Raw genomic sequence first — 288,358 nt, 5'->3', positions numbered from 1 at the left:
ATGGCCTACAGAATGAATCCACCTCTTGGAATTTTCAGCAACTCTCCACAAATATACAGAGTTGAAGTTTTAATCAAAGAGATCTCTAGGAACTTTTGTCAAAGTCTTAAACAAATAGGGAATTTCAACAATTTGTTGAGGGCCTAACTAACGAAAGAAAATTGCTTAAGGATAATGATACCAGAAGGATCTCTTTGGATGGACTAGCTCATTGAGTTTTTTCTAAATATCCATCATTTCTTGGTACAATAAAATCAACTCGTGATGATTAGGGTGGTAAAAAAAAAATGGTGATCTTCTTGAAAGCTTAAGTAATGTAGAGAAACTCTTAACATTAGCATCCATTCTCCCCATGCTAGAGGAAATGAAAAATATAGTGAAGAAGATCCAACATGGATATATGTATATTGAAGAATATAATACACTATGTAAAATGACACGTGCGGCCCTCGATAATCTCTATAGAAATTTAGATACATTCTTTATGGATGAAAAACTTTCAAGGTGGATAAGAATCACAAATTTGGATAATCCTAATAAATTTTTAAAGATTGATGCAAATGGGGAATTATGTTCCAATATATGGGGTGTTAAGATACCCATGCACTACTACGGAAGGCCCGTGTCCATGAGAAAAGGAAAGAAACCCACACAACAAAACATAATTGTTACAAAGGAAGTATTTGAATAGATTGTTGAGTCTATAATGAGTTCGGTGAAGGATATTTCTTATAATCTTTCCTCAAAAATTAGAGAAAAATTGCCTCAACATGAATTTCTTGATTCAATGTGTATTGTGTTTCCCCATTACTATAGTTTAAGAAGTTGTAAAGATTTTTGAGATAAGTTAATGGTTTTCACAGATCAATTTTGTGAAAGCAAAGAAATCAATGAGGTGATTGTAAATGGAGTTTTAGATGAATCTCGTTTGAGAGAGTAGTCACATCATTTTTCTTGTACAATGATGGAACAATATGATCTTATGTGGAACTCTAGAGAACAAGGATCAATAACCAAACTTTGGACAAATCTATCTCAAAGTAAAGTATTGCGAGATTCAATATCAAAATTTTTCAAGCTTGCTAAATTATGTTTGACCATGATATTGGGGTCTGTGGAGAATGAGAGAGTTTTTAGTGCTTTGGGGTTCCTAAAATCAAAGGTAAGAAATAAACTAGACAAGAATTTCTAAAATTGTCTAAGGTTGTATACATCTAGGTATGAAATCAATACTTTTCCTTATGAAAGGGCACTAAAATTTTGGATCAAGAAATGCTAAAGAAGAGGTTTGGGAAACATTTAAAACAATGAGATCAGTAACTTAGGTAGTGGTGTTGGTAGTGGTAGTATTGATGTTGAAGTTGAGGATTACTATTAGGATAACAAAGGTATGCCTATTGGAGAAAACATGGAGCATGATGGACTATTTGAGAAGTTGATGTTGAGGAATCAAAAGATTTAGATAATGAGATGATGTGGAAAGTTTAATAGTAACAGTATGATGTGTTAATTCTAAATTATTATCTGAATCTAATCATGATTCATCTATCATGCATAATACATTATTTTTTAAATGTCTAATGTCAAACAAACAAGTACATTTTTGAGTTAGATGATGCCATGATTCATAAATCAAGATTCATTCAAATTTTATCGTTACTATTATTTTTATTTGCATTATTATGCTCATATAATATGTTGTTATGGTATAATGACAATACTTGATGATTTTTGTGAAAATATAGCAAATCAAATGATAAAATTCAATGAATTCAATTTGCAAAAGTTAAATTTGAATGCCCAATTTCATAATCATGAATTAAAAGTACTAAATTTACAAATATAGTATTTAGAAAATTACTTGAATTCACTTCTATACAAATATAGAAATAAGGGAGCAACAACAACTTTAGGTCATTTTGCCTCATGGGAAGAGTCTTATACTCTTAGACTAGCATAAAATTTAGTATTAGAAACATTTTTTTCCTTTGCATTTGATAGGCCTAGTAAGAAAAATAACATTTTGATTATGCTACATTTATCCTATTCTAGAAATAAAGTTCGAACTTTAAAATCATATCAAACAATTACATACTGTGATGCCTAATGCATGTCTTATGATATGACTAAAGATTCAATCAACTTTTTTAAGATGTTGAAGTCTTCTTGGTTTGGTCTTTTAACATTTGTTATGTTAGAGTGGATGACCTTTAACTTCGTCAAACTTCCATATTTGGAAGATTTACTTGAAAGCAATGCTACATCGAATAGTGCATTCAAATTGGCCAATGGTTTGATGCAATTTAAAATGCCTTCAGGAGTTGAATCCTGAGGAAACTTGACTACTTCGAACATCATTTTGGACTCCAACTCATTTTGGTAAGCTTCCCTGCCAATGAATGTCATTGATGAATTACTAGAGCAAGGAGTAGGAAAACCAAGACTTATCATTAAATTTTCTTTGTCATTGATTTTGGTGAGTTTTCTCCTAATTGAGTTCAAATATTTCTCTCCTTCCCTTATACTCTAGCATTTTGAATGATAAATAATGTCTTTACTGATGCACGAACACAGTCATGAACTCCTTGGCTAGCTAAATACCTGTCATTATGTGTGTTGATTATGTGTACAATCTGTCTTCTCATGCTTAAAAAAGTCACTATTCTTGGGTAAGTGCACCAAGTTGTGGTGCCAAAAGGGGGGTATAAGTGGACACCTTTTTTTTGAAATTAGTAATTTCTAAACTTCAACAAGAATTTGAAGATAGTTACACTCAAAATTTTAATATATGACAAAAAAAAAGTACTAGTCCTTTGAATCTAGTTTCTAAACTACTAATTTTTTTTCAAAATGGTTTAGTTTTAGGTCCTCAAAAAAGTGGGCCATAGAAAGTGGTACTATTTATTCCAAAAAAAAAATAACATAGTACAAAGTATGGCCCCCCTAAAATTTTAACCTTTTTTTGAAATTCTTTAATCACTTTGGTCAAAAGTTACTTAACACTATGTAGTTTATCCTAGATTTTATGGGTAATTTTATAATGTGTATTTTATTTTTTATGAATTTTTAAACTAGACACATCCCAAAAATGTGAAATATCTATGTGCTTCCCCTATAAATGATTGAAAACTAATCTAAAACCAAAACTTATTTTTTTCAAAGTGTGTAGAATGGAGTCTAGTTTCTAAAAAACTAAGTTGTTGGAAAGTTCGAGGAACAAGCTAAAATCTATAGCCCAATTAGTACATGTTAGTTTTTGACAAAAAATGGACATACATTCAAAATAAATTATAGATGGAAGAATTAAAATAGCTCAAATAAAAAATAAATTATATGGTTATATAGCTAGCATAGAGACCTATAATGTCATGTAACCTGATCTTATCAATCCTCAACCATGAGGAATCTTGAAGGAGAGCACATAAGAAAAATCAATCATTTTTGTATGTTCACAGAAAAACACGTCTCATACCAGTTTATAGACTCCAAACCTTTGGGTTGGATCCCCAAGGAAAAACCAAGTCTTAGGCTTGGTAGAATGCAAAGGTTTGAATAATGCATATGCACTATATCACATGCATACTATAGTGTGCACACACTATTTAAAGCTTTTTAAAATTGGGTTTAAATAGCATGTGCACACTTTAGTGCACACACACTATTGAGACCTAAATAGTGCATAGAGAGGGAAGAAGAGAGGCCGATCAAGAGTGACTGAGAGAGAGGGGTTATGGGTGTGTGTGTATGTGAGAGAGAGAGAGAGGGAGAGATAGGAGAGAGAGTAGGGCATGGGAGAGAGAGGAAGTGAGAGAGAGTAGGGGTGGTAGAGAGTACAAGATGGGAGAGAGAGGAAGTGTGAGAGAGAGTAGGGGTGGCAAAGAGAGAGTACAAGATGGGAGAGAGATTGAGAATAGGGGATGGGAGAGAGAGGAAGTATGAGAGAGAGAGATTAGGGTTGGCAAAGAGATTAGGTAGTGGGAGAGGGAGAGCAAGAGAGAGAGGAGGATGGGAGTGCATGTGTGTGAAAGAGAGAGAGTAGGTATTGGGAGAGGGAGAGAGAGGGGGGATGGAAATGTGTGTAAGATAGAGAGAGTAGGGGATGGGAGAGAGTGTGAAAATGTGAGAGAGAGTAGGGGATCAAAGAGAGAGAGAGAGTAGAGAGGGAGAGAGTGATAGTAGAGTGAGAGAGTGAGAGTGAGAGTGAGAGAGAGAGAGAGAGTAGGTGGTGGGAGAGGGAGTGAGAGAGGGAGAGCAAGTGAGAGATAGAGCAAGGGATGGGAGAGGAGAGAGAGAAGGGGGATGGGTGTGTGTGTGTCAAAGAGAGTGAGTAGGGGATGGGAGAGGGGAGAGAGAGATAGAGAGAGTAGGAGATGGGAGAGAGAGAGTAGGTGGTGGGAGAGGGAGTGGGAGAGGGAGAGAGAGGGAGATGGGAGTGTGTGTAAGAGAGAGAGTAGGGGATGGAAGAGAGTGTGAGAGTGTGAGAGAGATTAGGGGTGGTAGAGAGAGAGTAGGGGATGGGAGAGAGAGAGTAGAGAGGGTCAGAGTGAGAGAGAGAGTGGATGGTGGGAGAGGGAGCGAGAGGGGGGATGGGAGTGTGTGAGAGATCTAGAGAGTAGGGGATGGGAGAGAGAGAGAGAGAGAGAGAGAGAGAGAGAGAGAGAGAGAGAGAGAGAGTAGGGGATGGGAGGGAGAGAGTAGGCAATGGGAGAGGGAGTGAGAGAGGGAGAGAGAGGGGGGAATGGGAATGTGTGTAAGAGAGAGAGTAGGATATGTGAGAGAGAGGAAGTGTGAGAGAGTAGGGGTGGCACACACAGAGTACAAGATAGGACAAAGAGATTGAGAGTATGGGATGGGGGAGAGAGAGATTAGGTGGTGGGAGAAAAAGTGGGAGAGGGAGAGAGAGAGAGGATGATGCACATGCATCTATGAGAGAGAGAGAGAGAGTAGGGGATGGGAGAGGGGGAGAGAGAGTAGGGGATGGGAGAGAGAGAGTAGGTAGTGGAAGAGGGAGTGGGAGAGGGAGAAAGAGGGGGGATGGAAATGTGTATAAGAGAGAGAGAGTAGGGGATGCGAGAGTGTGAAAATATGAGAGAGTTGGGGGGTGGCAGAGAGAATAGAGAGGGAGAGAGTGAGAATGAGAGAGAGAGAGAGAGAGAGAGAGAGAGAGAGAGAGAGAGAGAGAATAGGTGGTGGGAGAGGGAGTGGGAGAGGGAGAGCGAGTGAGAGACAAAGTAGGGGATGGGAGAGGAGAGAGGGGGGATGGGTGTGTTGTGAAAGAGAGAGAGTAGGGGATGGGAGAGAGAGACTAGAGAGGGAGAGAGTGGGAGAGAGATAGTAAGCGGTGGGAGAATGAGAGAGAGGGGGGATGGGAGTGTGTGTGAGAGATCTAGAGAGTAGGGGAAGGGAGAGGAGAGAGAGGTGGGGATGGGAGTGTGTGGGTGTGTGAAAGAGAGAGTAGGAGATGGAGAGAGAGAGAGAGAGAGAGAGAGAGAGAGAGAGAGAGAGAGAGAGAGAGAGAGTAGGGGATGGGGAGAGAGAGTAGGTGATGGGAGAGGGAGTGGGAGACGGGGAATGGGAATGTGTGTAAGAGAGAGGGAGTAGGGGATGGGAAAGAGTGTGAGAGCGTAGGGGGTGGCAGAGAGAGAGTATAGGATGGGAGAGAGAGAGAGAGAGAGAGAGAGAGAGAGAGAGAGAGAGAGAGAGAGAGAGAGAGAGTAGGGGATGGGAGAGAGTAGAGAGGGAGAGAGAGTTAGAGATAGTAGGCAATGGGAGAGGGAGTGGGAGACGGAGAGAGAGGGGGGATGGGAGTGTATGTGAGAGATCTAAAGAATAGGGGATGGGAGTGTGTGTCTATAAAAGAGAGAGTATCCTGAGAGAGAGAGAGTAGCAGATGGGAGAGAGAGAGAGAGAGAGAGAGAGAGAGAGAGAGAGAGAGAGAGAGTAGGTGGTGGGAGAGGGAGAGAGGGGGGATGGGAGTGTGTGTAAGAGAGAGAGAGTAGATGATGAGAGAGAGTGTGAGAGAGTGAGAGAGAGAGTAGGGGGTGGCAAAGAGAGAGTAGAGAGGGAGAGTAGGCAGTGGGAGAGGGAGTGGGAGAGGGAGAGAGAGAGAGGGGGGATGGGAGTGCATGTGAGAGATCTAGAGAGTAGGGGATGAGAGAGGAGAGAGAGAGGGTGATGGGGGTGTGTGTATGTGAAAGAGAGAGTAGGGGATGGGAGAGGGGAGAGAGAGAGAGAGTAGGTAGTCGGAGAGGGAGAGAAAGAGGGGGAATGAGAATGTGTGTAAGATAGAGAGATTAGGGGATGGGAGAGAATGTGAGAGTGAGAGAGAGAGAGTAGGGGATGGCAGAGAGAGTACAAGATGGGAGAGAGAGAGAGAGAGAGAGAGAGTAGGGGATGGGAGAGAGAGATGGTAGTGGGAGAGAGAGAGGTGGGATGGGAGTGTGTGTGAGAGATCTAAAGAGTAGGGTATAGGAGAGGAGAGAGAAGGGTATGAGAGACTTGAGAGAGAGTGAGAGAGAGTAGGGGATGTGTGAGAGAGAGTGAGAGAGAGAGTAGGTAGTGGGAGAGGGAGTAGGAGAGGGAGAGAAAGAGAGAGTAGGGGATGTGTGAGAGAGAGAGTAGAGGATGGGAGAGAGAGAGTAGAGGATGGGAGAGGGAGAGAGAGAGAGGGGGGATGGGAGTGAGAGAGAGAGTAGGGGATGGGAGAGAGAGTAGGTGGTGGGAGAGGGAGAGTGAGAGAGAGAGTATGGGATGGGAGAGGGGAGAGAGAGTAGGGAGAGAGAGTAGGGGATGAGAGAGGGGAGAGAGAGTAGGGAGAGAGAGAGTAGTGGATGGGAGAGGGGAGAGAGTAGGGGATGGGAGAGGGGAGAGAGAGAGAGTGGGGATGGGAGTGTGTGAGACAAAGAGAGTAGGGGATGAGAGAGAAAAGAGGGTGAGAGAGAGTAGGTGGTGAGAGAGGGAGAGTGAGAGAGAGTACGGGATGGAAGAGGAGAGAGAGTGATAGAAGAGTAGGGGATGGGAGAGGAGAGAGGCTGAGAGAGAGTAGGGGGTGAGAGAGGAAGAGCAAGAGAGAGTGGGGGATGGAAGAGGAGAGAGAGCGAGAGAGAGAAAGTAGGGGATGGAAGAGGAGAGATAGTGAGAGAGAGTAGGGGATGGGAGAGGAGAGAGAGAGAGAGTGAGAGAGAGTAGGGGATGGGAGAGGATAGAGAGTGAGAGAGTAGGGGATGGGAGAGAAAGAGTGAGAGAGTAGGCAATGAGAGAGGGAGTAGGAGAGGGAGAGAGAGAGTAGGGGATGGGAGAGGAGAGAAAGAGTAGGGAGAGATAGAGAGAGTAGAGGATGGGGGATGGTGGGATAGGGAGAGATATATTTTCACATAGTGCGTACGCACTATGTGAAATCACCAAAAAAGGGTCACAAAGCAAGTTTGGGTCCCTTTTGATCCATATTCTACTTTTTGTCTATTGTGCATTCTATTGTTCTGATAGAAAACACTCAAGTTGTTGGAAGTTAGCAAACACTATTTGAAGACTTTTAAAAGCTAGCAAACACCAAATTTAATCATTGGATATGCTATTTGAAGGCTTTTTGAATATTCTTTCTACAGAAAAGGTTAGTGCAATCCTTTTTAAATATTGTTTGTTGATATATAGAGACAAATTTGATTATAATTTGACATGTTGTTTAATATATAGTGAATTCATTGAAATTTCTATGTTTGAATGAATTGTTATTTGGAAATGGTTAGAAATTTTGCAAGTTGTTTGACATATATTGTGTATTCATTGAAATAGTTGTAATTTATATATATATTTGAATGATTTGTAATTTACAAATTGTAAGTAATTTAGATGTTTCAATAATTTGACATGTAGAAATCATCATCATGCCAAAGAAGAAACCAAAAACTCAAACAAATGAAGAGAGGGAGAGAAATTTGAAAATTAAAAGAGATAAAATAAAACTACTATGTGAACAAAGAAAATTGCAAAGCAATAATGAAGAATTGACTTTTGAAGAGGAACAAGAACCACCGATACAAAGAAACAAAGAGGAAGAATTGGAAAGACAAAGAGAACAAATGAGAGTGTTACACTCAAGAAGACAACTTAATTTTAAAGCTACACCATCATCCAATGTTGGAGTCATAACATCTTCTCATGTTGAAGAGACACTAATTTTTAGAGCTGACGATGTACACACTCCATCATGTCATGTTGAAAGGACAAAATCAACATATCAAGTAGGTGATATTCCATCTTTTGCATCTTATTGCCAAGGCACATCATCTTTGTTTCAAGGTATGCAAAATACTCAATCTTATGTTGATGTTCAAAATGTTGAGGGAATGGAAGAGATTATAACACCTTCTAGAATTCATTTTAGAAGATCAAAATATTTGATTGATATTGATACTAACATTTTAAATCAATGCCTGACAAGATTAGCAAGCGTATTTGTCAAAGAAAAGTTAATCATATGTGGAGATTATTCTTTGAAGAATTAAATATTACAAATCAATGCCAATTATTTGTTGAAATGATGAGGAATTTGAAATTTAGGCCTATCATGAAGATTCTTGGGCTAAGAATGATGGACGATTCAAATTAAAAAAAACATTGTAAAGAATCTAATGAGTGCTTATGACAAAGTGGGTTCTAAATCACCCATGAAAGATAGTAATATCACAAGACGAGTACTTGCATCAACAATAGTAAGTACCCAAATAAAGAAATCTTGAATAATGAGAAAGACAAGCAAAACATTGAAAATTGGTAGAGTTACTCTAAGGAGAGCCATGCTAAGGTGTGAGAGATGGGAAGATCCAATAAAAAATGAGTTATGGACATTTAATGGTAGACTACCATGAAATGATAAGAAAATTAGTGAAGCTTTGAAATCATTGATCGAAGATTTTTGGAAAAATAACACACGTGTTTCCCATAATCAAAGAGATGTTGTAAGAAGGAGGATTGGTAGCCAAAATCATGACCCACACATGAAATTTTTTTTGGACTCAGCTTAGACACAATTTTTTGCAAAATTTATTGGTATGTATCCTCAAATTCGAAGAAGTTAGAGATTTTTTAAGATTGGTAAACCTTTTTATGTGAAGATAAATCACACACACACACAACTTGTTTTTGTAGGATACATATTGAACTTTCTAACTATTTTGATGTTTTTAGGCATATATGTGTGTTTTTGCAGTCTAAGTTTGTTTTGTAGGATGGTGACATGAATGAGCCACCAAAATCTTCAAGGGAATTCATATCCAACATTTTATGTGGAATAGGGGATGGCCAAATATTTTACAAGACATCATGCTTGGATCGTACATGCTTATTTTGTGGTTCTTTACAACTTTTATCAACTTGTGAACATATAGATAGTACACATACAATTGGAAATTAAATAGTAGATTACGGAAAATTTAAGACAGTGACATATGCTCTAAAATATGGGAAACAGGGTAAAAGATGTGATTTAGTCATTGAAAAGTTTTCAGTGTATGAGTTCATGAAATTTTTTTGTGAAAAGATTATTTACGAGTATGCAAGGCATACACATAGAGCTCGATGGTTGGATTTGTAATTCAAATTGTGCAAGGATATGTTTCCACTAGATACCATTGTTTCGGTTGTAAACTTTGTAGAGAACTACACACTATAACCACAAAATGAGGTGCAAGTGAAGTATTATACTTCTCAACAGGATTCCATGTTTGTTCACATAACATACATGCATTCACCTACAAGTATAGAGGATGATAGGAAGATTTTGAGGGAGTACCATTTTTACATCAGCGATGATCGATCACATTCTGCGAAGTTTGTACATAGTTTTTTTCAACTATTTTATGGAGATTTTGCTAACAAGGGCATAACATATAGTCATCACATTATTTGGTTAGACAATTGCAGATCTCAATTCAAGAATGCACGGATGTTCTATTGGTTGAGCAGGATGCAGAGGTTGTGTAGAATTCAATATATGTGGAATTTCATAGAGGCAGGTCATGGAAAGGGAGAGCATGATGGTGTAGGTGAATCTATCAAAAGAGCCTTAGCTCATGAAGAACTTAAGTACAAAGATGAAGCAATATTGATAGATGCAAAATCCATCATCTAGTGGTGTAACACTACAATGGGTCTAGGTAAGGAAGGTGAGTCTATGGTTCATAGATTGTTTTGGTTGATAGATAATACTAACATTGCACCATATGATGATTGTTACACACTAATAGGATCTAGTGAGTTGCACTCTTTTAGAAGCTCTAATGTAGGTTAATGGAGTATCTACACACAAAAAATGGCATGCTATTGTCCATCATGTGCAAAAGAAAATTGGGATGACTGAGAGTCAACTGAATGGGTGGACAAATGGGATATATGAGTTTTGGACCCAATTGACACCTATTGTCCCCCACAAGCACTGGATATGGTAGAGATGGATTCATCTATTAACTTTGACCACTCATTTGATCTAGTGCAACCTGATAGTATATATATTTATATATCTTTGTAATTTCAATATGTAAGTTTATAACTTTTACCTAAGTATTTTTTGAATTAATGATTGCATTTTGTACACTTGTCACTGTAGGCCATGTTTTTGTTGTTATTGCACCTGAAGACAATGAAGAAGGGATAGACTATTATTTTTGTCATTGTGTCCAAGCAAAATCAAAATTGTATCACTTGGTTATAGATGGTGAAGGTTTAGAGTACCATATCAGTGTGGTGGTTGTAACCAACACATGGCTTAGACAATATTCTATGAAGAACCCTAACTTGTGGTTATTCAAGGACTGGCAAACAGAGAGGAAGATTATTCATTATTTAAACCTTGTTGTCACATCAAATGTCCACTTGATAAAATATGGCAGAAAACCACATAATAAGATTCTTTAGAAAGTTCTCAAGTCAGACCACGAGGGAATACTCGAGACATTAAAATGTAGAGCAGATCCAATTGGTTCATTAGATTGAACATGGAGAGAGGGAGAGAGAGAAAGAGTGATCAATTGGATCCAAATACAATGTTGCAACCTCTCCCCCAAGACTATCCACATGACAAGGTGGGTATTGTTATTATGTGTAAGTGATGAGATAAGTTTAAATCATAGATTTTATGTTTTGATTTTTTTAGAATCTAGATACATTATTTGAATTTATATTAGATTCTTTAATAGGACCCATTTTTAGATTAGTCATTTGAATAAGTGAAAGTTTAGAATTTGTTGCTTAGATCAAAATGTAATGAAAGAACATGAAAATTGTTAGAATGTGAATTCTTTGTGATGTAAAGTCATGATTGTGTGCATGTAACTAGAAACTTGAAACTGGTGAAAGAAAGGATATAATGGGAGAAGTTTCCAAGACTCATCAAGCCATTCAGTAAGCTGCTTGATCAATTCTAGAAGCTCAAAAAAATAATTCTTTGCATTTGGAACATTGTTACCAATAATGATATTATTACTAACATACTTTTATCTTTTATTTGTTTTGTCATCTGTAATTATTTAAGATAAACTCCAAAAAAAATTTATTTTTGAATCATAAACTTATAAAACCCATCTTATAAATTTTTCAGATGTTGTCTATTTGGAAGCATTAAGACCAAAGTGTATGATCTTTGGTTCGCTCATAGTCACAAGATTCAAGTTTTTAGCATATGTATGGGTTCGAGGGTCAAATCCTTTAAGGATGACCATAGGTTGTTTTTTTTGTTCATTCTTAATCTCAAGATTGTAAGGTTGTGAATATGTGGAAGAATTCACACCCTTAAGGATAATCATAGGTGGTTCATCAATGCTTGATTTGTAGCCTTCCTTTTTCCCTTTAGACCTAATCATGTTTATGTTCTCACAAGTTGGCTTAATCATATGTAGTTGATCTTTGCATCCTATTTTTCTTCCTAGAACTTTCTTCTTTTTCATGCTTGGGTAGGGGTTCATTGAAAACCTTATGATTAGTATTAGTCATGAGTCCATCCACACCAAATTTATTATCATCGATGAGATCTTGAATGAAGTATTTAAGTTTCATATAATTTTTAGTCTTATGACCCTTATTCCTATCATAGATGCAATAGTGATTGTCATTCCAAAATTTAGGCTTTACCTTGGGTTCATAAGGTTTATAGTTATATGGTAGTGTAATGATCTTATTTGATATCAAAGTATTCAACACCAATTCAAGTGAGTCTCCTAGAGGTGTATAGGTGTGCGTAGAATTGGAAACCCATGATGGCTTACCTCTACTATAGTCATTAGATTTCTTTGAGCAATATTCTTGGAGAAGCATATTGTTTTGTAGTTTGAATGTCGTTGGTCAAGTTGATCACATTAGGCTCCCTATGTTTGGGTGTGTTCACTATACCATCATTTACCATATTCTTTTTCTTGTTCCATGAGTACGATTTACCCTTTACACTATTATTGTTTTTATAATTGTTGCTAGTTTTGTCCTTTATCAATTGAGTTCACCCTTTTTAATTGAAACATCCTAAATTTGTAAGGAATTGAAAAATAGTTGTTTCCTAAGTTCATGCTGCAATTAAGGCACAAAGTTGTTGACAAATATATCAATCTTTTCAGCTTTAGGGATTTTCCTTGGATATCATGAATAAAGCTTCCTCCATCACTGAAGAAAGGAAATAGAATATTTTCCTTGGTGTTGTTTGATGTTGCATAAGTCTAGCATAGTGATTTCATGTTGAATAATGTAGGAATAATGTTAGAAATACCTTTTTCTATTTTATCAAATGAGATAAGTGGAGGAGAGAATTTTGTGAACTATTCCATACCTTGCCCACTACAACTTCTAGGAAAAAGGCTTATGCAATAAGTGAGTTCATGTAATAATTTCATACTTAGTGCACAAAAATCCCTAATGTGATCATGAGGATCTCCACTACCATCATATTTTTTGTACTTAAAAAATTTAACCTTACAAGTAAAAGGATACATTTACAACTATTTTTCAAAAGGAAATAGACATATAGACTCAAGTGAAAAAGATGGCTTAGGTTTCTCTTGCTCATTTTTCATGTGTAACATATCCTTCCTCATTTCTTCCATTTGTTTCATAAAAAACTTCTAAAGGTGAATGTTCCTCCTTTTGAATCAAGTTTTCAACATTGAGGTTGTGTAGAAATTTTTCTCCTTGAGAGAATAAGTGCATGAAGCATTTATCTTTCTCTTGATCCAAGTTCAAATTCATGAGCTTTTGTTAATATTTATCTTGTTGAAATTGTAAGATCTCTTCCTTAGCGATTTCTAGATCTTGATCATTATCTTGTAAACCATGTCTAGTATGGTTAACCTTTGGGGTGAAAGTGAACAATTTCTAGAAATTTAATTGGTAAATCCTTGAGAAAATTGTCATGCTTCTTCCATATAGGCTTTTTTTCCTCATTCTGTATGCTGTAACCATTTGTTTACCATCCTAGATAGGATTTTTTTGATCCTCTTTTCATGCTCCTCACTAGATAATGTCAATGAGAAACTATTTTCAAATCTAGGTAAAGAGGGTGTATACTCACTAAAGGTAGTAAAAAATGGATTAAAACCCAAAAATTCTAACTCTCTTCTAGGTGATATGTTAAAGATAGCCTTAGGTCACTTTCCTTGGTGAATCTTATAGCTAGTTGTAACTGGCATGAAAGAAGATACAATAATTCAATAGGATAACTAGAATAGACTTGATTTTTAAACTCAGTTAGTAATATTTCCACTTTTCCAAAGTGATGATGTAAAAAGAGAAAAGATAACTTGTCGAAAAGTGTTTAAGTCATGGGTAAATGCCCTATGTAAAAAACTTGTGAAGCAAGCAAAAATAAGATAAAAAGAGCAATAAAAGTTATGCTAAGAAATATGGACAAGTGAACACCCCACTAACTTACTAGTATAGACCAGAAATTAGAAACACCAAGTATAGGTTGCCCTAACCAACCAAAAACAAATTTGAAGTTTTAGAGGCTTGGAACAATTGTCATTCGATGATTACCTGTGAACCAGGTGACAAAATGACAACAACATAATAAATCACCAGAATATAGGCAGTATACTTCTTAGAAAGCATATTAATGGTGAACTATGGCAATAAATCAATAGAAGACAAGTGATAGTCTAGAAGATTGGCAGGTTATATAATGATGAATTATGCAATCAAACTCATAATTGCATTTGACAAAAGAAATTAAAAGTGCAAGATGCCCTAGCGTTTGACTTAAAAGACATAGATCGACTCACTATTTTGATTACTTAAGTAATGTTTGAAAATATGACAATGTTTGAGTTCAATAACAAAAAGAACTTTTTCAAAAAACACTTATTCAAGAACAATTGTGATGTGAGAAGTAGTCTTCAAACAATCTCACAAGGGACAAAGAAACCTTGAAAGATACAAATATATGTGAAGTCTAAAAGGTGTAATCTCTATAGTACCATCATGTGTATATTTAATATATTTTCATAGGTCTAGCACAATTTGAAGACACATCAAGAAATATCTACCTAAAGGTACCTGTATCTGAATGCAACCTTAAGTTTCCCAAATTAGGTCAATGACTTATCCAAAGACTTCTTAGTAATATAATTTTTTTGAATACCCTAATACACCCCAAATAACTAGTTTACCAAATACCAAGAGCCTATCTGTAAGGTAAACCAATCATCCCTGCTTACTAGGCCCACAAGTCCCAATTAGCCCTCAAATGCTATCCTTTTGCATTTTTATCCAAATTTTTTCATAACATTAAGAATATAAATTAAATATTAGGATACCCATTTGGCTTCTCTATAACATATAAAAAATATGAGGTATGGTTTTTTTGGACCAAGTCTCTGCTATTACACTATGGGCCACTTTTTAGGCATAAAAACCCCTCCATTTACAAAGGAACTACATGGAATAATCATCTCCCAACCATAAAAATTGGTAAAGTATCTTAATATGATCCTAAATTCAAAATTATTCAATTTTATTGAACCCATCAACTCTCTATATGTGCTTTTTATGAAACCCTCACCAAACAAGGCAAAAAACTAGGGCCTCTTCAAATCTGACTAAGAAATCATTTCCAAGATCTGTTAGTTGATCCTAAAACATGTTCATGATTATTAATTTTACTATTTTAAATAAAACCATGGCCTCCTTTAGGAAGATCTCCCACTGCTATACCTATGACATCAAATTTAATGCATTTTCATGCATCGAAGCACTCCAAACTTGTCTAGTTGGATGATAATTGGTGCAAGGCACCAAGGGAAATAGATAGGTGTCATCCTAGTTGTGAACTAGGAACAAGGTTTCAAAATTATGTAATAAGACCCAAGATGTAAGGTCGATTGGACTCTAGGTGCCATTATAAGCCAGAGTGCCAAATTGAACCAAGGGGTAAAAAATGAGCAATATAGGTGATTTTTTAAGGTAGAAAGGATTTTTATGTTTCTTAGAAGGTTATAAAGGTCCTTAGGGTCATTGGGTTGAGTTTTAGGTGTCTAGGAGTTAAGATATAAAAAATTGCAAACAATCGCAAAAGTCGTCAAAGCAAAATTGCAAAAATGCTGACAACTTTGCAATTTTGTTGAAAAACCAAGTGTACATTACAACCAACATTTGGAATATGGTTATAACCATTGGAACAGAAGCATATATGTATGAGATGACCATATAAGACTCAGTGGGTGATGGTTGTACAGATTTGATGTCTTTTGAAGCAATACAAACTTGATTTTCTACCATTTTTCCTGTGTTTTTCTATTGCATGGATGTGTATAGATTGTGTTGGCGCTCAAAATTGTGTTCTTATTTTGAGTGTCTATTTGAAGCTTTGAGTCAAACCAAGCCCCATAAATGCCCATATATCAGGTTGTACTTTTGAGCCTCATGAGGTGTTTAATTTTTCTAACACCTTCCATTTAGCTCATCCACATGTTCCATAATGATAAATTGTCATTCTGAATCATTTGGAAAAGTCCTGTTTTGAGCATTTACCAAACATGCATTTTTCACCTAAGTGTCAAACAATGACACGAGGTCTTGTTTGCATCTGAATATCTTGCACCAAAAAATGTTTTGTGATTTGCCACTTTGGGAATATCTAGTATCTGTACTTGAGAATCTATGTTTTAGATTTCAATTTGTTTCAAATCCATTTGACTAAGTTTTGAATCCCTCAAAGTTGGTTAGTTACTATTTTGTGCATTTGTGTAATTGTACAGATTTTTGGGAAGCCTTGTTTGACGTGTTATAAATTTTGACTAGTTGACCAAAATGTTGAAATTCCTATTGCATTGCATTATAAATGTCAAAGACTTGTTATGTTTCAAGTTTCAATTTATGCCAAATCTATTTGATCAGTTTTCAAGTGTGATTCCAAACACAATTTCTAAAGTATAATTGGTGTCGACATTTGTAGATTGTTTGGTACCCCTGTTTGTGAGGTCATAACTCAACACCATACTCCTATGTTGTCCACTAAAAATACTCCAAGTGTGTCAATTTTTAAGTCATAATGAATCCATTTGCACACTTTTCCAAGTCAATTCTGTTTGCCAAAATCACCTTTCTACCATTGTTTCAATCTGCAAAATCCAAGTAGCCCACTTTGAATGTTCACCATTTGCGCCTTGTGATTCGTCATGAGCCCCAATCACAGATTCACAATGTCCTCATGACAAAGAATCAACATCTCAGTTTTCATTTTTGCATGTGCTCATTTGCCCAGTTTTCAAGGATAATTTTGAACCCAGTTTATTGTTTTCTAATGTGTTTACTTGCAAGTAATTCTAAGAAGACAACTTTGACAGTGACTATCTTTTGACTAGGAATTCATAATGAGATGAGATTTGACAAAATGGGAGTATGTGGAACACAGAGTTAGTGTGCCAATTTTCAATGCTCGACCAGATGTTGGGGTCAATTTTTAAAGCTAGCTGATAGGCCCTTTTAGCAAAAAATCATAGTTTGCAAAAGGATGTAAAATGAGTTTCAAATTTATTTTCAGTGCTCAAATTTTTTTCAATTTAGTGATGGATAGTGAATGGATCAGTTTTATAGTTCAGTCAATTGGAAACAAATTTTTTTTAGCCAGACTTGTCTAGGGCCCGACTAATTTCAATCAAATTAGTAAGACATCGAGGTTGGTTTTCAAGATGTGTACACATGATTAGTGGAATCAAATAAGATATATGTGAGCTCTCATGCAATGTGTGCAAAGAAATCAACTAATGAGCAAAGCTTAAACATGGATAATCATGCATCTTAGCATCTGCTGTCATTGTTACAAAAAGGAACAAGCATTAAAGACTAGAAGTCACCAATGATGCAATATCATTAGGAAAGACACATCATCCCCTCGAAAGAAATAAGTCATTAGAATTCTAGTTATGATGAGAAGAATGGAACTCCAGAGAGAACAGGAGCCCAAAACCTAGAATTTTTATTAAAGAAAGCCTCACGGCTTGAGCATAAGGAGCCCAGTTATGGAGCACACCCAGTCAACACTAGAGCCAATAGTTTTCAAGCTAAACCTATGCATAGCAATGTATAGGCAAGAGTTGATGGTATAAAGAAGAAGATGCCATAGCAGATCATGCATGGTTAATAAAGATTTCCAAGAATGTTAAAGTCAAGAAACTCACGCCTTCAAAGAAAAGGAGTTTTACATGGGTCAACAAGAGAGAAAGCCACATTTTTAAAAGGAAGCTCACACCTAAAAAGAGCAGCTCACACAAATCATGAATAGAGACCAACGACTAAAATCTAAAGAATAGAGGAGAACCATGTAAGAAAGTGGAAGCCAGTGGTTTTCAAGAGATTGCACACGTATAAAAAAAAAATAGAGGCAACGTCAAAGTAAAGGTGCCCATCAGTATTTATATGTAGTCAAAGACAATCAAGAAATCCGCAGTAATAAAAAAAAGAGAAAATCGTGTTTGAAAATGAAACTGTGTGAGCAATAAGAAGATGCCATGGCTAGAGAAAGCCAATCATCACAAGCCCATGCCTTGTAGGTAAGGAAAAATGCAGAAAAGAGGGAAGAACTATAATGTTTTATCCCACATTTGCCAACGAAGGGATTACAGAGTTTTTAAAAATACACTTGCACACACCGTCCATTGTGTCTTAAGAAGAAGAGCCTTTTCAAAGGTCATAAGCCACAATGTGGGCCCCATCTGCCAATGGATACGAGCTGGAGGGTGAAGTAGACAAACTTTTGAACAAAGAAGTAAATGCTCTAATGTGGCAGAGACAATGAATGAGATTGCGCCAAGTGTCCAAATCGAGTGGTGGACGGAAGCTCACTTGATCGAGATGGACACTGGATAAAGAATGCATGAATGTACAATCATGACACATGGCATAGGTCCCAGTTGGTGATGACATGGCATAATAGGAGTAGGATCAGACGGGTTGACTAGATGTTGCCATATGTCCAAATCGATAGTGGGCGCAAGCCCGCTTGAAAGAGATGCCCAGAAGATAAAAAGTGTGGGAGTGTGGGAAGGTGACACATGGCACCAAGCACAGAGCAAATGGTGATGATGCAGCTCAAGTAGCCAATCAGACAAAGCCACTCAGTGTTCAGTCAAACCAAGTTTGACCCAAATTCAAAGGATTAGGGAGGAATTTGAAAATTAATAAAAAAATATTATTTTTATTATTAATTCTCAAAATACATGTTCAGATTGTTTTTAATTTCAAAAGGACATTTTTCTAAAGTTTTAACTTTAGAACATTTTAATTTTCCAAATTTAAAATTTGAAAAGAGTTGCAGACTTGAGTGTTCTACCAGAGAGGGACATTTTCAAACTGACTTTCTGGGTGCCTTCGATAAGAAAAATATGTGATATTATATATTGTCAAAATCGAGGGAATCTGAATTTTTTGATTATGTAGTTACTTTTTGCACAGGAAGCAGTCTGTTCAAGTTATTCAAGGTTTTGTCTTAGGTTTCCTTTTTGCTACTATATTTAGGTAACAAAGTTCAAAACTGATTTATAACATGGTAATCACCTGAATATGGTTAAAAGATAGTGAAAATGCAGTTAAGGTCAAATTTGGTCACCAATACTCACTAAAAACTCAATTTTACCAGCATTTCATGAGGCAGATCGGATTTTGGTAAGCAAAAGGGTTTTCATCATTGAACAAAAGATATTTTCAAATCAGTTACAGAATAATGATGAAACTAAATCAAACCAAAATGGAAGAAGGAAGAGAGAGGTTATTTAGTTGCAAGGGATTGAATTCCAAGCGAACACATTTTAGGCATAGATCAGATTCGAGAATTCATCTTCTTCTATATCTTTCCTTCTTTCTTTCATTGTAGTGGTTGGTAGTTTTCTTTGGATAATACCAGCAGGGTTCTAGTGTTTTACTATGAAACCATTTTATTCAACATATTCTCTCCTGTATGAACAACAATAGGAAGGATAATACAGATAGTTCATATTTGTTAGGTGTTTTTTGTGTTTTCATTTCATGCATATGAATGTATAATTTCAAGAAAATTAATACAAAGAACAATAGATGGTGGAGTTTCATCTTGAATCTTGTCTCCTTCATCAGTGATCTTCAATGTTTTATAATCTTTCACATAGAGCTTAGGTTGTAGTTGTAGTCCCTTAAGGCTGTATATTATTTCATTATTTCTTGTGACTCAAAGGGTTACGTAAATGCTTTAGAAAAATCAACAGGGTTGTAAGGTTACTGATGGGGATATCATGTAAGAATGAGGTTTAAATTGAACATTGATGTCTATTTACAAGTTGAATAGATAGATCAGATATATAAAGATATAGATATGTCTCAAGTACTCATATGTATGTATTTGATTCATGGAATTGGCCAATGGTTAAGGAACTGATAAGTTATAGAATCATTAAGTCTTATTGCTGCATATCTGAGGGTTTGCTGAATTGAACATTATTAATCAAACATTTTTCCCCTTTCATGTTGAAGAACTTAAATGTCTAACCCTCACTCAGCTTGTGCATTTCATAGAGTTGTAATTAGCTACTGCACTTCTTTGTTACTACATAAGTGATTAGGATATTTAGGGGTTTTCATCTACATTAAATAGATTCAAGGATATGTTTTGCACTGGTATGATATCGATTGAATCTAAGGTCTACCCACCTAGATCTTGCAAAGCCTGAAGTAGAAGAAGGGTCAAGCCTTATAGTTGGCTCGATTTTTGAAATGGCATGTTGAAGATGGGAGTTAGCTGCCCCTAGATGCGTCATATTCTCATCAAGGTAATTGGAAACCCTCCAACATTTTCAAACACCAACAAAATGGTGACTCTACTGGGGAGTGTATTGAATCTATGTGATAGACAAATCTTGAGAATTTAAAGAAGATTCAATACATCAGAAAAGTGTTGCTACATTAGTTGGGTTGTGAGGTGTTTCTTATTTCTTTGCTAAAGTTTCATGCACCCAGTAAGTTTTTATCCATTTGCAACAGTAATTTCAAGGTTGAATACAGATAGTGTTAGTAAGTTTTATTTCCACTCAATTCAACTAGTTGTGGTTTTCATAGTACTACTAAAAATTTAGAGTCAGAATTATTTTAAAGTGGTTTCTCTCTTCCAAGTATTCAGAGATTTGCAAATTTTACAAGTTGACAATCCAATTCAGACCTGTCATGTATGAACCATGTTTTAAATATTTCTCACAAATGTGAGTGGTTACTCTCTCTAAAGGATCTCTGTACTAGTGTAGATTAGTTATGTATAAATGCTTTCAAAGATTTTTCAGTTGAATCAGGTAGATCTGAAAGTTATGTGAAGTTTCAAGCAAGAAGAGAGATCTATATAAGTTCTTGACTAATGAGTTTTAAAGTGTTGTTTGATCTGTTGTCATAAGATTTTTGAATGTAAAAAATGAATCATATCAGTGATTTGATTTAGTTCTCCTCAAGGAGATGGCGACTCTATAAGGATATGATCAGTGGTGTGAGAAATTGAGCTCAGCACCAGGCCAATCAATAGATCAATGTTTTCATTTAGCAACACTAAAGGTATTCTCATTTTCATGTATTTTTCTTTTCATGAAAATTGATTGTGAAAAGTGTTCTCCATCAAGTGAATTTTAGCACTAAGAGGAGGAGAATAATGTAATAGGTTTCATAAACTTCACTGGATCGAGTTTCAGTTGTGTTTTTAAAGTTGTGAAGTCTATTTCAAAAGTGATTCATGGGTAGAAGGGTATAAATCTACTACAAATTGAAAAACATATTTATTGGTGAATGAGTTTCATATTTGTTTGGAGGATGTCAAGTTCCATTTCACCTAATATAAACTAGTTAGTGAAGTTCCTAGATCCATTTCTACCAAGCGGTATATGCCATTAAGTTTCAATGGTATTCATGGTTTCCCAAATGTCATTCCTAATGATGTTAGAAAATTTTTGCCTAAGTTTAATAGCAACCATCTTGTTTCAGCCAGTCATCATGTTGAGTTGTTCATTAATTTGATGGGTGACTATGAGATTGCTCATGAGGATGTGGACTTGAAGCTATTTGTTCAAACCTTGGAAGGAGATGCTAGAGACCGGTTTTCTTTTTTACCAGCGCGATCTATTTCATCTTGGAGTGAGTTACATTCCGCCTTCATGGAGCAATTTGGAGAACGGGTAAGTATGTCTGATTCTTATGATAAGTTTTTCAAGATTCACATCAAGGATGGTGAACTTGTGCCCCAATTCAATATCAGATTTGCAAGATTTTTGAATGATATCCTTGAGAGTTATAGACCCGATGATCAAATGTGTTCAGTTGTTTACTTTGGTGCATTTTACAAGAAAATGAACTATCTACTAAGGGATAAAGAACCACAGACATTGTACTAGGCTTTTATGACTGCTAGAGATATTTAAAATAATTTGAAGTATGGATTGATGAGAGGTCATTTGTCTACAAATGATTGCCAGTATAATGTGTTTGAAAAAAAGGATGAGTGTGGTGTAGATGTTTTAGTCTCAAATCAGAATGTCAACACCCCTGCTGTAGGTTTTAATCAGATTGAGAATTTAAATCAGAATATGTGTATAAGGAAAGTTAGTTTGATTAAAAATGAAGCTACACATGTTTTTGATGCTACAACAATAAGAAATATCTTAGACTTTGATAGTGTTCAACATCGTATGGTTTTTATAAATCAAGGTTTAGTTACACTAGTAAGTTCTTCTCATGATAATTATATGTATGATGATGTAACTAATGTTTCAAAATTTGAAGTTTCTACACCTGGATCTTAGTCTTATGCAAGTGAGGAGACTAAAAGTTATCTCTTTGATCATGAACTTGATGTTGCTGATCCATCATGCCATGGAGAGATGATACAAGATGAAGAATACAAGTCACGGTCCTCTCAGTCACAGTCAGAAGAATAGAGTTCATATATTTCTAATGTTTCAGTAGTAGAGGGTAAGATGCATTTTCTTGATCAATCAGATATGCAAGAAATGAGTTATCTTATTGAGAGGTTGCATTATGTTGAGAATGAATTAAAAGTTGAATTGGAAAGATATGCATCTTAATATGGGTATGAAGTAGCTGAAAGTTGTCTTCCAAGTAATAAAGGTGAAGTTGCTGATCCAACATACAATGAAGAAGCCCCATGTGAAGATAATGATGAGAGTTGTCTCTCAAATCAAGAAGAAAGAAATGATGGCAGTCAACATTCATACAAAGGTGAAGGTATGAATTCCTCTTTTGATTATGAAAAAGAAAGTTTATCTCAATTTGCATTATACAAATCACTTAGCCATTGAAGAATTTAAGAGTGATTTTTCCTCAAGATATGAAGATAAAGAAATGTTGAGTCTAGTTAGTGTTAATGATTTTGGAAGACTTCAATAAAGGGTTGTCAAGTGCTTTTACATTATACAATAAAGATCCAACATGTAGTGAGGGGTTTAGGAATGATTCAAGGTATGTTCGTAATGGTTATCGTAAACAAGATGATGAAAAGAGTGTAATTATGGACATTATATGTTTGGTAGAAGAAATAGAAAGGGAGTCTTTGTATAGTTCTAACTTTTCTTCATACACTAAAAGTTTCCATGAGGATAAAATGGGTAGTGAATTTAAAGTATATGATAATGCTTTATATGATGAGGCTTGTGATGATGAGCAAATCGTGTTTTGTCCAAATGTGCAAAGAGGATCCCTGCATGGAGTCATTAACCCATTTTTTGAAGAAGACATGGAGGTTTCAGATTTAGCTGGGTTAGATACAAATGGTGATAGATTGTCATACTGCTGTAATAATCAGAATACTGTTCTTTCATTTTTGATATTAAATCTTCTAGTGATGTTGCATCTTGTGAGCTTGAAGATGAGGTACTTGATGAAGTTGTCTTTGAAAATCAACATGTCCTTCATACTAAGTTTTATGATGATTCAAATGAGGTAAAAAATAATCAGCATTTCAATTCTAAAGATACAGTAGGAGGTTATGAAGTTATAGATTATGACATTGATTTTATGTGTCAATATAAATCTGATTGCTCATTTGGAATTCAGTCGGCAACATTTAAGGAAATGCAAAGTCAATGTATGAACAACATATATAATTCATTTGATGAAGTTGAGTATAAGGCTTTTGTATTTCCGTTTGATGATGTTTATGAATAAGTTAGTAGAGATGAGTTTCAGTTTGATGTCAATATTCATGAGCATGCTGATGTTCTTTTTCATAGTGAGCCAAAGATTGAAATTATGCCAATTTTTTACATGCACTATGGAAGTAAGGGTGATGATTTTGTTTTGCCAAGTGTTTCGTTTCATGATACATATCTAATTAGTGAAACTTATAGAAGTAATTCTAGTTTACCTCATGAGGAAAGGAATGAAAATCAGGTATATGACAGAGGTAAACAATTTTGTTGAATTTCGGTGGCCCAGGGTCATCGTTTGTACATAGTAGTAGTTGTTGTTTTTTCTTTCAATAAAGTTGTTCAAGAGAATTTATTGAAGTTTTGGGAATGGTCTGCTTCTTCCAGAGATCTGAAATCTTGCCATGCCCACAAGGGCCATGCATCCCCAGATAGAGCCACTATTGGTGCTCAAAATTGTGTTCTCATTTTGAGCGTCTATTTGAAGCTTTGAGTCAAATCAAGCCCCATAAATGCCCATATATCTGGTTGTAATTTTGAGGCTCATGAGGTGTTTAATTTTTATAACACCTTCCATTTAGCCTATCCACATGTTCCATAATGATAAACTATCATTCTGAATCATTTGGCAAAGTCTCGTTTTGAGCATTTACCAAATCTGCATTTTTTACCAAAGTGTCAAACAATGACAGGAGGCCTTGTTTGCATCTGAATATCTTGCACCTAGAAATGTTTTATGATTTTCCACTTTGGGAATATCTAGTGTCTATACTTGAGAATCTATGTTTCATATTTCGAGTCATTTCAAATCCATTTGACTAAGTTTCGAATCCCTCAAAGTTGGTTAGTTACTATTTTGTGCATGTGTAATTGTACATATTTCTGGGAAGCCCTGTTTGACGTGTTATAACTTTTGACCAATTGACCAAAATGTTGAAATTCCTATTGTATAGCATTATAAATGTCAAAGACTTGTTATGTTTTGAGTTTTATCTTATGGTGAATTTGTTTTATTAGTTTTCAAGCGCGATTCCAAACGCAATTTCTAAAGTATTACTAGTGTCAGCATTTGCAAATTGTTTGGTACCCCTGTTCGTGATGTCATAACTCAACACCCATGATTGGATAGATTGAATGGATTGTACCCCTGTGTTGTCAATTGAAAATACTCCAAGTGTGTCAATTTTTAAGTCATGATGAATCCATTCACACACTTTTGTAGGTCAATTTCGTTTGCCAAAATCACTTTTCTGCCATTGTTTCAATCTGCAAAATCCAAGTAGCCCACTTTGAATTTTTTCCATTTGAACCCTGTGATTCATCATGAGCCCCAATCATAGATTCACAATGTCCTCATGATAGAGAACCAACATCCCAATTTTTATTTTCCCATGTGCTCATTTGCCCAGTTTTCAAGGCCAATTCTGAACCCAATTTATTGCTTTCTAACATGTTTACTTGCAAGTAATTCTAAGAAGGAAAATTTGATAGTGACTGTCTTTTGACTAGGAATTTGTCATGAGACAAGATTCGATAGGGTAGGAGTATGTGGAACAAAGAGTTAGTGTGCTAGTTTTCAGTGCCTGATCATATGTTGGGGTCAGTTTTTAAAGCTAGCTAATAGGCCCTTTTAGCAGAAAATCACAGTTTGGAAAAGGGTGTAAAATGAGTTTCAAACTTGTTTTTAGTGCTTGAATTTGTTTCAATTCAGTGATGGATGGTGAATGGATCAATTTTATAGTTCAGTCAATTGGAAATGATTTTTTTTTAGCTAGACCTGACTGGGGCTCAACTAATTTCAATCAAATTAGTAAGACATTGAGGTTGGTTTTCAAGATGTGTACACATGATTAGTGGAATCAAATAAGATATATGTGAGCTCTCATGCAACGTGTGTAAAGGAAATCAACCAATGAGAAAAATTTAAACATGGATAATCATGCATCTCAACATCTGCTATCATTGTTACAAAAAGGAACAAGTATTAAAGACCAGAAGTCACCAAGGATGCAATATCATGAGGAAAGAAACATCATCCCCTCAAAAGAAATAAGTCATAAGAATTTTGATTATGATGAGAAGAATGGAACTCCAAAGAGAACAGGAGCCCAGATGCTAAAATTTCTCTTAAAGAAAGCCTTACGACTTGAGCATAAGGAGCCAAGCTATGGAGCACATGCAATCAACACTAGAGCCAGCGATTTTCAAGCTAAACCTACACATAGCAATGTATAGGCAAGAGTCCATGGTATAAAGAAGAAGATGCCATAGCAGATCACACATGGTTAATAAAGATTACCAAGCACGTTAAAGTCAAGAAACTCACGCCTTCAAAGAATAGGAGTTTTACGCGGGTCAATAAGAGAGAAAACCACATTTTTAAAAGGAAGCTCATGCCTAAAAAGAGCAGCTCACGCAAATCATGAACAGAGACCCACGACTAAAATCCAAAGAATAGAGGAGATCCACGTAAGAAAGTGGAAGCCAATGGTTTTCAAGAGACTACACACGTATAAAAAAAATAGAGGCAGCGTCAAAGTAAAGGCACCCATCAGTATCTATATGTAGTCAAAGACAATCAAGAAATCCGCAGTAATAAAAAAAGGAGAAACTTGTGTTTGAAAATGAACCTGTGTGAGCAATAAGAGGATGCCATGGCTAGAGAAATCCAATCATCACAAGCCGGTGCCTTTTAGGTAAGAAAAAATGCAGAACAGAGGGAAGAACTATAATGTTTTATCTCGCATTTGCCAACGAAGGGATTACAAAGTTTTTTTAAATACACCTTCACACACCGTCCATTGTGTCTTAAGAAGAGCCTTTTCAAAGGCCGTAAGCCACAATGTGGGCCCCGTGCATGAAAGGATATGAGTTGGAGGGTGAAGTAGACAAACTTTTGAACAAAGAAGTCAATGCACTGATGTGGCAGAGATAGTGAACGAGATTGCGCCAAGTGTCCAAATTATGTAGTGGGCACAAGCCCGCTTGATCGAGATTCACACTAGATAAAGAATCCATGAATGCATGATCACGTCACATGGCATAGGTCCCAGTTGGTGATGACATGGCATCACAGGAGCAGGATCAGGTGAGTTCACCAGATGCCACCATGTGTCCAAATCGACAGTGGGCGCAAGCTCGCTTGACAGAGATACCCAGAAGATAAAAAGTGCGGGAGTGTAGGAAGCCAACACATGGCACCGAGCTCGGAGAAAATGGTAATGATGTAGCTCAAGTAGCCAATTAGACAAAGCCACATGGTGTTCGGTCAAACCAAGTTTGACCCAAATTCAAAGGATTAGGGAGGAATTTGAAAAATAATAAAAAATATTATTTTTATTATTATTTCTCAAAATGCACATTAAGATTGTTTTTAATTTCAAAAGTACATTTTTCTAAAGTTTTAACTTTAGAACATTTTAATTTTTCAAATTTAAAATTTGAAAAGAGTTTCAGACTTGAGTGTTCTACCAAAGAGGGACATTTTCAAACTGACTTTCTAGGCACCTTTGATAAGAAAAATATGCGATATTATATATCATCAAAATTGAGAGAATCTGAATTTTTTGATTATGCAGTTAGTTTCTACATAGGAAGCAATTTGTTCGAGTTATTCAAGGTTTTCTCTTAGGTTTCCTTTTTGCAACTATATTCAGGTAACAAAGTTCATAACTTATTTATAACATGGTAATGACCTAAATATGGTTAAAAGATAGTGGAAATGCAGTTAAGGTCAAATTTGGTCACCCATACTCAGTAAAAACTCAATTTTACCAGCATTTCATGAGGCAGATCAGATTTTGGCAAGCAAAAGGGTTTTCATCATTGAAGAGAAGATATTTTCAAATCAGTTACAGAGTAATGATGAAACTAAATCAGGACCAAAATGGAAGAAGGAAGAGAGAGGTTATTCAGTTGCAAGGGATTGAATTCCTAGTGGGAACATGTCAGGCATAGATCAGATCTGGAAATTCATCTTCTTCTATATCTTTCTTTCTTTCTTTCATTGTAGTGGTTGGCAATTTTCACTGGGTAATACCAGCAGGGTTCTAGTGTTTTACTGTGAAACCATTTTCTTCAGCATATTCTCTCTTGTATGAACAACATTAGGAAGGATAATACTGATAGTTTAGATATGTTCGGTGTTTTGTGTGTTTTCATTTCATGCATATGAATGTATAATTTCAAGGAAATTAATAAAAAGAACAACAGATGGTTGAGTTTCATCTTGAATCTTGTCTCCTTCATTAGTGATCTTCAATGTTTTATAATCTTTGATATAGAGCTTAGGTTATAGTTGCAATCCCTTAAGGTTGTATGTTATTTCATTGTTTCTTTTGACTCAAAGGGTTACGTAAAGGCTTCAGGGATATCAACAGGGTTGTGAGGTTACTGATGGGGATATCTTGTAAGAATGAGGTTTAAATTGAACATTGATGTCTATTTAAAAGTTGACTAGATAGATCAGATATCTAAAGATACACTTATGTCTCAGATACTCATATGTATGTTTTTGATTCATGGAATTGGCCAATGGTTATGGCACTGATCAGTTACAGGATCATTAAGTCTTATTGTTGCATATCTGAGGGTTTTCTGAATTCAACATTATTAATCAAACATTTTTCCCCTTTCATGTTGAAGAACTTAAATGTCTAACCCTCACTCAGCTTGTGCATTTCATAGAGCTGTAATTAGCTACTGTACTTCTTTGTTACTAGATAAGTCTTTAGGAGATTTAGGGGTTTTCATCTGCATTAAATAGATTCAGGGATATGTTTTGCACTGGTACGATATCAATTGAATCTAAGGTCTACCTATCTAGGTCTTGTAGAGCTGAAGTAGAAGAAGGGTCAAGCCTTATAGTTGGCCCGGTGTTTGAAATGGCATGTTGAAGATGGGAGTTAGCTGCCCCTAGATGCATCATATTCTCATCGGGGTAATTGGAAACCCTCCAATGTTTTTAAATGCCAACAGATTGAAACATGTAAAAATTTGATATGGTTGGATAGGTATTTGAAGTATCTTTCATTTGCATTTGGTTTGAGGTTTTGATCTATTCATTTGTGTAAGATATTGCCATTTTACTAAGGTCTGCTTGTGTAAGCCTATAAATTGACTAGATTGCACTTATGGCCCTCTAACTTGCAATCCAAAGGTGGGATCTTGATGCCATTTGGTGGGAAGCAAGTTAGGGGTGTATTATTACATATGAAAGAGTTTTAGGGGTAGAAAATTTGGTTTAATATTTTTTCTTGCAAGCCCTACGTTGAACATCATCATGTGTTCAGCCCAGTTTTGAAGAGAAATTGGTGTAAAACTCTCAAACTTACTGTACTAACCTAGGTGAAGGGTGGAATGGGTTATTGGAATGGTGAGGAAGAGTCCTAAGTGGTTGGGCTGATTCTATGATCCCATCTCTTAACACTTTCCTTGGAAAGCCAACCTAATTAAGCCTATTAGGACTGTGAACCTAGTTGGTGTTTGGGTATGCTGGAGTAGGATGAGCCCATGAGTCTTTGGAATCTTCAAGAGTCTAGAAAAGGGTATCCAAAAAGGTGTTTTTTTTTGCCACATTTTTTTGGGAGTTTGGATGTTAGCCTTGGAAAACTAAAAATAGACCTACTAGGATTTCTAGGCCTAGATTTGGGAAATAAGTCTATTGGTGGTGTGGGAACCCTAAAAGTGGATGAATTCCACTGGGATAGGAATAAGTATGAAAAAAAAAGTCTTTTTTTGAACCCTTGAAAGCATTTTGCCTAATTTTCCCTATTTGGCCTTGTTGAGGGCTAGTGTCGCTAAAGCCTTATTTTGGCCCAAGTTTGCTAAGAACCCTAGTGAGAGGGTAAGACCTTGGAGAAGTGGAGTCCACTTGAAGAGATATAAGTTAGCTTTGGGTAAAGGCTGGAAACCTTTTTTGGCATGTTGTAGTGGTTTGGGTGCTACTAGGCACTTAAGAAGGTTTTGGTGGATTAAGGCTGTAGACTCTGCACCAATCATCTACATCCTCTGATTGTTCCCTACATTAGTATGCATAATTACATATGATACATGTTAGTAATCCATCCCCAAGTCACAATTAGAATAGAAAGGGGATGGTTACATCATTTTTCTTGAAGGAACACCATCATAATGATAAATAGGACTAGTAGACACAATGTTCCCTCCATGATCTTAGATACTGTCCAAATCTAATGGTTTTTACAAAGTTTGTAGAGACATACAAAGGTATCAAATGGCCTTTTCAAATACATCATGAGATTTCCTATAATTTAATGGAACAATATACAACCATGGTAGAGTTGTCATCATACTAATAGGAAAAATCATCAACCTCCAATTTATGTGTTATATCAACTTTGAAACTGATAAGCTGATAGGTGCTTGCAACTTGGTTTATATTTTGATTTTCATGTTTTTTTTACCTACTTAGGCTAGAATAAACAACCTTTGGATGAGAAGTCCATGGTTGTCAAAGAAAGACACCATTTTGTATGCTTAAGGCACTTTATGCAATTTATAAGAAAAAGTTTCTTATTAGGAAAATTTGGGATTTTTAATGTTTTTGGTCAAGAAATCAAAGGACTTAGTTTTTTTAAATTTGGTTTTAGGTATGTTGGAACCTTTTCCAAGTCATAGAAGTGGAATCAAGTGAAAATTGCACTTTTTCTGCAAAGTTGTATTGTTGAAAGTTGTAAAAGTTGATCAAATTTGAAACTTAGTGGGAAAAGGGTGATAACTATTAAAATATTGGTTCTAACCATTAAAATATACATAGGAGATATATATACCTCATTTGTGAGGTTTGGAGGGCATTAATATATAGATTGGAAGAAGTTGCAAAGAAAGAAAATCAGTTTTCGAGTCATTTTTACTATTTGTACGCTACACAAAATATACAAAAATTCTAGACAAAATGTGATGGATTTTTGAGATAAAGCTTTGAATCAGATTTATTTTTCTTCTAGTCTCATTTTTCTATGTAACTCAAGTTATTGCATTTTTAGTGAAACTAGGTTTTTAGCACAACATTTCGGTGCACACAGTAAAAATGGGCCTCTAATTGCAATTGCCTTGGTTGAAATTTTATGCCCACTTGGAAAATGATAGTTAATAGGGCCAATTTTAAGATTCTAGGGTTTCAAGACTAGAGGATGTGTTTTGTGATTTTTCCAATCAACCCCTGGGTTAAGTACCATGAAGGATTTGACCTCTTGTAGCATGTTGATTTGTGAATGGTAGGAGTTTGGGAATTGATGAAGGGATGAGAATTTGGAAATAAGTTATTTTAGTGTTTTTGAACATTTTCCATGTCTTAGAAGTGGAATCAAGTGAAAAATGTAAAAATTGGACTTTTTGTGTAAAGTTGCATTGTTGAAAGTTGTAAAAGTTGCTCAAATTTGCAACTTAGTGGGAAAAGAGTCATGGGATCAAATTGTCTATTCCATTAGCTCTAGGTGGCTAAGTAAACCCTAGCCCCAAGCTCATTCCATCCATTTGAGTACTTGAACATTCTTGGGCACGCCAAACTTAAATGTCCCTAAGGGTCACTAAATGCCATAGGACAATGATCTTTGACGGTGAATATCTCGGAGCTCATGCGAGGTATGGATGTGATTCTAGGTCCTATAGGACTATGTTTTGGAGACCTACAATAACCTCTCTCACCTTTGGAGATCTTAATCCATTTTGATTTTGCGATGCCATCTTGGGTGATGCTAAAACTTGTAGTGTTGGCCAGTACAAAGTTGCCAACTGCTAAATTTCCCTTATCATTTGTCATGGGATTGAATTGTCTATTTTGTTAGCTCTAGGTGGCTAGGTAAACCCTAGCCCCAAGCTCATCCTATCCCATTGAGTGATTGAACATTCTTGAGCACACTTAACTGAAACGTCCCTAAGGGTCATTAAATGCCATAGGGCAACGATCTTTGACGAGGCATCTCACAAAGCTCGTGTGAGGTATGGATGTGATTCTAGGTCCTATAGGACTGTGTTGTGGAGACCTACAATAACCTCTCTCACTTTTTGGATATTTTACTCCATTTTGATTTGTGATGCCATCTCCAGTGATGTTGAAACTCATAGTGTTGGCCAATACAAAGTTGCCAACTACCGAATCTCCCTCACCATTCATTATGGGATCAAACTATTTGTTTCATTAGCTTTAGGTGGCCAAGTAAACCCTAGCACCAAGCTTGTTGTATCTTGTTGGGAAATTGAACATTCTCGAGCATGTCGAACCAAAATATCCCTAAGGGTCATTAAATGAGATAGGGCAGCAATTTTCAACGGGGCATATCTCAAAGCTCGTGTGAGGTATGGATGTGATTCTAGGTCCTATGGAACCATGTTGCAAAGACCTACAATAAATTCTCTCACTTTTTGGAGATCTTACTCCATTTTGATTTTGCGATGCCATCTCGGGTGATGTTGAAACTTGTAGTGTTGGTCAGTACAAAGTTGCCAATAGCCAAATCTCCCTCATCATTCGTCATGGGATTGAACTATCTATTCCATTAGCTCTAGTGTGTAGGTAAACCCTATCCCCAAGCTCATCCTATCCCACTGAGCACTCAAACATTCTCAGGCACATAGAACTGAAATGTCCCTAAGGGTCACTAAATACCATAGGGAAGAATCTTTGATGGGGCATATCTTGGAGCCCTTGAAAGGTATGGATGTGATTCTAGGTCCTATAAGATCATGTTGTAGAGACCTACAATAACCTCTCTCACTTTTTGGAGATCTTACTCCATTTTGATGTTGCGATGCCATCTTAGGTGATGCTGAAACTCATAGTGTTGGCTAGTACAAAGTTTCCAACTACCAAATCCCCCCCACCATTCATCGTGGGATCAAATTGTCTATTCTATTAGCTCTAGGTGGCTAGGTAAACACTATCTCCAAGCTTATCCCATCCTATTGAGTCCTTGAATGTTCTCAGGCATGCCAAACTAAAATATCATAAGGGTCATTAAATGCCATAGGGAAATGATCTTTGACTATGGCAACTGGATATGTCATCTTATCCAATGATGGAGACTCATGATAGAAGGCAAAGGGGTGATCATACACATCATTTTGAACATGTTATTTTTTTATCATAATAAGGTAATCCTCAAATCTTTCTACTTCATCCCATGCCCTATTTTGATACTTCTTCAACCTTGGGTTTTTCACATTTCATATTCCCCTAACAAAAAGGCTCAACAATTCCTACCAACAAGACTTCGTACTCCATTGTTGTATTTGTGTTGTTTTATTCTAGTTCAAAAGAATAAGGGAATTTATCACCTTGTGGTGATATCAACACTACACCAACTCCTATACTATTGGATGAATAGATACCATTGAACTCAATATCCTATGGGGAATCCTTATTATTAATTTTAGATTCAACAACCTCTTCCCCTTCGAAAATAATGTAGTTAGAAATTTAACACCTAGTGCATAGAATTATGGCTCGGGGATCTTCTGATGAAAGAAATGTACATAGACTTTCCATTTGGTTGGAGTGTCACAATTTCCTTACCCACTAGTATAGTATCTTGGGACCAATCCAACTTAACTTTTCCTCCTAGGTCCCTACAAAAACTCTTTCTCAACATGTCATTACTAACTAGGATATTAGAAACCAAAATAGTTATCTTTAGTGTCTTGCCTGGATGAGTGGCTAATGCAAATTGAGCATTTTTTATTTGTTGTACTAGGGGGGGCCTTCTTATAATCCATAAAGGACCATTTACCAAATATTTTAGTTAAGGGGAAGGGGGGTGGATCTAAGGATTTCAGAACATACAAAGCATTGTGTTGTTAGAGGCTTTAGAGTCAATTATACAATTATTGATCTTATGGTTGTGTATGAACATAGAAATATAGAATGGTTTGAGCTTCATATTTAATGACACATATTTGTTATATGAACCAACTTTAGCCTCAAATTTAACAATGGAGGAATGAACTGCATAATTTTGATCGATTTCTAAAGATAAAACATTAGTTAATTATTTATCAACAACTTTAGGCACAAATTGATGACCTATGACATATTCAATCAACTTATCCAATTTGTTAGGGTTTGATCTAAGGTACTCATTAGGGAGATGTTTTTAACTTTTGGATGACTTAAAAAATTATGGATTTTTTTAGCAAATAAGATTTTGGAGTCATTGAACTCTGAAATTTTGAACCAAATGTTTGACGAAAATGATGTTTACCTTTGTTCAGCTACTTTGGGCATAATGTATCGCCCTGAGTCTTAAGGATCTATTGGCTTCTTGTTGGAATAGTGCATGAAGGATATTATGATGTTACTAGGATATTGCCCTATTTTTTTACATCAAATTTATATTCAAGATGACAATTTATAGAGTCGAAAGACATTTAAGGATTTCCTACATTTTCAACCATCTCTCGATAGGAATTACCATTGAACTTGGGCAAGATTTCCTTAGCTCCTTTGGTTAGGTTGTTTAGATTAGCACTTAAGAGGTAGAATCTCCCCATGGTTGAGCTATTGTAGCAATTAGAGTTGAGATAGTGAATTTAGAGGGAAGATTTTTCCCATGTAAAGTTTAAGTTTTCCAAATAGTAGGGTGGGAGTTGACTGGGTTTCCTTCAAAGGAGATGAAGGTCTACTTTTTGCTTTTCTCCTTGACCCTGAAAGGTTTGGTGATAAGTTAAGGTCTTTTAATTATTTAAATATAGAATCAGGGATACCTTCCCTTTTTTGGGATCTACTATATTGTCTAGAGAATACAAACTCCAATTTTCCCAACAATGGTTCACAGACTAAGATATTTGGGATTCTATGTTTCTAGAGGTTATTCGGTTTTGTCTTTGTCTTTGTTGTTTTAGTTGTCTAAGAACATCATCTATATCTTCTTCCTCCCTAATAACTCTACTATCTCTATGCTAATCTTCTCAAGTTCTCATAGACTACCAAGCAAGAATATTTAATTGACTAAGAATATCTTCTTTCTTGTCATGAAAACCAATATTGGGTTCCAACATAGGTATAATATATTCATGTACTTTGTAAAGAAGCTCTAAAAAATCCCTAAAACCTATCTCTAACCTAAGGAGCAACCTATTTATGCTTGGAAGAACCCTAATCAAGGGTTGGCAATGTAAGGAAACTTGGCAATAAAGAATATAACCGTTTCCACATAACCCATCATAGATCTGAAATAAACACGGAATTAAAATCCACATGCAAGAGAATAGAAAACATACCCACAAAATGTGACACAAGATATACCCTGGGAAACCCTCATTGAGGGAAAAACCCAGCCTCCAAAAGCATCCACCATCATGTATTATTCAGCAAAAAATACCATTGCCATACAACCATGGAAGCCTTCATGGCCATAGCCACAACCGAGCAAACTATGTGAACAAGCATGAATCCACACATCCCATGCCATGCTTTCAACCTTCACAAATGCTCCCTTGGCTAACCTGTCAAGCCTTGTCCTGCTCGACTCTTGCCTTTTGTCTTTTCCTTGTCACTCTCTCTCTCAACAACAACTACCCTTGTGGCTGCTTATATAGTAACAAGTCCCACAAAACCACTAAGTGGTATTACATAAACCATGTGCTAAAACCATGTGCTACCTAACCCACTGACCCCACATTTAATATTGGGCATTTAATTCTTTTCCCCAATATTAAATAATTACATGAAATATTATCACAATGTTACAATACAACTCATCAAGAATATTCCATGGGAATCTTTACATGTTGCACGTCCATCTAGGCACAACATTACATAATAAAAATAAAATAATAAAATAACAATATTATGCAATGTGTGCAACACCCATTATCTCAACAATCTCCCACTTGTTGTATACATTGCATAGGGTCAATCTATAGCCACATAAATGAACAAGGGAACAATCCCTCCCAGCACATCCACCATCATGGATCAAAATACATCAAGTGCTCCATCCTGGTACCCACAACAAAATCAAAGCATCCAGCATCTCGAACATGAATGATCTCACCTCCTATTATGCCACTCCCACTAGACATACATAGAAGCCATCCAAAGAGAAAGCCACCCAACCTGTCGCATTAGAAATTCATAAAATCCTGTACCAACTAAAATTCTAAGCACAAAAAACTTGATCCAAAGGTAATCACATGTATTCGTAGTTGTCAAAATATCCATAGCTGAAATAGCACCCACAGCAAAGTGCCAAACCCATCCAACTATCCATACCTCTAAGGTATAACAAGTGAATCTTATATCACCAACATATCCAATCTATAACCTGCAATCACAAGCCTCAAGAGCAATACCTGCCACATATATACCAAGAAGCTCCCACTGCAAAAGATAATGTCAAATCTATAACCAATCCACTCACAACATCTCAAAGAAGTGAATCCATGTAGTATCAAGGACATCCACAATACATAAATTGATATCCTGCAAGAACAATTCTCATAACAAGTCTCCAATAGTCTCTCAAATTCTCCACAACCAAAAAAGGAAAGAGATAAAGGAATAACCATGTCATCTCTCACATGACATACATGAGCACAAACCAGTGATCACAATCTCTAACCAATCTCAAATCCAATGTAGGCAAAACTGAACATCCAAGAAGATAACCAAGACCAGAGAAACCATGCAAATCATAACCTGTATCATGTCCTTCTACACACACCTCTAGATGTAAACTGTGCAAGTATGATCTCCTCCATAAAACCCCAACAAGAAGCCTCAACAACACCCAAACCATATCATATAACTAATCATGGATGTAAGCCTCTCACAAGAAGATCAAACTCAATAAACCATTCCTAAACCAAGGAAAATGCCCAATATAAAACCATCTCCCAAACTCAACCAGCATAACAACATATGCAAATGGAGATAACCAATGCTAAACCATCTCTCAAATGAACCCTCCAGAACTAACTCATGTACCATAGCTCAAGATCTATATCCATGAAAGACAAGCATAAATATAATGCAACTGAGAGAAACAATGGGCTATACCTCTCAAGTAGCAAACCGCCGAGTAGACCAAGAGTGGGGAATGAGAATGCTCATCAAGATACCCAAGTCTCCAACCAAGACTCATCTAAGAACAATCTCCTCTCAAGTCCATATCAGGTGACTGCCCCTCGGACTTCCTGCTGAAACCATCAGTCATCCCAACAAATACTTCTCTAATCTAAGAGAAATCAGCATCACCACCGTCTCTAAGTATCCATGAGCACCTGTAACCAATCAATCCATGCCAACTCCAAATGCAACATAGCACTATCATGAAGTATCCAGCTTATGATTAGAGTACTCAATACCAAGAAACTAAACCAAGATCAATGTCAAAGTTCCAACCATGGCCTCAGGAACATAAACATGACAACATGATCTTACCATCTCAACCAAAGAGATAACATGCTCCATATGAACATACCATAACATGTCACAACTCTAAACGCGTATCAAGAGTATACCATGACATAATAATGAAACCATCCTCATACCAAGGATAACATGTCAAATAAAAACTTAAACCACACCTTTGCCAATAACCCTGTGAGTCCTCAAGATGCAACCATCTCCACACACCATGAAGAAAACCATCTCCACATACTAGGAAGAACCATCTCCACACACCATGAAGATAACCAAGAATCCCATGAGTCCTTAAGATCTATCCATCTTCACACACCATGAAGATAACAAGTGCACCATGCAAATGTCAAAGATGCTTCTGTAGCAACAGGATCTAAGACAAACCTCCAACATCTGCAAACACTCAATAAATAAATCAATGCCAAAAACTCCCACTCAACCGTGGTACCAAGTCACCTATGGCATCATAAAATCCATCCTCTCCAAACCAAGAAGATATAAACCAAACCAGGAACTAATCCTGCACTGTCACCCCATCACTGTCACAAGCTCCCACTAAACCGTGTATCCAAGCTATCCATGACATATGATGAAAAACCATCCTCTAACCATGAGAATCAACCAAGGCATCAAACCATCAAAGAACTCAAAGTGCACATCATGAGCTCCTCAAAAGAAACTAAATAACCATGATCCTCAACCAAGAAGATATACCACCATAACTGAATCAGAAATCCAAGCTAAAGAACATCAAGGATGTACCTGTATATCCAATCATGTCATGCCAAAATCCATGACACCATGATCACATCCATGAACCGAGCATCTGGCTCTCAAAGTATGTCCAACCTGTCAGCATAGTCAACCACAATCCTCCACCATGACTGTACTTGGTAACAACATCTCATCCCTTCTACATGAAGATAAAATCATAAAATCATGTGACTTAGGGCATAGACAACCCAAATCCAAGCCACCAATCTGAATATGCATCAATAATGAAAGATCAATGGGCAAAGACAACCCATAACCAAGCTATAAATGCAACTTGTAAGTATAGACCGCTTACAACACTGCACAACTTGTAGACCCAACAAGTCATCATGCATATCCAAACCAAACACTGATAATTATATCATCATGAGACCAACCTTGAGTATACAATGACATCAAAACTTAAATCTCCAATGCCATAAACTCACAATGTTACCATAGTCAAAATATACCATAAACAGTTCAGATAAATATATCAACAAATAAATCATGCCAAACCTACACCAAATCTGAACCAATGTGTAGAGCTCTCCAAGAGCTTTCCGTTGACTACTCGAAGTCCAAAATCCGACTCCGTATGCCCAAGTTATGCCCTAATCCGTGCTCAAAATAAATAACATCTGACTTTAGGGCTCTTAAAACCTGACAAAATTTCAAAATCATAGAACCAAACCTACACCATCTTGTAGTACTCTGAATTAGCTTTCCAACGCCTATAAGAACTTTGAAATCCGATATTCTGAGAGAAAGTTATGGCCATTTTACTAAAACTGTCTTTTTACCATTTTCAGTACGATTTTTCATTTTTAATTTTTTTTCAGTGACGAAAATTTCGACGGGATTAAATTTGACGGCCATCATGGGCTGAAACCAAAAAACTCTTTCATTTTCTCTGAACATGGCCAAACTAGGGCATATTATATATCAAAATTTATGGAAATGTTGACCCGGATCTAATGGTGAGGTCTGTTTTTGCCCAGGAGGTCATTTCTGCAAGCTACTCCCCAAAACTCTCATTTAAATGAAGACATCCGAAAAACCTTTTTGTCCAACAATTTCTCATGCCCAAATATTTTAACATCCCATCATAACAGCAAATCCAAAGTCCTCAGATCTGCAATAATTTTTCATATATCTTGCCCTTTCTTTTATCCTCTCATGCATTCCCATGGATTCAATCTAGGGTTACAATAACAAAACCTGGCTCTGATACCACTTGTAAGGAAACTTGGCAATAAAGAATATAACCGTTTCCACATAACCCATCATAGATCTGAAATAAACACGGAATTAAAATCCACATGCAAGAGAATAGAAAACATACCCACAAAATGTGACACAAGATATACCCTGGGAAACCCTCATTGAGGGAAAAACCCAGCCTCCAAAAGCATCCACCATCATGTATTATTCAGCAAAAAATACCATTGCCATACAACCATGGAAGCCTTCATGGCCATAGCCACAACCGAGCAAACTATGTGAACAAGCATGAATCCACACATCCCATGCCATGCTTTCAACCTTCACAAATGCTCCCTTGGCTAACCTGTCAAGCCTTGTCCTGCTCGACTCTTGCCTTTTGTCTTTTCCTTGTCACTCTCTCTCTCAACAACAACTACCCTTGTGGCTGCTTATATAGTAACAAGTCCCACAAAACCACTAAGTGGTATTACATAAACCATGTGCTAAAACCATGTGCTACCTAACCCACTGACCCCACATTTAATATTGGGCATTTAATTCTTTTCCCCAATATTAAATAATTACATGAAATATTATCACAATGTTACAATACAACTCATCAAGAATATTCCATGGGAATCTTTACATGTTGCACGTCCATCTAGGCACAACATTACATAATAAAAATAAAATAATAAAATAACAATATTATGCAATGTGTGCAACACCCATTATCTCAACAGGCAACTCATTTCTTGTACAAATCTGTACTGTTGGAATGTATGCAGTAGACTATGACTATTTTAGCACATATTTTATTGGTTTTTAATCTTGTTTGGAGGAAAATCATGTGGCTATTGTCATTTTGTTGCATTTTTTAGTTTTCTTATTGTTTTTTTTCCATTTTCCATGCATTAGTTATAGTTTGTGACCAAGTTTTGAAAGGTTTTGTAAATTTCTTCAAAGATACCTATTTGCTGCCAGTTTTGGAGTTGTATATCATGAAAGGGCTGTAACTCTTGTCTCCAACATGGAAATTCCATGGTCTTTTAGATTTCAAGGCTATAGACCCTACTGTATTATATTATGCAAGCAAGGGCCTTGAAAGTGAGTGCAAATAATTCCTTGATCAAGCCCTAGGCGAGCTAGGCAATGCCCAACTGGGGACTGTCAGCAAAGAAAGAGCTCTTGAGAGCAAATCTTGAAGAATGATGAATTTCCCTTCTAAGGGATTGAAGAGGGGCATGAGGAGGTTATAAATTGTGGAGGAGGATTCTTTATGAAGTGTGGAAGGTGTCTTAAAAGTGGGGACAATAGGTAGCCAAGAAAACTCGACCAAACCCTCAATTTGCTATTTTTGTTGTAAGGCATGTATGCACCCTAAGACCTTAAAAATACTTGAGCATGGGTCCTATGTATCAATTTTTCTTAAGGCCAAAGGTGTTGAAACTCTAAAAAAAAGGAGCTATTGGCCCTAGAAATCTAGGTGGAGGCCTAATTAGGGGCTCTCCTTGTAGCCCTTTTGTGAAGACATCTTGAAATTAGGTACAAACCCATTGTTGTTATCCATTCAAGCATAGTAAAAGTGTTATAATAACACCTTAGGACATCATGGAAACCTTGGTTGGATTGGGGAGTGCTATGGTACCCTAGTAGACCTATAAAACCTTTGGAGGGATACTATTCCTAGAAGAGTAAGGGACTAATGCTGCAAGTTTGGATCAGTTAACCAAGTGAGGAGGCTGGGCAAGGTCAAGGGATGTTCTAAGTAGTAAGAGATCTTATAGACCACATAGGTGTAGATAAAACACCAAGATCGACATATAATATACAAGGTTGCATGGGGACAGGGGTACTTGGGGTACTTAGGGTACGGGTATGGGTACATGTATGGGTACACCTATTTTTTATAATAGAGGACTTAGGTTCTTGGGTATGTCAAACTTCATTTTTAATTATACTTTTATATTTATAGAAAACCTGAATTTGAGTCATTACAATGATTTTTCAAATCAAGAATAGTGATAAAGTTTGCAAATGTAATGTATTGTTTTCAGTTTTAGATTTGTTATATGTTTGTGATAATAATTTATGATAAATGTTTAGATGAATATGATAGAAGGTAGGCTTTAAACATGAACAAGAAGATCATAAATGATATGACAATGACATATTACAAATGATCAATTTTTGGCTTTAACACTGATAAAGTTTATTGTTGATCAATATTGTATCAAAGTTTCAAACTGATTAGATATTGAATTAAGCTTGATAAACAAATAAGAGAGAAGGAAAAATTTAAACATGAAAAAGATCATAAATCATATGACCATGACATATTGGAAACGATAAACTTATGCTTGAACAATGATAAAGTTTATTGTTAATCAATATTCTATCAAAGTTTCGAACTGATTAGGTATTGAATTAAGCTTGATAAATAATGAGATGATACACAAACAAAAAACTAGAAAAAATAATCTGAAATCTCAATCAAGGTCCTTAGCTATGATGCTCTCCACCGAGTACTCGGTACTTGGGATACGTGTACCTGATCCTTGGGTACATGGGTACGACTACAAGGGTGTGGGTAAAAATACCCATGCAACCTCATAATATATTATGATAACCAATAATGTCATATATGAATGAACATATAACATATTATGTTAACCAATAATGTCATAAGTCTAATAATGTCATGCATCAAATAAATGTCATCCATCAAATATAAAATGTCATATATACATCAAATGTATATCAAATATGTCCACTAACATAAAATCCAATATATATGTCCACTGATGCCTATACATGTGTGTCTATCAACTATATCTTCTCCTTTCGATGAGGGGAAGGAAACAAATCTCTAGAGGTCTTTGGTCTTCATGTGGAGGGAGATGATGGGGATGATGGGGTCTTCCTCACTCATCCTCTTGTTGAGGATCTTCTCTAACTCGAGCGGATACAAACAAAGTAGATATGAATCAATAATTATTATACATTGAAATCAAATATATGTACACACAAAATTAATTATTTTCTTACTACCATCAAATAATCGCTCTGCAAGTCCACCTCAAAGGCTTGTTGATGATCAGGTGTAACAAGACCTTACAAAAATTCAATCAATATAATCACTTATAAATAACATTAAAAATTTTGATACTAACTATTATAAACAACAACTAAAACCAATAAAATTCTTTCATACCTCAGTCAATGGCTTTGAACTAGCCATAGCTACAGCCACTCCACGATCAATAGACTACCGAAGATGAGGAGGAGTCTCAGATGTCAAGAGCTACATGTCATATAATATAAATTACATGTAACATGAAACATGAAACAAATATAATCAAATGAATTAAATTAACATGAAACAAATGTACCTCTATGAAGATTGTATCACATCTAGGCTCGAAGTCCGTAGTGAATATCGACGGTCCTGTAGAGAATTGATGCACATGCATAATTTTTTTGTCAATACTTCATATGATTACTTAATAAATATATGTATTAGTTTAAATGATTAAATCTATAGATACCCATGGACTCGTCGATGAGACAAAAAATGGAGCCAGGGATCGCTACTAGGGTTGCCAACACTCTAACCCTAAATTTTGAACAATGTCAATACATGCTAATTAATTAGTCATTCACTATACATATTAAATGTGATCAAATTAGTTTATTATAATTTTAATTTACTTGTGTGTCAATGCCAAATGTCTCATTCAGGAACTGATCAGTGATTAGCCCATCATTTGCACCATCTCCAACATGACTGCCAAATGTGCATAAGGATCCATATGATGTGCACATGTGACCATGATGCACATAAGGCTCCTCCTCAACTAATGGACTTGTGCAATTAATGAGAGTCTATGTCAAAACATTAATAGTCCCTAGAGTGTTGGCCTCTACATGTTCCTTCACAACTAAAGGAATAGTCACATGCTCACCCTGTGACTTGACCATAGGTGCCCTAACTACATTAGGGTCACGACATGCTCCCAGCCTCTCAAATGATGACCCCCCACCTCTACCCTAATATTCTAATACATCAAAATAATTGGGGATCTCCCCAAGGACAAACTCACAATACAATTTACTTAAGAAATACATTGAGACCTTGTGATTATTGCAGGGAGGGGCATCAAAAACCATCCACCACCTATGACAAATTTTTTTTCTAATACCATTTTGTATGCACCAATGGATGGTGAACTATTTAGTTGTCTCTCTAAAAATATTTTTTTCACTAGGCTTTCTAAACAATGCACAAATGCTACCTTTTGGTAAATCTTTTTTCTTTTACATCTTGATATGATAATTTGTTTGCATAATATCTTTTTTGTTAATTCCTCTTAACCTACCAAATATCTAATTGCCCACTAACAAAAGCTACATGGGTCATAATGGACTCGAGGGAGGATGCCAACTGAGCTCTCATTGGATTGGTTTGTCTACATGCTTTCTGTTAGAGTAATTATTTGTTCTAACTTATTAATTAAATCACTTTGATTTAATTAATTAAGTTGCCTATTACTCTAGTTTTCTTAAGCTATCTTGTAGGTGCATATAATTAATATTTTATTAATTATATTGTGCAACCCTAGCTTTCTTAGGCTTTAGTTTCCCTTTTCGGGTTCCGTGATTCATTTATAAGGATTCACCTCTTTGTATTTTATTAATTCACTTATTGGATTATATAAGATATTGCTCTTTGCATGTCCATAAGATGGATCTAGATTTTTGGCCTCCTTGATTTTTCCTTGCCTCTGTTATTTGCTTCATCCATGTGACAAGGTTATGCATGCAAGTGTTCTTGGGAGATTAGTTTTTCACCTAATCTAACATGGTTGTTTGCCACTTATAGGCCCTCTTTCTCTAATTCCTCATGCAGTGTAGAAGGCATGAACCATCAACCAAAGAAGCATAGAACAACAATATAACCTCCCCTTAAGGCAGGTGAGGTGACAGGCAGCTGAAAAGATAGGCCAAGAATCTCTTACAACACAGGAGCCAAACACATCGAGAGTGAGGTACAAAACACCAATAAAGGCACGTGCCATCGACACTACATGAGGAATTAGAGAAAGAGGGCCTATAAGTGGCAAACAACTATCCCCCCCCATGGCACTTTATAAAATAGTGTGAGTACAACGAATCACAATGATGAAAAAGATCCCGAAATGTAAGAGTGGCACTTTATCTCAGTGCGTTGCATAAAGATGCTTACAATGAATATAAAAAATGATAAGAAAAAACATAAGGCTGAAATAATAGAAGGTAAAGCCCAAAATGAAGCAACTGAAGCAACAAAATCGATCTCCAGACCTGAAACAAATAGAATATCCACCAGAATACTAAAATGCAAAATACTGAATAGGATGTGCCACTCTTACATTTCGGGATCCTTGTCATCATTGTGATTCGTTGTACTCGCACTATTTTATAAAGTGCCATGGGGGGGATAGTTTTTTACCACTTATAGGCCCTCTTTCTCTAATTCCTCATGCAGTGTCGATGGAACGTGCCTTTATTGGTGTTTTTCCTATGCACCTACTCACCTCAAAAGGTCCAAAATCATAAAAAATTATTGAGTGTTAAAACTAAAATTCTGGCTTCTGGGTTTTATCGCCCTTCATACCAGAGCTATGTTTGGATGTTTGCCTTGAATTTCTCAATAATCTCAATAATCTTAGCTACATCTGGTAGATCTAAAGCATCATACTTATCTTTGACCTTTTTTATTTAGTTGTCTACTTCAATACAAATATCAAAAAAATCCTTGAGTTTTGTATGCAACTCTAGCAAGGCTTCTTTTGTTCTAAAGGCCTACCAAATGTTGTCATCACTAGAAGCTTCTACAAAAATCTTTTGGAACTTCTCTACCACCACCTCAATGGGCATTAATTTTTCCCGCTCATCATCTTCAAAAATATCCATACACGCATCACTATAATATTTCTTTGCCTCCAAAATTTGCTCTCAGGCTTGGTCCTTGAGTTGATGGATCTCTATATGTAATGTTTCCATTACTTTATTACTATCTGCTATTTTCAAAAATTTCCCATTGATTGGCAATGGAACTAATTCCCCCTATATGGAACTGAGACTAAAAGTATATTTTTTGAGAATTTCTGCTATTTGGTAAGGACCAATCCACAAGCGTTGAAACTTGGTGTGGCTGCTTGGCTTTTCTTTTGCCTTATCCCAAAGTAGAAGAAGGTTAGAAATCCTAAATGGCTTTTTCATGGGCCTCTTGTCAAACCATCTCTTCATGACAACTTGATGTTTAGCCATGTGCTCCAATGCAACTATTCATTTCTTGTCCATCTCTAAAAGATTCATCAATCTAATTTGTACTTTGTCAGCATCTTCAACATATCCACTCATGAATTTCAAAATAAGAATCCTAAGGTTGAGTGGGAATACTAGTTCTTATTCATAGACAAGAAAATATGGAGAAGTCCCCAGAGCATTCTTGACCCTAACTCAGTCTGTCCATAAAGCATATTTGAGTTGTATATGCTAATCTTTACGACTATCCTTTAATAACCACCTTATTATTGAAATCAAAATCTTGTTTGTAGATTTTGACACACCATTCCCTTGTGGATAATAAGTTGAGGAGAACTTCACAATAACCTAATTTTCAAATGTATATTGTGTCAAGAATACTAATGAAAAAGTTGATCCATTATCACACACTAAAGTGAATGGCATCCCAAATCTAGTAACAATGTATTCCTCCAAGAAGTCTGTTACCACCGTAGCAGTGTAATTTTTGAAAGTTTCTACTTCTATCCATCTCGTATAATAATCTATGGTTGTGAGAATATAGGTGCGTCTAGTAGATGATGGTGGATTAATTGGACCAATGAAATGCAACCCCCACTTTGCGAAGGGGTCAACCTCATACACTGGAAGTAACAACATTGTTGGGTGCCTTTCTCTATTAGCACTAGTTTGGAAAACATGACATGAACACACGTGCTCAAAAGTTACTTTGAATATTATAGGAAAAAAATAACCTAATCTTAAAATCATCTGAGCAGTCACTTCTGCTGAACCATGTCATGTACCATACTTATCATGAAATTTTTCTAGGACTTCCTTCGCTTCCTCACGTCCTAAGCATTTTAGGTAGATCCATTCATAGTTCCTTTAGTATAAGTTGTTATCATGCAACATATATGATGCACACTTCATTTTAAGTCCCCTTCATTGTGAACTATTCATCCAACTGGGGCATCGGTCTTTTAGAAGATAGTAAACAATATCCTAGTACCAAACATCCATTACTACACATTGACCAATGTAAACTTGAGATACTATCATTTTCTTCTGATCTTTTGTATCTGTTCAAACTTAAATTTCTTTTCATTGTCAATTTGGTTATCAATTATCATTATTGATAATCCTTGACCCCTAACCAAATTCATGGGTTGGATCTTGAGATCAAATTCTTTCAATATCGCCATCCATTTACCTCATCTTTCTCCAAGTTCATTTTGCATCAATAATGTCTTTACTGCTGCATCCAGTACAATAACATGCACTTTGCTCCTTAGTATGTAATGGAAAAACTTCTTTACCATTTTAATCAAGGAAAAAAATTGTTTATCAAGGTTGGAATAGTTCAACTTGACATTTCTCAGATGGCAGCTCATAAAAGCAATAGGTCTTTCATCTTCCTTTTCCTTTTTATGGGTTAGGATTCCAGCACACAAATGTTCCGAGGTGAAGGAATATATCTTAAAGGGAAGGTTGCAATTAGGACTTATGAGTACTGGAGCCATGGAAATGGCTACCTAGATATCCTGGAATGATTTCTTGACCTCAGGAACCAATTCCATTTTAGCCTCCTTTTTGAGTAAATCATTAAGGGGACACACTATCTCTACAAATCTGCTTATGAATTTTCACACAAAATTTATCTTCTGAAAGAAAGACTTGAGTTCCTTTTGATTGTTGGGGGGTGATAACTTCAAAATGGCTTCAACTCTATCAAGATCAATGGAGATGCTAGCTTCAAAAATGACATGACTTAGGAGTTTTCCCTTAGTAACCCCAAATGAACATTTCTTGGGATTGGGAGATATGCTATATTTATGACACCTATTGAACACCTATCTTAAATCGACAATGTGAGTAGTTTCATCCTTTGAAAATATAATTAAGTCATCCATATAGATAACTATACATTTATTAATCAATCCCTTAAAACCTTCATCCATAGCTCATTGAAATGTAGCCCATGCATTAATCAATCCAAATGGCATTCTCCTATAGGTGAAGGTTCCCCATTTGGTCATAAAGGAAATCTTTAGTCTACCTTCTTCTTCTACCATTACCTGATTATAGCCTAAATATCCATCCAAAAAAGACATCATTTTCAAACCATTCACAATTTGTAAGACCTCATCCAATGAGGGTAATGGGTAATTGTCCTTTTGAGATGCCAGTTTCAAATTGCAAAAATCTACACAAAGTTGGATTTCTCTAGTCTTCTTTCATTTAGGAACTAAATTAGCCACCCATGTAGAGTGACACACAAGGAAAATAATCTTTGCATCTAGTAACTTCTTGACTTCCTTCATTATTAAAGGCTCAGGGATGGGATTGACGGGTCTTTGCCTTTGTCATAATGGTTTGGCATCAGGTTTAAGTGGTATATCATGTGTAATAATCTATAGATCATATGTCTTTAGTTCTTCACAACTCCAAGCGATAACATCCTTATATTCCATAAGAAATTTGAGCATGCCTTCCCTTTCTTGTAAATTGCATGCTTTTCCAATCCTTACCATCTTGGGATCATCTTCCATTCCTAAATTCAGTCCCTTTCTCTTCAGTGTTCCTTTTATTAAACACTAATTCATCATGATCAAAAATCCCCTCCAACTCGATCATCCCTTTGTAATTAGTATTAGTTTTCAAATTAAAGATTTCATCGTCATCTTGAGTCATACTGTCCTCAAGTGTGCTATCTAGGACATCATCTATTTCTTGTCCCTTAAAGTGGGTTCTAGACATAATAAATTTGAGAATATGTTGATCATCCTAAAAAACTTGGAAGTTTGTGATATTGTCAAGGATAGATGGAGCAACAACCAATTCGATTGAGAATCATTTTAATTTTGTTCTTTTGACTAGTTGTAATGCACTTGCTGAAATAACTAGAGCATTTGCTACCGTGTTTTGCTTTCTTAGAATAGACTTTATGTTCAAAGCTTGAAAGTCATCTAGTAGCTCCCATACCCTTTTCCTATAAGTGAGCAACCTCTTATCATTATAGGAATATAGTGATTTCACTTGTCAAATAACCAACTGAGAATCTCCTTCAACTATGATAGTTGTAACTCTTTTATCGAGTGCAAAAAGAAGTCATCAAATCAATGCTTCATATTTTATGACATTGTTAGTACATCTAAATTGCAATTGATATGGTGCATAGAAAGATATTTTTATTGACTAATCAACTCAATACCTACACTGTGTTGGAAATAGAGATGGAGTAACTGAGAGGGGAGGGGTGAATTAGTTACCACAAAAATAAATCCATAGATCCTTAGATGTCTTTAAAATATAGTTGCTACTGACACTCGGTAACCACACAAATAAATGTTGAAACTTGATAGATGTTCTGTTAACTTATTAAGCATTTAAAGTGATTAACATGCATGCATAAAGGAAATAGCATGAACACAAGAGACACTAGATTTAACGTGGAAATCCAATTTGGGAAAACCACCAAGTAACTAGTCACCAATTTTCACTCTTCTAAAGTGAGCCCTGTTAGGAGCCAACCCTATTAAAGGTTACAAAACACACTGTTAGGTGTGACCCTGTTAGAGGATTTAATCACCCTATAAGGAGTGGCCTTTAAAAAAATTCAACTGAATTGTCACCTTGTTAGAGGATTTACAAAATGGCTGTTAAACCAACTCTGTTAAGAGATTTTAAATCACTGTTACAATGATTAGAAAGCAACAATGAAGTGATCTAAAATATATGCAACTTATCTTTCCTGAATACAGATCTCTGTTCTGCTTCACTAGATCCTCACTGATCGAATACAACTTTGCAGCTCCATAAGGATATCTAATCCTTCCACAACATCTGCTCATATATTCAATATTTTCTCATTCCATTTACATCCATACATTCACACTCTTATGCATCCACACTCTTACATATTTCTGAATTCACAACTTGACCTTTCATATATACCTTATAGATTGTCAAGTCGGCTCAATACAAGTTATAACAACTGAAAAATATTAAATCAGTCGGTTGCAAACATTGCACAAAACTTAATTCTTTAGAACAATAAAATTCTTTGCTGCCCGACCCAGCTCAGTGACCATTTCTCCAGAATGGTTTCCCCAGTTTTAACCAAGTGAAGCTCACTAAACACTGCAAACCTTACAACTTTCTTCGGAGACTGAGTTAACTCGGTAAACACTGACCTTCTTTCACTTACCGAGTGAGCTCGGTAAAAGCTAACTTTCTCTTCGATGATCGAGTGAACTTGGTAGTCATTGACTTTCCCTTTGTTAACCTTGGGAGCTCAGTTAACATTAACTTTCTGCTACAAAATCCTTTGATACTCGAGTGAGCTTGGTAAGAGCTAACTTACTGTGTAATGTTCAAAAATGCTCGGTAGTCACTATAAATTGCTTTGCTAACCATCTAAGCTCGGTAGACTCTGTCTAATGGCTGATATGAAATTTGTGTAACATCAAAGACAATACACAATTAACAATTGTATCCAAAAATCTCCCTCTTTGGCATTGATGGCAACACAACATGTCATAGCAAAATGAAATTTGAAAACAAGTCTTTCTCTTATATGGCACACAACATGTCAACATAACAATTCTCCTTCTAAGATAGAAAACTCTCTCTCTTACAGTAATCTCCCTCTATGAAGGAATTACATAGCAAACTCTTTATCTTAAACAAATTTTAGAGAGATATGACAGTAAAACTCTCCCTCTTTGACAACACATGCCAAAGACAACTCAACTCAAATGAATTTTAGTATACCTTTAGTACTGATTCATATGCAATATTTTATGATTATGCTGCATCAACTGATAGATCTTCAACCTAGTATGAGTTGATGCATCACTAAAATTTCATTTTAGTGAACTTCATATAGGGGAGTGACCCCTAACTTACCTCTTAGATACAAGAATGCATCCTTAGGTAATGGTTTTGTGAATATGTCAGCAATTTGTTCCTTTGTATGAACATATTCTAATCTGATCTCCTTATCTTGTACCAATTCTCTGACAAAATGATATTTTATTGCAATGTGCTTGGTTTTGGAATGCATCACTGGATTCTTAGATATGTTGATTGCACTTTTATTATCACAGAACATAACAACTGGTTCTTTGATTTCCACCTTCATGCCTTCCAACAACTATTTAAACCAAACAATATTAGAACAGTTTACTGGTGCAGCAACATACTCTGCCTCTGCTGTAGATTGGGATGTACAATTCTTCTTTTTGCTTGTCCAAGAAACCAACCTCTTTCCAAGAAAGAATGCACCTCCACTTGTATTTTTTCTATCATCAAGGTTTCCTACCCAATCAACATCAATAAACACTTTCAAATCCAGATTACCTCCAAATTTGTACCATAAACCATAATCCTCAGTTCCTTTCAAATATCTCATTATTATTTTTATTGCCATTATGTGATTTTCTCTTGGTTTTGCTGAAAATCTTGCTACAATACCAACTACAAGGGCAATATCTGGCCTAGTATGAACTAAATACTACAACTTTCCAATCATAGATCTATACAATGTTTGATCTACTTCTTTTGATTCATCTTCCTTGGTAAGTTTTAATCCAGTACACATAGGAGTCCCAACTAGTTTACAATCTTCCATTCCAAACTTTTTCAATATCTCTTGATGTATTTTGATTGAGTGATGTAGATACCATTTTTATTCTTTTGAATTTGAAGACCAACAAAGAATTTGATCTCTCCAAACATAGACATTTCAAATTCCTTGTTCATTTTTTCTAAAAATTCTTTGCAAAGATCATCATTCCCTGTGAAAATAGTATCATCTACAAATATTTCTACCAAGACAATCTTATTATTTGGTCCCTCCTTTATTTACAAGCTACTTTTATCATTAGTTCTTTGAAAACCAATCTAAATAAGATAGTTAAACAATCTTTCATACCATGCTCTAGGGGCTTGTTTCAAACCATACAATGCCTTGTGTAATTTGTAGACCATGTTCTTCTTATCTGGATCAACAAAACTTTCAGATTGTTCAATGTAAACCTCTTCATCCAGTATACTATTGAGGAATGTTGACTTGACATCCATCTGATAAACTTTGAATCCTTTGTGAGCAGCATATGCTAGTAAGGTTTTGACTCCTTCCAATCTTGCAACAGGAGCAAAAGTTTCTCCATAGTCTATTCCTTCTTCTTGAGTATATCCTTTGCATACTAGTCTAGCTTTGTTTCTTGATACCTTACCATCTTCATCCAACTTTTTTTTGAATACCCACTTAGTTCCAATCACATTTTTGTCTTTAGGTCTAGGTACAAGAGTCCATGTCTTGTTTTTTCTATCTTTTCTATCTCTTCATTCATATCTTCAATCCAACTATCATTTCCCAATGCATTTTTGATATTTCTAGGTTCAAAATCAGCAAGTAAACAAGTACTTTTCAACTTATTTTTTGTCATGGTTCCTTCAGACTTATCTCTAATGATCTGATCTGCTGAATGATGTCTCCTAACATACTTAGCTAATACAAGTTCCTTGCCTTTTGAATAAATTTTATTATTATCCTCTTGCATTTCAACTTCAGGTTCTGTCTGTTCTGGCTCGATAGATATTTGCTCGGTAGATGTTGGCTCGAGTCCTTTAGACTTGGTAGACACTTGCTTGGTAGATGTTGGCTTGGGTCCTTCAGACTTAGTAGACACTTGCTCGATAGATGTTGGCTCGGGTCCTTCAAACTTGGTAGAAACTTGCTTGGTAGATGTTGGCTCAGGTCCTTCAGACTCAGTAGTAGAAGATTACTAATTCTCTAATATAACTGGTACTGTATTAGGTTCAATGAAGACAAACCTTTTATACTCTTTTGGTTCCCTTTTGCTTTCTTCTTTAGTCTTTTCTGCAAACTCATCAACTTCCACATGTGCACTTTCTATGACTTTGTGAGTAGACAAGTTCAAACATCTATATGCCTTACTTTTGCATGAGTATCCAAGGAATATACCTTCATCACCTTTCACATCAAATTTTCCTTTTCTAGATTCTTTCAAAATGTAACATTTATTTCGAAATACTTTAAGGTAACTTAGATTAGGTTTATAGCCATACCATAACTCATACGGGGTTTTGAATGAGTCTTTCTACAGTTGTACACGATTCAGGGTATGAACTGCAGTGCTGATAGCTTCCTTCCAGTATTTGATAGCAATGCTCTTTTCAATCATTAAAGTTATTGCACAATCAATGATAGATCTATTCCTTCTTTCAGCTATTCCATTTTGCTGGGGTGTTCCGGGGGTTGATACCTGTGTTTTGATTCCTCTTTCAATGAAAAAGTTATTAAACTCATGTGAAATGAATTCTCCACTTCTGTCTGACCTCAAGCATTTTAATCTTTTCCCTATTTCCTTTTCTACTCTGGCCAAATACCATTTGAACTTTTCAAATGCTTCTAATTTGTTTCTTAGATACATGATTGTCATCATTCTTAAGTAATCATCAATAAAAAGAATGAAGAACTTTTCTTCAGTATAGCTTTCAATTCCAATGGGTCCACATAAATCAATATGCAAAATTTCTAATATATCTTCAGACTGATAGTCTTTACTTTTAAAACTAGTCTTTCCCATTTTACCAATCTGACAATTTTTTCATAGACCGACCTCAGGTTTCTTTATGTTAGGAATGCCTTTTACTTTCTTGAATTTTCTTATCTTTACCAAATTATCAAAATTTACATGATACAATCTTTTATGCCATAACCTACTTTCTTCAACTTAAGCAATGAAACATGAACATTCACCTAGTTCAAGATAGAACGAGTTACCTTTAGTTTGAGTACCTGACCCAATCAGCTTTCCTTTGCCATCTAGAAGTCTTGCTTTACCATGCATGAATTCTACTTTGAATCCATTATTGAGTAGCTATGCCACACTTAACAAATTATGCTTTAGTCCTTCTACCCAATAGGCATTATCACATATAAGTTCTTTGGTTAGAGAGATTCTCCCTCTTCCTTTTATACAACAAGGTTCATTGTTACCAAATCTTACACTGCCACCATTGTAGTCTTCAAAGTATTCAAACTTAGTTTTTTCGCCAGTCATGTGATGAGAACAACCACTATCTATGATCCATGTATCATTTTTTCTCATATGAGAAATGAGTAACATTTCCTCATCATTATCAGACTCATCTTTCACAGCAATGTAGACAATTTCATCTTCTTCTTGATCATTAGAATCATTAGAATCTTTAGCCATAAAACATGTTTTCTTACCTTTATCCTTGAATGATCTAAAGTCTTTCTTGCCATTGAACTTGTATCCTTTCTTCTCATCTTTATTATGCTTGTTTGGACACCTAGCAGTAATATGACCAATTTCTTCACATGAAAAATAGATTAGAGGTACTTTACCTTTGTATTTTCCTCTGCCTCTAAAATATTTCCTTGCTAGAAGGGCTTCTATTACTTCAAGATCACTGTCTAAACTTTGGTCTGATTCATCTTCACTTTCTGACTGAGATTCCTTTTTCTTTTTGCCTTTCTCCTTGATTGAAAGCTTGGCTTCAAATGCTGATCCAATGTTCTTGAAAGTTGGAACATAGTTCTCAAAGTTGTCTAGTTCAAATGCAGTTAATCTTCCAACTATGGCCTCTAGGTTTATATTATGGTTTGCTTCACATCTTCTTTCTTGAATTGCAAAAACTCTGATTGCATAAATGGGAAGTAGAGTTCTGAGAACTTTACTTATAACTGTCTCTTCCTTGATATCTCCTCTAGATGCTTTGATTGCACTGACACATGTTTTGACTCTTTCAACATATTTTGCAATGTTTTCATCCTCTCTCATTCTCATTTGATCAAATTTTCCTCTCAGACTTTCTGCTTTGGCTCTTCTAACATTATCATCTCCTCCATATATCTCTTTTAGCTTTTCCCACATTTCAAAAGCAGATTTGTAGTCCTTTATATCATCAAATTCTTCATAACTCAGAGCAAATGTTATGTCTATCATCATAATGTAGTGGGTCTTCTTTTCAACAATATCATTGACAGATAGTGTACCAGCTAGTTTTGTATATTTTTCATCGAGGTATTTTAGTCCTGTGTCTCCAACAGAAGCTAGATGAAGTCTCATCAACCCTTGCCATGCTGAAAAGTTGTTTCTGTTAAGTCTTGTAATTTCCCTTTTATAAGACATCCTGATCTTTGGCTTAGATCCTTGAAATCTTATCCTGCAAGTACCAAATCTTCTAATACCAATTTTTGGAAATAGAGATGGAGTAACTGAGAGGGGAGGGGTGAATCAATTACCACAAAAATAAATCCACAGATCCTTAGATGTCTTTAAAATATAGTTGCTGCTGACACTTGGTAACCACACAAATAAATGTTGAAAATTGATAGATGTTCTATTAACTTATTAAGAATTTAAAGTGATTAACATGCATGCATAAAGGAAATAATATGAACACAAGAGACACTAGATTTAACATGGAAACCCAATTTGGAAAAAACCACCAAGTAACTAGTCACCAATTTTCACTCTTTTGAAGTGAGCCCTGTTAGGAGCCAACCCTATTAAAGGTTACAAAACACATTGTTAGGTGTGACCCTGATAGAGGATTTAATCAACCTATAAGGAGTGGCCTTGTCAGAGGTCTTTAGAACAATTCAACTGAATTGTCACCTTGTTAGAGGATTTACAAAATGGCTGTTAAACCAACTCTGTTAAGAGATTTTAAATCATTGTTACAATGATTAGAAAGCAACAATGAAGTGATCTAAAATATATGCAACTTATCTTTGCTAAATACAGATCTTTGTTCTGCTTCACTAGATCCTCACTGATCGAATACAACTTTGTAGCTCCATAAGGATATCTAATCCTTCCACAACATTCACTCATATATTCAATATTTTCTCATTCCATTTACATCCATACATTCACACTCTTATGTATCCACACTCTTACATATTTTTGAATTCACAACTTGACCTTTCATATATACCTTATAGATTGTCAAGTCGGTTCAATTACAAGTTATAACAACTGAAAAATATTAAATCAGTCAGCTGCAAACATTGCACAAAACTTAATTCTTTAGAACAATAAAATTCTTCGCTGCCCGACCCAACTCGATGACCATTGCTCCAGAATGGTTTCCCGAGTGTTAACCAAGTGAAGCTCGGTAAACACTACAAACCTTGCAACTTTCTTCAAAGATTGAGTTAACTTGGTAAACACTAACCTTTCTTCACTTACCGAGTGAGCTCGGTAAAAGCTAACTTTCTCTTCGATGACCGAGTGAACTTGGTAGTCATTGACTTTTCCTTTGTTAACCTTGGGAGCTCGGTTAACATTAACTTTCTGCTACAAAATCCTTTGATGCTCGAGTGAGCTCGATAAGAGCTAACTTACTGTGTAATGTTCAGGAACACTTGGTAGTCACTATAAATTTCTTTGCTAACCATCTGAGCTCGGTAGACTCTGTCTGATGGCTGATATGAAATTTGTGTAACATCAAAGATAATACACAATTAACAATTATATCCAACACACTGGCTCCTAATTTTCATTTGGAACCATGTAAGTGAAGTGTCCAAATTGGGCTTTCCTTGGGTTTTATAACCTTATGCTTATTTGTCCTCAATTTTTCTTTTACCTGAGCTTGGAAGTATTGTCTCTTGGGTACCCATTGTAATCTTTCACAGGGTGGGCTTACTAATTTTCCATTGTCATTCTTCAAAACTAGGAGCATATATTTTTCTTGTTTTTCTTGAATTTCTTTTATCAATTCTTTTATTTCATCCACTTTGGGTTTAGTATGGATGGCTATCGAAGTCCATCCTTGGCCTTTTACATATTGTCTTCTTCTTTGTACTTTTATCATTTTGAGTGGAGGAGAAGACAAACCCCTGCCGTCTTAAGAGGTATTGCTATATGATGCATTTAGATCCTTAGTTTCCTCTTCTATCTCTTCAACAACATCAAACATGTTTGTAAGACTTTAGTTTTCTGTAGGTTCATTTTGTGGATCATTAACATTCTTTTCTCCCACCAATTGTGTTAACACCTTAGCAACTACTTCTTGACATGATGAACATTCAAACTCTAAATGGCTAACTTTATGCAATCGACAAAATCCTAAAAGGAGGAGGATATTAGGGTCAGCTTCTTCTCTTAGACATTGTAAATTAGCTATCTATGAATTGTGTTACAACCTCATCTTTTGGGGTTCAAATTATGGAAACCGTATCTTGATCATCTAATATTTTGGCAAAAGTTGTATAAAAAACCATTACCTTGTAGGAGCCTTAATCTATTTGCAAAAAGGCTACCTCATTAGGAGCATTGTATTCTGTGATAATCTTTTTTAACTTTGGCTCTGCATCTATTTTGATTTGATTGTTTACATCTTTCCATGGTAACCAAAGCTGGGTGAAATCCATGGAAAACCATCCCCTTAGGCACTTTGTCCATTCTCTACTGAGGAGTCACCCATATGTCTTTGGGATATCAACCACATGTATATCAATGACATCTTGAATTTTTTGGTTGACTGTTAACTGTATCCGCACATCCTTTAGTATGCTTATGACTTTCACCTCTGTTTTGTTCAACTATATCACTATTCGATCGGTAGGTTGAGGGTTGACTCCTAACTTTTGAACTATGGACAATTGCATGACATTATATGAAGCTCTTGAATCAATATGGAAATTGTAAATATTCTTCCCATATATTCTAATGCTGAGCAAAAATGGGGGCACCTATACCTTGTCTTTAAACATAGTGGGCAATGCCTACATAGCATTAACTTGTTGTGATACCATATTTTGAGGGGTAGTATTCACATTGTGGGAGGTCCTTGTATGATCCAGAATCTTCATGAGGGCTTCTTGTTATTTTGGACAGTCTTACAACATGTCAAACATGGACATGTTGGCATTTTTTCAATTCAGGTCTTCTATGACACTATTCTTTTAAGTAGACCAAACAAGGTTTTTCAATATTGTTGGTACACTTCCTTGGTTTTGATTTTGTTGTCCTCCAAATGGTGGTTTGACTGGTGCTAGATTGTTACTCACTCTTGGATCAGGAGGATTTGGTTGTAGTGTTGGGGGAATTCCACTTGTCAGAGGTTCCTTCCTACTTCTCAAGTTATATGTATTTCAATTTTCATTACAAAAAGAAAATATCTCTTCATGCTGAAGGTCACATTCTTGGCTAAATGGAAATGAGAATTCTTCATTGACTAGCTGCTCTACCTATGTAATTTGTGCAGAATCATAGGATTCTAATAACATAGCATTAAACTACACAAGAGGAACATTTTTGTTTACCTACGAATTTTGAGTCATTTCTTGATTTCCATCATAGTATGTACCATCATTGCTAGATGCATTTTGACCATTGTCATATTAATTGATATCTGTGTACTAAACATTACTGTTGTTATTGTTTGCAGGAATGCTTCCATTATTCAAATGGGTATTCCACTATCAGTTCTACATCTAGAAGCCATTATTGTGATCAAGAGGATTGAAGTTGTTCCCTCCATTATTGTTTGTTGTATTGTTTTTCTTCCTATTATTGTTCCCACTAATGTTCCTATTATAATTTTGACCATAATTTTTATTGTAGGGGCCAACGTTGTTCCTCTAAAAACTATTATTCTATCCTTGTGACAACCTTAGATGAGTCAACTCATTATTCATCTATGAAAGTCTTTTTTATTTGACCAAATTTGAAAATAAGACTATTGTTTGCTTCAAAGAGTACTACTGCCTTTTGCTCAAAGAAGGAAGCTTTCGGAGATTCATACCTTGGATATGTTAGAGTGGTATTTTGTGGAGCAGGTGCTTATTATAATGGAACTAGATTCATAGGTATGAATTGAATAGGCATTGTGGCTACTTCGACAGGGTATCTTGGTATTGCCTTGATGGTTTGGGCTAGAAGCATCAATCCTCCTCCATTAGGATTGGCTTGCATAGTAAAAGTTATTGCTTCTACGAAGACCTTTTCCAATGTATCGATATTTTCTATAGGAAGCCTACTCAAAAAAATAGCAGTAAGAGTGTCCATACCATTTAGTTAAATCTGAATAGCTGCTTCAACTAGTATAGTATATGATGTTTCTAATTTGTGATATGCCATATGAAAGTGATGATTGAAGTGTGAAACTACCTCAGCTAGATCCCTTTTCATCGATATGAATTGTTGATGTATCACCGCTAGGTTGATAAAAGTTTTAAATTTCTCTAGGAATAATTTTTCAAAGGTATCCCATTCTCCAATATATTCAGGTGGAAAATTAACATACCAAATTGTAGGAAACTTCCCTGAAAGAGTAGGGGAATAAACAAAGGACCACATCCTTATTGGCAATCTATTTTTGGTTGCAAATTTCTTTGAATACTTTAATGTGGTCTTTGGTGGTTCATTTTTCTCCATAAATAAAGCTTGGGTAAAACTTCTTAGGATTTTTAGGGAGGTCATGGAGTGCACCTCTCAAATTGATTGGTGAGTCTACAATGTTTGCAAAAAATGCCATTGGAGGGTTTGGTGGACCTAAGGTTGGTGGTTGTGGAGGTTGAATTGGTTGAATATGTGGTGGTCCACTAGGTGGTTGGAGTGGAGGTGGAGTTGAAGAAGATGACAAAATATTGAATGGAATTGGTTGAATTCGAGATGTTACTTTGTCACTGCGGGGCTTGCGAAAATGGGTAAGCTCAAGGAACTTGTGTTCACTTGGTGAAGATCTTAACACTTGCTAAAATGGGAATTCTAGATCAAAACCATCTAGTTTGCATCAACTATGGAAAAAACGCACCTCTATAGAAGTACACTTTCTCACAAACTGAGGTGCACCATAGAATTTAGCACAGTAGCGCACCTCTGCACCAGCTCACTAGTGCACCTGCGCACCAACATAGCAACACACCTCAATTTCTGAAAAACTTAGAATTTTTTTTTGAACTTGAAAAAAAAATTGAATTTCAAAACTTTGGTAAATTTTTCTTCTATTCCTAAAATCAAAATATGGCCCTCCTTCTAGCACCACTTCTATTGAGTTGTCGTTATACATGATGCTAAATGGCATGAATTCTTTCAAACTCCTCTCTTGAAAAGTTGATCTTGTGAATCAACTCCAAAGTTCTAGGTGATCTTGTGACCTACTAGAATTCATTCAATTGAAGACAAATGTTTTTGTTCATAAGGAGGCCTTTTTTGGTTTGAATGATTTCGAATGAGATGTAGAATCTGTTTGTTGCTTCAAAATAAAACACGCAAAAAAGAACTATACTTTTGTATTTTTTATGTTTTCCAATGACTACAATATAATGATGCAACTAATATGAATTCCTAATTTAACAAGGGGTTAGTAAAGAAAATAACAAGAACTTTCAAAGAAACTAATGGGAAAGTAAAATCCTAATGGACATAAGCTACAGAAAACAATGCTTTTGTGAGTTAAGTCTTCAAAGAAATTTTTAGGTAACTAATGAAAATAGGAGCAATGCTTCCTAGATTCCACTAATGCAATTTTCTATAGGAAACTTAATAACCATATGATGTTTCATTCTCCATAAAATCACAAGGCCATAGAAAGTGCACTCATGTGAGACAAAGAGATATGTAGGTATAGTTTGGTGATTTCTTCTTGAGCTAGATACATTAGCAGAATTTCTAAAACCATAGAAAACACCAAAATTAAAAGATCACACAACCAAAAGTAATGAAATAAACCTTTGGCTCAATCACAATTCTATGAACATACACTCACAAAAATATGACACACTTAGGCAAGAATCACTACACTCCAAATGTGAGCACCAAAAGCACAATTTTATTGTAAAATAATAGCTGCCCCAATTACATATTATAATGGAGTATTTATAAGAAATCATCTCCTCAATTTGTGTTGAGAGTGAGATATTTTCATGCAATAATATTCTGTTAAATTAATAAACCAAACTAATTATGTACAAACTAGCAATCTAATTAGTGCTTAGTAGGCCTCCATCCATTTTTATATTCATTAATTGGATGCATGAGCCTTTACATTTCATAAAACAAAGAAATTGAGAGAAGATAAGAAGAAGATAGCTTTCAGTTGACGTAGAAGTGTCTCGAAGTGTCAAAAATAGAAGTTGATCCTTCACTGGGCGTTTGTCAGAGTTAAACTACTGTCAAAATGCATTTTTGATGCATGAAAAACTCTATTTTTGGAACTAATAGTTAACTGTTAGTGCACCTCTAGTAAAATGCACTAGCTCACCTATGCACCAATGCACATATGCACATACTCACCTCAAAAGGTCCAAAATCACAAAACTTTATTGAGTATCAAAACTGAAATTCTGGCTTCTAGGTTTTATCGCCCTTCATACCAGAGCTATGTGCAAATTTTTGCCCTTGAATTTCTCAATAATCTAAATAATCTTAGCCACATCCTGTAGATCTAAAGCATCATACTTATCTTTGACCTTCTATCTATAGTTGTTTACTTCAATACGGGTATTAGCAAAATCTTTGAGTTTTGTATCCAACTCTAGCAAGGCTTCTTCTATTCTGAAGGCTTGCCGAATGTCATCATCACTAGAAGCTTCTTCAAAAATATTTTGGAACTTCTCTACCACTACCTCTATAGGAATTAATTTCTCCCACTCATCATCCTCAAAAATATTCAGACACACATCGCTATAATGTTTCTCTACCTCCAAAATTTTCTCTCGGGCTTGGTCCTTGAGCTGATGGATCTCTACATATGATATTTCCATTGCTTTATTATTGTCTACTATTTTCTCAATTAAATTATCAATTAAATCTAACTCATTCACTATATATACATCTATCAAAATCATGTATCTCTACCCTATTATAGCCTATAATACCTGTAAATCTTTACTCCAAGCATGTACCTCATCCATAATACTGAAATCTTGCTTCAAAATAGCTACCATCTTGTCTATATTTTCTTGCATAGCATGTACTAGCTTAAGATTTCCTTGGATGATTAGGATGCCTTTTTCCTCAAAAATTTCCTGCCACTACTGACAGGCATTCAAAAATGGATCCAACCATACTCTTCCCCCATCTCTTTTGTTGAGTGTAGTGTTCATAGTCTCCTCGAGGTGTTCTAGATCCAAGGGACCAACAACTTTGTCTAAATATCCTTTTAGGATTTCATTTTGGCTATGAAGTGTCATCAATTATGTCCCTTCCTATTCCAAATTCCTAAACATCTCTTTTATCCCCATCATGACCATCAACTAGGTAGTATCCAATGTGGGATTTATGAGCATAACCTCTCTGATCTAATAGTCTTGTGGGCCAAGATCTTCTACATCTACATTAGGAGGTGGAATAGCCACTTGTGCAAATAAATCTTGATTCTAGTCATTATTGATAAAATCTAATGCTCTTGCTTCTCTTGAAGGAGACTTGGGTTTGGTCAGAACTTCTACCAACTCAATCATGTCCTCTTCATTGGTGGTGAATTGTAGCTTTTTACTTCTTATCATTTCCTTTTGCAACCACCTCAAGACTTGTTCCACTGAGGGCCCACCTCTTGAGGATGAGGGAATTTTTTCTGCCATTGCTTTCTCCTTATCACTCCTCTCCAGGGTGCTTTCTCTTTGTGAGGGTTCTCCTTTTGTGGTTTCCATTTTAGTGGAGCCCACAATTTTTACCTCAGTGTCTTGGGAAGTTTGCTGATGATATTCAACCATTTGTCCCTCTTTAGACACTTCATCAATTGATATTTTGAGTGTCTCTTCTTCCTATGGAGGCTCCCTTTGAACTTGTTCTTCTTTAGTACTTGAAGATAGAGGAGTAACAGAGCCTTTGTCTATAACTGTGATTTGTAATGGGCATGGAGGAGTAATATTGGGACCCTATGATTCTGGTGGAATTTGTGTCCAGTCCTCTTATTGAGGCTCATTCATTAGGGTATCCTAGATATTATCCCTAATCAACTCTGTTCCTATAGGCATGAAGTCAAAATATGACATCTTGAATATGTCATCACCCTCTATATCTTGCTCATCAACCTATTGTTGTACTTCATCCTCTAAGGTAGTTATCTATAGAGGTTCTTTTGGGACTGATGGTGGTGTCACAATGGAACTTCTCCTCCTTTCCCACTTTGTGTTCCTATCTAGTTGGGTCCTTCTTTGCAATGGCACATCTTCCTCCTCATCTTCCTCTTCTTCTTCTTCTTCTTCTTCTTCAAGAATGGGTTTTGGGATAGATGGAAAAGGAACCATCCTTTTGATCACCCTTTGCCTTTTCTTGATATGAGTCTTAATCTTTCTTCATTTTTTAGGGACAAAAGGGGATGCTTGTTCTACCTAAAAAGGAGGAGTGACCTCTTGTGCTTCAACTGTTGTCTCCATTTGGCTGGATGTAGTGGCTGGCAGCAATAGTGGGTCATCTTGAACCTATGGTGTCCTAGTATCCTTGCCCCTTGTACATTTTCTTCTTGTTGTTGGAGAGGTACCAAATTTCACCCTCCTTTGGTTCAACTCTTTGAGGAGAACTCCTCTTTCTTTTTCCATTTCCCTTTTTCCAAAGGGTGATAGTATCCAATTGGTTTGTCTAGTTGGTATATTATTTTGGGTCTAATGGGAAACTAAGCTGCAAAGATAGGGATGGTGACCTTCTTGCCTATACCTTCGACTAGGTGGGCTTGTGCATGAAAAATGACTATCTCAAGTATTGGATCAAGTTTAAATGGTTTCCTGATTAAATCTTACATCATCTTGATAATGTGCATCACCCACTGATTAATATCATTATTCTCCTCCATGTCAACCTTAGCGTTCATTGTAGACCTTTCTCCAATTTTATATGTGTTGAACAGAGGGTCGAGTAGCTCCCTTGAGTCTTATTGCAATATCTGCAATGGAATATGGACCTTTAGAGCTTTTTCTACAAAATACAAAGTCATCCTACAATAATCCCTGATACAAACATCATAGTCATTTGTCACATTCATCTAATGGTCTTCGATGGCTTCTTCATGTTGGAATTCGTTGCCTGCTAGATATTGGACTCTTTCGATATTATCAAACCACAGCTTCAGGGAATTGTACTCTTCTAGGGGATATTGATCCCATTCAAACTCAAAAGATGGAATATCCTACTTTTTCTTTCCTTGAAATGGTCCTAGGACCAAGGGCCATGTCCAACATGGTCTACACTATTTTGTAACTCTGTCATATGTAGACTCAACTTGTCTAGCAATCTCCAAAAGAACAAGTCTGTCACTAGGATATCTCAGGAGCTTCTTCAGGTTGACAGTGACACCATCTACCACTAGATATGTAAATGTTTTAAACTAAATGTAATAAGCACCAAGTGCTATTATCCACACCACTACATCATCAGATAATCTTTTTGCATAATCTCCCTCTACGAATCAAATGATAGAAAATATGAATGCATCATTAATGATTCTATATTCTTTACTCTGCTTCGAGAGTTTATTCCTTACTAGCTGAGGGTAGATGATATATGGCTAAGCATTAGGTTCTTGTATGCTACATATTTTGTAAAATCTAGGATAGTTTGTCACCCTTGCAGCTAACAAATACACCAAATATAAAATCATATAGAACTTCCTTTTATCCTTTACTACCTCCAATTTCTCACATAGCTTTTCACTCAAAGTAGTGGCCCAATCCAATGGGAGTTTCACCATCTTAATAGTCTCGATGAAATGTATCATGAAGACATTTAGGTGTCTGAATATAGGAAGACTCATCACCCTACTCAAAAGTATGATTGAGTACCTAATATCTTCCTTCATATATCCTCTTGTCATGTCCACTTTTCCAGCTATCTTTCCCAAAGGATTCCTCTCTATGAGGTAAGAAGATTGGATGATCTTAGTAGCTTCTTTTAGGTGTTCTCTATACCATCTCTCTGCTACCTTATAGGTTAGCCTGATGAATTGATCAACCCTCAAGAGATGGAATACCCTCTCAATGTTGTTGGGTCATAGATTGAGAATGATCTCTCCAATCACACTCTTAACCACCCTTTCCTCTAGAACAAAGTGTTGTACAAGTGTCATTATGAGCTCCGAGGATTGCACTAACATCAAGTGTGAAGTTGTACTTACTAGCCCTGATTAGATTAATGCAAAAACTATAGCTAACCTCTTAGTGAGTCTATTGCAAATCCTTAGGAACTCCCCCAAATCAATGTGTCCCAAATCAGTTTCCTTAATCTCAGAGTAATCATCTTGGAACCTCAAATTTGATGGAATGCCTTGGAATTTGAACACAATGGGTTTTTGTGCCATTTTCTCGTCTAATGAAGATGCCATTATAGCTGTACAAAGGAGGAAAAAATCCATTAGTCCCTATCGAACAAAATCTTTACAAAGCAACATTGTTCGGAACATAACACACCCATTTTTAATCTCAAAGAAAAAATAAGTGCACCAGGCACACATTGAAATTTCTAACATCTTTCTAAACAGAATAATAACATGTGTGCACTAGCGCACCTAGTTAGTTGTGCTAGTGTGCACCTATTATCTTTTGGTTTTATAATATTTTAGCTAAGTTGAGGTGCACATTGGCGCACTTGGATAGGTGTGCTAGTGTGTACCCTAGTTCAAGGTTTTCTATGCTTTATTTTTAATTTTTCTTGGTGCACACTTGTGCACCATCTTAGGTGTGAAAATGCACACCAAACTTGGTATTTTCACTCATTTTAAGTTTTAAGTCTTGAATTTGGGTGCACACTAGTGCACCTAGACAGGTGCGTGAGTGCACACCTAATTCAAGTTTTGTGCTTTGTTTCTTTCAAAGGGAAGGTACATAGGTGAGGAGATAGGAGTGGGAGGTGAGCCTCAGAGGTGTGGTGTCTGTGCAGTAGAAGCCTTGGCAGAGCTCAAGTTTGTGGGAGATGTAGCAGGAGACTTCAGTGAATGCAGAGGAGAGAAGGAAACAAAGTAAGGGGGTATGAACCCCCCCCCCCCCCCCCCCCCCCCTTTTATATAAAATGACACCATGCTATGTAGGTGTGCAAGTATGCTACTGCATAGTATGCAATATATGGAAAATTCTTTTCATCACTTGGGTATACTAGCGCACTAGGTTAGGTGCACCAGAGTGAACCTGTTTAAATTTTGCACTTCTAAACTTATCTCCTTAGATAATTTGGTTTTTGTTGATAGGGTTTCTCCAGTAGGACCTAGGATGTGAGCTTAGGGGTAGGTAAGACCTCAAAATGTCTCAGACCCTGGACTAGGGCCCAAAAAAAACCAAAAACAAAGTAGGGGGGTCCTCATTTCCACAAGGAAATGGGGCATGCATTGTGGAACCACAATAATAGCCCTAACAAAAGGAAGAAATGAAAAAGGAATTTCTTCATCAATAAGCATTCTTTCAACGTGGGTCAAACACCAACATGAATCTCAAACATAGCAAGCAAATTTTGAATGATATCATAGTTAAAACTTCAGGATCCAAAACCTTCAAGTTCAGTGTGTGCTCAATGTATTCATTTTAATTCGGAATCTCAGGATGCAATGTATCAAAAGCTTCTTCTAACAACTTGGAAACAGTCTCCCAACCCTCCTGACTCATTCATTAGGAATCCTCATGGGTGTTGTTTGTCAATCCTTTGTTTGACCAAATGAGAGAATTAGTTTGAGGGCTCTTAGTGGGCTGTCACTTTTCCTTTTAGATTTTCTAGCAAATTTTTTGAATAATGGCTCCATGTAGTTCATAATGTCACTTTTTGATGAAGCAATGTTTTTGTATATATATACATAGCTTATTTTTGAGTGCATATCTTTTTGCTATTTCAGATCTTTTAGAATCCATTAGTCTTAACACTGTCCTTTCTTTTTATTTTATTTCCTTCTTTTTTTTTTGTTTTGTATCTTGACTATGCTTAGATTTTGTATCCAGGACATCAGTGTCATTTCTTGGATTCAATCTTTTGTGAACATCCCTTGCTTTCCTCTTTTAAGAACTTTTAGAAACTCTCACACCAGACAATGATCTTAGTAATCCTCCAAGAAGATCCTTCTGTTTGAACCAATTGGGGGTTTAGACCATCCCTTGCTATCTTCAACCTTAATTCAACAATACCCGAGACAATCAATTTTTAAAATTTTTTTTAAAGTGTTGAGAACTTATTGGTCTAGAATCCTGACTTCAAGACTGAAAGTCACCCTATTACTGCAAGCAACATTTGTTCTTTATTCGGTATAAGACACAAAGCCGTGCAAATGTTTTGACAAAGAGATACCTCTTCCTAAAATCAGAACCAAAAGAGTAGTTAGTAAAATATCTCAAGATAAAATCTCAAGTGCACTTTACCCCTAGGACTGAAACAACTTTGAAAGAAAACATGCAACTGAAAGCAAACACACAACTAAAAGCAAACACACTAGCAAAACTAAAATATAACTTGTAGAAATAGAATCTAACTATTAGTTATTTATTTATTTATTAATTGATTATTTATTTATTTATTGTGTCTTTTAGGCTTGAAAATAATGTTTCAAAAATTGCCCATTGACTGGCAATGGAACTAATTCCCCCTGTAAGGAACTGCGCCTAAAAGTATTTTCTCTAAGAATTTTTGCTATTTGGTAACGACCAATCGACAAGTGTTGAAACTTGATGTGGCTACTGGGCTTTTCTTTTGCCTTATCCCAAAGTAGAACAAGGTCAAAAATCCTAAATGACTTTGTCGCGGCCCTCTTGTCGAACCATCTCTTCATGATAGCTTGATGTTTAGCCATGTGGTCCAATGCATCTATTTGTTTCTCATCCATCTCTAAAAGATTCGTCAATCTAATTTTTACTTTGTTAGTATCTTCAACATATCTACCCATGAATTTCAAAACAAGAATCCCAAGGTTGAGTGGGAATATTGGTTCTTGTCCATAGACAAGAAAATATGAAGAAGTCCCTAGAGTGTTCTTGACCCTAACTCGGTCTGTCCATAAAGAATATTTGAGTTGTGTATGTGAATCTTTAGGATTATCCTTTAATAATTGACTTATTACTGAAATCAAGTTCTTGTTTGTAGATTATGCCACACCATTCCCTTATGGATAATAATTTGAGGAGAACTTGACAATAACCTAATTTTCAAATTCCCATTGCATCAAGAATACTAATGTAAAAGTTGATCCATTATCACACACGAAAGAAAATGGCATCTCAAATCTAGTAACAATGTGTTCCTCCAAGAAGTCCATCACCACCTTAGTAGTGCAATTTCTAAAAGTTTTTGCTTCTGTCCATCTCATACAATAATCTATGGCTATGAGAATATAAGTGTGTCTAGTAGATGGTGGTGGATTAACTGGACCAATGAAATCCAACCCCCACTTTGCGAAGGGGCAGACCTCGTACACTGGTTGTAATGGCATTGCCAAGTGTCTTTCACTATTAACACTTGTCTGGAAAACATGACAAGAATGCATGTGCTCAAAAGTGTCCTTGAATATCGTGGGCCAAAAATAACCTGATCTTAAAATCATATGAGTAGTTGCTTCTGTCGAACCATGTCCTCTACCATACTTATCATGAAATTGGTATAGGACTTCCTTTGCTTCCTCACATCCTAAGCATTTTAGTTATATCATTTCATAGTTACTTTTGTATAAGTTTTTATCACGTAGTGTATAGGACTTACACTTCATTTTAAGTTCCCTCCACTATGAACTATTCATCCAATTGGGGAACTAGTCCTATAGAAGATAGTAAACAACATCCTAGTACTAGACATCCATTACTACAACTTGACCAATGTCAACTTGAGATACTATCATTTTCCTCTGATCTTCTATATCTATCCCATTTTCAAACCTAAATTTATTTTCATCATCAATTTGGTTATCAACTATCATTCTTGATAATCCTTGACCCCTGACTATTCTCATGGGTTGGATCTCTAGATCAAATTCTTGCAATATCACCATTCATTTACCTCGTCTTTCTCCAAGTTCATTTTGCATCAATAATGTATTTACTACTAGATCCAGTACAATAGCATACACTTTGCTCCTTAGTATGTAATGGCATAACTTTTTTACTTCTTTAATCAAGGCAAAATATTGTATATCAAGGTTGGAATAGTTCAACTTGGAATTTCTTAGAGGGTAGCTCATAAAAGCAATATGTCTTTCATCTTCCTTTTCCTTTTTCTAGGTTAGGATTCTAGCACATGAAATTTTCTGAGGTGAAGGAATATATCTTAAAGGGAAAGTTGTAATTAGGACTTACTAGTACTGGAGCTATGGAAATGCCTATCTTGATATCCTCGAATGATTTCTTGACCTTAGGAACCCATTCCATTTTAGCCCCCTTTTTGAGTAAATCATTAAGGGGACACACTATCTCTACAAATCTGCTTATAAATTTTTGCACAAAAGTTATCTTCCCAAAGAAAGACTTGAGTTCCTTTCGACTATTGGGGGTGATAACTTCAAAATTGCTTTAACTCTAGCAGGATCAATGGAGATGCCAGCTTCAAAAATAACATGACCTAGGAGTTTTCCCTTAGTGACCCCAAATGAACATTTCCTGGGATTGAGAGATATGCTATATTTACAACACCTATTGAACACCTATCTTAGATCGAAAATGTGAGTAGTTCAATCCTTTGAAAAGATAGTTAAGTCATCCATATAGATAACTATACATTTATTAATCAATCCCTTAAAAGCTTCATCCATAGCTCACTTAAATGTAGCCCCTACATTAATCAATCCAAATGGCATTCTCTTGTAGGAAAAGGTTCCCCATTTGGTTGTAAAGGCAGTATTTAGTCTATCTTCTTCTTCTACCATTACTTGATTATAGCCTGATTATCTATTAAAAAAAAACATCATTTTCAAACCATTCACAATTTGTAAGACCTCATCCAATCAGGGCAATGGATAATTGTCCTTTTGAGATGCCAGGTTCAAATTGTGAAAATCTACACAAAGTCAGATTTCTCAAGTTTTCTTTTGTACATGAACTAAATTAGCCACCCATGTAGAGTGACACATAGAGAAAATATTCTTCGTGTCCAGTAACTTCTTGACTTCATTATTAAAGGCTCGATAATGGGATTGACGGGTCTTTGCCTTTGCAAGAAGGGTTTGGTGTTAGGTTTGAGTGGGATATCATGCATAATAATTTGAGGATCATATGTCTTCAGTTCTTCATAACTCCAGGCGATAACATCTTTATATTCCATAAGCAATTTGAGCATGTCTTCCCTTTCTTGTAAACTACATGATTTCCCAATCCTTACCATCTTGGGATCATCTTCTGTTCCTAAATTGTATGAATCACATTCCTCGATTCCATTCTCTTCAGTGGTCCTTTTATTAAATGTTGATTCATCATGATAAAAAATGTACTCCAATTCAATCATCCCCTTGGGAATAGTATTAGTTTTCAAATTCAAGATTCCATCTTCATCTTGAGTCATACTATCCTCAGGTGCACTGTCCAGGGTGTCATCTATTTATTATCCCTTAAAGTGGCAACAACACATAATAAATTCAAGAATATGTTGATCATCCTTAAAAACTTGGAAGTTTGTGATATTGTCGAGGATAGACAGAGTAACAACCAATTCAACTGAGAATCATTTAATTTTGATCTTTCGACTGGTTGTAATGCACTTGCTAAAATAGCTAAAGCATCTACTACCATGTTTTTCTTTCTTGGAATAGACTTTATGTTCAAAGCTTCAAAATCATCTCACAGATCCCATACCCTTTTACTATAAGTGAGCAACCTCTTATAGTTACATGAATGTAGTGATTTTGCTTGTCGAATAACCAACTGAGAATCTCCTTTGACTATGAGAGATGTAATTCCTTTCTTGAGTGCAAAAAGAAATCCTTGAATCAATGCTTTGTATTCTATGACATTGTTAGTACATCTAAATTGCAATCAATATGTTGCATAGAAAGACTTTATTTTTGGATTAATCAACTCAATACATTTGGAACTGTCGAAGCAAAATATCCAAATTGGGCTTTCCTTGGGTTTTCTAACCTTATGCTTATTTGTCCTTAATTTTTCTTTTACCTGAGCTTGGAAGGATTGTCTCTTGGGTACCCATTGTAATCTTTCACGAGGTGGGCTTATTGATTTACTATTATCATTCTTCAATGCTAGGGGTGTATGATTTTCTTATTTGTCTTGAATTTGATCTATCAATTCTTTGATTTTGTCCACTTTGGGTTTAGGATGGACAACTATCATAGTCAATACCTAGCCTTTTATGTACCATCTTCTTCTTTGTAGTTCGATCATTCTGGGTGGAGGAGAAGACAAACCCCCACCACCTGAAGAGGTATCGCTATATGATGCATTTAGATCTTCAGCTTCCTCTTCAATCTCCTCAACAACATTAGATGTGTTTGTAAGACTTTGGTTTCTGTAGGTTCATTTTTTGGATCATTAACTTTCTTTACTCCCACCATTTGTGTTAACACCTTAGCAAATTCTTCTTGACATGATGAACATTCAAACTTTGAATGGCTAACTTTATGTAATCGACAAAATCCTAGAAGGAGGAGGATATTAGGGTCAGCTTCTTTCCCTAGAAATTGTAAATTAGCCATCATATGGTCTATGAATTGAGTTACCACCTCATCTTTTTGGGGTTAAAATTATGGAATGCATATCTTGATCATCTGATATTTTGGTTGAAGTTGTATCAAAAACCATTATCTTGTAGGAGCCTAAATCTAGTTGCAAGAAGGCCACTTCATTAGGAGAATTATATTCTATGATAATCTTTTTTAACTTTGGCTTTGCATCTATTTTTATTTGATTTATTAGGCCTTTCCATGGTAGCCAAAGCTAGGTGAAATCTGTGGAAAACCATCCCCTTAGGCACTTTGTCCATTCTCTACAGAGGAGTAATCCATATGTCTCTAGGATATTAACCACATGTATATCAATGACATCTTGAATTCGTGGGTCGATTGTTAACTGTATCCACACATCCTTTAGTATGCCTATGACTTTCACCTCTATTTTGTCCACTAGTATCACTATTTAGTTGGTAGGTTGAGGGTTGACTCCTAACTTTTGCGCTATGGACAATGGCATGACATTACATGAAGCTCCTAAATCAATAAGGAAATTGTGAAGATTCTTCCCATATATTCTGATACTACATAAAATGGGGGCACCTCTATCTTGTCTTTAAACATAGTGGGCATTGCCTCTACAACATTAACTTGTTGCGATATCATCTTTTGAGGGGTAGTATTTGCATTGTCGGAGATCTTTGTATGATCCAGAGTCTTCATAAGCACTTCTCATTGTTGTGGATAGTTTTGCAACATGTCAAACATGGACATGTTGGCCTTTGTTCATTTCAGGTCTTCTACAACACTATACTTTTCAGTAGACCAAGCAAGGTTTTTCAATATTGTTGGTACACTTCCTATGTTCTAATTTTGTTGTCCTCCAAATGGTGGTTTAACTAGGGCTAGATTGTTACTCACTCTTGGATCGGGAGGATTTGGTTGTAGTGCTGGGGGAATTCCATCTATCATAGGTTCCTTCCCACTTCTCAAGTTATACATATTTTGATTGTCATTGTGAAAAGAAAACATCTCTTCATGCTAAAGATCAGGTTCCTGGCTAAATGGAAATGAGAATTCTTCGTGATTGGCTGGCCTATTTGTGTACTTTGTGTAGAATCATAGGATTCTAATAACATAGTATTAAATTGCATAGGAGAAACATTTTTTTTACCTACAAATTTTGAGTCATTTCTTAATTTCCATCATAGTATGTACCATCATTGTTAGATGTGTTTTGACCATCGTCATACTGATTAATATCTATGTACTGAATGTTACTATTGTTATTGTTTGCAAGAATGCTTTCATTTTTTGGACGGGTATTCCACTATTGGTTTTGCCTCTAGAAGCCATTATTGTGATTAGGAGGATTGAAGTTGTTCCCTCCATTATTATTTTTTGTATTGTTGTTCTCACTATTATTGTTCCCACTAAAGTTCTTGTTATAATTTTGACCATAATTTTAATTGTAGGGGCTAGCATTATTCCTCTAAAATCTATTATTCTATCCTTGTGACAACCTTAGATGAGTAAGCTCATTATTCATCTATGAAAATCTTTTTCATCTGACCAAATTTAGAAATAAAGCCATTGTCTACTTCAGTGGGTATTGCTACCTTTTGCTCACAAAAGGAAACTTTTAGAGGTTCATAGCCTGGATAAGTTAGAGCAAGATTTTGTATAGTATGTGCCTATTGTAATGGAACTAGATTCATAGGTATGAATTGACTAGGCATTGTAGGTACTTTGACAAGGTCTGTTGGTGTTGTCATGATGGCTTGGGCTAGAAGCATCAATCCTCCTTCGTTAGGATTGGCTTGCTTAGTAAAAGTTATTGCTTCTTCGAAGACTTTTTCCAATGTATCGATATTTTTTGCAGGAAGCCTCCTTAGAAAGATAGTAGTAAGAGGGTCCATAGTATTTAGGTAAATTTGAATACCTACTTCAATTGGTATAGTATATGGTGTTTCCAATTTGCAATATGCCATATGAAAGCGATGATTGAAGCATGAAACTATCTTAGCTGGATCCCTTTTGATCGATATGAATAGTTGATGTATCATCGCTAGGTTATTAAAAGTTTCAAATTTCTCTAAGAATAATTTTTTGAAGGTATCCCAATCTCCAATACATCCAAGTGGAAAATTGATGTACTAATTGAAGGGAACTTCCCCCAAAGAGTAGGGGAATAAACGAAGGACCACATCCTCATTAGCAATCTGTTTTTGGTTGCAAATTTCTTTGAATACTATAATGTGGTCTTTAGAAGTTCATGTTTCTCTGTAAATAAACCTTGCGAAAAAATTCTCAAAATTTTTAGGGAGGTCATGGAGTGTACCTCTCAAATTTATTGGTGAGTTTATAATGTTTGCCAAAAAGGCCATTGGAGGGCTTGGTGGACCTAAGGGTGGTGGTTGCAGAGGTTGAATTGGTGGGATATGTGGTGGTCCACTAAGTGGTTGGAGTGGAGGTGGAGTTGAAGAAGATGAAAAAATGTTGGATGGAAGTGGTTGAATTTGAGTTGTTCCTTTGTCACTACGGGGCTTGAAAAAATGGGTAAGCTCAAGGAACTTGTGTGCACTTGGTGAAGATCTTATTGCTCACTGAAATGTGGATTCTAGATTTAAACCCTCTAGTTTGTATCAACTCTAGAAAATGTCTACCGCTATAGAAGTACACTTTCTCACAAAATGAGGCACACCATAGAAGTTAGTGCATTAGCACACCTGCATACCAGCTCATTGGCACACTTGCACACCTGCATAGCAACGCACCTCAATTTCTAAAAAGTGAAAAAAAAATTCTGAATTTGCAAAAAGTGCAATATTTTGAAACTTTGCAATTTTTTCTTCTATTCCAAAAATCAAAATATGGACCTCCTTATAGCACCACTTCTATCAAGCTATCATTATGCACAATGCTATATGATAAGAATTATTTTGAACTCCTCTCTTGAAAAGTTGATCTTCTAAATCAATTCCAAGGTTCTAGGTGATCTTGCAACCTATTGGAATCCACTTAGTTGAAGATAAATGTTTTTGTTCATTTTGAATGATTTCGAATGACATGTAGAATCTATTCCCTGCTTCAAAATAAAATACACAAAAAAGAACTATGTTTTTGTATTTTTTAAGTTTTCCAATTAATGCAATCTAATGATTTAACTAATATGAATTCCTAATTTAACAAGGGGTTAGCAAAGAAGATAACAAGAACTTTTAAAGCAAATAACGTGAAAGTAAAATGCTAATGGACATAAGCTATAGAAAACATTGTGTCTATGAGTTAAGCTTTCAAAGAAATCAATAGGTAACCAATGAAAAAAAGAGCAACACTTCCTAGATTGTACTGATGCAACCATCGATGAGAAACTTAATAACCGTATGATGATTTTCTCTCCATCAAATCGCAAGGCCAAGGAAAGTGCATTCATGTAAGACAGAGTTATGTAGGTACAATTTGGTGATTTCTTCTCAAGCTAGATACATCAGTAGAATTCATAAAACCCTAGCAAATACTAGAAGTAAAAGATCACACAACCAAAAGTAACGCAATAAACTTTTGGCTCAATCACAATTCTATGAACATACATTCACAAAAATATGACATGCTTAGGCAAGAACCACTACACTCCAAATGCAAGAACCAAAAGCATAATTTTATTGAAAAATAATGGCAACCCCAATTACATATTACAATGGATTATTTATAAGAAATCATCTCCTCAATTTGTGTTGAGAGTGAGAGATATCTTCATGCAATAATATGCTTTCAAATTAATAAAACAAACCAATTATGTACAAACTAACAATCTAACTGGTGCTTATTAGGACTCCATCCTTTTTAATATTCATTAATTAGATGCATGAGCCTTTAAATGTCATAAAACAAAGAAATTGAGAGAAGATAAGAAGAAGATAGATTTCACTTGAAGTAGAAGTGTCTTGAAGCGTTAAAAATAGAAGTTGATCCTTTAGCAAGAGTTTGTCAGAGTTAAACTACTATCATAATGTGTTTCTGATGCATGGAAAACTTTATTTTTGGAACTAGTAGTTAATTTTTAGCATACCTTTGGTAAAATGCACCAGCTCACCTACACACCAGTGCACCTGCTCACCTCAAAAGGTCCAAAATCAAATTTTTTTTTACTAAGTATCAAAATTGAAATTCCAGCTTTTGGGTTTTATCGCCTTTCATACCAGAGCTATGTTTGGATGTTTTCCTTTGAATTTCTCAATAATCTCAATAATCTTAGCCACATCTAGTAGATCTAAAGCATCATATTATCTTTGACCTTTTGTCTGTAGTTTTCTACTTCTATACAGTTATCAGCAAAATCCCCAAGTTTTGTATGCAACTCTAGCAAGGCTTCTTTTGTTCTGATGTCCTACCGGATGTCCTCATTACTAGAAGCTTCTTCAAAAATCTTCTAGAACTTCTCTACCACTACCTCTATGGGAATTACTTTCTACCAATCATCATCCTCAAAAATATCTAGACAAGCACTGCTATAATGTTTCTCTGCCTCCAAAATTTTCTCTCGAACTTGGTCCTTGAGCCGATGGATCTTCGCATGTAATGTTTCCATTAATTTATTACTATCTACTATTTTCTCAATCCAATCATCAATTAAATCTAACTCCTCCACTATACATACATCTACCAAAATCCTATATCTCTGCCCTTTTATAGCCTGTAATACCTGTAAATATTTACTCCAAGCATGTACTTCATCCATAATACTAAAATTTTGCTTCAAAATTGCTACCATCTTATCTACATTATTCTGCATAGCATGTAGTAGCTTAATATTTCCTCAGATGATTAGGTCACCTTTTTCTTCAAAACTTTTGCACCACTACTAACAGACATTCAAAAATGGATCCAACTGTACTCTTTCCTCATGTCTTTTGTCGAGTGTAGTGTTTAGAGTCTCCTCGAGGTGTTTTGGATCCAAGGGACCAACAACTTCAGCTAAATATCCTTTTAGGACTTCATTTATCCTAGGAAGCATCATTAGCTCTATCCCTTCTTGTTCTAGACTCTTAAACACCTCTTTTATCCCCATCATGACCATCAACCTGGCAGTATCCAATGTGGGCTTCTTGACCATAACCTCTTATATCTAATAGTCTTGTGGGCCAAGATCTTCTACATCTACTTCAAGAGGAGGAATAGCCACTTATGCAAATAAATCTTGATTTTGGTCATTGTTGATAAAAACCAACACTCTTGCTTCTCTTGAAGGAGACTTGGGTTGGTCAGAACTTCTACCAACTCAATCATGTCCTCTTCATTAGTGATGAATTGTGGCTTTTTACTTCTTATCATTTCCTTTCACAACCAACTTGGGATTTTTTCCATCGAGGTCCTGCCTCTTGAGGATGAGGGAGTTTTTTTTGCCACCACTTTCCCCTTATCACTCCTCTCTAGGGTCCTTTCTCTCTATGAGGGTTCTCGTTTTGTGGTTCCTTTTCAATGGAGCCCACAGTTTGTACCTCAGTATCTTCAAAGGTTTGTTGATGATATTCAAACATTTGTCCCTCTTTAGACACTTCATCAGTTGCTATTTGTTGTGGCTCTTCCACCTGTGAAGGCTCCTTTTAAACCTATTCTTCTTTAGTACTCAGAGGCAGAGGAGTAGTAGAGCCTTTGCCTACAACTATGATTTGTAATGGGTATGGAGGAGTAAGATCAGGACCCTATGATTCTGGTGGCATTTGTGTCCAGTCCTCTTGTTGAGGCTCACTTGTCAGGGTATCCCAGATCTTATCACCAATCAAGTTCATTCCTATAGGATGAAGTTAAAATTTGACATGTTGAATACGTCATCTCCCTCTACATCTTTCTCATTAACCCATTTCTATACTTCATCCCCTGAGGTAGTTATCTATAGAGGTTCTTCTAGGACTAATGGTGGTGTCACAGTGGAACTTCTCCTCCTTTCCTGCTCTATGGTCCTAACTAGTTGGGTCCTTCATTGCAATGGCACATCTTCCTCCTCATCTTCCTCTTCTTCTTCTTCATCTTTAGGAATGGGGTCTAGGATAGATGGAAAAGGAACCATCCTTCTAATCACCCTTTGCCCTTTCTTGATAGGAGTCTTAATCTTTCTTCATTTTTTAGGGGTGGAAGGGGATGCTTGTCCTACCTACAAAGGAGGAGAGACCTCTTGTGCCTTAAATTCTATCTCTATTTGGTTGGATGTAGTGGCTAGCGATGATAGTGGGTCATCTTGAACCTATGGTACCCTAGCATCCTCAATCCCTTGTACATTTTCTTCTTGTTTCTGGGGAGGTGCCAAAATTTCACCCTCCTCTAGTTCCACTCTTTGAGGAGAACACCTCTTTCTTTTGCCCTTTCATTTTTTCTCTAGAGTGTAATATTATCCAACTGGTCTATCTAGTTGATATACTATTTTGGGCCTAATGGGCGACTAAGTTGCAAAGGCAGGGATGGTGACCTTCTTCCCTCTACCTTTGGCTGGGCAGGCTTGGGCATGAAAAACCATTGTCTCAGGTATTAGATCAAGTTTAAATGGTTTCTTGATCCATTCCTATGTCATCTTGATAATGTGCCTTGCCTGATGATTAATATCATCATTCTCCTCCCTGTCAACTACAACATTCATTATGGGCCTTTCTCCAGTTTTATCTATGCTAAACAGAGGGTTAAGAAGCTCCCCTAAGTCTTGTTGTAGTATCTGCAATGGAATTTGGACCTTTAGAGCCTTTTCTACCAAACACAAAGTCATCCTATAATAATCCCTGATACAGACATCATAGTCATTTGTCACATTCATCCAATGCTCTTCAATGACTTCTTCATGTTGGAATTCCTTGCCTGCCAAGTATTGGACTCTCCCAATATTATCAAAGAACAACCTCAGGGAATTGTACTCTTCTAGTTGATATTGATCCCATTCACACTCAAAAGAGGGAATATCCTACTTTCACTTTACTTGAAATGGTCCTATGACTAGGGGCCATGTCCAATATGGTCTACACTATTTCCTAACTTTGTCACATGCAGACTCAACTTGTCAAGTAATCTCCAAAAGAACAAGTCTATCACTAGGATATCTTTGGAGCTTCTTTAGGTCGATAGTAGCACCAGCTACCCTTAGATATGTAAATTTTTTTAACTGAATGTAATAAGCCCCAAGTGTTGTTATTTGCACCACTACATCATTAGATAATCTTTTTTCATAATCTCCCTCTATGAATCAGATGATAGAAAATATGAATGCATCATTCACGACTCTATATTATTTACTCTACTTTGAGAGTTTCTTCCTTACCAGTTGAGGGTAGTTGAGATATGGCCAAGTATTAGGTTCTTGCATGCTACCTCTTTTGTACAATCTAGGATAGTTCATCACCCTTGCAGCTAATAGATACACCAAATATGAAGCCATATAGAACTTCCTTTTATCCTTTACTACTCCTAATTGCTCACATAGATTTTCACTCAAAGTAGTAGCCCAATCCAACTGCAGCTTTTCCATCTTAATAGTCTTGATAAAATGTATCATGGAGACATTTAGGTTTCCAGTTGCAAGTAGACCCATCATCCTACTCAAAATTATGATTGAGTACCCAATATCTTCCTTCATATATCCTCTTATCATGTCCACTTTTCCAGATATCTTACCTAGAGGAGTCCTCTCTATGAGATAAGAAAATTGGATGATCTCAGTAGCCTCTTTTAGGTGGTCTCTATACCATCTCTCTACTACCTCATAGGTTAGCCTAATGAATTTATTAGTCCTTGGGAGATGGAATACCCTCTCAATGTTGTTGGGTTGTAGATCAAGAATGATCTCTCCAATCACACTCTTAACCACCCTTTCCTCCTAAACAAAGTGTTGTGAAAGTGTCATTATGAGCTCCAAGGATTGCATTGACATCAGGTGTGAAGCTATTCTTATTAGCCCTGATCAAATTAATGTAGAAACTATAGCTGACCTCTTAGTGGGTTTGTTGCAAATCCTTAGGAAGTCCCTCAAATCAGTTTGTCCCAAATCTGTGTTCCTAATCTCGGAGTAGTCATCTTGGAACCTTGACTTTGATGGAATGCCTTGGAATTTGAACACAACAAGTTTTGGTGCCATTTTCTTGCCTAATGAAGATGCCATTATATTCGTACAAAAGAGGAAAAAATACATTAGTCCCTATGAAACAAAATTTTACAAAATGACATTGTTCGAAAACATAACACACCCATTTTTAAACCTCGAAGATAAAGTAAGCGCACTAGGCACACATTGAAATTTCTAACATCTTTCTAAAAATAAAAATAACATGTCCACAATAGCGCACCTAGTTAAGTGTGCTAGTGTGCACCTATTATCTTTTGGTTTTATAACATTTTAGCTAAGGTTATGTGCACACTAGCACACCCAGATAGGTGTGCTAGTGTGCACCCTGGTTCAAGGTTTTCTATGCTTTTTTTTGAATTTCACTTGATGCACACTTGTGCACCATGTTAGGTGCTCAAATACACACCAAATTTGGTGTTTCCACTCATTTTAAGTTTTAGGTTTTGAATTTGGTGACGCACTAGTGCACCTAGATAGGTGTGTAAGTACACACCTAATTTGGGTTTTATGCTTTGTGTCTTTCAAAGGGAAGGTGTGTAGGTGAGGAGATAGGAGTGGGAGGCATACCTTGGAGGTGTGGTGTCTGTGCAGTGGAAGCCTTGGAAAAGTTGAAGCTCGTGGGAGATGTGGCAGGAGATTTCGACGAATGCAGAGGAGATAAGAAAACAAAGTGAGGGGGAATGAATCCCCCCTTTTATAGAAAATGACACCACCCTACACAACTGTGCTATATGCAATATATGGAAATTTCTTTTCATCACTTGGGTGTACTAATGCACTAGGTTAGGTGTGCCAGAGGGCACCTATTTAAATTTTGCACTTCTAAACTTATCTCCTTTGATAATTTGGTTTTTGTTGATAAGGTTTCTCCACTAGGACTTGGGATGTGAGCTTAGGGGTAGGTAAAACCTCAAAATGACTTGAACCCTAGACTAAAGCCCCAAAAAAACCAAAAACAACGTAGGGGGGTCCTCATTTCCACAAGGAAATGGGGCATGCATTGTGAAACCACAAGAAGTATCATCATCTATTTTACCAATAGCACCTTTTATTGCACTAACAACTTCTTTTATTCTAGCAACATATTGAGCAATATTCTCACCTTCTTCCATTCTCATGTCATCAAACTTACCTCTAAGGATCTCTGACTTAGCTCTTTGAACATTTTTGTCTCCTCCATAGGTGGTGTCTAGGGAATCCCACATCTTCTTTGCACTTTTAAGGCCTTTGATATCATCAAATTCAACATAGCTTAGGGAAAAGGAAATCTCCAACATCGCCTAATTGTGTTATTTCTTCTTCTTCAAATATTTAGTAGTTAGGGCTCTTACTGGATCAACATGTTCTACTACAATGCAAGATTGTGCATAATCTCCAAGTCCTCCAAGGTGTAGCTTCATCAAACTTTTCCATGCAGGAAAGTTATCTCTATTGAGCTTGGGTACCTCTCTTTTTGACATCTTGATCTTTGTGATTCTAGTACCTTAAAACTAATCCTCTTAAGCAGATGGCTCTAATACCAATTGTTGGAGTTCTTTTAGAATAAATGAGAGGGGGGTGAATTCAAAGTCTAGATGTACAAATAAAACTTTTCACAATTCAGTGAACCCATAAACATTCTTAACCATGCATGCATTCATTGTGTGTAAACTAAAATTGATATGTTACTGTCAAATCAACTTGTAGAAATGTAAAGCATACAACACGACATATCCATCAACACATTTGAAACAATGATTGAATGTGGAAACCCAATTTGGTAAAAACCATCAGTAACATGCTACTTCTTTTTCACTCTTCTGAAGTGATGCCCTATTAAAGGCCAACCCTATTAAAGGTTACAATACACACTATTAAATGTGACCTAATTAAGGGATTTCAGTGACCCTGTCAAAAGTTAGCCCTGTTAGAGGACTTTAGGCCATTCACTTGAAATGCCACCCTATTAAAGGATTTTTCAATTACTGTTAAGTCAACCTTACTCCAAAGGATTTACCCCAGGCTGATACAATTGTTAGAAAGTAATAGTAGAGATTTGATCTGATACAACTTACAACCTTACTTGCAGATTACAAATCACTATTCAATCCTCAAATCTACTTGGCTTCCAATCTTTGTAGCTCTAACAGCTTGTTCACCCTTCAAGCATTCATCCTCTTTAAGTCTTCTTGCTTAGTACACCATTGCAGACTTCTTTACTTGGGTCACTTGATGAAGCAAAACCCCTTTCCTTCTCCTTATCAGATATTCACATCAAAACTCTCTAACTCTTTGCTTCATTACCAGACATTCCTACATATAGGAAATTAGAACACTTTTCCTATGCATTATGCATCATCAAAATTAGGGTTTTCGATGGATTAGGTAGGATACAATGTATCTACCCCATATCTTGTCTTCTCTAGAAACTTCTCTTAGAATCCATTTGAATTCACCTCCAAAAGGGTTTAGATAAGATTCTATGCCGCCAACTCATCAATCTTATCTTCCTCCGGATTCATAAGTTCCAAGAAAACAAACTTGTCTACTTTTATTTGGTGAATCTAAGATCTTTGTCATAATGCAACAGCTCGGCATTATCAATCTTCTGATGCTTGGCACATATTGTGCTACTCGACATCTACTATAAAATCACTTAAGATCAACTAGATTTTACTGGTGCTTAACATCAATTGAAAATTACTCAACATCTATTAACTTGCTCGACATCTATTAACTTGCTTGGCATCCACTAGAATTTTCTTTCACTCGGCTCCAACTGACTTTTTTCTTGGCTTGCACTTACTTTGCTCAGCACCTACAGTCCACTTGGTCAAGCTTGGCAAATGAACTTTCTTCAACTTTATTCTTTTGAACTTTCTAATTATAGCCAGTCATTTTGTAACCTCAAGTAGATCATCAATACATTATGTTATCACTGTCTTAATTGATTCTTGCACTTCAATACATAATCATAACTCAACCTTTCCTCTAGGTACTTTTGTTACATGTTGTTGATCAAATCCTCCTCATCAATCAACTAAGTGATAGTACTTGAAATATTTAAGAAATTGTCTTACCAGAATGTAGCAGGTTTGACATCAGTGACAAAAAAATGATTGAAACACATAGTCTTCTTCAACAATCTTTCTACTCAAATGATCTTTTCAATCAGATATCAACGGTGTCTTCTTTCTGCAACATTTGACAAAGCCAGACTACTTTAGCCAAAATTGACCTGAAATACAACTAGGACCATTCAATCTTTGTTGATCAAACAATATGTATTGTTGTAAAGGATGCAAATGTTTCAATAGGTGTTACATGACATGTCAAGTGTGCCACATGTTCTCTTCCTAGGGAATATGTGAATACAAGTCAACTATTGTCAAAATTGGTTCAAAATTCATTTGGAGCCATTGATCTAAGTTGATTGAACAGTGGTCAACTTGATTCCCTATCTCATTTGTCAGTATGATATCCATAGTTCATGTCAAAATGATTATCAAATAGTCACTGGTATTACATCTATGCCACATATCTTCTCTCTAGAATGATTTTGGAAAATGTGTTGAGTGTTGCCCAAATCGGTCTGAAATACATCTCGAGCCATTGATCCTTGCTCATCCAATGGTAGTAGCGGCATCCTCTTTATTATATTAACACTTGCATCATAATATTAAATTATAATTATAATATTAATTATTAATATATTATAATAAAAATAAGATTCTATTAACACATGCATTTGTGCAATGTGCATTGAATTTCAAACTAAACCATTTACATTAACAAAATATTTATCTTCTTTTATGCTTTTGAAGATGCTTAAAATATAATTAACTTTAAGGACCTAATATAGTATGGTTAAATTATTCTAATCCATATAACATACTTAAAGTTTTAATTAAAAAGTGATTACAGTATGAATAGTTGAGCATTCTTATATAGCATATTTATTAGTTATTAGAGACTAGAGATGACACGTGTCTTTTTTTCTGGGTGCATTTATAAAACTAGTTGATCGTGCCCCACATTTTCCTAAAAAGCATCTCTGGTTGTTGATCCAACTTGATCAAACAATGTTACTATGTGCATAGTGATTTCACACTTGATCATGTTTGCTACATGTCTTCTTTCCGAGGCTTTTGGAAAAGCTAGTCAGCTATTGCCAAATTTGGCTTGAAAATTACTTGAATTCATTGATCTTTGTTCATCCAATGGTCATCGTGGCATGACCTTTTAACTTTATAATATTACTAACATAGTTCTTAAATATATTATAATATTTCTAATTTTGAAAAAGAAATAGTTTTTCAATGATACTTTAAATTTGATTATAAAATAAGCCTATCCAATGGAGAGTTAAATCTTATTGTAAAAGTAAGTATTGATTAAATTAACTATTAAATTTGAAACCTCAATAAGCCAATTTTAATTCAATGCTAAATGTTATATTTTGTTTCCTAGCAAATTAATAGAAAAATTGGAAAATGGCAAAGTATTACATAAGTAAGCATAACAATGAAATACAATTTTATATGGAACTCCAAAAATTTCATTGATATTCATTGTCACTTGAAAATTATAATCTAAGGTAGAGTCTAGAGACTCTAGAGGCATGTACAATGATTGTAATTTGAGTAAACAAAATAGAAAGTGAAACTAGACTTTAGTAGAAAACCCTAGTACTACTATACTAGTCATTATAGAAAGCACATAACCATACTAAGGTTATGAATTCTTCTAGCCATGGGTTGTCATGTGCCACCTCATCTAGGTTATACCATTTTTGGAGAAAATTCAAGCCAATTCGTGCCCATTTCTTATAGTGCTTCAACTACCCAGCAGTCAAGCCCAACAAAAATGGTTGCAAGGCCACATTCTAGCTAGGTTCTGAAAGCTTGTGGATTTCACCTACCCAAGCGGTCCCCACCCCTAATTCGTCATGAGAAACAATATCAATGTCATCTCCCAAGTATTCTTCTTTAAAAGACTTCCTCAGGAGCAAAAAAATGTTGACCCCTACTTCTCTGAGGTCAAGAAGAGAGGTTAGAAAATGGGATGTAATGTTAATGTTGACACGATACCTATTCTCATTCTACAAAAGCTGACACCCCAAAACCATTTTCACAACATGAATAATGAAGTTCATAGTAGTAGCTGTAGTAGAAACAACCTCATTACAGACTAACAAGAGGTTTTCATCAAGGACTTCACCTAAAAAGGCCTTATGTTCCTCTTCCAATTTGCATGTCATGCAAATTGGAGTGGTCATCTTGACTATAGAGCAAGGCCTACCACTCTACCAGACTACCACCAAGTAAACCAGACCAAAATTGAATGAGCACTAAAAGTATATACATATTACCAGACTATTGACTACAAAAAATGAGATAAGCAATGATGAAAGAAGCAACTCAATTTCCTATAAATAGGCTAGGTGGTTGAGAAATGGTCCAGACTCCCTACATATTTGTTTGTCTAGCTTCCAGTTCAATTGTTTTAAATTATTAAATCTTCATAAATCTTCAACATAAATGCAAGTTCATTCCAAAAAAGTTGTTATGCATGTGAAGCCGATGGAAGAGGGAATGCCACTAACAGTGACATAGACATGTCTATACTATCCAGTGCAAGTGGTACAAGCTAGAAGGAAACATGTCACCATTTCAGAGACTTGAACAAGGTTGAGGCTTCATTATAGACATTTGGCCTAAAATAAACCTTCAACCATTGATATATTATCATCCAATGGATGATATTCTGTAAATGGATGTTACTTGTTACACATATATGTTGGAGATATGAAATGATATTAGAAACATTTCCCAAAAATCCATTCTGCATACATCAATTCTTGGTCACATGTAGCATGTGCAGTATGTATTGTGTACTACTACTAACTAGTAAGTACTTACTAGAAAGTTAAATTATGATTTGCACGCAAATTTAGAAAGTAAATTTAAGATTAGTGAAAAATAACTAGAGCCCAAAAAAAACACCATGCCCACTAAAATATCAATTGTCAACACAAAGGGTTTTGCTTTACATTATAGTCTTTGCATCAACTTTACATTTCATCTTCATATATATATATATATATATATATATATATATATATATAGAGAGAGAGAGAGAGAGAGTATACCAATAATGGTTGTGGTTTCCCTAAAAAAGGAAAGCAACAAAGCTTCAAACTGTTCTATTTCAAAATCATACACTTTCGATAATATGTTTTAAAAAAAAAACCTAACTAAACCAACGATTCTTCCTGTAACATTTCTTTTATCCTTCAAAACATCCCAAAAGCATTTTACTTCCAGTTTTGTTGTTCCACCGCATTTGCAATTTGATCTTCAAAATTAGCAGGGTCGAGACCCATTTCAACAAACATTGCTCAAAGGTCTACCTTTTCCATCTCTTTTTCAAGCTCTTTGATGGTGTCCTCAGGAGTAGTAGAGAGAACTTGTAAAGCTGAAATAAGCCCAGTAGTAAGATCACTTTGTTCCTCATCCTCCTCCACAGACAAATCTTGGTTGACAACAACGCTTGGATTTTCATTCAACAATCCCTCTTCCATAGGCAGTCCCATTTTTGGCAACCAACTACTTTTTTGATAATGGCAATCACTGAGCAGGATGTTTGCAATTTAAAGAATGTTTTTGCAAATAGATTCCACCATGCCATAAATGCAATAGGACATTCCACATATGTGTCATCCAGCCACATTTGCCAATGCATTATATATATATTTTTAATAGAAAGGAAAAATCACCTAACCAAATATATATATTTTCCAATAAACAAGAAAAATCACCTAATGCAATGTATATTTTTTCCAAGAAATGGGAAAAATCGCCTAATGCAAAATATATATTTTTCCAATGAATGGAAAAAATCACCATATATAATATATACCCTTTGTATCAAAAGGGACAATTTTTCCTTGATTTTATGAAATTTTGTAATGATCAAAGAAAATTCACATCTAACATTAAACTTTTCATGACATCAAAAATAAATTGCCAACAAAATTTAAATTTTCCCCCTGAAAGTAATGCTAGATTTGCCACATATTTATATATTTTTTGGGGAGGACGTTTCTTAAAGTTATCCCTGCTTCTACAATAACTCATGAACTTATGTGTCCAACTATTCACTTAATATTGGTGACATTATGTGCACTTCCTTGTTTGGCAAACTAGCTCCTAGAATCAAATCCATATGGTGATTGATCTTCATTAATGGGGGTAATTCATTAGGTACATTATTTTACACAATATTAGGAAACTCTCCCAACAAATATGCAACTTCTGTAGGTACCTCATCTACTTCTTCTTTGCCATCTTTTGGGATTACAACAAAACACATATGCTCATGCTTCATACCTTGAAGAAACTCCTTTCCATCAACAAAATATGTTTTGACAGCACTACATACCTTTTCTTCTTTCTTCTTCAACAACTTCAACTTATGTTTCACTCCATCCTTTATCAAAGTGTTGGTATTTGCTCGCCCATTATATACAAGAAGTCTGTCAAACTACCACAACCTACCCAAAAACATATGACATATGTCCATCGGTATGATATCAATAAACACCTCATCTTGGTAGCTTCCAATCTTGAACTTCATTGATAATTGCTCACTGACCATCACCTTGTAATCATCTTGCACCCATAAATATGGTATGGATGCGAGTGTTTCTGCCTTATCAACTTCAACTTTGTGACCATCTTTTCTGACACTAGATTGTCAATGCTTCTACCATCAACAATTACATTACAATAGTTATCTTCACATTTGCACCTAGTGCAAAACAAACTCCTCCTTTCATCAAGTTTATTCTCACCAATTAACAAGGCTCTCCTACTAACTAAGACTTCTCCTCTTTTAGCATCTTCAAAATGGGATGATTTGGCATCTTCATCAACATGCACAATTCTGGCTTGGCCTTTTATTCTCTAATTTGTTCGTCCTTGACATTGGGAACATTCAAATGCTCTATGCCTTTCTTCTTTATAATGAAAATATTTCCCATGGAAGCCTCCTCTTCTAGATACCTGCCCTCTCTACCACTTCCTCTCTGATCTCTATTGTTTTGATCATGGAAATGATTAGAGTTGTTTCCCCTCTAGTTTTGACTATTATTGCTCACCTCATCCTTGTTCTTTTGATTTTCATTTTGGCCTCCATAAGACCGTCCACTGGATCGTCCACTGTGACCTCTTCCACTATTCTTATTATCAAACTTTTTCTCAAATTCTCCTCAACTCTTAGGGAAAAATGGTATGCCTCCTCAATACTGGTCATTCAAACCATACTTATCTCCTCATGAATGTTTGGCCTTAACCCATTAAGATAACTAACAACTTTCTCCTTGATAAGTAGGAGATAATTTCCATAGCAAGTCAAATTGTGATATTGTTATCAGGATTTAATTGTGTGATTTTTGAGAGCATCACCTAGATCCAATGAGTGCTAAGTGTTCCATTTATTCTCATGAGATATGGATTCATGTTGAATCACTACTCATGAAACATGGGTCAATGAGTTTGACTCAAAAATCACACAATTAAATCCTGATAGCAATATCACAATTTGACTTGTGGAAATTATCTCCTACTTATCAATTGATGAGCTTAAGGGGCTTTCTAATGAATGTTTCATAAGGCACAAAACTTGGTGAAGTTTTTGCAAATGGGGTTGCAAGCTTTTGGTTTAACCAAGGAGGAAACTCCATAGTTAAGCACACTTATGTTGGAGTGGTACTGGGATGGGTGACCTCCCAGGAAGTCCTGATGCTTCACCCCTATGAGCATCACCTAGATCCAATGAGTATTAACTGTTCCATTTATTCTAATGAGAGATGGATTCATGTTGAAGCACTACTCATGAAACATGGGTCAATGAGTTTGACTCAAAAATCACACAGTTAAATCCTGATAGCAATATCACAATTTGAATTATTGTGGAAATTATCTCCTACTTATCAATTGATGAGCTTAAGGGGATTTATAATTAATGGTTCATAAGGCACAACACTTGGTGAAGGTTTTTCAAATGGGGTTACAAGCTTTGGATTAATCATGGAGGAAACTCTATAGTTAAGTGCACTCAAACTGATGTAGTACTAGGAAGGGTGACCTCCTAGGAAGTCTCGATGCTTCACCCCCTATGAGCATCACCTAGATCCAATGAGTGCTAAGTGTTCCATTTATTCTCATGAGAGATGGATTCATGTTGAATCACTACTCATGAAACATGGGTTAATGAGTTTGACTCAAAAATCACATAGTTAAATCCTGATAGCAATATCACAATTTGACTCGCTATGGAAATTATCTCCTACTTATCAATTGATGAGCTTAAGGGGATTTCTAATGAATGGCTCATAAGGAACAATACTTGGTGAAGGTTTTGCAAATGGGGTTGCCAGCTTTGGGTTTAAGCATGGAGGAAAAACTGTAGTTAACCGTGCTTAGGCTGGAGTAGTACTAGGATGGGTGACCTCTTGGGAAGTCTTGACGCTTCACCCGTGTGAGCATCACCTAGATCTAATGACTGCTAAGTGTTCCATTTATTCTCATGAGAGATGGATTCATGTTGAATCACTACTCATGAAACATGGGTCAATGAGTTTGACTCAAAAATCACATAGTTAAATCCTGATAGGAATATCACAACTTTCTCCTTATTAGCTTCTGCATGGCCAGTTCTAATGAGAACTCAATAGAATTATTTGGTATATTCTTGAATAGATCTTCTCGCTTGCTTCAACTCTTGAATTTTCTTCAATGGATGAAGCTCATATTCCACATGAATGAAGTGTTGCTTCATTTTAGGTATCATTTGATCCCATCTATTGATTTTGTCATTCCCTTTTCTATTTCACTCCAACATGATCTCGTACCACTAGATTTGTGTAACCTTTCAATCTGGCCTTCACAAATTTGACCCTTAAACACATAAATTTTCCACAACCCATCATGTATAGAAATTTTTTCTAGAAGAGATTGTGTTAGAATGTTTGTGTCAATGTTTCGAATCACACTCTATGATCCATCATCTGGACAAAAGAGAGTTGAAGGATGAGTAAGAATAGATTGATGATGGATCACAAAGTGTGATCCAAAATGTTGGCTCAAAAACTATAACACAATCTCTTCTAAAAATTGTTGCTATAAATTTGACCCTATCTGTAATGTCCCCTTTCTAGCATTCATAGCATGATGTTGTCGTTAGCCTATTTCCCCACAGTCTCGTAGGCTAACTAGGACATTAAAGGGGCTTAGAGGCCATTTGGTCTAGACAGTTTCAGTTGCAGGTCTTTCTGAGGGGTTCTGAGGCAACTTTGGGCATACTTACTATTTATAGTAAGTCATCTTGGACATGGCCGGACATTCAGTCGCAGTGGTATGCCGATGGTAATTGTTTAAAATCAACAGGAAAACTTATTTATCATTGATAAGATTTGTTATGCATTGATAAAGCCATTTTATAAAGTTAAATTTAAATATTTAACTTTATTAATGCATAGACTATAGTTTGTGGGAAATATTTAAATTAAAAGAGTTCCCTTTATTTTTATAACACATTGGAGACATAAGGTACATAAAGGGAGTTATGTTTTATCCCACATTGAGAAAACGAAGGATTGAGCTCTTGTGAGAACACTATAAAAGAAATGGAAGAGCTTTTTTTTTGTATGCTTGGATGAAGATTAATGTTATGTTGTTGGATATCCGATTATCGGGCTTGGAGGACGGAATCCCTCTTTTCTAGCATTCTCTTCACTGTTGGAAGACATAGTCAAGAGGATCAAGGGTGTTTTCACTTCAGGAAACACACTGGGTTTCATTTGGGGCGTTCGCATAAAGAAATTTACAAGGGTTTGAGGTGCAGATCTGAAGTTAGTTATTGCTATAGTGCTGCATGAACAGTATTTTGCTACAGTCGGCATGAACAGTATTTTGCTACAGTACGGCGTGAACAGTGTTGGTATCAAGTTTACTTGTTTTTCTGGCTGATTAGAAGTTTGGAAGGCTGTCGACTACATCTGCAAAATACTACGGCGACTAATTCCAGGTTTCTTCTGTCAAATTTTGATACTTTGCATAATAATTGTTGAATACAAGTCTGAATAGTTGTTGCAGCCTTTAAGGCAGCTGTAAGTGCACATCTACATTTAAAAAATCACTCTTTATCAGCAGATTGAAAGAGTTTCCAAATTTTTCATATACTATTGAATGTGTGCCAAGTGTTTGTGAAAATGTTATGATGTGTATTATGCATTTCAATGTCACTTGATAGTTGTTCGTAAATCTACTCATTGGAAAGCAATTTATTGAGGAAATCAGCTTTATGAGTTTGCATACAAAGTGTTTGACAATATTCCTTAAGTTAAATTTCTACAAGTCAAAGTTCAAATCAGGGGAGGATATTACACTATCTGGATCTTCAATATCTACATATTCAAAGTACTCTTCCAATTCATTGATCTGATTGATCAGTTCCTCTAGGTTAAGATTTCCCAAAAATATGGGAACATCAAACTTAAGTCTTTTTCCAATCTTGGAGATGGCCTTAAAAAGCCTCTCTTCCTCTAGGTTCAGAACTACCTCTACTTCAACATTTTCTTCTTCTTCTTCATCCTTGTCTTCACTTTCATCTCTTACGAAAAGATTTATCCTCTATGCATTTGTTCTTCCAATGCTTGCATCTATCTCTAGAGGGCTCTAAAACCCTCAAGTTTAACTCCTACGACTCTTCCACCATGCTATCTTCATGGAGGAATTTTTTCACACTTTTTCTAAAACCCTAGTGCAAACTGCCTCATAATCGACAATCTCTCTACATGTTCAGCCCAAACTACGATCTTGGTGCAACTGCCTCATAATCGATGATTTGTTTACACACTTGGGAACTCCATCTCTGATACCACTTGCTGAAGGGTGCTCCCCTTAATACCATAAAAGCATAACATAAACAAAGAAATAACAACAATTTACAAGAACAAATTATGGGCTTCTTATTATCGCCACAATTATGGAATTTCATAAATTAGAATTAAAATATGCTAGCCCACATGGGTGCTTTTATTACAGTAATATGTAAGAAAAGCTGCAAATTATCACCTAGAGTACGATCATTTCTTAAATAGGTCATTTTATGCCACTCAGGAAGGTTCTAGATACTCCAACTTAATACCTAGGGCCAATAGACCCTAACAATGCATATAGAGTCGGCCAAATACATTTTTGACATTTATTTTAGAAGTTTTGGTTGATGCAACTTTAGAAGGCCATAACTCTCGATCCATTTCTCCGATTGGCTATTGCAACCACTTTTCAAAATCCTCAAATTATGATCTGCATGCCTAGATCCATGCTTGCACCCATTCGTCAAGTTTTTAGGCCTCATTTGAGCATCTTTAGGTCTTCAACGGTGAGCTTGAAGTTTTTAAACCAAATTACACACCAAAAAAATGCAATAAATCCATGAATACTCATGATATCACACTGAGCCTCAATTGGTAGACAAATATAACCAAGATCAACTGAAATTAGGACATTTCAAGCTCATATGACTGACTTACTAAGTAGAAATCCTCCACATACAACAACTCTACATTAAGACAACCCTTATTCAAAAAATGGAAATGAAATATTTTTGGGTGATGCAAGATTGTTGTTACACCCAAAATGCTCCTGCATCGTGTTATAGTTGAACAAAGAGAACAAATAGTTCTTGTAGATTTTGACACAACACTATGACATAGTAGACTTGGGTACATGAGTGAGAAAGACATGAAATTACTTCATTCAAAGAAAGTTTTACAAGGTTTGAAATGTGTCAATATGGATTCTTGTAAAATTTTTGTGTATGGAAAACAAAGGATAGTGAGTTTTGTGAAGAGTGAGAAGGAAAAGAAAAAGTGAGAAATTAGATCTTGTGCATACGGATGTATCGGGACTAGCTCAGGTATTTTCCCTCGGTGGATCTCATTATTATGTTACATTCATGAATGATGTGACTAGAAAAGTATGGGTTTATTTCCTTAGACATAAATATGATGAATTCCAAACTTTTAAGAAATGGAAATGCTTGGTTGAAAATGAGACTTGTAAAAGATTAAAATGTCTCAAACTTGATGGTGGTGGTGAGTATTGCAATTATGAATTTGAAGATTATTGCTCCACTAATTTTATTCACAGACATGGAACTATTCCAAGGATTCCACATGAAAATGGAGTGGTTGAACTCATGAATGGGACAATAATAGAGTGTGCAAGGAGCATGAGGTTTCTTGTTCAGCTGCCCTTAAACATGTCAGAAAAGGTTGTCAATATTATTTTATATTTGATTAATAAAAATCCATCTATGCCTTCGGGTAGTGGTATTCTAGAGGAAGCATGGATTGGTAAGAAGGTGTGTTATTTTTTTCTCAAAACAATTGTGAAGCTTTTGCACATATAGATTTTGAAAATAGAACCAAGATAGAAGCTAAGTCAAACAAATGTATATATGTTGGATATGGAATTGATGAATTTGGTTATAGGCTTTGGGATTTTGAAAATCATAAAATTGTAAGAAGCAAGGATGCTATATTCAATGATAAAGTGTTGTATAAAGATTTATTGTAGCATAATGAGAAGAAAGAAAATGATAATGTAGTGCTAGATGATACTCAAAAGGATGATGGTTCATTAGTCCCTCATGCTCCTCAAGAATTGTAACAAAAAATACCACACACTCCAGTGAATGTTAGATGGTCAAAAAGGCCAAGTAGACCTCCAAACAAATTTTCTCCCTCTTTGTATTTTATTTTATTTATATACGCCAATGAACCTAAATGTCATGATGAAGCTATGAAAGTGGATACAAAGATTCAATGAGAGTCAACAATGATAGAAGAAATGGACTCCTTACTGAAAAATAAGACTTGAGATTTCTGTACGTTGCCTATAGATAAAAAGGCTTTATAGATTGAAAGAAGAAGATGGAGGTAAGAAAAGATTTAAAGCCTAGTTAGTTGTAAAAGGATTTGCATAGAAAAAGGGCATTGATTTTGATGAGATACTTTCTCCTGTTGTTAAAATGACTTCTATTCACACTATTTTAAGTATTGTCACTACCGAAGATTTTCATTTGAAGTAGCTTGATGTTAAAACAATATTTCTTCATGGTGATTTGGATGAAGAGAGATATATGGCATAGTCATAGAGATTTGAGGTCAAAGGTAACGAGAATTTAGTGTGCAGATTAAAGAAAAGTTTATATGGCTTGAAGCATGCACCTCGATAATGGTATCTAAAATTTGACAATTTTATGCATGAACATGGTTACAGTTAATGTCATTTAGACCATTTTTTTTATTTCAAGAGGTTGGATGATGATAGCTACATTATTTTATATTTATATGTTGATGATATGCTTATAGATGGATCTAACATGGATTGCATTAAAGGGCTGAAATAACAATTAACACATTCATTTTCTATAAAGGATTTGGGGGCAACAAAATAAATCCTTGGCATGAAGATTTGTAGAGATAGGAAAAACAAACAATTGACTTTATCTTAGGCTGGTTATGTTGAGAAGGTGCTGCAATGTTTCTCTATAGAGAATGCTAAAGCTGTCAACACACCTTTACTTGGTCATTTAAAATTTCCTAAGGAGACATGTCCCAAGACACAAGAAGAGGAGGACAAATTTTTCTAAGGTACCTATGCTTCAACAATGGGAAGTTTGATGTATGCCACCGTATGTACTAGGCTAAATATTCCACATGCAGTGAGAGTTGTTAGTAGTTATATGAGTAATCCTAGAATTGAGCATTAGAATGAAGTAAAATGGATTCTTAGATAGTTGAGAGGAACATCCAATAAATGTTTACATTTTGGGGGCTCTACTACTAGTTTACAAAGCTATGTTGACTCAAATTTGACAAGGCATCTTGATACTATTGGAAATCTAATTGAAAAGATCATTGTGAGAAGAAGATTGATTGAAAGAGGGAGATTGTTGTTAAAAAGAATGTTTTCAATCATTTTTTTTTCATTGATGTCAAACCTGCTATTTGAAGGAATGAAAATTTCTTATAAGATCGAAGTACTATCACTTAGTTGATTGATGAAGTAGATTTAATCAACTAGATGTAACAAAAGCACCTAAGGGAAAGGTTGAGTTATGGTTTTTGTAATGAAGTGCAAGGATCAACTAAGACAATGGTTAAATGATGTATTGATAACATACTCAAAGATATAGAGGTTGGACACACTTAGAAACACTAGAAGTATAAGTTGAAACAAGGTTGATCGCAAAGCTTAAACTAAGTTCATCAATGGGTGCCAAGCAAGCTAGTTTAAGCCCAGAAAATTTTCAGTTGGAGCTAAGAAAATGATAAATGTGGTGGGTGTCAAGTGAAGTTCAAGTGCTAAGTGAACTTTAGGTGTCGAGCATCAGTAAAACGTAGTTGATGCCAAGTAATTCAGTATGGGCCAAGCACCAAAATTTTAATAGTGCTGAGCTGCTGCATTATTGGAACAGTCGAAGATTTTCCAAATCTGAGCTATGGAAGTTGTTACCTTGAATTTTGTGAACTAGTTGGAGGATAAGGATGATGAGCTGGTGGCACAAAATTCTATGTAAACTATTTTTGAGCAAATTCAAGAGGATTCTTCATGATGTTTCCAGAAGAAACAAAATGTGGGTTAGATTCAATGAATCCTACCTAATCCATATGAATTGAAATTAAAGGAGGGAAGAATCGAGCAAGAAAAGAAATTTCAAGACTTCTATTTAAGGAGTCACAGACCATGAAGAAAGAGCTACTGGAGTGCTAAATTGTGAAGAGTTTGAAGGGTGTTAAGAAGATGACATCCGAGAGAAGGAAGTACAGAGCACAGAGACTCTGCTTCAATAAGTGGTCAAAAAGAGAGTACTGCACTGGTACATTGAGCATGGAGACTCAAGGAGACTAAGCTTGAAAGGAGGGCAAGCTATCAAGAGTTGTACAAACTGAAATCCAGGCAATGTTATGAGATGAATGATGATCTAAAATCTGCAAGTTAAGTTGTATTTTGTAATTAGGTCAAAACTCCTTATTGTTACTCTCTAGCAATTGTATCAGTTAGGGTAAAAGAAAATCCTATGGACTTAGGTTGGTCTAATAGCCATTTGTAAATCCTTTAAAAGGGTGGCATTCCAAGTGAATGCTCTAAATTCCTCTAAGCAGGCCCACTTCTAATAGGGTGGTTAAATCCTTTAACCAGGTCACATTTAATAGTGTGTTGTAGCCTTTAATAGGGCATGCCTTTCATAGGGCATCACTTCAAAAGAGTGAGAATTGAGTAGCATGTTACTGGTGGTTTTTCTCGAATTAGGTTTCCACATAAATCACTATGTTATGTGTTGATCTTTTTATGTGTTATGCTTGCATGTTGATTTACAATAACTTACTGAATAGAAAAGTTTAAGCTTGGATAAATGAATAGTTTAATGGGCACACTTGTTGAAAAGTTTGAATTGGACATAAAGACCTTGAATAACTAATTCACCCCCCCTCTTAGTTATTCTAAAGAATTTATAACAATTGGTATCAAATCCATTTGCTGATTTAATTTCAAGGTACTGGAAGCAGGAAGAACAAGATGTCCAAGAGAGAAGTACCCAAGCTCAACAAAGACAACTTTATTGCATGGAAAAGTCTGATGAAATTACACCTTGGATCAATAGATGATTATAAAAAAACCTCAATTGGAATAGAACATGTAGATCTAGCTGGACCCAAATCTATAGATGATTTGAACAAAGGAAGGAGCACAATTAGGCAATGTTGGAGATTGCCTCTACACTCAATTATGTTGAATTTGATGACATCAAAGGATGTGATACTAAATTCAAGATGTGGAAAGCGGAGAACAAAGAGAGAAAGCCTTAGAGGAAAGTTTGATGACATGAAAATGGAGGAAGGAGAGAATGCTACTCAATATGGATCTAGAATGAAAGAAGTGGTAAGTGCAATAAGAAGTTTGGGTGGTTAATTGGAAGAAGAGACTGTCAATAGCAAATACTTGAGAACCCTACTCCCTATCTATGCTATTAGAGTTTTAGCCATCCAAGAGCTAAGATGTGTACAAGGAAACACACTAACCTTTAAAGGACTAGTAGGAAGACTGACTGCAATTGTGTTGTCCAACTTTGATAACTATAGACCTAAAAACCTTGAATCTTCTATCAAGGCCAAGCTAACATTGAAAGACACTGAGGAGGTAAAATCAAAGAAGAAGAGTAGAAAAGGAAAACATGCATCTAGTGACATCAGCATAGAGGAGGAAGATGTGGAATAGTTGGAAGCATTATTGGCTAGAAGATTCCATAGAGGCAAAGGCAAATTCAAAGGTAAGCTCCCTATCATTTGTTTTAATTGCAATGAAGTAGGACATATTGTTGCAAGTTGTATACAGAAGAAGAACTACAAAGAAGGAAACAAGTACAAGAACAAAAGAGAAGATGATAGCAGAGATTACAAGGACAAAGGAAAAAGATGCTACATTATTGAAGAAGATTATAATGAGAATGGTGATAGGTAGTATATGTGGCCATGAAGGATGAATCAGATGAAGATGAAGATGAAGCAACAACACTGGTAACCTATGTGAACAAGAATGACAAGTGGATCATAGACAGTGGATGCTCACATCATATGACAAGAGATAAAAGTAAGTTTATTACCTTTACTCAGTATGATGGAAATAGTGTTAAATTTGGAAATGATGCTCCATGTCAAATCAAAGGAAAAGGTTCAATTAAACTTACAGAGAAAATTTCATGTGATAATGTATACTATGTTGAAGGATTGAACTACAATCTATTGAGTGTATCATAGTTAGGCAATGTAAGTTGTAAAGTAGAATTTGAACACAAAACTACCAAAATCTATGACATTGATGGAAGTCCAATAGGGAAAGGTGAACAAACTAGGATTAATTTGTTTTACCTAGATATGGAAGATGCAAACTGTCTTGTTGTTAGACTTGATAATGTGTGGTTATGGCATAAGAGATTGTGTCATGTTAACTTTGAAAATCTGATTAGCATCAGCAAAAAGAAGAAACTCAGAGGTTTGCCCAAACTGAAGAAACCTGAAAACACAATGTGCAAACAATGTCAACTAGGAAAGATGACTAAATCTAGTTTCAAAAGAAAAACATACACTTCTGAAGAAGTACTAGAGCTAGTCCATACTGATTTATGTGGACCAATAGAAGTGAAAAGCTACCTAAGAGATAATTACCTAATGCTATTTGTAGATGACTATTCTAGGATGATGACTGTCATGTTTTTAAAGCAAAAATTTGATGCATTTCAAATGTTTAGTGGTATTTGGCTAGAGTTGAGAAGGAAATAGGAAAGAGTCTAAAGTGCCTAAGTTCGAACATAGGAGGAGAGTTTACATCAAAATAATTTGAAATATTCTGCAATGAAAAAGTATCAAGAGACAAACATCAACACCAAAAACTCCACCTTAGAATGATATTGTTGAACGAAGGAATAGACTAGTAATAGATTGTGCCAAAACCTTGATGATGGAGAAAAATGTTTCTCTAAAGTACTGGAGAGAAGCTTTAGGTACTGTTGTTTACACCTTGAATGGAGTCCAAGTCAAGAAAGGAACAATTGCAACACCTTTTGAAGTATGGTATGGTTACTCACCTAATGTAAAACATATCAAATTATCTGGTTGTAAATGCTATATTCTTAAAGATACTAGAAATGGAAAGTTTGATGCAAATAGTGATGAAGGCATATTCCTTGGATACTCCACTAGAAGCAAAGCATATAAGTGTTTGAACACTAATACTAACAAGATTGTGGAGAGTGAAAATGTGAATTTTGATGAGCATGCAAAAGTCCAAGTTGATGAAACTAAGAAATCAAAAGATCATAGATCTTTTGTATACTTCTATGAAGGAATGATTGTTGAAGACAATGTTTTCAATCGAGTTGGAAATTAACAACAAAATCAGTATCAATTGAGTCACAACTAGTGAATGTTGAGCTACATTTAGAAGCTGAGTTGTAGAATGAAGAAAATGCACATTCTGATTTTGAAAATAGTACACATGAAAGAGATGATGAAGTACCAGATGGAGAAGAGAAAAATGACTATGAAGCTAAAGGATCAAACATGGAAAGAAGGACATAACCAAGACTAGCTAAGTATATAAGAAGACATTACCTTGCAGATCAAATCATTGGTAACAAGGATGCCAGACCAATGACAAGGAATAGATTAAGAAATGAATGATGTCTACTAACCAAGGTTGAGCCCAAAATAGTGAAAGATGCACTTCAAGATGATGACTGGTATAAAGCTATGGAAGAGTAGATAGATCAAATTGAGAAGAACAAAACCTGGACCCTAGTTCCTAGACCAGCTGATAAGAATGTAATTGGTACCAAATGGGTTTTTAGGAACAAAATTGATGAGAATGGTGAGATAACTAGAAACAAAGCTAGACTAGTGTGCAAAGGCTATGCACAAGAAGAAGGATTGGATTATGGGGAAACATATGCCCCTATTGCAAGAATGGAAGGAGTAAGAACACTACTTTCATATGCTGCTTACAAAGGTTTCAAAGTCTACCAAATGGATGTGAAGTCAGCTTTTCTGAATGGTATACTAAAAGAAGAAGTCTACATAGAACAACCATAGGGATTTGTAAATGAGAAAAACAAGGATATGGTTTGCAAATTGCACAAGGCACTCTATGGTTTGAAGCAAGCACCTAGAGCATGGTATGAGAGACTACACAAATATCTTGTGAAGATAGGATTTGAGAGAACATATGACAATAGCAACTTGTACATCAAGGATAAAAAAGATAAAGATATTTTGATATCTGAAATCTTTGTTGATGACATCATATTTGGAGGAAAAGATGTTCTATGCAAAGATTTTGCTGATCAAATGAAACATGAGTTTGAAATGTTAATTTAAGCATGGCATATTTGTGATCCAATCAAAATATATCAAGGAGATACTTAAGACATTTGGATTAGAAGACTCAAAACTAGTTAGTACACCAATGGTAATATGACATAAGCTATCAAAGAATGATGAGTCAGTTGAAGTGAATCAGACAATGTATAGATCAATGATTAAAAAGTTACAATATGTTGTACATAGTAGACTAGACATTGCATTAGTAGTTGGAATAGTGGCAAGATTTTTTACAAATCCAACAGAAAATCATTTGATGGTAGTAAAGAGAATATTGAGGTACCTAAAAGGAACTGATGAATTTGGTTTGTAGTACAAGAGGAGTGAAAAGTTTGAGCTAAGAGGCTACACTGATGCAGATTGGGGAGGTAATATTGATGATAGAAAAAGCACCAGTGGAGGAGCACTCTTCTTATGAAGAAGATTGATTACTTAGACCAGTAAAAAGAAAAGTTGTACCTCATAGTCAACAACAAAAGATGAATATGTTGTAGCTACTATCAACTACACTAATATTTTATGGATCAAGCATCTGCTGCAAGTAATGAAGGAAGAAGTGAATGAGCCTGTGATACTTTATTGTGACAATACAAGTGTCATCAACATATCAAAGAATCCTATAATGCATGCCAAAACCAAGCATATTGCAATCAAGTATCACTATGTAAGAGAATTGGTGGAAGACAAACAAGTAAAGATGGAATATGTAAGTTTAAAGGAACATATTGCTGACATCTTTACAAAGGCACTACTTAAAGATGCTTTTGAGTATCTTAGAGGTAAGTTAGAGGTGATATGCCTAGCCAAGGCTACTTCAAGCAAAAGCAAGATTGCCCTGCATCAAATGAGCTAATTGTTGAAATATTACACATTGATGTAGAGGATACTTACTTTAGGATTCATGCCTGAAGTAATCAAAGTGCAAAAGCTACAAAATTAGTCACAAGCAAGGTGATAGAGGGAGAAATTGGAGTATCTACAAAAGCTACACTTACATGTTTAGATGTTGAGATAATATGTCTTTGGCATTATTTTCAAAGAGGGAGAAGTTACTGATCAACAACATTCAATTGAATAAAGGGAGAAGATAAAGAATGAAAAAGAATGAAGATTGAGGGAGAAAATGTAGAAACTAATCAATAGTTGAAGGTGAAGAGGAAGAAGCTAATCAGAAGAGAGAGTAGCAAAAGATGAGCAATGCATACAAAGGGAGAAAATGTAAGAAGGGCAGAAAAGAAAGAAAAAAGATACAACATCTAAGAGGGAGAAGTTAGCATAAAGCAATCAGGATAGTAGACCAAGAAAGGAAGAAATTGTGCAATCCAATTTTCTTTTTGGCATTTGACTTACTGTTCTAACCTAGTTAGCATTTTGATAATTTGGTTGAATAGTTTGGTATGATGGTCGATCAGTTTGGTTTTTCATCAATGCTAAAGAGGGAGATTGTTGGAAATTTGATTGAAAAGATAATTGTGAGAAGAAGATTAATTGAAAGAGGGAGATTGTTGTTAAAAAGAATGTTTTCAATCATTATTTTTTCATTGATGTCAAACCTATTATTTGAAGGAATGAAAATTGCTTATAAGATCCAAGTACTATCACTTAGTTGATTAATGAAGAGGATTTAATCAACTAGATGTAACAAAAGCACCTAAGGGAAAGGTTAAGTTATGGTTTTATAATGAAGTGCAAGGATCAGCTAAGACAATCGTTAAATGATGTATTGATAACATACTCAAAGATACAAAGGTTGGCCACACTTAGAAACACTAGAAGTATAAGTTGAAACAACGTTGACTGCAAAGCTTAAACTAAGTTCATCAGTGGGTGCCAAGCAAGTTAGTTTAAGCTAAACAAATTTTAGTTGGAGCCGAGAAAATGGAAAATCTAGTGGGTGCCAAGTGAAGTTCAAGTGCCGAGTGAACTTCAAATGCCGAGCATCAGTAAAATGTAATTGATGTCAAGTAACTCAGTATGTGTCGAGCACTAGAATTTCAATAGTGCTGAGCTATTGCATTATTAGAAAAGTCAAAGATTTTCCAGATCTAAGCTGACAAAGTTGTTACCTTGAATTTTGTGAACCAGTTGGACGATAAGGATGATGAGCTGGTGGCACAAAATTCTATGCAAGCTATTTTTGATCAAATTCAAGAGGATTCTTCATGATGTTTTTAGAAGAAACAAAATGTGGGTTAGATTCAATGAATCCTACCTAATCCATACAAATTCAAATTAAAGGAGGGAAGAATTGAGCGGGAAAATAAATTTCAAGACTTTTATTTAAGGAATAATAGACCAAGAAGCAAGAGCTACTAGAGTGCCAAATTGTGAAGAGGTTGAAGGGTGTCAAGAAGAAGACATCTAGGAGAAGGAAGAATAGAGCACAGAGACTCTATTTCGATAAGTGGTTAGAAAGAGAGGATTGCACTAGTATATTGAGCATGGAGACTCAAGGAGACTAAGCTTGAAAGTTGGTCAAGCTGTCAAGAGTTGCAAAGATTGAAAGCTAGACAATATTATGAGATGAATGGTGATCTAAAATCTGCAAGTTAATTTGTATTATGTAATCAAGTCAAAACCCCTTATTATTACTCTCTAGCAATTGTATTAGTTAAGGTAAAAGAAAATCCTATGGACTTAGGTTGGTCTAATAGTCATTTGTAAATCCTTTAACAGGGTTTCATTCCATGTGAATGTTTTGAAGTCCTCTAACTAGGCCCACTTCTAACAGGGTGGTTAAATCCTTTAACTAGGTCACATTTAACAGTGTGTTGTAGCCTTTAATAGGGCATCACTTCAGAAGAGTAAGAATTGAGTAGCATGTTACTGATGGTTTTTCCCAAATTGGGTTTCCACGTAAATCACTATGCTATGTGTTGATCTTTTTATGTGTTATGCTTGCATGTTGATTTACAGTAACTTGCTGAATAGGAAAGTTTAAGTTTGGATGAATGAATAGTTTAATGGGCACACTTTACTTGTTGAAAAGTTTGAATTGGACATAAAGACCTTGAATAACTGATTCACCCCCCCTCCCAATTATTCTAAATCATTTCTAATAGATACTAGATGGAGTACTATAGGTTATGTATTTACTATTGGTGGGGCAATAGTAAGCTAGGTTTCTCAATTACAAAAGGTGATTGTTTTGTCCACTATAGAGGTAGAGTATGTTGCTACTACAAAGGCATCTAAGTAGATGATATGGCTTCAATTCTTCTTGGAGGAATTGGAGCACCCACAAAGGGATAATTATGTTTTTACTAATAGTTAGAGTGCCATTCATCTTTCCAATAATTCTTCTCTTCATAGTTAGAGTGCCATTCATCTTTCCAATAATTCTTCTCTTCAATTGAAGACTAAACACATTCAGTTGTGGTACCATTTCATTTGGTCAGTTTTAGATAATGGATAGTTAAAGATGGATAAGATACATATAGATGATAATCAACCAACATATATGTTTACAAAGATAGTAACAGGGAGAAGCTGAAATCCTCTTCAACTTTGTTTGGTCTTCTCAATTGAACAGAATAAAGGTACAACTAAGTCTAGGGTGGTTTAATCTAGTGGGAGCCTCATGGTGTAGCAAAATTTCTATAGGATTAGTCTCCAAGTGAGAGATTTTTGTCTAGTGTGGAGCCCGATCAATCCCCAAGTGAGATATTGTTAGTTTGTGGTTACTAATCAAGGAAGTATTATACATACTCCATAATTCCTCGATGGGGTTTGGGGCTAGGCTATTTTATCAACATATTTGGGTCGACATGTTGTAACTAATTTTAACCTTAAAGATGCAAGAATACATGTATAAAATGGATTAGGGTTAGGGATTTCATAAGGTGTGATGCGATAATAGCTTCTTGTGGTGGTATTGAGCTGTAAGAGATTACATATTGTAATCAGGTTATAATCACTGGATAATAAATTATTTGACTCACTGTTGGTGGATGTAGCCAAGGGATTGGGTGAACCATGTTAAATCTTTGTGTCTTGTGTTCTCTTCTATGTGATTTGTTATTTTCTTTTATTGGTTATATTTGCATGTAATTGTTATTTTTGTCTCTTTAAATCCTAACATTCTAGGCATACAATTATGAAAATTAATTAACTCAAAAGTCTAGTGAGCTTGCCAACCAAGAAATCTAGAGTTACATTTGAAAGATTAATAGAGCTCAACTCTTGTATAGAAGATACTCTAATAACATATTGTGACAACAAGGTTCTCAATATTTTAGTTATCCTTTCATCTTCTTAAGTTGACCACTAACTCCTTTGATTTCAACAACAACCTCCTTTATCCTTTAACTATATTAAGCAATGTTGTCACCTTTCATTCTCATTGCATCATACATTCCTCTAAGATTGTCTACCTTAGCTTTCTAAATCTGAACATCACCACCATAGACTTGTTATTAATTATTCCCACATATCTTTAGCATTGTCCATATCTTTGATATCCACAAACTCAACATCACACTCACTATCTCTATCATTATAGAGTTATGCTCCAACATTTTATTCCTTTGTTTAGCATTTAGGGTTTTGTTAGGTTGAGTGTACTTAGTTGTGAGATGATCCAATTCTTTCTCTCTAATAACTAAAAAGATGCAACTTCATCCTACTTAACCATATAGAGAATTTGTCTTTAGTGAACTTAGGTACTTCATTCCTATACATCTTTAGATATTTCCCAAAGTTGTTAGGCTTTCTTAGTGAGGAACTTAGGATCTAATACCAGTTGTTAGTACATGCCTGATTATTGAGAGGGGAGAGGTGAATTAGTAATCAACAATTCACTTATTTAAACTTCTCCCAATTTTGAACATCGAAACATTCAATTAACATCTAATGCAATAAAGTTTTCAAAACATAAAACTACAAATAAGTCAGCCACACAATGAAGACACCATATTTACCTCATGGAAACCCAATTCAGGTGAAGATCATAGTGTTGGAAACTTTTTTAGTCCTCCACTCTGGATTTGTGACAAGGGCTTAATAGATTGGTCTTTTGGTACAACGGCAACTCCACTCTAACAAGTGGTATCAAAGCTTCGTCACATGTTTGAATCCTCAGACCCTTAGCTAACACTGAGGGGGAGATTTTTGGAAAAAAATTTAGTGCTCCCCTTGGGGTTCGTGACAAGGGATTAACTGCCTCCTATGTATTATAAGTTGAGTGGTTGTATCGGGCACTAAAAGATCTATGTTATGGTGCAACAATAACCCCACTCTAAAACATAGTGTGAGATGATGCTCACAAAGTTTGTACTCTTCTAGAATATGCCATGTGAGGAGCTTGCCTAATTATGGGTTACAAGAGCTTTATTAGTTGCTACCCAGTTAAGGGATTCATCTATAGACTTGTTAGCATCTTTTCCCTATCAGGAGTAGCTTGGTTAGAGGACTTCGAACACTCTATATGAATAATACATTGTTATATGATTTACAAATAAGAACGTGTTAGGATTCACCTTGTTAAGGGATTTCACTATTACGATGGTTAAACATAAACATATAAGACAATCTATGTAATTGCACTACCTCTGCATGATCATATTCTATTAAGCTTTGAAACTCTTCTTCATACCATACACTCTTCTCTATCTTTTTTGGCTTGATTACACTTGGTTCCTTCATTTTCTCTGTCACCAAATCCTTTTCCAATTCACAATCAACAATTTTATCCTTCATCAACTTACCAATATGTAGAACTTCTTCCACTACCTTAGAATAAACCCTAGATCTAAGATATGAATGACCCAAATCAATTAAGTAAGATACAATGTATCTAACCACTCATATACTAGTTTTCTTGGAGTGTTTTAGCTAACATTTAACTTTCACCTTGGAAATTGAACCATATGATAAACCATTTTTACCAACAAGAAACTTCTTGAAGAATCTACCTCAAATGCACACCTCAAGGATGTGATGTCAAATCCTTGTCCCAAATCATGGAAATATCTTACTATTAAATTCTTACTTCTAGGTAGGATTGTGGGTAAGTTTTTTCATCAATGCTTCCGATCATACTCAATGATCCATCATCAGGATGAGAGTGCACTCTCATCCTGATGATGGATCACTGAGTATGATCCGAAGTGTTGATGAAAAAACTCACACATAATCTTACCTAGAAGTAGGAATTTAATTATCATGGATTGTGGAAATCTGTTACCTTTAATATCTTGCTATTTTATGAAAAAGATCATTGATCCCATTAATACTTTGAATCTCTTTACCAATTTACAAATCTTCATCACATGTTCAAGGTAAGTGCAAGAAGTTGGGTCTCACTTTTGGGCAAAAAGTGGAAGTGTTTTTCCTATTTTTGAAATTTCTTGTCAATTGATGTCAAAGTTTGAGGCATTTAGATATTGAATATAAAAAAAAATTAGAAATAAAAATTGTAGTGTTCGAAATCTAGTTTTTGAATATGTAATTTATTTGTGTACCCATATGATAGATTTTTTTTTTGTATGGATCTTTAAAAACCACTTTTTCAAAATGTCTGTTTCAAGACCATACCACACTCATGTACGGGCACCATAATTTGACACAAATAAATGAATTTCGTAAATCCTTTTAAAATGAGTTACCTAATACACCTAAGATTGATGACAATATTTTTCCTTAATTTTTTATTGATTAATTTTTTTATTATTAATTATTAATTGGCTATAAAGGTAAATTTTAAAACCTCTCGTGTACAGACACCATAATTTGATCAAAATTTCACTTTTTTCAAAAAATCTTTTTTTTTTTAAACCTCAAAAGAATTGTATGTAGATTGATGACATATAAATTTATTTAGAAAAACTATAAAATAAAAAAGCTATTAAAGTTTTAGTGAACTTCACTATTTTACATTTAGGTACCACCTTTCATTAAAAAATAATGCAAAAATAGTAAATAAAATCGTAGTACTATAAAATTTATATTTTTGAAATCACAACAATGAGAGCTTTAATGGCTTTTTGTTTCATAAAAAAATTTGATTGGGAAGACCCTCTAAAAATTATGGCAAGATGTGAATTTGTTAGTTCAATGACTTAGCCAAATCTTGAGAGGTCAAGGCATAGGCTTGGTCTCACCAAGCCTATCCTGAACCAAAGTCTGAGGTAGGAGAAAAAAATCCTACCCCATGTTGTAAGAAACGGACACCCGTTATTTGAAATTCAAAAAATGAGTATCCATTTTGAAAAAGTCAAATCAACATATAAAATCCCCCCCAAAAAACAAAATTTTACATTTCAAAAATGGGTACCTAATTTAAAAAAAAATAGGTGCTTGATTTTTAGAAAATGGGTGCCCGTTTTTTAAATTTCAGATTGGGTGCCCAAGCCTAAAATGGGTGCCCATTTTTAAAAAAGGGGTACCCATTTCTAAAAGAGCACGATCTCAATCTGTGGACTTTCGCGGAATTGAGACCCAACTCCTTGCTTCTACCCTTCAAGAACTTGTTCTTGTTCACCTATTCCTCTCATTAATATAACTTATAGTCCATCAAACTACCTTTACCTATGCACATTTAGTGTAACCACATCATCTAGACATTATCACCAACCACATCCTATGATCGATCCAATTAATATAGTACTAATTTGAAATAACATTATAATCACTTGTTGTCTATCACTTCACTATTATAGAAGTTACCCAATTTGATCTCATTAAACATAACTTATTCAATTCTTCATGTCAATAGTTGTTATCTTAAACATAACATCATGACACATAACATAGCCTTCTCGTATAGTAGAAACTTCTAAAACATATTACAACTTATACTTTATTTAATCAATATCTAGTAACATGCAAAAAATACTAAGTCAATTTGTTGACAACAATGACAACAAAATAAATGATTCACTTGTCATCAAATATGTACCAATCTTCATCAATATGGCATGTAGCATCACTACATCAATTATGCCAACACTAACATGAAGTTGCTAGCGAAAGCAACATAGAGGATGCAAGTTTTGTTTGTGATCACCAACTTTCTATATTGGTTTTTGAATACCACAAATATGTCTAATTGTTGGTAGCATATAAAAGAAGGAACATAATGGTTGAAAAACTATCATTTTTTAGGGAATACTATGCCATCTCTTTGTTCTATAGGTTAAGTAGTGAGTAAAGAAACAAAGCCAAGAGCAATGGACACTCATATCAAGATGAAGTTTATGAATCATCAGATGACCTTTAACATTCCCATCTCAAACCATAGGATAAAAAAAACTGTGTCTCTATATGAACATCTCTTGATCCTACATGTGATCAGGGAAATTCTTGGGTTCAACTTCAACAAAGTCACCACCTCAAAGTAAACTCTGACATATGCTTTGGCTTTTTGGCTTGCATTTTGGTGGCGGCAAAAATAATAGCGGTGACAAAAGAGATATGCATCAACAATTTGATGGAAAAATATTTGTTGGGCCTCTATGATACAATTATAAGCATAGATGAGAATCTTAAAATTCCTTTCCCATTTGATTATGCTATTGTTACGAGGGCAATTAACAAATTTATAGGCCAAGGGAATAAACCAAGAAGAAATATGCATGGAGGGCCACCCATACACTTATTTGTTCTTTTGGGTTGGCAATGAGAGTAAAATGAGATGAAAAAAAGCTTGATGAATAGAAGATTACAATTAAAAAAGAGAGTTTTTGTAATCAATGAAGGATTTGAAGCCCTTCTGGGAAATAACAATGATGAAATTAATGAATGGGTAAACAAACATAAATATGATGAATACCTATATGGGTTGGGAAGTGAAGACTCTTCATAAGCATGGGATTAGAATAAAGAAAAGGATTTCGAAGTAGACCCAGTGGATGTAGGAACAATAACAACCATGGAAAATCAAAAGCAACCTTAGCTTCTAATTAGAGAAAGATCCCCCAAGAGTAATAATGATAGAAGATAGAACATTTTAATGTTTTGTTACTTTAATTTTGCTTGAAGTGGTTATAATCAAACTCTAATATATAACTTCAGTTTCATACATTATCTCTCTCATTGCCCTTGTTTATCATCATGGTTGTACATACTTTAAAATTAGGTTAATTTTTATGATTAAGGTAATCTATATAGTTTCTCATGGAAGCCATGGCTATATGTATTGAATATAACTAAAGGGCTTTAGATTTTGTAAATTTCTAAAACTTGATTTTGATTATGAATCAATCCCATCAACTTAGACCCCTTATTTATCAATCAATAAATAAATATTCAATTTTATATAAAAATAATATAAACTATGAATACATAAATATAAATCAAAGTATCAATTTGATATATGCTTGTGAGAGATCATGTCCTTTTATCTATTTAAAGAATTCATCTCATGCCAATGTGTCCTTGGTTTGTTGGTGAAGTTAAAAGGTGTTTGATAGACTCGTCATAGATCATGCTTTCATTAGTACAAGAGTCTGTCATCATAAGAAATAAGATGTAAATAATAACTTAATAAATATAGAAAAATATTTCCATATTAATCTTCATATATTAAACATCACTGTACACATTTTTAAGAGTTTAAATTTGGTAGGTCTTAGTAAAAATTAGAACACATCTACAAATTTGTAAGAGTTTAAGTTTGGTAGGTTTATGTCAAAACTAGAACACACATGTACACATTTTTAGGAGTTTAAATTTGATAGGTCTTAATAAAAATTAGAGCATATCTACACATTTTTAGAAGTTTAAGTTTGGTAGATCCTAATAAAAATTGGAGCACACCAGTGGAAAATGTAGACTACTTTTTCTTCTAAACAAAGATTATAAAATATGACAACTTTATGCATCTTGGTAATCTGACCTACAAAACCAAAAGCAATTGGACAAAATGGAAGCCAATTGATGAGAGAAAGTCCAAAGTAAGTTAGGAACATTAAAGGTCTTCATGGGCATGTCCAAATAAAAAAAATAGTTTGTGTACAAAGATGAATTTTATATACGCTGAATCCAAAATTTTAAATATCCTCTTTCTTTTCAGAAAGCAAAAAGCGTTTGGCATCTTCATTTTTTATAAGATACGTTGTTATACCCACCTACCATCGAGACCCGAAATGGTATATGTATATCTTTCCTTTTATGCCGTTATTATATACTAATATCTATCCACTGGTAGGACTAATGTGCTCAAATAGCCGTAAATATTTGGCATCTAGTATTCCACTGGATATTACCAATGCCATGAATGTCATGATTCTAGGTTCACAAGCCTCATCTGTATCCTAGTAACATTTAGCCAAAATTAGCAGAGAAAAAGCATGATATTGATGAAATATCCATATTGTACTTACCCAAAAATATGCCCTCTTGACAACCACTTTTACATTCATTCTCCCACCAAAATTTCAATCTGCCGACATGAGTTTTTAGTGAGCTTCTTTTGACTCTACAGAAAAGACACAAAACTGAGTTTTGCTAAAAGCAAGGTGTCTGGGGTTCACACAAAATCTGATTTGTCATTAGCATATAGTCCATGAGCATCTTCATATTTTCTATAATTTCAGGGTAATGAGGAACATATTCCCTTCTGCCCTCTGCATGCAATATTATTGTGGAAGTTGATCTTGAACAATTTAATTCCATCCAGAAACAGGAAGCTCTGGAACTTCCTATTAATGGAGTAGTAAAATATCCCTGCTAAAATGGGAATTCAGGTCAATTTCCATGACAGTTGTTTTGGGCGATCTTTAAAGGACAGATGTGTGCTGCATGGGACCCAAAAATCATATTGAAACAAAATGGGAAGGGTGTGTTTTAATCTATTTCATGACAACCCAAAAGTACATTCATACACACATGGGCAAGAAAGGAATCATGATATACTGGCATCCTTGTCTGTTAAGGGACCCAAATCAAGAATGTCACCTTTTCAACAAGCCAAATAGAACATTCATTTATGGCATCGGGGATTGTTTGTGCCACAGGATCTCTCATATTTGGTGTAAAAAAAAAGAAATCAATCAATGCTAACCTTGGATAGTGGAAAAAATTATTGCAGGCGTACAGTGTTGCATTCATTTCTCGTCGGCTCCCGTGTTTCATCATGTTCTGGTTGGTTACCAGGTAAGAGACAGCTTTTAATAGGCAGTACTTAGCATTGGAAGATTTCAGGTGAATAGAGAGATGTCATCTGAATGATCCATGATCATCCTTTTTGATGGGTAATTGACCAAAGTCTAGATTAGTTGTTAATATTTGTTTAATTTTAATCATTATTATGTGTTGGGTTCAAATAGACTTGAACCCAAGGCCTCCCAGGTGACAGGCTCAGAAGTTTTAGTACTGTATCCTATAGTTCCTTTTGATAGTACATTTCCTGAGCCACTAAGATGCTTTTCGGTTTGCTAATGTTTGATGCCATTAAGAGTTAATGGTTTTAGTTTTTGAAGACATGGAATTTCCCTTTTGAAATTAGGGATTCCCTCAAAGTATGCGGCAGTGTGGCAGAAGGGACCGATCCGTGGGTTTTTCCTTGGAATAGCTGTTAATTTCATTCGTCAGTTTGTGTTTGTTATCTCTCCCTTTTCTCTGGAAGTAATGTGGGGTTTTCAGAAAAAGTACCTGACATTGTGTGGGCGTGCTCTGTAATTTTTTTGTTTTGTCAATGTGTTTGAGCATTGATATTGTTTTTCTTGATATTTGCGTAACTGGGGGAGATAACCCTTTCTGTTTATGCAGTATTTGAAGCTTTTTCCATTGGATAATCTGTTCTAGATAAACGATTCATTATATGCTAGTGTCAGATTTTATAACAGCATTGACTTTTCTCTTTATGTACTGAATTGAATTTGTATTTCTGAAATTTCGAGAGAGTTCTGAGAAGAAATTTACTGAGGGTTTATCTGGATTTCAGGTGAACCTCGGCATATAAGTTTCATCTCAGAGGAGGATTTGTATGGAGTATAAAATGTGCTTAAGGTTTTTAGAGCCAATGAGAATGCTAACTGAGCATTTGCGTAGCCATTGGACTGAATACTTGGTGTTTGCAGTTATTTTAACAGTATATCTCCACAATCTGCTCAAATGCAAAAGGAGAAAACAACTGAAGCTTCCTCCTGGTCCACCAAGATGGCCCATCGTGGGAAATCTGTTACAAATTGGCAATGTTCCCCATTTGGGTATGCAAAAGTTTACTCAAAAATATGGTCCCCTTGTTTACATTCACATTGGAATGGTGCCTACAGTTGTGACAGATGACCCCAAGTATGTGAAGGAGTTCTTATTGAAGCAAGACCATGTGTTCGCTTCAAGGCCCAAGAACATTGCTTCAGAGCACTTCACATTTGGGGGCAATGATATTGCCTTTGCTCCTTATGGTCCGCATTGGAAGGCAGTCAGAAGAATTTGCTTAATGGAGCTTTTAACTCCAAAGAAGATAGACTTCTTCAGACAAGGAAGAATTGAAGAAGTTGAGTGCATGGTGAGGGATGTATGTAGGGCATCTCTTGAAGGTAAAAGTGTTAACATGAGGAATCTGTTTGGGGCTCTCACAAGCAATGCTATTACCAGGATGGTGTTGGGCCAAAGGTTTTTTGGCCTAAAAGGTGCGGGTCCTGAAGTAGCTGCTGAGCACAAGGCCAAAATTTATGAGTCATTTTCCCTAATTAATGCATTCAATATTGGAGACTATCTTCCTTTCCTGAGACCTCTAGATCTGCAGGGCCATGAAAGACGGATGAAAGATATAATGAAGTGGGTAGACAACTTATATGATTCAATAATTCAGGAGCAAGGCCTTGAACTCAAAAATGGCAGTGAAACAGAGACCTTAAACTTTGTTCACACACTGCTACAAGCTGAACGGCTGGATAAGAACTTAAACATGACGAAGATTAAAGCAATTCTCATTGTAAATTCAAACAATCCTCTACTAGTTTCTTGGGCTTCTTTCTGAATTAAGGTTTGCTTGTGTCATGTAGATCATTTCAAGTAATTGAACTAAGTTTTATTTTTTTTTTCCGTCTAGATTTAGATTGTGTGTATCTTTTTGAGCCAACGTTTTGGATCACACTCTGTGAACCATCATCACAGCAAGAGAGCAGCAAGGATGAAACATTGATTCAAAAAGATACACACAATCTAAATCTAGAAACAGAAAAATATTACAACTATAGATTGTGGAAACACACTTGCAGTTATTGAACTAACCATTTTGAATTGCATTCAAATATGGGTATGGGGATTCATTCTTTTTCTGCTATAGTACGGTGCTTTTGGGTATCAAAGTTTAATAAAAGTACTAGGGTCAGTTTGGGCTATTGGGAGAAATACAGGATTCTTGTTTATTTCTTGATGTTTTCTATGGTGCTACACCACATATGAACAAGTGAGGGGAGTTGGTATCTTTGAAGCTAGAATTTACTGATCCCAATTTGTTAGTCAGTGGAAGGAAATTGGATTGCTTTGTAATTTAGGCCACATTCATAGGGCATGCCATGTGGAAGAACCTAGTGAATCATTGATTTTTTTATTGCTCTCTCTCTTGTGATTGATATTTCAAGCAAAAAAATGCTAATAGTTTGTTGTCTACAGGATATAGTTGCTGCGGGAACAGATACTTCTTCTGTTACTAGTGAATGGACAATGGCTGAGCTCTTGAGGCACCCTGAGTATATGACCAAAGTACGTGAGGAAATTGATGAAGTTGTTGGCCATGGGCGCCACGTAGAAGAGTCCGATTTGGCGCATTTAAGGATTTTGAGGGCTGTGGTTAAAGAAGTATTCAGGCTTCATCCTGTAGGTGGCTTTCTTATCCCTCACATATCCATGGAAGATACAAAAGTACAAGGCTTTGACATACCCAAAAACATCAGGATCCTTATCAACACATATTCACTGGGGCGAAACCCTGCAGTTTGGCGAAACCCCAATGAGTTTGAGCCACAAAGATTCATCACGGATGACAAGGGCCATGTGGATTTCAATGATCCTGATTGTAGAATTGTCCCATTTGGAGCAGGAAGGAGAGGTTGTCCAGGGGCAGCTCTAGGAATGAACGTGGTTCTACTGGGTTTGGCTCGTTTGATTCATCTTTTCAACTGGTTTCCTCTTTGCAAAGATAAACTGGACGATTCTGACATGGTGGAAGCTTTTGGGTATACGGTGAAAAGTGTACCCCTTGAAGCCATTGCAAAACCCAGACTAGGATCGTTACCATTTCAGTAAAGGCAAACAAAGATGATTCAAACATTAGATTACTCCTGATATTCTTCGATACACGAAGTCTTCAACCCTCATGATAAGTATAGAGATGATTTAGATTTCTTATGTGTAGTGTTGCAGATGAGATCAGCCCACTAGAGTAGAGCAATTTTTCCTATCAACATGTCAGTGGCTTGTATTAGAAAACTAATTAAGATTACAACACCTTCATCATATAGGCTAGAGCTAAAATACTATATTCAAAATTTACTTTGTATAGGAAGTATGGGGATAAATAAATTGAGTTACCTCAAACTACAATGTAGAACTCAAATGAATTAATATATATGGTATATTTTCTTGGATAATTCTTTTATTTGGCTCTCTCTTATACTTACTATCTTATTCCCCTAATATATCAACCTTCTGACGATCCGAAGAAGAAGAGCACACACTTTACCACATTCGAATGCTATCTTTCAGTGTATTAGTGACGGACCTTTCTTACCATTGTGAAGATTTCTGCAGGAAAGCTGGGTATAAAAATTAAGTTTCACAGAAGAAATTTCATAATATAAAATTGGGAGCCAATTTGATCGACATTGGTGTGGATGTTGTGACAGTTAATTTATGGTGTTTATTCTTCTTATCAATATTTAAACCTGCCATTCATGACCCCAACAATTCATAACTCAAAAGAAAAACATTTATCCTCCTCCTTGAACCAACCTTAAAAGAGTGGTGGACAGAATGCCTAAATGAAATGTTATTTCATAGACATCATTCATTGCTTAAGGTATGCAAAACATTGGACTGATAAGTATGAGATATTTTCCACAGCAAGTCAAATTATGATATTGCTATCAAGATTTAACTGTGTGATTTTGAATCAAACTCATTGACCCATGTTTCATGAGTAGTGATTCAACATGAATCCATCTCTCATGAGAATAAATGGAACACTTAGCACTCATTGGATCTAGGTGATGCTCACAGGGGTGAAGCACCGGGACTTCCCGGGAGGTCACCCATCCCAGTACTACTCCAGCCTGAGCGCGCTTAACTACGGAGTTTTGCAAGCTTTGGGTTTAACGATGGAGGAAACTCCGTAGTTAAGCGTGGCTCAGGCTGGAGTAGTACTGGGATGGGTGACCTCCCGGGAAGTCCGGGTGCTTCACCCCTGTGAGCATCACCTAGATTCAATGAGTGCTAAGTGTTCCATTTATTCTCATGAGAGATGGATTCATGTTGAATCACTACTCATGAAACATGGGTCAATGAGTTTGACTCAAAATCACACAGTTAAATCCTGATAGCAATATCATAAACATTGGACTGTTGGAAAATGCATGTTCATTTGAATGCCATTAGGAGGGAGACAACCCAAATCAGCAAATTTTGCCAGAATTCTCCCCCAACAAATTAGAATTTTCGAAACATATATGGAACTTGGCAATCTATCAATTGATTTTTATTTTTTATATTTTTTTCCCAAGACTGTCTCTGTGTAGAATGAAAATAAGCCACTGTTTGACAAAATGCCTCAAGTCATCAACTACACTAATGAAAGCCTATGCACATAGATTTGTTCATAAGGCCTGACGCTTTTGGAAACAAAATGTGCATGGAGTAGCATGAGCTAATCTAACAAGCGGTGAGAGCATCCTCCCAACTTCTGCCAAACTTTCTGCTTTTCCCAATTATTAAAAAAAACACACTAAACTTTAGAGCTCTAAATAGAATATTGTTATTCATTGAAAAGAGATAATTGAAAGCGTCGTGATTGAACAAAACAAATTAGGACAGAGCACACGATGTATCAACAGGCTTGTGAGCAACACGATTTTTTCCTCTGTTCATATAACAAGTAGACGTTGCTTTTGTTTGGCAAGGATGGATGGGTATATTTTTGTTGCAATCTATCAAAACGAAAAAAAAAGTCAAGAACTCTGACCAGTCAAAAAAAGATTTCGTGTGGATGAGGCTAATTACACTGAACCCACTCTAGGATTTGATTCTTATATCAATGTCAATCAGTTCAACAATCAGGAGTGAACTACAAGTTCTGGACTCTGGTATGATTCGAGATGGTCATCACTTGACTAAGCGTTGTTTGATTTTAAATCTTGAACATGTTCACCAAGTCTTTTCCAGTTGTATAGTAAGGATGTTTTTAATAACCAGAAGTTACATTCGATTTTTATATCAATTAAAATCATCAACATGCATGAGTTTGAATCTTGTTGTATAATCAAAGAACATTGTCAATCGAGCTACAATTGACTATTTTCTAGCATAATGCTTTTAAGTAATTATATTTTAGATATAGATTATGTCAAAACATAATTTGTTATGAATATTGATTGGAGACTTGATATTCTTGAACTTATTTGGTATAACCATGCACTGGGAGTTCCTAGACATGTATGTTCTTCATTGACAGATTTCAATACAAACAGTTTAATTGTGGTTTATTAGTCAATATGATGTTAGCATGAGTTTACTAATGTTGGTTATTTTTAGAAGGTTTGAACGGTTGGATGTGTCAACATATGTTGTGAATATTATTTTTGATCAATTGGATTTTTTTGTGTTAAGGTAGTAGTTTGGAGTCTTTATTATCGCATTGAATTTGATGCTTGTGTGTTGGGTTGGTACATTTTTCACTTTAGTTTGTTCCTCTTTTTCCATAGGTGACATATTGGAGAATGAGAGAAGTTATTGCTTGAGTTAACAATCACTTGCTTTTTATTTTGGGTATTTTAATAGAGCATGGGAGAAAAGTGAAGATTCATGTCTTTTCATATATGGCTATGATGAAGTATTTCATTTATTGTCCCTTATGCATTGTATACATCGGGACATTTTGTTACAAGCTTGTGTGGTGCACCTAGGGAAATCTAGATGGACATGTTGTTAGCATAACTGATGTTGAGATGGTAGACAATGTTTACTACTATCATGATATGGATTTGATTGCATGATGATCAAATATTGTGTTTTCATTGATGTCAACTATTGACCCAGTGTTCTTAGTATGCATAAACACGATGAACAAGGTGTTCTAGTGAGTTTCAATGGTAGTGATTGTTATGAGAAATTTGGAATATCTTTGAAGGTACATGGTATGACCGCTACTGTTGAAGTGAAGAAAGGTATGTTGGGATGAATTGATAGTACAACTACTAGAACAATTAGTCACAAGTGATAAGTGATTTGATTAGTTTGTCAAATCTACGACAAGTCAAGTAAAAGGATCACAAGAGATATAATAAATGACACTATTTAGATGATATAGTTACAATCACAACTCATTAGTGTGATTGGTGCAAGGACAAGTGATTGATAAACAATGATAGAGTTGTTGAATAGGTTAAAGTGTATTGTGTACTTGAGTGGCACTTAGCAATTTGATGATTGTTGATTGGAGGTGATGATATGGCATTACATTGCTTGATGAAAGTGTATGGATAAGATTCTAGAGGAAGTGAGTGCTTAGTCAAAATGTATTTGAGCTCTTGATGTAGAATTCTATGTAAATCAATGGATTGGATGATGTGGTCTTGAAAATACTCTTTGTGATTTGAGATTTATCTTGTGGTGCATTGGATCTGAGCTAGATATTTGAAATTCATATCAATTTCAAAATTACGGCTTGATTAAGGTGATGGAATTGAAAGTCCAATATATACTGGTGAAAGTTGAACACTTAGTGTTTTTGATTGTCGTTGAAAAAATGTTGTCTATGGATGCAAGTTACGATAAAGAAAGAGAAGAGTTGAGTACATTGTGAAGTGTATTTGTGATTCATTCGATCTGATCAAGAAAATATAGCATTATTCTGTAGATCATTTTTATGTTGTTCCCTAACAATTACAACAATGAAAACCTTTAACCAAGTGGATCCTAATATGACCTTTATTTTAAATCCTTTAATATGGTGGCACTTTGATTAGTGTTAAAGTCCTTTAACTAGGCCACTCCTAACAAAGTAAAGCTCCTCACAAGGTGTGCTTTAGAAGAGTGCACAATTTGTGGGTACAAATCTCCACCTTGGTATTCACTCAAATTGAGTTTTTTTGCGATACCAAATATTTGTGTCAATTTTGTAGATGTGTTTATATGGTTGGAATTTTCATTTGATGCTCTTAAGTTATTCTTGTGATAATGGCTCAAAGGTTAAAAATTCGTTTAATGAGTTGATTACTAATTCACTCACTCTTGGTAATCTAATCCCTTAGGACTAACAATTGGTATTGGAGCTCTGGTCCTCTATTTGGTAAATCTTAATAACTCAAGGAAAAAATAAAAAGATGATGAGAAAAGACAACCCTAAGCTCACAAGGGAGAACTATCCAATACACTGTAGAAGACATAAGTTTTATCTCAAAGGAATGAGTGAGAAGTGTTGGAATCATGTGGTTGTAAGAAATGTTGTCCCTACAGGAACTCTCAATGCAGATCATTTGAGGATGCAAAAAGAGCGTACTACTAATTTGGAGGCCATGACTAGAACTCTTTCTAATGCATAGTTTAGCAATGTCTAAGATCTAGAGGCCTCTCATGACATGGGGGAGAAACTAAAGAGAGTCTTTCAAACCACTTTTACTCTTGGTGCAAAGGGTAGGAAAAATGCATGGAGGAACTTTCAAACAAGCACAACAAAAATGGGTTTGGTTAGAGAACATATCCATCCAGAGATTATAGAGGGAAGGGATGGCAAAATTCAGTTGGAGGAACTCATCAACCTGACTTTGGCGATTCTAAGTGATAACATGAGGGAAATGGGGATGAACCTCCTTTACAACGCCCGCAATAGTATGGTGGACAACTTCTGGTCCATTAAATGGATTTTCCATGAAACAGAACAGATAAAGTTTAGGATGCAGGGGTAAGAAATGATGGAAGGGGGGATGTGAATGTCAAAATAAGCAAGCTAGATGTGAGGTTTACTGAGATTGAAAAAAGAGTGGAAAGGATGGAGAGCTCTCTCCATAGCTCAGCTAACTTGAGCCTCAACATAATCAAATGATTCAATGACAATATCATTCAACTGCACTCAATGATGGAGGAAAGCATTAAGGGGAAGGAGGAAAAGGACAAAGAGGAAATGGGGGTTGTAGACGAAGATGACTTCTTATAGGTTGAGAGCTTGAGAAAAATAAGAGATTATATAAGAGGAAGAGGGAAGACGAGGTGTCTCTAGATGATAGTCATCTAAAGACTGACATGACAGAGACCATGGGAGAGTTGGAGCTCAATAATGCAAAGTTGGTCAAAGAAATAGTGCTCTGATTGGTGCTCCTAGTTTTTTTAGTTTGTCCCCTGGCTTTTGGCTATTTTTATTTTGTTTAGTTTTGGTGGGCTGGTATGGCCAGTTGTTTTTTGATGCTTTGATGCTAGCATTGGACTTTAAGTTAGTATGGTTATAGATAATTTATATTGCTTGTTGATGACTATTCTAGAATGATGTGAGTTATATTATTAAAATGTGAAAGTTATTCACATGTTTAAGATCTTCAAAGCTAGAGTAAAAAAGGAGACCGATAGGAGCCTAAAATGCCTTAGATCATATAGAGGAGGTGAGTTTATTTCATGTGAATTTATTGCATATTGTGAAGAACATGAAATTATAAGGAAAATGTCAACTCCTAGAGTAGCTCAACAGAATTTGGAAATTCTAAATTATGTCTATCATTGATTGTGTTAGTACATTAATGATTCAAGACGATGTTGCTTAAACATTTTGGAGAGAAGAGCACTAAAATTTACACATTGAATACAATTCAATTGAATAAAGGCATAAACACAACTCCATATGAGTTTTGGTATGGTCATTCACCATGTGTGAGTTATTTCAAAGTTTTTGGGAACAAATACTGCATAAAGAGAGATGAATATACAAGTATGTTTTATCCAAAAAGTGATGATGAAATATTTTTGGGGTATTCTACAAAAAGAAAGGAATACAAATAGCTAAACAAGAGAACCTACAAGATTGTAGAAAGTGGATATGTGAGAATTGATGAATACTCAAAAAAATGATGAATCTAGCAAGAAGGAACCTAAAGACTATCAAGGATTTGTGATATACAACCAGTGGAGTAGAATACTATAGTATAAGTGATGCAAGATTATGTCAATAAACATGAACAAATTCAAGTGGTTGAAGAAGCACCTAGAGATAAACATGTATTCCCAAGGTATGTAACGTTGAATCATTCCCCTAATCAAATTATTGGTGACACAAATATTGGTGTATTAATAAGAAGGAAGGTAAAAGAAGTCACCAATTTTCTATATGAATTTGAACTGAAAATAGAAAAATATGCAATGCGTTGGTTCCTCAAATTGTTGTTTGAAACCCTATGAGCTTGCCACTCAATACTGGGATCTTCAATACAATTTGGCCAACAAATGAGGTTGATCCTTTAAGACTAAAATACCCCTATTCTTTAGGCCTTGCAAAACCTAGGCGAGTGTACCATCAATATGATCTTTCAAAATGGTTTAATTCTTCTCAATGAAAGATTTTTAAATGATACTCTTGAAAATGGTAAGTTATCTTTCAAGGAGAAACCAATATTTAATGTTTTTGGAATACTTATATGTGATTTGAAGAATATGAATGGGTGTACCTATGCACAAAACTTGAGAAAAAAACTTCACAAACTACAACTGCATATCAACTTAATAAAAAATGAGCAAGACTAGTCGTTAATCCAACAATGGGAAAATGGAGTCAACCTCACATAATCTTACTATTATCAAACCCTTTAGAGTCAATTCAGACACCACTAGCTACTAAATAGAGAACTTGAAATAAAAACCCTATCCTAAATGCTTTTAACCCCAACTAAAGGAGGGTAAGTTCACCAATATGGTGTACAAAAAGGGGGTATAAGTAGACACCTTTTTTCAAAAATCAAGTAAACCTGAACTTGGACGAGACATTTGAGGGTCATCCACTCAAAATGACAAGATATGTAAAAAATATAAATTTTAGTAGTTTGAATCTACTTTCTAAACTACTAGAGTTTTTTCAAAATGGATAATATTATGTGGGTCAAACCCTATGCACATAAAAATAGTTTTTGATATTTTATAGAAAACATAACATAGGTATTTTTGTGTGCATCACAAAAGACCTAGTTATATTCAATATTTTGAAAATCCCTTTGGTATGAAAATAGTTAAGAGTGATATCTAGAAGTTATGTAGTTTTGTGTAATTTTTTGATGAGTTTTTTTTTTTGAATTATTGAAGTGACTGCATCCTTAAATTTTGACACCTGATCGTATGTATGGCATAACTTGCATAAAAATAAAAATAAAAGAAAACTCTTTAAGAAAAAAGAAGTGTATAAGTGAGTTACACACATCTTGAGAAAGAATGGGTACCCAAGGATTGACCTCTAATTTTAACACTAATTTTTGTGTTAACAAGAGGATATATCACATAGCTCCATCATCATTACATGGTTTGGCCTATTTTCCATGGATGGCATAAAGGTGTGTCATTTTGGATTTATATAATCTAACATATTTATAACATAATTCAAATTTTACATATACATGTTGTAGGACACATCAAAGGTGACACAAGCTAGGAAAGAGAAGGTTGGTCAACACCATGTTGGCTCTGGTGGATGTATGAAAATTCAATCACACCTTATAAGTCACAGTAAATGAAATTTTATATCAATTTTACAATATAAAATTACAAATAAGAAATACATTCACATCGATGATATTATGCTAATAATGTAGGGCATTGAATTTAATCTAGTGCCCATAGAAGAGGACAAATAAATTGGCTTCAAGAAAGGCTATAAAGCAGTGGTTTCCCACCACCTTACAGATTCCGATAGCCAAAAATATGTAGAAGATTCTGGTGCACCGGCTCACAAATAGGTAAATAGGCCCAATGAATAATAATAGTAATTGATAACTTCATGAGAAATAGTCTATTTGATGTTAATTTCAAACAATGATAATAATGTGTGCATGAAATTTCATTGCGGCCTACTATTCTTGAAACAAATCTTGTCAATCTCATATTTATGTTGACAAGTGAGTGTCTATACACTTAAGTCATCTACTTAGTTCATGCCAAACAAGTAACATATGCCAAGCACATTATAAGAGTTAGAGCATGTCGAGTAAAGAGTGAGTGTTGAGTCACTCATGTGTTGAGTCATTTAAGTGCCAAGCAGATTGTATGTGTTGAGGATGCCGAGTAAGCAGTGCATGTTGAGTCATTCAGATGCCAAGTGACAACATTGAAGTTATAGTTAGCGCCAAGCAGTTAGGGACTTCAAATGCCGAGTAACATAGTTTTGACATAGTTGTTTGTATTGGCAAAAACTATTATGTAAATCTTTCTTAAGATGACTTAAGGATTGATTTATGATCTTTTATTGATAAGGATAAATCTTAAGTGTGAATCTCTATGTATTACATGCATCCAATCAGTAAAAGGGAAGGTTTAAGTGGCAATATGGGTGAATCACAACCATTGATTCATACCTAATCCTAAGTCACCTAGGTCTTCTTAAGGAGGACAAACCCTAAATGTTCTATGTATAGAGAAGGAGAGTTTGCATGCACAAACATGAAATTTATGGTGACCAAGGTATTTTGATTTAAGTTTCATTGCATAATTAGTTAAAGGAGAACAGAGGAAAGGAAACAGTGGACAACAAAGAGACATTTGGTCATAAAGGATCAAGTACACATCAATATAGAGGTGATCTGACATCAAGCAACAAAGTGTTAATCGTAGGATCATTGCTAAGACATTCTAATAGGTGAACCAATTAAATCTCTTAATAGAGTAGTCTTAATAGGCTATATTGAAATCGTCTAACAAGGTGCTTACTTAATTGTGAGTTAAATTCTTTTAATTAGGCACACTTCTAACATGGTGTTGAAATCTGTTAATAGGGTAAGATCTAACAATCTTTGTAAGTTGTTAACAAGGTGGACCTTTCACAAGGTAGATTATGTTTCATGATCAAACATCATGACCTTCATTAGATACACTTTATTACTGCAGTAATGAAAATTTGTAGGTGTCATTCCCACCCCAGTTTTACCTTCTCATTGGAGGGTTTCTGGGTAATCATATCTTGTGTCATACTTGTGTGAATTCTTACTTGTTTACATACTTTAGATGTATATGCTTTATATGGTATTTCAATTTATTTGTTGAATTGTGAGATGGATGTATGGTGAATTTTTTTATGGGTAAAATTTTGAAGCACTGAGTCACCTCCCCCCCCCCTGATTTTACCTTTCCTATTGTAATTCCAATAGATCTTACTCATGATGACGATGGCACAAATAATACACATGAGGAAGACCTTTATGTGCATCACAATGATATAGACACATATTCAATTTCTATTAAAAATTAATCATGTAATTATTAATGAAATTTAACATCTTAAATTGCAATTAGTGTAACCTTTATGTGATAATATTTGAGTATGCAAAGCATGATGTTAGTGTTGAGCATTTTGAGGTTTGGGCTGAACAAAATGTGAGAGTAGATGATGTGGCACTATTAGGTAAAGAAAAATCCATGTTATCTTCTTTAGATTAATGGAATACTTATAACATTAAAAAAAAAAATTAGAATTAAACCCATTTATTTCTTATTGCAGAGGTGCATCATCCTTGTCTTTGAAAAAAGAAGAGGAAGCCTCATGTCATAAGATCAAAACCACAAGAGCCACAAGAGAATTCCAAAGATAGTCATGATGTGCCTATTAGCCTTTATCTTCAACAAAGAAAAACAAAAGAAGAAATGAATGTTAAAAACCTTGTTTGATGATGAATGTGTTGATGAATTTTTATGAATGTCACTTATTAATGAATTTTAGTCATGCTAGTGAATATTGTTATGTGATTATAATGATTGACATGTTCACAAATTATTGATGAATGTTTATAGGTGTTAATAAATTATATGTCATGTTAATGAATGTTATGTGAATATGATGATTGATGTGTTCACAAATTATTGATGAATGTCTACACATATTAATTAATTGTATGCTGTGTTAATGAATATTATGTGATTACAATGATTCAATGATATACTTCTAAAATGAATGAATGAAATATTTACCTAGTTGTTAGTGGGGAATTTAGAGTGATTATAGGGGCGGGGAGAGGTAAAATAAGCTTCCACCTTCACATGGTTGGCCTTGATAAGTAAAGAATATGAAAGGATTCTCAAAACCAAGTGAAGCTCAAACTAAACCTATCAAGTTGGGAGAAAAAAAGGCTTTAAGCTTGGAGGTAAGTGGCATCCGATAGTGGACTAGGTTGAAAGTGAACTAGAGGCTTTTTGCTTTGTGTTATGTGTTTCATAGTCTCATATTAGGTTATATGCTTTTCATACATGATTGAGACAAATAATTTTGTATCAACTATCATGTGCTTTTGATTTGATATGATTTAATTTTTGAAATGCAAGTTAAAATTGCTTTTGTCAGCAATCTTCCAAACAATGCTAATGAAGACTTTTTAACAAATTTGTTTGAACCTTTTGGGAAGGTATAGTTTTTTCTTCATTCTTTCTTATAAAATAAAAATTTGACAATTGTCAATTTTCTTAGATGCTTGTTGATATATTTGTGTGTGGTTGCAGTTAGAAAGAGTTGCTATATCGAGAAAGAGTAATGTGCCTGTTACCTTTGTTCACTTCTTGACACATGTTGTACTTGTATAAAATCAGATGTTACAACAATAATTTTTCATAAGTATGCTTTGCTCTTTTTTGATGCTGCAGTTTAATTGATATAAATTTACAACATTTTTTAACACATTTGAGGTCTGATGTATTATTTTGACTTATTTTTTCACATTCTATAATGGTTTTTATGCTTGAATTCTTTATTGAGTGCGGATGGTGCATATTTTATGGTTCATTGCTAAATGGGTATCATCTATTTTGTAACAAGACCTTGATAAACCAATCAAAGAACTTGATGGAAAAACTATTGATAGTTCTGATAAAGGTCCTAAGTTCAAGATACATGTTATTTTTAAAAAAATTATTCAATTAATTTTGTTCTTGTGCAACCTTCCATTGAATATCACTTTTATTGTGTGTACATGATAGTTTTGTTTCTATTTTAAAGCTCTTATGTTTGTAGCACATTGACTTGATATCAAAATATAGATTATAAAGTCCATTAGAATTCTCATTAGCTTCATTCACTGATATAGTTATGTGGCTTTTCAACTGTTGTTTGGAATATTGGGATGATTATGGGATAACAAGTGCAAGGTTTAAGGCATTCAATGGAAAAAGGTCAGATTGGGAGACTAGGTTTCAGTTTTGGAGAGATCTCATCATTAAGATTGCTTGGCATTTGGGTCAAATGATAATCGGTACAAAAGAGCTTAATTGTCTTCTCTTCCCTTCCTTGTTGGTATAATCTAATTATTCATATTTTTGTTTTAATTTGGATATATGCACTATATGATAAAACTCTTTTTTTTACACAACTATAGGAATTTGATTATATTTATGCTTTTTTTCCTAGTAAAGATTTTTTAATATTTATATCTAGTAAGGCTATGTTAATATTTCATGCACTATGTTTTAAAGACTTGTGACCATGGATTCCTTTTGAATGGATCTATCAACAGTCCTATAAAAAACTTCACTAAATGTTTGTTTGGTGGTTTTACCAATGTGGCCAAATCTATATTATCCATAGATGACGGGAAGCTTTGCCTCAAGTTATACAGCGACATCATGCCTAAACATAGCCTATCCTCACCCTATTTATATTCTTATATAGCTCATTTTAAAATGATGTACTCCTATTTGTAGTGATGAGGAGATAATCAGACTGGATTATGTGCACTTGAGTAATGGGCCCTCAAACATGCTTAAATAGGAAACTAGGTGCATACCCCTTGATATGGTAACTCAAAACCCAACTATTCTCGAAGCCAATTCAGATGCAAACAACTTTATAGAGCCCTCTTTCAGACTACACGGCTCAAATTTCAACCCCTTAACTATTTGTGTGAGAATATCCAAAGATCATTATCCCTTGAGTGTATATTCCTCTCCACTAAGTGGCAAAACAAGAATTTAGTACTTCATGCATGGGTAGACCCTCAAGCTCCTATTCCCACTGGTCATTTGGATGTGAAATACCAAGGTTCCCAAACCTATTCTTCCTCCAAGATTTTAACTCTACACTTTAGGCCTAAAAGAGACCTAATTCTAGGCAAACACCTTAAAATGGCCTTAACAATAAAGCTATTGGAATATTCATTTCTAGGGATTGATATTTGTAATGGAGATTGAAGCTACATGATATATTCAACTATAATTGTCCACCTCTCACATACATGTAACACAATATGAGCTTTAAAATGTTGTAAAATCGAGAGGTGTTATAATGATAAATTTAAACAATGATGTTATTATAACCAAAAAAAGAGTCAACAATCATAAAGGTCTAGTAATGATGTTTTTGATTAGATAAAAAGGTTTTACAAGGACCCTGAAACCCAAGAGTTAAAACATTAACAAGGCTGATAATAAGTGTGAAAAGCCCAACCAAAAAAGTTCCAGTTCAAAGGATGAAAATAAGCATAAGGCCTAGTCGACAGACAAAAGCCAAAGAAAAGGTCAGGTACAAAAATAACATGAAACAACCAGGGAAAAAGCCCTTACAAAAAGCCAAAAAAAGGCACATAAAGAAACAAAAGAACAGGTAGAGGATTAGTTCTCGTTCTTTCTCTCCAAGTCTTGCATGAATTGAGCTGCCTCATAGACCATCTTGTTCTCCTCCGCCTCCTGCTAGAGTGCCCTTTGATCCTCCTAGTCCTGACCATTGTTGATGTTGTCCTTTGTGGTGTCGACCCCCATTCTGGCTTCTTCCTTGTCTTTGCCATCCTCATCATCCTTCATAACTCTGTCTTTGATCCAGCCCGTTAAGGATATGATGTTGCTGTTAATGGAGCTTAGCATCGAAATCATCTGATTCGAGAGATTATGATTATAGATTTTGAGGGTATTAATCCTTCTCTCTACTAGACTAAGCCTCTCACCGTTGTCATCTCTTTTATTAGAGTCCGCTCCATTCCTGTTATTCTCCATATGACCCACCTGCTCTTTGACCTCCTCCAGCTCATGGAAAAGCCACTTGATTGATCTGAAGTTATCAATCATGTTGTTGCGAGCATTGTTCAAGAGATTCAGCCCAGTTTCCCTAGCTTTGTCTGAAATAGCCACAATAGCCGGGTCAATGAGTTCTTCAAGCCTCGTATCTTCTTGGTTGTCCACAAGGACCTACAGGATCATGGCCTCTCTAAAAATGCTCATTTTCAAGGTCTTGACTTTAAAGTTTTTCCAAGCTTTCCTCCTGTTATTTACCTGCACCTCCCCACCCTCGGCCTTAGAATCCAAGTTTTGTTCCTCAAGTTGTGCATGAATATGGATAGGTGAAAGAGGTAGCGAACACATGTCCCGATCTTGCTACATAATCTCCTCCTCCAGACCCTCCCTCGTGTGTTTCTTCCCTCCCCAATCCTCCTTAATTTCCTCCTGCATCTCCATTTCCTCCTCTTTCATCTCCACATCCTCCTCCTCATCCCTTTCATCCTTCACATCTTTCATAGGATGCTTCTGCCCATGATCCCTAGGACTTTTTCTGCTAGGGGTGATGGAGGAAGGTGAGTTCTTGACATGATGGGTGGCTTTTTATTAGCGGATGAAATCACGTCATCCTTAGAGCTAAAGCTCTAAATGTCTTCCAAGTCTAAAGAGTAGCTAGAGCTACTAGAGGTCACATTCTCAGTCTGAGGGGGATCCTTGCTTATAGTCTGAGCCTTAAAATGCTCATAAATAAGCAACAGGAGCCCCTCATGCAACGCGGGGTTATCAGAGGGCTTCTTTTTGAAACTAACCACCGCCTTGCTCAAAGAAGTTAACAAGTAAAAAGGAAAAGAAATTTTACGGCTGTGCCGAAAATGATTCAAAAGAACAAAGTGGTGGGTACAAGCCCTATCAAACCTAGGGTCCAAAGTAATATACTCTATAAGAGCTCTCAGAACATACCTCCACAGTTTCTTCATGGTGTTAGGAACATAGTATGTGTCAATCTTCTTCAAGGCTTTCAGCTTCTTCTCATCCTTAACAAAATCCTGCACAGCGTTAGCTGAGAGCTTCTTGTCCCTGAAAAACTTAAAACCCTTAATACGGATTTCAACAATAGTCAAAATCACCTCCTCAGTGATCATGAAAGAAACCCCATTCACCTTCACTCTGCCATCCTTCCATGAACCAATCATACTATTGGTCACCTTCTGATCAAAGCCATCCAATTTCATTATGTATTTGGTAATCCTGCCCAAATCTAGCTATTCCCAAACTTTGTCCCTGCTCTTCCATTTCTCAATTTCGCCCACTAGCTCCTTTCTACACCTTTCACCAACCATATCTGCACTCTGCACACCCTCAATTCTCATATGCACCTCGTATTGCAGCAGATTGGATCCTCTGTGACTAAGCAGAATGCAGAAAGAATTAACCCTTCTGTTGCTCCTATAGTGAATGTACTAAATGACCCACAAAGCATGTCGACTAGTCTGTAATAAATTGCAGCAATTACAATTTCCCATGCTAACTTTTTGGGAAGTACCCTTTCCCCTTAATCCATTCATACTCATAATTGCAAGTTGATCTTTTTCGTACTTCCTTGAATCTTGTCCATATCGATCAAGCTTTTAACATCCACCAGCAAAGTATTTTTGGGATGCCATGTCATAACTTGGCTTGCGTCGACCCCAATATTTACAAACTTGTCAGCGACTGGGTTAGCTTGCCGAAAAATATGAGTGATGTGGACTCTACTGAATTTGGCAAGAGTCTCATGGGTCTCATCAATGAGATTTGAAATTGACCATGATGGCTGAGAGTTGCCATTAATACATTTTATTATGTTGTTCGAGTCCCCTTCAAGCCAAAGATTAGTGACACCAATTTCAAAAGCCAGTTTGACAGCATTACACGCAGCATTTGCTTTCGCAAAGTGGTTGGTTTGATAACCCAACGGGAGGGAAAAAGCCGCAATCCCATCTCCATTTTCATTCCTTATTATGCCTCCACTTCCTGAAGAGCCAGGATTTCCCTTGGACACTCCGTCAAATTTGGCTTTATGCCATCCTTCCGGGGGGAGAAGTCATTTGGCTTCTTGTCTTTTCATCTTTCTGTCTTTTGCCTTCTCTTTTTTTCTGCCACCTAATTCAATATCTCCCCCTTTCCTTACTGAATAGTTTTCCTTTATGTTTGCAAAAATTTTCTTTCCTATCACTTTAGTTGGCTCCTCTTTATCTCTGAAGATTCTATGACATTATTTTTCGATGTTGAATCATCAAACTTTTGACCACCATGTGTTGGAAAATAGGTCTAAATTTACTAGTGATGAAATTGTCTAATAGTTGGAGACATGTTTATAAAATTAACTTTTTTTTTGGTGAAAGTGGCTAGTAACATAATATATCAATTAATAAACATTGGATCAAGGGCTCATAGAGGGAAGAACTTAGCCTCGTATATAGTGAGATTATTTTATTTGATTTTTTAAAAACTCTAGTTGTCGTCGATATTTTGACGTGGCCTGTCGTTGATGGTATGACAAGGCTATCGAATCATCTTTGGATGTCTTCAATATTTCAACATTTTTAGATGTTGATGATATGAAAAACCTGACAAATCTTCTCTAGCAGGAGTCAATATTTCAACGTAGCCAATTGTCGATGGTATGACAAACCAATCAAATCATATCTAGCTATCATCAATATTTCAACTCTTCAAACTAGATGTCTGACACTGCAATGTTACATATATGGGGATTATTTTTGACAAAGTGGTCCTTTGATAAATCAACAACCATGGAGTGTGTCAAAATTTTGACAAAATCCTAGCGACATTATTTTTCAACGTTGAATCATCAAACTTTCGACCACCACATGTTGAAAAATAGGTCCAAATTTACTAGTGATGAAATGGTCTAATAGTTGGAGACATGTTTATAAAATTAATTTTTTTTTGGTGAAAGTGGCTAGTAGCATAATATATCAATTAATAAACATTGGATCAAGGGCTCATAGAGGGAAGAACTCAACAAGAAACCCTCAAATCTTTACCCAATATAAAAAGAGAACATATAATTGTACAATATATAAGATTTACATTGATATAAGAAAGATCTAAAGGGAAAAAAAAGCCTTGTATCCAGGTGTGCATTACAAACATCCCAATCAGATATAAATACCCAAAAAAAAGAGTTAATACTAACTAAGATAAGATTAAGTACCCAACAAAATCACTCCAAATACATAATATAGAGAAATGAATATCTAAAGGAAAAAAGATATATATTAACGAAAGTTACATCTTAATCAAGGCCAAAAATAAATCCACTTGCACTGCAAGCATTAGTTCTAAATCACTATCATATGAGAATGAGGTTGTGAAATGACATTGCAGTTCAAAATGATAACCACACTCGCCACGTATTCTATTGCATGACCCCCAAGCATTAAATCAACTAAATGCTACTCTATCCACTAATGAAAGGTTCACTAGATCATATAGGATATCAAAAATCCTCATTCCATTTTCAAAACTGGACAAGACAATTACCCCTACACAAATAAATTTAACTCATAAAATACTACCCCCAATTTTAGCCTCACTCTTCCATGAGCATGGGCTTTAGCACCTCCTCAAGTGACAAGGAATCCATAAATACTTCAGTTGTCACCTTATGATCATCTTGGAAAGCTTTGGTGGGATATGACCCAAAACACAGATTACCATCATTAGCATATTCAATTGCTAGCATGATGGACATTGAGGCCTCAAAGAAAGTAGACATTAGTGATGCCCCACTTGGGCTACATGAAAATGGTATCCATTGATTGACAAGAAGAAGAGAATTATTGAGTGGTTATGATCAAGAATGTGAGAAATAAATCACAACCTTTAATAATTTTGCTCAGCATAGGAAGACATTGAGTAATAATTGCTCGACACACAATGGATGTCAAGTGAACTCGACACAAGAAGGAGTTGAGTAGCTCAGCACAAAGGGCAACTCGACACAATGTATGTCGAGTGTACTCAACAGTAAGGGATGCTGAGTGAGCTTGGTCATCATTGCAAGGTGGAGCTCAATAGAGTGGCTGCTGAGTAAAATTGATCAACAAAGGATGCTGAGTGAACTCGCTAGGAGTAGAAGAGAGAACTTGGTTTAGACTAAACTAAGTGAGTTATTTTATAGACTTACAGACTAGATATTTCCACCATTAAAATGCAAATATCCAAAGGGTGAAGCTTTCAACTATGAACTTCTAAAATCCAAAATAGCATGCAATGATGAATAGAAGAAGGGAACAACAAGGATTTGTATACGTACTTGCTTGCTTGCTTTCTATTCAAATAAGATAAAAATCTTACAAAATCTAGGAGCATTCAGCTTTAACCAAACAAACCCTAAAAACTTCAAACTGATAAAACTTTAAACTTCAAACTTACATCACTAGTGGCTACATACAACAATGCCTAGAGCAATCACTTCTTCACAAGACAAATCAAAATGAACTTACAGAATAACAAGAGGATCCAACATGTGCAATTACAAACATGAAACTATAACTTGCTTCTGTCTTCTAAACTCTGACTTGATCTACTGATTGACTTCCTTCTCTGATCTGTGCTCCTCTTCTCTTTGCTCTACAATTGATCCAAAACTTTTAACTTTGCTTTGATTGAATGAATTAGATACATTCCTTTTATCTCTTTGTCAAGGATGTTTTACCTCTCATTTCAAATTCAAACACACCTACCAAGTTGAATATCGTCAGCAATTAGGTAGGCATTTGGCTCCAGGGGTAACCAACTAGACATATTAAATTTTTGACACTCCCTCTTTGTCTCAGGCCAAACAAACAAGAATTACTCTTGATCCAAATCAACTTAACCAAGACACTCTCTTAGGTCCACAAAAGTTCCAATGCCTAAAGGCTTTATAAAAATGTCTGCTAGCTGTCACTCAAACTTGAAAAATTCTATTTTGATATCTCCATTCTCCACCAACTCTCTGATGAAGTGATATTTGATCTCTATATGCTTGCTTCTCCCATGAAAGATTGGATTCTTAGATAGTGCAATTAAGGAGATGTTGTCACAAAACATTGTGGTTCCATCCTCTTGCCTTCCATTCAAATCTATTAAGATCCTTCTTAACCAAATAGCTTGACATGTTGCTACATTCGCTACTATATATTTAGCCTCTACTATAGATTGAGCAACAATAGGTTGCTTCTTGGATGTCCATGAAATTGCACCCAATCCCACATGGAACATGTATCTGAAAGTTCTCTTCCTATCATGTAAACTTTCAACCCAATCACTATCCATGTAACGAACCAACTTGAAATCATTTTCTACAGTATACAAAATCCAAAATCCTTTAGTACCATTCACATACCTTAGGATCCTCTTTCCCACTTGCCAATGGGAATCCTTTGGTGTTTCCATAAATCTAGAAATCAAACTTACTGCATGCATCATGTTTGGCTAAGTTGCAATCAAATACATTAAACTTCCAATGATACTCTTGTATAATGTTGGATTCACACTTTTGCTACAATCTTCCTTACTCAACTTCAGACCTACTTTTGTTGGTGTTGGGGCTACTTTGTTGTTCTATATTTTGAATCTCTCCAAGATCCGCCTTGCATATTTTTATTGAGAGATGAAGATGCCATCATGTATTTGTTTTACTTCTATGCCTAGAAAGTACTTCAAGAGACCTAGGTCTGTCATTTCAAATTTATTCTTCATGGCCTCTTTGAACTCACCAATTAGAAAATTATCATTTCTAGTGAATATTAAGTTATCTACATACAAGAAAACAATCAACGCATTACCATTTTTTGCCTTGATGTACAATGTGGGCTCAACATTACTTTTGCTAAAGCCATTTCTCATCAAATATGAGTCAATCCTATTGTACCATGCCCTTGGAGCTTGCTTGATCCCATAGAGAGATCTCTTCAATCTGTACACTTTGTGTTCTTCACCCAAAACTTCATAACTGGGTGGCTACTCCACATATACTTCTTCCTTCAATACACCATTCAAGAAGGTGGACTTCACATCTATTTGATATACCTTCCATTTGTGTTGGGTTGTAATTGCTACGACAACACACATAGTTTCTATTCTTGCAACTAGGGCATATGTCTCATAATAATCTTTTCCATACTACTACTTATACCCCTTGACCACTAATCGTGTCTTATGCCTATCTATTTTTCCTTCAATAGTGCACTTGGTCTTGTAAACCCATTTCACTCTAATTACTTATTTCTTGGGAGGCAAAGTAGTTAACTCCCATGTCTCATTTCTTTCAATAGCATCTTAATGCAACCCAACCATATAAAAGATAGAGATAAAGGGGGTAAACCATTCTATGAATCTTCCCAAAATGAAGCTCTCTCCATTATTCACTCTCCATGTAACGAATTTGGTAATGAGATCTTGGGAGGACATCATGAAATTCCAAATGGTCAAATCCCCTGGGAAGGTCTAAAGAAGTAAATATCCTTGTGGGGTCTTGAGAATCAAGATATCTTAGTTACATAATTTGACACCATTTATTATTTTGTTACTCATACATTTTCCATAATAATTTTTCACCAAATGCCTTGTTTCTTTTAGTGAGATCCTAAAGATTAATTACTCCCTTAAGTTTGTCAAAAGACGTATCCTAAAGGGAAATAAGAGAGATCTTGGATTCTCCAATCATATTGCTAGTCCAAAGAAAGATCCTAATAATTTTCTCAATTTTATTTATGACACCACTTGGAGCTTGAAGAACAAAAAAATAATAGTTAGGAATAATAGAAAAAAAAAATTAATGAGAAGAATCCTACTAGATAGAGATAGTCATCTGACCTTCCAAGTAGTAGTTCTGAATTTGATTCTATCTATATTAGATTTTCAATAGGAAGCCTTATTAGATTCCATGAAGAAATGAATGCCCAAGTAAGTGGTTGGAAGGATGTCTTGGGAAAACTTAATGATATTACATATTTTGTTAGAAACAATTGCATTAGAATTGGAAATGAAGATCTTTAACTTAGCAACATTTATCTTCTGTCTTGAAATTTCTATATAAAGATCTAGGGTTGATTCTATCTATTTTTCCTCCTTAACACTAGCAAAACCAAATAGAGGTGTATCATCTACAAATAGAGAATTGGTAACTAAAAGTGAGGAAATAACAATGTTGACATCCATCTAGAGGCCATAATTATATTGGGTTGTAATGATACTACTGATTGATTCTACCATCAAAATGAACAAAGAGCAAGATAGAGGATCTCCTTGTTGAACATCCTATGAAGATTTGAAATATCCAATTGGAGAACTATTAATAATAATTGATAAGTAAACCCTAAAAATCCAAGCCTTAATCCATTTGTACCATTTATCTTCAAACCTAGAAAAATTTAGCACTTTCAAAAGAAATAAGGTCATTTTAATCTATCATATGCTTTCATCATGTCAATTTTTATAAAAAATGAAAGAATTTGATTCTCATTGATGATATGAAGAGCCTCAAGTGCAACTAAAGTGGCGATCATACTTTCTTTTCCTAAAATGAAACCACCTTGTTTAGGGGAGATAATCCTAGATAAAATGGGTTGCAAACTCAAATAAGTGGCTTTCATAAAGATCTTATATATGGTATTGCATAGTGAGATGGGCCTTAAGTCTCCAAAATTATGGGGGGATCCAACCTTTGGGATGATAGCAATATTAGTAGAATTATAATTATTGAGAATTGGAGCATTCTTTCTAGATTCCTCTAAAGCCATCAATAGGTCCCAACAAAAGGTTGGTGTGATGTAGAGCCTAATAAGACTCAGAGGTTTATTTGGCAAGGTTTCTCCCCAAATTATTTCTATGGGGGTTTGGGGGTGCACTCGTTGTCATGGTACAGGGTGGGGTTGAGGGGAAATGCCCCCATGGGGGTTTTTGGAGGCAATGCCCCTGAAGCAAAAAATGACCTTATATTGTAAACGGTGTCAGCTACTATTTTCTATTAGACAACTTATTCTAGCTCTAATTTTGTAAGCAATAAAAAATTGTATAAAATGGCTTAGGGTTAGGGATTTCATAATGTATGGTGATATTTTAGCTTTTTGGGGTGGTATTGAGTTGTAAGGGATTGCAGATTGTAATCACTAGATAGTAATAATATTGGACTTGTTGTTGGTGGATGTAGCCAAGGGATTGGGTTAACCGTGTTAAATCTTGGTGTCTTGTGTTCTCTTCTGTGTGCTCTATTATTGTATGATATTGGTTATATTTGCATGTAACTATTACTTATGCTTGTGGTTAATCCTAACAAAGGCATTCTAACACGTTTCGTAAAAAAGAGTAATGAATTCATCTAAGCTAGGTTCTTTTTCAGAAGGTAGAGAGAAGACTACCTTGTGAACCTTTGATAGTGAAAATGACACCAAAAAAGTATCATCTTCATATGAAGTTATTAACTTGAGAATGGCTTCAAGAAGTTTATGATCCCTATCACCATTAACAATTGATCAAGGGGAGGGAGGGTCAAGTAGCCCTTGGAAAAATGTAATACCCTCATTTTGGATACCTTCAGCATCAAAGATGATATTACTCAAAACAATATCCTTGATAGAGAAAATAGACATGGAAGCCCTGCATTGTTTAGCTAAAGCATGAAAAAAATTAGTGTTTCCATCTCCCTCTCTAAGCCAGACTTCCTAGGACTTCTGCCTCTAATATTATTCCTTTCTCTTGTATAATTCTTCCCATTCCATTTGTTTCTCTCTTTAAAAAATAAAATGAATGGGGATTCAAGACACAAGTTATTGTTTATTCATTAATTTATTCTAGCTCCTTCTTAACCACTTCTTTTTAGCAAAGATGTTCTTAAAAACCATTATATTCCAAACCTTTATCTACCTTTTAAGAAACTGTAGTTTTTCATGGAACTGAAACATTTTGGTCCCTTCATCAAATGGGGTACTTACCCTCCATTATCAAATTAGAGGAAAGAACTGTGGGTGTCTAATCCATATTCTTTCAAACTTAAAGGATGGCCTATGCCTAGGTTGGGCCTCAGTGTCACGCCCAATTTTTTTAAGGCAAAACACAACCAATTTTTTTTTAAAAGGTAACTATAGAAGATTGCATAACAAAATATGTTTTTTACGAATACTTTAACAAACTATCCAGTGTTTGTAATATACAATTCATGCTAGCTTAAGGACATTAGGATATTACTTGATCATTTTAGAACATTACTACTTCAACCAAGCCTTAGGTATTATGGTTAGAACAATAGTATTCTAGGATAAAGTTTAGGAATAAATAATTTCATTTGATGTTAGTATAGGAGGATTCGTAACCTTAACATAAGACACAACTAATCTTTTTGAAAAGGTAAACAGGTTAATTCACACAAGCCAAGTTGCAGTTAGGATTAGTGGATTAGATGACTACAAGATGCACCTACTCATGGTCATGCCGGTCCAACTCACAACACTATGAATCAATATCTAAGTTGAAAGTGATACCTTAATGGTTGGATTCTAATGAATGACATTATTTAGAGGGATCAACCTAAACCATACCTTGATTATCACAGTAATGCTAGCACTAGCATGTTTAGTAACATGGTCTAAATCAAAGTCCCATTTCCTGTGGTAAATGTTGCAACGAAGATTTTCACCCTAGTTAAGATCATTATTTCAATACTAGAACACATCAGTTTTAAGATAAGTTAACATTATAAAAGCATCTACCCTCATTAACACACACACGCGTGCGCGCGCGCACACACGCATACTGCATTACTTATATATGCCAAGTACATTGGTTATAGATTTATGGTGTGGATTAATTCGAAGGACCTAACATAAATATATATTGTTTAATGTAAATAATAATTCAAAATGCTTCTTTAAAATTAATTAAAAAGAAAGAAATAATTATAGATATATAGCACATTCCCTAAGCCAATAGAAAATTTCATTATTACTAACTAGTACTTACCTAATCACACTTTTTCAAAATAATAACTTCATAGCCATATGTGGTTACAATTACATCTACCCTATACAAATTAACTAACTACCAAAAATTTTCACAAAAAGCTTTAAAACTAACCTATACTATCATAATCCTAAATATCTTTTATTAATATCATATGTTACTACTAACCACTTTACATACTAATCTACTATCCTAATTTCCCTTAAACTAACCATGAATTTCATTTCATTTCCCAAACTCTAATTTGCATACTAGCTAAAGTCCTAACCCACCTCCGAGTGCTTTATTTCCTAAGCCCAAGTCGCAACATGTGAATTAATATCCAACCCCGGCCCCCCCCCAATACTCCTATCTCACTGACCCATCCGACTAAACTACATTCCAAATCCGCATGCCATGTTTGCCTTTTTTAACGCATGCAAGTTATGCCGAAAAGTTATGTGGAGTGGGCCCCATGCACGAGGCGATGTAGTTGATGTGGAAGTGAGGGTTAGGATGGGCCTAACATCCCCTTCCCTTGGTGGCTCCTTCTAGGCACCTAGAAAAATGTGCATGGAGGAGGAGATGAGAATCACGTGACCTCCCTCCCTCCTTAATGCCATTTGAAATAGGCTTAAAGTATTTTCTTCATAAAAAAAAAGGGATTACATATAGTTATGCAAAGTTCTCCCTATATTTATTATGATCTTATATTATTATTTAGATGTTAGTTTATTTTTCATTTGTAATGTTATTTGTTGCTAGAATATATGGGGATTTTTATGATAAGACATGGAGTTGACACATCTAAACTTGTACCAATCATAGTAGCCTTAGGTTATAAGGGAGACACTATAGGATATATCTTTATTGATCGTTTGATGAGGGAATATATTTGAAGATTATTTTATTACTTTGTATTTTGGAAGTGGATTGCTTTTCACTTCCCATACATTTTTCGGAGAGTTTCATGAGCATGTACAGGGATGTTTCACTATGAGTTCTATGCTTCCTTTCTATCTTCTCATTTTAGGAGGTTCATGATTATGGTTTTGATGATGTCTGATTTGACTTCCTTATTCCTTTTAAATGGTATATTTGATTTTCCTTCATTGCATCCACCTAATCTATATTATCGTTAATATTTGTAAAGATTAAAAGTTTAGCACATAAGATGTAGCTTGCACAAGATCAATTGTATGTTTCCAAATGATGGTGCAACTCTACATGGTATTTCCTTATTATTGCAACTTACTAAGTCCTTTTCTATGCATACGTATGAACTATTGCAATATAAGAACTTTTTATTTCCATTACATCCAAAATACATAATAGGGAACCTTGTATGAAAACACTCAAGTCTACATTGAATGATTAATACAATGATTCTCTCACATGAAAATTCCATAAGGTTTAACTATTGATTGCATACATGAATCTACATAAGAACAAGTAACTAAATCAAGAACTTCAACATGGACTCCACAACAATGGATATTCCTTCACATGGAAATATTTCTTTCCTTCCTATACAACAATAAAAAGGATACAATCTTTCTCCTACAGTGCGAACTATATACATAGCATCAAATCTCACTTTACACATTTACAATAATATACAATAGGGAGTAATTCCCTCTCACATTACAAAGAACAACAATGAAAGCTTGATATCATAACACATTACAAGATGACATGGAAAGGATTGATTTCTTCACAACACTTGATCCTTCAACAATGCCAATGGTAAAACCCTAATTTCTTCATAGGATCCATTCTCAAAAAACTTGCAAAACAACACAAAACTAGGAACCATGGTGGCTCAGCTCCCATCCTAGGCCTCCCAAGAGGTCACCCACTGGGCTTGGGGAAAAAAACCCAAATGGGATACACACATACATTTGCTAATGCATATAACCACACAACCCAACACACAACAATCCCTCCCATGGCTTTCACATTCATTCACCATTGGAATCATGAATACATTGGGTAAAGGTGGACTCTTCAAAGAGGAGAATGCCATATCCATAATACATATATCAAACTGCAATTACATTTTTGCCTCTCAAGGCTATCATAAAATATCCTCCTTCTTACACAATCCCTTATACCTCCCAAAACACCAAAAGGAATATGGCTTCAATGGAGCCCATACTCCATGAAAGAAAGAACAAATCCTCATCGTGAGGTAAATTTTATCAACTACAATGTTGATCCCAACTAACCCCTTCACCCAAGGCTACTCTTCCCTTCCAAGGGTGAGTGAAGCCTTCACATCCATTAACAATTCAACCCCCCAAAAAATTAAAAAACAAAAAGATCAAGAAGGAAAACCAAGAAAATACATGTAACAAAAATCACAACCACACCATCACAACACAATACAAGGATTCACAATAACAATACATGAATCCAAAAAAACAATACATGCTTTCATCTTCATTATGCAAATGCAAAAGATGGTCATGGTTTGAGCAACAACCTTTGTTCAAGATAAAGGCAATGATAGTTGATGAAGAGCTCCCTTCTCCTTAGCCTCCTTCCCAAAACCCTAACTATCTCTAAACTTAGAGAGTGGGAGAACATCCCACTAGTATGTCCAAGTCTCCCTAAAAGGGCTCTCCCACTATCTATTTTGGTAAAAACATCAAGCCACTACCTCTTACAACCTTGTCCCCCCCAAGTTTGCTATTTTTGACCTAGTGGAATCATGGGGAAGAACTCATGTGAAAACTCAATTTTCGAATTGGTAGAAGAATGCATTGGTAAAGGGCCCCCCCAGGCTAGCTAAGCATTCACATGGTCAAATTTAGGCCCCTAACATGTTATACTAACATATGGGTGGCTTATTTTCACAAAAATGACACTTTGGGACCACATAACGACCCTTTAAAACCCTAGTCAAGTCTAAAATCGAATTTCTCTTTGGTATTGACTCATCCTATCCCTTGTCAAGTGGGTTTACTTAATCTTTAGAAAGGTAATTAGTTTAAGGGTTAGATGCTACCATGACCAAGACTCTACGCAACATGTCATTAACACACAACAATCTACAAGTGTCAAATGACACATTAAAGAACATTAAACATCATCATGACATGTCCCTCATGCATCTTTGAGATTAAAATTTTCACACACATGCAAGTTTACATTTATGAAATAAAATACATCACGACGAGGCTTTTGAATCTTCCAAAGATTCGCCTTGGCTAAACCATGTTCACATGAGTTTGGACCTTGTTTCCTCGATAAATTTCCATGGTTCCATTTCCCGCACACTAAACTCAAGCATCGGTAGTTGAAAGGAAGGTCACGTAAAATACATATCATAAATGCATACAAATTCCAATGTTATGTAATCCATAATAACATAATAACATTCAAAACATTAAAATATCAAAATCAGCATATTACATTTAATCTTAAATCAACATTATTGAAATGACATTTTGCATCACATCATAATCTAATTTCTATCCTACCATGTGTAAAGTTGCATCCATATTTGTTTGATCATCCCATGCAAAAAATTTTGGTTCTTAATACATATCATAGATGGAAATCACTACTGTAAATACCAAAATCAATAAATAATATAAGCCACTATCCATCTAGAAGTCTCGAATAAATGTCAAAATATCCAAATTCTAAATATCAAAATGCAAGTAAAATATCTATGCTATGATGGGTTAGGGTGAGGCCTCACACTTAGAAGGTGACTTATCAATAGTGATCTAAATTGGAAAGTTATTAGATCCTAGGAATGACATATTTTCAACATCAATTAGACATCCTTGAAATTTCCATTCTTATGATAAGAGAAATCTATCTAACCATTTTGCAATTTGATGGAAACCATCTCTTTTGTTGTTCCCAGTAAAAATCCCATTGGTTAGATAAATATCTTGAAGGTCATTAGTAATAATGATCAAAGAAAAATCCTCCATAACTCTTGGTGGAGCAATGATACCGCCCTTCTTTTCCTTAATATTTATCACATCATTAAAATCTCCCCCAATAATGATATTCTAATAAGGATTTTGTTGAATTATGTTGGAAAGGGTATCTTAGAGTTTCAATTTGTCTGCAGTAGTAGCACCATAAACATTGACAACAAACATGGAAATGTTAATGCGATTAAGACTTAGAAGCTGCTACCCAAATCCTTGCTTGGTAAGACCCCTATAAATAGTCTTAGGGTTCCATAAAGTAGTATTTCCCCTTAAAGCATCAATGCTTTGGAGGTGAGTTGATTTCCAAAGAGCCCATTTCACCACAGTGTTTTCAAATGTTTCTTTTAATAGTTTGGTTTCTTGCAATAATATTATGTCACCATGAGAAAAATCTAGAAGTGATTTGACCCTTGCTCTCTTGTTAGAGACATTAATACCTCTAACACTCTATGTAATGATCCTCATAGTTCTTGAAGAGAACACTTGGTCCTCCTCCTAACTCTTTTGGCTAGCTTCCATCTCTCTTCCATTGAAGATTGCATGCCTCCAGTGGTTTCTTCCTTAGCTTTCATGCTCTTGTTCTTCTAGGCTGGGAGTTGTAATATGTGAATCGATCACACATATTGGTGATTTCTTAAATGATAAAGATTGAGATAAATCAAAAGATGAATCTAAATTTCCTTTTTGCGCTAATGTAACTTGTGGAGAGATAAAATCCTCTTGAGACTCTTGTAGAAGAGATTCCACCTGGGTCAAAGGTATATTTGAAAGGTTTTGAAGTGCTCTGTAGGTCTGAGTAGTAGTATTGTAAGAATTCTTGTTTACCTCCATGTCAACGACCTAATCCATTTTATAAGTAGATTCATATATATTCTCAACATTCTCTCCAACGTAACATACAAAGGGAGAATTAGAGGAAGCATTAGTAGCATTTTCACAATCCATAACTTCCTAAGAAATCAAATCAAATTATTTTGATGCCATAAAGCCATATCATGTACATACCATCTACTAGTAGGAGATTCAATATTGAAATTAGTCAAAATTTTCCACATCAACCCCTAAGGCCCAAGGGAAAAAGGATGGAGAGTGTCAACCTTGAAGTGTACTCTTATATCATACACCTTCTCAAAATGAGCCATTAAGAGAAGATGATCCTTAAAGCTAGACATAAATGGTAGAAAGGGAAGATGTCTTAAAAAATGGAAATGGGATTCATAATTAATCACACATGTGACTAAATTACTAAATCTTGAATATCATCATTATCATTTTCCCCTAGACCTTCCAACAATAAAAGATGATTATGCATGTACCTTAGTTGGACCCCCAAATATACAAGAACTTTCTCTGTAATTTGGATGGATGGGAGTAAGTAGGCTCCATGATCCATGGTGCTAATTTGATCTTTAATAAAAATTTCCTTTGTGCAGTCCTTGCTAATATCTTAAGTAAGAAGGATAGCTTCTTCTATTTGAAGGAGAGTAGTAAAAATTTGTCTTTCTAGTGAACCACAAATTGGATAGATTATATGCAAGAAGCCATTTGAAGAGGTTGTTCCTCCCTAATCTTCCTGGGGTCTAATTCATTCCAAAGCATATGCTCCTCCCTAACAATGACAAGATCCAATTCGTTTTGAAGCATCTTGATGTCATCCTCTAGTTGATCACTAAACCGATTAGATGTCATTTGTATAGGTTGATCCTCCCTAACAACCATATGCTCCTATTCATTTCAAAGCTTTTAGATGCCAACTTGATTACTCTGGTCTAATGGTAGTTGTAGAGAGAATTTAGAAGTATTTGAGGTGTGATCTACACAAATAGATATTATATCATGACTAGGGGCATGACATTCTAAAGTATAATGACCAAAATAAAAGGAGTGCATATCAATTATGTCAACATCTTGAACTTTAATGTCTTGAGATCACACACACCAATATGAGTGGATTGAGATTTTTATTGGAAGTAAGCTAGAATTACAAAGAAGAAGATACAAGAGAATAGGGAGTTGTACATGTTCATAAGGAATTAGAATCCCTATCTTATTTGCTAGAATTTCCACAATCTCTAGATCTCTATATTCTAAAGGTAGATCAAGCATTCCTATCCAAAGGGGCATGTACAAACACATATTGGGGTTTGGGATAAATTTAGGTATATATAAAAGTGTGGCCAACCCAAAACCCCTACAAAACCAACCTTTAAATTTATGTGTTGAATATTCAATGACTATAGGTCTAAATAAAACTATGAAGAGGGAGGAGTCATTTTCAAAAAATAGTACATATTTACATCCATTCCAATATTGAAAAACCCAATCCTTAACATCATCTTTCTTGAGATTTGTAGCCAAAATTTTGACAAGAAGTGTCATTTTTCTTAGGAAGGTGATGTGAGATGAGGGTATGTTTTCTAGTATGGTGATGTCTAGACATTCTTTCTCAAGATGAGGAGAAGAATGTTTGACAGAGGGCATTGTTATGGGGGCCTTCTTTCTCCATATTTGCCTTAATTTTTTTCCCTTTCCTCTCAAGATATTTTTGAAGACTTTCTTTTTAGTCCCTTAAATGTAGGAACCAAACAATACATAGTTGCTTTAACTTTTGTATTAAAGGGAGGTTGATATGTAACTTTAGTTGAAACTTTTGCTTTTCTAGCCTTGGCAACTATTGAGCTTTCTCCCTTTTCAAATGTGGATGCATTCAAAATATGGAGAAGCCTGCCAGAGCCTCTAGATCCTTCATTTGGCTTCAAATCATTGTTTTTTCAGGCCTTGACTAATTTATGTGCCACAATACCTCACAAATGTTAAATGATTTTTTCTTCAAAGCTTTTTTTTGAGTCCCTGCATGAAAATGTGGGTTCACAAAAAATGGTTTAACAGGTTGAACCACCAATTTTTTGAAGAAAGTATCTACAAATGAGTCTCTAGCCATCTGGAGTCCTACAATGTATGATCCATCTCTGCCATATATGCTCTTTTCTCTACTAAATTTGAGCTTTTCAAATCTACATGTTTGAAACCTTGTTTATGCCACTCTCACTCCTACTCCAGACATTGTTTCAAATTTTGATAACCATATAGTTATTCAATAGCATTCTCCTTCTTTCGCTCCTGCTCTAGAATTTTTTTAAAATTCTAATAACCATATGGTTATTACATATATATATATATATATATATATATATATATATATATATATATATATATATATATATATATATATATAAACATTTTCTTATAACTTGGATGATTTATTTATAACCTGATTAGGTTATTAAGTCCATACTATAATGTCCATAGGGATCTCATAACTTGGTCAATTTATGCAGAACTAGGACAAAAAGAGAGATGGAGGGAGCGAGGTGGGTTAGAGAGAGGTTAGAGGATTAAGGGGAGAGGGAGCGAGGTGGGTTAGAGAGAGGTTAGAGGATTAAGGAGAGAGAGAGAGAGAGAGAGAGAGAGAGAGAGAGAGAGAGAGAGAGAGAGAGAGAGAGAGAGAGAGAGAGAGAGAGAGAGAGAGAGAGAGAGAGAGGGTAGGTTAGGGAGGGAGGGAAAGAGAGGGGTTAGGGAGGGAGGAGAAGAGATAAAGGGATTAGGATTTAGAGAGAGGGGGATAGAGGTTTGAGAGGAGAGAGAGAGAGAGGTTAGGATTTTGGGAGGAGAGAGAGGGGGGTTAGGGACTAATGGTCAGTGACAAAGAGGGGGGTTAGGATTTATATAGAAATATATAGAGGGGTTAGGTGTTTGAGAAAGAGGGGGGGTTGGGAGTTAGATAGAGAGATAAAGGTAGGATAGGGGCTTGGGAGGGGGAGAGAAAGTGAGGTTAGGGGCTAGTAAGAGAGGGGTGTTGGCAATTAGAAAGACTGGGTTTAGAGTTAGATAGAGAGGGAGGGAGAGAGAGGGAGAGAGAGGTTAGGGATTTGAGAGGGAGGGAGAGAGAAAGAGAGTTAGTTTAAGGGTTAGAGAGATGGGGTTAGGAGTTAGATAGAGGTATGAGAGGGAGGAAGGGAGGTAGGTTAGGGGTTTGAAGGAGAGTGGGGAAGGGGTTAGTGGTTAGAGAGAGGGGGATTAGGAGTTATACAGAGTGATTAAGGGTTAAGAGTTTGAGGAGAGAGATAGAGATTTAGGGGTTAGCTTAGAAAGAGAAGGATTATAGGTTAGAGGGAGTGGGTATAAGGGGTTATTGAGACAAATAGAGAGGTTATGAATATATATGATTGTGCATACAAAAATAGAATAAAAATATTTAATTATATATGAATTTAGTTATATACTTATAAATATCTAGCTATCTATATATATAATATTTAATTATATTTTAATTTAGTTATATAATTATAAATAAATATAAATATTTAATTTAATTTGAATTTATGTATATACTTATAAATATTGAATTATAAATATTTAGTTAATTTATGATGGATATATCCTGATCAGGTTATTGCAATCAGAGTAACTTGATCGAGTTATGTGAATGCAATCTTTTGTATTCACTCATTTATAACCCGGTCAAGTTTTGTCTAGCAAAATAACCTGATCAAGTTATTTAAACATGGAAATGTAATTTTTTCTTTATTAATCTAAATGGGTTCTGTGAAAATATAAAACTTGATCAAGTTACGGTGTGGTATTAGCCTTGGAATCTGGCTCAAAGGCTTGGGAGTTCATTTTCCCTCCAATCTCAATATTTTAGACATTTTTTCATTTTATAAGATGAATTATTTTCTTTTCCTTCATCAAGTTTCCAAACATTAAAGTGGTGTCTCTAAAATCACTATCATAATCTCACACGTCTTCCTAGCTTTCTAGATATATAATTTTTATGTTTTGGACATCAACATTGTAAACTTTAATTAGCTTTACCATTATCTTCATACTTCTCATAGACATATGTATAACATTTTTAATAAATTTTAATATACTTAACCAAATACAAAATAAATTAAATATTATTATTCTACACTTCATTCTAGAACTAAACCTTTAGCTCAAGAAGCTCAAGATTTAGGGTTGTTTCCTTCTATCACTAGTGTAGAACCTTCTTCTATTCCTTTCCATAGTGTTCCTACCTATACTCCTTCTTTGGTGACCATGAAAATTCCCTCTATTCATATGAGTGTTCCTTCTGTGTCTCTTTCTACATCACAACCTTCTTACCATAATGTTCCTTTTACTTATTCTAATCCTCTGACAACTATAGTTCCTAGTGTTCCTCTAGTTGTGTCTTCCATTCTTGTAGCTTCATACACTTTTCCTAGTGTTTCTAATGCTGCTAGTTCTCCTATTTATTCTAATGATTCAACAATGACCAGTTTGCCTCAATCTATGTCATCTTTACAATAACAACTTGCTACCTTAATTCAAAACAAGTTTAGTATTCCTACTTTTGATATGGGAAGTCCTTTGTCTCAAGATATCGTTCATACTCCCATTCCTTAGCAAGATGATATGCCTTGTCTTGAGAATTAAAATGGTAAGGGAGACCCTGTTCATCATGTTAAAATATTTCAAATCCTTTGTAGTGATTATGCTCATGATCATAAGATTTTAGCCAAGTTGTTTGCTCAAACTTTTCGTGACAAGGCTTTACAATGGTTTTTTCCTTGACTCCTTATTCTATTAATTCATTTCCACAACTTGCCAATTCTTTTACTCAACAATTTCAAAATAGCATTGGCCTGCAAGTGTCTTTGATTGATTTGATGCATTGTAAACAAAGTTCTAAGGAAAAATTGACTACATTTATTGGTAGATTTAAGCATTTGCATGCTCATATTTCCTATCATGTTCTTGATATTGATATTCAATGTATGTTTATTTCAAATTTGCAAAAGGATATTAGAAATAAGATTTTTCTTACTAAATTTACCTCTTTTCAACAATTTTGTGCAACACTTCATCATTATCAATTACAAGTGAGTCAATTTGAGAGCACCACTCCAATGGCTCTAGTTCCTATTGATAAAAGTGATGCTGCTCCTAATCCAAATAAAGTTAAAAAATTCAACAACTATGTCAAGATAAATAAACAAGACAACATAATTGCTGATCAAGTTGTTGTTGCATCTCACAACATCACTTCTACATCCACCGCTTTTTGATTAAATAGTAGGTTTACTCCTCTTTTTGAATCTTTACATTCTATTATGAATAGATTGTTAACTACTAATATGATTACTTTGCCTCCTATTCAACCTCTTTTACCTTCTATAATGGCATCTATATCTTTTGATCCTAAAGATTTTTATCAATATCATCACCAAAATGACCATGATACTGAGAAAGTTTGTTCCTTAAAGCATAAGGTTCAAGACTTAATTGATTCTAATGCTTTATCTGTTAATAATTTTGATGGTAGTGGGAATACATCAATTTCTCCTCCCAATCAAAATATCCAAATCTATATGAATCCTTTACCTACACATGATACTAATACTATTACTCAAGCATCTTTTATAGATATTGTGTATGATTTGAAGATGGATGATCTTAATCATGTTATTAATCAAGTGGATCATGTGGTTCAATCTGTATCTTCACCTCAACCTCATCTTCAATCTCAAGTTTAAGCTGAACCTCAACTGAAACCTAGGCCTAAATTGAAGCCTCAACCTAAACCTTGAAAATAAATTAGGAAAAAATGAGCTCAGGAACTTTTGATTACCTTTGATGATTCTGAGACTATTAGAGCTCCTAATGGCCCCCTTTATATTAATGCTAAGATTTCTCAAATACCCACTCATCGTTGTCTTGTTGATCCTACCTCCTTAGTCAATGTTATCACAGAAGAAAATCATTTTATGAAAGGATTGCAATGTGATTTTTATGATACATTGGATGTGTGGATTCAAAATTGTAATGGTTTTCTTTATTCATCATTTGATTCTATTGATTTACTAGTTGAACTTTGCGGAAAAATTGTGAACACTACCTTTTCTATTGTTCCTACTTTTGATCAATTTCAAGTTAAGCTTGGTTTGCCATGCATGTTGTTGCTTCACCTATTTATAAATCTCTTAAGTTTGTTTATGATGACAAAATGAAGACAATTAATCATAGTTTGTATTACACTTCTAGGCCTACGGATTGTGCTACACTTGACTTCTTTTTTCCTTCATTACCTAATTCACATCCTTCTTGTCCTGATCATCTTTTTCATTCATATCAAGCCTATAAGAATCATAAGATTCTCGAGTTAAGTTTACCTCCTATGGATCTTAATCATGGTCTTTTTCCTACACCTTCCATACCTCCTTTATCTATGGCTTCTACAACTGTTAATCAAGCTCCTCCTATTGTTTGCCAGTTTGATGATAATCCTATTAATCCTCCCATAGAACATGTAAAGGATCTAGTAATTGTTCCTCCTAGTTCTCAACACATTTCAAGTGAGACAAACTGTAATCAATCTACTAATGAACATCTTAAGAAGCATTGTGCTCAAGCTAAAGTTCATAATTTTGTTCTTCAAAAATATTTACCTTCTTTGGATACAACTATGCATGATGTGTTAGAAGAAGTTGTTGCTAATAATGATGTTAAGATGCATGATTCTAAGCATTCCATTCATATCTTAGATCCTATTTTGATTAATCTAGATGAGGAAGATAATCTTGATGATATTGATGATGTTAATGATGAATATGAAACTATTGACATTGGCATTGGTTTACCTAAAATGCTTTTATCACAATTGAAACTTAAGCCTAGTATTAAACATTGTGATTCTCATGAGGATCCTTGTTTGGAATTGGCTATCATTCCTGCTATGTTGGATATAGTCCCTCTTGCAAGTTACCCACCTTCCCTAGATGATATATAATGAGACGAGGAGAGTAGGCAACATGCTTGATTGGCTAGTCCTTCATGGTAGCCTTTTGTGTGTTTGTCTGTTGCACTGTGCTTCTCCTGTGATATGTTTGCTAAATGTTGTTAGATTCTTTTATACGATCCTTGTGGCTTTGTTGGTGCAAGGTGATAAAAAAATGAACCTATTGTATTCTTCCTCTATATGTATCTCCATTCTTACATATGTTGTACTTGTGTTATTGTTTGTACATGTTTCCTTATGTAATTTTCTTGGATCCATGACTTGGTAGCATTGATTCTTTTTGGTATCTAGGTCATGATCCAAAAAGATTCTTCTTTGTATCTCTTATGTGATCTTTCCTCCTTTGTGATTGTAGTTCTACTTTCTTTAGGGAATGATGTCAATTCATTTACAATAATATCATATATAAATATTATCTTATGATCATACTAACCCCACAATAGGTAGATCTCTTCTATGTTCTATGTATGTTTATGTGGTATTTCCATTGATTTGTCTTCGTCTAGGGGTATCTCATAGTGGAAACATAATCAATAGAGTTGTTTATGTTTTTGTTAAAGCCATTGCTCCTGTTAAAGTGTTAACAATGAATTTAATGTGGGCACATACACTCTTCTCACTTATTGCACACACACACACACACACACACACACACACACATTTCAATATATATATATATATATATATATATATATATTTTCAAGATATTTTTTCTCCTTTTTCAGACTAGTGACTAATCCTTAAAGCATGGATTTATATTTTAGGATCTCTTGATCCCTCTAGTTTCAAAATATATTTTGATCCCTTAAGATCAAAGGTGTCCTTGAGATTGGATCTCTTTTGATTTTTGGTTTTACTCTTATAGAATAGAATATTCTTAAGAGTAGATCCTTGATGTGTTGAGTAGTGAGTAGCCACTTTCACTAGGCAGTTCAATTCCATCCTTCCAATTGTGTAGTTTTGTTGTGTGGTTCACAATGGTACATAAGTTTGCATTGGGTGAGATAATCAAACTCTTTTTTTTTTTTTTTCTAGAGATGTCTCTCTTATTGTGTTCTTGGAGTTGACAAAGACTTGAGTCTTTGGGGGCTTGAGGATCTCTTTGTCCCTTTGATTTTAATAAGATTATCTTTTCATTACGATCTACTATACCAAGAGTTTGCATTGAGTCTATACTCTTGCTAAAGTGGAAGCTAAATGTACCATCTTAAAATGGAAGAAATTCCATGTTAAGAGTGTTTAGCCCTTCGAGTAAGTGGTTTGGGGTCATGTCAAGTGCGTTGAATATGTCTTTGCATGGATTTGGCCATTTTCCCCCTATTTTGCTTCTCTCTCTCTCTCTCTCTCTCTCTCTCGCCTATTTCTAACAACTTTCTCTGTGAAACTGAGGACTTTGAATTTTTGGTTCAAGGATGACCTTTTAGGTCAAGGTCGACCTCAACCTAACCTAGGTCAAGGATGACCTCAACCCTGACCTAGAGCAAGGTCGACCTCATCCTTGACCCCAGGTCCAATTTTCAAGTTCTTGGAGTTTTGGGATATCAGGCTTTGGAAGGTTGCATTTTCCTACTTCCAAGTCGGCTATTTCAAGTTTTAGAATGGTACACTCTTAAATTTCATTTAATCTAGGTCCATTTATAGGGGTTAAGGTTAATTGGGATTTAATTCTCCATTGTTGGCCATCTCTAGAAGTTTGTATCCTAGATCTCTATATAAGGAACCCTTCTTCCCTCATTTTGACATCTATAATCTATCCACCTATTATGAAATTTATGCACACAAGAGATATTGGACAAATGATTATTCTATGAAGTGAATATCTACTATCTATCAAGCATTCAATCATTCAAGTGTTCAAGCATCCAATTCATCAAAGAGGTCCATTGTTAGCTATTGAAGGATTTGATCTCTATGGAGCCCTCTTGTTAAAGATTTCTCCATCCACATTCATCCAAGCCTTTTTTCTATTCAAATATCCATTCAAAATTGGTGTTGAAGATTTAATGCCATTGATTTGAGACATCCTACATACATTTCTACATTCATTTGGAGCATACATACTTGTGGATTCAAGGATTCAAATCCTCCACAAGGATTTCAATATAAGCAAGATGAATAGTTTCATTTACTTTGTTTATTTATATTACAATTTCAATTATATTTCAAATTTGATTCCAAAATGGGGTTTGACCAAGGAAAACCCTCCATCCAAACAACAAAACCCTTTTTCTTGCAGATATAGGTACATACCAATGAATTAAAGTGCAGATTTGGATACCTTTTTTGTCGAACTTACGAGATTCATAGGAAAAAATTTAGTTAGAGTAGTGTAGGTCAAGGTCAACTTTTTGGGGTAAAAATGTACCCCAAGGTAAGATTGTGCTCCTCTATCTTGGTCAAGGTCAACCCACATTCAAAAGGACAAAATTTTTCTGGGTTTTTTCCGTCTCAATATTTCCAGTCTGAAACAAGTTGCATAATTCTCTGAAACTATACAAAAACATCAGAAATCAACATTTTCTACATTTGCCCTATTTTGAGGTTAGTATTTGTTTTCTATTCATTTCAGATTTCAAGTACATACTTTTCCATACCAAATATTATAGGATCTCCTCCTTTCTCCCTATTCTCCATTGCTTGATGCATTTGTGCATTGAACACTTCCTTGTGTTTAATCAATTTGGATCATTCCTTTAGGGAATTTGGGTTGAGGATAGGTCCCATTTTCACCCTATTTAGTGATCATGTTGCCTAAAATGTCTTTGAGTTGTTGTGATTAGAATTCTTTGATTCTTTAAGCCCTTGCATTTTTTGCAAGGACAATAACATTTTCCATCACCGTTTCTTTTAAATTGAGACCACAATCTAGCAATTGTTGCCTTATTTTGTTCTGAGTTCTTAGGTGTGGACTTTCTTCACAAGAAAATATTCAGGCTATAAAATTATATCAAATATAAACGTACAAGCATTAGCAGTATCTTGTATATAATCGATAATAATAAAATGATGAAATATTACTATCTCTTCAGTAGAGATGACATCTAAACAAATCAAATGAATTATACAATATAAATATTGGCATTGATTCTGAACAATATTATATATTGGCATTGGTTTTGAACAAAAAAATTCATTTATGTACATGTTGCCACTCGAAATATGTTGATATAACAAATGTGAGTAAAGGTATGGATGGTTTTGGCAAGATTAGGTAAGGATCAAGAAACAATGGTGGGTGGGGGTGAGGGGCCATGAATAAGTGTTGTAGAACTTTCAAACCAATCAAGATTTTTTAACCCAACCATAAATTATGCAACCCAAGGGTTAAAATATACTATATCATCCCTAATATGCAAGGAAATTGAATTAATTAAACAATGTATAATCAAATAAATCAATGTTGGATGTTCAACAAAAAATGATGAAAATCAAGAATATTAAACAATGTTCTCATTGTTGGGAATAAGAAAAATTAAATATGTATGCAAGGTTTCTTTGCATGCCAAATAGTAAAATATGGGAAGAAAATCATAATGTATGATGTCTTTAAACTGTTCTCAAATATTACATAAAAGTATTCCACAACAAAATCATGTATAAGCCTAATTAATGAAGATGGTGACAAGATAAGGCCACGCGGAAGCTAATGAAAACCAAGATTAGAAATGGGTAGTGCCTATGATAGAGTCATCATCAAAGAGATGAAGAATGTCCTCAAGTGTATCAGTAAAATCTGCAAGATGATATCACAAAACAAACCTACATTATCTATCAAGAGTTCATCCCACTAAAATTAAATTTGAAAGATTAATTAGTGCTTTCTGCAAAGAATGACTACAATCAACAATTATTAGAGAAGTGATGTAATGTCCCCACTAATAGGGTTAGTTTGGGACAAGTAATACCTACAAAATAAATGTTAGAGTCACAATAATAATAAAACTAACTATATTATTCTACCCTCTAAGTTAACCCCAATCTTAAGGACATCTCCAGATCGGGCTTCATAGCTCATAGCTACGTCATCGTCGTTGCGAGAGCACACCCCTTAAGATTCTTCTTGGATGGGTATCCTCTATCCAAGGCCAATGACATATGCATATGTTTGATAACATCAGAATATTTGGCAACACAGAGAATTCTTGACCATGGTGGTCAGTTCAAGGTGTTAATACCTTGCTACCCTCATGCTTCAAGTCTTATAATTCTCCTAATAGATTAATGTATTATTATAGACAAATTTACTTATAGAAATTATGAGAAGTATAAACTGTTAAATGCAATTCTAGTGATTGATAACTAGGGATTCCAACATTTCTACACATCTTTGAGGATCCTTAATATGGCTTCCTAACCCTCTAGAAGGATCCCCTATGTTCATGAGGAATGACCTTTGATTATTTGGCCTTCTTCCTTGAAACTACCTTTCAAGTCAGGTTTCATAATCCTCTGGAAGACCCTCTAGGTTCCTCAGAACGATCCTCAATTAGTTAGCCATTGCCCTTCAAAGACTTACGAGATTGACTTGACACATCTACTACATATCTTTTCAATGGTTTCATATTAAATGTTTAATGTAAATCAATACCCTTCCTAAATCAATTTACATTTATTATTATTCCTATTCACCTCTGTTGTGAATCCTAGTCATAATTCAATTGATCTTTCAAAATACTCATATTCAAATGATATAAAATAGATTAAGAATAATACTATTACTATAAATTGATAATAATAATAACTATTACTCTGTGTTAGTAATAGTACTGTTATAAAATATCCACATATATAATTATTAAACATTTTAACCTTGTACATACTTACCAACTTACCTTAGCCTTAGGCGACGTGGGCCTCCCCTAATCCTCTTTGTGACGGGTTGTGGGTCAATGTGTCAATTTAATTAACTCCCCATGCGCTATGCTTGGTACATGAGTCAAAGTTGATGCGAAATGCAGATGAAAGCACAGAGCATTTTAAAGTTGGTCAACTATTTACTGATGCGACTCTTTTCCATCTAGATTAGGGTTTTAATATTCATTTCCTCCTGCTTCGCCGTAGAAGCTCACGAACCTCTTCCCGAGGTTTGAATTTCTTGTCTCAATCAGGAATATTACGAGAGTTATGTACATCATGAGCGCTAGCGGCCATGATTTACAGAAAAAAACATTGTCCCTGTCAAAGATAAATCTCCACTTCAAAAAGAAGACTCTCGAGGTCCGTGAACAGTGTGTTTGACATGTAAAAGATCCGACGATTAATGATCCTTCAATCGTCTAGCCCAGCTTATTGGTAAATATAGACCGTAGATATAATTCTGAAGTTGGAAAACTCGGCAATGGCTAAAACGTAAACTAAACTGTAATCCCTATGATGTATAACTTTACCATACCATACATGCCGTACAGATCTGGACGAACTTACTTTGTTGTCTTTTCACACACACCTCTGCCAAATCTGACAGCCGCCAACTGGGTGTAAAAAATATGTGTTGATAAATTTAATTTAAGAAAGGAACGAGGGTGGTGCCCCAAAAAGCGGTGGCTCATGGTTTTGGGATGCGCATAGAATTAATTTATTTTGTTAGGTTAGAATTTGTGTTTTTTTTTCAATTTGATTCGTATAACATTTGCATCATTAAATGAATGACTTTTTTTAATTTAATTTTATTATTTATTTGGAAATGACTTTTTTCTTTCTTTATCTTTTGTATTTTAGAGGTTTAAAAATATTTAAAAGGAAATTGTTCATATTTTTTTGATGAATAGTCCTTTTCAATTAATAAAATTTATTAAGATTACAATTCACAAAAAAAGGCCGGGGGATACAGGATCACTCAGGGAATGAGTTCAATCGACCAAAGCCGGAGCAAACAACATGGCCGCAGCCAGTAACTATAAACTATTCATCAAAAAAAATTACAACCTCATGCTGCCAAGGCAGTACCAGCAGAGGGAGGAGGATCATCTTTATCTGGAAACCCCCACGCATCAGTGGAATTGTAAGGCGGATTAGGAACAGTCCAGCCATCAGCAGCATCTGCAGGATCTGGGGTAGTTGCAGTCTCCGCATCCTTCTTGTCTAGCCGCAGAGGAGAAATTGCCAAGGCCAGCCGGGGAAACTTGCCAGAGTGCGCCTGTCCAGGGGGAGGAGCCGGAGACCAGCCAGAAGCCCGCCCAGGGGGGGGAGCCGGGGACCAGCCAGCACCACCACGTGGTGGGGAAGCGGAGCGACGCCTCCAACCGCCATGATCACCACTGGGAGAGCGATGGCGGGGACCCTAGGAGCGCAACGTGTGAGAATGGTGGCCAGAGGACTGGCGTCTAGAATGACGACCGCAGGATGAGGAAGCATCAGCTGAGGCCTCCGGAGGCACCTGGCAACGGTACAAGGAGCATTGCCCCAGTGGTTTAACAATTCTTGTAAGTGGGCAACCTCCAGTGCAACTTTATTAGCTTGCACCTGTATCTGCATAATGATATTGTTACAAATGCATGCCTTAGTGTACATTGCAATGTTAACATCCAAAAAACTGTGAGTGAATAAAACTGCATTCCTATCTTTCCATAAAAAAATAAAATTTCCATCCTGAAGGTATGCCAAATCTGGGAAAACTTTCGAGGAAATCTAGGGGAATCAACTAGAAGGATCATGTGCCATGAAAAAGGTTCGGGCTTGGAAGGCTTGAAAAAATCATGGATCCAGATCCAATAATTCTGAGCACGTTTGCAAAACCAAAAAATATGCAAAAAGGACTCAGGTTGGCCACAGAAGGGGCATCTGGGGTCAGGAACCCCAATGTGCTTGAGCCGAGGCCCCAGGGGAAGACCTTGGAAAGCAAGGCACCAAGCAAAATGAGCAATCTTAGGTTCTGTAATGGCACTCCAAATGGTGTCGAACTGTTTTCTCCATTGAGAAAGCAAAGAATGCAAATGCCACCATTGATTAAGCGTGTCTACCATCGGAAGGTGGGGCGAAAGCCATCTATATCCCATATTGGGCTTATAATTGGTAAATGGAGTGGCAGGAAACCACTTCCAATCATACCACCAAGGTCGAACAGACTGAATCTCCACTTTATGAAGTAAGTGCACAGGGATGGAAGACAATAGAAGCTCATAAGTCTGACGATCGACACGAACAAGGCGGTATTGAACTTGCATATCCTCCCAAGACCTGAAATTCATGGTGACTCTTGAAATAATATCCTTAGTAGTGCGAATGCCTCGTTTATAGAAACGCAGAGCACTGACACCTTGAGTCTTGGCAAGAGGAATACCCTGGAAGGAAAACAGGGGAGACCACCAAATGTTCTACTGATTTAAGGACAACCCATTGCGAAACTCATTACCAGTCCAACGAAGCCAAGGTTTAACAGCTTCCCAGGCTTTCCAGATGCTCTTTATAACGAAGGAGCCCTGCATGACTACTGGTTCTCGCATAGTGAGAAAGGTCTGAAAACCAATTCCCTTCCAGGCCGGTCTGTTCACAGGGAAGCCTGAAGAGATGCAATGTCTGACAAGAATTTTTCAGGCTTCATCTCCAGAAATAGCTCTGATAATCCATTTAGCATAGAGGGCAAGGCCCTACTTCCGAGTGGAAAGCAGGACGAGACCCCCAGATTCCCTTAGGAGACAACAGAAATCCCAAGCAACTCTGTGAAAACCATGATGGTCAGAACCAGAGGCCCAAAGAAAATCTCTGAACAAATGTTCTAATTTGAGGTATGAAGCTTTAGAGGGAGCCCAACAAGAAGAATAAAACACATGGGTGGCAGCCAAAATCTTAGAACAAATCTAAAATTTACTAGCAAGAGAAACCGGCTTAGTGATCCAATAATCAAGCTTTTTGGTAATCTTTGTAAGCACAACATTCCAAAGTTCCACAGGGGAAGCCTGGAAAGCAAAGGGAATGCCAAGAAAGTGGAAAATTTCTCCATGAGTAACCCATTTCCATTGGAATTGGCTGAGCCAAGGTGGAGCTGGCAAAAAAGACTGTCAGTAACAGAGCGTTTTATGCCATTGAATGGCAGATCCAGAGGCTTAACAAAAAGTGTCAAGACAATCTAACGCATTTTTGATGTTTTCTTCATCCTCAAGAAGAGTGAGAAAAGAATCATCAGCAAAATGAACATTGACTAACTGGGAGGAAGAATCAGGCAAGGAAATGCCACGGACCAGCCCAGAAGACACAAAATGAGCAAGTAAATAACCAAAGCCTTCGGCAGCAAGGACATAAAGCGCAAGAGCTAATGGACAACCTTGTTTGATGGAACGGAAAAGTCCAAAAGCTTCAGATTGCGAATTATTGATGGTGATGCAAGCATTAGCGTCACCAAAGAGCATCTCCATGGACTGAAGGAAATTGGGACCAAAACCCAGAGCTTGAAGCATAGCCAAAATGAAAGGCCATTCAATACGATCATAGGCTTTAGCAAAATCTATCTTTAAAAAGATAGCCTGCTGCTTGGACTTACGGGCCCATTCCATACCTTCCCAGACAACAATGATGTTGTCAAGAATATACCTGAATTTGATGAAGCCAGTTTGTTCAGGCCGCACAATTAGAGGAAGCATATGGCGAATTTTGAGAGAGAGCGCCTTAGCAATGATCTTATAGGACACATTGAGGACGGTGATGGGTCTCCAGTTGTAGATGTCCTCAGGATCGCCAGCTTTAGGTATGAATTTAATAGTGCTTTTATTTATGATCATTCCTAAGCTTTTAGAATGGTATGCTTCAAGATAGACTTTGTGCAGATCAGGACCAATTTGCTCCCAAAGATGTTTGTAAAATTCACAGGGAAATCCATCACACCCAGGGGATTTGTCATCCGCCATGGAGTAAGCTACCTCTTTAAGGTCTCAAAGGGAAAGAAGTTGCTCATAGAAAGCGCGTTGCTCAACCGCGAGGCGGTTTGGAGTAACAGAAATACACTTTTTGAGAGCCTCCTCCTGAGCAACTGAATGGCCTTGCGAAGCAAAAACGTTCTCATAGTGAAGAACAAAAGCTTGCAGGATGTCTGGCAGATTGGAAAGAACCTCATTTCCCTGTTTTATCTTTTTAATCCCAATATTGGTATGACGGGCTTGTAGAGCCTGAAAGAACTCCTTCGAGGCTTTGTCGCCAACCTCCAACCAGTGGAGACAGGCTTTGATTTGAGCTCTTCGGGCAGCATAGTTATCAACAATTTGCTTTTCATGGCGAAGCTTGGCAAGTTGAAGTTGCAGATCCACATCAAAAGGTTTGAAGGTGAGCACTTAAGAGGCTTTTTTGAGGGCAAGGGTGTTGGCTTCATAAGAACGTTTTCTAAAAATTGCCAGCTGATGCCTGTAGATGCGCAAAAAATGAGCCGTTCTGGTAATGGCATCATTCCACCATTGAATCCAACCTCGATGGGAATGTGGACGTGGTTCCAAATTTCAAACACGTTGCATGTGGGAGATAGTGGAGGCATGCAATAGCACAGACGTGTTGAGGAAGAATTGAGACTTAACCACTTTGGGGACAGCTGTTTGCCAAGAAATGCCAAAATAAATGGGATAGTGGTCTGACAACGTCACATCTGTCAGGGGAATGACAGGTAGATCACGATCTTTAGAAAAATAAAAAAAAGATTGCGTCGAGATCATAGCACGATCAAGACGTTTCAATATGCGATCAGGACCAGCTCAAAAATTGGACCAAGTGTGCCAAGCTCCATTATCATGATGGCGGCTAGTATTGGGATCAAAGAGGCCCAATTTATGACGCATGTGAAACCAGGCTTGTCTTTCCCCAGCTGTCCAACAGAAAGGTAGGATGCCATCTTTGTCAGAGGCCACTTCAACCATATTGAAGTCTCCACACAGGACCCAAGTAGCTGGCGGCAGGTTGTCAGCAAGCCAAACCCACATTTGCGCCCTTTCCACAGCATTATTGGAGGCATAAACATTAATGACTCTAAAAGAATGATTGTTGATGGAAAGCAAAAGCCAAATAATACAGTGTGTGGGGTCAGAACTGTGCGAAATAATAGAAGAATGAAGGCGAGGTGACAGGAGAGTAACTACACCACCTCGGCCAGCTTCATGCTGAGAAGAAAACATGACGCTATCCTGCCAAATGACTCGGCATGCAGCAGAAAGCATGAAACCATAAATCTTAACTTCTTGCAGGCAAAGAATATCTAAATTCCCAAGTCTATGACGGGTATCCCGGACATAGAATTTTCTGGGGAGGTCTGTAAGACCTCGAACATTCCAGGAGAGGAAGTTCATGAAATAGATATTGTTCATTTTCGAAATAAATATTCTTTTGATTTTAGTGGTATTTGATCTTTAATAAAATATTGTACATTTAGATTTTCTTGATGTAATTGTTTATTAAAAGTTGATTCTATAAAATAAGGGTTAATAATTTTAAATATATATAGTTATAATTTTAATTTCATTTGTTTAACATGTAAGTAAAGATTTATAGCATATATTTTATTTTAATTAAGTATTTAACAAGTTTGTGAATAAATGAGTTTAAAATTACTATTTAATATAAATTTCAAATTTGAAATAATTAAATTATTTATGTATTCTTAAAAGCATAATAAATCTTTTGTATAATTATACTTATATATTTAGTTTACATAAATTATAAATTATAAATAAAAATTTAGATTTACATTTTTTTTTAACTATAGTTTATTCAAAAGATTCATTGTAATTTTTTCAATATTAATATAGATTAAGCTAATTAATTTTATTATTATATTAATTAAAACTATCATAATTTCATCTAAAGTTGTTTTTTATTTTTATTATTGTCATTTCTTTAGATTAATTATTATTATGTGTGAAGCTTGAGTAGATGAAATGTAACTCAACTGTAGCTTACATTTCATCTATAAGTTACATTTTAGGAAAATCATCAAACTATAACGAGATTTTATAAGTTGGATTAAAAATATTAAAAGACAAATAATAATAAAATATAAAGAAGGTTTCAAAATTAGAAATGAGGACAAAATATAAGATTCTAGAAATATACTAATTATTTTTTAAAATTATTGTTTTACAATTTCAAAAAGGTATGAACAATAGTTGTGCATTAAATTCTATAATAAATTAGTTTATTATTATAAATTATATTAAATTTTATATTTACAATCATAGTTAAATTTTACAACAAGAAAAGAAATAATTAAATTTTATAATTTTAAAAAACAATCATATTTAAGTTTTATTAATTTTTTCCTTTTTAACAAATAAACTAAAAGAAACTAATTCTCTTTTGTAAATTTATTTATTTCAAGTTTTATTTAAACTATGTATGTGACAAGGATTACATAATTTTTAAAATCATAAAAAAAACTTTTCATATTTGGTTATTTCTTAAATTATGCTCGACCTTTTAGTAATTGATTTTTTTTCAATAAGAGGACTTAATAATTGTATATTTTAGTACAAACATTCGAATGCAAAATAAGTTTAAAAACAATTACTAAAGCTCAAGCATAATTTAAGAAATAACCAAATATGAAAAGTTTTTTTTATGATTTTAAAAATTATGTAATCCTTGTCACATACATAGTTTAAATAAATAAACTTACAAAAGAGAATTAGCTTCTTTTAATTTATTTGTTAAAAAAAAAAAAATCAATTAAACTTAAATATGATTATTTTTTAAAATTATAAAATTTAATTATTTCTTTTCTTGTTATAAAATTTAACTGACTATTTTCATATAAATATAAAATTTAATACAATTTAAATTTTGAAATCAAATTAGAATTAAATTCTACATTAAGAATAATAGACAAATAGGGAAACAATAGCATTTGCACAAAGAATTACATATGTAAAATAAAACATTATAATATTAAGAACTTTAAAAAGATTTTCTAAAAATAAACAGTCAACATATATCATAACAAATTTAGATGAAATTATGATAGTTTTACTTAATATAATAACAAAATTAATTAGTTTAATTTATATTAATATTGAAAAAATTACAATGAATCTTCTAATAAACTATAGTTTAAAAAATAATTGTAAATCTATATTTTTATTTATGTAAACTAAATATATAAGTATAATTATACAAAAGATTTATTATGTTTTTAAGAATACATAAATAATTTAATTGTTTCAAATCTGAAATTTATATTAAATAGTATTTTTAAACTCATTTATTGACCACCTTTTTTAATACTTAATTAAAATAAAATATATGCTATAAATATTTACTGTTAAACAAATGAAATTAAAATTATAACTATATATTTAAAATTAATCCGCGTGTGTAGCTTGTCCACCTGGTCAGAACTGTCAGATTGTCTTCATGCAATGTCCGCGTGGCAAGTACACGTGTCATTCTGTGTTGACGTGTTAGGTTTTAATTGGTGCAGACTGTGTGCTTAGCGTATGACGTGGCAATCTGAACCTTCTTGGAATTGAAATGCGATCTGTCTGCTGCCGGAAAGATCGTCGAGAAATTGACGGGTTACCGGTTGCGTCGGACCCGGTGGGCAGGTGGAAAAATAAATTGCCTACAAAATAGAATTTGAGGAAGAAAATTTGGCGGATCATTTCATTTTAAGCTTGGCGAACCAAAAACAATGTCCCTTTACCTTATTGTAATTTGTTTAATAACAGTAATATCGGAAACACTTAAACATTCCTCCCAACAATATTAGTAACACCATTGCAGCCACTTACTATATTAAACTATTATTTATCTTATTAAACTTATAGCTCTGATATAATTAATATTTTCCATATTTCTTTTCAAAATAGAAAGATCGTTTCGTATTAAAATTATATTAAAATATAAAAAATACAATAAGTTTTAGTAGTAAAATATTAGTTGTATAATATTTTGAACGTTAAAATAGAAAAATAAAATAAAATTTAAAGATAAAAGGATTGATTAGTATAAAATTATTATAAAATGTTAATATATAATATTCTTTAATACTCAAATGTTAATTGTATACTACTTTCAATGTTAAAATAGAAAATAATTAATAATTTAATTATAAAATCTAATTTATATTTACGAGTTATTAAAATTCATTTATTTATAACTATTTATCATATTAAATTTATTTTTTAATTTTTTAATTAAGTTTATATAACAAACTAAATTTCAACCACTTTTTCTTCCTTTTCATTCAAGAACTAATGCAAGACAATTGAATTCTACTTGTAAAATTTCTAATGGTCATTTCAGTGTTAGGGTTAGGTTAGAGTTGTGCATGTAGTTTAGGGTTGTATGGTTAGGATAAGGAGTTATATTATGGTTAGTCTTAGAATTTTAATTAGGATTAAGGTTGGGATTGAGGCTCGATATAGGAATATGGTTAGTGTTATGATTAAACTTGGGGTTCTTATGGTTAGGAGAAAATACTATAGTTTTATTTCACCATTAGGCTTAGGGTTGTGTTTAGAGTTTGGGATATGATCTTGTTTATAATTAGTAATAAGATTAATAACTAGTATAGATGGTTGTCAAATTTAACTTAGAAAGATAAAAGTTAACATTAACATACTCACACCATCCCACTCCACCCTTTCATGCTATCTATACATACTCACACCATCCCGCTCCACCCTTTCATACTACCATTCTATCTATCTATAATAAAGGTTTGTATAAGGTTCATGATTATTGTAGTGTTAGGTTCTAGATGATGGTTAAAGTTACGGGGCACGATCCTGGCCTCATCCCTTTTAGATGTTGGGGGCTTTCCACTCAACAAGACTTGATCCCTGGTGGGCCCTTTGAGAGCTAGGATATTTATCTTAGTGTATCTTCTATCTATCTATCTCCTTTTTTCTATCCATCTCTTTTTCTACTAACTTTATTAATTCCATAAATATATGCACAAAAAGATCAAATTGTTTCCTTATTTGAACTCAAATATCTCTTTGGCGTATCCATTGCACTGTAAGGGTTGATTGCTAGTTATTTTAATATTGAATTTCATAATAGAGGGGATTTTACAAGTGATCTCAATCTATATCATATTACTAGACTACCTAACCCATGATGATGTCTCCAGACAACACATTTGAATACAATCAACTCAAATTGAATTTGCCAATGTTTGAATGCAAGAGTTCTTGACCTTATAGTACTAATTCAAAAACAAAGAATGTGAACCTTTAAATCTTGATCATGATTGATTAAAGTCAAAGAGCTCTATCAAGACATGTCTCAATGACATCACAAACATCAAGGTCTACCAACTCATAAGTTCTATTTGTGTAGTGTCAAATAGTAGGTTATCGCAATCATCCATAAAAGGTTCATCACAATTTTCTATCTTGTTTCAATTTTTTAAATCTAGACCAGGATTGGTTAAAGTCAAAGATCTATCAAGACATGTCTCAATGTCAGATCACATTAAAACATGGATAAAGTATGTGCATATACATTAAAGAACCTTAAAATATAAGAATATGTAGAATGCTTATGCTAAATATATGTTATTTAGAGAGCATTTTGTCAATATGTAGAATTTCTAGGGATGTCCCCTAGGTGTCCCCTATCCCTGGAATAGGGATGCCTTAAAAAAAAAAGGGGATGCATCCTTGGATAATATAACTCATTGTATTATACAACCCTGAAAAGTATCATATTAAATTCATCTATATGCATGTAACTAGATGTTTTTTTAAAAGGCAAAAGTGGGCAAGCCACTACAATATTTTATTAATAAAACTAATTCAAAAGCTCAATTGGGAAAGAATCATGAAGAAAACCTAGAATTGTTGCTCAATACAAAAAATTGATTCATCGAATATTACATGATAAAGTATAGTTTGAGGATATCAAAAAGTAGCTAGACTACATTATGAAGAAAATACTAGTTTCAAGCATACGACTAAGAGCCAAAATATAAAAATCAAAGCTTTGAACTTTCATTCTTCCATTTTAGCACAATCTTGAGTAGCTTGCATTATGTGACCCTCATCATCCACAAATGGAATGCAACTAGAGGTGATGGTAGCCTAAATGTGTGAGTCACACTCTAAACAAAAGATTGAGCTTCCACCTAAAGCACCCAATGGAGGCATAGACAAGTCCCAACCATTGCATGTATTAACATACTACTTTGTAGACCAACCCAACCCCTAATGATTGTTGTATTGAATCCGAAATCCCCTTCCCCTTCCCCATATTCCAGAAGATGTTGCAGATCATGTTAGGCATTCCATACTGCATCAGTTAGCTTAACTAAAGGCAATTGTTGTGAGATATGGCAAGAAGGGACATTAGAAAACCTTAGCAAATCCAAGATGGCATACCCAATTTTTCTAACTCAATCTTCTGACTAAAAAACAAGAACTTGATCTATGACTTGAAGTGTGGATTTGTAATGTCCCCATTTTAGCAGTTGACCAAGTGTGTGCACGTTAGCCTTGTTCTACATGGTCCCGAGGGCTAACGAAGGGTTTAATGGGATCTTGGAGTGTTTTGGCCTAGTCATTTCCAGTTTGGGCCAAAACGAAGTTGATTTACTTAGTTTCAGGCATACTTACTATTTTTAGTAAGTCGGCAGGACACAGTGCAGGTCAATTTTGGTGATTGGACTCGATACTCCTCGGTGAGAGCTTTCCGATGAGCTATCACTCGCATTATTCGGAGTCCGATTGCTAATACATTTTAATGCCTGAAGTTTTATTAAAGTAACGTCTAATTTAATTGTAAAATATTAAAGTGTTACTTTAATATATATTTTATGGTGATGTGTACCCAAGGGAGACATAAGGGGTATTTTAATATATGTTTTATATTACACATCTTTTATCCCACATTGCCCATATGAGTTGAGGAGACCCGTGGGAATAGAATAAAAGGAAGCATTTGTGGCTTCATTAGACAGGTTGAATATGAGAAGAAATTGGTGTGAGTTGCAGCTTTGATCTTGGCATTTGAGGACGTCTATCCTCTCTTGTAACATTCTAGACGTCATTCCCTTGGGGTTTGGCCTTTGGAATTCTTTCTTATTGGCTTCATTATCAAGCAGTTTAGTTGCATTTCCGGCTACAGGCAGATTTGATATTTTGCTCATATCTTCTTCACTACTTGTCCAACGCTTATGCCGCTTGGAGGGAATGGTATTATGAAGGTAGTGGACTGATTGGAGGACAAAGTATTGTAGCAGCAAGTTTGTAAGCATGGCTGGAGTATTATGACAATATTGCTGAAATAATTAGTGAGTTGATAAATCTGCCATGTATTTGGTTTTATGAATTCTGAAAATAACATTTTATTAGCAGCAGTTCATTTCCACTTTGCATATTATTGTTGTTCTTTCTTGTTTATGTTGTATGATACCAATTCCATGCATGAAACACAACAAACAAACGTTTGATTTCCGGAGTTATAAGGGGTTTTAAGAAGTTGAATGCAAACTGTTTGACATAATTCCTTTCAGCAATTTGGTTTAGTTTTGTGGGACATTCAGGGGTGCCCATTACAGTGGTATCAGAGCTATAAGTCCTGCCATCCTGTGGAGGTCTTATAGGAAATTTGGAACAGCCGAATAGAGGGAAAAAGTAAGTAAAAAACACAGGCTAAGCATTTATGTTTGAGCATGCGACAGGGGTCTTATAATTTCCGCGATACCAGAGCAAGACAAAATAGGATTTCAGACTTGCAAAGCAAACAGTCTAGTACATCCGTGCAGGGGGACATTGAATTCAACCATACAGACACAGAGGAGATATTCTATGATCAGGACAATAATATGGGTGATTGAGATGACAGGAATACAGGATTAGGCGGAGGCAGAAATGCTGGTCCAGATCAGGAGGAGGTACTGTTCTGACAGTTACTGGATACATTAGAGCAGGGGCAGCGTATGCAGCAGGAGCAGAATAGGCGAATGGACATGATGTTGCAGCTCATGGCTAGACAGATGGGTGTCAATATTAATCCAGGTGATGCCAACAACAGAAACAATAACAACGAGAGAAACAATAACAACGGGGGAAACAATAACCATGAAGGCCAAGGCAACAACAATGGTCCTGAGAATAACATTAATGGTAATAATGGACACGGCAACAATGGGAATGAGGCTGATAACTTTAGACACGTTGCACGCCCAGCACAGACTGTGAGCTCGAGACCTCTTCTACCCACTTTTCCACCCAGAGATCCAGTTCATCCAGTAAACGAACCGCAGATTACCGAGTTACAGGATCAGTTCAGGAGGGACTGGGAGGCTAGTGGACCAGAGTTTCAGGCGGATATTTCTCTTAGAGATTATATGGACTTGAGGATGAGACACATGCCTAAAGCAGGAGGGAGGAATCAAAACTTTGAGCTGAGGAAGAAAGTTGGAAAACTTTCTTTACCTTATTATGATGCTTCAGGGAAGATGACTGCACGAGCTTGGGTGCAGAAGGTAGATACATACTTGCAGCTTAATCCTATGCCTGAGGAGGAGGCTATCAAGTATGCGGCTATGCACTTGGATGGCATTGCACATGAATGGTGGCATCGTGGCATGGTGACTTTGGGGCATAATCAGATTACATCCTATGAGGAATTCACTGAAACATTGATTGGGAGATTTGACACTAAGGATCCCGAGTTACATTTCAAGGAGCTAGCACAGTTAAAACAGTCAGGTTCTGTGGATGCTTACATTGCCGAGTTTCAGCGCTTGTCTGTACTTGTTACTGATATCTCTCCTAGGAGATTGGTGGTGTTATTTTGTGATGGTCTTGCTGATCCATTACGAGGTTGGGTGAAGGGACATGATCCACTCACATTAGCTGAAGCAACTAAAAAGGCACGAGATTTAGCCCCTTCAGTATACAAAGGAAAAAACCATTCAACAGATTCTTCCTACCGCAAGGACAAAGACAAAAAATCATTTCAGAAAGAGTATAGCAAACCCAAAGAAGGATCAAAAGGACTAGACAATGAAACCTTGAATGAACTTCGAAAGAAGAAGCTGTGCTTCCATTGTAGAGAGCCTTGGGACTTATCTCATAAATGTTCTCTCAAGGCTAAGGCAAATCAAATGGAGTATTTTTCAGCAGAAGAGTCAGAGTCAGAAGGGGAGGATCAGCACTCCGATTCAGATGAGGGTAACACTATAGAGGAGAGCAACATTCCTAAGGATGATAGATCGTTGGCACGCTTGACAGGGGCCCAAAAGGCAATCACATTTAAGGTCAGGGGTACTATCCAGGGGCAAAAAGTGATATCTCTTATTGACACTGGGGCTACACATAACTTCATAGATGCACAGTTGGTAGCCAGGAGAGGGTTACAGACAGAGGAGTATGATGGGTTTAGAGTCATGGTGGCTAATGGTGATAAGTTATTATGCACTCAGAAGATATCTAATCTTCGCATCAGGTTTGGAGATGGCTACGAGTTGGAAGATGAGTTCTATGTTGTGGACATGGGAGATTATGATGTCATCCTCGGCATGACATGGATGGCTTCACTAGTTGAGTTCACACTCAATCTAGCGAAATTGGAGATGAGATTCCAGCATGAGGGGAGAACTGTGGTACTTAGAGGGCTTTCAGATGGAGGTTGCAGAATAGTGTCCTTGAGGAGAATGCAGAGACTTTTTCGTCATGATGACATAGAGTGGGCGGCAGAGTGCCACATTATGCCAACTTCACCAGAGCCACAAGAAAAGAGTCATCCACTAGATGTCCAGAAGATACTTGATAGACACGCTAAAGTATTTAGCGATATTCCTCATGGGGTTCCTCCTGACAGAGGGATAAAACATGTTATTGAGCTCGAGGAGGGAGCCAAACTAGTTATGATTACTCCCTATCGTCATCCTAAGAAACACAAGGATGAGATAGAGAAGGCGATTAAGGATTTGTTGGAGATGGGGCATATCAGGCCCAGTAAGAGCCCTTTTGCTTCAGCAGTAGTATTGGTAAAGAAGAAGGATGGGACAATGCGCATGTGCATCGATTACAGGGCACTGAATAAGAAAACATTTAAAAACAGGTATCCCATTCCTAGGATTGATGAGCTGATTGATGAGTTGCATGGGGCATGCTTCTTCACCAAAATTGATTTGCGATCCGGATACCATCAGATCAGGATGAGAGCAAAGGACATTGAGAAAACAGCCTTCCGATGTCACTATGGCCACTTTGAGTTCATGGTTATGCCATTTGGTCTAACCAATGCACCTGCTACATTTCAAAGTTGTATGAACCAGGTATTCAGGAAGCAGCTGAGGAGATTTGTCTTGATCTTCTTTGATGACATCTTGGTCTTCAGTAAGACCTGGGAGGAGCACTTACATCATCTGGAGGAGGTGTTATCTATTCTGGAGAGAGAGTCATTGTATGCCAAAGAATCTAAATGTGAGTTTGGCATGACTGAGCTCCTTTACCTGGGGCATATCATTAGTGCAGATGGCGTTCGGGTTGATCCCGAAAAGATTAGAGCTATTGTAGAGTGGCCTACTCCCACAAACCTTACACAGCTTCAGGGATTCTTTGGTTTATGTGGTTTTTATAGAAAGTTTGTTAAGGGATTCTCACAGATTGCTACACCCTTGACAGATCTTACCAGGAAAGGAGCCTTCGTGTGGACAGGGGCAGCACAGAGGTGTTTTGAGCATTTCAAGTAGGTAATGTCTTCATGTCCAGTTCTAGCTCTATCGGATTTCACAAAGCCTTTTGAGCTTCATTGTGATGCAGCAGGTGATGGGATTGGAGCAGTATTGATGCAGGAGAAGCATCCCATTGCATTCGAGAGTAGGAAGCTCCGAGGAGTTGAGAAAAGTTATTCTGTCTATGATCGGGAGATGTTGGCCATAATGCATGCATTGGCCAAATTTCGATCATATTTGGTAGGTGGACGTTTTGTGATCAAGACTGATCACAACAGTATTAAATACTTCATGAGCCAGCATGATCTTAATGACTGGCAACAAAAATGGGTGACTAAATTGCAGGCTTATGACTTTGACATAGAGTTTGTCAAAGGTAAGAAAAATGTGGTGGCTGATGCCTTATCTCGGAGACCTCACTTATGTGCTCTGGCAGAGATTTTAGGAGATTGGAGAGATCAGATTATAGCAGAGTATGTCGGAGATGCTTGGGCTTCTGGATTGATTTTAGGTACCATACAGGATGATCGCTATGAGGTGATAGATGGATTGATCAGAGTTCAGGATAGGGTTTATTTGATTCCATCATCACATTTGAGAGAGGCGATATTGAAGGCATTTCATGATGCACCCACAGCAGGACATCCGGGGGTCTTCAAGACCTATAGGCAGATCCGAGAGCGGTTTTCATGGAAAGGACTCAAGGATGATGTTCAGAGGTATGTCAGGGAGTGTATGGTTTGTCAACAGAATAAGGGAGAACACACATTTCCTGCAGGTTTATTACAGCCCTTGCCCATTCCTGATAGGAAATGGGAAAGTATTTCGATGGACTTCATCACTGGTTTACCACGAGTGCAGGGAAGGGATTGCATCTATGTGGTGGTGGACCGCTTGACGAAGTTTGCTCACTTCTTTGCTATTCCGTCTACTTACACAGCAGCACAGGTGGCAGATCTTTTCTTTAAAGAGATATTCAGGTTACATGGGCTGCCCAGATTCATTGTCAGCGATCGGGATAGTAAGTTTATGAGTGTTTTTTGGCAAGAGTTGTTTAGGTTGTGTGGTACAGATCTTACACCTAGCACTAGTTATCATCCGCAAACAGATGGGCAAACAGAGATTGTGAATAAATGGGCGGAAGGATATTTGAGGAACTATGTAACTACACAACAAAAGGCTTGGATCAGATGGTTGCATATGGGAGAGTATTGTTATAACACCACTTATCATATGTCCATCAAGATGACTCCTTTCATGGCACTCTATGGTTATGAAGCACCTAGCTTCATGGATTTAGTTTTGGGGGACAGTAGAGTGCCCAAAGCCAAAAACTTATTGCAGGATAGTCAGGACATCCTGAAAGTGCTCAAAGAGAATATACAATAGGCCCAGAATCAACAAAAATTGTATGCTGATCAGCACCGAATAGAGCGTAGCTTCGAGGTAGGGGATATGGTTTACTTGAGGCTACAACCATATAGACAGTCATCGCTCAAGAAGAGCGGAGCTGAAAAGTTGAAACCTAAATTTTATGGTCCCTACAGGGTGATTCGCAAAGTGGGCAAAGTCGCCTATGAGCTTGAGCTTCCAGAGGGCAATCGAGTGCACAATGTGTTTCATGTGTCTAGGCTTAAGAAAGCCATTGGTCAGAGTGTAGTGCCTTCTGCAGATTTACCCCCTTTGGATGAGGAGGGGAGGCTTGTGTTAGTACCTGAGGCTATTGTGGATACCAGAGAGAGGAAGCTTAGAAACAGGATAGTGAAGGAGTATTTGGTCAAATGGAAAGACCTGCCGGAGGAAGATTCTACATGGGAGAGTGAGCAGGTTATTCAGCAGGCTGGACTGAGGTTGCTTGAGGACAAGCAATTTCAAGGGGGGCGGACTGTAATGTCCCCATTTTAGCAGTTGACCAAGTGCGTGCGCGTTAGCCTTGTTCTACATGGTCCCGAGGGCTAACGAAGGGTTTAATGGGATCTTGGAGTGTTTTGGCCTAGTCATTTCCAGTTTGGGCCAAAACGAAGTTGATTTACTTAGTTTCAGGCATACTTACTATTTTTAGTAAGTCGGCAGGACACAGTGCAGGTCAATTTTGGTGATTGGACTCGATACTCCTCGGTGAGAGCTTTCCGATGAGCTATCACTCGCATTATTCGGAGTCCGATTGCTAATACATTTTAATGCCTGAAGTTTTATTAAAGTAACGTCTAATTTAATTGTAAAATATTAAAGTGTTACTTTAATATATATTTTATGGTGATGTGTACCCAAGGGAGACATAAGGGGTATTTTAATATATGTTTTATATTACACATCTTTTATCCCACATTGCCCATATGAGTTGAGGAGACCCGTGGGAATAGAATAAAAGGAAGCATTTGTGGCTTCATTAGACAGGTTGAATATGAGAAGAAATTGGTGTGTGAGTTGCAGCTTTGATCTTGGCATTTGAGGACGTCTATCCTCTCTTGTAACATTCTAGACGTCATTCCCTTGGGGTTTGGCCTTTGGAATTCTTTCTTATTGGCTTCATTATCAAGCAGTTTAGTTGCATTTCCGGCTACAGGCAGATTTGATATTTTGCTCATATCTTCTTCACTACTTGTCCAACGCTTATGCCGCTTGGAGGGAATGGTATTATGAAGGTAGTGGACTGATTGGAGGAAAAAGTATTGTAGCAGCAAGTTTGTAAGCATGGCTAGAGTATTATGACAATATTGTTGAAATAATTAGTGAGTTGATAAATCTGCCATGTATTTGGTTTTATGAATTCTGAAAATAACATTTTATTAGCAGTAGTTCATTTCCACTTTGCATATTATTGTTGTTCTTTCTTGTTTATGTTGTATGATACCAATTCCATGCATGAAACACAACAAACAAACGTTTGATTTCCGGAGTTATAAGGGGTTTTAAGAAGTTGAATGCAAACTGTTTGACATAATTCCTTTCAGCAATTTGGTTTAGTTTTGTGGGACATTCAAGGGTGCCCATTACAGGATTTCATAGATGGGCTCTATTTTCTTTGAAGCATGTCATATGTGACCAAAACTTCATGTTTTTACATCAGTTGAGAGTGAGAAAATAATCTGGCCACTAAAGCCTGCCCTATGCATAAGTCATAATGTTGCATGATAATTGTGAGCTTGTTATTAGCTAGGAAATAGTGCATGAGAACCTTAGTGGCTAATGATTGCAAGAGTTTTGGAGATTGCATAGTATCCAAAGCATTAGAGAGGAAGATAGACACCATGTTCAAAGGATAAAGGAAATGCTTCATTGTTGGGTAGATAGTTTCTTCCCCAATTACCTATTTAATCACTCGATGAATGGAAGGAGAGTGAATAAAAAATGTCAAATCTAGGGCCACATCATCTATTTGCATTGGTAGCACATTTTTGTTGGGGCTTGGAGGGATCCATATATGATAATTTTTTGGTAGTATCGACTTGTGCAACTTGTGGCAAGTCTGACACATAGCACAAACATCCATTGAAGTCACCATTTATAGAGAATGATACCAAGCTAAAATCAATAGATTGTTTTATAAATGGGAGGTGTACTTGGGCATTTAAGAAATGATATGTTGTGATATGCAAAATTATTGACATTAATTATAGGTACTAAAGTAGCACAAAGAGGGTAGTTTGGCATATGAGAAGCCATGTGAAAATTGTGTAATGGCTATCCTTTAAACTTTGCAATACATACTTATAATACCATGTGGTAGTGTTATCACAGATTGTACAAGAAAATGACATGGGAAAAGAGGACCCCAAGTTGAACGTGCATCATTACTTGATCCTATATGAGTTAGTGGATTTCATGACAATAGGCCTCCATATCTTCCACAATCAACCTTTTGAGATCATCATGTTGTTTGATCATAAACATTGGATGTAGAGAAGAAATGCTCAATCCATCACATCCCAAATTTGAAAGAAAGTCTGCAGCTTTATTCCCTTCCCATAATGTGTGAGAAATAAACACTTCTTGGAACAAGTCTAAGAGCTGCCAAATTTGATTTAGTATGTATTTAAGATGCCAAGAGTGTGTCCATCTATTGATGCAAGTGTTAATGTTGATTGAGGAATCTCCTTCAATATGCAAATGACAATGATTCCCCTGTTTAGCTAGAATTAGACCTGCGAAGAGAGCCTGTGCTTCAGTGATGTAACTAGATGTTATTTTAGATAAAGTCAATAAGTTAATTGTAGGGGTAAAAAAGAAAAACTCATAACATAGATAATAATCCAACAATTTTTTTTATAGAAAGGATAAGTTAAAGAAAGAAAGTCACATAAAGCAACATTTAGGCTTACATTTTTGGGTTCAATGTTGAGGCTTCACGAAAATTTCTCCTTTTGTCTGCCTTCCCTATTAAGAAAAATGTAAAATTTAGTAAATAAGAAATAATACATCGATAAGTTTTGAAACTAATCCATAGCATATACATTCAACCATATACAATAGTCAAAGTACAATGTGAAACACTTAGAGGTAGGAGCCATAGTATGAAGGATAAAAAAAAATCTAGACATTGTTATCTATAGACATTTTCTAAGTATCTATAGGAAATTGTATCAAAACCTTATTGGGATTTTTCAATACCATTCAGAGGTATCAATTTACTTATAGATTCAAATCAATGGTTTTGAGTTGATTGGTTATTTTCAAAATAAGGATTTGAACTTTATTTTTCTTACTTAAATTCTAAATTGTAATTAAATGGCTCATTTATCACCAATTATTAATTAGAAATAGCCTTGATATTGTAGTAAGATCCTAGACAGTTCAACACTCGATTCAAGTTATAATTTATTATTTTAAAAATATGCTAGCCAAATAACTTCTATCTCCCATTGTATTTGTGTATCATTATCTGCCAATTGGGTGTTCATTGAATGATAGTCTACCATTTTGACATACTTATTATCTATCAATTCAACACTTATCAGAATTTGTACAACATTATATGCCATTTTTCTATTGATTAATTTCCCTATATTTTGCTAATTTTTCATTATTTTGAATCTAGATAGCTTACCGCCAATTAGTATATGACTACTTATTCTATCGTAACCTAATTTATATATGCTTTTGCCTTGAGCAATTTTGGATCTTGTAGGGTAGAATAAATAGAGATATGAAGAGACTTCTTAGACTATCACATCGCCTTGTTCTCACCTTACAACCTTCATCGACTGATAATATTCTATTCCATTGTACAACATTCAACACCTTGAGTATTCTTTTCTTGCTAGCTAGGGCATTCACTTAGGTTGGTCACCAATGCCCTTGAATTAGCAACCCCATAATGGTCCCTTTTTATCACCCTAATTTGAGTCTTGAATCTTGTCTACTTAGTTCCAAACATTTGTATAGAGGGCTCTATAGAAACCATTAAATACCAATGGGCTATGAGAGAAATTTAATAAGTGGCAAATCCAAAACATTTTGAGAAAGTGAGTGTGTTGATTCATGCTCAAAGATATCTAAAAAGTTAAATTTGGTCAAATATTGCAGGGCATGGGAGACATCCTTGATTGTGTTGGTTATTTATTCAACATGGATTTCACCATTTCAATTTGCTTTTATTGATGCACCAAGCTGAACCCTACAATGTTGTATATGCAAGAAATGGCTACAAAAAAAAAAAGCTCCATTATGCAAGATCAAAGCCAAGAAAACCCTTCTTGAATGACTCTTTGTCATGCTTTTGAAGCCTCTTGCTTGCACTTTTCCGTGTGAATAAATGAAGTTTCACTTTTCTTTTTTTGTTTATATCCTTGACAATGTCAAAATTTTGACAATAAACTTAACTATTGTCAAAATCTCAATGATAAACTTAACCGTCATTGAAATTTTGACATTACTGGGATCATATTTTAAAAAATAATAATTTGACAAGCCAAATTGGCTTGCCATCAAAATTTTAGGTAAAAAAGGCAACCTAGATGTACTAGTGCATTGTGCCCCTCAAGGTTCTACTATTGCATCACATATCTTTTTGCAATAGGTCTGCATATACATTTAGTCTTTTTTTCTTGGAAATGACTGATTTGGTATATTTCCTCATGTCTATGCTATTTTATGTTTTTAACTTGTCATTCAACATAAAATGATGATGCACCTTTTTTTTTTCCTGTATTTGATTTTCTATTTTTTTAATGTTATTATTTCTAGGAAAATTTGGATCTACAATGGGAAAGAATGTAACACTCTGCTAGGGAAACCAAAAGAAATTAACCTATTATGTCACAAGAGATAACATAGTGAAAGAAATAACTCACATACATACATAAGAAATACATTAACAGTTACATCTTGTAAGGGTTCCATGACGTTGAATCATATATACATAATTTTTATTAAGATTAAATTTGATACATAACAAAGTCCACAACATAGGATAACCATAAATACAAAATCAAATGAAATAATATAAAGTACATTAGATGCCGCGTGGCATAATCCAACATGCAAAGTCATCCTCTATACAAGTCACAAGGTATGAAATACTAAAAGAATATACATCAAGACGAGATACAACATATCATAGGATCTCAAATAACCAAAGTACAATAAATCCTAATATGACCATAGAACATAATCACAAGATTAAAAGAATAAAAAAATTGCACAAGTACATCCAACGACAACATCCAGCTATTGGATCTCAATGATACAAGAAACACTACCACCTGACCTTGTGGAACCTAAATGGCCCACTCCCAACATGTTGAGGAGATAATCTTAAGTCCCAAATAGATAACAATCCAAAATTGTAACAAGAATCTAGGTCAAGGAATCCTAATAGTAATCTATCTCAAAGGTACCAAGTACATAAGTAACATATAATTCGAGAGGAAACAAAGACATGTAGGAAACCTAATATGCATGTGAGGAAGTGTCATCACACGAGTCAACTCTAAGGTTACCCTGGAAGCCTCTTTGGACTTCGCCCCCCTAGTGAATCTATGCAGCATCAATATCCTTTCTTATAGATAAGACATACTAACAAGGCAAGGTCACAACCAGACATCTCTCTTCTCCCATCCTAGCTTGTACTAGCACTTGAGGCATGGGTGAGGTAAAACACTAGCTCTTGTCAATTCATTTTAACTCATTTAATGAAATATTATCACTTATTAATACAACTTACAATGGGTATTTAGGAAACCTCTTTAGGGATCCGAACTCCATTGCAAGCCACTTCTCAGTATACACATAGGTAACCACTCTAAGCTCATAAAAAGTATATCTCATAAAACCACAATATTCACCTCAATCCTATATGAGCAATTGGAAAGAACCAATACATAAATCACAATATTCACCCTAGCCCTATACAAGCAACTAAAAAACACCAATAGATAAATCATAATATTCCCTTAGTCCTATACAAGCAACTGGAAAGCACCAGTAGATAATTGATCAAAAACCTCATAGGTTACACCAAGAAAATCACAATACATGAGCTTAAAAAAAAAAGAACTCGATCTTATCACACAAACACATGGATATAGCACATTGGTTGGCAATAAAATAATTAGGTTAAAACAACATCACATAAATTTATCACAAAAACACCCACTTTCCAAGCCTAAACATGTCTATTTGGTCAAACTACTAGGTTTCCCCCAAACCCACCACAAAATAAAACATGACAGCTCAACATGCATTTAAAACAAGTGTAGTTATTTAGTCTTTTTAAATTTTTTAAAAAAATTATGTATTTATTTTAAATATAATTCCATAAAAATTGATTTGTGTCAAATTCAGTTTTCATTCTATAATTGTTTCACAGTTGAATAAATGTTATCAATTATTAAATATTATCATGTTATTAATTTAAATAATCTTAAATCATGAATGAATGAATAAATAACATAAATGTATATTATTAGATTATCTCTCACTATCAATTTTATTTCTAAAATATTAATTTGACTTTTGTTTAAGTCTAATATTAATATTTAATTTCCCTTTAATTCATAATGCAACTTGAGATAACTTAAACTCAAAATTATAATAATTATTAAACAATTTACAATTTCTCTCATAATATTTAGATATTCATAACTAGATGATTATAAAGTTAACTCAACTATAACTCTTCTTATAAATATAGCTACATCATAAATATATATTTATTAATTTATAATTTCACTTGCATTAATAAATACATAACAAGTTACAACCCATTGAGAATTTAAAAAAATAAATATTAAAAACCCACTTATAAGAAAATAAGTAGTATTTATTTATTTAATTAATATATTTTTTCTGAAGTTAATAATTAATCATTAAAAAATATGCTTTATTTTTTATTTTTAAATAAATAAAACTAAAAATTAAATTATACTTTTATAAAATAAAAATAAACATCCAGTTAGTATTTTCACATGCTTTTGATATCTCAAATCATGTAACCATAATATACTTAATTTTCTATATTTAGTATATTTATTTTCACATGCATGTATAAGTTTAGCTATAACATGTTTTTCTCTCAATTAATCTTTTGCATTTCTAATAAATTTTGCATTTAATTTATTTTAAATATAAGAAGAATTTTTATCTTTATTTAGAAAACTCATGATAATCACATGACAAATTTAAAGTTCAAACCCTAGTTATTCAATTTGTTATTTTTTTCCAATTTCTTATAATCAAATTAGAAAGGGTTATAAAAGAATACAGTCATAATAATTTTCTAAAATTTTCTAGAGTTTTCCTTAGTCACATTTTCTTGATTAATAAGTTTTTCCTTTTTAAAATCTATAGTATAATTCTTCATCCAAAGATTAATACAATAAATTAATAAGCATTATGCAATCACTGAGAAAGACACAAAGTAAACACATCTTTTAATAAGATTCTATAATGGATTTTCAAACTCTACCTAAAAAAAAAAGCTAGGATCTAAGACAACATGTGAATGCATACAAATTCAAACCCTTTGAAACTTTCAACAATTCTTTTGCTCCAATTCTAAATTTTGTTTCCCAAAACCTATGTGTGGAGAAATGAGCTCTAATATCCTAATAAAATTTTTCTCAACCTAGGGTTTTGGATTTACGAAAATACAAAAGATTTCCCTTTTATTATTTTAATTTATTTAATTCTTTGTGTATACTTTTTACTTTTTAATTAGAATAAAGTTTATTTAAATTATTCTCACTTGCTTTTATTAAATAATAAGATATAATTAGAAAGTATATTTATTAATTTAATTAATAATGATATTTAGAGTTTATTTTTAAAATGAAACTTCTAAATTAATTATTATTAAATTATATAAATATAATTACACTAAATCTAGACTTTAATTAAATTTTTAAATTTATTTTCTCTATTTAATTAATTTTTCAATTAATTAAATATAATTAAAATTTAATTTTTCTTTATATTTTTTTGTTTAATTAAAATATTTAATATATGTTTATTTGATTTAACTATAATTGAAAATCACAACATACTCACAAATTTAATAAGAAAACCCATCTGAAAGACAAAGTACAAATTCAAACTCAAGGGCCAAAATCTCAAATTCATGTCACTTGAGGAATTTGGAAGGGTACATATCATAGATACTTGCTCTATATTTTAGGACAATTGGCTCAGGGTTAGATTTGGACTCGAGAACTATCTCCACTCTTTGCCATTGAGATAATGCAACAAGGCATACTCATCCTGACAATTTATGGAAGTCAATGCTTGGTACTTGCAATCTACATAAAAGATGAACATGTACATATGCATATAAATCTAAACTAAATAGGCAATGACAGGAAGTGGTACATCATGTAGATCCTAACTAGTAGGTGACTACTACTCCCTCTCTCAACCACATTAGAAATGTCAAACATAAAGTAAAACATACATGTACACCATACACATTCAAGTATGGGGTAGGTAACTATAAAACCACATATAAATCATTCATATAATTATAATTACGAAAGTAACTCAAATCACTATATGAAACATACAAAGTATCATCATTGAAAGAATAACCATGAACATGTGAAATAACTAATGAATCACGATGCCCAAATAGAAGTACAAATGCTACTAATAGTTGGAGAAGTTATCATTGGATTTCAATAACTTTCCTCTAAATTATTCAAGTACAACTCCTCATGCAAGATTTTCTATGAGTTATAATGCTGATATCCTTTTAACTCAAAAGAAATAAAGGTGATTAACATTCATCCATAGCTATGAAAATGAATGCCAAAACTTTAATAAGTAGAAATAAATGAAGACCATCAACTCAATGTTTAATCACTAGCAATTATTGATAGCATATAGGCTAAAAGGAAACAAAATATTTTTTGTTTTGACATGGTTTAATCCCAAGCACAAAGTCTTGTAATAAACTTATGTACAAAATCTTTTTTAACAAAAAAACATTAATAAATAATTATAGAAGCTCAATGTCCATCCATAATCATGACAAAAGAAACATTAACAACAAAAGGTTTGAGAAAACCCTTGCCATTTTACTCAAGCCTAAAAATCAATTCAAAGATTGATATTTGCTGTATAAAATATTACTTGAAAAAGGCTTCCAATATTTTTTCTGTCAACAACAAACCAACCATCTTCTTCCTATAACATCTAATACATTATCAGAAAAATGGAAGCCTTGGTATTATTGAAAATATGTTCATAAATAGCAAGTTGTTGTGTCTTTTTAGTTTGCATAACTGATTCCTAGAATCATGTGACTCTTTTTTGACTATCCCTTTTCTCTTCTTATGTTCTCTCATTTCTATTTTGATAACCTTATATGGTGCAGGGCACCTTTGCAAAAGCATGCAAGGAGAGTCATGTAGACTCAGGAAGGACAAATGGTCTTGATATATCTAGAGTTAAATGTAATTGGATCTATGATCTATTTTTGTATTTGATGTTTTGAAGTAATGAAGCCTAAAACTATAAAGGCAATGTAATAGAGGTAAACGGTATTAAAAGGTTAAAATGCACCTAAGGGGTTATTAAGGGTCATTTTGTTGATCCTAGCATGGTTATCGGATTTAAAGACCTATATGGTCTTGGACCAATGTAATATGGTCTCTAAAAGCCATTAAACATTGTAAAAGCACTACAAGTGCTCACAAATGTAATATTGCCTAGAATGGCAAAATAGGCCTATAAGGGCTTATGTAGGGTTTATGAGGTTTTGTGGAAGTTAGAAAGTCTTAGACATTAGGATTTAATCCTACATGGCTTAATATGAATGACAAAATATCAAGCATTGTCAAGTGACAACATACAAACTAAAATATAACAGTCATTGACTATTACCATCAGTTTGGGCAGGAAGTTATTGGGTAACCGATTGATTGAAGCCTATTTTGCCTTGTGCATATGTGAGTTTGAGGGGAGAGGAATGGTAGGGAGTTTTTTTTTGGTGTTTGTGGTCGAAATGATGCAATGTAACAAAGTTTCATTGAATACAAAATTAAATTTTCTACAAACTCCTAGCTTGCTACCGTAAGGCACAATCAATATATTTGGTGTTCAAAACTTATCTTTAATGGCTGGCATGAATAGATATGGATTGATATAGTTTGGTTATTCATTTCCTCTGAGTTGTGAATAGTTCTATGAAAGTTTGAAAGTGTTTTAATCCTTTTAGACATGACTGTCCCTGAATAGTGAGCAGGGACACAATCTAGAAAAAATGTAGTCTAGTGCAGGGTACATCTCTCCCAACTCAACCATTGGATCATTCTAATTTTGAGATATGTTAGAGAGAACCTAAGTATGCACATCCTGACTGGAGGAATTTTGAAGATAATGTTTCTTTCAAAATTTATGCATTACTCTTCACGGGTCTATGCAAGGGGCAGTGACATGGTAGTTTGTGAGGAATTTCATTCGTGACTGTGTTGGGGAGTTTTGTGAAGGGATTAGGTATTGTGTTGGGATAAGAGGAAACTAGTGATTGGTTGAGAGATATGAAGATGTGTTTAGTGATGTAGAGTGGGCGGTGGCACTACAAACCATTTGTGCACTTGGATTGGTGGAGGTTGTAGTGGATCAAAGAAAATGAACCTTGTGGAGATCTAGTTGATGTGTGTGAAGAATATTCATGAAGTCCCTCATCCTTTGTAGAATGAAGACCACCATACCACCTCTGTATCATTATAAAACATTGATGTAAAATTTTTATAAGCATAAAATTAACATATTAAATGAGACTTGGATAAGTGGCACATTATTGCATTAATCCAAAATAAAAATATTCTTAATGCTACGTAGGCTGAAAATATTTCTGGCATAAAAAATAGGTTCAACTAGGGACGCATAACTTTTTATCCCATCATTGGATCATGCAGATTTTTGGATATATTGGTACAATCCTAATATTTTTCCTTTCTATTGAAGTGATTTACAAAATTATCCTTGCTTCAAAAGTTACATGCCACTTTGTGAGGGTCTATATAACGGTCATAAAATCCAATTCACTAAAGTGAAATTCCTAGCCATTTGCCATTAGAGGTTAAAAACCTTGCTGAATATTTGATTTTCAATCAATGAGAGGTGAGTGTTATGATGTTTCACTATAAAATTTGCTCATGAAATTGGATTGTTGTTCTAGCTAATGCTTATGCTTATTGTGCCATTTGGAATCTATTTCTATTTATGATTCCATGGTGGTAAGAACATCAAGAAAATTATCTTGCTCACCTACAACATTTTCAAATGAAGTCAGATCATCTTGATCTTCTTCCTTCCTTGCTAGATACAAAATTTTACTCCATTTGCATGATACCAAAATACTTCCTCTTTTCTATTGCCTCATGACACATGATAATAATCTTACCATTATGAATAATCAGAAGATACCATAATATTTATTCACTTTATTAAAGCATCTTTCTGGTTACTTTGGACTAACAAACTTGACAATGAACTATGAGTTATTGCATTGCCATATTTTTTAACTAATTTGAAACAAACCAAATGTAATATAAGCCAACTTGAACCATTTTTTACTATTTACTTTCCCACTAAACTTGCATGTAAGACATATTTGACTTTGAAGATGATGGCCAATTTATTCAAATTTGGATCTCTAAGTTATAGAAATGCATATTGAACTCTTGAACCTATAGTTTGAAGTGAAATCACCAAAACCCTTGCAATATTGAACTTGCTAAACCTTTGACCCAAAATGAATAAGAATAAACCATTTCAACCTGCTTGAACTGAATGAACCACTTTGAACTTAATTCAAAGAGATTCAAGACCCGAGGTGAATACAATATAAAGCTCAAGTAAGTATTGAGATGGGGAAGACTCACATTTTGAAAATTTTGAAATGGAGGTCTATATAAGCACTATCAAAATATTGGAACTATATAATGTTAAATTTGTTTTTATGATAATTTTTGTTGTACAATTATTCAAAAAATTTCTCTCTAATTATGTATAAAAAATATAGTTTCTAATTTCATAAAAAAGTTATAAAATCTTTAAAATTTAAATTTCTATATTTTATAAAAATTTTATTTCTATTATAAATTATAAAGCTAGAAAACATGACACATTGTACTATTTTCTAGCGACCAATATTAGCTTTAGGATCTTTCAGATGTACATTAGGGTTTGAGGGACAACTATAAACCATAGTTATAAAGAAATAATATGATAAATAAATGAACAAAAATAACAAAAAAATTGTCCCTCATTTTAAGTTATCAGAAAAGAGATCACTAATATTTGTGTAAATACTTTCAAGATTTTATGACGTCCAAGACTTAAATATTTTTCAACTAAGAATTCACATAGTTTCACAATACAATTTCATTTTGGAGTTCCACAATGCAATTCCATTCGAAATATGATGCATATATTTCTATTGATTATACCATACATACTCTAGCAAAAAGTTTAGTTGAATAATAATATTCATGTTGTAAACTATCATAGTTCCAAAACCTGATACATCTCATAAAGAATCAAATTCAACACATTGTTGACTCACACATGGAAGACATTGAAACAACACCCAACTCCAATCTCAATCCATTACCATGGCCACAAATACAAACCAATATTTCTCTTTGAATTCTCAATTCATATTTATGAGGCTAATGTACCCATACAATTTATTCGATTCAAAACTACTTAGAATTTTTTCAAAAAATGTATATTGAATACCATATTCACTTGGGAAACCAAAACACATAAGGGTCCATTTGGTTCATGCAATTTAAAAAACCCAAATTTCTACAAACCTTGGTTTAGCCAAATCAAGGTTTTGTATATATCTTCATTCCAAGTTTTGGGATTTTATTGAAACCATTTGTTTCACTTAGAAGATGTATGAATAAGCTTGGAGCTGAAGGAAAATTTCAAAAAGTAGTCCAATCTATTGTTTTTACACTCCTTAAAAAACAAAACTAGGTTTTGATTTTCAATTCCTACTTTTTTAGGAAGTTGGAAAACCTAATTTTGAGGAAAAATTGGAAGTCCTGAATGCTAATTCCATTTTGCAAATTTTGAAACAAACACACAAATTTTCAAATCTGGGTTTTGAAAAAGCCAATTCCTGTCATCTTCCAAGAACCAAACGGACCCTAAACGATTTTGAAATGAATAGAAAATACACTAAGAATCAATTCACGTTGATCAATAATTGAATTGAATTCAAAATTCAAACAAAATGGCTTCCATAATGACCATGACTCGAAATGATACCATGAACTATAACTGATAACCAACTCCACTTTGGTTTCTTTTTAACAGAACCAATACCAACCAACAAGAATAGTGAGGGTATTGATTCATATTCCAAAATCTACATTAAATAATTTTACCAAAATTGATTTAAAATTATTGTTTGAAAACTATTAGAGAATCTGATAACCAACATTCAAAACCATCAAAAATATTTTCAACCAAATTGAAAATGCAACTCCATTTCCTTTAATGAATTTGACTTTGATAATAAGTCTCCATAACATATAACTTAGATCTTCAATTTGAATTGATACCAACAACAAACCATGTCAACAACAACCTTTGAAAGAAAAACTATCAGACATTTACACATGTTTTATCTAAAATCTATCAGACATTTAAACATGTTTTATCTAATTAAAATTTTGCACAATGCACAAATGTTAAATGTTAAAGGTTAAATAATTAAAAAATGAATCAATAAAGTTTCCTACCTCTACAACGATGTGATTTCTGCAAATGTTTCTAGTGCCAAGAGAATGACAATGAAAGACAATTACTTTAGAACCACATTGTTGATTCACTAAATTTATGAATGATTTCTCCAAGAAAGATTTAGAGTGATTGTGATGTAGTCAATTTGTCCTCCTAATTTAAGAAATGATGTCATGAGTGACAATTAAATTTTGTGTCATCAAAAAATAACTAAATAAAATTTAACAATTTCCCATCATTGAGTTTCATAGATTTTTGTTCATTTATGTGATTGAAGAACCTTTCGGCTAATAACTTGAAATTTCACATTGTCAAAAATGTGAAATTGAAATTATCCAAACCATGTGTAACTGCCACAAAATCACCATACTAAATGTTTTACATTCTGCCCATTTTCAAGTTCTCCTAGTGATACTTTAAATACTATCACACATTGCGTTATTATAGATAAATGTTTCACATTCTGCATATTTTTTGGCTTCTTAAAATTCTTACATCCATTATTTTTAATTTCTTCAAAAAAATTTAATGTAATTTTTATACTAGAAACAATCAATTTAAAATGGGAAAATTCAATTTAAAAATTATATCAAATTTTACCTTTTTAATTTTAATTTTTTAAAAAAATGTTCTTTTATATCATGTATTAATTTTGAAACTTATTTCTTTAAATTTTTAAAATATAATTTTAATAAATTAATAAATACTTATGTATTTGATTTGAAAGGTTTGTCAATATTTTACTTTATTTCATATTTCTTATAATACAAATATTTTTCTTTCTTTTTTAATGTAATTAGAGACTGGAATAAACAATTGGATGAATACAATTTGAACAAAAATCTTCACAACGAGAACTCATTGCTTCAATCAACTAAGCTAAACTTCATAGGCAAGGTAGAAGAATCCTTTGTTAAAAATAACTCCTAATAGAGATATAAGATAAATCATTCTTGGGGTGGAAGAGACGTTGGGTATCCCCTTCCAATAGAACTTTAAAATGAATGAACAAAAAAAATTTCATTATGAATTCATTGTTAAAAAAATTGAACTTAAGGGAGTCTATTTTTGGTTGAAGAGGGGATTAAAAAGTCTATTGAGAATACTATTTTTTCATAAAAAGCTACATTAATTTTCTAGATCGAATAATTTCATATATAAACTACCTCACATTAAAAATATTTTTTAAACTCATTGATTTGTAATTGTGGTAATTTGAAATCAATTCATCACAATTTCTTTTTAGTATACTTCAAAATGTCATCTTAAATAAGTAAAGTCATAAATAAAGGTAAAATATTTGTTCATACATAAAGTTTTAACTCATCTCCTTTCCCATTATCTCATTTATAGCTATGATTATGCTTATGTCTTATTAGCAATTCTTAATTTGACCATATCTTATAAAGAAAAATGATTGATCTTGCCTTTATAATGTAGCTCACACTATAGTTCCAATTTTCTTTGATCCATATGCTTTTCTCACTTTAATAATTGTTGCTCAAATTTAACTTTTATATTTAACTACAATGCTTGTTTGTCAAAATCTCTCATAGATTCTAACTCAATGTCATTTCAAAACTCACAAATAAGTTGTGAATTCTGAAATTTCAATCTCCCCAAACTTTTACCACATCAAATAAATGTCATTTTGTAGAATGTATGATTACAAGATTTGCACAAAATGGATATGTCGATGATGCTTCAGAAGCTATCAAACAAATACACTTGGTTGGTGTAAAGACAATATCAACTTAAGGAGACACACATGAGGCATGTAAAGTTATTCATAGCATGAAATGGATACCCAATTGACTCACAATTAATTTGTTGACACAGCCTTAGAAACATAAGAGAAAATACAAGTAGTAGATACAAAAGCAACTTCAACAACCTTTACTAATGCCTTTCATGCCTATGAAAAAGTGGGGGAAAATAGTCTTATAAGGTTGCATTCAAAGTGAATATGTTCAAATGTTTTAAATGCCTTCAAGAAAATGCAATTGTTAGGTTTTGGCAAAGAGTTGAGAACATCCAAGGAAGCCACATTTTTAAATTAAAGTTGTTATTGTGGGCATGTATACAAAATGTGGAAGCCATGATTGCAGCAATAATAGAAAGAGGCTCAAAAAAGATATCATCGCAAAGATTGCAATGAAGCACACATAAAAATTGGTCATTGTTTGAAATAGTAATGAGGTTCATACCTTAAGATATATTAGCTTGTTGACTCAAACCATTATACATCACACTAGGCCTCAATTTTCATTGTCCATCCTACTATAAAGGAGAAGGTTGAGGAGGAGATCTTAGAATCTACAAGCTTGTTAAGTCAAACCCTTATGCACCATACTGCACCTTTAGCTACACTAGAGTTACTAGATGTTACTATCACTTCTATTGTAAAGGAGGGTTTTGAGTTGGAGATGTTTTAATATATTATCTCATTGACTCAAAATATTAGACTAGTTACATGGAGAATGTAGTTTTGAATTTTGTTAAGAATACAACTATTAGGAAATTGCATGATATATAGTATTCTATGATGCACAATATATCCTTGATGAACATGAGCTTGTACAACTACATCTATTCAATATAATAATATATGGTAAGGGGTCCTAAGGTGCCCTAATGGGTCCTATTGTATCCTGATGAGTTGTAATAGGACATAAGGGGTCCTAGGATAACCTACATCACACTAGGACTCTAGCTAGACAATTTGTTTTACATATCATTGTTCCTTTCTTGTGAAAGACATGTTGAGGTGGAGACCGTACAATATTTTAGCTTGTTGACTTAGATCTAGTACATGGAGAATCTAGTTATGAATTCTATTAAGATTAAAACTATTAGCTTGTTGACTCAAACCATTATACATCACACTAGCCCTCAATTGTCACTATCCATCCTACTATGAAGGAGAAGGTTGAGGAGGAGATCTTAGAATCTACAAGCTTGTTAAGTCAAACCCTTATACACCATACCACACCTTTAGCTACACTAGGGTTACCACATGTTAATATCCCTTCTATTGTAAAGGAGGGTGTTGAGTTGGAGATGTTTGAATATATTATCTCATTGACTCAAAATATTGGACTAATTACATGGAGAATGTAGTTTTAAATTTTGTTAAGAATACAACTATTAGGAAATTGCATGATATATAGTATTCTATGATGCACAATATATCCTTGATGAACATGAGCTTGTACAACTACATCTATTCAATATAATAATTTGTGGTAAGGGGCCCTAAGATGCCCTAATGGGTCCTATTGTGTCCTAATGAGTTGTAATAGGACATAAGGGGTAATAGGACAACCTACATCACATTAGGACTCTAACTAGACAATTTTTTTCACATATCACTTTTCCTTTTTTGTAAAGGATGGTGTTGAGGTGGAGACCATATAATCTTTTAGCTTGTTGACTTAGATCTAGTACATGGAGAATCTAGTTATGAATTCTATTAAGATTAAAAATATTAAGGAATCACATGATATAATACATTTGGTGATCCATATGGGATTGCAACTACATCTATTAAATATCCTAATGTGTGGTAAGAGGTTCTAAGTTATATACTAAAGGGTCAAAATGGGTCCTAAGGTGTCCTAATGTTTCATAATGGGTTGTAATAGGACCTAAGGGGTCCTAGGACCACATACATTACACATAGGCTTCTAGCTAGATCAGATTTTACATATGTAAATATATTTTTCATTAAACTTTTTAAAAATTTGATCATGACTTCTATGATTTATAACATTACAATTGAAAAATAAAATAGTTCTTCAATTGGAATATTAAATTCAATGCAACTCAAGGTTGAAATTTCTAAGCATATTTTAGATGAATGCATTTATATTAGTAATAGTTACCTTATAAGCCCTACAAATACACATCTCAAAAATGCTAGTAGAAGCAAGGATAAAGTGTGAGTTTGATAACAAAAGCTATTAAAGAGAAATAATAAAAAGTAAACTATATATTTGATAAAAAAAAAATCATAATTATAAAATATTTTTTAATTTGGTATATTTATCTTTTGTAACATTCAAGAACTAGAACTCTAACAAGGTTTGCACCTTTATAATAAGAAAAATGCAAGTCATCAAGTGTCCACAATCTATTTGAATATGGGAGATTTATTCTAGAATTAATTGTGTAAGATATTTTTATCATCAACCATAAAAAAACTGTAAAATTAATTTGGACATATTAAAATAACTCTTCAAAATGAATAATACCAAAAATTTATTTTGACGGAAAAATATATTAGTTATTATTTTCTTATCCATTAAAATGTGTAATTATTTAATCTCTTATCTACCAAACTATATAATACGTTAAACATTATATAAATATTTATTATTCAATTCTAAATAAGGAGAAATTGTCTTTAGAATTTGTTTTTATCTTTAGACTTGATCTCTAATGTGTTAAGAATCTTTAATTTCATCAATAGTCTATTGACCTAATATATATTTTTCTAAAATATAATAACAAAAAATAATATTATAACCTTTTTTAATAGAGAAATTTTTCATTAGCATCAAAGTTTTGAAACCGAGTACATGATCCATCATCTAATATTTCTCATTATGCTCTCTATCATCCATTGTATGTATGTATGTACACACGCACACATTGAAATTTGTCATTCACTCACCAAATAGATCAATAATATATGATCTTATCCTTTATAATATGGAACCTTACCCCTAACATGAATTAGGAACTTAATCTCTTAACTTATTTAAAAATTTAATTTCAAAATTATTTTACTTAAACTAAAATAAATTGACAAAATACAACATATAGAATAAAAATAATAGAAGGGGCCGAGAATTATAGAACAAAGCTCAACTTTAAAATACTAACAAGCATAGCTCAACAAAGACTGATATTGAACAGAAATTGTACTATTACTGTTTCTTAATTTTTTTTTGGACCGTATTACAGACATATTCTACTTACCATATCTACAAATTTAAACGTATGCTTCTTTACATAATTTCAATCTATTCTTACCTACAGCTGTCATTTCCATGACGCTTCACTGGCAAAGCCCTTTCATATCTCAGGCGCTTCACCTCCTCTATCTCTGCACTATATATACATACCATCTCAGACAAATCCAAACATTCCGCTTTTTTGGCAGCTTGTTTTGGTAGGTTAAAATTTGCAGTTTCTTGTAAGTTATTTAATATCCATTGTTAAAAAATTATTTAATCTTATATTTTTATTGTAAAAATATTTCTCTCAGTATATAATTAGAAATGAATTTAAATAATTTTGGTTGAAGAGAGGATAAAAAAGTTTATATTTAGTATGAGAGTTATAAAGATGAACCTAATATTATTTGAGGAGGAGAGTCATTATATCATTATATTTATGAAAGAATTAATCTATTTTCTCATTATGTCATATATAGTTATGATTATGCTTATGAACTAAAGGGTTTATAAAAATATATTAGATATCATTTTTAATATACTTCATGATTTCTTATTATGTGTTCACAGGCTCATATTAAAGTATCTCCCATTTATCCCCCCCTCCATAGATCTTTGAGATCTGTATTCCTCTCTATATCTATCTTAATCTCTCACACCTTCTTGTCATAATTTTTTCATTATATTATTCACATCTAGTTAATTTTTTCTATTATCAATCAACATCTTAGGATTACCTACCTTTTTAGGAAACAAAATTAAAACTATATTATGGTGGACTTCAATTGAAAGTGTAGACCATAACAAAGATTCTTCTACAAGTTAAAATAGAAATTAAAAATCTAAAACATCTACTAGTAGTTCTATGGATATAGATCTAGTTTTACACATTGATGTATTACTTATTTTTTATTTCATTATTTTGGGCTCCTCTGTTAGGAAAATTGTGTCTCTCTAAGTTTGAGCATAGTTTTATTCAAACATTTATCTAAAGTTACAAATTGACTAGATAAGCACAACTAAATTTATTATTTGAAGATATTAAAGCTTCCATTTTTAAACTTGTGAACAAAAGTTTTGAAAGACTTAGAAGCTTCCAAATGGTGCAAATGCGTCCAAATGAACCATATGATAGAGACCATCATGAGATTTATGTTACTTAAAATGCTTCACCAATGGAACACCCATTTTAAAAGTTATACCCTTAAAAGGCAAGTCTCTTAAAATAGGAACTATAAAAACATGTTGGACACATAAATAATATGTAAAAGGGATCTACATATATTTTGGGGTGTTTTGATACATCATAAATCATCTTGGACAAGAGATAATTTCAAGGAGCTACTATTTGAGTGGGTTTTATCCCATGATTTTCTAGTATTATTTAATAATGATCTCCTCGATATTAGACAAATGAGATGAAGGTTATGTACAATTGTATAACAATCCATTTTGAATCTTACCATGTAAGTAAATTATTTCTATTGTTTCTTTTAAATAATATATTGCACCATTTTTTTGGAGCATGGTGTTTTTCATTCAAAAGGTTTTTACCAATATAAATCACCATGGTGTGACAAGGATGGTCTTTATGTATATTTTTGTTTAACTTTCATGTAATTGTTGTAAAGACCTTAAAAGGTTTTTGCATAACCCTCCTCTTGAAGTTAGTAGAGGAAATTATTATGTTACCTTAATTTCCTGAGGAGTGGTATGTGAGAACAATCATTTTTCTTTCAATGGCAGGTCATCAGAATTTTTTGAGCCAATCAAAATTTGAGTAGGAGCATGTGTAGAAGACACTTTTAGATCTAGTTATAGAATTTTGAGATAATAAGTTCATCTAGAAGAATAGAGGTGAAGAATCACTACGTTTATAATTTTGAAATATGGAAATTGAACTTGGATGATCTTTTAATGGGTAACAGTACAAATACGTGTCATCCATTTGTAAAGGAAAAGGATGAAAAAATATATATTGTTCAACATCAATGATATAAAAGTGGGATCAATGTTTAGTATTTGAAGATGATGGAAATTGATGAAATGTATAAAATTTGATGAATTTTATGCCTATAATTTTTTAAAACTTTTTTGAGTAATAATTTGTCAAAATTTTAAATATTTGAAGTCCTTATTCTAAATGTGAAAAATATTGGGTGTAGTTCCCATCAAACAAGTATGTGCAAATAATATGTTTCTACCCTAATTTAAAATATAATATATATGACATGTATAGCTAGTGTAGAATTTTTTTTTTTGATGTATAATTTCTCTGTTATAACTACTCAAAGTTGAAATTGTCATAGATTAATAGTTTGTTTTTCCCATAAAAAATTCCCTATCAAATCTATACCTTTTTGAAAAAATGTGTATTCTCAAAGAGAACTCTCTCCTCTAGTTTTTAAAAAAAAATAATTATGATTTACTATTTTTATTCTTTTTTCAAATAGTGTCTTCTCAAATGCTAAAAAAGCTACTTATATTGTTATTTTAAAATTGTAATATATTATAACTAATCAAAACATTATGAAATTGATGTGGTGATGTTATTATGAAATTTAAATGGTGATGATCTTGACTATGAGATCTATAAAAGGGCATTGTTAGTTTTTGAAGAAAGTTTAGTTTTGATAGAGAAATAAAATGTGGTCAAAATAGGTGCAGGTGTCCTAAAACATTACATAGATTTGTGTTTTTTATTTAATAGATCGAGATATGTAAGATGATAATATCAAGAATTTCTTTAGACCTAAATATCCTACCATAGATATTTCATATGATGTTATCAACCATAAATCCAAGAAATATAGAAAAAAACAATAGTTCAAATTCATACCTCTTCCACTAGTTTACAAATTTCACCGATGTGGAAGCATTTTTGGCATGATTTAGAGACAAAAATAACTTCAAAAAACACATTTGAACTCTTAAGACAAGAAGGAAGATGCCAAATATGGAAGAAAAAAAAACTTTCTGATACACAACTTTGTGCATAAACCTAGATTCTACAAGCTATTGTAAATCCCTTTATTGAGTGGCCTCTAATAAGATTTTTTTTATTAAGAAAAGAAAAAATTAATAATATTTTTAAGTTCATGGTATGATTTTATTTAAATCCTTTAACATGTGAACATCGTATCTAAACAGAATGAAATCTCTTAACAGAGTAGTCCTAAAAAGACTTTAGATGCAAGTCACATTGTATTAGTAAGTTCTTATCGGGTGAATCACTCAGAAGGTGATATATTTGTAATCCCTAACTAAAAAAATCTTTTAGCTCCAATAAAGAATTGTGGGAACCATCCTCACTACAAAATTTTCCCTTTGACCAAGGGTTTCTTCGAGTCCAAAAATTCATGTGCTATGGTTGTGTGAATCTTTTGTGCGTTACGCTTATTCACTTTATGATTTTAAATTTTGGCATATTGGTAATACTAAAATTTCTATTGGTGAACAGTGAAGGAAATTTATATGATTGAAAGAAAAAATTGTTAACAAATGTAAGTATCGATTGCACCCCCTCCCCCCCCCACCCGCCCACCCCACCCCATAGTACTTAACCTTTCCAATTGAAAGTGCATGCTATAACACATTAGAATTATTTAAAACCCAAAATAACAATGTCAAACTTGTGTTTTCTCTTTTTCCCTTAATGCATGCACACTATGAAGTCCGCACATGCTATAGTGCATCTATTCTTAATAAGAAATTAAATTTTAGCATTCCTAAGGGTTTTATTTTCCTTGTATATCCAACCCAAAGGCCTCAACATATCTAAGAGGTTGGAGAGGTGTTTTCCAACAAGTATACAAAAACATATATATCTTATTGTTTGGCATCAATAAGGTTTACTCATGGATATATAATGATAAAATCAAGTTACATGATACTATATATCTCTGTGTTAGCCTTCTAACAATAGATTTTTTTTTTGAATTTAGATTATGTTAAGCATTTCATCTCTAATTTTTTTTCAATGTATATCTTATTGTTGTAAAAAAAAATTATAGTATTGTGGAGATACATTTTGGATCCTTCATCAATTCTTGCAACACGTTTCCTTTTTTATATATACTCAACTCCATTCTACACACTTTTAAAAAGCTGTTGATTTTCAATTACATTTAATTATTTCTAGGGAACAAAATTCCACATATTTGAGATATCTCCACTTAAAAACTTTAAAATTATATATATATATATATATATATATATATATATATATATATATATCATAGATAAACTATGTTGTGTTAGTTAATTTTTAAGCAAAGTGATTAATTTTTTTCAAAAAAATAACATTTTAGGAGAAGCATACCTGACACTATGTTATGTTTTTACTCAAAAAATAGGACCTCTTTTTGTTCTCCCCCTTTTTAGGGTCTTAAACTCTAACATTTAACAAAAAACCTAGTAGTTTATAAGCTAGATTCACTAGATTACAACTTTTGTTTTTGTGATATCTTCAACTATTGAGTCCAACCATTTTCAATTTCTTGTTGAAGTTTAGTTTTGTCTAATTTTAGAAAAAATGGTGGCATCTTATACCCCCCTTTTGGTCCCCCAGCATTGTGCACTCACCCATATGTTTTCTCCTCATCCATCTTGACACCGGTAGATTTCAATTGAACTACCAACATATTGAATATTTATACATTCTCTATACTTTATCTTCCTTCCTTCATTCTCAAGAAACAATTCTTCTTTGGAAAATATTTTTCACTAAATATTTTGTTTAGAGTATCCTCTCTAGCTTCCATATATTTCTTGTTGAGGATTCTTCATAGGAATTGATAAAAATAGAATCTACCAAATACAATTTTAGTAGATTCTTTGATTTACAGTTGATAACATCATATGGAATAGCTATGGTACGATATTTAGTTTTCAATAAATTTCTTTTATTACCATCCCACATATTTCAATCTATTACTAGATCTTTCAAATCCAATTTACAATTTTCAATATTATTTGCAAAAACATTATTCACCTCTATTCTACCAAATGAACTTATTATATCTCAACATTTTGTAACTAGATTTCAAAGTGTCTTTTGTACAAGCTCCTAGTCTAATTTGGATTGGTTAGAATAAATCCAATGACCCATAATTCAAGCCAAAATGATTGTTCTCAAATACCACTCCTAAGGAAATTCAGGTAGAATAATAATTTCCTACACTAACCTCAAGAGGAGGCTTACAAAAAAACCTTTTAAGGTCTTCTCAATAATTACATAAAAGTTTAGAAACAATAAACATAATGGCCATCCATGTCATGCCATAGCAATTAATGTGGGGAAAACCCCTTTAAAAAGAAAAATATCATACTCAAGAAATGGGCCAACATATTATTTAAATCAACAATATAAATAATTTACTAACTTAGTAAGATTGAAATTGGAGTATTACCAACCAAAGATCCAAAGGTAACTCAGTACCTATAAAGACTCCTACACACAACCTTCATCTTGTGTACCTTATATCTAGGTGATTCAATATATGAAATTATCAAACAATACTATAAAATCATGGGCTAAAACCTATTAGAGTAATTATTTGTTCGCACTTATTAATTAAATCACTTTGATTTAATTAAATAAATTGCCTATTACTCTAGTTTGCTTAAGCTATCTTGTAGGTGCATATAATTAATATTTTATTAATTATATTGTGCAACCTAGCTTTTTTAGGCTTTAGGGCTTTTGTTCACCTTTAAGGTTGAACTCTTGTAATTCCTTTTTCAAGCATTCATTCAATCAATCTGGCAATACAGTTTTTCTCTCATCTTGTTGAGTTCTTCCAAGCTCTACTTTTTCCTTCTTTTTCGGTTTCTCTTCAACAGGTTATTTGCATGTAGGTGATCTTGGCAATCTATGAAGTTGGTTTTCACAACTTCTACATGGCATCAGAGCCACCCTATTTCTTCTTGTTCAAAGGATTTTTTGAAGCCACGATTTGGAGTTAGAAACCCCAGCTTTTTTGAGGTTTTTTTCTTCAATTAGGAGGAAGAGCATTTTTAGTGCACTTTGGGTCCAAATAGATGCTGCCATTGGATTCGGAAGGGCATTTACAGTTAGGATCCATATAAAATTTTTCTTTTTTAGCTTCTGTAGCATCAGGCAAAAATTTTTCCCCCCCAGGTGGCCGTACGGACGCATTTATTGCGACTTTTCAAAAAAAACTTAAAAAAATTGTTTTGGGCCACTCCACCCAGCGGCCACCTGCACGCCACTAGAGGACCACCCGTGCCTGGCCCGTGCGCAGCTGCCACTGGTGCGCCACCACAACACGACCACCGCTGCACTGCCGACCCTCAACCCTCTAGGCGGTGCCCCCAGCTGAAGCCGTCCTGCGGCCACCATCGCCAGCGGCCACCACCCTCTTGCGGCCCTACCTGCCAACCTCAGCCAACGTGGAAGATTTGCACCATCAGCACCAGTCCCCAGCTAACACGTGGCATGGGTGCCATGTTGGCATCTGCCATGTGGACCCTACCACATCACTCGGCATGTGAGCCTCTTGCCACGTGGCCTTTTTTACTGCAATGGCCCCTAGGCCATCAAATTTAAGGTAGTGTTTTGCGGATGTCATCCTGCATTAGCACCCCTACCAGCACTCCAGGTCCTTTTTTGACCTACTCACGATTTTTTGGCCATATCTTGAGCATACGAATGTCTTTTTCAGATTCGAAAGAAGTACCAAAAAGTTGGTTCTGAGACAGAGATAGTAGTGTAGGATTTTTTTGATTTTGATGCAGTTTAGTTTCCTTTTTTGCAGTTAAATTCTAAAGTTCTATTTTTGACTCCTACGAGCATTTCTTGTGCGTCCCATCTCCATTTTTTGAAAACATGATATTTTTGGAAAGCTGGTTCTGTCTACTTTTCAAAAATGATGTAATTTCTTCCAGTATCTGCTCCATGCTCTTTCTATCATGTTTTTGGCATTTTTTTTCTCTATGATGGATATCTTGGGTATTTCAAGTCCAAGGATCATTTTCTTGGCATGAGATCTCTTCTTTTGGGCTGTACTATCTTTTGTATCAACTTTATTCTTGTTTTGATCATTTTTGATATCATTGTAAGCATCTTTATGCAAATGCACTGAGATAAAGTGCCACTCTTATGTTTCAGGATCCTTTTCATCATTGTGGTTTGTTGTACTGGCACTATTTTATAAAGTCCCATGGGGGACAATAGTTGTTTGCCAATTTTGTGCCCTTTTCCTCTTTTTTCCTCATGCAGTGTCGGTGACACGTGCCCTTATAGGTGTCTATACCTCACTCTCGATGTGTTTGGTTCCTGTGTTGTACGAGATTTTTGGACCATCTTTTTAGTTGCCTATCACCTCACCCCATTTTCATTAAGGGGGGTTTATATTGTTGGTTCTAATGCTTCCTTGGTTTGATGGTTCATTGGAGTGAGCTATGTATTCAATATTTTGATCCTATATACTAGGCAATTGCAGTGGCTGGCTACCTATGCATTTCGGTGAGATGGATCACCTACCATATAAAAACTCTCAGTTCATGCCTTCTATTTCCATGGAGGATCTTCAAATCAGCAGTTTCTTTTTTATAGAGTTTGCGGCTTCTTCTACTTCAGTGGTTTTCTTCATGATCTTCTCTTTGTTCCTATCTTCTGGAACATTCTTCGCTATCTCTTTTTGGAGAGGGGTTTTTCCCACTGGGTTTTCTCCTTTGCCTCTAGTTTACAGAGATTTCCTTGTTTTGGGTACTTGATCAGGCCTTGTTGCCGAGACCCATTTTTTCCTGCTTTCATAGTTGTGTTAGGTTAGCTTACCTCCTGAGCTTTGCTTAAGGGGGGTGGTTAGAGTAATTATTTGTTTGCACTTATTAATTAAATCACTTTGATTTAATTAAATAAGTTTCCTCTTACTCTAGTTTGCTTAAGCTATCTTGTAGGTGCATATAATTAATATTTTATTAATTATATTGTGCAACCTAGCTTTTTTAGGCTTTAGGGCTTTCGTTCACCTTTAAGGTTGAACTCTTGTAATTCTTTTTTCAAGCATTCATTCAATCAATCTGGGAATACAGTTTTTCTCTCATCTTGTTGAGTTCTTCCAAGCTCTGCTTTTTCCTTATTTTTTGGTTTCTCTTCAACAAGTTATTTGCATGCAGGTGATTTTGGCAATCTGTGATGTTGGTTTTCACAACTTCTACAACCCACTCAAATAGTGGCTCTCAAATTATCTCTAATCCAAGATGTGCTATGATGTATCCACCCCAAATGTATGTATATCCATTTTACATATTTATTTTGTGTGCAAGACATTTTTCTAGTTCCTATTTTAAGAAAAATGATTTTAAGGCCATAACTTTAGAAATGGGCATTCCATTGGTGAAGCATTTAAGGAAAAAAATATTGTGATGCTCTCTATAAATTTATAAAGTGGTATGGTTCTTTTAGACACATTTTCACCATTTGGAAGCTTACTAGTCTTTCAAAATGTTCATTCACAACTTTGAAAGTGGAAATTATAATATCTTCAAATCTAACATGATCTTACAAAGATAAATTTATCTATGGTTATCAAGTCAATTTGTAGTTTCTCAAATTTAAACTTACTATAAATAGTAACCTGATGCAAAATTGAAACACAACTTTAGTAATGGATATGCCCAAAATATTGAAATAATATTAATTAATACATCAATATGTAAATTTGATCCCTATATATAGAATTACTAGAAATCATTAAGGGGAGAAATATAGAAAGATGCTCTAGATTTCCAATTTCTCAATTTGTAGAAGAATCATTATTATTCTCTACATTTTCAATGATGTACACCATAATATAAATTTAATAATTAATTATGCTTCCTAGAGAGGTGGATAACTCTAAGAAGACAATTGATAATAGAAAAGTCAACTAACTATGAATAACACAATGAAGAAATTATGACATGAAGGTCTAAGAGAGTAAGGTAAATGGAGCGGAAGCTATTTTAAAGATCTATAGAGGGGAAATAAATGGGACATATTTAATGTGTTTATGTATGTGAGAGAGGGAGAGAATCATTTCAATATCAACATATGAACATATAATAGAAAATAGTATAAACTATATTAAAACTGATATGTTAATCATTTTTTTTAATAAAAGAGGGTGAAATTAAGATATCTTTTATAAACCTACTATTGCATAAGCATAATTATAGCTATTTTTGACATAGTGAGAAAAGAGATTATTTTTGCATAAATATATGATATAATGACCCTGTTGTATATGTGCACCAAATAATAGTAGGTTGATTTGTGAAATTTTCACGTACTAAATATAACACTATTCAAAATGCTAATTGTAGTCCAAAATTGTGTTATTAAATTGTGTCTATTAAAATTTATGTGAGAAATATTTTGAGTGGTATTGTCATTTCATATTACTTTAAAAAAAATTATTCCATATATTTATGTGTTTTCTTGTTTGAGATGACATTTTGACTACCATTAAAGGAAATGGTAGTTAATTAATTACCAATTAAAGAGTTTACACACTATTTTTAATGTGGGGTATTGTGCATAAGATCTTGACAATCAATTGAGATGTACCTTTTTATGAAAAGAGTAGATTTTTCAATAAACATTTTGATCCCTTCTTCAATCAAAAGACAGACCAACTTAGCTTGCTATTTTTTGCAATGAAGATATTAAATTATTTTTTCTCTTTTTTTATCTATGAATTTTCAATCACATTGGAAAGGGTTATCCAGTGTATCTCCCACCCAAAAAATGTTCTACCTTGTATTTACCAAGATTTAATATTTTTGTTTTTACAAAATATTGTTTAAATTGATTTCTAATTACAAACCAAAGAAGAGAAATATTTTTATAATATTAAATGTGAAATTAAATAAATCTCTAGTTTAGATCAAATACATTATAATGAATATTTTATAATTTATTATAATTCTAATTAATACATTATACAAGGTAGCATGTACAAAATAAAGTAACTAGTAGTTCTACATCTAAGTACATGCAACTATTAGCAAATATGAATTTATTATCATAAGGGGTGAGATAAAGGGAGTGACTGGTGAATGTTCTATATAAAATTAAATAAAGATCAATTTTTAAATAGCATTTTCATTTCAATTTCCTAACAAACTTAGAATTTCATTTACAACTAAGCATATAGTTAATTGTACAACAAAGTATTGTTTAAAATTAGAGAAATCATAAAATTGGAAATTTATACTGTGCTTCTTAGTGAACAAAAGAATTAGAGAAAAACTAATATATCCTAAAGACTTTTTTAGAATAGATTCCTTGATTAAAATGGCATATATATAGTGTGTAGATGTTGAATAGAATTAGCTCCTTACTCCATTCAAGAGGAATTTTTTTGTCTATAATTGGAAAAGATTTTTTGAGATTTATATATCTATTAGGATATATTGTATTAGAATTTTTTTTGTCAAGATAATAAAAGAGTATAGGAAATTCAAATTTGAAAGCTTGTGTTCTTTTAGCTCTTGTGTAGTAAAAATACAATAAATTAAAAAAAGAAAACAAAAACACAACATATTAATTGAAATGTTCTCCATTACATTAATTATGAACCTTAAAATAGGAATATTTAATTAGTAGACATAGTATGATTTTGAGTTTGTGAAACCCTTCATACAATGTTAAGCCTATATTGAATTATTGCATTTTTTTAGAGTTCCTAGAGAGGCGGGTAATTCCAAGAAGAGAATTAATAATAGAAAAATTAACTAGCTATGAATATCATAATGAAGAAATTATGACATGAGGTGTAATTGAGTAAGATAAATGGAGGGGAAGAGATCTCAGGGGAAATAAATGGGATATATTTTGTGTGTTTGTGTATGTGAGAGAGGTAGAGCATTATTTCTATATTAACATATGAACATATAATAGAAAATAGTGTGAACTTATATTACAAATGGTAGATTAATCAGTTTTTTAAAATAAAAAAAACAAAAAAATTAAGATTTTTTATAAATCTTTTATTTCACAAGGATAATCATAGCTATTTATGACAGAGTAAGAAAAGATATTATTTTTTGCATAAATATATGATATAATGACCCTATTGTGTATGTTGTGTATGTGCACCAAATAATAGTAGGTTGATCTTTGTAATATTCATGTACTAAATATAATACTAGTATTCAAAATGGTAATTGTATTCCAAAATAATGCTATTAAATTAAAGTCTATTAAAATTAAGGTGAGAAATATTTTGAGTGGTATTGTCAAACCGTATTACTTTTTTTGAAAAGATTATTACATCTATTTATGAGTTTTATTATAAAATAAGATGATATTTTGAGTATCATTAAAGAAAATTGTGGTGAATTAATTGCCAATTAAAGAGTTTATACACTATTTTCAATATGGGGTATTGCACATAAGATCTTAATAATCAATTAAGATGTACGTTTCTATGAGAAAATAGAATTCTCAACAAACTTTTTGATCCCTTCTTCAATCAAAAGATAAACCAACTTAGCTTGCTATTTTTGGTAGTGAAGATATTAAATGAATTTTTCTTATTTTTATCTATGAATTTTCAATCACATTGGAAAGGGTTATCCAATGTATCTCCCTCCCAAAGATGATCTACCTTATATTTACGAAAATGATATATATATATATATATATATATATATATATATATATATATATATATATATATATATAGCTTAAATTTATTTTAAATTACAAACCAAAGAAGAGAAATATTTTATAATATTAAATAGGAAATTAATAAATTTGTGATAAGTCATTTAGATCAAATATATTATAATAAACATTTTATAATTTATTATAATTCTAATTTTGAAATTAAAAAGAGGGAGCTCACGTACAAAATAAAGTAACTAGTAATTGAAAAATTAAAATGTTCAATATTAAGTTAAACAAAGATCAAAATTTTAAACAACATTTGCATTTCATTTTCCTAACAAGCTTAGAATGTCATTTACAATAAACATATAATTAATTATACAACAAAGTATTGTTTAAATTAAATCTTCTTTGAGATGGTAAATGATCCCTAATGTTTCAAAATCTATGATTAAAGAAGTCATAAAATTGAAAAGTTATATTGTGCTTCTTGTTGAACAAAAGAATTAAAGAAAAACTTATATCTTAAAGGTTTTTTCAAGATAGAAAGACTACCTACATTATTGTTTAAAATGACATATATAGTGTGTAGATTTTGGATAGAATAGCTTCTTACTCTATCCAAGAGGACCATAGGTATGTATACACTTTGTTTAGTAGTAAAAATACAATACACAATTTGTGAGAATTTTGGAAAACAAAACACAACATAGTAATTGAAATGTTCTCCATTGCATTAATCTTGAGAAACACAGCACATTTTTAAAATTTTAACATATTTTATGACTCATTTAAATCATTAAAACAGATAATATATGCATTAAAAAAAAAAATCATTAAGCATAATACAATATAATCACCATTAATAATCACCAAATACAAACATCGAATCATACAACTTTGATATTGAATACTGATAAGAATATTAATTATGAATCTTAAAATAAGAATATTTAATCAATAAAATTTTTAATTTGTGAAACCCTTGATTTAATGTTAATCCTGTGTTGAATTCCTGCATTTTTAAGGTTTCGAAAATAAAAACATTCTAAAGTGTCAAAAGCAGAATATGATGATGAATTTGTATGTCTTATTATCCATAGAATGACTATCTAATATATTAAACATGAGCATATTTAATTACTCTTCTATGGCTTAAAATCACTTCTAGTACAAACTAAGCCTAATCTGGAAACCCTAAATAAAACTGGAAGTGGAAGTCGAAACCCTATTTCTACACATACGATTTCACGACCTAACTTGACCACTGAAATAAAGAGAATTAAAGAAGGGGAGAAAAAAACTCGTCGCGTATATCAGTCCGATCTCATACAAAGTGTATAACTTTGCTCACCTGGATTTTTTCATTTTAAAGAAAATAGCTAAGCAAGTAAGAAACCGTACCCTGTTATTCAAAATCAGTCAGCAAAGAAAGATTATTGCCGATGACAGATTGCGCTTTGAGGGCTAGATGCTATTGAAAGAGCTGCTGGAAAACTCTTGGAATGAAAAACCGATGAAAATTAGGGTTATGAAAATGTATCCGTGTCGTTATTGCCATTTTTTGTTTGGTTACAACTTAGGTTTCATTTTCGATTGCTCAAATGATATGATATGATATGATAGATTTTAATGATATGATTGCGTCTTACCAATTACTATAAGATGTTTTATTAAGAGTTTTTAGATTTTTATATGACAATAGATAATATATTTAATTAACCGATAGGTTACCTTCTACGAGGATGCTGGAATTTAAGGTTAGACGTCGAGAAAATAAAAACGGTGACAGAAAATAGACTACCACCGATGCCCACTTTACATGGTGACTTGGTCAGGATTGACTTGTTCCTTCACGCGGTTACACTTTCCAATATTTCATTCTTAACGTAACTGCATACGCTTGCAAAACAAATGAGTGCTCACCGTTTTTCAAGGTGGGACGCTGGATGTTTGTACCAGGAAATTCAATGTTCGACGGCAGAGGTTGTCAAGCTGGAGTCACACTTTCTTCTGGAGGATACTTGAAGAATGTTTACCGACCTCTTTAAAAGATTTGCGCTTATATTTACATGCATAAACAATGCAGATAGGAAAGAGCGGTGAGAAGAGACAGTCAAGTAGAGAGATGACATGTGGGGAAGAGACAATCCAAGCACAAATGTTTTATGGAAGCCATATAACCCTACATTTTGTATGGCGAAGAAATATTTATCTTCGACGCCTATACATGTTAAATGTTGAGACTTTCTCCATTGAGAGAGGGAGATTTTTGTTTAGAGCTCGATTAGGGCATTTTTGGAACCCGACGAAAGTATTTCTTGTAGTATGGTAGAAGAAAGTATTGCAGGTAGATGAAAGATAATAAACAGATTTTTCGCAAAATACCTTATTTTAATAGTTGGGTTTAATGCTCTCAAGAATGCACTTAGCTATAAAGAATTCCAGTTGTCATTATTGAATACAGTTAGATCTGTTGCCAAGAACGCATAACTGTTACATATGTTGTAGTCATTGTTGAAGGCATGTGCTCTTTAAACAAAAGAACATACTTATATGTCATTGTCAAGACACTCTGGCTATGATCTTATTACAACATCGTAAAAATAAAGTAAAAATATATTTTTATAATCATTCCCCCACAGATATGTTATAGCCAACAAAACATCTGCAATCTTCATATACTTTGCAAAAAGCCACACCAATATTAGATTTAAACAGTCTAAGTAGGCAACACATAGCATTGAACACTAGAAGTAAACCATATAGCTTGGGCCTCTAAGTAAATATTTCATTTGGACAACATTTCGACATATGTCCACTACTCAAATACATTGTGCCACATCTTCCATGAAAATTTTATAAAGAGAATTGAAAAACTAATTAGTTTGAAAATTATTGGTTATTAGCGAAATATCACAAGACTGATATGATAGGGGTGAGTGCCTAGATAATAAATTAGGTTTGAATATTAAATAATATTTTAAGAATATTAATAGAGTATCTTGCTTGGATTATGAAAGTTTGTCAAAAGTTTTATCAATAGGTTTAATATATTAAATTATCATACTTCATTTATTTGTCTTCTAATCATAAGGTACACATATATGAAAGAAATCTACATTTTTAAATGTCATTAATATAAATATTTATTATATCTTACAACATTCTCTAATTTATGTTCTTGATGGTGAATTATATATTAGATAAAATAAAATTAGGTTTTCTTTGTTGATATTGGATTACATTAAAATTATAGTACTTGAAATTTAGATATCTATGTTTTAATTTATTTAACATAAGATTGATTTAAGAATTCAATTTCCTCTCAAACACTATAAGAATTAAATAACACTATATAAAATAGTATAGATGGTCTGTAACAGTTGGCTTCTTGACTTTTATCTTTCTTAGTAAATGCAATTATTATGAAAACCCTAACCTAACATGTAATTCCAAAATCTAGACAATGGAATCTTGCAATGAGAAAAGTGAAATTGATTCTGAGCAAATACTAATCCAAAGAGAGAAAGCTCGCAAAAAAAAATGAGAATACTATGCATGCCATAGAGATGAAATAGTTATTCGTAGATGTGCAAAAGGCACAGATAGAAAAGGACAACAATATTACAATAGATAGTAATATGCATCACATAGAGAAGCCCAAAAACAAAAGGAGTCAGAAGTCACAATGCCACCAGATGGCAATGCTAACTTTATGAAAGCATTAAAAAGATTTTAGCACTGAATAGAATCCTTGGAAAACTTATGAATATGCACTATGTGTAAATAATATTATCCATGCATGCTTTTTGCAATCATCAAGCTCAAATCCATCTTGCAGGAGATGCTTCAATGAGAAAGTTATACATCAATTCTCACCAATGAACAACATGGACCCGAGAGAGAAACCTCTTGTGTTGAAAAGACTAACCCAGGTGGAAGAGATACTTATTGCTAGAATCAACTAAGTATTGCAAGTCAACCATAGTTTTGGGGGGCAGTATAAATATAGTGGACACACAATAAGCTTCGCACAAGACATAAAAAACATTGCAAAAGTGCTTCCATGAAGAATACGAGAATTAGATGTGCTCATTATTCAAAAAGTGCATACACAAGGACATTATTATGATTGTTACATGAGTAGAAGTCATGTTATAGATGCACTACAATAAAAAGTCAAACATGACCCATATTATAGTGATGTCGCCATAGATGTTGCATGCTAAGCAGAAATCCTAGAAATAAGAATAGATGTTTCAAGCATGCTTCATAGCATTGAAACAAAGGAAGAGATGGTGATACCAAATAAAGAGATGGAAATTGATGGAGATCTAACTAAAAATAGTGTTCCATGCACACCATCATTCATGTCTAAATTGCCAAATAGAGGTTATGAACTAGAAATTATTAAGAAAACATTGGAATTGGAGGACAATATCAATGATGTCATCAATTGGCCCAAAATAGACCCTTCTCCAATAAATGAATATAACATCGAGGGGTTGCTTTTCCCAATAGGTTCTACACAACACATGCAACCACAACTACGAGAGGTACAATTCCATGAGTATGCATTGTAAACACTTGATGAGGTTTCATGACAATAGGCTTGGAGGGAGCCCTCACTTTTGATATTTTATGTACAATCTTATGTTGTGACATCATAGTCAAGCCCTTGCAACAATCTTCATGAAGAGAAACATTGAAGAGAAGATACCAGTCACCATCGAAAGTATATGCAGCCATCTAGAAAACCTCCTAGACTTGCAAATTGCAGAGGAACTCATGCACTTTGGATCTTCAATTAGAGGCACAAGAGCATATTGGAAAAAGTATCAATTAGAATTAACAAACATGATCAATGAACTAGGAGCATCGATGCTATTTTTCACATTAAGTGCAACAAATACAAAGTGGCTAGACCTACAATGTTTGGTTGCACATGACAGACCTATCAAAATGTGGTCAAGCAAACAACATTTGAAAAATATAATAAACAATCCCCACACCATATTTTTGTACTTGCATTAGTGATTCACAATTTTTTGTGAAGAGGTGATAGATAAAATTCTTGGTGCAAAGGACTATTGGTATAGATATGAATGGCAACATAGAGGGACTATACACATACATGGATTTATTTGGCTAAAAAATATATTGGATATAGAAAAAATTGATTGGAAAAATGATGCAAAGGTTGAAAAAGCAAACAATTTTTTTGACATGTATGTATGCGCTTGGAACCCTCGAGATGCAACTCATAGAAGCAATACAATATTTTAGGCTTCGCTAGATGATCCATGCTTTCTCAACACAACTGAGATATTTACTATAGATTATGTACATGACTATGAAGAAATTATTAACCATGTGCAGAGACACACAAAATGTAAAGAGTGAACATGTTTGTTGATGAAGGGTAAAAAAATAGAGTGTTGATACAAAGCTCCATGGAAAGAACAAAATTTCTCGACTCTATCATGTGACAATGATGGGATTAAAAAATATGCACATGCATTGAATGATGATAGGCTAAACATACACAAAAAATATATGTTAAAGCTCTAATGAGAAAATATAGATTGTCAGTTAGTTATCTCACAAGCCCTTGTTCTCAAATTCATCACCAAATATGCATTAAAAGTAGAGAAGCATCTAATACTTGTACAGATATGCTAAGAAGAATATCAACAACACAACAAGAAGACATGCCAGCCCTCACTACATATCAAAATTTCATAATAGAGATTGTTGCAGAGCATGATATAGGGGCACAAGAAACATGTCACATGCTCCAAAAACTACCACTTGTCATATGCAGTCGTCCTTTTGCATCCTTGAATGTTGGACAAAAGGTGTTCCAATGGATAAGAACAATCTACCTACTTGCCTAGCTACATTGAATGGTCCCCAACGCTCAAAACACTAACACTTCTTGAATCTACAAGATCATACACCTATTTTGTGAATTGTAAACAAAGAAAGTGGAAAAAGAGACAAGTAAAAGCTATACTTAATGTCTACTCAAAATTCTAGATCATCCCAAATGAGGAGTCAGAGCAATTTGAAATATTTTGTTGGAGTAAGCTACTCTTATAGAAACATTTTCATCATATAGAGATTGAAATAGGGCTTACAAAGGATCAAATTATTACAAACTAGAAGCAAATAAATGCAACAAGATATTTTGTATGGCATGTCAATCACATTACCCAAAAGGAAGCAAACTCAAAATAAGATGAAAGTAATAATGATATCAACATGGATGAAATAATAGAGCTAAATGAATGGAAATTGTTTTCACAAATGGGGCCCCCAAGTAGTGTCAGTGTAAGTGAACTTGACATGCTTGGTAGGCGTGAGTTTGATCACAACAATAGATGAGATTTGGTTACAATACATGAACCTTTACATGTACAATTGCAACACAATTTATAAATGAAACGAAAACAAATTGGCAAGAGGAAAGTATGTTGTCTAACTTTGACATCCCAAGCTATACATTGTCAACAAAGCAAGAAATTTCTTTAGAAATAATTACAAACCACAAGAATTGCTCGAGTGCCAAACCACTTCACATGATCATTCAAGGGACAACTAGTACAAGAAAATCCTACTTGATTGCCTACATACAAAATGCACTCAAGAGTGAGACACCAAAACAAGGAAGCCAACTTCTCACACTAGCTCCTATAGGAATTGTTGCATTCAACATACATGCATTGACAATACATTTGGTGTTGAAGATTTCTATTATAAAAATGCATCCATTGCAAGGGTAGGCTTTGAAAACATTCCAAGAAGTATTAAAGGACATAAAATACATTTTTATTGATGAAATGAGCTTCATAGGGGAAAAGCTACTGTTAAAAATAGATAGTCAACTATGAAAAGTATTTTTTCTATAATGAACACCTATGCTTCGGAGGAATATCCATAATTTTAGTTGGAGACCTTGCACAGTCGACATCTATGATGGAGAAACCCATCTACACAACACACTCTAGCACTAGGTTTCTATGGGAGAAGTTCACAACAATTGTTACTTTAGAAACAATGTTTTGACAACAAGGTGAAAGTATAACCAAGACACAATTCTGTCGGATATTATAGAACATACAAAATGCAGAGCCAAGGTAAGAACATTGGTAGTTGTTGATGACCCAAATTGACAAAAAAAAACATCATCTGAAAGGGAAGAATTTAACTGCTTAATGCACCTATTTGCTACCAATGATTTGGTTAGACTACACAACAACCAAATCGTAAAATTATTGAATTTTCCTTTTGCAATAAGTATTACAGAAAACACTAGGAACAAAAAGGACAATGCAATTGGTGATGAAAAAGTAAAAGAATAAGTGCTACTTTGTAAAGGCCAACACATCATGCTCACAACAAACATGGACACAAGCAAGTCTTGTAAAAGGATCTCTTGGTGACATAGTTGATATTGTGTATAGTCCTAGTTTCAAATCATATGATATTCCAATGCATGTTACTGCAAGGATTGATAATTATACTAGACCACTATGGAGTGAAGATGACCCCAAGATTGTACCCATAACTCCTGCATCACTGGGTAGTCGAAGAAAAATACCACTCATAATGGCATGGGCTATAACCATACACAAATATCAAGGTTTAACACTGCAAGAAGCAACAAGTAACATTGGGAAGACAAAAAGGTAGGGGTTGACATTCACATCTATGTCTAGAGTTAAAACATTGAATGACCTTCGCATTCAAAAAATGTTCTCCTTCAAGAGATACTCCAAAATTAAAGACAACTTACAGACAATGATCCATTCAGCCATATTGTGTTTCTCTTTCCTTAATTAAGGCCCTAAAATAAAGCTCTTCTCTTTAAAACATGCTTACATCATATTTCACTTTCATTAATTTATCATTTTGGCACTATATCCTCTATATGTCATGTTGAAGTAATTACTATATGATATGAAATAAAACTTTGATACTAGTAAAATGAATATACTTGGAGTTTGTGAAATACACAATCACATACATGTTCTTATTTCTTCAATATGGAAATTTCAATACTTCTGTGTTTATTACCTAACTAAAAGTCTAAAGCTTCAATACTTTCGTGTTTATTACCTAACTAAAAGTCTAAAGCTCCTAATCAACTATATCTCCCTTGCTGCCTTATGTTCCTTTCATTATTGAAGTGTCTTTGATCCTATAGATAATTCTTGAGGTAATCATGATAGTTTCATTGTGTGCTTGACCTTATCTTTTATTTTATCTCTGACTTGAATTTTGTTGGCTATAACATAATGGCATCTTTCAAGCTCAATGTGTTATCAAAAAATCTTTATTGTTTCATATAAGACTTCATGAATTTAGTGATTTATTTTTAATATTACTTTCTATCTTTTGGAGCTTTCATCATTTCAATTTATGGAAAGTTAATAGGGCCTAAAGAGCTGAAACCTAATGAGTTTGAAATATGATTGCTATGGTATCCCACCCCGTTTGCTTCCATTATTGACATTTTTTTTTCTTGGCTTAGATAATGTAAATTTCATTTAGCTTTTTCCAAGACATAAATGGATGATCCCTCTAAAAATGTTTTTTTTAATAGCATTGTAAAATGAAGCTACTTGATGCACAATAGAAACTCAATGGAAATAATTTGCAATAAGGAAATGAACCAAAAACACACAATTTATTTGCTTTCCCCATCCACTCAAATATGTTCCCCAAGCTTGCAAACTTACAATATTTATATGGAACTATAGAACCTCCTAATCCACAAAATATGGAACAATTTACTAACATTGCCAAATTTCTAGTCATCTAAAATTTTATTAAACTAAAATTAAGATAAAAGTGTTCAGTGAGATTATCTTCTAGGATGCTAATCTTGGATGACAGTTTCTTCTACATCAGACTCCCAAGGAACAAAAGACTTGTTCATGGGCTCGTGTCCATGAGGTCCTCAATACTAACTCCATACTTGAATATGTTAGAAGCTGTCAACCATGTGGAGTCTTTTGGTGGATGTCCCCTCCATTTGACTAAGTATTGTAGATGTTCTTTAACTCTAGTTTTCATGATGACTTTCGTGTCCAAGATTAATTCAGGCTACTTTGGAGTTGCTTTAGGTAACTGCCACTTCCATTGGAGGACCTATTCTTTGCCTATTTTAGGAACCTAGACTAGTTTCTCATCTCCCTTATAAGGGTAAAAATCTGCAACATTGAAGATAGGGGAAATACCAACACCCCTTGGGAGTTCTATCTCATAAGCATTGCTGGAGAACTTTCATAAAAATTGACAAGGGCCCATTTTATTTGCTATCAACTTGTTGTATTCTCCTCTTGGAAACCTTTCTTTACTAAGATAATCTAGAAGCAAATCTCCCACATCAAAATTGACTTCCTTCCTTTTCAAATCAGCTCTCCGTTTGTACTTAATGATACTCTCTTCAAGTTTACTTTTTACTTGTTCGTGCAAATCTTGGATTGCACTGACAAAATATTCCCCATCAGCACTTCTCATCTACATTGGACCCAAATTACTTAACTCATATGCTCTAGGATGTATACCATACATGATATGGAAAGGGCTCATACTTGTACTTCTGTTAGGAGAATTGTTATATGCAAACTTTTCTTGTGCAAGCACCAAGTCCCATTGTTTTGGATGCACACTCACTAAGCTTCGCAAGATTTTTCCAAGGCTTCTATTGACCACTTATGTTTGACCATCAGTTTGGGGATGGTAAGATGAGCTAAAACTCAAAGTGGTGCCCAATTTCTTCCATAGAGTCCTCCAAAACTATCCTAAGAATTTAGTGTACTCCAAGGAAGTCCATGTAGTCTTGGCAGACCAAGTGCAAAGTCCATACTAATGGAATCCCATGGTTTGGTTTGAATTGGCAATGGTTGATACAAACCTACATTCTAGCTACTTCCCTTGGCTTGTTGACATATTTTGCACCTTTCAATAAAATTCTTGACATCATTTCCCATATTTTTCCAAGAATAATGTGAACTTAATTCAGCCAATGTCTTATTTTGTCCAAAATGACCCACCAAACTACCACTGTGTTTCTCCTTCAACAAGTTTTCTCTCATAGAACTTTTTGGAATGCAAAGTTGGCTGCCTTTGAATAGTAGACCTTCTTGTATCATGTACTCCATCCAAGGACTCCTATTGTTGTTCAAGGGATTTAAACAAGCTTCATATGCCTCTTTGAAGTCCCTATCTTCTTTCTACATCTCTTTCAATTCATCAAATCCCAATTTACTTACTTGAGATTCCTACAAGATCAAACTCCTTCTACTCAAAGCATCTGCCACTTTGTTGGATTGAACACACTCGTGCTTGATGAAAAAAGTAAAACTTTGCAAAATTCTACCCATTTGACATGTCTTTGGCTTAATTTATGTTGACTACTAATAAATTGCAGAGCATGGTTATCAATGAATTTTTTTTTTTTAGGCATGAGGTAGTGCCTCCATTTCTTCAATGCTTGCTTGATGGAATAGAACTCCTGATTGTATGTTGAATATCTCTACTTTGCATCATTAAGCTTTTCACTAAAGTAAGCAATAGGCATTCCATCTTGATTGAGAACAACACCTATAGCGGTCTCGCTGGCATCACACTCAACTTGAAAAGGCTTAGTAAAATCAGGAAAAGACAAGATAGATTCCTCGGTAATTGTCTTTTTAAGCATATGAAAACTTTTATTAGCAGCCTCTATCCAATAGAATGCATTTTTACCTCCCTTAATGGTATCCACTATTGGAGCAAAAATCCCACTAAAATTTCTTATGAATTTTCTATAGAAACTGGCCAACCAATGAAAAATTCTAACCTCAAAGATATTCTTAGTAGTAGGCCATTCAATGATTGCCTTTATCTTGACCTTGTCCATCTTTATTCCTTCTTGTGAGATGACAAATTCCAAGTAAATGAATTCTATCTTCAAGAAAGTACACTTTTTGAGACTAATTAGTAGCTTTTCCTCATGTAATTTATTTAATACCATCCTTAAGTGTTTCAAATGTTCTTCCTTTGAGTGATTATATACTAGGATGTCATCTAAGTAAACTATGACAAACTTACTTGTAAAATCTTTAAGCAACTCATTCATAAGACGCATGAAAGTGCTTGGAGCATTAGATAAGCCAAATGGCATAACTAGCCATTTATAGAGAACATGGTTTGTCTTGAAGGCCATCTTCCACTCATCACCTTCCCTTATTCTAATTTTATGGTAGCTACTTTTCAAGTCTATTTTAGAGAAATACTTAACCCCACTTAAACAATCCAATAAATCATCAATCCTTGGTAAAGGAAAACTATACCTGATGATTATTTTGTTGATTGCTCTAGAATCTGTGCACATTTTCCAACTCCCATCCTTCTTAGGGCTAAAAATAGTTGGAACTACACAAGGACTTAAACTTTCCCTTATCAATCCTTTCTCTAACAATTCTTGCACTTGTTTCTTAATTTCTTCATTTTCTCTTGGTGTCACCCTATAGGCAGCTTTATTTGGAAGATTTGCTCCCGAAATCAAGTCTATGTGATGGCTAATAATCCTTAATGGGGGTAAAAAATTAGGAAGATCATCCACTATTACATCTTTATACTCTTTCAACATATCTTGAATTTATTTAGGAAAATCAATTATCTGTGTGCTATTATCTTCACTTTTATGCTTTTCTATCAAAGAAAAGTTTACCTCTTCCTTCTTAATTTGGTGTAGAAACTACTTACCACCCATTAGCATCAACCTAGAACTTGGTTCATCAACAACATGTTCCTCTTTCAGGGGTGTAAGAATGTGCTTCTTCTCATCTTTCTCAAAAGTGTAGGTATTGTTTTGCCTATCATGCATAACCTTTCTATCATATGGCCATGGTCTTCCAAGTAAAACATGACATAAATCCACGAGCATAACATCACACACTATCCAATATTTGTAAGTTCCTATTTGGGAATCCACTTTACATTGCTCATTAACCAAGATTTGATGTTCTTTTGCAACCATGATACTTTGTATGGAGTAGGATGTGTTACCTTTTTAAATCCTAACTTCTCTACCATATTTGTTGAAACCAAATTGTCTATGCTTCTGCTATCTATGATGACTTTGCAAAACTTTCCCCCACTCTTTCATTTTGTTCAAAAAAAATGCTTTCTTTGGGGTGGTTCTATCACCTCTTTGTTGGGTTTGAGTAACACCCTTTTCACTAAGAGTGATTCACCAACTTCGGGTTCATCATTATAAGCGATAGGTTCATGTACATCTTCCTCCTCCTCACCTTCAACAATGCATACACTTCTTTAACTTGTGGATGGATTTTTTGGACATTCATAAGATCTATGGCCATATTTGTTACATTTAAAACATTTTCAAAGAAATCCTCTACGCTTACCTCTTGAATAAGGCCTTCCTCTAAAAGAGTCATTACCTTGATATGCTTGTTCTTGTGGATTCAAGTTACTAACTTCTTCTTTTTGTGGTTTCAATTTTCCTCTACCTCCTTGTGATCCTCTTCCTGTGAAACTTTGAATTTTATCTCTTGAGCTTTGTGTCTGTTTCCTAGATAATTTCTCTTTAGCTTTTAGAGCATACTGGTATTCTTCCTCCATAGCTCTAGGACAAAAAAGGTTAATTTCATCTTGAATATTATACTTCAGCCCATTGAGATATCTAGCCACTTTTTCAGCATCATCTTCAATGTGACCAACTCTAATGGTCAACCTATAAAATTCTCCTGTGTAATCTTCAATTGACACGTCCTTTTTTTTAAGATTTTGTAATTTCTTGAAAAGACTAAGTTGATAGTCTTTGGGAAAGAATTTACCGTTTAGTTTTGCTAACATTCTATCCCAAGTATTGATCTTGGTCTTTCATTGTTGAATCCTTTCATCTTGTGCTCCATCCCACTAGAGGGATGCATGACCCTTCAATCGAGTCACTGCAAACTTTACTTTCTTGTCACTAGCAACTTTTTCATATTCAAAATACTTGTTCATTGCACTGATCCAATCAATTAGATCCTTGGCATCTAGGCTACCTTCATACATAGGCATTTCCAACCTTGTCTTGGAACCAACACCCAAAATCACTCTAACAATTCTTGTTTCAACTCCTTCCTCTTCTTCTTCCTCTTCTCTTTGAGGTTGCACCTCTTCATCACTAACATCTCCTATGTTAGTTGCTCTTCTTTGTGCAAGTATAGCTTCTAACCTTACCTCCATGTGTCTCATCCCTTCTAGGATTTCTACATTTCCAATTTTCCTTCTTGGACCTCTTCCTCTTCCTTGTCCTTGAACTCTAAGTGCCATATCTTGGCAAAGAAAATCTTGTCTAACACTGGCTAGGACTTCTTCACTCTCAGGTACTAATAATGGCAGAGGGCTGAAGAATAATCTTCTTCTCATACAAAAAGATCAAAATTCTCTCTTCCTTAATATAATGGATCATTGGAAAATAAGGATTTAAAATATACAAACAATATTAGCATTATATTTCCACAAAATGAATCTACAAAATGAACTCTTCAAGCTGATTTAGGCTTTGGATTCTCCTTCCTCTTAGTTTGCCAGAACATTTTAACCTTGCATCTTATTTGAAAATTCAATTAATACCTCCTCCAAAGTATTAAAAATGATTTAAATTTTTTTTTTTCAATTTTCAAAGGATTGCCATAGTATACTATACAATTTAGTAGCTCTAAAAAATTGACTTGATTTATGTTTGCTGCAGACATAATTCAGCAGCCATGATAGTTCAATAACCAATAAAAATAATAGTCTCAATATAGTGTCAAATATCATACCAATACAATGTTGGACTGGCTCAAGTCTACTTGGCTTTGTATAGCTTTTGCGATTACTCCCAAGGCTGTAAATTTCTTCCTTAGACTAGTGGTTGCGATCTCTCTTCACTGTCACACCTCCTCCTTGCAATAATGCCTTTTAATTGTCTACCGGTTTGATTGTGCTTGTCCATTTATCCTCAAAGTACTATAGTAATTATAGCAGCTATGACTCCAATGCTTTCAATATCATCATTCCATAAAATTATCCTAGCTCTAATACCACAAATGATGCACAATAGAAAATCAATGAAAATAATAGACTATAAGGAAATGAATGACATTCTAGAACTTCACCAAAAACACACAATTTATTTCCTTTCCCCACACGCTCAAATCCATTCCCCAAGCTTGAAAACAATATTTATATGGAACTATAGAACCTCCTAATCCACAAAATATGGAACAATTTACTAACATTGCCAAATTCCTAGTTATCTAAAATTTTATCAAAGTAAAATTAAGATAAAACTGTTTGGTGAGATTATCTTCTAGGATGCTAATCTTGGACAATAGTTGCTTCTGCATCACTACTCCTCCATACTGTGAATGTCTATAGCCATCGATGAAATTTGAAAATTTATTTGTGGCAAAATGTAATTCAATTTGCTCTTTTATTAGTATTCTTTGTTGGATTTGTTGCCCGGTTATAGAATTGTTCCAATGCTATAAGCCATGGTTAATACATTGAAACTTGCCTCATTTTAATCATTGAAATGGCATTTTTATCTTTGAGTTTTTGTATGTTTCTAAACCTTCATGTCTTCAGCTCGTTCCCAGCTCCACACAATACTTGGAATTTTCAAAATCTGACTTCTGAGCCACAAGTTATCACAGGTTAATGGAGAGACCCAAATTATGCATTTTAAAGTCTATCATTAACCATTAACCTCTCAAAGGTTAATGATAACTTTCAAATTGCGCATTTTGGAGTAGGTTATTTAACCTCTCCAGAAATGTGTTTTCTTCACCTCTCAAAAGGTTAACGATAAACTTCAAAATGCACATTTTGGAGTAGGTTAATTAACCTCTCCAAAAACACGTATTCTCTAACCTCTTTGAGACAATTATTAACCTCTTGAATTTCTTGATGGAAGATTAGATATGTGAATGGCTCAAAATCAATGATCATAAGAATTCATGTTTCTAGTAACAAGTTTGCTAAGATGTGGAGAGAGTTACAGGCAGTCTGAAATGACAAGAATATCAATGCCCATAGACTGTATGACAGAATGCCTCTTGACATCACATGGGACTCCAAGTTCATAGTGTAATTGCAGAGGAATAGTGTGGAATCACAGACAAGCTTGTAAACTTCTTTACTGAATGCTGACCTACTGGTTATTAAAAGAAGCCAAACACATCTCGAGAGAGAGGAAGAATGTAATGGTAAAAAGAAAGAAGAAGAGTGTGCTGCTAGAGCCATATGATGGACTGAAGTTTTGTCTCAAAGATTGCTCATGTTTTGAGGAAAAGGCAGTCATTTTCAAACCTTTGAATGCTCTTTGCCATTAAAATTCGTGCTACGAATAAGGCAACAAGCAGGCAAGAAATGATCTGATTATCAATTATAGAGCTTGCTCAACTTTTGAAGAGAACTAAGTCGATTTGAATGTGCATATAAACATATCAAAGGAACCTGATAAGATATGGATAGCTCAAGTTTTATGTAGATGAGAAACTTCATGGATTCAAACATGACAAGTGTTTGATCAAATGCACTGAAATACCTCACTGCCAGGATTACATATGTAATAAAGGTTTTAAGTTTTGAATGAAAACTATCATCATTCAAAAACGTGAGCTGTACTCATGTTTGCAACAGCAACTTTCCTTCTTCTCTCACCATGCTTGCCTATCCAACTACAGTCCAAGCATAGATAAGGCACGTTACCTATTTTCATTGTCTTCTCTCAATAGCACATCTCGTGGGTAGATAGATGGTGCAGGGGAGTTATTTGATTAAAATCCTACACATAAGCAATCTACAGTGGCACGAGAAAAAGAGTGAGAAGGTGCCCAAGAGCTTTTTGATATCAAGGGGAAAGTTGCCACCACTACTAAAGCATCTACAAATGGACATTTGTAAATTTATGCTTCCCCATACTACTCTGAATTTGAAGGAAAAGAGAGTAATGATTATATTTAGACATAACATAGCCATGAGAGACTGGTGCTCCATCCCAACAAAGCTGTAAAAAGGAAAGATTAACCGCACTAGGAAAAGTTTTTAATTTTTTTAATTTTTTGGTTGAAGAGTATGACAGGTTGGTTGAATTGATGCAATAGAATGGACACTTAGTTGCAGTATAAGTTGCTATATAACAAGGAAAATGGTATGGATGATAATGTTATGACACTTGAAGAAATACGATCAGGTGTTGAATCAAGAGGAACAGACCTTGCTGATATTGATCACATTGTTCTACATTGTGCACTCAAGTTGGTGGAATAGTGTGAAAAAGTTATACTGTTCAAAGAAACATCAATAATGATGAAGGCATATATTGGGTAATGCAAGCATCTATCTAAACATGATAGGTAGAAAGGTCAGATAGAAATAGCATAGAAAGGATGCGTGCCCTTGGAGAAAACTTTATCTAAAGATATAAATTCAGGATGTATTGAGAAATATAATGATGCTGCACTTTCTTTCAATACACAACTCATGTCAATTGTCAACACGGTGAACACTCTTCATCTAGACATTAAAGTGGTTTATGTAGATATCTACAATAGTTCCATGGACATTTTTCAAAATCCCTCCAAATATGAGTGTGAGTTGTCTAGCAGGGATCGATAAGGATTGATAATTCAATCCTCTTCTCAAAATATCTAAGGTCCAAGTTTGAAGTCACATTGGTTAAGTTTTTTGAGGTTAATTAACCTCATCCAAATCACGTATTTGGGGGGTAGTTACTAACCATAGAAGGGTAGTTATTAACCTATGTGTCTATATAAGGGCTCTTTTTGGCTTTGTAAAAGGAACTTTTTGGTTGGAAAAATAAGGGAACACTATGCTGAAATTTTGATCTAGGGATAAATTTTGGAAAGTATGTACACTTTTTATCTCTGAATTGAAAAATCTCCATTTCTTTCTTGGTGCAAGGAAATGAAATGAGATGTGCTTTGGGTTTCTTATTTTAAAATCCAAATTGTTATACATTGTATTAGACATTCTCATGGTGTTATCCGAGTGTTTACGAATGATAATGAATGTGCTTAATAATACTTGTTGCTTTCAAGCGTAGCTCTTGAGCACCTCTATTATTGATTTTGTTTACCGAAGAAGGTTGTGAGGGTGTGTGGTGCATTCATCCTGAATGACTTTCTCCTAAACTTTGAAGTTTTAGATTCTTTAATCGAAAAGCCCTTTAAAAATTATATCATACGAGGGAGCTGCCCCTCAAAACCCAGAGGAAGGCTACATACCAAGGGCCTATCCAACTATTGTGAACGGTTTGTCACACACTTCGTTGGGCAATTCTACTGTGACAAATCTATTTACCAACAGGTTTTTGGTGACTCTGCTGGGGAGACTGAACAAGAAAGATTGATAGTTGCCTGTAATGAAGCACGATGGTGCTACCACATGAGAAAATTTTCTGAGTTCTCCAACCGAATCTTGGCTTCCAAAACAGCTAGGAAGATATCATCTCTGATTTGAACACTCTAGCCTAGAGGTGTAGACGAAGTGCTCAACAATATCATCAAGTAAATCAAGTTCTTAAAGTAGAAGAAGAGTTTGGAGAAATCTTACAGAGTCTCCTATTGGTCATAATGTTGTGGTCGTTGAAAGAATAGTAGTTATCCCGAGAAGAAACAAGAAAAATCTTGGTCATATCCAAAACCAAGTGAACAATAATCAATAACATGGTTGATAAAAGGTACCTTTCCTGGAATGAAGGTTGGTGACTCTATTTTAAAGATTGATTATCGATGGCTCTATTGAAGGCAGCAAGTCAGAACCATGGTTTGGTACAAAGGAAAAGTTGAAAGTGACAGTGATAGTGATAGTGATGATGAATACCTTTCATATCCTAAGAAATAGATTCTTGATGAGCCTCTACAAGTTGAATTCTTGAAGAATTTCTATGGATGCAGGAGGCTGGATCCTAAAATGGTTCATCCCCACTTACTTCAAGTTTTTCAAAAGATTGAAGAAGAGGATGGAAAGGATTATGGTTTTCTTTTTCATGATCAAGAATTTTTTTTGGAAAAAGATTCAGCATATAAAGATAAAGAAGCCTTTACTAAAAAATGTCTTTCATCTAAATTAGTGATGAAGAATACTAAAAATGTCTTTCATGCACTTGCATCTCAGCAAAATCAAATTGATCCTAAGTAGGCAAGCTTCTTGAAAAGTTTCTATGGTGGACGGAAACTTGACCCAGGAGAGACTCATCCATCTTTGCTCCAGACATTGCAAAAGATCGAACAAGAAGATGGTAAAGATTATCAATTTTTCTCTCACAAACCCAAATCATTTTCAGAAGGAAGTTCCACATGTGAGCATAAGGAAGAACTCGACAAGGAAAGTGATTCATGTCAATTGAAGATGGATAGCGGTGGTCAAAAAGCTATCCCAATGCCTACACCTATTGCTCATCAAAATCATATTTCCATTGATCCCAATCAAGTTGAATTTTTAAAAAGCTTCTATGGAAATGCACGCCTAGATCCTAACAAAGTACATCCTTCTTTACTTCAAATGCTGCAAGAACTTGAGAAAGAATACCCATGCAAGAATTATTTTCTTGATAGTAGAACATCTTCCAATCCAAATATTAGAAAGGATTCATCTAAATTTTCATGCTTGAAAGAAGACAGGGATCCTATGTGTAATAAAGGAGATGGTCGAGAAAGAGAGTCTATAGTAGAAGAAGGGTTTGCTAATGTATCAAGGCATGAATGTGAAGATTTCAAAATCTAGGAGAAATTATTCAATCATCTCAAAACTAATGGGAAAGAAAAAGAAATATCAAAAGTGAATTTTGAAGATGAAGAAAATGTGGATCAAAGTGAATTTTGTACTGCTTTTATTCCTTCTTGGTGCCTCAATGCTTTAGATGATGACTCCCTATGTGGAGAAAATATTCCAAATCATCCTTCGATGACCATTCATGATGATGAATCTATTGGTGATATCAATACTTTAGATGTCATAGAACAATCTGAAACTACTACCATTGATGGAGATAAGAGCACCAATGAACTTCTACAAATATCTGCTTTCCTCGAAGAAATGGAAACCTTTACTTTTGATGACATCGATGAACTTGTGATTAAAAGATATGTTGATGAAAAAGTCAAAAATTAGCTTCAAAGAGAAGAAGATGAACCATCCAGCCTTCATTCTTTAGCACACATACCAACTTGTACATTTCATAAAGGATGTCTTGTACAAGAAATGACGATTCAAAAGGGGATAGATATCATCGAACATATTGAAGATGAAAGCTATATGGACATGAAGACAAGTTCCTCTATTCCAATAGAATTGAAATTAAATTCCTATGGAACATTCAAAGTTCAAGGAAATCCTCTTTTTGAGTCTTTTCATCAAATAGGAAATTCTATGCCAAAGGACTTCTATGAGAAGAATAACCATGATGAAGAAAGTAATGAGTTAGCAGGGGATCTCATGGAGGAATTCAGTAAAGCAGAGTCTTATGATGGGTTTACTCCAAGATTGTGCTCAAAATCCTTGGATGGTAAATTTCTCTATGAAGAAAATGTTTACTTAAATCCTTTATTCATAGAGAAAGGCATTTCTATTGATGATTCTCAAGTTGGTATTCAAAGACAAGGTTTGATGGCCATAACTCCACAAGTTGATTCACATCACATATTATATGAAGGCAATCCAATACGAGGTTTGATATATTTGAGTCTTAATCACCGGAAAGATCTTCAGAAGGAGAATTTTGATATTAATGGAAAGGAAATTGAAGTGATGACTAACCATGTTGACCATGATATCAGTATAACTTCACAGTACCTAAGACTTCAAGATAATCTTTTGGAAGATAAGGAAGAAGAAATGGATCATGAGAAAATTCAATATAACATGGATGTGAATCCTAGTTGGAGTAATTTTACAGAGGATTCAACCATGACCATGCCCATGGAAAAAAAAGAGTATCTAGTGTTAGAAACAAGTTCAAGACTTCATGATGATCAATCACTAGAAATCCAATTAGAGGGCTTGCCAAATAGAGGGGAAGATCAAAAATGTATTTAGAGACTTGAGAATCTTATACTTCAACTCTTTCAAAATGAAGTTATCAATGACATGCAATAGGAAGCAAGATTAATTTTAAAGTCTGAGATTTTTGATGAAGCCTAGTTATTTGCATATGTCCTGTCATCTAGAGATGTGGGGTGTGCTATGAACTTTAGAGTTAGTATTTAAGTAGCACAGTTATATTTGAACCCATGGAACCTTAAGAATTGCCACATGTTGGTGCGCCATGGTATTTATTTTCCCCACCCTGTGAATGGATTTGCATGATTATACCTCAAGTCATTGGAGGTAGGGAAACCTGTCTTGTATATAGTCTAGTTAGGAGTTTGTGTTGCTTTAGTTTTTCCTTTTTGCTGTCCTATTTTTGGTGTTTGTTCCCTCTTTTGTAAAGTGATCCCTCAAGTAACTCTATAGCCCCAATGGATAAGGCACTACTTTAATTATTCTGGATTCGAGCTTTGTCCTTGTTAGTCCTTGTCCCCAGTTAGAGCTAGTTGTTGCTTGATTATAGAATTGTTCCAATGCTATAAGCCATGGTTAATATTTTTAAACTTGCCTCATTTTAATCATTGAAATTGTACTGTTATCTCTAATTTTTTGTATGTTTCTAAACCTTCATTCTTCGGCTCATTCCTAGCTCCACACAGCACTTGGAATTTTCAAAATCCGACTTCTGAGCCACAAGTTATCATAGGTTAATGGAGAGACCCAAATTATGCATTTTCAAGTCTATCATTAACCATTAACCTCTCAAAGGTTAATGATAACTTTCAAATTGCACATTTTGGAGTAGGTTAATTAACCTCTCCAAAAATGCATTTTTCTTAATCTCTCAAAAGGTTAATGATAAACTTCAAAATGCACATTTTGGAGTAGGTTAATTAACCTCTCCAAAAAAACATATTCTCTATCCTCTTTGAGACAATTATTAACCTCTTGAATTTCTTGATGGAAGATTAGATATGTGAATGACTCAAAACCAATGATCATAAGAATTCATGCTTCCAGTAATAAGTTTGCTAAGATGTGAAGAGAGTTACAGGCAGTCTGAAATGACAAGAATATCAATGCCCATAGACTGTATGACAGAATGCCTCTTGACATCATGTGGGACTCTAAGTTCACAGTGTAATTGCAGAGGAATAGTGTGGAATCACAGACAAGCTTGTAAACTGTTTTACTGAATGCTGACTTGCTGGTTATTAAAAGAAGCCAAATGCATCTCGAGAGAGAGGAAGCATGTAATGGTAAATAGAAAGAAGAAGAGTACGCTGCTGGAGCCATATGATGGACTGAAGTTTTGTCTCAAAGATTGCTCATGTTTTGAGGAAAAGGCAATCATTTTCAAACCTTTGAATGCTCTTTGCCATTAAAATTCGTGCTATGAATAAGGCAACAAGCAGGCAAGAAATGATGATTATCAGTTATAGAGCTTGCTCAACTTTTGAAGAGAACTAAGTCGATTTGAATGTGAATATAAACATATTAAAGGAACCCAATAAGATGTGGATAGATCAAGTTTTATGCAGATGAGAAACTTCATGGATTCAAACATGACAAGTGTTTGATCAAATTCGTTGAAATACCTCACTGCCAGGATTACATATGTAATAAAGGTTTTAAGTTTTGAATGAAAACTATCATCATTAAAAAATGTGAGTTGTACTCATGTTTGCAGCAACAACTTTCCTTCTTCTCTCAACATGCTTGCCTATGCAACTACAGTCCAAGCATAGACAAGGCACGTTACCTATTTTCACTGTCTTCTCTCAATATTAAATCCCATGGGCAAATAGATAGTGCAAGGGAGTTATTTGATTAAAATCCTACACATAAGCAATCCACAATCGTAGGAGAAAAAGAGTGAGAAGTTTCCCAAGAGCTTTTTGATATGAAGGGGAAAGTTACCGCCACTACTAAAGCATCTACAGATGGACATTTGTAAATTTATGCTTCCCCATACTACTCTGAATTTGAAGGAAAAGAGAGTCATGATTATATTTAGACATAACGCAGCCATAAGAGATCGGTGTTCCATCCCAACAAAGTAGTAAAAAGGAAAGATTAACCGCACTAGGAAATTTTTTTAATTTATTTTTATTTTTTGGTTGAAGAGTATGACAGGTTGGCTGAATCGGTGCAATAGAATGGACACTTAGTTGCAGTATAAGTTGCTATATAACAAGGAAAATGGTATGGATGATAATGTTATGACACTTGAAGAAATCCAATCAGGTGTTGAATCAAGAGGAACAGACCTTGCTAATATTGATCACATTTTTCTACATTGTGCACTCAAGTTGGTGGAACAACGTGACAAAGCTATACTGTTCAAAGAAACATCAATAATGATGAAGGCATATATTGGGTAATGCAAGCATCTATCTAAACATGATAGGTAGAAAGGTCAAATAGAAATAGCATAGAAAGGATGTGTGCCCTTGGAAAAAACTTTATCTAAAGATATAAATTCAGGATGTATTGAGAAATATAATGATGCTGCACTTTCTTTCAATACACAACTCATGTCAATTGTCAACACGGTGAACACTCTTCATCTAGACATTAAAGCGGTTTATGTAGATATCTACAATAGTTCCATGGACATTTTTCAAAATCCCTCCAAATATGAGTGAGAGTTGTCTAGCAGGGATCGATAAGGATTGATAATTCAATCCTCTTCTCAAAATATCTAAGGTCCAAGTTTGAAGTCACATTGGTTAATTTTGTCGAGGTTAATTAACCTCATCCAAATCACGTATTTGGGGGGTAGTTACTAACCATAGAAGGGTAGTTATTAACCTCTGTGTCTATATAAGGGCTCTTTTTGGCTTTATAAAAGTAACTTTTTGGTTGGAAAAATAAGGGAACACTATGCTGAAATTTTGATCTAGGGATAAATTTTGGAAAGTATGTACACTTTTTATTTTTGAATTGAAAAATCTCTATTTCTTTCTTGGTGCAAGGAAATGAAATGAGATGTGCTTTGGGTTTCTTATTTTAAAATCCAAATTGTTATACGCTGTAGTAGACATTCTCATGGTGTTATGCGAGTGTTTACGAATGATAATGAATGTGCTTAATAATATTGGTTGCTTTCAAGCGTAGCTCTTGAGCACCTCTGTAATTGATTTTGTTTACCGAAGAAGGTTGTGAGGGCGTGTGGTGCATTCATCCTGAATGACTTTCTCTTGAACTTTGAAGTTTTAGATTCTTTAATCGAAAAACCCTTTAAAAATTATATCATACGAGGGAGCTGCCCCTCAAAACGCAGAGGAAGGCCGCATACCAAGGGCCTATCCAACTATTGTGAATAGTTTGCCACACACTCCGTTGGGCAATTCTATTGTGACAAATCTGTTTACCAATAGGATTAAATGTTACTCTCAACTTAGTTAATACTATATATTTATCCTTGATTTGGATGAATATTGATATTCCATAATAATGTTGAGTATGTTGATTTGTGAAGCCTTCTTCTACACATTGAAACCTTCTTCTAATGACTATATTCTAGCATTTCCATCTTTATTTGGAAAATGTGTTCCTTTACACTTTTCAATGTCCATGAATATATTTATAGCTCTAGCGCACACACTCTTTATCAATGAATGAATGGTTTTGGACAACCTTTAGGGACCGTCACTAGCATAAGGAAATTCATTCCTTTCGGAAGCCAAACAAATGTAATCATAAGGATATAATTATAAATATTAGTTCTGATTGAATACATAAAACTCATTCCATTAAGAAGCCAAATAAATGTAATTAGAACAATACAATTATAAATATTATTTTTGTTTCAGTAAAAATCCAAAATGGGATAATCCATGTTACTAAATATTAAAACTGATAAATGATATCAACTACAACCTTTTACCAATTGGTACAAGTGTTAGTTTTAAATATTGTATTTTTTAATGGAGCTAAAGTCACCACTGAAACATTTAAGAACTCTATAGATCAAGAGCACATTGTTAAATTTTAGGAAAATATAATAGTATACAAATTCTATAAATTTTAATAAAATAAAATTTGGTATTTATTAATATTTAAAGAATGTATTCTAGAAATATTTTTTGTTGTGGTTGGTTGAAATTTAAGAAATCATTTTAGTAACATGAAGATCATATAATTCAATTTTTTCCTATAATGTTGAAATTATAATTATATATGTTCATTTATCATATTTAATATTTTAAGATAATTGAGAATTTCAATTGCCACCATGGTTTTGTCAAAATTGGGTTTTGAATTTCAAATTTTGATTTTGAGAAAACATTTTTTCATGTATGGTTAACCTGAAATATAAGTGGGAACATACATCTTCCAAGTTTGATTCTTGGAATTGGAATTTATTTTTCTTCTTCTTCAAAATTTAAGTTTTTTTAATTTATTAAATTTGAATATTTATATTATTTAATTAATTTTTCTATTTTTAAATTAATTTTTTATTTAATATATATATAAATTTTAATTTATTTTTGAATGAGGTTAATTTTTAAAAGTTATAAAAACTAGTTTAAAATAACAAAACTATCCATGAATTGCAAAATAAAACATCTAGTACACATGTGGAGAAATTGCAAGTCAAAGTGAAAAAAAAGAAGAGGCAATGATGATAAGTAGAAAACCAAAGGCAACAATGACAAATAGGTATGTGGTGGACATTAAAAAAATTCTTTCAAAACCTCCCTCGGAAACTCCCCATCCTAAAAGCCAGAAAAAATCCTAGAAAACGTTGGAAGACACAACTGGCAAATACACTCACCTTCAATCACCACAGCACAGAAAATAATTTTCTATTGAATGGTGAAAGCCATGGTGACATAATGGTTTGAGTTTGTTTTTAGGTTAGAAATTCAACATATGCCAAAAATTGTTCATTTCAATTTTGTTGTAATCCCCAAAATGTTAAACCTTGGATTCAATTCCCAATTCTTGCTATTTCAATGGAAGATTAGTATCCTCATTTTGGGTAAAAATTAGAAGACTGCAATTCTAATTTAGGTTTCACAATTTTGACCCAAATGCCCATTTTGACAAAACTATGTTTGAGAGTTTTGGTAAACCCAATTCTAGTCCAATTCTATGAAACAAATGAGCCCTAAGATTTACACATAATTACTTCAAATAGATTGAGAAATTTTATTTTTAGAAATTCTAAAAATATGTTTTTTTCAATGCCTCATGGAAAATCAATCACAAAATCTAAAAATCTTTGCCACAACCTTCTATACACTAAAATAAATACTTTTCAAAAGTGACTCCAATTTCTTTTTGTTTTTGTTTTTGTTTTTTTTGATGAATAGTCCTTTTCAATTAATAAAATTTACTAAGATTACAATTCACAAAAAAGGGGCCAGGGGATACAGGATCACCCCGCGAATGAGTTCAAATGGCTGAAGCCGGAATAAACAACATGGCCGCAGCCAGAAACTAAAAACTATTCATAAAAAAAAAAACATTTTAAACAACCTCAAGCTGCCAAGGCAGTACCAGCAGAGGGAGGAGGATCATCTTTATCAGGAAATCCCCATGCATCAGTGGGATTGTGAGGTGGACTAGGAACAGTCCAGCCATCAGCAGCATCTGCAGGATCTGGGGTAGTCGCAGTCTCCACATCCTTCTTGTCTGGCCATGGAGGAGAAAATGCCAAGGCCAGCCGAGGAAACTTGCCAGAGTGCACCTGTCTAGGGGGAGGAGCTGAAGATTGTCCAGAAGCCTGCCTGAGGGGGGGAGCCGGGGACCAGCCAGAACCACCACGCAGTGGGGAAGCGAAGCGGCACCTCCAACCACCATGACCACCGCTGGGAGAGTAGTGGCAAGGACCCTGGGAGCGTGGTTTGTGTGAATGGCGGCCAGAGGACTAGTGTCAGGAATGATGACTGCGAGACGAGGAGGCATCGGCCGAGGAATCTGGAGGCACTCTGGCAATGGTGCAAGGAGCATTGCCCCAATGATTTAACAATTCCTGTAAGTGTGCAACCTCCAGGGCAACTTTATTAGCTTGCACCTGTATCTACATAATGACATTGTTACAAATGCATGCCTTAGTGTACATTGCAATGTTAACATCCAAAAAACTATGAGTGAATAAAACTGCATTCCTATCTTTCCATAGAGAAAAAAAAATTTCCATCCTGAAGGTATGCAAAATCTGGGAGAACTTTCGAGGAAATCTGGGGGAATCACTCTGCAGGATCATGTGCCATGAAAAAGGTTCGGGCCTGAAAGGCTTGAAAAAATCATGAATCCAGTGCCAATAATTCTAAGCACACTTGCAAAACCAAAAAATATGCAAAAAGGACTCAGGTTGGCCATAGAAGGGGCATATGGGATCAGGAACCCCAATGTGCTTGAGCCGAGGCCCCAAGGGAAGACCTTGGAAGGCAAGGCACCAAGCAAAGTGAGCAATCTTAGGTTCTGTAATGGCACTCCAAATGGTGTCGAACCATTTTCTCCATTGAGAAAGTGAAGAATGCAAATGCCACCGTTGATTAAGCATGTCCACCATCAAAAGGTGGGGCGAAAGCCATCTGTATCCCATATTGGGCTTATAATTGGTAAATGGAGTGGCAGGAAACCACTTCCAATCATACCACCAAGGACGAACAAACTGAATCCCCACTTTATGAAGTAAGTGCACAGGGATGGAAGACAACAAAAGGTCTTAAGTCTGTCGATCGGCATGAACAAGGCGGTATTGAACTTCCATATCCTCCCATGACCTGAAATTCATGGTGACTCTTGAAAAAATGTCCTTGGTAGTGCAGATGCCACGTTTAAAGAAATGCAGAGCACGGGCGCCTTGAGCTTTGGCAAGAGGAATACCCTGGAAGGCAAACAGGGGAGACCACCAAATGTTCTGTTGATTTAAGGACAGCCCATTGCGAAACTCATCACCAGCCCAATGAAGCCAAGGTTTAACAGCTTCCCAGGCTTTCCAAATGCTCTTTATAACAAAAGAGCCATATATGACCACTGGTTCACACATAGTGAGAAGGGTCTGAAAACCAATCCCCTTCCACGTCGGTCTGTTAATAGGGAATCTTGAAGAGATGCAATGCCTAACAAGAATTTTCCAGGCTTCATCTCCAGAAATAGCTCTGATAATCCATTTAGCACAGAGGGCAAGGCCCTGCTTCCGAGTGGAAAGCAGGCCGAGACCCCTAGATTTCCTTGGGAGACAACAGAAATCCCAAGCAACTCTGTGAAAACCATGATGGTCAGAACCAGAGGCCCAAAGAAAATGTCTGAGCAAACTTTCTAATTTGAGATAGGAAGCTTTGGAGGGAGCCCAACAAGAAGAATAATACACATGGGTGGCAGCCAAAATCTTAGAACAAATCTAGAATTAGAACAAATTAGAACAAATTTTATGGTAGTCTTTTAAATGGAAATTCACATGTTAAAATTTTTTGTTTTTCTAATGCTTATAGAGATTAGAACAAATTTTATGGTAGTCTTTTAAATGGAAATTCACATGTTTTCTTAAAATTATATTTAAGGGTACTTTATTAACAATATTGTTTTACAAGAGCCTTATCATTTGTTGTGATGTTGCTCTTCTATTTCAGATAATGTGGGTGTTTACACAATTATTGAAGACCTTTTTTCTTTTTTTCCTTTTTTCAAAAATTATAAAAGGGACAAATTTATAACAATTTGAAGTATTTGAATGTAAGCAAAAATTTTCCTTCAAAAATTATTAGAAGAAGAGGTCTAGTTATATGCTATGTTTGGTATATTTATATAATTGCATTTTCTAATTTAAATTAGTTTAAATTTCATTTCTAATTAGAGTCTATAAATTGTATTTGATTTACTAAATTAAATTTTCGGAAAAAAATAGAACAATAACATGTCTAGAATCCATTACAGAACCTTGATAGCAATATTAAAATATTGAACATTTCCATGAATTGAAATACAATCTTGAGAAACTTTTAACAAACAAGAAAGAAAAAAACAAATATGATCAATCAAATAATGAGGATCTAATACTTTGGACTACATTTTTTGAAAATTATAATTACTTCATTATACAATCAAAACCTACACTTTTGAAAGGAGATTGAAAGAATATGCATATATGTAATAGATGTTGGGAAAGAATAATGTACAAGGGTCTGGGATTGTTTTATTTTATATATGCATAAATAGAATATAGAAGGAGGTATAATGAAGGGAACACTCTAATTTTGTGAATATGAAAGAAATATGCCAATATTCCATTGCACCTAGTAGAAAATGACATTGATAGTGATGGCCATTTATTCAAGTATATTATATTAGATTAGGGTTGAGGGATAGATAATATATTCAATTAGATAACAAATTTTCATTTCTTATACTCATTTATATACTCATTTATATTTTATAAGAAATTTTCATTTCTTATACTTATTCAATTAGATAACAAATTCATATTCAATTAGATAACAAATTTTCATTTCTTATAGGGTTGTAGTTTTCTTATGGTGGAAGTTGTCAAATAGGTTTTGACCTTCTTATATTTAATTAATTAGAAAACATTTGTTTTGGTAAGATCTTCAATTTAGCTATCAAATTAAATATTCATAAATGAGGATAAATTTTCAAAACTATAGAACATTTGATTTAGTTGTTCAATATAGAATATTTATAGTTTTTTTTAAAATTTAAAATTTCAGTTTTATCAGATAGCCATAAGTGTAAATTTACTATTTGCATATAATTCTAAGTTTAGGCATTTCTTAAATTTAGCAATATATTATAATTTTTTTAAAATTTTGGTGATACTTTAAAAAAATTTCATATTTTTTAATAGTTAGATTCATAGTGTTAAATACATAAGTAGGGTTGATTGTGGTTTGGGATAACATTTAGATTGTTAGTCCTTATCATAAGGTAGGAGACTAAAGTTTTCAATAGCTTATTGAGCATTAGTTGAGTCTATGGAAACTGTGCAATGTACAAAAATATTGTCAAAAATAATAGTTTAGATCAAATTTCCTAATTACAGTGATGTCAGAATTCTAAATTTCTTTTTTACTATTGGTTCCTAACATTTTTCCTCGTAGTTTTTACTTTTTCATCTCAATATTATGAAAAATTCAATCAGTGTGATAGTTGCCATTTTATTGCACAACAAAATATTTTTTATAATGTAATATGTGTTACATGTGACAACTACATGTCTTTGCATGCTTTGAAGATTTTCCACCAATTTTATAACAACTTCCATATGTTACACATGCATTCTTCTCAAACTATTGGTGGCACTTCTAGAACAATTCACTTGTCTTGTTTTCCCTTCTTCATTTTGCAATACATTCTAATTTTCATGTCCTTTTTAAAGATGTCTGGGTATCAAAATTTTAATGGAAAATTCAAGAAAAGAATTGATTTTGTTCATTTATAGGTCCTAAAATGAAGGACAAGGGGCCTCTAGATATTTTCTATTAAATTGATACCCAAATTTCACCAAACTTTTAAACATTGGTAAATCTATTTTTCAATTATTAATTTGAGGTGAATGAGGTAAGCTTTGATGTCTTGATCGAGTTTCTACAATTATTCATCCCCTTCTCATTTATTTTTGTTTAAGGCATTGAGACATAGGTCATCTTTTGGTCCAAGTTTAGCAATAATGATATTTTATTTCTACATCCGCATTTGTATTGCAATGATAGTAATGTGGATGAGAGCTTCATGTGCCAAATAGGATATTAGTATGAGAGATTTGATGATGCTTGAGAATCAGGTGTCATTATTCATCTTTTAGAAACTATTGAAGATGTAGTTAGGCTATGAGGAAAAGGCATGAGAAGGGCTCTACAACTTGGTAGTTGTTGCATGTTAAGAATTGTTACCATTTACATTCAAGATGCCAAAGAGTTCCAGGCTGCATATAAAAGAAAGGGGTCATTTGTTGGAGGTTCTAAAAAGGAAGCATTTTCGGATGTAACCTTTGTTAGCTAGAGTAAATATATTTATAATCTTGTAAATATTCTCCAAGTTAAAATATTGGCCCTATTCGATGTCTCATGGCACTGCCTTAATGTGTACTCCTGGGGAGTATCATACAGTTTGTGTTGAATCTTTCCATGCAACTTCTTTTTACTATAGAAAATTTGTCAATTTTGAGCACTTTGAAGGGGCTATTAATGTAGGATTCATTAGCGGCATTAATTTCTTCCAACCACCACCATCAACAACCTACATTTCAGCCATAAACAACAGATAAGCAGCCACATACAACCGCCCAATGTTGTTTGATATTCAAACTCCAACTGCCTATGGTTGGCCATAGTAAATGCAATATATTAATATTTTAATATATATAATAAATGTATTTGGTATTAAAGAAATTTTTGAAACCTCTATAAATAGAGCCCTTATTTAATTTATTTCAACAAGGTAGTAAGGCAGTATGTTAAGTTTTCTTTCTTATGTATTTTTCTTTCATTATTGCCTTCAAATTGGTATTAGAGCTAAAAAGATGGGCCTAGGAAGAAAAGAAACATTTGTAACTACTGTAGTAGTCAATAGAGTTTCTAATGCTTTGTTTCTTGTAGATCAAGTAAGGCTGGAGTGTAATGGCCACCCAGGAATGCCCAAAAGCTGAACCAAGGCTGAAATTATATTAATGCTGAGAATGCTGCAATCAATTGCAAAGAGATGTATTCCAAAGGCCAAACCCTAAGGGAATGACGTCTAGAATGTTACAACAGAGAATGAACATCCTCTATTGCCAAAAAAAGGAGTGTGATTCACACATCCAAGCTCTTATCAAATGTAAGTCATAATCATCCGATGAGCAGCAATGAGACTTTCAGCTCTATTTATCCTTTTTTTTATCCTTCTGGAAGGAACTAAAACATTAATTAATTGCAAGAGCTAGAAGCTTCCTCCTTCCAATAATTAATGTGTACCCTAGAAATTCCTCCCTGGCAATAATTAATTAAATCATGAGAGGCTTTCGTCCTTCCAATAATTAATACATGCTCTAGAAGCTACTCCTTTGTAAATAATTAAATAAATTAAATACAAAGTCACCTTTAATTTTTAATTGAATGAATTTATAAGAAATTAATTTAATTTCTTCTTATCCTCCACTTAGACTTTAGAGAATGTGAAGGCTAAAACATGGGAACATTACAAGTCCGCCCTCCTTGAAATTGCTTGTCCTCAATCAATCTTAGTCCTGTTTGTTGTAGCACCTGCTCACTCTCCCAAGTAGCATCTTCCTTATGCAAATATTTCCATTTGACTAAATATTCTTTAATCAACCTACTTTGCAAAGTCCTTTCCCTAGTATCTAGAATAGCCTTAGGAATTAATACAAGCTTTCCCTCCTCATCTAATGGTGGTAATTTTGTTGAAGGCACAACTCTTTTTCTGATGGCTTTCTTAAGTCTTGACACATGCAACACATTATGCACCTGACTATCCTCTGGAAGCTCTATCTCATAAGCAACCTCACCCACCTTGCGGATCACTTTGTAGGGGCCATAAAACCTAGGCTTCAACTTCTCTGCTCCGCTTTTCTTGAGTGATGACTGTCTATATGGTTGTAGCCTTAGGTAAACCATATCCCCAACTTCAAAACTATGCTCTATCCGGTGCTGGTCAACATACAATTTTTTCTGATTTTGGTCTTGTTGTATATTCTCCTTGAGCACCCTCAAAATATCCTAACTATCGTGCAAGAAGTTTTTTTCTTTGGGCACTCTACTATCTCCCAAAACTAGATCCATGAAACTATGTGCTTCAAAACCATACAATGCCATGAATGGAGTCATCTTAATGGACATATGATAAGTGGTGTTATAACAATACTCTCCCATATGTAGCCATTTGACCCAAGCCCTCTGTTGTGTAGTCACATAGTTAATCAGATATCCTTCCACCCATTTATTCATAATCTCTGTCTGCTCATCTGTCTGTGGATGATAACTAGTGCTAGGTGTAAGTTCAGTACCACACAACCTAAATAGATCTTGCCAAAAAGTGCTCATAAATTTACTATCCCTATCACTAACAATGAAAGTAGGTAGCCCATGTAATCTAAATATCTCTCTGAAGAAAGGATTAGCCACCTGTGTTGCTGTATAAGTGGATGGAATAGCCAAGAAGTGAGCAAACTTCGTCAGTCAGTCAGCTATCACATAGATGCAATCTTTCCCTTGTACTCGTGGTAACCTAATGATGAAGTCCATGGAAATAATTTCCCATTTCCTATTCGAAATGGGCAAAGGTTGTAACAACCTTGTAGGATATGTGTGCTCTCCCTTATTCTGCTGGCAAATTGGACACTCCCTAACATACTTTTGAACATCATCCTTGAGCCCTTTCCATGTAAATCACTCACGGATTTGACTGCAGGTCTTAAAGATCCCTGGATGTCCAACTGTAGGTGCATCATGAAATGCCTTCAGTATTACTTCCTTAAACTAAGATGAAGGAATCAAATATATCATGTCCTGAAACTTTATCAATCCATCCATCACCACATAGCGATTATCATGTATGGTGCTTGCAACTACTCTAGAAGCCCAAGTGTCCTTCGCATATTCTTTTGTGATCTTATTTCTCCAAACTCTTGTAACCTCAACTAGAGCACAAATATGAGGCCTCCTGGATAACGCATTTGTAACCACATTCTTCTTACCTTTGACAAACTCAATGTCAAAGTCATAAGCCTACAACTTCATGATCCACTTCTATTGTCTATCATTCAAATCACGTTGGTTCATGAAGTACTTGATGCTGTTGTGATCGGTTTTGATAATAAAATTTCCCCCAAATAGGTAGGACCTAAACTTGGCCAATGCATGCATTATAGCCAATATCTCCCAATCATAGATGGAATAGCTCCTTTCGACTCCATGGAGCTTCCTACTCTAAAAAATAATAAGATGCTTCTCTTGCATTAGGACCGCCCTGATCCCATCTCCTGATGCATCACAATGAAGCTCAAATGGCTTTGTGAATTCTGGTAGAGCTAGTACTAGACATGAGGACATCACCTTCTTGAAATGATCAAAGCTTCTCTGAGTTGCCTCTATCCATGTGAAAGCCCCTTTCCTAGTAAGGTCTGTCAGGGGTGCAACAAGTTGTGAAAATCTTTTAACAAATCTCCTGTAAAATCCACAAAGACCAAGGAATCCCTTAACCTATGTAAGATTCATAGGAGTAGGCCAATCAACAATAGCCCCAATCTTTTCAGGATCTACTCAAACTCCCTCTGCACTGATAATATGTCCAAGATATAGTAGCTGAGTCATCCCAAACTCGCACTTAAATTCCTTGGCATACAATGATTCTTTTTCCAAATTAGACAACACCATCTCAAGATGTTGTAAATGCTCCTCCCATGTAAGCTAAAGACTAAAATGTCATCAAAGAAAATCAAAACAAATCTCTTAAGCTGCCCCCTAAATACCCAATTCATGCAACTTTGGAATGTAGTAGGGGCATTGGTTAGCCCAAATGGCATAACCAAAAACTTGAAGTGACCATAGTGACACCGAAAAGCTGTCTTCTCAATGTCCTTCTCCCTCATCTTGATCTGATGATATCCTAACCGTAGATCAATCTTTGTAAAAAAACATGCACCATGTAACTCATCAATCAGCTCATCTATTCGTGGGATGGGATATCTATTCTTAATGGTCTTCTTGTTTAATGCCCTGTAATCAATGCACATGCGCATTGTCCCATCCTTCTTCTTTACCAACACTACTGCTGAAGCAAAGGGACTCTTACTAGGCCTAATATGCCCTATTTCCAACAACTCCTTAATTTCCTTCTCTATCTCATCCTTATGTTTCTTAGGATGATGATAGGGAGTAATCATTACTAGTTTGGCTCCCTCCTCAAGCTCAATAACATGCTCTATTCCTCTGTTAGGAGGAACCCCATGCAGAATCTTGCCAAATACCTTAGTGTGCCTATCAAGTATCTCCTAAATCTCTAGTGGATGACTCTTCACCTATGGCTCTTGTGAAGTTGGCATAGTGAAACATTTTGCTGCCCACTCTATGTTATTATGCCAAAAAAGTCTTTGCATTTTTCTCAAGGAAACTACTCTACAACTTCCATCTAAAAGTCCCCTAAGTACCACAGTTCTTCCCTTATGTTGAAACTTCATCTCCAATTTTTCTAGGTTAAATGTGAACTCTACTAGGGAGGCCATCCATACCATGCCAAGGATGACATCATATTCTCCCATGTCTACCACATAGAACTCATCTTTCAACTCATAGCCATCTCCAAACTTGATGTGAAGATTAGATATCTTTTGAGTGCATAATAGTTTTTCACCATTAGCTACCATAACCCTAAATCCAGCATGCTCCTCAGTCTGTAGACCTCTCTTGGCTACAAATTGTGCATCTATAAAATTATGTGTAGCCCCTGTGTTAATGAGTGAGATCACTTTCTACCCTTGGATAGTACCTCTAACCCTAAATGTGATTGCCTTCTAAGCCCCTGTTAATCGTGCTAATGACTTCTCATCATCAGGAATGCTGCTTGCCTCAGTACTGCTATCCTCATATTAATTGGAGTGCTAATCCTCCCTTTCTGACTATGACTCTTCTATTCAGAAATATTCCATTTGATTTGCCTTAGCCTTGAGGGGACACTTATGAGATAAATCCCAAGGCTCTCTACAATGAAACCATAACTTCTTCTTTCTTAAATCATTCAAAGTGTCATTATCCAACTTATCTCTTTTGGGCTGAGCATCCTTGTGAAAAGGTTTTTTTTCCTTCTCCTTGTCTCTTTTCATATAAGAATCCTTGTGCTGAAATTTGCTCCTAAACGAAGAAGGTGCTAAGTCACAAGCCTTTTTAGTGTCCTCCGACAACGTACCTAGGTCATGTCCCTTGACCCAACCTTACAAGGGTTCTGAGAGTCCATCCATAAAAAACACTACTAACCTCCTCTCTGAAATATCTGTGACCAACATAACTAACCTCTGAAACTCACTTATATATGTTTCAATTGATCCCCACTGCTTGAGTTGTGCTAACTCCTTAAACTGTAATTCAGGATCCCTACTATCAAATCTCTCTATGAGCTTCTCAGTAAACTCCTCATAGGATGTGATCTGGTTATGTCCCAAGGTTACCATGCCATGGTGCCACCAATCATGTGCTAGTCCATCCAAGTGAATAGTTGCATATTTTATAGCCTCCTCTTCAGGCATAGGATTCAACTACAAGTAAGTATCCATCTTCTGCACCCAAGCTCATGTAGTCATCTTCCCGAAAGCATCATAATATGGTAAAGAAAGTTTCCCCACTTTCTTTTTCAGCTCAAAGTTTTGACTTCTTCCTCCTGATCTGGGCATGTGTCTCATCCTCAAGTCCAAGTAATCTTTGAGAGAGATATTTTCTTGAAACTCTGGCCCACTAGCCTCCCAATCTCTCCTAAACTGATCCTGTAACTCTACAATTTGTGGTTCATTAATTAGTTGAACTGGCTCTCTGGGTGGGAAGGTGGGTAGAAGGGGTCTCAAGCTAGTTGTTCAAGCTGGCCGTGCAACATGTCTAAAGTTATCAGCCTCATTCCCATTGTTATTATTACCATTAATGTTGTCTCAACCTCCATTATCATTGCCCCTATTATTGTTGTTGCCATTTTTGGGATCACTTGGATTAATATTGATCCCCATTTGTCTAGCCATTACCTACATCATCGTATCCATTCGCATATCCATTCACCTATTATGCTCTTCTAATGAACTTAGTAACCTAAGCATTGCATTTTCTTGATCTAGATCGGTACTCCTATCATCTCGATCATCCATATTGTTGTCTTGTTCAAAGAATGTCTCCTTTGTGTTTGTATGACAAGATTGTGTGTCCCTTTGCATGGATGAACTATCTCGTTCGTTATGTGAGTCAAAAATCTTACTTTGTCTTTCTCTAGTATTGCAAAAATTATAAAGCCCTTGTTGCATGCTCAAACATAGATGTTGAAGATCTCCACAGGATGGCAGGACTTATTGCTCTGATACCACTATAATGGCCACCCAGGAATGCCCAAAAGCTGAACCAAGGCTGAAATTATATTAATGCTAAGAATGCTGCAATCAATTACAAATAGATGTATTCCAAAGGCCAAACCCTAAGGGAATGACGTCTAGAATGTTACAACAAAGAATGAACATCCTCTATTGCCAAAAAAAGGAGTGTGATTCACACATCCAAGCTCTTATCAAATGCAAGTCATAATCATCCAATGAGCAACGATGAGACTTTCAGCCCTAGCATTAATATAATTTCAGCCTTGGTTCAACTTTTGGGCATTCTTGGGTGGCCATTACAGTGGTATCAGAGCAATAAGTCCTGCCATCCTGTGGAGATCTTCAACATCTATGTTTGAGCATGCAACAAGGGCTTTATAATTTTTGCAATACTAGAGCAAGACAAAGTAAGATTTTTGACTCACATAACGAACGAGATAGTTCATCCGTGCAGAGGGACACACAATCCTGTCATACAGACACAAAGGAGACATTCTTTGAACAAGACAACAATATGGATGATCAAGATGATAGGAGTACCGATCTAGATAAAGAAAATGCAATGCTTAGGTTACTAAGTTCATTAGAAGAGCATAATAGGTGAATGGATATGCGAATGGATACGATGATGTAGGTAATGGCTAGACAAATGGGGATCAATATTAACTTAGGCTCGATGGTGGCACAATTTAATAACACCAAAGTTATGGCTAGGTGTAGAGTAACATGGCATCCCTCTCTTGAAAATTTGATAAAACTCAATTTCAATGGGTTGGTCGTGGTTGGTAGCACTGCATCTAGGGGTGTCCTCTAGAATAGTATGGGGGATTTGGTGCTCTCTTACACTAGGAACTTTAGAGGGGGTTAAAACAATGAAGTGGAAACCCTAGCCCTTTTGTGGGGGTTGAGAATTATGAGAGTAAGAGGAATTAATAGATTAGAAATTGAGGGGAATTCGATGTTGATTATCAAAGCGATTAAAGGAGAGGGTCAAAGTAGTTGGAAAATCAAAATAATAATAGAGGAAATTTGCAAGTTGATGGAGGGGTGCAAGAGATCCACGTGGGCCACATTTACCATGAATAAAATGAAGTGGCAGATGATCACGCCACACAAATTGTCATGGGAGGATGTCAGCCAACTTTCATCATCAACTCAATTGATGATGGAACGTGAGCGTACTTTGTACAAGGTAGTATGAGTCATTTGAAAAGATGGTGTATCTTTATGAAGTCGTGTGGGTGGGAAGGCTAGTGGATTTTTTTTCATAAATTTAATTTTGGGCAAGATTGTGTGAGGATTTTCTTTTATGACCCCCTTCCCTAATCTTTGATTATTTTACAAAAAGGATGAGTGGCATCGCTATGTTTGGATGTGGTGAACCACAAAAGCAAGATGACAAGGACACTTTCACCAAATCCCAGTTCAGCTATAGCTAGTGACTATTTAGTTCGAAGGGAAAGGTACTAATCACATGTGCCATAGAGAGTGGCTTCTCATATTCGAGGAAGCCTTTTGATCTTATGATGGGTTTACGTTGCCTTAACATTTTCATCTTGAGTGATATTTATTTATTCTTTCATGGCTACCACTATAAGGGGATGTCAAAAAAATTTGAGAAATTGGTTGTCGAGCTTGGTGAAGAAATGGGTACTAGTGAGTGCATTGAACCAATGTAGATCGAGGAGTACATTAGATAGAGTGATTTTTCTTGGGTTTATCTTCGAGAAGGAGGCCTACTTTCATTCACGGAAGGTATGGAAAAGCATGGCGAGCACATCTCAATGCAATTCTCAAATTCCTAGAATGACTGGAAGGTTAACATTAATGGAATATCATTTGAAATCATAAAGGAACTAGGTTCTAGGCTTGGTGGGTTTCTCATGGAAGGAAAGAATTGGCATAAGTAGGCTAGGGTGGTAGATGAAACAAATATGAGAAAAAAGTTTAGACCTAATGAGGAGTTGGTTCGTACGTGTGGTGAGTTTTCCAAGGAAGATCTTTTGGTGCCCTGGGATGTGATCTACTACACCATTATGAGGTATATTACCCTTGAAGATGAGCTCTAGGTGTTGTATTACTACCATTTCCCAATTCTCAACCATTTTAGGAACCATGATCTATTTTATTTTCCTTTCCTTTTTGTCTATTCCATGGAGGACTGTGTCTTTAAGGCTAAAAAAGTGAGAAGAGGTCAAACCCTTTTATATTATCCACTAGGGTTTCATTCACAAACTTTACAAACACTTTCTTACCTTAAACCCATCGCTTCTAGTCAACCCGTTGGCTACTACTACCCCCCAGATATCCATAAACCCCACCCCTAGCTCTAGCCATAGAAAAATTCAAGAAAACCCCTGGTTTGGAGGTTAAAATTATCCTTATTGAGTCTAATACTAACATAGGGAAGAGCAAGAAAACTACTTGGATGGCTAGCAAACATCTCCAAATGGAAAAATTCAAGTGCCCCCTAAACAGGACTTTAGCTCGAAGTCAATTGAGAGTGAGCAGAAACCCATCAAGAGGAAGAGGCCTCACTAGGACACTAGATAGAAGGTTATATCAATCCCTCCTAGTCCTTCACACATCCTGGACACCTTGGAAGCTATCCCTTCCTCAAAAAATAAAGTGGGGGGGAGGACTCTTAGATTGTGGTGACTAATCAGGAAAGTATTGCACATACTTCATAAATTATTTGGGGCTTTTATTGGGATTTTAGGCTAACATGTAATTATTAATTATAACCGTAAAGTGGTAAAAATACTTGTATAAAAGAGCTTAGGGTTAGGGATTATTTCATTATGGTGATGCAAAAATTGGTTCTTGTAGCGGTATTGAGCTGTAAGGGATTATGAATTGTAATTAGGTTGTAATCTATGTCAAAGGATGAATGGGATCTTTTAGACAGAAAGGAACTTGGAAGCATTTGATTATGCTTGCACCATCAGTGGCATTTAATATTACAAAAGTGAAGACGACAGAAGAATTGATGCAAACCCTAGTGAAACTGTATGAAAAGCTATCCACTTCAAAAAAGGTATTTCTCATGAAGCATTTATTTAATATGAAAATGGTAGAAGGTAGATATATTGCATATCATTTGAATGAGTTTAATACTATTACTAGTCAGTTATCTTCTATGGATATCAATTTTGATGACGAAATTATGGCTCTCTTGATTTTGTATTCTTTTCCTGAAAGCTGGAATGGCTTGGTAATGGTTGTGAGTAATTATATTCCTTGATCTAGCACCCTAAAATATGATGATGTGATTGGTGTTGTTTTGAGTGAGAAAACTTGTAGGAAAACCTCAGGTGGATCTACATTAGGAAGTGCTTTGAATGCATAAAGCAAAGGAAAAATGACTGAAAGAGGAAGTAATTCTAAAAATTGTGGGAAATCAAGAGAAAAGTCTAAGGGGAGGAGGTCTCAATCAAGAGGACCGAATGACTGCTAGTGCTATAGGAAACTAGGGCATAAAAAGAAAGATTGTTGGAATTGAAAGAAAAATGAAGGAGATAAACTAGATGGAGACAAGGAGGAAAATGTGGTAAGTAACGAATCTAAAGAGGATACTTTGCTTCTATCTTTAGAAAGTATTGATGATTTGTGGGTTTTAGATTCTGGTGCTTCATTTCATCCTACACCTCATAGAGGTTATTTCATTGATTATGTCCAAGGGGATTTTGGACTTGTTTATTTGGGGGATAATGAACCTTGTCAAATTTTAGGAAAGGGAAAAGCTAAGATTAAGTTGTGGAATGGAAATCATTGGCTACTACATGAGGTAACACATGTTTCAAGGCTGAATAAGAATTTAATTTTAGTAGGGCAACTCGGTGATAAGGGTTGTGTAGTTAATTTTAATGTTAAAAATTGGAGGGTTTCAAAAGGTTCCCTTATAGTAGTAAAAGGTGTGAAAGTAGGCACCTTATATCTTTGTATAGGTCATACTGTTCCTTCTACTTTAATTATTTTAGAGAAAAATGAATGTTCAAGAACAGTTGCTGTAATTGAGAAGGGAGAAAAAATAGCTGATGTAAATTTTGATACAGTGTTGTGGCACAATAGACTTGGACACATGAGTGAGAAAGGTATGAAAGTACTTCATTCAAAGAATGTTTTACCAGGTCTAAAATGTGTTAATATGGATTTCCATGAAAGTTTTGTGTATAGAAAAAAAAAGAGAGTGAGTTTGGCAAAGACGAGGAAGGAAAATAAAATAGAAAAATTAGAGCTTGTGCATACATATGTATGGGGACAAGCTCAGGTATCTTCCCTTAGTGGCTCTCATTATTATGTTACATTTATTGATGATGCAACTAAAAAAGTATGGGTTTATTTCCTTAGACAAAAAATTTGATGTATTTCAAACTTTTAAGAAATGGAAATGCTTGGTTGAAAATGAGACTGGTAAGAAATTAAAATGTCTCAGATCTGATAATGGTTATGAGTATTACAGTCATGAATTTGAAGATTATTGCTCCACTAATGGTATTCGTAGACAGAAAACTTTTCCAAGGACTCCATAGGAAAATGGAGTGGTTGAATGCATGAGCAGGGCTATAATGGAGTGTGCAAGGAGCATGAGGTTATATGTTGGGTTGCCCTTACACATGTGGAAAGAGGCTATCAATACTACTATATATTTGATTAATAGAGGTCCTTCTACTCCTTTAGGTTGTGGTATTTCAGAGGAAGCATGGACTGGTAAGAAGGTGAGTTATTCTTTTCTCAAAACCTTTGGTTGTGAAGCATTTGCTCACACAGATTCTAAACATAGAACCAAGCTGGAAGCTAAGTCAAAAAAATGTGTATTTGTTGGATATGGCATTAATGAATTTGGTTATAGGCTTTGGAATTTTGAAAATCATAAAATTGTAAGAAGCAGGGATGTCATATTCAATGAGAAAGTGTTGTACAAAGATTTGTTGCAGCAACATGAGAAGAAAGAAGATGATTGTGTAGTGTTAGATGATACTCCAAAAGATGATTTTCTAGCCATTCCTCTTGATGTGCAACAACTGCAACAACAAATACCACACACACCAGTAAATGTTAGATGGTCAACAAGGCAAATTAGACCTCCAAAAAGATTTTCTCCCTCTTTGTATTCAATTGTACTTACTGACCCTGGTGAACCTAAATGTTATGATGAAGCTGTGCAAGTGGATACTAAGATTCAGTGGGAGTCTGCAATGAAAGACAAAATGGACTCTTGCTAAAGATTAAGACATGGGATTTATGCAAGTTGTCTATAGGTAAAAGAGATTTACAGAATAAGTGGGTTTATAGGTTAAAAGAAGAGGACAGAGGTAAGAAAATATTTAAAGCCAAGTTAGTTGTAAAAGGACTTGCATAGAAAAATGGCATTAATTTTGATGAGATATTTTCTCTTGTTGTTAAGATGACTTCTATCCATACTATTTTAAGTATTGTGGCTACTGAAGATTTGCATTTAGAGTAGCTTGATGTTAAAACAACCTTCCTTCATGGTGATTTGGATGAAGAGATATATATGGCTCAGACATGGGGATTTGAGGTCAAAGGTAAGGAGAACTTAGTGTGCAAATTGAAGAAAAGTTTATATGTCTTGAAGCAAGCACCTCGGCAATGGTATCTGAAATTTGATAGTTTTATGCATGAGCATGGATATAATAGGTATCATTCAGATCATTGTGTTTATTTTAAGAAGTTGGATGGTGAAAGCTACATTATTTTATGTTTATATGTTGATGATATGCTTGTAGTTAGGTCTAACATGGATCATATTAAGGGGTTGAAATGCTAGTTAGCACATGCATTTGCTATGAAGGATTTGGGGGCAGCAAAATAAATCCTTGGTATGAAGATTTGTAGAGATAGGAAGAATAGAAAATTGACACTATCTTAGGCTAATTATGTTGAGAAGGTCTTGTAGCATTTCTCTATAGAGAATGTTAAAGCTGTTAGCACACCTTTACCTAGTCATTTGAAGTTGACTAAAGAGATATGTCCCAAGACACAAACAGAGGAGGATAAGATGTCCAAGGTACACTATGCCTTAGCTGTAGGAAGCTTGATGTATGCTATGGTATGTACTAGGCCAAATATTGCACATGCAGTGGGAGTTGTTAGCAGGTATATGAGTCATCCAAGATTTAAGCATTGGAATGTGGTCAAATGGATTCTCAGATATTTGATAGGAACATCCAATAAGTGTTTACACTTTGGGGCTCTACCATTGATTTTCAGGGCTATGTTGACTCAAATTTGGTAGGGGATATTGATAATAGGTGGAGTAATATAGGTTATGTCTTTACTATTGGTGGGGCAGCTGTGAGCTAGGTTTCTAAGTTACAAAAGGTTAATGCTTTATCCACTACAAAGGTAGAGTATGTAGCTGCTACAGAGGAAGCCAAAGAGATGATATGGCTTCAGTTCTTCTTGGAAGAATTTGGACACCCTCAGAAGGAAAATTATTTGTCTACAAATAGTCAGAGTGTCACTCATCTTGCAAAGAATTCAGCTCCACATTCAAAGACCAAACACATACAGTTGCAGTACCATTTCATTCAGTTAGTTTTGGAGGATGGATAGTTAAAGCTAGACAAGATACATACAAATGGCAATCCAGTAGATATGTTTACAAAGGTAGTAACAAAGGAGAAGTTGAACTGCTCTTCAGCTTCGGTTGGTCTTCTAGACTAAACATGAATAAAAGAACAACAGAGTCCATGGTGGTTTGATCCAATGGGAGCCTCATGGAGTAGCGGCATAGCTATAGGACCAGTCTCCAAGTGGGAGATTGTTGTTTATTGTAGAGCCTGATCAATCCCCAAGTGATCAAGAAAGTACTGTACATACTTCATCAATTCTTTGGGGCTCGGGGCATCACCCCAAAAAAATAAATTTGGGCCCTATTTTATTGAAATTTTGGGCTGACATGTAATTATTAATTATAACCCTAAAGCGGTAAAAATACTTGTATAAAAGAGCTTAGGGTTAGGGATTGTTTCATTGTGGTGATGCAAAAATTGGTTCTTGCTGCAGTATTGAGCTATAAGGGATTATGGATCGTAATCAAGTTATAATCACTGGATTGTAATAATATCAGACTTGTTGTTTGGTGGATGTAGCTTAGGGATTGGGTGAACCACATTAAATCTTGGTGTCTTGTGTTCTTTTTTGTGTGATCTATTATTTTTTGATATTGGTTATATTTGCATGTAATTGTTATTTCTATTTGTGGTTTAATCCTAACAAGGACATCACCTCCCCCATGAAAGGTATTCCCAAAGGGGGGGAAACATAGCCATGGTCGGAGCCATAGCAAGGTGAGGCTAGAGAGGCTAGAGAATTCTATGAAAGAGCTCATGGAGAACCACATTAGCATCTGTAAAAAAAATTGAAAACTTGGTGAAATTATCCATGAAGGTCATGCACTCTGGTATCACCACGCTCTATTTCCTATAGATGAACAAGGATGAGAAGGATCTAGGCGGGGAGAGAAAACCACTCACTCCATTTATGGTTTCCTAGTGAAGGATTGGCTCAAAAATCTCCTTTAGAAACCTATCAAAGAGGAGGGGGTGGACATAAACAAGGAAGAGCCTGAGGAGAAGAGGAACGAGGAAGATGGAAAGAAAGTGGGCAACTAGCCCTGGTTTTTTTTGGTTGTTTTTATGTTTTGGTCCCCGATGAACTTAGTGTCATATGGGGTTTTGTTTTGTATGTTTTTTATCAAGTACTGGACTGATAGCAATAAGTCTATTAGTTTCTAGTATCTTTTTACTTTTTATATGCTTGTTAAGAATAGGGCGGATGGTAAGAACTTCTCTGGTTTAGAGTTTTTCCATGTGTGTTTTTTGAAGTTTAAAAGTGGTAACCTCCGACTATTTTTGGTCATCCCTTTTTGTACTCCAGGGTCAGCCCCCCTTTTTTGGCTTCTATCTAATACTTCAAAAATATTCACAATTATTTTGACATACATATCCTAATTAATATCTTGAAATTTCATCTAACTACTCAATACATGTCTTACCCTGAAATTTGATTGAACTATCCATTACATATCTTACATTTCCCTTGTGCTTATTTTTATTGTAGATCAATTTTGATCTTAAGGGGATCAAGAAGGAGGTCAAGTTAAAATTTTCATACCTCTAATATATTTTTCTCGCCCCTTTAATTAGTGGGTATGATTTTCCATGCAAAACATTTCTGCAACCTTGTTATATCAAGACACTTCAAAAAAATTAATATACAATTGGTTAACATGGTAGTATACATAGAAATGATTATTCAAGAAACATTTATATTTAGAATTCAAAAGAATTGTATAAAAAAGATGTACCTACTCTCTAAAATTATGAAAGATTTTAAATACTATCTATATATATGTATGTGTGTGTGTGTAAATATATACACACATATATATGTATATACATATATACATATATACATATATGTATATGTGTGTGTGTATATATACATACATACATACATACATACATATATATATATATATACATATATATATATATATATATATATATATATATATATATATATATATATATAGATATACATATACATATATATACATATACATATGTATATGTATATGTATATGTAGTCGAGGGGCTTCACTTTTAAATTTATTATTATTATTTTTAAAATTGAAGCTTCTATATCATTAGACTTCATTTAAATAAGTAGAATTTATTTTGATTTTAGGGATATGATTTATGTTATAGTTATGGTTTGAAAAGTTTTAAACATTAACATATTTACACATATTTACATATTAGAAAAAGTTTTATATTTATTATAGTGAATATTTAACTTAGACATAAAATAAGAAGATTGACTTATTCAATATTTTGAACTTATTTTAATTCTAAAACAATAACTATATCAAAAAAAAAATTAAATTAAATATTAAATTGTAAAATAAGATTTTAATAATATTAATATGATTTTTCATTATTGTTCTCTAAATTAAATATCATGTAATTTTATACGTAAATTTTAAACAAAATTATAACGCTTAATTCTGATTAAATTTAAATTAATAGTTTTACTGTTTTTATAAATTAATTAAAATACATTAAAAAAATATGTACTGATTTTTATTCTAAAATAATTGAATCCAGTGTTACAATGCCTTGTATAATAAGCTAGCCAAATCTATTCTCTGGGATATAGACATTTTTGTAACCTGTAATGCTTGTAATAAATATTGTGTGAATATTTTTTTTTAAATTGAGTCTGAGTCATATCACTCCCCTCTGAACCCTCAACCCTTAACAAAAGATATCCCATTTGAAGTTAAGTCCTATAAATCTTACCGTCTATGTCATAAGATGACTAAATCTTCTATAAATGGATCATAATATTGTTGCTTTTCATTGTCTCTAACTGGTAATCAATAAAAATGTTATTGTCTAATCATTTTCTCCCATTTTCGACAAGCGTGAAAGTCATTACTAAAGGTGGTTGAAGTTGCTTTTGTAGATGCTTAATAGTTTTATCAATGGGTAGTTCAAGTTAAAATGTTAGTATGTTGTTAGAGGTCTTTATGTTTAAGTGTTTCATAGAGATAAAATTAGAAAGATATCTAAAAATCAAATAAATAATATTGAAAGTTCTCTTAAATTGTGATGTGAATATAAGGATTTAACTGTGTGATTTTGAGTCAAACTCGATGACCCATGTTTCATGAGTAGTGATTCAACATGAATCTATCTCTCATGAGAATAAATGGAACACTTAGCACTCATTGGATCTAGGTGATGCTCAGAGGGGTGAAGCACCGGGACTTCCCGGGAGGTCACCCATCCTAGTACTACTCCAGCCTGAGCGTGCTTAACTACGGAGTTTTCTCCACAGTTAAACCCAAAGCTTGCAACCCCATTTGGAAAACCTTCACCAAGTGTTGTGCCTTATAGTTCTCTTAAAGTTCTCTTAAAATCAAAAAATAGGGAAATCAGTTTTAATCTTGAATAAATAGTTATTTTTTTCACTGTTAGAATTAACTGATGAGTTTTTACTGTAAAACAATTTGAAGAATAATTTTGAATAAATAATTAGCTTTTTCATCATTAGATTTAACTATTAAAATTATAAAATTATAGTATAATTAAAAATTCAGTAGAAAATATGTTCACGAAAAGTGGATAATGAATTTCAACTGTTTTTAATGAAAATATTGTTCGAAATAAATTTTTTTTAATTGCATTAGACAACATTTCATTTCTTCGTCAATAGTGGCATGTTGTGATGGTTAAGTTGTTGAGTAGTTATTCTTGTCCAGGTTCAAATCTAATTACAATGAGATCCCCCATCTGTAGCCTCACTGATTCATAGCTCCAGATCAAAGCATTTAAAAAAAAACATTTCATTTCTTCTAAGTTTAATTCTCTATAGAAGACCATAATCATAAACTTCAAATAATAAAATAGATACTAAACTCAAAGAAAAGATTAATTACCCAAAATAAGTTTTTTTAATTCATATATTGAAACAAATGAAATGAAACTTTGTTTCAATTGCACCAGAGAATATTATCTCTATGCTTTATTTTTCACACAAAATCACCACACAAGAGCAAAGTTAATTTTCTGATATATTGATTACCATGACCTGAGCCTTACTTTCAGCGGCCTTTGGAACTGTCAGAGTGAGCACCCCGTTTGTCATGTTGGCCTTCATTTCATTCAGCACGGCATTCTTTGGTAAGGCAAAATGACGTGAGAAAGTTCCATATGGCCTCTCCAAAAGACGCCACTTGCTATTCTCGTCCACCTCATTCTTCTTACACTCTCCACTCAGGTGGATAACACCATTCTCTTCCACTTTAACATCCACATCCTCTTTTGTCAAACCTACCAAACCAAAATCATAAAAACATTAAAATTTCATATAAGACCATATATTTATCAGTTTTGAATCTACATTTTGCATAAACTAACAAAAAATGAACCAAAGCTACATGGTTAAATCTTTGATGAAACAGTGTACTGAAAAAATACTATGACCAACGTATATGAAAACCCACATGAATCCATCAACTAACAATAGCATACCAGGCAAGTTAGCTTTGAATACGTGAGCTTGATCAGTTTCAAGCCAATCCACAAGAATGTGCATGGGAATAGTGAAATCAGTGTTATTGACACATAGATTCCACATATGAGCTGCCACATCCATTGGATCCGTGATCATCATCCCACCTCTCCTGCCCTCAACATCAGACATGATATTGCTCATGGATAGTAAATATCAACTCTTTCCTCCTCTTGTTCACTGCAAGCACAACCCAAAAAAACTACCCAAAAATATAAGCAGCCTTATTAATCTACCTTACAAATGGACACTAAATAACTTTAAAAACTGCAAATTTTAACGTACCAAAACAAGTTGTAAAAAATGGAATGTTTGGATTTGTCTGAGATGGTATGTATATATAGTGCAGAGATAGAGGAGGTGAAGCGCCTGAGATATGAAAGGGCTTTGCCAGTGAAGCGTCATGGAAATGACAGCTGTAGGTAAACTCACAGGAACTGTAAAGAAGCATACGTTACGTTTAACAAACAGGTTGCTCAGGGATTTAGTAGTTAATGTCAGACTGAAAGTTAAAATCTGTACTTATGGTAGGTCAAATATGACTGTAATACGGTCGCAAATTTTTTTTTAAAATAATAGTACAATTTCTTTGTTCTTTATCAGTCTTTGTTGAGCTATGCTTTTTTAGTATTTCCTTGTGCTATCATTTTACATAAATTGTATTTTTTTTAAATGCATATAGTTCATTTATTTTATTATAAGTAAATTGATTTAAAAATTTAAAAATTTCAATAAGTCTATGAGAGAACAAGTTCGAGGCTTATTGAGTATAAGGCTTGATGTTATAAGAAATAAGATTATATATCATTGATCAATTTGGTGAGATGAAAATCTCTCATTTTTAGCTCTTAGACGGAGGGATTTCAGCCGAAGCTCCTTACAATAGCTAAACCAACTATGGTTCAAGAATCTTTCATCTAAAACTATATATATATATATATATAAAAGGTCATCTAGTTTATTTGGTGTGGTTCAAAGAATCTTTAGAAAAAGTAGATTTCCATAATCCATGAGATCATTTTGTTGAGCAAGTATTTTTCATCATTGTTTTACCATGAATGATAGAGAGCATCATCAAAAACATTTGGTGATGGATCATGAAGTGTGATCTAATACTTTGATGCAAAAATACTTGTACACAATTGACTCTAGAAATAACTTGAAATGGACTATGAAAAGTTCTTAACACTTTAGAGATCAAGTCTTGTTGAGTCCTTGGTTGACCTCTATGAATTGAAAAATATAAGGTATAGTTCCTATAAAATATTTTTAAAGATTTTTGAAGTTCTTTTTTAACTATGAAAATATAGGGTGCAGTTCCCATCAAACAAGTATATGAAAATCATTTTTTTGCTCCAATTTGAAAATATGTTATAGATGACATGTATATCTAGGACACAAAAAAATAAAATATTGATTTTTGATGTATATTTTATTTTTTATAAGTACTCGAGGTCAACCTTATCAAAACCAACATTTATTCCCTCCCATCAAATCTACACATTTTTAAAAAAAAAATACATATTCTTGAAGATGACTCTCTTCTATAAGGATAAATATAAATTTTAAAGTTTTTATATATGATTTCCTATATTTTTTTCTTTTTTGAGGGATTATCTTCTCAAATGCTAAAATACCTTCTTTTAATATTTTGAAATTATAACATATTATAACTAATCAAAACACTATGGAATTTATATAGTGATATTATTGACTCCAACATCTATAAAAGGTTATTTTAAGTTTTTTTTAAAAAGTTGTGCTTTGAAATGAGATTTGACCAAAACAAGTTTAGAGGTCCTAAAAGGTGACACAACTCTGTGCTTTTACCTACTTCACTGGTTGGTTGTGCTTGCCTCTTTCTTTCTCGTGTTCTTTATAGCCTCTTCTTCCTCGGATGATGTCTCTTGATTGGAATCAATATTTTCCTCCACAACCATCTATGGTTGAGGGCTTGGTGGAGCTCCATCAGTGATCTCTTCCTTAATGTCAATTTTTCAGTTTCGTCTACTTCAATAGCCTTAGTGGATTGATCCCTATTTGACTTTCATGTTTTGTTTTTAGTTGATGCTACATGCTTTTGTTGTTTGAGAAGTGTGCTCTTAATAACCATGCTTATATTGAACTTAGGCAATATTTGGTTCATTGATATGGCCAATAGTGTTTCAATGTGTGGCCTTGCCACCTCCTCAAGTCATACTCAAATGTTGTTAACGAGTGAGTGTGTGCTTTAACAACCAATACCATACATTTATTTGTGCCTACCAAGAAGAATAAATTATTCTTGTGTTCTTCTACTAGGATAAAGGGAATCATATCCCTTTTATACATTTCTTGCTAGAATTTCTTCAAATATCCCCATAAGATAGTGTTTTCTTGGCCTTTCAAGTTCTTGTATAACTTGCCAATATGAGTTGTGACAGGTATGTATTTTTCCATTTGAAGGGTGGAGACCTTGGAAATTCTCTTCTAAAATAAAAGAAAATGCTCACAAGTATGGCTCTAGATTTTAAAGTATGCTTATTATATTTCTTCTTAATTGTAACTAGATTCTCCATTAGTTATACACAAAGTCATCCACTTAAGTGTAGTGTGGTTGTGAATAATCTGGTATGCACCATATATGGCTCCATTGGGCACTTTATTTTCTCTTCTTGAGTAGTACATTTGATAGGAAGTTACAAGTGTTGTTAATCTCATCTCATTATTGGGAATATTAACTTCACTGTATAGGCTCACCTATCACCATGATATCCCGTTAGTTTTGCAACCTTTAGGATGGGAACTATTTTGGTGATTAATTTCACCTCTATTTTACTAAAACCTATAACACTTCAAAGCACATCCTTCATGGTCTTGTATGATTTTTCTTGTCACATGTATTGGTCATGCACCCTACTCAACATGAACCTAATCTAATCTTCATGGAATAAGTCAAGAATATCTATGACATATTGTACTATAGTCTTCTCTAAATTTTAATGCTTAGCCCTCAAAACCATATTTTCACATAACTTTCCACAAATCCCACAAATACCCTTAACACAAAGTTATTTAATTTTACCTTCAAATGTACATTTATAATTTCTTTAAGGAGGACATCAACTAGCAGTGATGATAATGCTTCTACCATGTCCTTTCCCTTTGTCTTCAATGAAAGAATCTCATATGTTGGATGTTTAGATATATTTTTGCTAACCAACTCAACCTTGTTGATTTCTTCTGACATCTTCAATTTTGACTAGCAGTGGATAGTTCTTATATTGATTAACTACACTCACTAATTCACTATTCTAGCCACCCCTTCTACCCACTTGACATAGTACATAATTTTCAAAATGGTCATACACAAAAGGCTAAGGTTTCTACAAAGTGGTAAATGGCTCTTTGATAGCCTATCAATATAGTGTGAAAATAATAATGTTAGGTTAAGGTTAAAATTAAAATGGAAAAAAAATTGTTTACCTACCACATAACTTATAATTAATGTTCATGAACCATTGGCCAATGGTCACATTCATACCATACTCCTATCTCACTTCATGTGTAATACATTTTCCAGTTTAATTTTCACTTGGTCAATCTTGATAGCACAATGCATGACTTACTAGTTTAGACATGGGGACTGGAGTAATATTTTTTGTATGCACTTAACCCCTTAAGTCATAATAGCATAGTTTATCTCAGAGGTCTCAACACTTATCAATGAGTTAATAACATCAACAAGCTTGCCTCTACTACCTCATCATTTTCTTGGTCCAAGCCTTGTAGAAGTCCTTTTTGGCTTCCTCTACATTTACAATCTTTATCTCTCCATTCCTACTAGGGCATTGATTATTGGACCTATTTGTTGATCTACAATCTCTAGAAAGATTTCCAATCTTGTTATAGTTATAATAGTCCATACATGTATGTCTCCAAGGTCTAGTGTTATTGCTTTGATCGGACCTCTACTTGTAATATTTTTTAAGCTATCCATTATTTCCATGTGTTGAAAATACTTGTATTTTGAATATATCCCTCCAAATGCGACTTGAAAACTTTAGGGATGAATCATTTGATCTTGCCTTGGATCTACAGTCTTTAGCCTTATGTGACCTAAACTCTTGTGTTCTATGACCATAATAGAGGTAGTTATGACACTACCCATCAAAGGTACATAGAATACTAGGTGTAACAATTTTGTACCAATATACATTTTAAGTATGTCCCACTTTACCATAAAAATAACAAGTGGGTTTTAGATTAGGTTTCATACCTTAAGTGATACCCTTCCTTACTTCTTGAAGTCTAGGTTTTTTGTTCCAAAGGACCCACCTTTTTTGCTCTTGTTGTCACTTTCATCTCCTAGACTGGTAATGCTCTTGGTCTTCCTTTGTGGTTTGAGTTGATCATCTATATTATTAGAGTTATCATTAAAAAAAATTACATTTTCATTCCTCTCATGTATGTTTTTCATCTCTTTATTCATCTTGTGAATTTTTTTCATCCAATTGCTTGTTCTCTTTGTTCTGCATTTTAATCTTCTCTTTGTGGTTGTGATCATGTTCATGCAAGAGATTATTAAATCATGTCTTATATAGTTATTTTCTCCCTCCATTTTTTCCATTGTTCATCTTTATTTCTTATTTCTTCCTTAACTATCTTTTTGGCTTCTAGGGATTCTCTTAGTTCTTCCTCAACTTTTCCCTTAGCCAAAGTAACATTACCCATCTCATTATGTGCTTAACTCATTCTTATTGTTTTTTATTCTTGTTCTTTCTTCAGTATTGCAATAGTTTCAATCAACTTCTCATTAGCATTCATGAGATCAATTAAGGCCTCTTTGGATTCATCTTGTCCACTTTGATCTTCAAGTTGTTCAATGATTTTTTGGCTTTCACTAAGTTTCTTCACTAGTGCCTTTCTCTTCATTAAGGAAACCATTAACTTGTCCTTTAATTCTTCAATGGTGGTTATGCTACTAAATTTCAACTTGAATTGCAATGGTAGGCCCTCAAAATTGTGATGGCCACTCATCGCCCAAGTGACAAAACCATGAATTGGATTTCATTGGATAGGCGTTGAACTTTTGTTGTTGCAAATTATGATAACAAGGGAAATATGTCACAATTGCAATGGATAAAACTATCATAAATTGGAAGAAGGAAGGGGCAAGAGTTCATGTTGAGGTCATCAAATTTGTGATGTCCATGTGACAGTTGTTCTATGGATGCAATGTTGACTCATCAAAAATAGCATAATTGCGACAATGTTGCGACAATTATGTCATGCAAGTGATGGCTAATCGTCAAAATGTGGCATCACAATTGCAACGGTTAGCTAAATTATTTTTAATAAAAATTTGTTAATTCATGTTATAACCCTCAATTTGATTACTACATGTCCTTCCACTAAAATAAGCATATTGTACCATCTTGAATGTTGCAACCTACAAAAGCTAAGTTGTAGAGTAGATTTATAAGAATAGCTCATAATTACCAGACAAATTTATTAGGGTTTTCTAGCCCCCAATTTTTTTCTCTATATGTTTCTAACACATTGGTGTGGTTTGAGTTTCTCTGGGTTTTGAGAATAGTTTAATATTCTCAACTAGTTAGGCCCAGCAATGTGAAGGTGGAAGCTCATTTGGCCCCACCCCCCGCCCCCTGCCCCTAACATCTAAAATCTTTAAGAAATGATCAATATTTTTAAAGTACAAAAAAAGGTTTTAGACCTACAAAAGTGACATCATTTTCCCATCTTCAGGTGCATGTCATTTTTCTATCACACCCAAAATAAGATTCTGCCACTTTGAATTGACAATGCATGTACATTTGCATTCTATATACATGGACAATAGGAGGAGCTAAAAAAATACAACATGATTAATTTATTTAATAGGTCTATAAAGTTTTTAAAATTACAGACCATTGTGAACATTAGAAATCTAGCTACTATGGCCGAGAGAATGTCCTCAACAAGCTAGCACTTAGAAAGTCTTGATTTGCTTGCATGCCGAGGAGATTACCCTTGCATATAAGATTCAAAGTTATAATTTTTGTGATGGTATATAACTTAAAATACCTAATTAAAGACCTCTAACGAAAATATAAACCTTTTGCATTTTTCAGCTCCACCTAATGTCGTATGTATATGGATTGAGATTGCATATTGAACTATGGCCTCCTTCTGCATTGCCTAAAACCAAGAGTTTCACACAGTTAGTTGTTATGCAATCACTGGTTAATGTTGACCTTCACTTGGTTTCGAGAATATTTTAATACTATCTACTAATTAGGGCCAACCACGTGAAGGTGGAAGCTCATTTTGCCCCATCCCCTCCCCCCCCCCCGCCCCCAATATCTAAATTCCTCATTAACATCTAAAATCTTTAAGAAATGATCGATATTTAAAGTCCCTGGAAGTTGGGCTACTCTCAGGGGAAGTTTGTCTTCATTTCTTATGAGCAATTCATCACAATTCTTTAGTGTTCCCATACATCTAACATGGGTACATCTAGGAATGTCCTCATTGCCTCTTGCATAAAATGAATCCAATATTACAAAATGCACCCTAAGAAATAATAGTTCAAGTGAAATATTCACATGAAAAATGAGAGAGAAAAAGAGGAATCTATTTGCCAATAAGCATTTCCATTGCATCTATGGCCATGCTACATGTTCAGTGACTTTTATTATTTTTCAATTGTGTCAAGATCTCTATGTTTATATACATACATACATAGACACACACAAATATGTGTGTGTGTGTGTATGTATACATACACATGTACATACATACATACATATACAAAGATCATAAGGGCATGACAATGAGATGCAGAGATCACAAGGGTACGACAATGAGATTCTAGATCTCCACCAATCTCCACCAACGTTCAGAGCTCTCCACCCTTGTTCGAAGCTCTCCACTAATATGTATATATACATATATACATACATACATAGGCACACACATATAGGTATGTGTATCTACACATATATACACATATACATATGTATATATGTGTGTATATGTACATACATACATATATACATAAATACATACATACATACGTACATATACACATACATATATACATACATACATACATCTACATATGCAATTTTATCACCTTGGAATATTGTATTTGATCCTACTAGCTAGGAATGACTTATTGTTCATTTTATTGTACCTAATCTAATGACAATTCTATAAGAATTTGTAATCAACCCAACTAATTAGTAGCAAGACCAATTTAACAAGGACATGGCTTGAAAATTTCTACTATGATATGTTTTTGTAAAATTTATGTTGAACTCTGCCCAATTTTCCTAGTCCACATTGTTTTTGTACAAGACTATTCATACCACATGTAGGCACATTAAACTTGGATTGAGTAAGGGAAGCAAGTTATTGTTGCAAGGAAGAAACAATTTGAGAAATACTAATGATAATGGAATTAATAGAGGAAATAGGTGACAATGACACATTTGACACACTACAAAGAGTGTAAAAATTAGCTGGAATAGAAGGTGTAGCCTACACGTGGGACATTAGGAACCATAATAGGAGGATTAGGATAAGTGTAAGGAACACTATTGTATGAAGGTAGTGAGATAGAAAATGAAGCAGGTAGAACACTCACAAGTAGAGATGGAATAGTAAGACAACTAATATCGGGATTAAATGGTTGAATATAAGTAGTCACAATAGGAGAAACATAAGAAGGAATGCTAGAGATAGGTTTGGAAAGAGACAAGGTAGGTTCAACACTAGTGATATGTGAAGCCATTCCTATTTTGGATGTGTCTTGAGCTGAAGGCTTAAGATGAGTTTAGACAAGGTGAGTAAGACCATGCAAAAGATCCATTGTTGAGATAATGGGTGTTGCACACATTGCATAATATTGTTATATTTTATTTTATTATGTGATGTTGTGCCTAGATGGACGTGCAATATGTAAAGATTCCCATGGAATATTCTTGATGAGTTGTATTGTAACATTGTAAAAATATTTCATGTCATTATTTTATATTGGGGAAAAGAATTAAATGCTCAATATTAAATGTGGGGTCAGTGGGTTAGGTAGCACATGGTTTATGTAATACCACTTGGTGGTTTTGTGGGACTTGCTACTATATAAGTAGCCACAAGGGTAGTTGTTGTAGAAAAGAGTGAGTGACAAGGAGAAGAGAAAAGGCAAGAGTCGAGCGGGACAAGGCTTGACAGGTTAGCCAAGGGAGCATTTGTGAAGGTTGAAAGCATGACATGAGATGTGTGGATTCATGCTTGTTCACATAGTTTGCTCAGTTGTGGCTATGGCCATGAAGGCTTCCATGGTTGTATGGCAATGGTATTTTTACTGAATAATACAGGGTGATGGATGCTTTTGGAGGTTGGGTTTTTTCCCTCAATGAGGGTTTCCCAGGGTATATCTTGTGTCACAATTTTGTGAGTATGTTGTCTATTCTCTTGCATGTGGATTTTAATTTCATGTTTATTTCAAATTTATTATGGGTTATGTGGAAATGGTTATATTATTTGTTGTCAAGTTTCCTTACAAGTGGTATCAGAGCTATGGTTTTATTGTTTGTAACCCTAGATTGAATCCATGGGAATGCATGAGAGGATAAAAGAAAGGGCAAGATATATGAATGATTTATTGCAGATCTGAGGGTTTTGGGTTTGCTGTTATGATGGGATGTTAAAAGATTTGGGCATGGGAAATTGTTGGACAAAAGAGTTTTTTCGGATGTTTCATTTAAAATGAGGGTTTTGGGGGTAGCTTGCAGAAATGACCTCTTGGGTAAAAAAAAGACCTCACCATTGGATCCGGGTTGACATTTCCATAAATTTTGATATATATTATGCCCTAGTTTGGCCATGTTTAGAGGAAGTTTCAGCCCATGATGGCCGTCAAATTTAATCCCGTCGAAATTTTCGTCACTGAAATTTTTTAAAAAAAATGAAAAATCGTACTGAAAATGGTAAAAAGACTATCTTAGTAAAACGGCCATAACTTTCTCTCAGAATATCAGATTTCAAAGTTCTTGCAGGCGTTCAAAAGCTAATTCAGAGCACTACAACATGGTGTAGGTTTTGTTCTATGGTTTTGAAATTTTGTCTAGTTTTTAGAGCCCTAAAGTTAGATTTTATTTATTTTGAGCACGGATTGGGGCATAACTTGGGCATACGGAGTCAAATTTTGGACTTCGAGTAGTGAACGGAAAGCTCTTGGAGGGCTCTACACATTGGTTCAAATTTGGTGTAGGTTTGGTATGATTTATTTGTGGATATATTGATCTAAATAGTTTATAGATATATTTTGACTATGGTAACATTGTGAGTTTATGGCATTGGAGATTTAAGATTTGATGTCATTGTATACTCAGTTCATATTTTAGATTGGTCTCATTATGATATGGTTATCAGTGTTTGGTTTGGATATGCATGATGACTTGTTGGGTCTACAAGTTGTGCAGTGTTGTAAGCGGTCTATACTTACAGGTTGCATTTATATCTTGGTTATGGGTTGTCTTTGCCCATTGATCTTTCATTATTGATGCATATTTAGATTGGTGGCTTGGATTTGGGTTGTCTATGCCCTAAGTCACATGATTTACTATTTTCTTCATGTAGAAGGGATGAGATGTTGTTACCAGGTACAGTCATGGTGGAGGATTGTGGTTGACTATTTTATGCTGACAGGTTGGACATATTGAGAGCCTGATGCTCGGTTCATGGATGTGATCATGGTGTCATGGATTTTGGCATGACATGATTGGTTATACAAGTACATCCTTGATGTTCATTAGCTTGGATTTCTGATTTGGTTATGGTGGTATATCTTCTTGGTTGAGGATCATGGTTATTTAGTTTCTTTTGAGGAGCTCATGATGTGCACTTTGAGTTCTTTGATGGTTTGATACCTTGGTTGATTCTCATGGTTAGAAGATGGTTTTTCATCATTATGTCATGGATAGCTTGAATACACGGTTTAGTGGGAGCTTGTGATAGTGATGGGGTGACAGTGCAGGATTAGTTCCTGGTTTGGTTTATATCTTCTTGGTTTGGAGAGGATGGATTTTATGATGCCATAGGTGACCTGGTACCACAGTTGAGTGGGAGTTGTTGGCATTGATATATTTATTGAGTGTTTGCAGATGTTGGAGGTTTGTCTTAGATCCTGTTGCTGCAGAAGCATCTTTGACATTTGCATGGTGCAGTTGTTATCTTCATCGTGTGTGAAGATGGTTAGATCTTGAAGACTCATGGAGTTCTTGGTTATCTTCATGGTGTATGAAGATGGTTCTTCCTAGTATGAGGAGATGGTTTTTCTTCATGGTGTGTGGAGATGGTTGCATCTTGAGGACTCACAGGGTTCTTGGCAAAGGTGTGGTTTATGATTTTATTCGGCATGTTATCCTTGGTATGAGGATGGTTTCATTATTATGTCATGGTATACTCTTGATACGCGTTTAGAGTTGTGACATGTTATGGTATGTTCATGTGGAGCATGTTATCTCTTTGGTTGAGATGGTTAGATCATGTTGTCATGTTTATATTCCTGAGGCCATGGTTGGAACTTTGAAATTGATCTTGGTTTAGTTTCTTGGTATTGAGTACACTGATCATAAGATGGATACTTCATGTTATTGCTATGTTGCATTTGGAGTTGGCATGGATTGATTGGTTACAGGTGCTCATGGATACTTAGAGACAGTGGTGACGTTGATTTCTCTTGGATTAGAGAAGTATTTGTTGGGACGGTTGATGGTTTCAGCAGGAAGTTCGAGGGGCAGTCACCTGATATGGACTTGAGAGGAGATTGTTTTTAGATGAGTCTTGGTTGGAGACTTGGGTATCTTAATGAGCATTCTCATTCCCCACTCTTGGTCTACTCGGTGGTTTGCTACTTGAGAGGTATAGCCCATTATTTTCTCTCAGTTGCATTATATTTATGCTTATCTTTCGTGGATATGGATCTTGAACTACAACACATGAGTTAGTTCTGGAGGGTTCATTTGAGAGATAGTTTAGCATTGGTTATCTCCACGTGCATATGTTTTTATGCTGGTTGAGTTTGGGAGATGGTTTTATATTGGGCATTTTCCTTGGATTAGGAATGGTTATTCCTTGGTTTAGGAATGGGTTTATTGAGTTTGATCTTCTTGTGAGAGGCTTAAATCCATGATTAGTTATATGGTATGGTTTGGGTGTTGTTGAGGCTTCTTGTTGGGGTTTTATGGAGGAGATCATAATTGCACAGTTTACATCTAGAGGTGTGTGTAGAAGGACATGATACAGGTTATGATTTGCATGGTTTCTCTGGTCTTGGTTATCTTCCTGGATGTTTAGTTTTGCCTACATTGGATTTGAGATTAGTTAGAGATTGTGATCACTGGTTTGTGATCATGTATGTCATGTGAGAGATGACATGGTTATTTCTTTATCTCTTTCCTCTGTTGGTTGTGGAGAATTTGGGAGACTATTGGAGACTTGGTATGAGAGTTGTTCTTGCAGGATATCAGTTTGTGTGTTGTGGATGTCCTTGATACTACATGGATTCACTTCTTTGAGATGTTGTGAGTGGATTGGTTATAGATTTGACATTATCTTTTTTAGTGGGAGCTTCTTGGTATATATGTGGCAGGCATTGCTCTTGAGGCTTGTGATTGCAGGTTGTAGATTGGATATGTCGATGATATGTGATTCACTTGTTATACCTTTGGAGGTATGAATAGTTGGATGGGTTTGGCACTTTGTTGTGGGTGCTATTTCAGCTATGGATATTTTGAAAACTACGGATACATGTGATTAACTTTGGATCAGGTTATTTGTGCTTGGAATTTTAGTTGGTACAGGATTTTATGATCTTCTAATGCGACAGGTTGGGTAGTTTTCTCTTTGGATGGCTTCTATGTATGTCTAGTGGGAGTGGCATAATAGGAGGTGAGATCATTCACGTTTGAGATGCTGGATACTTTAATTTTGTTGCGGGTACCAGGATGGAGCACTTGGTGTATTTTGATCCATGATGGTGGATGTGCTGGGAGGGATTGTTCCCTTGTTCATTTATGTGGCTACGGATTGACCCTATGCAATGTATACAACAAGTGGGAGATTGTTGAGATAATGGGTGTTGCACACATTGCATAATATTGTTATATTTTATTTTATTATGTGATGTTGTGCCTAGATGGACGTGCAAAATGTAAAGATTCCCATGGAATATTCTTGATGAGTTGTATTGTAACATTGTAAAAATATTTCATGTCATTATTTAATATTGGGGAAAAGAATTAAATGCTCAATATTAAATGTGGGGTCAGTGGGTTAGGTAGCACATGGTTTATGTAATACCACTTGGTGGTTTTGTGGGACTTGCTACTATATAAGCAACCACAAGGGTAGTTGTTGTAGAAAAGAGTGAGTGACAAGGAGAAGACAAAAGGCAAGAGTCGAGCAGGACAAGGCTTGACAGGTTAGCCAAGGGAGCATTTGTGAAGGTTGAAAGCATGGCATGGGATGTGTGGATTCATGCTTGTTCACATAGTTTTCTCATTTGTGGCTATGGCCATGAAGGCTTCCATGGTTGTATGGCAATGGTATTTTTACTGAATAATACAGGGTGATGGATGCTTTTGGAGGTTGGGTTTTTTCCCTCAATGAGGGTTTCCCAGGGTATATCTTGTGTCACAATTTTGTGAGTATGTTGTCTATTCTCTTGCATGTGGATTTTAATTTTGTGTTTATTTCAGATTTATTATGGGTTATGTGGAAATGGTTATATTATTTGTTGTCAAGTTTCCTTACATCCATGTCCATCATTACATATCACTTTCTTAAGAGCATCAAGAGTAGCCATAGTATCAATATTGTGATTCTCTTGAAGAAGTCAATAATGCATTTTATCAATCTCAGGAGCAATCTTATGAACTTGTTTAGGAGGATCCCATAAAGGCTCATCCTCATCATGAGATGAATGAGAAGAGTCATGCTCCACAAAAGGATTAGGGTCATGAGAAACCATAGGATCACTAAGGTTCCTAAAGAGAGGAGAAGAGGAATCTTGATCAAAGTGATCCATAAGCCTATAACTTCTCCTAAGGGGATATTATAAGTAGGGCTTAAGGTAATATAGCCCAAGGATGCAAGATTTTCAATAACCCGAGGATGCACCTAAATTAGATGCCCAAGGTTTTAAAAAAAAGATGTTCCATAAGGACTTATTAACATTTGAAGAAAGTCAAAACATAAATCTCATGTGCATTCTTAATCCAAAAATCCTCTTCATCAATCATCCAAGAAGTTTATCCAAACTTACTACTACAACCAATCGTATTATCATAAATATCATCTCTGCTCTTGCTACTACAACTACCAGGATCAAATGAATCATACTTTTTGCAAGCCTTCATTTAATTAGAAATTTTCTTTCTTCTTCCTCTACTCATAATCACAAGATCATATAATTGGGTAAAAGTAGAAACCTGTGTCACCCTTTTGTAAAGGAAAAGGCTAACAAAAGTATAACTGTTCAACTTTAATGATATAATACTAGTGTTGTTATTTAGAATTTGAAAGTGAAGTAAACTAATGAAATGTATAGAAATAGAAGAAGTTTAGGATTACAATTTTTAATAACTATTTTGAATAAGAATTGATGTATTTTCCTAATTTTTTATAGGTAAACTTTTAGTTGCTTAAAAACATTGAAAATAAGGGGTCTAGTTCCCACCATAAAACTATATGGAAAAAAAACTCATTTCCCTTTGATCTTAGACTATGTTATAGATAACATATATAGCTAGAACAATCAAAAATAAAAATTGACTTTAGACCTATATTTTCTCCTTTATAATGATTCAAATTTCAACTCACCTAAAATTGATAGTTTTCATCTCCCACCACATTTTTCAGAATAAATTTATTCTAACCAAAAAAAAATTATACATTCTAGAAGAGGACTCACTCCTCTAGAATGTAATATAATTTTTAGTTTTTTTGATATGATTTAATATATTTTTTTCTTTCTCAAAATTGACATCTTTTTTAATGTTAAAATATGTGCTTGTAGAATTTTTGAATTACAATATACTATATCTAATTAAAACACTATAAAATCTATATGTGAATATTCTTGACTTTAACATCTATAAAATGGTGTTTATAAGTTATTTTAAAAAATCATAAAAAATGGTAAGATTTATTGAAACCTCATTTTTCTAAAATTTTTTTTTTTTAGTAATTGGATACAAACTAGTATAAAACATACATTTAGTGGATATTTCCAATTGGAAATGTGTGAAACCATATATAACTTAGCTAGAATGAATTTATCTAGATCATATGTTTGAACAAAATTGATTTTTAGATAGAAATATTAAAATTTAGTCATTCCAATAAGTTAGCGTAAAAGGTGACATAGCTTTGTACTTTTACCCAATTGTCTTTCAATAGTAGGAACCTCAACCACAAGTTTTTCCATCTTCAAAATGAAAATCTTAAAAACACCAAGTTCCCACTACAACATTTGGGGTCAAATTATAATGACAGGGTAATTTGTGATTTTATTTTATTTCTGTAGTTGTCCTGGAAGTTGTCATAATACCGACATTTGCATCACAATTGCGACACCTACATGAGTATAAACAAAAAGACAAAGAAAACATGACATAAATCATTCCCCATTTATTTTGATTGATTGTGGAGAGTTGCACACAAAAGAGGGTGGAGAGCTCTAAATGTTGGTGGAAAGCTCTGAGCTTTGAACATTGGTGGAGATTTCATTGTCATGCCCTTGTGATTGCTGCATTTCATTTACATTCCCTAGGATCTCTACATTCTACTGACGTGCCCTTGGTGGAGATCAATGGAGATCTAGGAATTTGTTGTTATGCCCTTGTGATCATTGTATTTAATTGTCATGCCCTTGTGATCTCTACATTGTGTTTTCATTCTCTTGTGATCTTCGTGCCCTTGCTCTATGATTTCATCATCATGTCACGCCCTTGTGATCTCCATGCCCTTTCTCTATGATTTTCTTCAACGGGAGAAGAGGTACCTATGTAAATGTTCTTTTCTTTTCCTTCTAAACATGTATCTCCTTATATTTCCCCCAAAAAGTGATTAGAGAAGTTTCTCTTTATGTATATGTATGTGTATATATTCATACATATACATACTACATGTGTGTCTATATATGTATGTGTGTGTATACAAAGATCTCTTTGTTTATATACATACATACATACATACATAGACACACACATATGTATGTGCATGTATGTATATATACACATATGAATATATATATGTATATATATACATACATACATACAATACAGAGATCACAAGGGCATGGTAATGAAATCTTAGATGTCCACTAATCTCCACCAACATTCAGAGCTCTCCACCCTCTTTCATGTACAGCTCTGCACAATCGATCAAAACAAATAAGGATTCTTCATTTTATTGTACCTAATATACATATACATACATGCATACACACATGCATATATACATACATACGTATATGTATGCATACATATACACATACATACATACATACATACATAGATACGTACACACACACACACACACACACACACACACACACACACACACACACACACACATATACATATGTATATTTATGCATACATACATAAATATACACATGCATACATATATACATACATCTGCATATGCAATTTTATCACCTTGCAAAACTATATTTGATCCTGCTAGCTAGGAATAGTTGATTGTTCTTTTTATTGTACCTAATTTGATGACAGTTCTATAGGAATTCCTAATCAACCCAACTAATTAACAACTACACCAATTTAATTGTGTGATGGCTTGTTTCTTTCCAAAACTATCTTCTATGATATGTTTTTGTAAAATTTCTTGTGAACTCTACCCATCTACATTATTTTTGTGCAGATCTTGAGGTAAGTCACTTAGCGTGGGTTGAGTGAGTTTAATTTTTTTTAATTTGGATTCTGGAATATGTATGCAGCTGAATCAATTTCTCTATTGTGCAAAGATTTCTCTGTATATATATACATACATACAACATAAATAGACACACACACATATGTGTGTGTATGTGTATATACACATATATATACATATACATGTACATACATACATACATATACATAAATAATAGTTATATATATATATATATATATATATATATATATATATATATATATATATATATATATATATATATATATATATATATATATATATTACATCTACATTTGCTTTGCCAGTGCTTATAAGAGTGTTTCAAAGTTGGGAACCACTTCAACATCCTTTTCATGGTTTAGAGGTAATGTCATTGTGGCAGAAGCTTCTAAAAGGGAATGAGCCTTATGATTATGGAATTTAAATTGAAGCAAGATCATGGTGCTAAAACAGTACAAAAAGTGCTTGACATGAGAGGTCCACAAGTGAGGGTGCTGACCAATCTTGAAAACTTGAATGCTGAAATAAAAGCTATTGAGGATCAAACACGTATGCTAGAATTACAACACAGTGTAAAGTTAATTTTAGATACGCTAGAGGTTGATATTCATAAGTTTGGTCAAAATTTAAGGTAGGAGAGAGAGTTTGTGGCAATATACCAGAAGGAGAAGGAGTAGCTTTAGAAAGAGACTACATAGTAGAAACAATAGCTAGACAACATAGAGAATATAATAGGAGAATTGGATAGAATCTAGAAAGTTTTGTAGTAAGTACTATGAAATTGAAATCACTTGCAAGTTTCTTTGAGAATTTATAGTCCAAATATTGGGAGGACTACAAGTTGTGCAATTTATCATGTATTGCATCCATATTTTCTTTGTCATTTCTTATAAGAGTGTTCAAGGATGGGAACTCTTCAATATCCTTTGCATGGTTTAGAGGTAATTTCATTTTGTTAGAGGCTTCTACAAGGAATTGAACCTCATGATTATGGCATTTACATAGAAGTATAACTTGCTTCTTCAACTCCTTACACTCAACTCTTCGATTATGTTATTCTTCTCATAGTGAGAATAGATACTACAAATTCTTGGGAGCCAAGGGACCCTAAACCTATGATATCTTTTCTAGAGACACGGGAGAAGTTACTACTATTGACATTAAGCTCAAGTTTTTTTATTAGTGACTCACACTTAGTCAATTAGTTGTGTTGCAATTAAGCTCTACAATTTCTATCAAGCTTTAGAGTCTATATATAGTTCATGCTAAGCATAGTAGTAACTATCGATTTTTTCAATGCAAGTGATGGAAACTTTAGTTGCTATCTTGCTCCATAGTGTTAACCAAGTTGTACAATGTTAACAATGTTCTTCAGTGTCTAATGAGCTTGCAATGTTAGTGATGTGAATCTAGTGTTGACTGAGCCATGGAGTATCAACCAAGTAATTCAGTTTATACCAAATTTTATAGTGTTCATTGAGTCACATAGTGTTGACCAAGTTCAAGCTACTTGGAAGTGATTAGTATGAACTGAGCCTCTACATCTACCGAGTGCATGACGATGCTGAATATTGACAATAGTTGTTGAGTATTAGAACATTATTGAGTTTTTCTTTTGAACCTGAGTGACACCAACTAGAACGACTTTGTGGATTTTAATGGAAACTTATATTGTAGCCAACTCCAAAGAATTGTAATTTGGATTGATATATATTTAATGCATTCCATCATATCCAAGAAGTGTAGTATCAATAAAGAATATATGATGAGTAGAAGTGCAAATTGAGAAGGCTACAAGTAGTATAAGGGACAACAAAGATTTATCTATCATAGCAAGGTAATCATTACATTACAAGGAATCTCAACTAGTAAATTAGAGTTACAGATCAGAGATCAACCAATGGTTCATCCTAACAAGTGTATCAATTAAATCCTTTAATAAGGTAGACTTAACAATCTTTGATAAATCTCTTTATTGAGTGCATACTTCAATGTATAACTTGTAAATACTTTCACAAGGTGGACCTAGCAGTCTTTATTACTCCTAATAGGGCATGTCACTAGAAGTGATCAATTGTAAGCCTTAATAGGACAACTTTATACTACAATACTAAAGCTTGTAGGTATCATCCCCACCCCAGTTTTATTTTCTATTTGGAAGGTTTTTGGGTCACCATATCTTGTGTAAAAGTGTTATGAGCATTTTACTACTTTCATTCTTTCATGCATGCACTTAGATTAGAATTTATGTGAAGGATTATTTGGTGAATTAAATTTAAAAAATTATCGGTTCTTGATTCACCCCTCCCCTCTAAGTAACCTTTTCTACCTTATATTTCCAACAATTGGTATCAGATCTTTTAGTTCTTAGAAAGGAAGTTTAATAGCTTGAGAAAAGATCAAAGACAATGGACATATACAAGCTAGAAAATGTTATTGAAAATGAAAAGTTGGATTTGGAATTGGCTATTGGAAATCTCAGAAAAGAAAATGAGCATCTCTCTCAATCCCTACAAAGAAGGAAGGAACTAGTAGAATAAACTAATGACAATCTCTACATTGAAGAAAGAATTGAAGACTTATGTCCAAAAAGAAATTTAGATGAATTTGATGAAGCAATCAAAGAACTACTTGAGAAGAATCTTACTCTCCAAGAAGAAGTAAGAAAGATGAAAAGGGAATAAGAAATCAAATCATTCAAACTATGTGAAGTCATGGAACAAAAAGAAAAAGCCATATAAAAGATATAAGAAAAGAACAATTAAATCAATCAATTATCCCTTTAGCAAGAAGATTTTATTGATTAGCTTACTAGTGAAAATGAAGAGCTCATGAATCTAAGATCAAAGAATGAAAGACTACAGAAAGATCTCAACATTGAAAAGAAAACTAATGAGAGGATGATGAAATCTCAAGAAATCATGAATCGTTTGAATGAGCAAAATAAATATAGCCACAAAGGTAGAGTAGGATTAGGTTATACAAAAGAAAGGAAATCATTTAAGTAGGTAGCTCAAAAGAAAAAAAGGCCTACTTGCAATCATTTTGGTAAGATAGGTCATACATAAAACAAATTTTGGAGCAATGGAAAACCTAAATTTAATGGAAAATGCTACAATTGTAATAAGCATGGACATAGAGCAAGTGAATTGAAGGAGAAATCTAAGTTTGAAGGAAAATGCTATAGTTGCAATAAACATGGACACAAATCCTCAGAATGTAAAAATAAGAAATTGAATCCAACAAAGTAGATTATGAAAGCTATATTTGGATGAGACTAAAACACATGGTACAGATGCCACTACTGTGGAAAATATGGGCACATTGGAGAAAATTGTGTGAAACATCACATAAGTAAAAGAGACACCACTAGAAGATGTTTCATTTGTATAGACCTTGGACACCTTGCTAAGAATTGTAGGAACACTAGAAGAATTGAAGATGAAAAGAAAGTCAAAGCTTACAATATTAGAAATAAAATTAAGTAGTAGTCAATACCAAAGTCTATTGAGAATGCAAGCCCAAGTCATGAGGTAAATGGCACTCAAGAGTTGGGTGATTCAAGAATTTCAACTTGAAATCCTATGGGAATAACTAGAACTGAGATTATGAGGAAGACATCTATCATGAATTCTAGCTAGCAAGAAGAAAATATCTATATCATTAATTCAAGATGCACAGGGATCATTGAGTGGTTGCAGAAATTCAAGACCTTACCAAGCTAGGTTGGGTTGTAAGACCCTACTAATGCACTCAAGTATTGTGTGTGGACACCAAGTCATTGAAAACTCTACCGAGTAATGATGAGACTATTGAGCCATGAATGCTTTTTGAGCATTGAAACTAAGTGGAAGACAACATGTCAACGAGTGAGTAAAAAAACAAAGCATTAATGGCAACTAAAAAGTGGAAAATTGTTAAAAGGAAGGAATTGAACTCATTTTTCCACTATGAATTTTATAGAGCTATTTGCAACAAGTGATTTTAGTGCTTCCAAGCAATCTATGTGTTTTTTGTTGAATAAATTTTTTAGTTTAAAGAAACCTCGCAAGACCCTACCAATCATGGCATCTTCTAGCAGGAAAGCCAAGAAAGGTTCAAAAATGTTGATTCACAAAGTGGAATGGAAGCTTCCAACATTCAAAATCAATCTAGAAATTATCAAAATGCCAAACCCAACTGGTGCACAATTGCATATTCTTCCCAGGGTATTGCTCATGCATTACATACATTCATATTATCACTATTCTATTCAAGATCAAGGCACTCATGAGATGAAAGAAACATTGAATGAGTTAAGTGTGCATGGCATTCTAAAACCTGAGCATCGACATTTGGAAGAAAAGGGCTTGACACATATTTCACATATGTCAAGAATGTTTAGTCAAAGTGGATAAGATTTTTCCTAAGTTGAATTCACAATGGGAAGATATGGTTGGGCCAACCCATTTTGATCACAAGGAAGATGATTCACAGAATCACTAGCCTTCCAATGTTGAACAAATAAAAAGAAACCAAAACCATAGGTCAGATTGAACTGGTGAAGCCACCTCTTGCCGAGTGGGATGGTAGAGGAATGAAGATAAGTGAAATCATAGAAAATGGAACTAAATTTTTGAATTTATGTGATTTCCCACAAGAGCTACAACTCTAGTCATCTCAATAGTGTATCATGTGAGGCAGTAGATTTGGCTCTCAAAGTGGTGAAAAATAATATGACATTCAACCTTGTTGAATTTTTATTGAATTAGTTCAATAAGAACATGGAAAGCATCAGAGGTTCCAAGAGAAATCCATGTAAGTTTGGTTCACTCTTGAGTTGTCAATTATTCTTTGTGCAAAAATTATTTCCTTTTAAAGGTATAGTAGTATGGAGAAAAGATGTACCTACTCTATATCAAATCAATGAGTATATAGCAAAGATGGGTGAAAATTTTGACAGTATAATGGATATCTATTTTGAAACATTCAAGGAAAAGATGAATAATAGATATAGGATACCAAAAAAGTTTTAGAAGACTAAAAGGATGATATCTATTTCATGGTGGACTATGATAGAGTATGTATTCAGTGAGTCAGACTCAGAGTGGCATATGTTAAGCCTCTAGATTATGAGGTTAACATTGATGATACGAAATATATCATGAGGCTCTATTGAATGAGCCTGTGGATCCTAAGGAACCTTATTTTGGAACTTATGAAGGAGCCAAGGTGAGGATAGAACTTGAAATTAAGCGTCCTCAAGCAGTTAACAAAGGAAGAAAGAGGATAGAAAAATTGAGACAAACAAGTTCTACTCTCCTACTAATAGAGGAAAAAGGTGATGGTGTAGAAGATGACAAAGTAGAGGATGAAGCAAAAGAAACCAAATCTAAGGAAGAAAGGTAAGGTTATCATAACTAGAACTACTAAGTCATTCACTATTGTATTCACAAGGAGGGCATCAAATTCCATAAAGAAGTTGGAGTTAGGAAAAGAAGAAGATGATGACCAAATTGTCTTTAAGAAGACAAATCATACACTTCAAGAAAGGTTGAAGAAGATGGAAGAAGGTTCTAGTATGAACATCTTCAAATCAATAAAATATGAAACTAAGAACCCTCAAGAAAATAAAAAAATGGAAGATGTCCTATTGTCCAAACTAGGAAAATTGAAATATTCACTAGATGAGATCTCTCAAAAAGTTCCTAATGCACTTCTTCAAGCAATAAAGACACAATGGGATAATGCAAAGAAGACATTTATGGATATCTATGAGAAGACTCTATGACATCTTATGCCAAGTCATAGCAACAAAATTGTAAAGGAAGCATTGAAGAAAAATGAAAAGAAACTTACCCCTAAGTTTAACAGATGTCTTGTGTTGATGAAAGACATAAAATTTGTGGTAAAATCCGCCATTGCCACATGGAAAAACATCTACCAACTACATCAACCAACTAACTTTGTTTTCATGTTCATGAAAAAGATGACAAAGAAGACAAGGAAGATACTAACAATAATGATGAAGATGATGTATAAACAGATGATGTAAATTTTGATGATAAGAAGGAAGAACAGGAAGCTACTGAAGGAAGTCTCCTTGAGATTTAGAGTATTGAGGAAACTAATATAGAAAAGATTACTGCTACAGTAATGGCCACATTTCCACATTCTCTGAGAAAAGTTTTATTTCTATCAAGCTCTGAGAAATATTCTACCAAGTTGGTTGTTGTAACAACTAATATGCCAAGCACCCAAACAATCTTTGCACCTATTTAGCTGTGTACTACATTGACTAAAGTCATCAACACTTCATCTACCAAGTAGCAAGTACCTCCATCATCAGATTTGACCATGCAACAACAAGGTATTTCAACTATTAGTGTCATTTCTACTTTTTTTGCTAGCCCCTCAGTTTCTAAAATTGTTTCAATTCCACATGTGTTAATAGCCAGTACAATAACAATTGAGACCAAGTCTCAACTGAGTACTGAAGTTTCAGATAAAAGAAAACAAATCATTACCAAGTTACTCTTAAAGAAAAGGATGAAGAAGAAGAAATAGATTTAGAAGAGGATATAGTTATTCCAAATTGGGATAAGATGAACACCCCAGGTGAATTACTATAGAAGAGAGCTAAGCAGCAAATGCTTAGAGAAGAAAAGAGGAAGGAAACCAGAGTGCTTGAAGATAAAAAGGACATATTTGTGAATGCACTAAGTATTGAGGTTGATAATACACAACCTATTTTGATCTAGTTAGCAAGTCCACAAATTCAATGAAGATCTAAATGGATGGGATAAGTTGCTACAAAGAGTAGAAAGAAAGCTTGAAAAAAAGGTTTTGGAACAAGTGGCACAGAAAATTGCAATAAACCAAGTAGAATTGTCTACTATTCTTCTTTCATTGGAAACATATATAAATAATGTCACTTAATTATTTGGTAAGTTGTGTGATACATCCATCTTCACTCAAGGAATCAAAGCAAAATTTCCAAAGATAGATGAAGAATTGAAGGAAAGTGCACACTAGTTGTCACTTGACCCAAGCTAAAGCTCTTCTCACTATTCAAAGATCAAATTCATGACAATTTACACTCAAAGATTAAATTGTTGAAAAATTTAGAAGTAGAATTATTAAGGGAAGAAGCTAGGATCAGGACCACACTTGAAGAAATCCAAGGCATGATTCTTCCAAACATGGATGCATTGCAGACACACATTGTACATGCCAAGACACTCATCCATGACAATAACTTCTCCATAGCTGATCATACGATGGAGTTATTAGTAGAAGTTCAAATTGCATTGCATGCAAGCAAGGTGTTACATGAGAATTTGGACAAGACAATGGCAATAATTTTGAATGTACATTCTGAATTTTTTTCACATTTTGGTATAAACATATAGTATACACCTTTGGCATTTATGTCAAAAAGGGGGGGAACTATAATATGAGTTGAATGTATATATGAAGAGAAGTATATGTAAAATATGTATGGGGAAATAATACTCTAGATATATGTGTATAGATGAAGTATATGTGTGGGGGAGTAGTATAGTATTATACAGATACATGTACAGATAAATAGATAACATCTTTTACAAAAGAAATTTTTAAAAATCTCAAAAATAGATAATGTTACCAAGTTGTAGACACCGAATGGTGATAAAAGAATGTTTTGAACTTAAAATCTTGAGTATTTAGTTTTGGAATGATAAGTGTTTTTGTCACTAATGCCAAAGGTAGAGATTGTTGACATTAAGGTCAAGGTTGTTTATTAGTGACTCACACTTAGTCAATTAATTATGTTGATACTAATTTCCATAGTTGCTACAAAGCTTCAGAGTCTATATATAGTTCATGTTGAGCGTAGTAGTATCTACTAAGTTGTTTAATGGAAGTGATGGAAACTTTAGTGTATATCAAGCTCCACAATGTTAACCAATTTGCACAGTGCTAACCATGTTTTTCAATGTCTACCAATCTCATAGTGTTAGTGATGTGAATCTAGTGTTGACTAAGCCATGGAGTATCATCCAAGTGATTCAATTTATACCAAGTTTCATAGTGTTCATCGAGTCACACAATGTTGACTGAGGTCAAGCTACTTGGAAGTGATTAGTATGAATTGAGCCTCTACATCTACCAAGTGCATGACAATGTCGAGTATTGACAATATTGTTAAGTATTAGAACATCACTGAGTTTGTCTTTTGAACTGAAGTGACAACAGTTGGGCCAACTTTGTGGATTTTTATTGAAACATATATTGTAGCTGACTCCAAAGAGTTGTGATTTTGATTGATGTATATAATGCATTATATCATATCCAATAGGTGTAATATCAATAAAGAATATATGCTGAGTAGAAGTGTGAATTGAGAAGGATACAAGTAGTATAAGGGATAACAAAAATTTATCTATCATAGCAAGGTGATCATTACATTAAAAAGAATCTCCACTAGTAAATCAAAGTTGCAGATCAAAGATCAACTACTGGTTCATCCAAATAGGTGTATTAGTTAAATCCTTTAACATGGTAGACTTAATAGTGTTTGATAAATCTCTTTATCGAGTGCATACTTAATTGTATGTTTTGTAAATCTTTTCACAAGGTGGACCTAGCAGTCCTTATTGCTCCTAATAGGGCAGATCACTAGAAGTGATCAATTGTAAGCCTTAACAAGACAACTTTATACTATAGTACTAAAGATTGTGGGTATCATCCCCACCCTAGTTTTACTTTCTATTTGGAACGTTTCTAGGTCACCATATCTTGTGTAAAATTGTTATTCAAACGTTTTATTGCTTTCATTCTTTCATGCATGCAATTAGATCACAATATTATGTGAAGGATTATTTGGTGAATTAAATTTTAAAAAATTATTGGTTCTTGATTTACCCCCCTCTCAGTAACCTTGTCTACATTATATTTCCAACAATTATTATCAAAGTTTTTGTTTCTCAAAGAAGAAGTTTAATAGCTTGAGAAAAGATCTGAGGCAATGGAGGTATACAAGCTAGAAAAGGCTATTGAGAATGACAAGTTGGATTTGGAATTGGCCATTGGAAATCTCAGAAAAGAAAAGAAGCATCCCTTTCAATCAATGCAAAGATAGAAGGAACTAGTAGAACAAACTAATAACAATCTCTACATTAAAGAAAGAATTGAAGACATATGTCCAAAAAGAAATTAAGATAAAGTTGATGAAGTAATCAAAGAACTACTTGAGAAGAATCTTACTCTCCAAGAAGAAGTAAGAAAGCTGAAAAGACAAGAATAAATCCAATCAATCATATTATTTAAAGTCATGGAACAAAGAGACAAATCCATAGAAAAGATAGAAGAAAAGAATAATGAAATCAATCAACTTTCCCTTCAGCAAGAAGATTGTATTGATCATCTCACTAGTGCAATTGAAGAACTCATGAATCAAAGATCAGAGAATGAAAGACTATAGAATAATCTCAACATTGAGAAGTAAACCAATGAGAGGATGATGAAATCTCAAGAAAGCATGAATTAGTTGAATGAGAAAAATTAATATAGACACAAAGGCAAAGTAGTATTAGGTTATACAGAAGAAGGAGAATCATCTAAGCAAGGATCTCAAAAGAACAATAGGACTACTTGTAATCATTGTGGTAACATAGGTCATACATCAAAAAAATGTTAGAGCAATGGAAAACCAAAATTCAATGGAAAATGCTACAATTACAATAATCATGGAAATAGAGCAAGTGAATGCAAGGAGAAATCTAAGTTTGAAGGAAAATGCTATAGTTGCAATAAAAAAGGACACAAATCCTTAGAATGAAAAACTAAGAAATTGAATCCAATAGAACAAATTGTGAAAGCTATATTTGGATGGGACTACAACACATCGTGTAGATACCACTACTATAAAGAGTTTGGGCACATTGGTGCAAAATGTGTGAAACATCACATGAGGAAAAGAGAAACCACTTGAAGATGTTTCGTTTGTATAGAACTTGGACACCTTGCTAGAACTATATGAATACTGGAAGAAATAAAGAGAAAAGAAAGTCAAAGATTACAACATTAGAAATAAAACAAAGCAGTAGTGGATACCAAAGTCTCCTAAGAATGCAATCCCAAGTCATGAGGTAAATGTCACTCAAGAATTGGGTGACTCAAGCATTTCAACTTGAAATCCTATTAGAATAACTAGAACGGAGATTATAAACAAGACATTTCTCACCAGTTCTAGCTAGCAAGAAGAAAAGTTCCATATTAGCATTCAAGGTGCATAGGGATCACCAAGTGGTTGCAAAAATTCAAGACCTCACTAAGAAAGGTCAAGTTGCAAAACCTTATCAAGCAAGGTCAGGATGCACTAAAGTATTGTGTGTGGACATAGAACCATTGAAGAATCTACCAAGTAACGATGAGACTACCAAGCTATGAATGTTTGTCGAGAATTAAAACTGAGTGGAAGATAGCCTATCACTGAGCAAGTAAATGTACCAAGCATTAATGGCAACTGAAAAGTTGAAATTTGTTAAAAGGAAGGAATACAAATCATTTTTCCATCATGAATTATATAGAGCTATTTGTGAAGAGTGATTTCATTGCTTCCAAGTGATCTATGTGTTTTTTGTTGAAGAAATTTTTGAGATTAAAGAAACCCTACAAGACCCTATTGAGCATGGTGTCTTCTAGAAGAAAATAAAAGAAGAGGTCAAAAAAGTTGATTCATAGAGTGGAATGCAAGCTTTCGACATTCAAAATCAGTCCAACAATTATTGAAACACTCGACCTAGGTGGTGCCCAATCACAAATTCCACCCAAGGTATTACTTATGCATGATATATGTTCATATTGCAATTTTTCTATTCAAAAGCTAGGCACTCATGAAATCAACAAAGCATTGAATGTGTTAAGTATGAATGGTGTTCTAAAACCTGAACATCAACATTTGGAAGAAAAGTGCTTGACATATATTTCACATATGCCAAGGAACTTTCAATCAAAGTGGATAAGATTTATCTTGAGCCGAGTTCACAATGGGAAGACATGGTTGGAAAAACCCATCCCGATCATAGGGAAGATGATTCACAGAATCATTGCCCTTCAATCATTCAACAAAGAAAAAGAAACCAAAACCCAGGTAGGGTTGAATTGGTGAAGCAAACTCATGTAGAGTGGGATGGCAGAGGAATGAAGATAAGTGGAATCATAGACATGGAACTAAATTTTTGAATTCATGTGACTTCACACAAGATCTATAGCTCCAGTCATCTTAACAATGTGTCATGTGAGGTATTAGATTTGGCTCTCAAAGTGGTGAAAAATAATATGACATTCGACCTTGCTAAGTTGTTATTGAATCAGTTCAATAAGAACATGGAAAGCATCAGAGGTTCCAAGAACAATCCATGTAATTTTTGCTCACTCTTGACTTGTTTATTTTTCTTTGTGCAAAAATTCTTCCCTTCTAAAGGTACGAAAGTATGGAGAAAAGATATACCTATTCTATATTAAATCAATGAGTATATAGCAGAAATGGGTGAAAATTTTGACAGTATAATGGATAACTATTTTGAAACATTCAAGGAAAAGATTAATAATATATATAGGATACAAAAGAAACTTGCAAAATGCTACAAGGATGATAACTATTTCATGGTGGACTATGATAGTGTACATTTAGGCAGTCATACCAAGAATGACGTATGTTAAGCCTCTAGAGTATGAGGTTAACATTGATGATACCAAAGATATCATTGAGGCTCTGGAGAATGAGCCTATGGAGCTTAAGGTGTCTTATTTTGGAACTTATGAAAAAGCCAAGGAAAGGATAGAGCATGAAATTAAGCTTTATTAAGCAGTTAACAAAGGAAGAAAGAGGATAGAAAAACTAAGACAAACAAGTTCTACTCTCTTGCTGATAGAGGAAAAAGGTGATGATGTAGAAGATGACAAAGTAGAGGATGAAGCAGAAAAAAAAACCAAATCTAAGGAAGAAGACCCTCTAGGGAAGAAAGGTAAGATTATCATACCTAGACCTACTAAGTCATCCACTATTGTATTCACAAGGAGGGCATCAAAGTCAAGAAAGAAGTTGAAGTTAGGAGAAGAAGAAGAGGATGACTAAATTGTCTTTAAGAAGAAATTTCATACACTTCAAGAAAGGTGAAGAAAATGGAAGAAGGTTCTACTATGAATAGCTTCAAATATTTAAAACATAAAACTAGAAACCCTAGAGAAAAGAACCAAAGTGAAGATATCCTATTGTCCAAACTGGGAAAATGGAAATACTCACCAGATGACAGTTGTCAACAAGTTCCTAATGCACTTCTTCAAGTAATCAAGCCACAGTGGGATAATGCAAAGAATACATTTACATACATCTATGAGTAGACTCTAAGACAACTTATGCCAAGTCTTAGAAGCAAAAAGGTGAAGGAAGCATTGAAGATAAATGAAAAGAAACTTACACCTAAGTTTAACACATGTCTTGTGTTGATGAAAGAAATAGAATCTCTACTACAATCTATCACTACCACATGGGAAAATCATTTACCAACCTCATCAACCAAGTGACTTTGTTGTTAATGTTGATGAAAAAAATGGTGAATATGACAAGGAAGATGCTGGCAATAATGATGAACACCCTAGGTGAATTACTATAGAATAGAGATAACCAACAAATTCTTAGAGAAGAAAAGAGGAAGGAAACCTAAGTGCTTGAAGATATAAAGGACATATTCATGAATGCAATAGGTATTGAGGTTGATAATACACAACCTATTTTGATCCAGTTAGTAGAAGTTGTCTAGAAATTCAATGAAGATCTAAATGGATAGGATAAGTTGCTATAAAGAGCAAAAAGAAAGTTTGAAAACAAGGTATTGGAACAAGTGGCACAAAGAATGTCAATAAACCAAATGGAATTATCTACTATTCTTGTTTCATTGGAAACATCTATAAATAATGTCACTTCATTATTTGGTAAGTTGTGTGATACATCTATCTTCACTCAAGGAATCAAAGAAAAATTGTTAAAGATATATGAAGACTTAAAGGCAAGTGCACACCAGTTGTCACTTGACCTAGACTATAGCTTTTCTCACTATTCAAAGATCAGATTCCTAACAAATTTACAAGTAGAATTATTAAGGGAAGATGCCAGGATTAGGGCTGCACTTGAAGAAATACAAGGCATGATTCTTCTAAACATGGATGCATTACAGACACACATTGCACATGCCAAGACACTCATCCATGACAATAAATTCTCCGTAGTTGATCATATGATGGAGTTATTAACAAAAGTTCAAATTGCAATACATGCAAGTAAGGTGTTACAAGAGAATTGGGACAAGACAATGGCAATAATTTTGAAGGTAGATTTTGAATGCTTGTCATAATTTGGTATAAACATATAGTATACACCTTTGGAATTTATGTCAAAAAGGGGGAGAAGTATAATATGAGATGAATGTATATATGAAGAGAAGTATATTAAAATATGTATGAGGAGCAATACTCTAGATATATGTGTATAGATGAGGTATATGTATTGGGGAGTAGTATAGTATCATACAAATACATGTATAGATAAACAGAAAACATCTTTTACAAAAGCAATTATCAAAAATCTCAAAAATTGAGTATGTTACCGAGTTGTCGACACTGAATAGTGATAAAAGAAAGTTCTGAACTTAAAAACTTGAGTATTCAGTTTTGGAATGATAAGTATTTTTGTCACTAATGCCAAAGGGGGAGATTTTTGACATTAATGTCAAGTCTATTTATTAGTGACTCACACTTAGTCAATTAGTTATGTTGCTACCAAGCTCCACAATTGCTACTAATCTTCAGATTCTATATATAGTTCATGTCTAGTGTAGCAGTATCTACTAAGTTGTTTAGTGCAAGTGATGGAAAATTTAGTTGCTACTAAGCTCCACAATGTTAACCGAGTTGCACAATGTTACCCATGGTCTTTAGTGTCTATTGAGGTCACAGTGTTAGTAATGTGAATCTAGTATTGACCGAGCCATGGAGTATCATCCAAGTTATTCAATTTATACCAAGTTTCATAGTGTTCACTGAGTCACATAGTATTGACCAAGCTTAAGCTACTTGGAAATGATTAGCATGAATCGAGCCTCTATGTCTACCAAGTGCATGATGATGCTAAGTATTGATAGTAGTTTTTGAGTATCAAAACATCACTGAGTTTGTCTTCTAAACCCAAGTGATAGCACTTAGGCTGACTTTGTGGACTTTGATGAAAACTTATATTGTAGCTGACTCCAAAGAGTTTTGATTTGGATTGATATATGTAATGCATTGTATCATATCGAAGAGCTATAATATCAATGAAGAATATGTGAAGAGCCAAAAGTGTGAATTGAGAAGGATACAAGAAGTATAAGGGATGAAAAATATTTATCTATCAGAACAAGGTGATCATTAAATTACAAGGAATTGTAATTAGCAAATTAGAGTTGTAGATTAGAGATCAGCCACTGGTTCATCCTAACATGTGTATCAATTAAATCCTTTAATAGGGTAGACTTAAAAGTCTTTGATAAATCTCTTTACCGAGTGCATATTTCATTATATGTTTTCTAAATCTTTTCACAAGGTGGACCTAGCAATCCTTATTACTCCTAATAGGAAAGATCATCAGAAGTGATCAATTATAAGCCTTAACAGGCCAACTTTATACTACAATAGTAAATCTTGTGGGTATCATCCCCACCCTATTTTTACTTTCTATTTGGAAGATTTTTGGGTCAACTTATCTTGTGTCAAAGTGTTATGAATTTTTTAATGCTTTCAGTCTTTCATGCATGTAATTAGATTATAATATTATGAGAAGAATTATTTGGTGAATTAAGTTAAAAGTTTTATTGGTTCATGATTCACCCCTCCCCTCTCAGTAACCTTATCTACCTTATATTTCCAACAACTATTAGCTTCAGTACTTCATAACATTTTGGATCATATAGTGATTCCCAAATTAGTAGTAGTAGTAGATACTTGGGATCCTCACAAGGACACTATGCCAATACATGCATGTTTACATCCTTGGCTTACATTGTTGGGACAGTGTATGTAATGCAGGAGCATTAGGACATGAAATGATCCCTAGAGAAGAGAAAATATGGATCAGAGGCAAGGATTTTAAGCTAACTAATTGGCATATGTTGAAGCCAATAATGGCCTTAGAAAGCTTTAAAGACGATAAAAATGTAATGAATCCTAAAGGGCATGTTAAGGGCCTTAGGATCTTTGATAGTGAAATATGAGCATAATGGGATATTGGAGTTAATTGTGTCATTAGGAGACATAGAAAGGTCTAGGATTGGTTAAATTGTTCTTGAGGATCTAATAGGCGAGTGTAGTGTGTTAATTAGTTATTTTATTCAATAAATTGTAAGCTAGGAAATTCAAATATTTGAATCCCAACGGCTAGTTCCATTTTGGGCAAAAAACTAGATTTAATGACTTTTAGGTAGAACTAGACATTGAAATTGATCCAAATTAGTTGGGATAGTTGTAAGGGTTGCTATTAAGTCAAGTTTGAGGCATTTTATGGAGAGAGCGGTATTGGGATTGATCAAATGTATAGACTATGTAAAGAGAGCCTAAAAACTTCATTTTTCAAGCATTTGGTGCATGGTGGATTGAATATGATTGATTTCTTGTAGTATTATGATGTCATAAACCTTTTTTCATATTTTTTGATCAATTCCTAATGCACTAATATCTTTGAAGTTCATTCTTTTCAATTTTGTTGTCGTTTATTTAAGGGTTTCATTATTTTCATTCACAAGTTTGAGTTTCTACTTGAAATGTTCATCATTGCATGAATGTAGGAGTCTGGTTCTCATGGAATGATCTTTTAATAATTTTCACAAATCATATCTAACAATGTTCTGACAAGAAGTTCCAAGGATTGGTGATCACCATTGGAATTTGTGAAGTAAAGGGCACTAAATTCATGGCTATGGAGTAGCAGGAGGAGTTCTATCCATTAGAGGTCAATGTTTAATGATTGGAAGTTCTTTGGTATCTTGGAGAAAAGTTGAAACAACCTTTAATTGAGTTTGAAGGTGCTTGGAAGGGAGAGATTTAGAAAATTGAACCTTTGAGGGTTTGTAGGAGACTAATATGTGGCATTTGGGGTTACAAAATTTTTGGGACTAATTTCTTTTGGATTTGGAACATTTATAACATAAGGAGAGATTTTCTAGAGTTTGGGGTCTTGGGAATACAAGAAACTTGTAGTTGCTTTGTTAAATTTCCCTCTTTTCATGCATTTTTAAGCTAGAGTATGGTAACTGTGAGATATGGTCCAAAGGAACACATGGAACCCTTTTGATATGGTGTAGTATGGCTTAATGGGTATATAAATCAACCATTTTTTGGGGGATTTTTTTGAAACATTTGAGAGGAAATTTCACTTTTGTGTCATTGTAGGGCTATTAGGAAATCAATTAGGCCTCTATGATAGTTTGAGGGATTTGGGTCTTGGATGTTACTTGAAGACCAAAAATTGGTTGAAACCTTTTGAACCCACCTTGATTTGGCCTAAGACACCCATCCTAATCATTGGGGAGGTTTTGGAGTAGTTTGTGTACTTTTTACTTTATAGAGGGTTTGGGGGACCTTGTACTTCCCTTATAGGTTTAAGTGGGATTAACTTGGTTTTAACTCCCACTACCCTTACCTCTACATTAGTATGGAGCCTTTATATCCAACCATTTGTTATAATTTTGAGAATGTGCTTCATGCCTTGCATGCAAGTGATGCATCTGCATATGCATATTTATCACCTTGGAAAACTATATTTGATCTTGCTAGCTGGGAATAGCTGATTTTTCATTTTATTGTACCTAATCTAATGATAGTTCTACAAGAATTTTTAATCAACCCAGGTAATCAGCAACTAGACCCATTTGACTAGGTTAGCCGTTGTTTCTTTCTAAAATTATCTACTATAATATGTTTTTATAAGATTCCTTATGAACTCTACCCATTTCTCCTGGTAGTTTTAGAGAATCTTCAATTTGACCCCAAATGTTGTAGTTTTAGAGAATCTTCAAGTTGCTTCTTAACATTGAAGTCTAAAACCCTTCATTGGATATTCCCTCAATAAGTCAAGCTTTTTACTCTTAAGGTATGAGATCTGACACCAATTTTTGTTCCAAACTGGTAGTGAGAGGGGTTAGGCATGAATTAGTAAAAACTTTCAAACTAATTGTCAATCTATCGAACCAAATATCCTAAGTACTAGTTGTTTTACCAATAGCACGATGAGAAAATAAATATGATAATAACATAAAATCTCACACAAATATTGATACATTAATGATACATAATTTTTATACATGGAAACCCTTGATGAGATGATGTAAATTGTAGTGGAAGTAATATACCTACTAGCATTTTACTATAGATAAAAGGGTTTCATGTTAAAGGCTACAAATATTCTTTCTAAAAACATGCCTAGTTATGAGTGGTGGTAATCTATGAGGATTAAAAAAATAGTTTGAAAGCTACCTTGTTAAGAGATTTGTAGCACTCCTTCTAGGAGATACATTGTTAAAGATTTGTAATACTCATCGTAGGAGGTACCTTGTTAGAGAATTTTTTTTTTTTAAAATCTAATGAAGAATTCTTGATCAAGAGCTTAAAATATGGTTTTAATGGTAAGAAAGTAATGAAAATGGTTGATCAAAATATGTAGCACACTTTCCCTTGTAGATATATTATGTATACCTTGAAGATCTCTTGATATTCCCTCTCTATCTTAGCTTTCCCTATGATCAATGTTGTATCATCTTTCTCTCGTGCCTATTTAACTTTGTCTCTTGTTACTAGTTTGATGTTCCTTGGCTCTCTTCTTGACAACCTATTCTCTTTTACTCTCTCACACTATATGGATGAAAAATTTCTTCAAAAATGAAGTTTAGACGTTATATACATTCTCCAATTTCTATATATTGAAACCCTAAAATATCCTTCTCAAAGTTATGTATTCAAATTTTGAATCACATACATGTGCTAGTGACAAAATACTTGTAATACCTATGAGTAGGGCTCTAGACTAGTAGGCCTGCTAGTCTCTCTCCAAACCAATATGTAGCTTGTGTCCACATCTATAAATGCATGTCACATCAAGATGTACCATATGCATCCCTCCTGTATGTCACATCAATTGTGACTCACTGTGCTAGGTTTCTCCCTATGACTATTCACTTTACCTATTTTCCTATTATACCATTTCCTTGGTCATATAAACCAAGATGGTGTACAAAAAAGTGGACACCATGAAAAAAATTTAAAAGTACACAATGTGATTGAATTATGTGTACTTTTGATAAAATTTAAAAATGGGATTGGCTCATTAATGAGCCAAGAAAATAACATTAGAAACTATTTAAACTTAGTCATAATGTGATCGTGTTATTCTTTAAAAAAATTGATTGTGTTATTAAGAACTAGAAGCATCACCCCATTGGGTTATGAATAACTAGAAGCAATGAGAGTGAGATATATAGAGAGAGTGATAACGTTCTTATGAAGTTAAATAATCTTTCGAGGGATCAAAGAAAAGAAAGTATTATGTCTCTTCATTTCCTTTACAAATTTATTTCCTTCAACTAAGAAAACTCTAAGTGTCATACAATGATTATCTTTAGGTTTTTCAATCAAAGATAACAATACTTGTTTCTTGGACTAACTAGTTATTAAATCTAGAGATTTATGGTGAGCAGGAGTGGGAGCAGTATAGGAGTGGGAGGAAAGAAAATTGGTTTCAAAATTTTGAGGGAGAATGAGATAGATTTGACTAGATCAAGAGTGTGATCAGAGTCAGAAGGGGACAATACTACAAAGATGAATGATCTCGATGATGGTTGGACTATGGAGGATATTAGGGGGGTCCAAGGCAAACTATTTTTTAGCATAAGAAATGGGTCAATCTATTTGGAATCAAACTGGCTAGCAAATCTACTTTATTATTTGTCAAGAACATTTCAAATAAGGATAAAGGTATGTTTACACTTGAAATCCTAGATCAAATCATTGACAAAAATATCTCTAAGATGGATTTGACCTTGGTAGGAAAGTTTGTAGGGGCTAGGCCCAACATTGAGGTGGTTAGGACCTTTGTTAGAAGGAAGTGGGCTCTTAAAAGCCAAGTGGATATTGTAGTGATGGCTAAAGGATGCCTTTCATTTGGTTTCTCTTGTGAAGAAGATAAATGTGAGATCCTTAGTAATAGTCCCTGGGTTGTGGGTAAACATAATTTGGTCTTTCAGAAATGGGTTCCAAACTTATATTCTATGGATGAATCTAGAATCTAAGCTCCTGTCTGGATTAGATTGACAGGCTTATTACTAGAGTTTTGGGTGGAGGATGTGTTTCAAGGTATTGTTGGTACCTTTGGTGAGCTCCACTATATGGATCTAGTCACTATTTTGAGGAGAAGGATGACCTATGCTAGAATCTATGTGGGTGTCTTTCAAGGTTCAGATATGCTAGAATCTATCTCGCTCAAATCTAAACTTGGTATATGGAAGTAACATATTGAGTATGAGACCATCCCCTTTTCTTGTTTCCATTACAAAAAATTTGGACATTGGGGTAAAAAATGCCCATCTTTGAATAAGGTACCCAAAAAGTTTTTAAAAATATGGGTTAGAAAAGAAGTTCAGAATGGAGGTGAGATTTGGAATGGGGATGTTAGGAATTCCCTAGTGGTTAGTGGTTTGGATAAGTAACCACTGATAACTATTGTGGATGATTCTCAACCAAAGAGGAATACTAAAGGAAATGATCAAGATATCCCATTGGATCTCAGTAGTGTGGACATTGGTATGGCTAAGGAAGGTAGTGTGAGGAGTACCATTAATGGGGATGGAGATGATGCTAGAAATCATGAAGTTTCTATGGTAGTTGAGAAAGATCATGGTCTGACTAAACTTTTAGCAGAATCTACAATTGTAGTAAGTTATCAAAATAGGGGGAAAGCTAAGGAAATCTGTAATGTGCTACAGGGAGCAAAGGTGAACTCTAGAGTTAAATGCACTTATGTTGGGGGTATTAGAACTTATAAATATAAAAATAAAAATGAGGGTGTCTCATCTAAAAAGAATAAAGAGAATGTTGTGGTTAAAAAAAGGAGCAATAAGAAAGATGATATCCCTAGCACACCTTTGGGAAAAGCCAAAAAAAAAGGGGAAATGAAGAACAAAAAGGCTAGAGAATGTTTTCCACATGCAACACCTATAGTAAAGGCTTTAAGATTGGAGATGTTGGTGTATCTCCCTCTTCAGTTGGTAGACCATCTAACATGCAGAGAAGAATGGTTGAGACTAACAGAAGTATTGCAAACAGTAGTCAGAGGACTATCTTAGGAACAAAAAAATTCCATAAGAAATGAAGTTTATCTCATGGAATATAAGAGGATTAAATAATCCTCATAAACAAGATATTATTAAAAACATGATTAGGGATAATAAAGTGGAGATTGTTATTATTTAAGAAACTAAAATGTTGAAGGATAAAGTTGAAGGTCTCTTGGTTTTCAAGGGAGGCAAGATTATTGGGAATAATTCAGATGGGGCCTCAGGTGGTATGGTGGTTTACTAGAATGATAAATGCATTTCTGGGGAACTTATTTCTCAAAATAGAAATATGATGAACATCAGATTTACCAATTCTAAGGATGGATCTACTTGGGTGCTTACTAATGTCTATGCTCCCATTTCTAGATGGGGTAGGAAGGTTGTTTGGGAAAATATTACCAATCAAAGAAAAAACTTTGTGGACTTAATGGACTTCATTGATTATCATCTTCTACATGATATGGATCTGCATGGGATTGATTATACTTGGAACAATAGAAGAACTAGTAAGGATCTCATTTAGGTCAGACTGGATAGAGCTCTCATTAGTAGTGACTAGTTTCTAAAATATAAATGTTCTCTTACTACTCAAGTTCGTATTGGTTCATATCACTATACCATTTTTCTTGGGGTAGATCTGTTAACCTTTCAAAATAATTATCCATTTAGATTTGAAAAATGTCGACCCTCCATCTAGGACTGAAAAATCTTATCAAGGAATGGTGGAACATTCATGTGGAGGGCATAACTACGTTCAAAGTTGCTGCTAAGCTGAAAAACATTTTTAAAAATATCAAAATTTGGAATAAGGATACTTTTGGGAACATTTTTTAGAATAAAAAGGTCTTAGAGGAACTTAAAGATATTCATAACAGTATTCAGGTTGTTGTTATGAGAATGTTTCTAGGGAGGAAGAAAGTGAGAAACTAACTGAGATTCATGACATTATTACTGAGGAGATGTTCTGGAAGCAAAGATGTAGAAAAGTTTTTTTTGAAGGAAGGAGACCAAAATACTAAGTACTTTCACATGACCACTTTGGAGCATAGGATGGTTAATAGAATTTCTAGACTTAATACGAATGGCGGGTCTATGAAGGATGAGGAGATTATCAAAAGGGAAGCCATGAATTTTTTCAGCAATCTATTTCAAGGTGACCCCAACTTAGACAAGGATAAGAAGAATATGTTTCTAGATTGTATTCCAATCTGTATCTCAGAGGAGAAAAATAAATTCCTAACTTTTATTTCATTTTACAAAGAAATATCAAAGTTTTTTTTCTCCTTTGATGGAGATAAGGCTCTAGGGCCAGATGGGTTTCCTTTCCTATTTTTTCATAAGTACTTGAGTATCATCAATAATGATGTTTGTAATGGGGTTATGGAGTTATTTGGCTTTAGGAAAATGCTCAAAGAGTTGAATGGTACTTTCCTTGCACTAATTCCCAAGAAGTCAAGTGCTGATAGTTTGGATCAACTTCGACCAATCATTTTTTGTAATTCTTTTTATAAAATTATTTCTAAAGTGCTTACTCTCAAAATTATGTCCTTTCTCCCTAGCTTGATTTCAAGGCAATAGAACGGTTTTGTTCCGAGAAGGAAGATTTTGGATTCAATTATTTTGGTGCATGAAAATATTCACTCTCTCAATGCTTCTAAGAAAGACGGGTTTCTTCTTAAGTTAGATCTATCTAAAGCTTATGATAGAGTGGATTGGGCTTTTCTTCAAAGAGGACTCAAAGATTTTGGTTTTAACAAGAGATTTATGGATCTAGTCTTTATGATGGTCTCTTTGGATACTTTCTTAGTTCTTGTTAATGGTTCACCTATCCTTTTTTTCTAGACTTCACGTGGTTTAAGGTAGGGGGGTCTACTTTCACCTATACTCTTTATTTTGATGGTTGAATGTCTGGGAAGATTTGTCAAAAAATTGATGAGTGTGGGGGATGTTTTTGGACTTAAATCCTTTTCTAAAGAATTTATTTGTTCGTATCAGCAATTTTTGGATGATTCTATAATTATCGGAGAAGATTCAGTTAGAAATGCTAGAAATTTAAAGAGGGTGTTACAGGATTATGGGCAAGCTTCAAGTCAAATTATTAGTTGGAGCAAAAGTGATATTTATTTTTTCAATGTGAATGAGAAGAGATAGAATAAATTTAAAATTATTATTGGATTTTAAAAAGATTATTGGATGCGAGATCAGCTCCTTATTGGGTTCTTAACTTAGATTACCTCTTTTTTTTTATCCACCTGAGACCTTTTGGAGTTCAGTGATTGGTAAAATTCACTCAAAGTTACCTGGTTGGAAAGACTACCTCTTTAGTCAGGCTAGTAAGATTATTTTTCTCAAATCCATTTTACAGAATGTTTCACTATATGATTCGATTATTTTTAAGATCCCTAGAAAGTTTGTGTTGGCTATTTAAAATATTTGGAAGCTTTTCTTATGGATGGGTAGGGGAAAAAAGGAAAGAATACCTCTGATTTCTTGAGAGAAAGTTTGCATGCCTTATAATAAAGGTGGCCTTGGTTTGAGAAGAGATACTACTATGAATGATGCTTTGCTAGCCAAATTTTTATGGAGGTGGCACAAAGAAGAAGGAGAATGGCGTGAAATCTAGAATGATAAGTATAATAGGGAGAACCAAGATCTTAAATACTTTCTTAATAACGAGTCAGTGCAAGGAGGTTCTATGATCTAGAAAAATGCCCAAAAACATAAACATATTATTAAGAAAGGGGTTAGATGGAAGGTGGGAAATGCGAGGATGATTTGTTTCTAGGATGATATTTGGATTCTTGATCATCCTCTTAGTGTTGATCAAAGGTGGAATGCTTCTATGGAGCAATGTAAGAATCTCTTCAAGATTTTTGTTGAGGATTATTGGGAGGGGAATAAGTGGTTGGACCTCAAATGGGTGGATAGAAACTTGAATGATCTCAACAAGATTTTGAATGTGGTCTTCTTAAGCCATGAGGAGGCTGCATTGATGAAGAAATTCAATCCTAATGGGCTTTTCTCTATGTATTTGGTGTATACTAATGTTTTTGAAGAGCATCCAAAACCTTGCTAGGCTAAAGCATGATACAAACGTATGAATCCCAAAGTTAACATATTTGTTTGGATACTTTTATAGGAAAAATTGTTAACTTTGGATAACCTATTAAAGAGAGGGTTCAACATTGTTAATAGATGTTACCTTTGTAAGAATGATGTTGAGTCAATCAACCATATGACCTTGCACTGCTCTTATACAAAAAAGGTGTGGTATAGGGTCCATGGTCTATTGAATATTGCTTCGATTTTCCCTAATACCATTCAACACTTTTTTAATGGTTGGAAGCCACCTTCTAATAATGCCTTAGTTTTGCGATTGTGCGATTTTATTCTCCCATTCTTTTGTTGGGGTGTTTGGAAGGAATAGAATGATAGGGTATTTAGGGGAATTGAATCAAATCCCAATCAGGTTTTCTGTAAGATTAAGAATTTGGTGATTGAGAATATCAGATCCAATGGAAAAGGTCAATAATCTCAAAATGAATGGGAAGAGTTGGTGATCCAGAATCAAAATATTAAGGATATTGCCTAATACAAATTGGTCCTAACCTTAGGGATCTTGCTAGATGGGATTATCCCCCGATGGATTGGTATATGATAAATTTTGATGGGGCTTCAAAGGGCAACCTAGGAATTGCAGGTTGCAGAGTCATTATTAGGAATGAGAATGGAGATAGAATGGGGGTATGGTCATCCCTATTGGTATTCAAACTAATCATGTGGCTGACGCTAATGCTACCCTTTATGGTCTTATCTATGGTAAGAGTTTGAATTTGAATAATATTTGGCTTTAGGGGGATTCCCTTAATATTATCAATTGCCTTAATGAAGTTACCAAGTCTTCCTAGACTATTAATAATATTATTTGTCAAGCCAAAGATATTATCAATTCCTTTGAAAATTGTATTATTACTCATAATTTTAGAGAAACTAATCAATTTGTTGACTAGGCTGCCAATGTGGCTTGTAAGAGTGAGGAAAAGGTAATATGGAATAATAATGATATAATACCCGTAGAGGGGTGCTTACTAATCAAATATGACAAAGGTCAAAGTAAGAAAAAGTGGTCAATTAATGATTACCATGTCAGAAATATTTAATTATCTTATTGACAGTTTTTGGCTACGGTGGGATTTTATGAGAAGGACAGAGTTCTTTCACTTAATTCCACACAGATTGTGGGTCTTATTTTCCACTGTGTGCCTTGGCATTGATATTGATTACCTCATTCAGTTGCAAAGGATTTTTTGGAAAAGAGAGGATATTCATTTTTGAAACAAGAAGCTGGGAGGAAAATGAAAAAGAATTGAACTAGCTAGCTATAAAGAATGGAGGAATAAGAAGGAAATTTGGGAAATTCTTGAGCAAGGAAACTTTACTGGTTATCTGGAAAAGTTAAAACGAAACAACCCTACAATTACTCAATAGTTCATAAAGAGTTGGAGAGATGGGATAGTTCTAGTGGGAAATCAAAGAATGGAGGTGATTGAAGAAATCATAGCTAAAAATATGGGTTTGGAGATTGAGGGCACTAATTTTTATCGAGATAGAAAGCTGTCTGATAGGGCAGTCAATGAGTTTGTGGATTTAGCTGAAGAACGCAATAAACTAGTTAAAATAGGTAATTCCTACTTTAACCCAGCTTCCATTTTGCACCCATGGTGATTTGTGGTGATTGTGATTATTGAATATCTCACTTTGGATGGTCGGTACACAAAAATTTATGGTCACCATTTCATGTTAGTCAATCATTTTAGGCATGGGATTAGGATAAATCTACCTTTTTATCGTAGATAATCTCTGGGTAACTCCATTATAGCCTTCCAAAATGACCTAGATGGTGATCATGTCTACCATGAGGGGTTAATGATTCTCATTATAAAACTTTTAAAGTCTAAAAAGGTGGATAGGCCCAGGTAGGGTAAGAAAGTGATTGATTATGAGATGGAGGGCACTGATTCAAAGGAGGGCCTGGATAAGGACACTAAGGATGAAGAGGATGAGGTGAATGTTAAGCAGAGTATGAAAGGGGATTTTGGTAGTAGTTCCAAGAGGAAAAAGAAAGGAAAGGGGAGTGAGTCAGATCAAGACAGTGACTATGAGGAGGAAATGAGAAAGGGTTCTTAGAAGAGAGGAATTGTAGGGAAGGGCTTGGGTAATAAGGGTTTTGATTTGGATAGGGCATCAATTCCCTCTGATGATGAATCATTAATTCAAAGGATGGAAAGAAAAAGAAAACTAGTGTCAGCTCAAAATGAGGATGAGGACA

General features: G+C 34.5%; 2 protein-coding genes across 2 annotated transcripts; one reads left to right on the top strand and one right to left on the bottom strand.

Moving 5' to 3' along the window:
* The first annotated feature begins 109,002 nt into the window (after positions 1-109,002).
* Positions 109,003-113,491, top strand: LOC149536410 (cytochrome P450 703A2-like). The gene is made up of 3 exons (XM_089804749.1): positions 109,003-110,045; positions 110,836-111,831; positions 112,515-113,491. The coding sequence occupies exons 2-3, from the start codon at positions 110,878-110,880 to the stop codon at positions 113,145-113,147; spliced, it is 1,587 nt and encodes a 528-aa protein (XP_089660875.1). The 5' UTR covers positions 109,003-110,045; positions 110,836-110,877; the 3' UTR covers positions 113,148-113,491.
* A 132,678-nt stretch (positions 113,492-246,169) lies between these two features.
* On the bottom strand, positions 246,170-246,814 carry LOC149536409 (18.1 kDa class I heat shock protein-like). Its single transcript, XM_089806282.1, has 2 exons — positions 246,643-246,814; positions 246,170-246,441 (listed from the first exon to the last, which is right to left on the bottom strand). The coding sequence occupies exons 1-2, from the start codon at positions 246,812-246,814 to the stop codon at positions 246,170-246,172; spliced, it is 444 nt and encodes a 147-aa protein (XP_089662408.1).
* Between the last annotated feature and the right edge of the window lie 41,544 nt (positions 246,815-288,358).

This window comes from Cupressus sempervirens, chromosome 10, assembly GCF_028749045.1.
Source record: "Cupressus sempervirens isolate cs-2001-9-10 chromosome 10, ASM2874904v1, whole genome shotgun sequence".
Taxonomy (NCBI): Eukaryota; Viridiplantae; Streptophyta; class Pinopsida; order Cupressales; family Cupressaceae; genus Cupressus; species Cupressus sempervirens.
This window is presented reverse-complemented; position numbering and strand designations above follow the sequence as displayed.

Bases quoted from the DNA above. Each gene is read 5' to 3' on its own strand.
- LOC149536410 (XM_089804749.1), top strand. From the start codon at position 110,878: ATGGAGTATAAAATGTGCTTAAGGTTTTTAGAGCCAATGAGAATGCTA. The intron at 111,832-112,514 runs GTAAATTCAAAC...TGTTGTCTACAG, and splicing joins AGATTAAAGCAATTCTCATT to GATATAGTTGCTGCGGGAAC.
- LOC149536409 (XM_089806282.1), bottom strand. From the start codon at position 246,814: ATGTCTGATGTTGAGGGCAGGAGAGGTGGGATGATGATCACGGATCCA. The intron at 246,442-246,642 runs GTATGCTATTGT...TTGGTTTGGTAG, and splicing joins ATTCAAAGCTAACTTGCCTG to GTTTGACAAAAGAGGATGTG.